Source organism: Lynx canadensis, chromosome A3 (genome assembly GCF_007474595.2).
Source record: "Lynx canadensis isolate LIC74 chromosome A3, mLynCan4.pri.v2, whole genome shotgun sequence".
Classification (NCBI taxonomy): domain Eukaryota; kingdom Metazoa; phylum Chordata; class Mammalia; order Carnivora; family Felidae; genus Lynx; species Lynx canadensis.
The window spans coordinates 57,669,328-57,957,685 of record NC_044305.1 but is presented as its reverse complement, the minus strand read 5'-3'; the positions used below and the strand labels follow the sequence as shown (position 1 = coordinate 57,957,685).

General features: G+C 40.0%; 1 protein-coding gene across 50 annotated transcripts; it reads left to right on the top strand.

Annotated features, from left to right (window-relative positions):
* Positions 1 to 73,360: 73,360 nt before the first annotated feature.
* On the top strand, positions 73,361 to 269,748 carry MAP4K4 (mitogen-activated protein kinase kinase kinase kinase 4). 50 transcript variants are annotated; one of them, XM_030310348.1, is made up of 33 exons: positions 73,363 to 73,561; positions 73,904 to 73,969; positions 162,549 to 162,605; positions 194,951 to 195,076; positions 196,335 to 196,445; positions 200,381 to 200,471; positions 203,007 to 203,137; positions 205,713 to 205,767; positions 207,230 to 207,308; positions 210,642 to 210,817; positions 213,151 to 213,223; positions 214,740 to 214,950; positions 228,607 to 228,768; positions 232,625 to 232,711; positions 233,290 to 233,502; positions 234,472 to 234,633; positions 237,128 to 237,361; positions 238,294 to 238,400; positions 239,831 to 239,967; positions 240,636 to 240,733; positions 241,523 to 241,531; positions 242,772 to 242,947; positions 243,750 to 243,870; positions 244,932 to 245,123; positions 247,200 to 247,317; positions 247,640 to 247,810; positions 255,315 to 255,458; positions 261,624 to 261,758; positions 264,085 to 264,185; positions 265,953 to 266,126; positions 266,661 to 266,820; positions 267,578 to 267,717; positions 269,413 to 269,748. In XM_030310348.1, exons 1-33 carry the CDS (start codon positions 73,505 to 73,507, stop codon positions 269,494 to 269,496), a joined length of 4,158 nt encoding a protein of 1,385 aa, XP_030166208.1. In that variant the 5' UTR covers positions 73,363 to 73,504; the 3' UTR covers positions 269,497 to 269,748. The 50 variants fall into 50 exon arrangements, with proteins under 50 accessions (XP_030166229.1, XP_030166208.1, XP_030166217.1 ...); XM_036064365.1 differs by having other exon boundaries at positions 73,364 to 73,561; positions 233,383 to 233,502; positions 265,953 to 266,102; XM_030310353.1 differs by having other exon boundaries at positions 73,364 to 73,561; positions 233,383 to 233,502; positions 239,828 to 239,967.
* Positions 269,749 to 288,358: the final 18,610 nt, after the last annotated feature.

Sequence of the window (288,358 nt, the reverse complement as noted above, 5' to 3'; positions counted from 1 at the left end):
ACAGCAAGAACTTCCTGTCTGGATAAGTCACTTTTGGTTGCAGGTGACAGAAAACCAACTCAAACTAGCTTAAAACAGAAGAAGGGAGGGTGTAGATTTAGGTCTACAAAACTGGGATATTCAAGACATGATGGTTTCAAGTACAGTTTGATCCTGGGATCAAATTTAGTCATCAGGAAGTATTACCTCATGCTAACTGGAGACCTTGCTTTCCTGTGTTTGGATCCATTCTTAGGCAAGAACTCCTAATGTGTTGGCAAAGATGGCCACACATTTATCAGCCATAGAGGTAGTGACGCCAAAGAAAAGAAAATCTGTCTTTTCCCAGAGTTACAGCAAAATTCTAGTGGAGACCCCTGAATGGTCCAGCGTGGGTCATCTGATAATTTCTAAACCAATCACTGTAGTCAGGATGGTAGAGTACTCTGGGCCACATGCCCACCTCTAGGACTCAGAATTGAGGTGGGGGTGCTTGGCCTCATCTGAGCCACTAAGAATTTGGAGAGTTGGTTCCTCGGAGAGGTGCCAGGAAGAAAAAAAAAAGTAAACACATAAAACATTAATCTAGTATTACATTAGGCTGGCTTATAAAAGATGCTCAAAGGGAAAAGTGCTGTGTCAAAAATTTTGAACTGTCATGTGGAAAAGAGAATGGAATGGAAAGGGGACAAAGCTCAAAATTATACATAGAAGTTATAAAAGACATAGATTTCAGCTCAATGCATGGAAAAACCTTTCCGGAAGTGAGGACAACAAAAAGGGGTGCTTCACAAAGTGCTTATCTCCCCTTTCCTAGATGAGTTCTAGTAGGGGTGAATGGCCATCCACCAGGGATGCAGAAAAGGGGGTTCTAAGTCAGGTGTGTTGGGGAACAGACTGATCCCGAAGACTTCCTCCAACCTCAAACTCCAATGACTCTCAAACTACTTGTTTCCACATTAGGAAACCCTAAAGCATCAAAGAAAGTATAGACCAGAGGGGAGCACAGTGGGCAGCACTGAGGTTTTGGGGTTTTTTTAAATAAAATTTTTAATGTTTATTTACTTTTGAGAGGGTGGGGAGGGGCAGAAAGAGAGGGAGACACAGAATCCCAAACAGGCTCTGAGCTGTCAGCACAGAGCCTGTTGCAGGGCTCAAACTCATGGACCCTGAGATTATGACCTGATTCAAAGTCAGATGCTTAACCAACTAAGCCTTCCAGGCACCCCTGGATTTTTTTTTTTTAATTAACATTTCCTGAGGCTTTACTGTGTGCCAGGTACAGGCTAAGTGCTTGCATCCTTCGCCCCATTTAGTCCCCAGAGTAACCCTTGAAATAAATTTTAGTGACCCCCATTTAATGAATGAGGAAACTGGGGTACAGAGAAGTTGAGTAACGTGTCAAGAAAGACACAGTAAATAGTGGAGCTGGGACCCAAATCCAGGTCACTTGTAACTTAAGCCAAAGCTCTTAACCCCTTTGCTCTTGGGGGACAGACAAGCCAGCTTCTTTCTAGAGTGTCATCATATACCTCCTTCTGCTCACCTACCCCCTCCTGCCTGCTCAGGATCAAGGTCGATCGGGTCCAGATGGTAGCGGGTGCATCTAATGAGATGTGAGGGTATTACTCACAAGAAGCCAAGAGTGGCTGGGAGATAGTCCCAGATTCACATCCCTGCACTTGAGATGTCAAGAGCAAACGCTATGGCCATGCATTAAAAACAAACACAACAACAAAGCCAGCGTTATCCTTGAACCCTTTCCAACTCTAGTTCCTCCAACTGCTTTGATGGATGCATCAGTTAGTTAAGCCAGGTAGGCAGGCCCTTCTAGTGGCTCCTATCTTTCCTCTGGTCTTTTAGAACAAATAATTTAGTTTTTTTAAGTTTTCAACTTTTTTATCCCTTTAAAAAATTGATTCATTGTATCTTTAAAAAGCTATCAGGAAAAGAGTGGAATTATTTACTATTTCATTTAGCCATTTGCTTATGAAGCAAATATTTATTTAGCACCTACTATGTGTGAGATCTTGGGTTTTGCAGCAAAGATGGATATTTATTGCACTTAGCAGTCAAAAACACACATTTCCTGGAGTAACTTATAAAGGAATTCATAGTCAAAAGCCATACTATTTACCTTAAGGATCCCTGGTGGTGTAGGGGGAAGCCACCTACTTAACCAGTCAGTTAAGCATCCAACTCTTGATTTTAGCTGAGGTCATGATCTCATGGTGTAGTTAGTGGGATCAAGCCCTGCATCAGGCTCTGCCTTGACAGCACGGAATCTGCTTGGGATTCTCTCTCTTTCTGTTTGCCCCTGCCCGATGTGTGTGCACGTGCTCTCTCTGCTCGCTCGCTCTCTCTCTCTCTCTCTCAAAACAAATAAATAAGCTTAAAAAAAAGATCCCTAGGGGTACCTGGGTGGCTCAGTGAGTTGAGCATCCAACTTTGGCTCAAGTCATGATCTCATAGTTTGTAGGTTCAAGCCCCATGTCAGGCTCTGTGCTGACAGCATGCAGACTGCTTCAGATTCTTTCTCCCTCCCTATGTCCCTCCCCTACTCTCTCTCTCTCTCTCTCAAAAATAAACATAAAAAAAAAAAAGATCCCTGGTGACCATAAGTAATTGAACCACCAGAATTCATATTAAAAGCTGCAGTAGATGCCCTGCAAGTTTCTGAAAGGGTCTTCTCTGGGAATAGTCAGCATAGGAAACTTACAGCTGGTTCCTCAAACTGCAGACAGATATTATGAGTCTTGTGCCTGCCTTCAGACCTCACAATACTTTAGGTTTCTACTAGGTTATTTACCATACATATTCATACATGTTGTTAGTTTACCCTAGTGCAAAAAAGTAAGCAAGACAGCCACCTGTCTTCAAAACTAAACCAGCTCCTATCCAGCCTTTCTTTAGAGAGTCCATGGAGAAGTCTCTCAGACACAGAGAAGCAGCTGACCAGGATGGCTTAGATCTGGCCTTTGCCCCTCACTCTGTTCTCATTGTCCACTGTGCCCAAACCCAATCATGCCTCTAGCCCCAGTGCCAATATAATCCTTTCTCTCTGTGGCCCCGGGATTACTGACACAGCCCAACTAAAAAATATCACTTCCAACACTAGCTAGTAAGAGAGACTAAGAAAATACAAGAAGCATAAAAACATCTAAGCTTAGAGAGAACCACCTCCAGTCCTACTGCATAGCTACTCGTGGACTAGGTTCATAAGCTCTATCCCAATTGTTCTCAATCCTGGATGCACGTTGGAAACACCGAGAGAGAGAGAGAGAGAGAGAGAGAGAGAGAGAGAGAGAGGAATAATACCAGTTTCCTGGACCTTACTTTCTAATGGTTTTGGAACTTGGCTTGCTGGCCTACAAATGGATAACACACATTCCCAGAGACTCTGATTTGCTTGTTTGGAGGTGTGACCTAGGCATAAGTATTTTTAAAAGCTTCCAGGTAATCTAGTGTCTGCCAGGTAGGGAACTATCACCCTAGACCACATGAAACAGAATGAACCTCGACGTTATTTAATAAGCTTCCCAGTTATAGCTGACTGTATTTCCAAAGGTGGTGCCTTGGCGGTACCACCTAACCCTCATGCTCTTCCACAATGTGTTCTCCACAATGCATTCCTTTATTTTTTTTTTATTAAAATGTTTTTAATGTTTATTCATTTTAGAGGAGAGGGAGGGCAGAAAGAGAGGGAGACACAGAATCCAAAGTAGGCTCCAGGCTCTGAGCTGTCTGCACAGAACCTGATGTGAGACTCAAACCCAAGAACTATGAAACCATGACCTGAGCTGAAGTTGGACGCTTAACCAACTGAGCAACCCAGGCACCCCACAATGCACTCCTTTAAAGATAGAATCTATAACATACTCAATGGTGAAAAACTAAGAGCTTTCCCCCTAATATCAGGAACAAGACAAGGATTCCACTCTCACCACTTTTAATCAACAGGACTAGAAGTCCTAGCCACAGCAATAAGACAAGAAAAATGAATAAAAGGAATCCACATTGGTAAGGAAGAAGTAAAACATTCACTATTTGCAGATGACATGATACTCTATATAGAAAACTCTAAAGACTCCACAAAAAGCTACTAGATCTGATAAATGAATTCAGTAAGTTTATAAAATACAAAACTGGTGTACAGAAATCTGTTGCACTTCTATACACTAACAATGAAGCAACAGAAAGAGAAATTAAGAAAACAACCACATTTACAATTGCACCAAAGATAATAAAGTACCTAGGAATAAACTAAACTAAGAAAGTGAAAGACCTGTATTCTGAAAACTATAAAATATTGATGAAAGAAATTGAAGATGATACAAACAAATGGAAAGATATTCTATACTCATGGATTAGAAGAACAAATGTTATTAAAATGTCCATACTAACCAAAGCAATCTACAGATTTAATGCAATCCTTATCAAAATACCAACAACATTTTTCACAGAACTAGACCAAATAATTCTAAAACTTGTATGGAACCACAAAAGATCCCAGATAGCCAAAACAATCTTGAAAAAGAAAAACAAAGCTGGAGGTATCACAATTCCAGATTTCAAGTTATACTGCAAAGCTGCAGTAATCACAAAAGTATGGTACTGTCACAAAAATAGACACATAGATCAACAGAACAGGATAGAAAGCCCAGAAACAAACCCACTAATATGTGGTCAATGGATCTTCAACAAAAGAGGCAAGAGTATGCAATGGGAAAAAGACAGTCTCTTCAACAAATGATGTTAGGACAACTGGACAGCTACATACAGAAGAATGAAACTGGACAACTTTCTTATACCATACACAAAAATAAATTCAAAACAGAATAAAGGCCTAACTGTGAGATCTGAAACCATAAAAATCCTAGAAGAGAGCACAAGCAGTAATTCTCTGACATCGGCCACAGCAATATTTTTCTAGATATGTCTCCTGCAGCAAAGGGAAAAAAAGCGAAAATAAGCTATTGAGATGATATCAAAATAAAAATCTCTGCACAGTGAAGGAAACAATCAATAAAACTAAAAGATAACCTACTGAATAGAAGATATTTGCAAATGACATATCTGATAAAGGGTTAGTATCCAAAATATATAAAGAACTTATGTAACTCAATATTCCCCCACAATAATCCAATTTAAAAATGGGCAGAAGGGGCGCCTGGGTGGCGCAGTCGGTTAAGCGTCCGACTTCAGCCAGGTCACGATCTCGCGGTCCGTGAGTTCGAGCCCCGCGTCAGGCTCTGGGCTGATGGCTCAGAGCCTGGAGCCTGTTTCCGATTCTGTGTCTCCTTCTCTCTCTGCCCCTCCCCCGTTCATGCTCTGTCTCTCTCTGTCCCAAAAATAAATAAACGTTGAAAAAAAAAATTAAAAAAAAAATGGGCAGAAGACATGAATAGACATTTATCCAAAGAAGACATCCAGACAGCCAATAGACACATGAAAAGATGCTCAACATCACTCATCATCAGGGAAATGCAAATCAAAACTACAGTGAGATATCACCTCATACCTGTCAGAATGGCTAAAATCAACAACACAAGAAACAACAGGTGTTGATGAGGATGTGGAGAAAAAGGAACGCTTGTTCACTGTTGGTGGGAATGCAAACCGGTGCAACCACTGTGGAAAACAGTATGAAAATTCCTCAAAAATTTTAAATAGAACTACCCTACAATCCAGTAATTGCGTTACTGGCTATGCACCCAACAAATACAAAAACGCTAATTGGAGAGGATATATTCACGTCTATGTTTATAACAGCATTATTTACAATAGCCAAACTATGGCAGCAACCCAAGTGTCCACTGATAGATGAATGGATAAAAAAAGGTGTGACACACACACACACACACACACACACACACACACACAATATGAAATATTATTCAACCATAAAAAAGAATGAAATCTTGCCATTTGCAAAAACATGGATGGAGCTAGAGAGTATTAAGCTAAGGGAAATAAGTCAGTCAAAGAAAGACAAATACAATCTGATTACATTCACATGTGGAATTTAAGAAACAAAACAAATGAACAAAGGAAGAGAGAGAGAGAGACAAACCAAGAAACAGACTCTTAACTATAGAGAACAAATAGATGGTTACCGTGGGGAGATGGATGGAGGGATGGGTGAAACAGGTGATGGAGATGAAGGAATGCACTTGTGATGAGCACTGGGTGATGTATAAAAGTGTTGAATCACTATATTGTATACCTGAAGCTAACATAACACTGAATGCTAACTACTCTGGAATTAAAAGACCTAATAAAATCCAAAAATAAAAAATAAAATAAAGATGGAGTCTAATTTCCCTCTCCTTTTGTCTGGGTAGGCATGTGTGCTTCAATTAATAAAGTGTGGCAAAGGTAAGACTATGTGACTTCGAAGGCTAAATCATCAAGGCCATGCATTTCTCTCAGCTTTGTTAGGACTCTGATGAAGTTCAGCAACCCTGAGACTACTGTGCTAGGGAAGCCACGTGTAGGAGCTCAGGTCAAAAGGCCCAGTCATCCCCACTAAGACAATACATAGGGGGTGAAACCATCTTGGGTTCTCCAAACCAGCACAACCACCACCTGAAAGAACTGCCACAGGAGCCAAAGAACTACCGGCTGAGCTCTACCCAGATTCCGATCCACAGACTTCATGGATGTAGTAAAATGGTAGCTGTTTTATATGATTAAGTTTGGGTGGATTTATTATGCAACACTATTAACCTAAATACCAGTTGACTCTAATGTGCAGCCAAAGTGAGGAACCAGCCTCTTATTCCAAGCCCATTTGCCTATAATTATACTTGGTCTCCCCAAACTATTGCAAGAACTCCTGCCTATATACCAGGACTCCAAACTGGGCCTCTCATCTTTAGCCAATTGCTCCCTCATGGAACAGTCACAGAGGCCCTGGTCTCACTCAGGTCCAGATCCTGGTGTGTGGACAGGCCTCACCTATGGCTCCTGAGCCAGCCTGTGGCAATCGCCATTGGAATGACTCCCAAGTGTGGCACAGGTCCCTTCTGTCAAAGGTGCCAAATATGCACTGTCAGAACCCCGTACCTACTATCCCAGTGTCAACACAGCCAATATTTCCCACGGGCCCAACTTTCAGAGTGATCAGCAGTTTATTCCTACTAGAGTAACATAGGAAGATACAGAAACTACATTTTCTCAAGTCTGAGTTCTCAGTGATGTTGAGACCCAGCAATTTGTAGATCATTATGAAGGGTTTTACCATGAGGGGGCCAAGATGGCGGAACAGCACACAAGTTTTTTTGTGTCTCTCATCCCTGAAATGCAGCCATATCAACACTAAACCATCTTGCACACCGAGAAAACATATTTGAGGATTAACACAACAATCTGCACAACCTGAACCACAGAACTCAGCAGGTATGTGGCACAGAGAGGTGAACTGGGGGAAAGAGAAGTGGCAGAGGGCATGGAGCTGCTTTTGTTTATGGAGACAGGATGGAGAGAGGACAGAGACATGGTGGAGGAGAGTATGGGAAAGCATCCCCTAGACACAAAAGCAGCTGGAGAGAAAAGAAAAAGTATGCAAGGAACTGAACAAAAAAGGAAGAAAGAAGAGAGGAGAGGGTTTAAATTCCATTAAAACTCTATAAACAGGGGGAGTGCTGAGTCTGAAATGCTGCAGCTCAATACTTGGCAGAGCTCTGGTGGGAAGGGCGAATCCCCAACAGACAGTGAGGTCTGAAGGGTCCTTGGGCTGTCACACTGAGAGAGGCAGTTCCCCATATGGGAGGCCACTTGGTAGAGGCTGTGTGGCCACCCCACAGGCAAAGGTCCCAGTGGACACTGGAGAACAACTGCATTCACTGGTGCTGGAACAAGGATGTTAAGGGGGAAGCCTGGTGCCAGATGTGTGTTGTGATTTTCCATAATCCCTGAAATGCTGCTGCTACATGATCACGTGAACTTTTTGTGGGGTGGGCTGGCACCAAGCCTCAGTCTCTGGGCATCAGCAGCAGCATGGTCCTGTGAACGTTTCTGGGGGCAGGGAGGCACCCAGCCTGTGCCCAGTGAGACTCTCCCGCAGAGGGTTGGAACAGGTCAAAGCCACAGTCCCTCATAACTGAGGGGTTGGGAAACAGCCCCATTTGAGATGAAACTCAGGAGGGAGGTGCCGCCTGGCAGCTTGATGGCTTGGTCACGGACAGTGTAAAAGCGGGGAGTGGATGGAAGTGTGAGACAAAGGAGAGGTGCGGGATTGCTGGTTGGGGAGAGCACAGAGTTCTGATACTACAGACTGGGCAGCTAGGTGACGCCATTTTCACCCCTCCCGCACATGCGCATAAACGTCTACATGAGCCAGAACAATCCATGCCAGTTAGCTAAGCAGTTCCACCTACTGGAGAACACAGCCATTACACCAAGCCCCGCCCAAATGGGCCAACTGGGCTCTTGAGGAGGAACACCACAAGTCTCTTCACCTGCTTAGTTTAAGGACTATAAAGTGCTTCACAGTTTGACTTCTAGGGGAAACCAATGTAATTTCAATCATATTTCGCTCTGTTCACCAGTCCACCTATATAATTTGTTTCTTATTCTTTCCTTTTCTTATTCTTGAATACAGAAAGAGAAAAAATTATTTTTATTTTCCATTTTTATTGAAAATATTTTTCTTTATTTTTCTGCTATATTTTTTTTACTTTTGTGAATTTTTCAAATTCTATTTTACTTCCATCATTTCATTTTATTCTATTTAACGATATTATTTTTTTCAATATTTCAAACAGTTTCTTTTTTCTTCTTTTATTATTTTTCTTTTCTTTTCTTTTTCCCTTTTTTCTCTAATCTATCAAGCTCCTTTCAACAACCAGACCAAAAAACACATAGGATCTAGCATCCTTTGATTTTTTTTTTTTGTTTTTATTTTTCAATTATATATTTTTTACTTTATCAATTCCTTTCTTCCTTCAAAATGACAAAACGAAGGAATTCATGCCAAAAGAAAGAGCAGGCAGAAACGACAGCCAGGGACTTAATCAACACAGACAAGCAAGATGTTTGAACCAGAATATAGAATCACGATAGTAAGAATACTAATAGGGGACGAAAATAGATTAGAATCCCTCTCTGTGGTGATAAAAGAAGAAAAAGCTAGTCAGGATGAAATAAAAAATGCTATAATTGAGCTGCAATCTTGAATGGATGCCACGGTGCAAGGATGGATGAGGCCGAGCAGAGAATCAGCGATATAGAGGACAAACTTATGGAGAACAATGAAGCAGAAGAGGGAAACTAAGGCAAAAGAGCACAATTTAAGAATTAGAGAAATCAGTGACTCATTAAAAAGAAATAACATCAGAATCATAGGGGTCTCAGAATGAAGGGAGAGAAAAAGGGGTAGAAGGGTTATGTGAGCAAATCATAGCAGAAAACTTTCCTAACCTAGGGAAAGACACAGACATCAAAATCCAAGAAGCACAGAGGACTCCCATTAGATTCAACAAAAACGACCATCAACAAGGCATATCACAGTCAAATTCACAAAATACTCAGGCAAGGAAAGAATCATGAAAGCAGGAAGGGAAAAACAGTCCTTAACCTGCAAGGGAAGACAGATCAGGTTTGCAGCACACCTATCCACAGAAACTGGGCAGTCCAGAAAGGAGTGGCAGGATATATTCAATGTGCTGAATCAGAAAAATATGCAGCCAAGAATTCTATATCCAGCAAGGCTGTCATTCAAAATAGGAGAGATTAAAAGTTTCCCTGACAAACAAATATTAAAGGAGTTTGTGACCACTACACCAGCCCTGCAAGAAATTTTAAGGGGGACTCTCTCAGGGGAGAAAAGACAGGGGAAAAAAGACCAAAAGTAACAAACTCTAGAAGGGACCAGAGAATACCACCAGAAACTCCAACTCTACAAGAAACAGAATGACAATAAATTCATATCTTTCAGTATTCACTCTGAACTTCAATGGACTAAATGATCCAATCAAAAGACATAGAGTAACAGAATGGATGAGAAAACAAGATCCACCTATATACTCTTTACAAGAGACCCACTTTAGATCTAAAGAAACCTTCAGATTGAAAGTGAGGGGATGGAGAACCATCTATCATGCTAATGGTTGATAAAAGAAAGCCAGAGTAGCCATACTTATATCAGACAATCTAGACTTTAAAATAAAGACTGTAACAAGAGATGAAGAAGAGCATTATGTCATAATTAAGGGGTCTATCCATCAAGAAGACCTAATAATTGTAAACATTTATGCTCCAAATGTGGCAACACCCAATATATAAATCAACTAATCCCAAACATAAAGAAACGCATTGATAATAATACCATAGTAGTAAGGGACTTCAACACCCCACTTACTGCAATGGACAGATCATCTAAACAGAAAATCAACAAGGAAACAATGGCTTTGAATGACACACTGGACCAGATGGACTTAACAGATACATTCAGAACATTTCATCCTAAAGCAGCAAAATATACATTCTTCTCCAGTGCACATGGAACATTCTCCAGAATAGATCACATACTGGGACACAAATCAGCCCTTGACAAGTACAAAAGATCGTGATCATAGCGTGCATATTTTCAAACCACAACACCATGAAACTCAAAATCAACCACAAGAAAAAATCTGGAAAGATAACAAATATTTGGAGATTAAGAACATCCTACTAAAGAAGGAATGGCCTCACCAAGAAGTTAAAGAGGAAATGAAAAAGAACATGGAAGCCAATGAAAATGGTAACACCACAGTCCAAAACCTCTGGGATGCAGCAAAGGCAGTCATAAGAGGGAAGTATATAGCAATCCAGGCCTTCCTAAAGAAAGAAGAAAGGTCTCAGATACACAACCTAACCTTGCACCTTAAAGAGCTGGAAAAAGAACAGAAAGTAAAACCCAAAACCAGCAGAAAACAGGAAGTAATAAAAATTAGAGCTGAAATCAATGCTATCGAAACCAAAAAAAAAAAAAAACACACACACAAAAAAAACCCAAAACAACAAACAAAACAGTAGAACAGATCAATGGAACCAGAAGCTCGTTCTTTGAAAAAATTAACAGAATTGATAAACCACTAGCCAGTTGGAGAAAAAAAAAAAAGAAAAAGAAATGGAAAGGACCCAAATAAATAAAATCAAGAATGAAAGAGGAGAGATCACAAGCAACACAGCAGAAAGGCAAGCAATAATAAGAGAATATTATGAGCAATTATATGCCAATAAAATGGGCAATCTGGAAGAAATGGACAAATTCCTAGAAACATATAAACTACCAAAACTGAAACAGGAAGAAATAGAAAATTTGAACAGACCCATAACCAGTAAAGAAATCAAATTCGTAATCAAAAATCTCTCCCTCAAAAAGAGTCCAGGGTCAGATGGCTTTCCAGGGGAATTCTACCAAACATTTAAGGAAGAGTTAACACCCATTCTCTTGAAGCTGTTCCAAAAAATGGAAATGGAAGAAAAACTTCCAAACCCTTTCTATGAACCCAGCATTACCTTGATTCCAAAACCAGAAAAAGACCCCACTGAAAAGGAGAACTATAGACCAATTTCCCTGATGAATATGGATGCAAAAATCCTCAACAAGATATTAGCCAACTGGATCCAACAATACATTAAAAAAATTATTCACCATGACCAAGTGGGATTTATACCTGTGATGTAGGGCTGGTTCAATATTCACAAAACAATCAATGTGATTCATTACATCAATAAAAGAAAGGACAAAGCCACATGATCTTCTTAATAGATGCAGAGAAAGCATTTGTCAAAATACAGCATCCTTTCTTGATAAAAACCCTCAAGAAAGTAGGGATAGAAGGATCATACCACAAGATCATAAAAGCCATATATGAAAGACCCAACGTTAATATCATCCTCAATGGGGAAAAACTAAGAGCTTTCCCCCTAAGGTCAGGAATTAGACAGGGATGTCCACTCTTGCCATTGTTATTCAACATAGTATTGGAAGTCTTAGTCTCAGCAAACAGACAACACAAAGAAATAAAAGGCATCCAAATGGGCCTAGAGGAAGTCAAACTTTCACTCTTTGCATATGACATGATACTCTACATGGAAAACCCAAAAGATTCCAGCAAAAAACTGCTAGAACTGATCCATGAATTCAGCAAAGTTGCAGGATATAAAATCAATGTACAGAAATCGGTTGCATTCCTATACATCAATAATGAAGCAACAGAAAAAGAAATCAAGGAATTGATCCCATTTATAATTGCACCAAAATCCAGAAAATACCTAGGAATAAATCTAACCAAAGAGGTGGAAAATCTATACACTGAAAACCATAGAAAGCTTATGAAAGACGTTGAAGAAGACACCAAAAAATGGAAAAAGATTCCATGCTCCTGGACAGGAAGAACAAATATTGTTAAAATGTCAATACTACCCATAGCAATCTACATATTCAATGCAATCCCTATCAAAATAACACCAGCATTATTCACAGAGCTAGAACAAACAATCCTAAATTTGTATGGAACCAGTAAAGACCCTGAATAGCTGAAGCAATCTTGAAAAAGAAAACCGAAGCAGGAGACATCAGATTCTCAGACTTCAAGTTGTATTACAAAGCTGTAATCAAGACAGTATGGTACTGGCACAAAAACAGACATTCAGATCAATAGAACAGAATAAGAACCCAGAAATGGACCCACAAACGTATGGCCAACTAATCTTTGACAAAGCAGGAAAGAATATCCAATGGAATAAAGGCAGTCTCTTCAGCAAGTAAGTGCTGGGAAAACTGGACAGCGACATGCAGAACAATGAACCTGGACCACTTTCTTACACCATACACAAAAATAAACTCAAAATGGATGAAAGACCTCAATGTAAGACAGGAAGCCATCAAAATCCTCGAGGAGAAAGCAGGCAAAAACCTCTTTGACCTTGGCCGCAGCAACTTCTTACTCAACATGTCGCCAGAGGCAAGGGAAACGACTGCAAAAATGAACTATTGGGACCTCATCAGAATAAAAAGCTTCTGCACAGCAAAGGAAATAATCAGCAAAACTAAAAGGCAACTGACGGAATGGGAGAAGATATTTGCAAACGACATATCAGATAGTTAGTATCCAAAATCTATAAAGATCTTATCAAACTCAACACCCAAAAAACAAATAATCCAGTGGAGAAATGGGCAAAAGACATGAATAGACACTTCTCCAAAGAAGACATCCAGATGGCCAACTGACACATGAAAAAAAGATCAACATCACTCATCATCAGGGAAATACAAATCAAAACCACAGTGAGATACCACCTCACACCTGTCACAATGGCTAACATTAACAACTCAGGAAACAGATGTTAGTGAGGATGCAGAGAAAGAGGATGTCTTTTGCACTGCTGGTGGGAATGCAAACTGGTGCAGCCAGTCTGGAAAACAGTTTGGAGCTCCTCAAAAAATTAAAAATAGAACTACCCTACAACCCAGCAACTGCAGTACTAGGTATTTATCCAAGGGCTTCAGGGATGCTGTTTCAAAGGGGTACATGCACCCCAATGTTTATAGCAGCGTTATCAATGCTGGAATGAGTTCAAATGCCCATCAATGAGGAATGGATAAAGAAGATGTGACATATATACACAATGGAGTATTACTCGGCAATCAAAAAGAATGAAATCTTGCCATTCGCAACTACCCGGATGCAACTAGAGGGTATTATGCTAAGTGGAATTAGTCAGAGAAAGACAAATATCATATGACTTCACTCATATGAGGACGTTAAGATACAAAACAGATGAACATATGGGAAGGGAAACAAAAATAATATAAAAACAGGGAGGGGGACAAAACACAAGAGACTCTTAAATATAGAGAACAGACAGAGGGTTGCTGGAGGGGTTGTAGGGGGGGATGGGCTAAATGGGTAAGGGGCATTAAGCTTGTTGCACTATATACTAACTTGAATGTAAATTAAAAAATAAATAATTTTTTTTTTTTTTAATGAAGGGTTTTACTGTTCCTGTCAGAGGCCCTTTTCCATATACTATTTTTCCAGACACTGCCATTTCCTCTCAGACTGGTGGAAAAATCACTGGTGAGGCACTGAGACTTACCTAGGAATTTATACTGTTCTTTCTAAGAGAAGGCAAATCTTGAAATAAACGTAGACAATATGGAGGCCTCTTGGAGTTTGGGCCCAAGTATGCATTGTTTGCTAGAAAGGATTGAAAGGAGCTGAGCCACATCTCTGGATGTAACCAATCATGCCTATGCTGCTGCTCTGTGAAGTCCAGTTGTTTGTTTTGTCCTTGCTTCCCATTTCTCTTCTCTTCTGGGCCTGATGCTGATACTCAAGATTTCCAGGTTGGTCATGGTTCCAGAAGTTTCATTGAGGTTCGTGGTGATCTAAGCCTGTAGTCTTTGTTTCTTTCTTCATCAAGAAGCTCTGGAGTTAATGATTAACACTTTAGAACCCACCCTTCCAAATAGTTGTTTCTGAAAGACAGCCTGTCTTTGACAGGAGAGCTGGAGAAAGGCCAAGGACGAGGGCTTTTTAAGGTAAGCATGTTACAGCTTTGAGAGGAGTATGTTTCAAGGAGTTAATGTTGCACCAAAGGAAGAGATGTAGTTTTTTTTAAAGGTAGGTCTTAACTCAGGCCCAGGAGCTTGGAAACATGGAAACAACAAAAGGCAAACCGAATTTGGCTCTTGCGAGAGCCATTTGAAACTGTCTTCCTGTAAATGTGAACTGTGTCCCTGCAGCCCTAGAGGATGGGTTCTGAAGAGAAAATGTCTCCTTATTATGACTCTGAGCTGTGTTGAGAAAAAATGTGCAGGCACATTAGAATATATCAATTAAATAAAATACCATCAATACTAGATCTAAAATGACAAGTTCCTTGCTAGCAACAATTGCAGTGACTCACCCTGCATGTCTTGAATAAATGTTATATTTCAGCAAAACTTTATTTTAAAACCACAAAATCAAGGGTTTAACTTTTCATCCAGTCACCTAAAAAGTACTACAACACTATCCAGGAATAATGGAACTTCATTTCAGAGACCTAATGTGATATTGTTAGAGGTGGTTAGCAGGGTGAAAGGGTTTTAGCGACTTCTTCTGATCTGTTCTTCACTCAAAGCTGCTGCCAATAAGCTACTCCTAGAGGACACCAAAAGATCCTTTTCTGTTTTTAAAATAATTAACATGTTTTATCAAGAATTATTATCAATATTTAAAGAAGACTTCAGTGCAGGATCTCCATCTTTTTTTCTCTCTCATTTTCCCCAGGAAAACCTGCATTTCTATAATTCAAAATTCAAAATCTAGGGGCGCCCGGGTTGTTCAGTTAGTTGAGTGTCTGACTTCAGCTCAGGTCATGATCTCACAGTCTGTGAGTTCGAGCCCGGCATCAGGCTCTGTGCTGACAGCTCGGAGCCTGGAGCCTGCTTCGGATTCTGGGTCTCCCTCTCTCTCTGCCCCTCCCCTGCTCATGCTCTGTCTCTCTCTGTCTCAAAAATAAAAATAAAAACATGTAAAAAAAAATTCAAAATCTAATCACAAGAAAAAAGAACCTAAGATCAACCCTGTTGTGCCAGCGATCAGGCAAAAAAGGTATAATGCTCTTTTGAGTTCGTAAACTTAGTTCAACTAAAGAATAAGACTGTCAGGTTACATTCACAGGATAATTAAGGTGTGACTCCTATGTGAGTCTACCATTTAAAAAAAAAAGATAAGTCATAGATGGCTACCTGTTTTTTCTCAAGGGATCACTCTGTCTCAGAAGAAACGTCTATGCATTGTCACCAGTTAAATAGAACTAAGAAACAGAGCCATCAGAAGGTATCTGGACAAAGCCGGCTCCCACTGTTTCACTTAAAATTTTTTTTTCATTGGAGATAATATCCATACCGAAAAATGCTCATATCACAGGTGTCCAGCTGAATGAATTTTCACAAACTGAACACTCTTGTTTTACCAGAGCTCAGATAAAAAAAAAAAAAAAACCAAAACACAGAATATAAGCTGCCCCCAGAAATCCTATTCTCTCACTGCCAGGGGTAACCAGTATCCTAATTCTAACATCATAGATGAGTTCTGCCTGTTTTTGTACTTTCTATAAATGGAATCATACAGTATGTTCTCTTTTGTGTCTGGGTGCTTTCACACCATGTCTTGTCTGTGAGATTCATCCATATTGCTGCATGTAGTTATAGTTCATTCTCTTTGTTGGCGGGTATTCCATTGTGTGAATACACCACAATTTATTTACCCATTCTACAGTTGATGGGCATTTGGGTAGCTTCCAATCTGGGGCTATTATAAAGAGCCAGCTGCATGAGTTTTTACACAGTGCCCAGGACTCCTCCTCATTTGCCTGAATGCTTCATGGAGGTCTTTGGAACAGCACCGGCCCCTGAGCTCCCGACAGCATTGTCAGTCTTGTCCTTCTGCTGGCAGATGCAGACCTTAGAAGAAAAAGGCCACAGCTCCCCACCTGTGAAAACGGACTCTTGTTTTCATGAAAAAAGTTTTTTTAAAAAAGATCAGCAACTGAGAACAGAAGTAAGTATTGTTCGCATTATCACAGAGAGTTGAGCAGCTGGCCACAGGGAATTTGGATCAGAGATAATAAGGTAACTTATCTTATTGAAACAGGATACAGGCTAACAATTCTTGAGCAAGGAATAGGGCATGCCCAGGGAAGTAGCAGATAGTATAAGCTGAGTGGCTAAGTGCTGCCAAGAAAGCGTAACTGAATCATCTCATCTCAATGGGGTACAAGTTTAAAACAAGGGCAAAAAGCCAAGATTCTTTGTAAACAAAATCACTAGCTTAACTCTTCCCTGAGAAAGCAGGTTTGCATCTTGACTCTGGGTCATCCTGGGGATGCTGCCCAAATTCTCAATGAAGTTCTGCAAGGGGGAGGGGGTGATTGCCACACCCTTCCTTGGGTGCTAGGGACTATGGGACTTCATAGGTAAAAGTCCTGGCAACACTGAGCAAATACTGAAATGATATGTGTTCCCTCTTGGCCCCCAAGTGCCTCGGTTTAGACAAAAGGTCTAGAACGCATCACAGAAGGCTCATTTGTTTAAATGGGCTAGAATGTGACTTGGAGGAAAGTCAGAAGATGGACAGTTTGTTCTTCTTGACAATGCAAAAGAGAACAAGTGAGAACACTGTACCAGTGTCAGTGTGGAGCAGAAGAGTGCATGGAAGAGGTCAGTGTGGTCCAAAGGGAATGGGTGAGAGCCAAGAGGCAGGATCAAGGGCAGGAGAGGGCTGTGCATGGAGCAGTTTTCCCTCTTCTACTTGGCTCCACTCTGTGCACATCCACTCTGGTTACCAAGAGAAAAGCTTCTATAGTTGTTTTTATCTTAGAATATTTTTGCTTGTCCACCAAACCCATCATTGTAGGCACTTTGGTGACTTGGCTAAATTGTCAAAGTGAGGCCTGAGGTCCTAGGATTTAGGGTGGCTTCAGGCAGTCACTTCCCAGGGCTCTCTGTGTGGGCCATGAGTTGGTGGCTTCAAGACAGTGTTTCATTTCTACTGCAAGTGGTGACGACAAACTTGGATTTCAGGGGAAAATACAAGATTATCTTTGGAAATAAATGGCAGGCGACACAATGATGCTTTGAGATCCTGGTGCCATGCGGTCCAGCTGTGCACAGACAGGTTTCCACCAGGCCTGGAGATGCCTCACCAACCTTTACCAGCAGGGCAACAGCTCAGGCCCTGTAAGAGGCTGCAGGTGCTCTAGAGTCAGGCAGGAAAACCACTGCCTTGCAGCTGGCATCCCCTCCCCACCCCAAGAGTGAGCCTCAGGCTCCTGCTGGAATCCTGGCCTCAGTCATAACAACACTTCACACTGAATCATGGATGTGATGTTTCTCATCCTAAAAGCTATGTATTTTATCCCAACAGGAAAGAAATAAAGCAAATATCATTACACCTATTTTACAAATAAGCTTAAGCAAACCCAGAAACAATAGACGATTGGCTGATGTATAAAGAGCCATAAGCGATAGGTCCAGGTGTCCTGCACATGCTCACCAAACCACACCTTCCAGAAGGATGAACATAAATCTCTGATAGAGCCAGGTCTGGCCACCTTTCAGGTTCTGAATAACTAGACCCTGGATTGAGGGGTCACAGATAGCGGTGTTGCTGAAGCCAGTATGGGGAGGTTTAGCTTGTTACTTCCTACCTAAGAATGTGAGGTGAACAGATTTGAGAGATGCTTAGGTGGTAGAGCGAACAGGAGTTGGTGACAAAGTGCTGGGGAAGAGGAAAGTCAAGATGCCCCTATGTTCCTGGTCTGCAGATCTGTGTGGGTGGTGACACAATCACTGTGCCAACCAGCCCTGGAGGACACCCTTGATTGTAGAAAATAACAAACTGGATTTCAGGAGCCATCAATTATCTGATGAACATAGAGTGTTCTATGTGTTCCTACTCTATCAGACGCAGAACCAATGGGGCTGGAGCAATTGGTATGAGCAACCAACTCCCCTGAGAGCTGATGGATCTGCTTAGGTCACCCCTGGCTTCCCACTGCATTTGGAATCACATTTGAACTCCCACCCACAGTCTCCAAAACCACACAGGATCTGGCCTCTGCAGACCTCCCCACTTCATCTCCCCATTCTCCCTCCTACCTCCAGCTTGTGATCACCTCCAACCCCTTAACCTTTCAAGCTTGTTCCTATCTCAAGACATGTGAATCTGAGACAGTCCTGAAATCCTCTTCCTCAAGATCCTCAAATAACACCTCCTCAGAAAGGCCTCCCCCAACCACCCTCTTGGGTGACTCTCTAGCCATGTTCCCTGCTATGTTTTTCTTCATAGCGCTTAACATTAAAGGAAACTAATGAATTTCTCAGCATACATGTTAAGCATTTCCCCAACCCATATTTTGTGCTCAATGTTAGAAGGCAACAGCTGAGCAAGAAAATTGGCCCAGGGTCATCCTGGTAGAGATGGAAAGAAGTGAGCAGATTTATTCAAGCAAGAGATGTTTAAAAAGCAGAACTAACAAGGTTTGTGGGTAAACTGGATAGGGAAAGTGAAGACCCCTTTTAGGTCTTCATGGATGATTATGTCAATCACTGAACTGGGTTGCCCTAGAAAAGGGGCAGTTGTGCTTATAAAAAGTATGAGTTGGGCTTCTTGGAGTGCCTGGGTGGCTCAGTCAATTAAGTATTTGACTCTTAATTTCATCTCGGGTCATGATCACAGGACTATGTTATTGAGCTCCACATGGGGCTCCACCCTCAGCATGGAGCCTGCTTAAGATATTCTCTCTCTCTCTCTCTCTCTCTCTCTCTCTCCCCTCTTCTGCTCTCACACATGCTCTCTTAAAAAAAAAAAAAAGGTATGAGCTGGGCTTCTCACTTACCGAGTTTGTGGTACCTTTGAGGCATCTGGGAGGTCCCTCCAAGTATGCAGCTGATACCTGGGTCTGGAACCCAGTACAGAGTATGTGTGGCTGGCAATGGACATAATGCTTGTGGATAAGATAGCTGATAAGAATAGAAGACAGAGACAGAAGAGGGCCTTGGAGCAAGCCTTGAGGAATTCCTCAAGAGAAGAGCTGAGGAGTTAAGCTTGAAAAGGAATCAGAGGGGGTGGAGAAGGAACACCCAGTCATTGGCTGAAGACGGAAGAGGATTTTGACGTGTGGGTAGCCTTCCTTGGCTCCCAAGTTGGACTCTCTGGGAGGGTCAGCCAGTGCCTGACACAGAGATGTGTGTTGAACTGGATATCCAGGCTTTCCAAGTGATCTATTGCACAGCCTTTACAAGTGCTGACTTACTTCGGCCTCACAAGGACCCTGTCCATTACTCTCCCCCATTCTTCAGAGAAGGAACCAAGGCACCCAGAGGGTAAATGACCTGCCCAAGTCACAAAGCCAATGAGTCTCAGGATTCAAACCCAGAGTCCATGGTCTTTATCACCATACACAGGAACACCCTCCCCCACTTTTTGCAGGCTCCTCTTTAGAGAGCAACGATACAATATCAGATAATTTGCAATAGCCAAACTTTACCTTTAGTAACAAAAACATTAGCTCTGAATGCAAACACAAAGTATGGGCCAGTATCCTCTTAAGCATTTGGTAAAAATAATGATGCAGTCTTGACTCTTTTTCCTCCCTCCCCTACCTCCCTAAAGAATTGCTTTGTCACCTTCTGAGGGAGTTCCCAAGCTCTGGGAGGGTTCGGAGAAGCTTCTGAGATCAGGATCCACACACAGGGACACTGGGTCATTCAGGTCTTCCCCTCCCCCCTGGGTGGTGGTAGGAACGTCAAAGCTAGAGTACACTGGAGCCACGTATGGTGAAATCAGCTCGGGCAGCCTGCACTGCTGCAGATGTTTGTGCAGGGTGGCATTTCCACGTCAGCTGAGCTTCTTGCCTGGGGACTAATATGGGCCTGTTTCAGTTATGACCTAGTAAGTAGACGGTCTGAATAGAGAGTATCTCAGTGATTTTGTATGACCTTGAGAGTTCCTCTTCTTAACCAGTCCTTCATCATCATTCAAACCATGCTTCCTTCCCATAATGTTAATAACCAACATTTCTTTGTTGCCATTGCCCTCACAATTTCAGAGTCTCCTTAAAATTTTGAAAACCTACATTTTTTAAAGTTTATTTCTTTATTTTGAGAGAGAGAGAGAGAGAGAGAGACAGAGACAGAGACAGAGAGAAAGGGGCTGAGAGAGAATCCCAAGCAGGCTTCACACTGTCAGTGTGGTGCCTGATGCGAGGCTCATACTCGTGAACTGTGAGATCATGACCCGAGCCAAAATCAAGAATCAGGTGCTTAGCCAACTGAGTCACCCAGGAGCTCCTGAAAAAGCCTGCATTTTAAATGAAAAAAATATATATTGATAATGCAACCAATCATGTCTTTCACAAGGCTAAACAGTAGTTTCTCTTTGGCTTCATAAAATCCCAGAACAGCCAACCTTAGAATATGTGTTAGTCACTTTGTATCCAAATAACACTGTGTGATTTGGTGAAAAGCCATGTGTTTACTGTCATGAAATATAATGTGTGGAAAACATGAAAATGCTATTGTGCAGGCTCTTCTAATAGCCTATCGGAACTTCCTTCACTTCTGAAATGACACACTTTAGGGTAGAACTTCCTATTTTAAAAACCACATAAACTCTCCCACCCATTCCCCTTCCAACCCTTTAGCAATCTGATTATGTAGTATTTTTATTTTCCCACTGTGATTGCCACTTTACCAACAAATATAACCAAGTTCTGAGAAATGCATTGGAATGCAGTCATACTAAGGCAGATTCACTTTTGTTATTTTTCCTTGCTTTTAAGTTCATACATTCAGTATTTTCCCCTGTGTGGCTCATTGCAATTGTGATCTATCTGGAAAATATATTACTGCCCCATGAGCAGAACCCAGAGGAAAACATGTTTGCTTCTGTATTGATGTGATTATGATGTGGATTTTGTAGTTTAAAAAGAAAGCAACTAGATTCTGCAACTGTATTCTTTGTAGAAATCAGCTTTGGTGGGGCTAATCTCATCAACCAATGAATTACACACTGATTACTCTGCTCATTCATTCTCAGCAAATTATAAGCAAAACTTCCAAGAATGATCAACCCTCTCACCTGGGCTTAGAATGGCTTTGGACTCTTCCTTTGGATTTACGTCCATGATGATGATTCTCAACCAGACGACTGATCTGACCAGGCTTCCTCTCATACTATCGGTCTGAAGGGCTGTGGAAGCTGAGGACCTGGGCTCACATTCTTACTCTATAGTCAGCCACCTGAGCTGGACACTTTTGTAGAGAGGCTTCCTTGACTCCTCCCTCTCTTTCATCTGTGACACCCACCCTGCTCCCCCAACCAATCAATCACCAAGTTCTGTCAATTCTGCCTCTTAAATATTACTCAAGGCCACCTGCTTCTCTCTGTTCCTCACTGCCACACCCTGGCTCAGCCTCCATCACTCTTAATCTCTGAAGTTGTCTCCCTGCCTCCATAAATGGGATCATTCCATAGAAGGGCTCTTTTAAAAATGCAGATTTGACTACAGCACCCTCCTGCTTAAACCCCTCAACAGCTGTCCATTACTTGTAGGTTAGAGCAAAGGTACCTCTTTATTACCCTGAAGCCCTGTTCCATGACATGACCTGGCAACTCGGCCTTCTGAGGCTGTCTCCTCCGCTCCCACCATGTCATATAGCCATCTCATACAGCTTGAGACCAGCACATACTCTGTGCTAGTTCACTTCCTCACATGATGTCTCCGGGCATTACTTCTAAGGGACTTTTCTTTGCCCATCTTTGCCCAATTCCTGATTACCCCCAGCATAGAGTGTACAGCCTCTAGAAGCCTGCTCTCCATCCTTGCAAAGTACCCTTATTCTTATTCACTTCCCCAGGTCCAACAAATGCCTGTCTCCTGAACTTCCTGAACATCCTACACTTGATGGAATTTCTCTGAGTTTATCTCATCTTCCAGCCCAGTGCCCTTGTGGGTAGGGATGATGTGGGTTTTTTTTTTTTCTGTATCTCCTGCTCAGTACAGAATCTGTCACAGAGTAGGCATTCAGTAAACATTTGTTGGTTGGTAATGGGGTTGGGGTTCTACGTGGTGCTTAGGGTACTGGACTTCCATCTATATCTCATAGAAAGCTCTATTTAGGTTTCCACAAATATTTGATTCAAATTTTATTTTTAACAGATTGTTAAATTATTTTTCATACTTCTCATAATAGATTCAAATATGTTACTTACAAACACATGACATACTGCAGATCAACAGGCTAAGTGTGTTGCAAGGATAAATCATTTTTGTAAAGACTCTGAATAAATCTTCTGCCATTTTCTGGTTAAATCCCAGGTTATAAGGCTGGTTCCTTTTAAAACTATTAACAGTTTATAGCCATTTATCTGTGTGAATTAGGAATTTCTTTACAATGTGACCAAAGCAGATACCAGAAATAAACTAAAGCCTGAAGCTTTATCAGGTTGCAATGGTTTCCATAACCATGATTTTTTTTTAATATTTAAATAAAAATTTTTTTTTAATGTTTATTTATTTTTTAGAGAGACAGAGACAGGATGTGAGTGGGTTAGGGGCAGAGAGAGAGAAAGACACAGAATCCAAAGCAGCCTCCAGGCTCCGAGCTGTCAGCACAGTGCCTGACGTGGGGCTCGAACCCACGAGCCGTGAGATCATGACCTGAGCCGAAGTTGGACGCTCAACCGACTGAGCCGCCCAGGCGCCCCTTAATATTTAATTTTTAAGTAATCTCTACACCCAATATGGGACTTGAATTTACAACCCTGAGATCAAGGGGCTGTAAGTTCACTCCATGCACACGCCACTGACTGAGCCAGCCAGGTGCCCCCTTAACCACAATTTCTATTTTTTCCATTTATTAAAACAACCTGTAATTCTCCTTGGCTGGCTTCACCATATGCAACTACAAGAAGTCTGAAGTTATAATGGAGATGTATACTAATAAAATGTTCTGTTATCCCCCTGATATTTTAGGGATTTCTCTAAGATATTGTTTGAAAGATGGGTCTAGTACTTTCTTTAAAAGTTTGTAAACTTCTGGCCAAAGGGAAGTGGGGTCCTGGGGCTGAGGTTGTGGCTTCCTGGAGATTCAGCACCAATTCCCAAGAAAACAAAACAACTGCTGGGGACTGGGCCCAGGAAGCAGCTCTGTGTACCCTCTGCACACTGAGGATCCCAAAGGTCTGCAAGTCAGTCTCACTGTCTGCTTTGCAACAGGACCCTCTCTGCTCTGCCGCTGGAAAGTCCTGGGGGAACAGATTCTCACACGCCTGTGTGCCAGCCACTGGGAGGACAGTCCCGTCCCTGCAAATCTGCAAGGGGAATTCCAAAGGGACAGAAGTAAGGGGAAACCAGGCCTCAAGCTCCTTACAGGAACCTGGTGGAGCTAAACGGAGAGGCACAGTTCAGGGGCTGCCAGAATTAGGGAGCAGCACAAAGATCCCTTCCTTCTCCTTCCTCCAGATACCGTGCCAAGCCAGTGCTGTGTGTGGGTCAGCTGCCCAACTGGGCTTTGTGCCCTTTCCCTGGTCCCTGTGAGTTTCCTTCTCACTCACTGAACAAATGTAAATTGGGTACAACATGCTGTGTTGGGTCCCCCTCTTGGGGGTTTCTATAGCCATGCTTGTCCAGGGCTCCCTAAATCTCACCCTGAACAAATCCCTCCCTTGATTCTGGTTTCCTGTCAAGCTACTGCCCTATCTCATCCCCTGCCTTTCATACTGAAACTTTTTGAAATTAAGGATTCTCTGGATTCTCTGCCCGTAAACCATCAGGTCACACTCCCCCAAACTGACTGTAACTGGTTTTCCCCTGCTGCGTGAATGATACCCTTCAAAGGTCATTAGTGACTTCCTTATACTAAAATCCAGCACCTTTCTGTAAGGCCTGCTGACAACTAGCAACCACTCCTCATCCTTGAGCTATTCTTTGCTTTTATGGCTTCGCTTGCGGCTCTCCCTCCACATCCCTGACCACTTCTAGCTTGTCTCCAAGGATTTTTCTACTTCTTGTTCTTCTCAAGGAAGACAGTTATGTTTGCCAGGGCTGCTGTAACAAGGTACTACAGACTGGAGGTCTCAAACAACAGAAATGTATTTTCTACTGTCTCAGAGGGTAGAGTCTGAGAATGAGATGTCAGCAGTGATGATTTCTCCCCAGGCCTCCTTCTTTCCTTGGACATGGCCATCTTCTCCCTGTGTCCTCACATGTTCCCTCCTCTGTTTTTCTGTGTCCAAATCTCCTCTTCTCAGAAGGACACCAGTGTTATTGGATTAGGTCCCACCCTGACGACCTCATTTTAACTCAATTGCCTCTATAAAGGCCCTGGGGGGTGAGGACTTCAACACATGAGTGCTAGGGAGGAACACAATTTAGCCCACAGCAATAGAATTCCAGATGAGGTTCTTGACTTTTTTTTAATGTTTATTTATTTATTTTGAGAGCGAGAGCACACACGAGCAGGGTAGGGGCAGAGAGGGAGAGAGAGAATCCCAAGCAGTCTCCTCGTTGTCAGCACAGAGCCTGATGTGGGGCTCAAACTCATGAACCGTGAGGTCATGACCTCAGCCAAAACCAGACGCTTAACCGACCGAGCCACCCAGGTGACCAGCCCCTTGACCTTTCTTAATGCCTCTTTCCTACACCCATTTCTAAAGCTTCTCACTATTCAATGAATGCTTTTATTAATTTTTTAATTAAAAAAAATAATGTATCTCATTAAAATAAAGTAGAACAATCCTTTAGTGTTTGAAAAAAAAGGTTAATGAGAGGGTATGATTTTCAAGTAACTAATCTCAAAGTTGTTTTCTGAGCTCTGAGACCAAATTCCCAACAAGTTTTCAGACACCTCCCCATGACAGCTGGTGCATCCCACAATGTGTTCTCTCCACAAACACCATTCTCACTCCTTACCCCTCATTTGTTGGCCAAAATTTCCCACAACTCTTTGAATGACTCCTTTCTTCTGCTTCACTCCATGCCCAAATATTTTGTCCATCCTATATACCCCTCTCTCGAGAACAGCTATGTAATTTGTGAGACCTAGTTCACAATTTGTGGGGCTCTTTGTTTTCAAAACTCAAGAGTTTCAAGACAGTGACAGCAGAGCATTAAAACAAGCACAGTGTACCTCAGAGCATAATCTTATGTGACTGTGAAAGTCGCTTACCCTTGAAGCTGGCCCTGCCCCCTGCATTATCCCTCCCACATCACTCTGCACTCCACCCCCACTGATGCCCTGGATTTCCACGCTGGCCTCCTGAGACCCCACATCCATCACATCTTCCCCATCCCACTCTATCTGCCTGATAACTCCTACTCAACGACATCTGCACCTGGTATCCTCTGCTCAAAGCCTTTGGTATTTCCTCATTTCCTACCAAACTGGGCACAGACTCTTCAGGCCAGCATTTTAGTCCCTGATTTCCTGACTTGACTCCTACTCATGCCTGTCTGACACAAAGCTTGAGGCAAATGTTCTAGTCACTCTCTTCAGACTGTTCTCCATAGACCTCGATCTCCAAGCCTTGTGCTTCTGAATCCTACCCTTTCCATCTGTGCCATCAGAACCTCTCCAAAGATTAAGGCCTATCTCTTGCAAGAAGTGTTTCCTGGGTCTGGTCACTTCTTTCTGGTCAGCCTCACATGTTCAGGAGCTGTGGTAAGCACTTACTGCACACTTGTCCTTGCCAAGGGCTTGTGTGCTTTTATCCTTTAAACCTCCCATACCCCCAGAGGCAGGTTCTAGCACTATGCCCTAGGGAGCTTGGAGGGGCTGGTTGTGTTGTACATGGTCCTCGCATGGTGGTGGACCAGGGTTCAAATGCAATAGTCTGGCTCAGAGTCTGTGCCTGTCTTGTGCCTTGTGTGGCTGATATTTGTGCATTTCTTCCATATCCACAGTAGACAATGAGGCCTTTGAAGAAAAGAGATCTTTTTCATCTTTGATTTCCCTGAGGCACTTCCTTTGTCTCCACATTCAGCCCATATTGCTTATGTGATGGAGCCAGAAATTTTGAAACACTGGGTTAGCCCAGGAAGATGCAATGACCAAATATATTACATTTCTGAATACTTAGCCAGTTAAGGATTCTTTGGAGTGACAACCCTTTTCAAAAGCAATGTACTTTGGGGACCATTCAGGAAATATATTTGCATTTGTCAATCACACTTGACTTATGAATTGGTAGATTCAACTCTGTTAGCTTACCTACTTTCCTTCCAACTGAGAGCCATCTGAGGGGGTCTTTGATTGGAAGGAGGTAATCCAGCTCCCTCACATTTGCCCTATTGTTTGGTTTTATGTTAACCTCTGCCTCCACCTAAATTCCCCCCTCTCGCCAGGGCTAGGCCAACAGAGGGTAAGGGAGGGAGCCAGATTTCTTAGTCTCCCACTATTTCTTTACTTCTCACTGGCACTGGGAGAGCAGCTTCTTCCAGAACTTCTGTGGGGCCCGAATGCAAATGGTTCTCTTCTTTCCTCCTTAGTCCCTTTCCCGACCAAGAACCAGTGATGCAGAGTGAAAACTGAGGGAGGTTTTAGAGAGAGGGGCACATGGTTAATATTTATATTTAAATAAATGCGTGTGTGTTAAACTTTACCCATAGACATTTGAGAAAATATGTCTTGTAAAAAGGAAGACATTCTTTCCAAAGCTATTCACCAAAATATTTGCAGTGGTTGTATCTGGGTAGCAAATCTTGGACGCAACGGTCTTAGCTTTTTAAAGACGTATTTAAAATTTTTGTCTATGGCTAAGGTGTATTACTTGGAATGTATGTGTTTTGTATTGAGTTGGAACTTTAGAAGCATGTGACATGTAGCCTTATTCCTGTGCCCATCTCCTCACCTCATGCAATTCCCACCCCAGATACTGTTGGGGGAAACAGGAGGAACTAGGTGCCACCCAAGGGCCTTTGCCTGTGGTCTGCAGGCATGTGAGTGCCTTCGCTGGGCAGAAACATGGTCAGGAGTATACCACTTCCCCTTTGAGCGGGAATTCCAGGACTAAGGTGGTGATGTGATTTGACCTAAGAGGGTGTAACAAGCCTGGAGGAAAAAGGAAATGAGCAGAGCTCTCCTGATTCACCGTCTTGTGTGTTCACCACAGTGCTCCACTTCCTGGGGTTGCTTTTTGCCACTGTTGGGGCCGGTGTCAGCTCAGAGCTCACTTGTGGTTCCCTTCCTGGGACCATGTGAGGTAGGGACAGGGAATGATGGCTCGGGGGTCCTTCCATCCTGCCAACCAATGCCCCCTCTCTGTCCCTCTTGCCCCTCTACTTCAAAAGTGCATCACCTGCCTTGCTTTAAAAAAATTTTTTTTAACATTTATTCATTTTAGAGAGACAGAGCATGAGTAGGGTAGGGGCAGAGAGAGAGGGAGACACAGAATCCAAAGTAGGCTCCAGGTTCTGAGCTGTCAGCACAGAGCCCAACGTGGGGTTTGAACCTATGAGCTGCGAGATCAAGACCTGAGCCGAAGTTGGACACTCAACTGTCACTTGCCTTGCTTCTAACCTACTTCTCAACCCACTGCAATCTACCCACCACAAGCTAGCATGTTGTTGGCATTCTAGAAACGCTGGTTGAGTTACCAGATCTTTACATGCTCTGTACGCTACCCTGATTCCATGTTGCCCTTCTTGTCTCTGCTTAGACAGAGATCTCAGTAACTCCAGCCTTCTCCCACCCCTTTGCTGGAAACCCAGCCCAAGGGAACAAAAGGGATATCACTTCAAACAACACCATATTTCTCCACCTCAACATTTCCCAGCTTCAGATAAAAGGAATGGGGTGAAAACGCATAAACACAATGGAAACAAGCCAAGGGTGTCTGAAAAGTTGGATACTGTGTCCTATTTGTTCTTGACAGCAGCGTCAGAATGGAGTGAAACCTACCTGGGTCCATGCTCTTGTCACTCATCTGGACTGGACTCCTCTCCCTCCCACTTGCTCTGTCCCATCGTTCTCCACAAAGCCTTCTCAGCCCATGTCAGCCCACAAAAGCTACCTGTGACAGTGCTTGTAGTATGACCTCACTGTTCATCTGTTTATATCTTATCTGCTCCCAGATACAAAGCTCTCTAAAATCATATTTATGGACACAGAAATAGGTGCACAGGTGCACAGGTCTTGAGATTGAGATCTGGGCAAAATGCCCGGCTCAGTCCCACGGTGGTTGTAAGAGAACAGGTAAGTTGCTTGAACTGCTTTGAGGCTTGGTTATCTCATCTGTCAATTAGGCAACAATAATCTCTACCTTATAAATGAAATGAGAGATAAAATGAGAAAATACATCTAAGAGTTCTGGTGATTTAGTTATTTTCCCAACATTTAACATGTTGCCCTCCTTCCCAATACCTAATGCAAGACCTTTCATGTAAATGTTCGATAAACATTTATTGATTGATTAACAGATGGTGAGTTGCAATCCATTCCTTCCTGAATCTCCTCTGTGTATCTCAGAGGGTTGGCCCACAGGAATGTATTATGGAAGGGTTTGGATATATGCTTTGGTAGTCACAAGAAATTAGAGATAAATATTACAATCCATCGACAAAGTAGTCTAAATATTTTTTTGTTTGTTACTTTTCCTATATCCAGAGGAAAAGAACATGAAAATAACATGTTTGAGAAAGAGTCCATGCCAATCAGTAGGGCTTGTGTGAATTAGTATTCTCTTCCACAAAGAGCTTTAAGAAAATGTAATCTATCCATTAGAAAGTAGGTATATGGGTCAGGGATTTGGCCAGAAACAGACTGCATACTTAAAAGGGGTAACTGTAAAGAGTTTGTTCAAAGATTTTTTTTCTTTATTATTTACAAAGGGTTGTGAGAAACCAAAAAGGAAAGGTGAAAGAGTCTGTGTTACAACAATGGGGATCTTCAGTTCTGTTAGATCTAAAGGACCAAAGCAAAGGAAGAGTTACTGGTAACCAGCAAGAGCTGTATGTGTTAGAGAAGGCTGCCTGACATATGCTGTGGTATCCATCACAGGAACACAGACCTGCAGAAAGGGAGCTGGTGGAACCAATAGCCCAACTTTCCTTTCTGCCTGTCCTCCAATGTCCTGCTGTGGCTTCAACCCAACCAAAAGCCAAAGGGGAAGGGGGTATGTTGCTAGTCCATTGAGGTTAGCTTCCTGGGCATAGAGTTGGATGGACAGTGGATCTGAAAGGCAAATTTAAAATATCTAGCATGATAGAACAGGAGAAAGAGAAGTGAAGGGGAATTAGAGTACATAAGAATAGCAACAAAAATGGATACTAGAAATAAATCCAAATATTTTAGTAATCACAATAAATGTAAACAGATTAAAGAGTCTTCGATTGGAAAAACAAAAGACAATCTACCACAATTCCCATTTATTTTTTTAAACATTTATTCATTTTTGAGAGATAGAGACAGAGCATGAGTGGGAGAGGAGCAGAGAGAGAGGGAGACACAGAATCCCAAACAGGCTCCAGGCTCTGAGTTGTCAGCACAGAGCCTGATGTGGGGCTCCAACTCACTGACTGCAAGACCGTGACCTGAGCAGAAGTTGGTCGCTTAACTGACTGAGACACCCAGGTGCCCATGCCATAAGTTCCATTTAAAGGAGACATATCTCAAGCAAAAGATATCAGTAAGTGGAGAATAGAAAAAGATACATCATTAAATACAAATTAAAGGAGGACTTCTCTGGTAATACTAATATCAAACACAACAGAATTTAAGGTGAAAATTTTTTATGTAAATGAAGAAAGAAAAACACCAAGAAGATTCAAAATTATGAAATCATAACTACTTAATAATATAGTCTTAAAATATACAAAGCTAAAATTGATGCATTTACAGGAGTAAAGTGATAAATCTACAACCATAGCAGGAGATTTAAAAAAAAATTTTTACTGTTTATTTATTTTTAAGAGAGAGAGAGAGAGAGAGAGAGAGAGAGAGAGAGAACATGAGTGGGGGGAGGGGCAGAGAGGGAGACACAGAATCCAAAGCAGGCTCCAAGCTGTCAGCACAGAGCACGACATGGGGCTCGAACTCACAAACTGTGAGATCGTGACCTGAGCCAAAGTCAGACACTTAACCGACTGAGACATCCAGGTGCCCCAATACACTTACCTGACTGAGCCACCCAGGCACCCCAGTATAGCAGAAGATTTTAAAGCGTATCTCTCAGAACCTAACAGATCAAGCAGACCAACAGTTATAAAAATTAAGGCTCCCCAAATTTGAACAAACCATTTAAAAATGGTTAACTCTAGTGAGTAACATAAAGGCTCCTGCACCTATCAAATAAACAACATACAGTTTTTTCAAGCACAAATGGAATATTTTCACACTGATCACACTAGGCCACAAAGGAAGTATCAATACATTTGAATGAATCAACACCATAGTGACCACCATCTCTGAAAACAGTGCAATATTAGTGATTATTAGAAATCACCAGTAGGGGTGTCTGGGTGGCTCAGTCAGTTAAGCATCTGACTTTGGCTTAGGTCATGATCTCATGGTTCATGAATTCGAGCCTTTTGTCGGGCTCTGCATTGACAGTACAGAACCTACTTGGGATTCCCTCTCTCTCTCTCTCTCTGCCCCCCCCCTTGGAGTCTCTCTCTCTCTCTCTCTCTCTCTCTCTCAAAATAAATAAATAAACTTAAAAAAATCACCAATAAAAAGGTATCCAAACCATTTCTCCCATGTATTTTGAAACTAAATGGAATACTTCCAAATAGTTCATAATTTAAAGATGAAATTCAAGAGAAATTATAAAACATTTGAAACTAATAGTTTTGAGGGGTTCCTATATGTCTCAGTCTGTTAAGCATCTTACTCTTGATTTCAGCTCAGGTCATGATCTCAAGGTTCCTGAGATCAAGCGCCACATTGGGTTCCATGTTGACAGCATGGAATCTACTTGGGGTTTTCTTTCTCTCTCTCTCTCTCTCTCTCTGCCCACCCCCCACTCATGCTTGCATGCATGCATGTACTCTTTAATAAATAAATAAACTTAAAAGAAAGAAATAATCTTAATGAAAAAAAACTAACAGTTTTGAAAATTCAACTCTTTGGAATGCAGCAAAAGAAGTACTTACGGGAAAATCAAAGCTTTAAATACATCTATTAGAAAACAAAAATGACTGTAAACTAATGAAGTGAAAGTTAAATTCATGAAGCTAGGGAAAAAACAGCAGTGATTTTAGTATTTATCTTAAGGAGTGTTACACTTAGATGGAATGGCATATATATTTGTATAGTTTCATCCAATGTGTAGCTCTTTTTCAGTGCTGTAGCTAATTAGCTTCCTCAGTGGTTGGCACATATTAGGTGCTTAATAAACATTTGGTGAATGAATGGATGAGCAAATGCCCAAGAAATTTCCTATTTTCAAGTACCCATGTTAAAAAAAATGTGAAAATAGGGGCACCTGTGTGGCTGACTCAGTTAAGTGTCCAACTTCAGCTCAGGTCATGATCTTGCAGTTCATGAGTTTGAGCCCTGTGTCGGACTCTGTGCTGACAGCTTCGAGCCTGGAGCCTGCTTCAGATTCTGTGTCTCTGTCTCTCTCTGCCCCTCCCCTCTTTGGACTCTGTCTCTGTCTCTCTCTCTCTCTCAAAAATAAATAAACATTAAAAAAAATCTCTTAATGTAAAAATACAAAACAGGTAAAACTAATTTTAATACTATATTTTATTGAGTTAATTGTATCCAACATATTATCCCTTAAACAATAATCAATATAAAAAATCATTGGGCTATTTTATATTCTTTTTTTCATACTAAGCCTTAAAAAGTCAGTGTTTATCTCATACTTAAAGTATATCTCAATCCAGATGCTAACTTTTCATCAGAAACACTTGATTGGTTTTTAGATCTCCTAAAATTTACCACTAAAAAGTATTTTCAGAGGTGCCTGGGTGGCTCAGTCAGTTGAATGTCCGACTCTTGATTTGAACTCAAGTCATGACCCCAGGGTTCTGGGATTGAGCCCTGCATGGGGCTCCCAGTGAGCACGGAGCGTGCTTAGGATTCTCTCTCTCTTTCCCTCTACCCTTCTTGCCTCCTTCATCACATGCTCTCTCAAAACAAACAAACAAACAAAAACAAACAAAAACAAGATAGGGTTGCTTGGGTGGCTCAGTCGTTTAAGTGTGTGAGTTTGAGCCCTGAGATAGGCTCTGTGCTGATAGCTCAAAGCTTGGAGCCTGTTTCAGATTCTGTGTCTCCCTCTCTGTTCCTCCCCTGCTTGCTCTCTGTCTCTCTCTCTCTCTCTCTCTCTCTCTCAAAATAAATAAACATTAAAAAAAAAACAAAAAACAAACAAGTATTTTCATATTCCAACATTTGAAACTTACTTAAAAGTTTTCCAATAACTGAATTGTCAGTTTTTAGATTTAAATATTAAAATTAGGGGCACTTGGGTGGCTCTGTTGGTTAGGCATCTGACTCTTGATTTTGGCTCAGGTCATGATCTCACAGTTTGTGAGTCCGAGCCCGGTTTTGGGCTCTGCGCTGACAGTGTGGAGCCTGCTTAGGATTCTCTCTATCCCCCTCTCTCCCAGTCATGCTGCTCTCTCTCACTCCCTCAAAATAAATAAACTTAAAAAAATTATAAATACTAAAATTAAATAAAATAAAAAATTCAGGGGGCACCTGGATGGCTCCATTGGTTAAGTGTCCAACTCCTGATTTCAGCTCAAGTCATGATCAAATCGTTTGTGAGATCCAGCCTCTTGTCGGGTACTAATAGTGCAGAGCCTGCTTGGGATTCTTTCTTCCTCTCCCTCTCTGCCCCTCCCCTGCTCATGCTCTGTCTCTGTCTCTCTCTCTAAATAAAGAAACTTTAACAAATACTGTTTAAAAAAAAATCAGCTCTTCGGTCATACTGGGCACATTTTAAGCAGCCAACAGCCTCGTGTGGCTAGCCAGAAGCCATAATATTAGACAGAGTAGTCCTTGTCCATAAAGGTATTCATGGAACAAAGAACTGTGTTTTCCAAAGTATTCCTCCTTGACTTGTCTGCTAGCCTATGTTAAGATATGGAAGTTTCCATTCTGACCTCAGTAAAAAGAAACTTTCCTGCCTAAGTTACTATGTAGAAGTAAGGTAGCTCTGGACTATCAAAGTTACCCCTCTCTCAATAGCCTATGAAAATTTCTATTTAACAATAGCACTGATCACTTTATATTCTTTCTTTGTCAAGGATCAGTAAACTACACTTCCAAAAATATTAAAACCTTATATAATGGAAACAGTAGGGTAGTTTGCAAATGAATTAATAGCACTGGATTTCAGAGGACCCCAGCAAGAAAGTGGTGAGAATTCCCTGGTATCCTCTAAATTGAATGCATCTGTGAAAGGAGTGGAAGGAGAGCTCATGGCAACACTGCTCACTGTGCTTAAAGTCCCACCTCCCATCCTCCAGGGCTCCATGACAGGCCCAACACCAACACACCACACCACCTGTCTCCTCCTTCCCCTGCTTGGCTTGGTCAGAAGGGAGGGCTTATTTCAGCCAAAGAAACTCAACACCCCAATCAGGTAATTCTTTCCGCTTTGGCGTAAATTCAAGATGTGCAGAACCCTTGGGAGGCTCTTCACCACATGGCCATGCCCTCTTTGCCTCTCAAGCTTTGTCCTTTCACCTTGTGGAAAGAGAAACTCAGAAAAACTGTTCAAGGGCTCTGCTTTTGGCACTGCTACTGACTCACAGTGAAACCTGGAGCAAGTCTTTTTGGCTGAGATTCTAAAACAGGAATAAAGTCTTCCCTACTTATATCCTAGACTATCATGAAGGTCAAAGGAGAATATGTATTCTATGTAAAAATACCTGGAAAAGTAGAGAGTACTTTATTGACCTAAAGTATCATTTTAAAATCATGTTGCCTGCAAGTTTCCCCAAATATACCCAAGAAAGACGTAAAAGGTAGGTAAACCCAACAGGCCTTCTCATTTCTTGTTGGGAATATAAATTGGAATACACTTTTTGGAGGGAAATGTGACAGTATCTATCAAAATGTTAAGTGTTCATACCTGTGGAACCATAAATCCCATGTCTAGGAGTAACCAGAGAAATACGTGTGTCAAAGAAGATGTATGAGCAAGGATTCCACTGAAGCACGGTTTGTATTAGCCAAAATTGAAACCCGCCTGGAGTTCCAACCATCATAGTAATAAAGAGAACTATGCAGCTGCTACAGAATGAGGGAGACTTATGTATATCTATGCAAATGAGACCATATGACATTCTGATGTTTATAAAAGCAGATTACAGATAGAATACATTAAATAGTATAAATATATTATTCACATTGCATTAAAACTATGGAAAACATCAGTAAATGACCTTTTAGGAGACAGACTCTGGTAGACCTTTCACTTTTTACTTTTGTTTCTACACTGTTTAAACTTTACATTGAGCATATGACACTTTTTTTGAGAAGCAAAAGAAGTAAAGATGTTTCCATCTTAAAAAAAACAACAAAATAAAAAATTATACCAAAAATGTGCTAGGCATTAGCCTAGTCATTTGAAATCATTTCATGATTTAATGATTAGTGATTAAATCATTTGAAGTGATTTAAAGATATGGTCCATTTCCTTCAGGGAGTCACAAATTAGCCAGGCATATTTAAAGGAAAAGAGCAGCTCCTCCTTATACTCCAAATAATTATCTCCATCTTTAAAAAAATTTTTTTAATGGTTTATTTATTTTTGAGAGAAAGACAGAGCACGAGTGGGGGAGGGGGCAGAGACAGAGAGGGAGACACAGAATCCAAAAAAGGCTCCAGGCTCTGAGATGTCAGCACAGAGCCCGATGCTCAAATTCAGGAACAGTGAGATCATAACCTGAGCCAAAGTCGGATGCTTAACAGACTGAGCCACCCAGTCACCCCTAATTATTTCCATCTTACAATAAAATTTGTAATTTTATTTTTACATGGTTATATGAGATCTTTTCACTATTTTTAAAACTTTTTTAGCTTTTGAAGTCCCAAGATATATTTACCCTTACTTTTTCTTTGTTCATTCAAGAAGTATTTGTGATACACCCCACAGCCAAGGCACGGTACCATGTGCTATGGTGGAACTGAGGGTTATCTTATTCTGACCTTGGGGAGTTTGCAGTCTGATGGGAAACACAAGAGATTTATATACAGAATAACAATGCAAGGGAGAAAATGACAAGTGCCCAAAAAGATAAACTAGATAATGGATTCTGGGCCCTCAGAGCGCAGGCCCTAGGGAATATAACAGGCAAGAGGATGGTGAGCCATTTGTGAATGGAGGCAGTGGCCCTGTGGCATGAAGAAGTGGTGGGATTTGGAAAAGTATCATTTTCTAAATATAGAAATGAATTGAGAAATGTATAAGAGTTAAAGCAAGTACCAAAGCTTACTGCTGTTTTTATTTCCAATGACTAAACCGACACTCTTGCCACATACCTATTCCTTTGTTGTTGTTTAATTTTTTTTTTTCTTTTTTTATTTTTTTTTTATTTTTTTTTTTAATTTTTTTTTTTCAACGTTTATTTATTATTTTTGGGACAGAGAGAGACAGAGCATGAACGGGGGAGGGGCAGAGAGAGAGGGAGACACAGAATCGGAAACAGGCTCCAGGCTCCGAGCCATCAGCCCGGAGCCCGACGCGGGGCTCGAACTCACGGACCGCGAGATCGTGACCTGGCTGAAGTCGGCCGCTTAACCGACTGCGCCACCCAGGCGCCCCTAATTTTTTTTTTCAATGTTTATTTATTTTTGGGACAGAGAGAGACAGAGCATGAACGGGGGAGGGGCAGAGAGAGAGGGAGACACAGAATCGGAAGCAGGCTCCAGGCTCTGAGCCATCACCCCAGAGCCTGATGCGGGGCTCGAACTCACGGACCGCGAGATCGTGACCTGGCTGAAGTCGGACGCTTAACCGACTGCGCCACCCAGGCGCCCCTGTTGTTGTTTAACCAGAGGGAAAGCATGTGAACTTGCTGCCTACTGTTGGTCTACTATTCTCCCTCTCCAGCAGAAGCAAGACCCAAGGGTAGACCTTCGGAGCTCTGGCTGAGTTCTGGGTGTTGCTTCAGTTACTACCCCTCAACCCATAAAAGGGGCTCTTGGATAGATTATTTTTGGTAACTGGAAATCTCTGAACAAACTTGATCTCTGAGCTGAGTCAAAAGTCATGTCTCTGTGCAACCCATGCTCCACCTTTTGTATATCGGGAAGCAGCTCATGTTCACAGTGGCCTGACACACAGCCAGAGTGATGGGTGTGTGGAGCCAATCAGTGCTGTGCTCCACAGAACCAGGCCCTTGAGCAAAAGGCTCCTCTGTGAAACAGCAATTCTAACCATTTCCTCCTACATCCGATTTCAACATTCTAGAATGTCCCTCGATAAAGACGCTCATTTTCTTCTTTTTTTCTTTGTTCTCACGACAGTTTAAGGAAAGCTTGCATGAAGGTTACCTTTTCCTTTGGTAACAGTGCTGAGTCTTGACAACCAAGAGGGGCCATCATGTGACTGGTAGCTTTGACTGAGTAAAACATCATTCTAGCAAACATTTTGGGAACCACTGAGACTATGGGCAACAGATGTTCATAGACACAGTTAGCCACGATGGTTTTCTTCCAATCTGTTCTATAGATAATTATTAAGCAGTTGATATGTCCCAGGCACAGGGGATACAAAGATGAATGAATGACCATGACCTGGTCCTTAACCTCTAGGCATCTGCGTTTCGGGGGAAGAGACATTAATAGCTACCATTATTTGGGTCCTCTTCAGGGTCAGATGTTATGCCATTATAGTTTCAATCATACTCTACAACCCTGCAAGATAGGGTTTGTTAGTTTCTTTCCACAGATAAAGAAGCAGAGACCTCAGGCAGCACAGAAGAGGTACACAGAGCATAGAAGAGACCAAGTAGAGGCTAGAATGGGATCTGTCCCACCAATGAACTAGAAATGTACACAAGACCCACAGTGAGAAGCAAGAGAGTGTACAGAAGCTGACAGTTATGATAAAATAGATAGGACTGTAAGAGGCAGGTGGAGAGGTAGATAAGCATTCTGGAGACATGAGAGGTCTATAGGGAGAGAGTCCCGAATCTATGTAGCTGGACAGAGATGACAGGACTTGTGACCAGGAAACACGCAAGAGCTCTGCTTCCAGGGCAGAGATGGTATGAGCTCAGTCTTCTCTCTTTTATTCAGTAACCCAGCTGTACCTCAGTCAGCCATCTTGAAGCTTCAGAAGGACAAACACAAGAGGTAGAAGGAGCTTACTAATCTACTTTCCTGGAAGGGTGATACTCCACTGGAAGTGACTCAGCAGAATCACTTCATGTCAAGCAGAGCATATTGTGTGCCTGCCACAGACCAAATACTCCAGTGGAGGGAGTGGGCCAGTAGTCTGGTCAAATTTGCACTGGTCTGGGGTGCCTGAGGGGCTCAATCAGTTAAGTGTCTGACTTTTGATTTCAACTCATGCCATAATCTCGCAGTTCATGAGATTGAGCCCCATGTGGACTCTGTGCTGGCAGCTTGGAGCCTGCTTGGGACACTCTCTATCTCTCTCTCCCCCCTCCCCTTACCCCTCCCTTGCTCACCTATTGTCTCTCTAAATAAATCAGTAAATAAATAAAATAAAATAAAGTAAATTTAAAAAAATTTTTTTGCATTGTCCCAAGAGGTTTATTTACCTTTCCCAAAGCTCCACTGGTAGTGGTTGAACTTGATCTGTGACATCGGGCAAGACACACTTCCTGCAAATGCTTTACTGACTCATCTGTATAATGTTCAGGGTTGGATAGGCTGATTTCCAAGGTCCCTCTCTGCTTTCAATGTCTACAAACTTAAGTCAGCATTTTGAGAAGGAAGACAAATTCTTATACGTTTTTACCTCTATTTGATGAGCTACTTTTATTGCAATAGTCAAACTTAACATGTGGAAAGAAGTATCCTAAGCCCTTAAGCATATTGTTACACAAGGGGGAAAAACTCTATCCTAAGCCCTAAGTATATTGACAGAATATAGAAATGTGGGTTTTGAAGATCTTAAGAGTGGCAAGTGTCAGAATGCAAGTTATAATCTGGGTTCTATCACCTATTGGCTACTGAACTTCAGACCCACTCTTCCCAAACTCCAGTTTCTACATCTGTCAATTGCAGGAAAGCATCTTACTGTGCAGAGCTGTTGCAAAGATCAAATAAGATGATAAATATAAAAGAGTTTTGGGTAAGACAAGAAGCTAGACAAGTGCATGTTAGGAATAGAATTTCCAGTATTAAATTCCTGATGGTCCAAGATTTGGCTGGCAGGCAAAAAACAAGAGGCAATGTATTATGGGTGAACAAGGCCAATTATGGATCAGGGCCCAGTAAAGTGGGGGAAAGAGCTTGCTGACAAAATGAGAATTGGAAAAAGGGGGGATTTGATTTCATTTGAGAAGGGAGAGAGCAATTGGGAGCAGTAAGAGTACTTCAGAGGAAAGACAGAACTCCATTAAGCAGTTTCTTCTTTATGTAAATGTATCTCCTCCTATGGGAAACCAAGCACCGGGGTCAGGAGTGCTGGAGTTCATGTTGCTTCTCAGATTGCTTACCTTGGGATCATCTGGCTGCCCCAACCATGGCATTTAAGGATGAGAAGACAGACCAGGGAAGAAGAGATGACTTACCTGAGGTCACAGGAGTGGAAGCAAACTCAAAGGGCCTAGCGAAGGGAACTCTATCAAAGAGTGAAAGGCACAATCCTTGCCTGAGATGGGAGTCTGAGCCTTCGCAGAAAGCAGATCTCACCTAATTCTAAAGGGTTGTACAGGGTCCCACCAGGAAAGGATTTTAATCTCCAAGAAGAGAGTTAAGAGACTCTTGCATGAGAAGCAAGTCAGAACCAACAGGACACAGATGTATATCATATGCTGTATCAAGCTAGGTTCAGTGATGATAATGTAAGTTTATATATTACCCCCCCTTTATACAGGACTATACAGTAGATTCCTCTTGTTATGGTAAAGCAATTTTGCACTCAATATAGCTTCCCTAGGCATAGGATGTGCAAATGAGTCACTCACAATTGGTTTGTTGTTGTTATCCGTACTAAAATGGTGGAAATTATTATTTTGTAATACCATTATGGCTTTTATGTACTCAGGGCCTTCCATGTGTCCTATCCTGTGCTAGTATGTATATACCTTCCAATCTGCAAAATGACCTGGTTACATAGATATTTGAAGATGAGTAAACTGATGTTCAGAAAAGTTAGGTAATTTGCCTGAGATCACACAGCTGGTAGATAAGTGGAAAAGCCAAGGTTTAAACTCAGTTATGCCTGGTTCCAGAGCCCAGCCAATGTTAGTCCCCCACTAAATGCATGGTGCTTTAGGACACAGTGATGGCAAAGAAGCAAAATTGCAACTGCAAAAGCCAAAACTCTGGACACTCTGTAGCAAAATCATTTAATTAATCAAAAGTTTAAACTTAAGTCAGTGGGGTGCCTGGGTGAGTTGGTTAGTTGAGCATCTGACTCTTGATTTTGGCTCAGGTCATGATCTCGTAGTTCATGAGTTTGAGCCCTGGGTCGGGCTCTGCGCTGATGGTGCAGAGCCTGCATTCTCTCTCCCTCCCTCTCTGCCCCTCCCCCCTTTCAAAATAAATAAACATTAAAAAAAATAATAATAAACCTAAGTCAGCAATCAAAACCATTATTTCTGCACTGCACCTAGCTATTGTTCTATTTAGTTCAAGACACCACATCCTAAGTTTATCAAAGAGAGCAAGTATGCCACAGTTAGCAGGCAGTCCCATTAACACAGGATCTCAAAGTAGATGAGGATCCATGACTGTGGGGTGTTGAGCATGCCACAGGAAAATATTCTCAGGTAGCATTAGGTGAGTCAATTCAACAGGCATGTTTTGAGCATCAACACTTTCTAAATCTTGTGTATGCTACCTGGGAAGGAGTGGTTGCTTCATAAGACTCACAGGTGACATGTAAGAAGACAACATCATTATATTTAAATAATGCTTTTTAAATGTTTTGGAACTCTTTGCAAAGATAATCTTTACTAGCTGATTCAATTTCATCCAGTTGCGTCATATTATAGAAATGGTTTAAAGAAGCCCTATTTTTATAACATGACTTAAAAGTCTAGAAGAAAAAGAAATAAAGAATTAATAAGTAATAAGCTTGGAGACATGAATTGTTACCTTAGGCAAGATGAAGGGGTATGTAGTGGCCCAAAACAGAGCAGTAGGTAAGTGTCTCCAAATTGCTATTATGGGGATGGCCAGAGGTACAGGCCACAGATGGGAGCTACCTCGTCCCCTGCTGTCTCCAAGGGCACTCGCTTTATCCCCTCACAAATGTCAGGAACCCTAGAAATGAGGTGGTAGGCAAACCAAGCTGGAAACATTCTAATGAGGGTAGTATTGAGTCTTAGGGGTCACTGAACCTATTTCAGGAACCTCTTCCTTTAAACATATTCATTAATAAAAAAATAACATTGATTAATATTTACTAAGAGCCAGGCACTGTGACAATATCTACAGATACTATCTCTCTCTCTCTTCCACTCTCTCTCTTTGTTTAACCAACTACCTTGTAAATTAGGCTTTAATATCTGATTTTTGGACATGAAAAAAAACCCAGAAACCCAGAGTAAGGTTAACTTGACCCAAGTTTACATATCTAGGATTTTCACCTTTGCTTTTCCCATTCTAGGGCCCAAGCACTCTCCTCCATCTCATACAACCTTCCTCTCTTTAAGCCAACCAACATTTACTGAACCTTCACTCCGAACAAACTGTTGTGGAGGAATTCAAGAAAGCAAAAAAACATACTTCCGGACAGCAGAGAGCTTAAAATCTATAACAGCAAACAATTCACACAAGAAGAGAACACCATCACTACAAGATAATTACAAAGATAATTAAATGCATGAAAAGAGGGCCTGGTGGCTTGCACATGGGGAGTGTTACCCTAGGCAGAGAGGGAGTGATGCAGTTCATCCCTGAACTTGGAGGAGCAAAACTTAGATGGGAACAGAGGTGGGGTTACATGTGTTCTGGCAGAAAAGACTTTCCGCAGTAAACTTGCTTGTTCCGGAGAAAGGACTACAATCTTGGTACTTCTGCAGTCTGGGAAGAAACAGCATGAGCATTCTGGAGACATTCTGAAAGACTTGCTACTTCTTTTTAGTTAAAATAAGTACTGAGGCAAAATTTACATAGAGTGAAATGCACAGATCTTAAGTATAAATTCAGTGATTTTGATAATATATACACATGTGCAATCACTCCAATCAAAACATAAAAGACACATGTTACCCCAGAAACTTCCTTCATGCCCCTTCTCAATCTCACTCCTTACCCCTAAAGGCAACCACTGTTCTGATTCTATATCCACAGATTACAACTTCAAATGAAAAGAATATGCACTGCTGTGCATTACTTTGTGTCTGCCTTCTTTTGGGATGCATAATGCTTTTGAGGTTAGTTCATGCCATTGTATTAGTTGTTCATTTCTTTTCAGTTCTGAGTAGTGTTCCATTGTACAGCTGTTTTGTTTATTCATTATTCTGCGGTGGATATCGGGGTTGTTTCCAGCATTGGGCTACTATGAATGAAATTGCTATGAACATGGTTGTTTACCATTTTAAAATCCATTTTCTAGTCTCTTCTTTTTCTCTCCTTTACTCTGTGAGTTTAAATGACACCCTGCCTTACATACCAAAAGAGCTGGAGCACAAGGCCCTTCCTTGTTAGGGTACTCACACACACACAAAGGTTCATATTCAGATCTCCCTGTACCAAATAAGGAAAATCAATATGTGGATTTATTTTATTTATCAAGAGTTTGGATAAACTTGGGTAAAACTGTTTGCAAGAAGTTATGGAAGTAATGTGTTACAATTTGTAACTCATGGCAGTTTTTAGCTGCTCCATATTCTAACTACTTTGTGTCTTCCTAAGCAATGCTGTAGTAACTATTTCCCTAATACTTACGCAAGGATGTCTCACCCATCCATCTATGAACCCATGCTGTTAAGAATGAAAGAAGTGGGGGTCCTGGGTGGCTCAGTTAAGCGTCTGACTCTTGATTTTGGCTCCGGTCATGATCTCTCAGTTTGTGAGTTTGAGCCCGTGTGGAGCTCTGTGCTGACAGCATGGAGCCTCCTTGGGATCCCTCTCTCCCCGCTCTGTCTGCCCCTCCCCCGCTCATGCGTGTTCTCTCTCTCAAAATAAATAAACATATTTTTTTAAATGAAAGAAGCAAAATAAAACGGAAGCTACATGTCTTTCTCCTTCCTCCATTTGCAACAAATTGGGAATCAATGAAATTCATAAACTAGTTAGTAACAAGAAGAAATCTGACCCAGAATCAGAATTCTTTCCATACACTACTTCAGTGTTCCCTATTCAAACCCCCAACTCAACCCCAGTTGACACCCTGCAGATTGTGAGTGCTGAAGCCTGACCACCTTTGTGATGTGACCATCATACCCCTCCTCAGTCACTCACATCCAAGGTGGTTTTTCCTGTCATTTGACACCCATGTTTAAATACCTTCTCATTACCAAAATTTCTGATCCATTTAGAAAGTCCTCTAGAGGAATATCTAGTTAAATATGGTAGACTGAGTCATGTATTTGCCTTCACTCTCTCCAAAATCTTCAATAACAGACATGAGTTGAAAAAAAGAAAGAGAGAAAGAAAGAAAGAAAGAAAGAGGGAGGAAGAAGGAAAGGAAGAAAGAAAGAAACCTACAAGGACACAGAACAAGAGAAGAAATGACAGTAACACAAGTTTGGAGCCTGGAAATTATATGGGATTGTGCTAACACAGCACCCTTGAGAAGCCTAAAATCTAAACTAGCAGAGGAAGAAATTCAGAAGTAGACTGATTTCCAGTAGAAAGCTAGAAAGACTCAAGAATTAGAGGCATTAGTACCTTTCAAAGTGGGAGTCCAAGTGAGACTAAAAATAGGTATATATGGTTTAAGTGGCTTTGAGAGCTAGTTACACTTGAATTTCCCCTGTATCCTAAGCAACAAGGCAACTACCCCAACACATGCTGGGATAAGGTTCACTCTCTGAAGAGGAGGAGCTAGACAGACTCTGGCCCTAACGACAGCAGGAATGGTGGAGAATGGTGTTACCATACTGAAAAGAGGGGACTAAATGAAGGTCAACTCTTGAGAGAATGACATCTCTCACCCATTCTCCAATTTGACTCCAAGGACACAGATAGCCAGGCTTATATCTCCTAAGAAGAGAAGGAGGACTTCCTCCTCCTATGTACATTTGGAGATTTCCCAATGAAACATATCAGCCAGATCACCCAACAATGAAATCCACCAATCAATAAGCACCACATCCCCACATAGGATTTCCACTCCTAATTGTAAATGGGTCACCAGACATTTGAAAAAGCTTTCCAATATTAACTACAAGGGTCAAAACAAAAGAAATGTCACGTGGGAGTTGGGGAGATATAGGCAAAGAACACAAGAAAACATATATAATATCCTTACAGAGATAACTAAAGGCGTACATCCAAGAGATAAGAACAAGAGGTTATAAAATAAATTTTTAAGAAGGGAGCTCTTAGGGGTGCCTGGGTGGTTCAGTCAGTTGAGTGCCTGACTCTCGTTTTTGGCTCAAGTCATGGTCTCATGGTTGTGGGATGGAGCCCTGCATCCAGCTCCACACTGGGTGTGGAGCCTGCTTAGGATTCTCTCCCTCTCTCTCTCTCTTTCTCTCTCTCTCCCCCTGCGCCTGCCCCTCCTCCATACACAAGTGCCCTCTCTCTCTCTCTCTCCTTCAAAGAAATAAATACATAAAAATGAAAAAGAAGGGAGCTCTTACGAATTAAAGATATGAGAACAGAGGGGTGCCTGGGTGGCTCAGTCGATTGAGCATGTGACTCTTTGATTTCAGCTTCGGCCATGATCCCAGGGTCACTGGATCCAGTGCCATGTTGGGCTCTGCACTGAGTATGGAGCCTGCTTAAGATTCTCTCTCTCCTTCTGCCCCTCTCCCCAGCTTGCGCGCTCTCTCTCAAATAAAACAGTAATAATAATAAAAAACATATGAGAGCAGATATGTAGAATTCAATAAAAGGGTTAGAAAATAATGTTAGTTAATATCATAGGCATAGAACAGAGAGAAAAATTTAAAAAGTTGGAAAAATATTTCAAATATTAGCAAATAAATCAAGATGATCTGATATCCAGAAAGGAATTCAAGAATGAACAGAGAAAGGAAGCAAAGGAAATAAACCAGTCATATGAAACAATTTCCTAGAATGGAAAGATGTGTCTATACCGGTAGGGAGGGTTCACCAAGTGTCCAGAGCAATGGAGGAACAGCAGTACATAGGCCACATGAAATTTCAGAGCAGCAAGGACAACAGAACATATTAAAGTCTTCCAGTGATTTACACAAAGGCCGGGGTGGGGGGGCACACCTGCTTGGCTCAGTTGGTTAAGCGTCGGACTTGTGATTTTGGCTCAGGTCATGACCCCAGGCTCATGGGATCAAGCCCCATGGAGGGCTCTGTGCTGAGTGCGGAGCCTGCTTAAGATTCTTTTTCCATTCCTAGATTGCTCTCTCTCTCTTTCTCTCTTTCTCTCTCTCACGTTTAAAAAAAAAAAAAAAAAGACACCGTCAAAGCCTTAGGAATAGACTAGGAATCAGAGAAGCTCAGACTCCTCATAAGTGACAGTGATAATACACCTTAAAAATTCTATGGGAAATTATTTCAAAATAAAAATTCTAGCAAATGTCACTGGAGGGTGAGGCTAGAATAAAATTTCTAAAACTTGGTCTTACTTTTCACCTCCCATGGGTTTTTTTGTTATTGTTTGTTTGTTTGTTAAGGAATGCTGTGCTCTATGGAAATGAGGGAATGATCCAAGCACAGGCAAAGATGGGATCCAGGAATAGGCACTCCAACCCAGATGAAAGAAAAGGGTGTCTTGTCCCCATACTGATGGTTGGGGATATCCTGTTGTGACTTCAGAGCAGCAGGCCTGGAGTGCTACCAGTTCAAGTTGAGACAGGAGGACAGAGGGTTATAGGAGGGGGGACCCCAGGGGAAAAAATGAAATTAATAAATTACCTATTATATTTAAACATATTGAAAAATAAAAATAAATAACAAAAAATATATTGAGAGGAAATTTACATTTTGAGACATTAGTGATTGGCACATAAAAATCTAAAAAGAAAAATTAAAGCTGCTATTCTCTTAAGAAAGCAAAAAAAAAAGATTGAGTGAGAAAGAAAATATAGATAATTATAGTACATGACATGGCTATGTCATGACATGGCTAAGCTTTCAGTAATATTTCCAAAGTCATAGTAATATAAATACTAGATACTGATTTGTACTGCATGCAAAAGCAGAATAGGGGCACCAAGATGGCTCAGTCAGTTAAGTGTCTGACTATTGATTTCCACTTCGGTCTTGATCTCAGACTCATGAGTTTAATCCCCACGCTGAGCATGGAACCCACTTTAAAAAAAGACAAAGCAGGGGCGCCTGGGTAGCTTAGTTGTTTAAGCCTCCAACTTCGGCTCAGGTCATGATCTTGCAGTCTGTGAATTTGAGCCCCGAGTTGGGCTCTGTCCTGACAGCTCAGAGTCTGCCTCAGATTCTGTGTCTCCTTCTCTCTCTGCCCCTCCCCCACTTGTGCTCTGTCTCTCACTTTCTCAAAAATAAATAAACATTAAAAAAATTTTTTTAAAGCAGAATGTATTTATATGGGGAGGGAAAGTGTAATGTACGTGAGTGAATTATTCTCTTCCACAGAAGACAGACAAAAGATAACATCGAAGCAAAAAAATAAACAGTACCATATGCAAGTTATTTTAAAAATATGGAGGCAAAAATAAAAATAAACAGCCAAACTAATTGGAACTGGGAACCTCTTGAAGTGGTAATCAAGGTTGGGGAGGATGGCATCGGGACTCCTGCTTTTGTTACAAGGTTGTACAATGATTTCACTTTTTATTTTTTTAAATAATTCCACTTTTTAATGTATATGTATAACCTTAAAAATGGGAATTTTCTAAAGCAAAGAAAAAAAGGTATAGGCTTCTGGACATCTTTGGTGTCCAGAGATATGAGCACATTGAGTAATACAGGATGTGATGCATGTAAAATGCCCTGATCCCACCGGACACAGCCACCCACAAGTTCAAGGACTCCCACCTATCTCTGGTTCCTCCTTCAAAGTTGTTTCACAGGTCACTAAAGGCAGATTGGTTTCTCTTTGGCAGTTTACACCCAGTGACCATGCTATAGCTACAGTACTATCTTCTTTAGTGTGTGGAAGAAATGCATAGGTTGCCAGGCGAGTGAACTAAATGTTATATTTAGCCGGGAAGATAACATATCCCTAATGTTTGGATTTATCAAAACAAATTCCAGATGGCAGGCAAGCCACAGAGAGAGGGCCATCTGGTAAGTTAAAGCAAGCCTCATTTTTTTAAAAGGTGAAAGGTAGTAAATGTCAAAACTTCCTATAGAGAAAATACATCTATCTGTTGCTACAATTGGAGGAGCAGTCCTGAGCCACACGTCTTACATGTGCTAATTTAAATATCTGTGACATTATGCTTTTTCAAATACCTGACTGATTTTTTAATGATCTAAAAAAGACTTAGTGAATATAGTAAGATTTCATTGTATACCTGGTAAATATATATTGTATGATGGCAGCTGTAGGCATTAATAAAACCATTTAACAGACTCAACAATTACACAAATACTTTGAAAGTATAAACCAATAAAAACTGAAACAATTTTTTTCAAAATGATTTAAGATGTTGCTGCCATTTTTGATTTAGCTCAGCAGTGTATTTTTAGTGCATTTTTCTCTTTGACAGAATGTTTCTTGCACATATTTTCTTCCCTCTCCATTCCCACTGCTCCCTCTGAAACTAATCATTACATGCCTGTATTTATTCACCAGTTTCCCACCCCCTCCCTCTGGCCCCACTTGCACACAACTTCCAGCTTAATCTTCTTTAAACATTGCTCTGTTTATATAACTTCCTGGCTCAAAAAACAGTCAATACCTCTCCAATGTCCAGAAGATAATGTGCAGGCTTCTACTCACTGACACCCCCATCTTCCCTATTCTACACCCTGGATGTGATTTCTCTCATCTCCCCAGGCCGCAGCCAGGCTATCACCCAGAAGAACTGGAGCTCTGCCCCAATCTCAGTGCCTCTGGTGGGAGCCCTGATTCTCTTTGCTGGGCCTAATAGTCTTCCCCACCATGAGCTGAATCTAATAAGCCATGTCCAGCATGAAGGTGAAAAGTGCTCTAACACGGAGAGGCTTCTGTGGTTGAGCCCACCTCCAGGTCAGCTTCTAGGGGTGATGTCATTAGCCTAGATCTTATGTGATGGAAAATGTTGGTCATCTCAATAATGGTCTCAATAATGGTCCCCCAAAGGTGTCCTTATCCTACTTCCTAGAACTTGTGTATTTGTCTCCTCACATGGCAAAAGAGACTTTCAGATTCAAATTAAGGAATCTGAGATAAGGATTTTATCCTGGATTATCTCAATGGACCCAATGTAATCATAAGAGTCCTTATAAGAGGGAGGCAGGAGGGTTAGAGTCAGAGAAGATGATGTGATGACAGAAAGAGAAAATTTGAAGATGCTAACCTGTTGGCTTTGATGATGGAGGACAGGACGATGAACCAAAGAATGGAGGCAGCCTCTAGAAGCCAGAAAGGGCAAGGAATGGATTCTCCCCTAGAGTCTCCATAAGAATCCAGTCTTGCCTACCTTACCTTTAATTTGGATTCCAGAATTGTAAGATAATACATTTGTGTTGTTTTAAGTTACTAAATTTGTGGTAATTTGTTCTGGAAGCTAATACAACCTCTTTGTAGGTTCTCTTGGTTCCAGCCCCAATAATCTTGGCCTGTACTCATCTCTCCCTTGGCCCATAGTGAAGTCCCAGGAGGTTAGGCTGAAATTGATATAGGTTACTACTAGTCACATGTGGCTATTTATATTTAAACTCAACTAAAATAAAATAAAATAAAAAATTCAGTTCCTCTGTTACACTAGTTGCATTTCAAATGTTTAATAGCCACATAAGGCTAATGACTATGGAACTGGATAGTGGAGATACTGAATAATTCCATCATCACAGCATGTTCTATGGATAGTGCTTGCTATGATAATATGTTGTATACCACTAGTTTTCACAAGCCACTGAGTTCTTTATTCTGTCTGGTTTTACCTTTCTCCAGTGGGCCTCAGGTAGGTTCCTTAGGGGACCTTCCAGGCGGGGGAAACACAGCTTAGAAGTGACAGAAGTGGGCACACATGGGTGAGTGTGCATCCTGGGTTGTTTCCATTGCCTGGGTCAAGGTGGAGTCTTGAACAAAGCCAGGGAGGTTCCTCCAGGACAATCTCCAGTGCTAGGTCTTGGCCCTTCCAGGGACTGCTGCTTGACTTCAGGGAGCATGTCTGGTTTTTTTGAATTGCTTAGGAAGTCTGTTCTTGTAGTTAGATGATAAAAACATTCTTCATTATTTTCTTCTAATAAACTCAGAGTTTTTACTTTAAAACTTTAATTCATCTGAAACTTATCTTTATGTATGATGTGAGGTAGTGATCTTATTTCCCCCAATGGATAGCAAATGTCCTTATCATTTCCACCCCCCCCCCCCGCAATTTGAAATGTCACGTTGGTCCTTAAAATAAATTTCCATCTATAAACAGATTTTTTTTTTTATTTAGCCCTACATGACTGTCATCCTGCCTTAAATGTTATGGTTTTGCAGTCTATTTTGCCATCAATCAGGGAAATTCCCCTTTCATTGTCCTTATTTTTCAATATTTTTTTTTTTGTTCTTGTTGTTTCCTCTTCCTGATGCACTTCAGAATCAGTTTGCCAAGTTTCATGTAAATGGCCAGCCTGAAATTTTTTTGGAATTATTTTGAACTCAGACAAATGGGAACACTGACATCTTAAAAATACTGAATCCCTTGGTTTAAGAACAAGATTTGCTGTTTCATTTATTTAGGTATTTTATTTTTTACTTTTTTTTTAAAAAGTTTTATGCTGTTTTCATTTCATTATTAGTCAATTCTAAGGCATTTGTTGTTGCTAACATGAGTTTTCTTCCCATGGATTTTTAAATTACTTAACGTGTATACAGGAAACCATGGATTTTTGTGCATTGCTCTCTTACTGAACCCTTTCTGTTTTAACAGTTTTTCTACTGATTCTCTGGGATTTTCTAGATAGACCATCATACCGTGTCCAAACAGACAATTTTTCCTTTTTTGCTCCTGGTATCTTTATCCCTTACTTCCTTTCCTGGCTTAATTTATTGGAATATCCAATAGGATATTAAATTGTAGTGGTAACTAGTGTCCCTGTATCTTCCTGACTTTTTAGAGGGTATACTATTATCTCACCATTACATATAATGTTTACTGAAGGAAATTTCTTTGTTTCTCTAATTTGCTCAAAAGTGATGTTGAAATTTAAACAAAATATTTTTACATTTGAAACAATTACATTGGGTTTTTTCTTTAAATTGTAAATTTTGAATTATAATAATAGATTTCTTTTTTTTAAATTTTCCATGCATGGTTATCTTTTTTCCATGCTTTTATTCAGTTGAAAACAAAAACTGACCCTCACATTAGCATTTTATATATTTACAGAAGAAATAGACATTTTTTTAAAGTTTATTTATTTTAAGAGAAAGAGAGAGCAGGGCAAGGGCAGAAGAGAGAGGGAGAGAGAGAATCCCAAGCAGGCTTTGCACTGCCAGTGTGGAGCCCGATGCAGGACTCAAACCCAGGAACTATGAGAACATGACCTGAGCTGAAATCAAGAGTCGGATGCTTGACCGACTGAGCCACCCAGCTGCCCCAAGAAACAGACTTTTAAAAGTATCATTATTATAAGGATAAAAAGCTGATTCCTCATAGATTCAGGTTTTTTTTTTAACTTAAATTTTAGTTAACAGTGCAATATTGGTTTCAGGAGTAGAATTCAGTGATTCATCACTTACATACAATACCTAGTGATCAACATAGGTACCCTTCTTAGTACCTATCACCCATCTAGCCCAGCCCCCACCCACCTACCTCCATCAATCCTCAGTTTGTTCTCTATTGTTAAGAGTCTCTTGTGGATTGTTTCCCTCTCTTTTCTTTTTTTCCCCCTTCCCATGTGTTCATCTGTTTTGTTTCTTAAATTCCACATATGAGTGAAATCATATGGTATTTGTCTTTCTCTGATTGACTTATTTGCAGTGACGTGGATGGAACTAGAATGTATTATAATAATGGATTAAAAAATTTTTTTTTAAGTTTATTTATTTTGAGAGAGAGAGAGTGAGCAAGCAGGGGAGGGGCAGGGAGAGAGGGAGAGAAAGAACTATAGGAAGGCTCCATGTTGTCAGCACAGAGTCCGACATGGGTCTCAAACTCACGAACTGTGAGATCGTGACCTGAGCTGAAACCAAGAGTTGTACACTTAACCGACTGGGCCACCCAGGGGCCCCAATAATGGATTTCTTAATATTGAACTAGCCTTATGTTTCTAGAATAAACCCTACTTAGTCAAATACTTTAGAATTAACCTTTAAATACACTGGTAAACTCCATTTGTTAGTACTTTTGCATCTATATTTTAAAATGATGTTCTTTTATACTTCATTATTTATTAAGTTCTGTCCAATCAGGTTTATATTAGCTTCGTAGATGACTTAAGAAACTTTCTTTTGCTACCTCTGGAACCTTTAAATGTCCTAAAGATCTGAGAAAATTTTCCTGTAACTGAGACAAATTACTTTTTCATTTTTTAATGTTTTATTTATTTATTTTGAGAGGCAAGGAGGGGGAGAGAGAGAGGGAGAGAGAATCCCAAGTAGGCTTCTTGCTTAGCATGGAGCCCAACACAGGGCTTGATTCCACAACCCCGGGATCATGACCTGAGCTGAAATTAAGAGTCAGATGCTAACTGAGCCACCCAGGTACCCCTGAGACAAATTGCTTTTTAAAGATTAGTCTTTCAGTAACTTTAATTTCTTCTATAGTGACTAGTCTATTTTGTTTTCTAGCTTTTTAAAAGTCATTCTGGCTCCCATATTCATTGCAACATTATTCATAATAGCCAAAATGTGGAAACAACCCAAGTGTCCATCAATATATAAATGAATAAACAAAATGCAGTATATACATACAATGAGATATTCACCCATTAAAAAAACAATGAAGTTGTGATACATGCTACAACATGGATGAACCTTGAAAGTATGCTAAATGAAGTCAGTCACAAAGAAGCAAATCGTGTCTGATTCTACTTTTATGAAATATCTAGAAGAGGCAAATTCTGAGACAGAAAGCAGATTAGAGGATACCAGGGGCTAGGAGAGAGGGGGAATGGGGAGTTATTCACTGGTTACAGAGTTTCTGCTTGGGGTGATGGAAAAGATTTGGAAACACAGTGATGAGGGTTGCACAACAATATGAATATAATTAATGCCTCTGAATTGTATGCTTAAGATGGTTAAAATGACACATTTTGTGCTATCTATGTTTTATCACAATAAAAATTTTTTTTTTAAATTTTTTTTTTTCAGCGTTTTTATTTATTTTTGGGACAGAGAGAGACAGAGCATGAACGGGGGAGGGGCAGAGAGAAGGAGACACAGAATCGGAAACAGGCTCCAGGCTCTGAGCCATCAGCCCAGAGCCTGACGCGGGGCTCGAACTCACGGACCGCGAGATCGTGACCTGGTTGAAGTCGGACGCTTAACCGACTGCGCCACCCAGGCGCCCCTAAAAATTTTTAACCCATATAAAGTGTTTTTGTTTAAAAAAAGGTCATTTTTGGTAATTTATATTTTCCTAGAATATTTTCCCTTTCTCTAGATGATTAAATTTGTTGGTATGAATTTCTAGTTTTATCTTGTCCTTAATTTTATTTATCTTTCTCTTTTAATTGTACAAGCTTGCCAAAAGCTTATCTATTTTATTGTTTCTTTACCCCTCTTCCTTCCAAGAACTAGCTTTTGCTTCTATTGATGAAATATGTTTTTTCCTTTCCAATTAATTCTTCCTATTAAATTCACAAGTTTCTTTTCCAAGAATTATTTCATTGTCCTTTTTAACTTCCTATTTTTGTTGTGTAGTCCCCCTGCTGTCCTTTATTTCAAAATAATTCACAATTTCAGTGAGAATTTATTTTTTTATATTAGGGTTTAAACATTTTAAACAATGTTACAACAAACTGATTTTTTTTTTTGGCTACCCTTTTGTTATTGCTCATTTCTAATTTTACTGCCTTACAGCCAGAGAATGTATCCTGTACATATAATTTGCACTTCTTATTTTATTTATTTTTTGAGAGAGAGCTTGCACACATGCATGCATACACATGCATGAATGGGGTAGGGGCAGAGGGAGAAGGGGAGACAGAATATCAAGCAGGCTCCAGGCCCAGCCTGAGGCTGGACCTGGGGCTTGATTTCAAGATCATGACCAGAGCTGAAATCAAGAGTCGGAGGCTAAGCCAACTGAGCCACTCAGGTGCCCCTGATTTGTACATTTTAAACTGTATTGAGATTTTCCATGTGGTCGGATTCACAGTGGTATTCTGAGGTTAACAGAAAAGAATGCATGTGAACAAACACGCATGTATGTGTAAATATATATATGTGTGTTAGTAGTTAATTCTACTATTCAAATCTCCCACAGAAATACAGACTTTTTTTTGTCTGTTTAATATTTCAATTTCTGAGAAAAGTATCTTAAAATGTTCCACCAAGATTTTGGATTTTCATTTTTTTGCATATTTGCATACATATTAAGGCGGTGTTATTAAGAGAGCAAAGATTTATGACAATATGTTTTCTTGGCAGATAGTGCTTTCTACCATTATGAAATATCTTTTCTCATTCCATCTAATACTTTAGTCTTAAATCCTATTTTGTCTGGTATTAATATTGCCATACTTATTGTCTTTATTTTTTAACCTGTACAGCTTTTCATTTAAGTGAGTATATGGTTTTACAGTAATTTTAGAAGACTTATAGTAAAATGAACTCCTTGACTCACCCCTCCCACTCTGATTTTCTCTCCGTTGAGACAACTACTTATTACTTTCATTGTTCTTCTGATAATTGCTTCCACATTTCTAAGTAATAACTTTTCCCACTGCTATCTCTTGGTTTTTTAGTTTTAGGTTTTATCTGTTTCCTGTTGTAGAATGTTACTATTTAGCTCCCTTAAATGACTCCATCACATTCCCATTTCCATTCGCCACATCCTCCCAAAACAGTTATAATTTTTGGTTAGATCAATATCCAATATTCATTATGATGCCTATGAAAGTTATTTAGCATATTGTGATTATATATCCTTCTAAGTATAACTTTTTATTTTCCCTGGAGTTAATAAATTTCCCTCTTTGCTTGGTTAAGTACCTATCACTAATTAATTCCTAACTTTTCACCAGGAGTGTACATCTCCCATCCACATCACAGTCTTCTCTCTGCCCTTTTGTGCCATTGGTTGATCTCAAGACCTGCTGCATTGCTGTCCTCCTTGGACTTCTCTGTATCTTCACCCTGAGCATTCCCTTGATCATTCTCCTGTGTTTTTATTACCAATTTAATTCATTATTCCCTCCTTTTGTTTCCCTTTCCTTTCTCTTTCCCTTCCCTTTCCTTTTTTAAAAATTAATTTAATCAATTTTTTTTACTCCCTTATTTTGGTGGAGCATATCCAAAGCTTCTTAGGACAGGAGACATAAGGGTAACCTGTCAGAAAATGTCTTTATTCTACTCTTGTATTTGATTGATAGTTTGGGGGGGTATGTGTAGAACTCTAGGTTGAAAATCATTTTTCTTCAGGATTTTGAAAGCATTGCTAGTTTCTAGACTTGCTGTTGAGATATGTGATGCCAGTGTGACTCTCACTCCTTTGTGGCCTGTTTTGTTTCCTGAAATCTTTTAGGATTTTTCTTTTGTACTGAGTACTCTGAAATTTCACTAAGAGTTGCTTTGGTATGAATCTCTTTGCATCCACTGTGCTGGGCACTAGTTGATGCTTTCCATCTAGAAATTCATGTCATTTATTTCAGGGGGATCTTTTTTGAGTTGATAATTTGATAATTTCTTTTCCTTCATTTCTCTTGGAAACTCCAATTTCTCAGGAAAATGAAACTGCTAGACTGATGCATTGATCCTCTATCATTTCTAGTTCATTTTCATCCTTTTTCTTACTCACACTCATCATTACTTCTACTTTCTAAGAGACTTTTTCAAATTTATCTTCTTATTCTTTCATTTTTTCATATGTGCTATTATTTTAACTTCCAAGACAACTTTTGAATGTTCCCTTGTTTGTAGTCTCTTGGTTTCTTGTTTTCATAGATACAATTATCTTCTTTTACTTCTCTGGACACATTGCTTTGTTTTGCTTCCTAAGTTTCTTGTACTTCTCCAATATTTCTGTCTCCCCCAAATTTCATTTCTCTCTTGTTGATTTTTGATTTGTTTTCTGCTTATATGTGGAGGCTTTCTTGGAATATCTGGTAATCCTTAGATGATCTTTCATAATCAAGAGCAAGTCACTTAACAGCTTACTTGCAAGGCCCCTATGTGTGGATGTGGCTTGTTTCTTAGTGGGTATGCTATTAAGGAGATCTGTCTGGGCAGTATAGTTGGAGGACCCCCACCATCAATACCTGAAAGTCTTTCTCTTAGACTAATCAGATTCCTGACTAGTCACGCCTGTGTAATAGTGCAGACTACGAGCATTCTTGGAGCCAAATGGAGGAAGGAGACCAGGGGCTTTCACTTTATACTACCTTATGGTAGCATTTCCCTTAAGCTTACTGTACTTAGTACGGTTCCTCATTCCTCCCCTAAGCCCTGAGTCCAGGCTTACTCTAGTTCATTCTTGCTCTAGCATTATGTAGAGGTGGAAAGTATAGTTGGAGATCTAACTACACTATAGATAAACTTCAATCAATAATCCTATTTTTAGCCTTACATATACCCCACCTTCCATAGTCAGACTGGTGCTGGTGACTCCTACTTTTGAGCCTTCCTGATACTCTGTGTCTGTGGTACAAAGTTGTCTACTTCTGGGTTCTTCCCCCACTGCCGAACAGGCATGAATTTTTTGTTTTGTTTTTGTTTTTTTAATCATTTACCAATTAGATGTCTAACTGCTTTCCTTTCCCCAAGATGTTGCTTCATGACTTTGTCTTTACAGATCTATGTCTATATATTTAAAAAGTTCCCTTTAGGGGTGCCTGGGTGGCTCAGTCGGTTGAGCGTCTGACTTCAGCTCAGGTCATGATCTTACGGTCCGTGAGTTCGAGCCCCATGTCGGGCTCTGTGCTGACTGCTCAGAGCCTGGAGCCTGTTTCAGATTCTGTGTCTCCCTCTCTCTCTGACCCTCCCCCGTTCATGCTCTGTCTCTCTCTGTCTCAAAAATAAATAAATGTTAAAAAAAAATTAAAAAAAATAAAAAGTTCCCTTTACTATAACTTTAGTGGGTTTTTAGTTGGAAGTGGCAGCATCTTTAATCCATCATATTTACTCAATATTCCCCATTTATTTTCACTAGTATTTGCTTGCCCTATCTTGTTTTTTGTACTGTTCTTGTATTTTCCAACTTTAAATCTGTTGTTTTGTTCCAGGTGTCTCTTACAGTAATAATTAGAGCTAATATTTATTGAGCACACTACTTTTCAGGCACTTTAAATATATTATACATGTATTGGGGTACAGATATTATACATGCTTTATCTCATTTAATATGCATAACAATACTATGAAATAAGTGGTATATACTATTCTTATGTTCACTTTACATGTACCTACTAAGTAGTGTACCCAAGATGGAAATCCATAGCCTGTACTAGTGTACTAATTACTGTAATACTAGTAATGGCATCTAGATTTTTAAAATCCATTAGTGCCTTCGTCCTTTAACAGGGGAATTTCAACCCATCATCTTTAACATGTATGAAATATGTTCTTACTATGTGCAGTAAATTATTATAAAAATAATATTATTAGTAAAAATTCACTTTCTTTTCCATCTCTGATGTTGGGTTTTAGCCAATTGAATATTTGTGGCCTCTCTCTCCTTTTCCCTCGGCCATGAACACAGACACATCTCAGATAAGGCTGCTCCCTAATTTTAGGTACTAGAATGAGAAAAAACATGGAACACACCCACAGCCTGAAATAGAGTCATACCCAAGCTATGACCATCATGAAATGTGAGCTGGAAATTAATGTTTACTGTTACAATCTACTGAAATTTTTGAGCTGTTTGATACAGCATCTTTTATCTTCTGCATCTATAAAAACTTTTCTTTTGCTGATGTACATTCTTCAATATTATCTTTCTAAGACCTGTGGAATACAGACTTTCTTAATTTTAAAATGTCTTTATTTTGACCTCCCACTTGAACATTAGCTTGGCTAGGCATAAAATTTAAAGTTGGAAGTAATTTTAATTCGGAATTTTGAAGTTAGTTTTTAATTTTTGGCCAATATCCCCCTGTACCCCATGTCTATTGTTTCTAATGTTGATTTGAGTTTCATTCCTTTATAGATAACCTGTTTTATTTCTAGAAGTTTTAGGAATTTTTCCTTATTCTTGGAATTTTAAAATTTTAAGATGACTTTTCTGGATTATTTTTCCTTTTTTTCTTGCTCAATACAAAGTGGACTCTTAAATCCGAAAATTCATATTTTCCATCACTTCTGGGAAATTTTCTTCAATTATTTTTCTGAATATTTCTTCCTTTCTTTTGTCTCGGTTACCTTTAGAACTCCTGCAGGAAAAATGTGCAATTCTCTGTCTTCCATGCCTTGTACTTTGTATCTCATAATTGACCATTGTCATTACTTTATCCTTTAGAACTACATTGAGGGAGAATTTCTTGGTTGATCTTATACTTTCAGCTGAATCCACTCTTCTACTTAGCCCAATTATTTAATATTTAGTTCATAAATTATTACAAGGTATTAAAGTCAAGATTCAAATCCAGAGTCTGTGCTGTTAACTACCACATTACTAGTAAATGGTATTTTTTTCTTCAATGTAATTGGAGTCTTTGTCCTTTATTAAATAAATTTTAACCCACCTACATTTATTGGGATAATTGACATGTACAAATGTACTCTTATCAGCTTAAGGACATGAAAACCTTTAAATTTTCTCTGAGGATATAATTTATAAAGTATTTCTTTTTCCTTTCCTACGTTAAGGTTATTTACTTGGGGTTTGTTTGTGTCTTTTTTTTTCTTCAATGTGATTCTGATGCCTTTCTTTTCTCAATGTTTTTTTTCCCCACAAATAACTAGGTTAATCTTGGCTTTTTGCATTCATATTTTAGAGTCCCTCTTCATCTGTCATTTAATGTTTTGATTAGAATAGTCTGCCTCCTTCTGATTGTGAAGAAGGATCAGGATCTGGGATTAGGCTGGCATAAGAAGCTTGTCTTCTGGATCTTTCTCCCTCCCTCATTTGTTCTCTAGAGTCCTAGCCCCATTACCTATGTGGTCCCCCATGCCAAATCTCCCACTTAGGAGAAGGATTCTTGTACTTGGGAAGCAAATATGGAGTCAACTCTTTCTACCTCTTTCTTCTGTCCTCCAATGTCCCTATGAAGATCTAGAAGCACTTCAGAGTCCACCTGTTTTCTTCTTTAACCCCCATGATGAATATTTCTCTTTTGAACGCAGTTCTAAAGGTTTTAACCTAGGGACACACATTGCTGTCACCACTGGATGTACGGTGAAAGAAGGGGAAGGGAAAAGACTGTTCAAAATATAGTTATTTAACTTACTGCCCTCACAACTGTTTGAAAGTCCAGGCTTGTTCTTTGTATTCATTTATGCTGAGTGTTGAGAAATTTTAGAATTGCTTATGTGGCCATGAATTTTAAACAGGATTTTCCTTTTCTTGTTTTGCCATCAACTCAGTCCTATTCACCCTTTGTCTTCTAGGAATTCCTAAAATTTCTGGAGTATGAAATTTTTCTTTCTTGTGTTTTTGTGTTGCTATTGTTCTGTCTTAGTTATTTCTTTTTTTTTTTTAATTTTTTTAAGGTTTATTTATTTTTGAGAGAGATAGAGATAGAGTGCTAGCAGGAGAGGCAGAGAGAGTAGTAGACACAGAATCTGAAGCAGGCCCCAGGCTCTGAGCTGTCAGCACAGAGCCTAATGTGGTGCTCAAACTCACGAACCATGAGATCGTGACCTAAGCCAAAGTCAGATGCTTAACTGACTGAGCCACCCAGGTGCCCCTCTTTTAGTTATTTCTTTAATGGAGGGAGGGATAAAATATAACTTTAGTTCTTCATTTAGCCAACGATTCAGTCCTTCATTTTAAAAACACATTTTTAGTCCCTTAAACAAAGTAAGGAAAGGGAAAAAGATACATTTGTGGGTAAATTGCTTCTTCATAGCCACTTCCAACAGGCTTGAGTGAGGGACCTTTATCATAAGTCTTATAGTCCACACCCACTGGAGACTATGATGCTTGGCCAAATCAGTTAACTACTTTTTGAATTTTTTGGTACACTCTCCCTTTTGGTTTTCACTTGCTCTCTTCCCTCAATCCACCTTTCACTTAACTTGAATATGCAGAGTTGTCAAGTAGTCTATTTTCTCCTAGATAGAAAATCATCTAAGACATTAGTCTGTATTAAAATGTTAGGAATTTAATATATTTTCCTCATCAGTAATATATGTACTTTTAAAATGATGAATAAAGGAAAGCAATTCTCATCCTAAGGGCTTGCTATGAGCTGAATGTGCCCTCCAAAATTCATGTGTTGAAATACTAATGCCCAATGTGATGGTATTAGGAGGTGGGGCCTTTGGAAGGCAATTAGGTCATGAGGGTGAAGCCTTCATGAATGGGATCAGTGCCTTTACAAAAAGACATGAGAGAGCTTGTTTCTGTTCTCTCTACTCTTTCTGCTTTGAGGACACAATGAAAAATCAGTGGTCTGCAACCTAGACAAGGTCTTCATCGGAACCTGACCATGCTGGTGCTCTAATCTGACTTCCAGCCTCCAGAACTGTGAAAAACAAAGTTCTAAAAAAATTTCTGTGGTTTATAAGGTACCCAGTTTATGGTATTTGGTTATAGCAGCCTAAACTAAGATAGGGGTAAATAGGTAATGGTGGCACTTCAGATATTTCAGAGACAAAGCTCTTGAAAGCATAATTTTCAGACCATTGCCACTTTGTCTATTCATAAATATATAAATGGAATATTCCAGCAGCTTTAACCAAGTGTGCAATGTGAACTGCTGACAGTCATTTATTTTCTTTCTTAGTCCTCTACAGTAAAAGACAGTAATAATGCTTATTATTACTATTTTGAACAAAAGTCAGTGTAGTCCCCTGAATATTTGTTGGGGGTAGCTGGTTGGGTATTTGTAAATGGGCACCTTTGGAAAAGTGGAGGGTATGATGGGTGAGTGTGCAAGGGAGGGATTTCGTTTTTACTTCAATGTTTTCTGACATCTCTACAGAAATAGCGCAAAGACAACAATAATTTCCAAAAGCCCTCCTCCCTGCTTTGTGATCTGTCATGTTAGGAATTTCCTTGGAAGGAGAGAACTCCACTGCATACCTGTGGTTGGGAGGATTCATCCACACTGAAGGGGTCAATCTATAGAGCAGGGTCCACTCACTGGGGTATGTACATGAAATAGGTTAATTATTTCTGACAACTGCCCCTAATAATTGGATCCCCCTTACACTGGTGGCAAGGATCTTATGGTCTTGTCCAGATTCCATACCTTTCCTGCCACTTTTGGGTTTTTAACAACTCCTTGATTTTCACTTAATTGCTTTGATTAGCTTGGACTAAAGAGCTCTGATCTATCCTCCTTAATTTGAGGTTCTTTCTACTTAACCATTTTGATTCCTGTCCAACACATCAGTGTTTCTTTTAAACTGAGGTATAACACATACTAGTCTTAAAGTGTACACTAAGATGAATTTTTACATTTGTATACAACCCAACCAGCCAGATTAAGTTATGAACTGCTGGCCATGACTGGCTAACCTAATGGTTTTACTATTATTAAGTTTAGAATGAGTGAGCATACCACTGTAGTGTCACATGATATAAAATGAAAAAAAGTTGCACAATCCCATCACAGTTTAGAATTAGAAAAGTCAAGATAACAGATTTGCTATAATACTACTATCTTTGCATGCTTTTTCTAGAGCTATCTATGTAGGAACACCATGCAAAAGATATTTTTAATGTTGAACATGTTATAACATGCAAATTAAAACATAAAATATTAAAGCCTCTGTGTTAGCCACACTTTTTTACTCATCTTCTCCATCAGAGTCAGTTTCAGGGTTCAACATGTTATTCTCTATTTTCTCCTGGGTGCCCACCATAGTTATTTTAGATTCACAGAGGCACCTAAACCCACATAATAACCAAGTCCCTGCAAATCTACAGCTAGAACTTACTTTTTAAAAAAATATTTTATTTTTAAGTAATCTCTACACCTAATGTGGGGCTCGAACTCACAACCCCAAGATCAAGAGTGGCATACTCTATCAACTGAGCCAACCAGGTGCCTCTACAACTTAACTTCTTTTACAAATTGTCTCATGCTTTCAATTCCTGCCCCAGTTTAATACTGTGTAAGAGAAGTGAGTATTTGGTAAAGTTTAAATCATGTGCATGTGTGTGCATGTAACATTAAATACATCTGAAATATATTGGCAAACCTGGGACTACTCTCTTTTAGTAGGTTTGTTTTTCTTCATTTTTAGTGAATTTAAGTGTGCATCATACATGATGATCCTTGGATTTCCAGTTTCGACATTCCAAAATGGTGTACAGATTCACACTTGGGGTTGAGCCTGTTTGCCCTTGTTCAAACCAACAAACTGGGCATTGTTTTTGCACCATCATTCAGAGCTCTAAATAGTTGTCAAGAATGTGTAACCAGACATGTAATTACCCAAAGTGCCCTTTTTCAGACCCCATGTTAACTAAGTGCATTCCCCTCATTTCTCACATTTACCAGGCTTGTTAGTGTCTCAAGATTGCTAGCCCAAAAGCTCAGAACTATCTGTGTCTAGGGCAGCATCTATTGGCTGGAATTCAGCAAATGTAGAAGAATAAAGATAATTACTTGTAGAGCAAGTTCAAGGGTTCCTTAATATAATACCAAGTTACTTCCACTTGTCGAGTGACAGAATCTTTTACATAAAGGATTTTCTCTTGGAAAGAGGCAGCCTGATGTAGGAGAGTAGGACAAGTTAGACATGGTCCAGGCTTCTCTGCATAAAGTGGTGTGACCTTGAATAAGTCAGTACCCTCACCTAAATATGACCATCATTCTCTGAAAAATGCCAATAGTCATAAAGCTGTATCATTCCAAGGATGTTACAAAGATCAGAGGAAATACTGAGCAGGAAAACCCTTTGTTAACTAGTAAATGTCTTGCAATCTTTACAACTGCTTTATTTATTGAGAAGCAGTAGTTTCATGCTTTCTAGGGACCAATGAACTCATAGCCTTGAACAGGCAGTGTACATCCTCTGTTCCAGCCCTTCTCTGTAGAGTGAGGGTCCTCCTTGGACCCCACTGGGAGATATCAGGTGGTTACCCATAAGGTATGTCTTGAGAAGTGATGGATGATCTACATTTCCCCACAATACCTCCTGTACTAGAGCCTGTATTGGAACTTGAAATACCCACTTTGAAACCTTCCCACCTCATAATTTGGCAGAGCCTTTTTAGAGAGTGACAAAATATACGAAGAACTTTAAAAATGTTCATAGTCTTTGATTTTGCAATTCCACTCCCAGGGATTTATCTTGAGGAAATCCTAGCATGTGTGCTATTTAAAATAGTGACTGATTAGAAATAACCAAAGTACCCAACACCACATGATTGGTTAAATAAATTATATTACAGTCAATGCAGCCATTAAAAATTAGATTGTAACAGAATATTTAACGATGTTGAAATGTTCCTAATATATGAAGTGAAAAGGAGGTCACCTAACTGTACAATTCTGATTATATTAAACACACACTCCCACACACATGCACACCCACACATGTGTTTGTTTAGAAAAACAAAGTAAATATATTAAGTGTTAATGATTATTGGTAAGGATTATTGGTTAATTTTGTATTTTAGTATTTTATTTTATATTTCCCCGTATTTTCTTCAATGAATACATATTATATTTATAATCAGAGAAGGTAATTTTTTTAAGTTTCTTTTGCATTAGAGAATTAAGTCTTCAAAAACTTGGTAAAAATGTGTAAGTTACCTAAAACTTACCGGTCAAAAGCATAAGTTGTCCATGTGAATCTAGTTTTTAATCCTGGATTTGCTACGTTCTAAATGTGCAATCAGGGCCAAATCACTTAATGTTTCTACATCTTGGTTTTCCTTCTACGACATGGGGATAGCAAAAGTGTCTGCTACTCAGGGTCATTGAGGATGAAATAATGTAGATAAAGTCCTGGCACACGGTGAACACCCGATAAAGTAGGGCTATTACTACTACCAGTAGCAGTGCTGGGAGAGCTACTACATTCCGCTGCACACTACCCCTGTGACATCATCACAGGTAGTGTATCAGTCTGATTTGTAGCTGCCTTCTTGCAGAGTAGAGAAGGGGAGTTGGGAGCAGAAAATGTTGAGGATTCAGGGGCCTCAGAGCTCTGCACTCAGTGGGGAGAAGCGATATTCTTTTGTATCCAGATAAAATCCTTGAGAGCAAAAACTGCCCCACTTTAACTTTCCTGACTTACAATGTTCAGAGTAGCCCAATACCAGCTGCTGGAGGAACAACATATTCTAATTTCCTGACTTGTACATAGTAAAGTTTCATTGTATTGACAGAGTCTTGCATTTAATTTCCTTAGCTTTTTAGACACAAAGCATTCCTAACAAGAAATTGGAAATAAAAGGGAATAACTACACAATGGAATACACATGCTGATTTGAATATGTCACTGAATCTCATAAATACTCGTTAAAATAAATGCATGGATGTAACAAGGGAAATAAATAGTTTTGCTTCCAAAAGCAATATGACCATACTTAGAAAATATAAAGAAAGTCATCCTCATTTTATCCATGCCACACTATATTCCCTTATTTATATTATTACATCAAGAAATTTTGTCAAACTTAGCAAAAGACAGAGTTCTTTCAAAAAATTAAATAAACATGCTTAAATTTCAATTTAAAACAAGAAGCTATTTCTAGCAACGCAGTGGGAAAAAGTCACAAAGAATAGTTCAAAGCCAGTAAGACACTATTTTAAAACATTTAGCTAATTTACAAATATCTCAGCCAAACTGGAGATTACTCAGTGCTGAAAAGTATTGCTTCTGGCTTTACAACAAGCAAATTAATTTCTATTTGGACCATTTCTTCTTTAGTTTTCTTCTGCCTTTTCCCCCAGTCATCTGTTATATAATTGTAAAATGGTCTAAGAAATTTTTTTTTTATCTAACTTAAAGGTAATTCTTTATGGTGATTTACAAACTGAAGTCATTCATTATAATAAAGTCAGTCTATTTGAAAAATGAAAGTAACTTGTAGCTAATGGTTAGAAGAAAGTTTTGTGTGATTTTTAAATTTTGATGGATTTAATACAGTGCTACAAACTCAGTATATGCCTAATAAATACATGTTAGATAAGGAGAGGGATGGCAAGAGGGACGGTGAGGAAGTCACAGCAAAAACTATCAAAACCACTGCTTTTCTAAACCATCCATGTGCTAAACTGGAAACCACTACATGAGGGTAAGAAAGAATAATAGTCTTCAACTTCTCTAAGAAATATCGAAATCATTAAATTACTGTTATAGGTTGAATTATGTTCTCCCCAAAAAAGATATGTTGAATTCCTAAACTCCAGTACCTCAGATTGTGTCCTTATTTGGAAGCAGGGTGGTTGAAGATATAATTAGTTAAGATATTGTCATCCTGGAAGAGGGTGGACCCTTAATTCAATATGACTGGAGTCCTTTTGAGAAGTTGGCCATGTGAAGACACAGACAAGGAGAACGCCACATGATTGGACCTATGCAGCTGTGAGCCAACGAACACCAAAAATTGGCAGCAAACTACCAGGAGTGCAGGGAAGGACTGACTCTCCTACAGGTTTCAGAGGTAATGTTGCCTACCAATACCTTGATTTCAGACTTCCGGCCTTCAGATTGTGAGACAAAACATTTCTGTTGTTTTAAGCCATCCAGTTTGTGATATTTTGTTAGGGAAGCCCTAGAAACTAATACAATTACTTTATTTCATTTTCTTTTAAAATTTAAGTTTGTATTTTTTTTTTAAGTTTATTTATGTATCTTGAGAGAGACCAAGAGAGTGCAAGTGGGGGAGGGGCAGAGAGAGAGGGAAAAGTCTCTAGCAGGATCCACACTGTCAGCACAGAGCCTGACCATGGGGCTCGAACCATGCAGCCGTGAGATTGTCACCTGAACAAAAACTAAGAGTTGGATATTCAACTGACTGAGCCACCCAGGTGCCCCTAAGTTTGTATTTTTTAATTCATAAAATAGATATGTTGCTAAAGGGAATTTGTAGAATCACTTCTTGAAAGGAAAAAAAAATGTCACAGTTTTGTCAGCCAAAAAGTACTAAAATTTGATGTATTTCCTCCCAATTTTTCCTTGGAATAGTTTTTAGCTTTTGTGCAGCTATGACTATAATCTCATACAAACTTATAGTGATATTTTCAATTAGCATTACAACATATATTTCTCTATTATTACAGACTTTTCATAAACATTCTTTAAATTTGTCAATATAAGCAGTGTTGCCCAGATTATTGTTTGTAACTCTATTTTATAATTCTCCTGTTTTAACTTTCTCATTCTTTTGCATCGACTCTGAGAAATTAAAAATGATCATCTCATCAACCTCTCCACAATGTGCTGTGTGAAAAACAGGAGGTAGGTTATTTAGTAAAAAACAGGCTGTCAAATAGACCCTAATAGATCACAGTCACACTTATAGACAGGAATCCTCAGATCTGTGTAGAAGATGTAGTAGGAGAGTGAAACATTTGATAATAATGAACCAGTTCATGAATATTTGGTCTCATGCACCAGTCTGGGTGCTCTAACCACCATGACAATGCAGCTTCTGGTAGTATCGAATAAAGACCCTAGGTTTCCTGATTCCCACTCCTGCATCATTTCTACTCAGGTCATGGACATGATTTAAAAATGCCTAATGTGCTGCTTAGTTTTGAACTCAGCATAAACCTATCTAACAGATATCTGTGTCATATTATCATAGAAATCTTGGTTCTAAGTATACCTTCGCTTGAGATTCGTAAACTTTTCTTAGCCATGGAAATCTTGTCTTCATAAACTGTTACTCATATTCCCAATTTATAAAGCATAGAAAAGCAGAACCTGTGTGATGGCAGGGAAGCAGCAATAATCTCAGCAGCCCTATTACTAACTCCCTTGACCTCCCTTGGAATAGAGGCAGCCCCTGAACTGCCTCCAAGGAACCCTAAGGTTCAGAGGAACACTTTTTGTAAAAGAGAACACATAGTCTAGTTCTTTATCCACTTTGTGTTTAAAATGGCTATGCAGGGGCGCCTGGGTGGCGCAGTCGGTTAAGCGTCCGACTTCAGCCAGGTCACGATCTCGCGGTCCGGGAGTTCGAGCCCCGCGTCGGGCTCTGGGCTGATGGCTCAGAGCCTGGAGCCTGTTTCCGATTCTGTGTCTCCCTCTCTCTCTGCCCCTCCCCCGTTCATGCTCTGTCTCCCTCTGTCCCAAAAATAAATAAACGTTGAAAAAAAAAAAAAAATAAAATGGCTATGCAGAAAAAAAATTTGCATTTAAAAAAAATTTTTTTTAATGTCTACTTTTTTTAGAGAGAGAGAGAGAGAGAGAGAGAGAGAGAGAGAAAGTGGGGGAGGGGCAGAGAGAGAGGGAGACACAGAATCTGAAGCAGGCTCCAGGCTCTGAGCTGTCAGCACTGAGCCCGATGCGGGGCTCGAACTCATGAATTACGAGATCATGACCTGAGCCGAAGTCCTTGGACACTTAACTGAATGCGACACACAGGCACTCGAGAAATGGATTTTCTTAAGGTCGGAAGTGTGTAAAGAATTAAGTTATGAAAAACAGCTTTTCAATTTTTCCTAGGCCACTGGTTCTCTCTTCTGAATGACTGTCTTGTTCCCAGTTCCTGGAAATTTCAAAATGGGCAGTGACATTTCTAACTTGGCTTATGTTGTAGCCTTTTCCAAAGTATTCCCTCTTTAATTCTTCTTGCCATCTATTGGTGCCCCATTTTCTCTTCATTTTGTCCTCTCTACATAATTGAAGAGCAAAGTTGTGATTCTAAAGATCATTTTTGTGTAGCACTTCTCCACAAACACTATTATAAATCTGAAGCCAGCTAATAATGATAAGTTCTAATGCAATAAAAGATGCAATTCTGTGAGAATAAGTGGTTTTTCCTTTTTGTGACTCTGATTTGCATTTCCAGGAGTGATAAAGACTTTATGCTGATCCAAACAAACTTTCTCATCCAGCTCTTCCTCTCCCCAACACCAGGGGCCCCACTCCCAACTAACCTCAAGGAGCTGTCTTTAGCCAACAATTAGGTGATCCAGGTGATCCATGTCAGTCATCGCTGGCTTCTCGATCTGGTCCTGATGATTAGTTGGCCACTAAATACAGAACACAGACATAGATGAGAAGAGGAAAATGACAATTATATTTGTTCAAAAGAATAAGAAAGGCCTCAAATTTTGTAATTCATAAATATGGCATTTACAGTTCATAGTTTGTCATTGGTAGGTCACCACTTAATCTTTTTTATAGAGCACACTTTATAGAGTATGGAATATTTTGAGAGTAGAATCACTATAATCAACTGAGAACTGCAAATCAATAGGACTGGCCAACTTGCACTAATGGAGCCTTGTGATTCATTAATTTTTAAAGGGATAAACTTGATTATGATTGAACTCCTCTTCAATGGAGGTTCTGATGCATACTGGCCAGGATCTGATCTATTTCAGTGGTGACATATTAAATAACTGAGCATGAGAGAGGCCCATTGGTCTAGTCATTTCCTGAGATTTCACTGTAGAGGACACAAATATATGATCAAATATAAATAAAAACTGTTATCTCTTCAGCTAGCAGGACTACCTTGGTCTACCCTTGGCAGAGCCTCTGATTCCATTCACCAAACCCTCTATCAAAAACAGACATACTTGGGGCGCCTGGGTGGCGCAGTCGGTTAAGCGTCCGACTTCAGCCAGGTCACGATCTCACGGTGTGTGAGTTCGAGCCCCGCGTCGGGCTCTGGGCTAATGGCTCGGAGCCTGGAGCCTGTTTCCGATTCTGTGTCTCCCTCTCTCTCTGCCCCTCCCCCGTTCATGCTCTGTCTCTCTCTGTCCCAAAAATAAATAAACGTTGAAAAAAACAGACATACTTGACAACTATTTAATGTCCCCAACTAGCTTCTCCCAACCACTTCCTATGGCTCACATCTTGATTTCTAAGGCTAGGGCTATCTCTGACTTCATTCTTGAGACCCCTTGAGGATTTTTTACATAAAGGACTTTTCACAGTGGAAGTTGATTGAAGCAATCCTTATATGCTTATTTGCAAAATACAAATTTACAAAAAGGCTAAGTTAAGGGACAGTAACCCCCTTCATACAACATTTCAAATAGATTTTCTAGAACTAGCAAGTTCCTCTGTGTTTAAAACACTGTTCTGTTTTTTAAATATACGTTTACAGAAAACTTTTCCTGAACTCATAAAGTAAGAGGAATCTACTTTTTCTTTTTCTAGCTAGCTAGGTCCATCTAGCCCAGCTGCCCAGAGTAAAACCTGCTCCTTAACATACTCCTCACTGGCTCATCTCCATGTTTCACTTTTCCTTCTCCTTCACTTGGACTTACTGTGATCATCTCTCAAATAAACTACCTGCACCAAATCTCTGTCTCAGGATCTCCTTTTGGGAGGTCTGAACTAAGAGAACTTCCTCATGACAGAAGTGACAACATCAACAGCCCTGGTAGCTAGAGTAGGATGTCTGTTTTGCCTGTGATCTGCTTCTTCTTTTGTTGCCCTTTGATCTGCTTCTGCATCCTACGCCTTCCATCCTGTTGTGCACTAGAGTAGTTGCTTCCTTTTAATTCAACTGATACACCAGTCAAAAAAGATTCTGACTCTACCAATGCTCAAAGTTGGCTTTTAAAGGGCTGAGCTTTGCTGCCAAATCTACAGCATTCCACATGTTCCATTAACTTCCATTGCTCATATCAACCCTCTTCCACTCTGGTTAAAAGGTATGAGCAGTTGTAGGACTGAGGCCAGGGTGATGATATAAATGTGAGTTTTTAAGGTCCTGAGAGGATCTTTCAATCATTTCCATCCAAGTCCTTAATCTCACATGTTAGAAAACTGAGAGACAGAGAGGGTAAGCATTTGCTTAACACTTTGTCTATCAGAGAAGAGGAACTTAGATCTCTGACTCCTAACCTATGCTTTTCCCTTTCTGGGATTTTCCTGAACACATTCCACCACTGCTTCCTTTGTTTGACTCAATTCCCCCTGCTCACTACCACTTCCATCATTTATTTCCAGTTGACCTAAGCCCTCACTGGCCCTGAGCCCTTAAGTTATAATCATGTAGTCCAGTTTCACAGATCTTCTGCCCTTCTTGCCCTCATACGGAGGTTGAAAATTTCTACCAATATTTTTGCAACAAAGAAAAAACTATGAAATAAGTAAAGTGATATACAGGGAGTTGTCACTGACGACCTCTTGCATAATTGAGTTCCCCTTGGGACTTGTGTGACTGGGTAACTGTCGTGTGGCCCATTGTACCCTGGGAAGATACACATTTGTATCTCATGGCCTGCTGAATACATGAGCATCTAACCTGCCTGTGGAGCTCTTGAAAGCCAAGGCTAGGCTGTTTCTCCCTTGACTTGACTGATAATCTGGCTTCTGTTTTTAACCTCCACATCACCCATGCTTTAGCTTTTCTGGTCCCACCTAACCTGTCTAGCTTTACCTCTCAGGGTCTTCTGAATCGGGTCTTCTGGCCCAGTGTGGCCAGGTTCCTAATTTTTCCAACTTCACATTCCTTGTCTAAGCAAGCTATCTTTTCTTCCAGCCTAAAATGCCAAGTTAGCATTTATTTTCCAGATTATTATTTTGATTGTCTTTTTGGGTCGGTTTATTTTGTGGTCTCAAATAGATTCTTAGGAACAAGGGCCATCACTTAAGTCTACTTCTTGGTACCATACAGCATATGGCTTATTATGGACTGAATGCTTGTGTCCCCCTTGTGTTGAAACTCTAAGCCCCAATGAAGCTATATTTGTATATGGGGCCTCTAAGGAAATAATTAAGGTTAAATTCATAAGGTCATAAAGGTGGGGCCCTGATAGAATAGGGGTGGGTGTCCTTATGAGGTACCAGATAGCTTTTTTTTTTTTTTTTTTTTCCCCTGTGAAAACCCACATGAGGACAATACTGAGAAGGTGGCCATTGCAAGCCAGGGAGAGAGCTCTCACCAGAACCCAAATCAGCTGGAACATTGCTCTTGGATTTCTAGCCTCCAGAACTTCGATACAATAAATCTCTGTTATTTAAGCCACCCAGTCTACGGTATTTTGTTATGGCAGCCAGAGCTAACATAGGACTGTTGATTGAGAAAATGGCCCTCACCCTCAGATCTCAAGCAGAGTTACAAGCCGGGTAGGTGTCGATATTTCTGTGTGAAAAGTTAACTAACTTCCCACAGAGTCCAAAACAAAACCTTCCTTTGTCACCACCAGTCAACAACTGTATCCTTTCCTGTGTTCCCGACAACATCGTCCCAAGTGCGAACAAAGCTCTAAGCCACAAGTAAATCTTTTATCTTCTTGTCTACACTAACTCTGGCATCCTATCAGATGTCAAGTCTTAAGAGAGTCTACTGGCCCAAGACCTTGTATCTCCTTTTTCCAGGCCTTATTACTCTGTCCTGTGCTTCTGAGATGACCTCTTAATGGTTCTTCTAATCTCTAGTCTTCATCTTATTGACAGAAGAGGAAACAAAGGCTCAGAATTTAAGTAACATGTTTAAGGCTGCACAACTGATAACAAACTAAGTTCAAACCTAGTTTAGTTTTGCCTCAAATCTAGCATACTTTCCACTAGACCTGTTTAATGTTCTTCGTATACAGCCAGAATTCATAATGTTCTGCCTTTAACTATAGCTATTCATGAGACTCTTATACCCATTATCAAATTGTAAGCTCTTCCTTATATCTCAGGCAATAGCTAAGCCAGCGCCTTGAACTGGGTAAGGTACTTCAAGAAAAGGTACTGAATTGAAAATGGAATGTAACCATCACAATGGTGACATGGGAAATAACAGTTTAGGAGAGACAGATTCAGGGAAAGCTTGTAGAAGGAAGAGTTGGTTCCTGAGCTGTGCTTGAGGTGATGATGGAGAATCTGGCTAGGCAGAGAAGAAGTGGGTGATCAGAGGTGGGCCTCAAAATCATGAGTGAACCTGTGGAGGGAGGCTGGCTTGGGGTGGGGGGGGCTGCGTTTCTGCAGTGGGTTCAGCTGTGCTCACCAAGGAAGTCACTTAACTTCTTTACATGTTGGTTTTCTAATGTGTAATGTGGAAAAAATAAAAGTACCATTTGGGGTTAATGTGAAGAATAATGAGATTATGTACGGTAAATGCTTAGCACACTGTCTGAACCTAATATGTGTTACCTGATACTAATACTACTACTAAATATTAGTGGTAGTAATATGGTCTGAAGCATGTCATACACAGCAATCTAGCTCTTTGAGTAAATAATTTACACTCACAGATAATGCCATTGCAGTGAATAGATTAAAAAACAAAATCATTGAAACACTCTACTTCAATTCACAGGAACACTTTGGTTACTAGGACTTTCCTAATCAATGGATTCCAGGATTCCCTCAGAAGGGATTCTCATAGTTGAAAATCTTCAAGTCGTTGAGAGGCAGGAGAGTGCTAAACATATTCTGGGTAAAAGGTTAACTTGGCTGAATCAGAGTCTTAGCCTTTCTGAGTAGGCTGACCCAGTGAGAACCCCTATTCTACTTCCAGGCTGTGCTTTTAAGGAATTTAGCCACATTCCTTATCTTTCAGTACTTTGGTTTCCTCATCCTTGGATGAGGATGAGAATGTGGATAACAATACATAAGGGCTATAAAACAGGTTAAATTGGGTCCTGTACATAAAGCATACATAATGGTACACAACGATGACAGTGATGTTTGTGAAGCCTGATTGTGAAGGGCCTTGGATTTTCATCCTGTAAGGCTTTTGTTCTCAAAATGTGATCCCTGTAACAGTAATGCTAGCATCATCTGACAACTTGTTAGAAGTACATATTGTCAGGCCGATCCCAGACCTGCTGAAGGTGGGGTCAGCAATCAGTGCTTTTACAATCCCTCCTGGTGATTCCGACGCACTTCGGTTTCGAACCTGCTGTGAGGTAATAGGGAGCCATTGAAAGTTTTTGTACAATGGAATGGTGTGATGAAAATGGTCCTAGTGCGCAGACAATATATCCTTGTATAAGAGGCTCAAATTGCCCAACTACGGAAAAGCTTCCAAAGTTACTGTCAGAAGCCTGTTTATTGATCCTTAACGATCTTAGGCACAAACTGGGGTTAGCACTTAGGGCCCCAAGCACAGTGCTCACCTAATGAAGGAGGTAAGGAAGTCAGCGCACGGCAATTAAGAGAAGCTGCTTTGGATACTATTTCCACTGAAAGCCTTGGGACCGGGCGGCCAGGTGATGCTCAACGAATTCCGCCCCTACGAGCGTGTCACAAACGTAGCCTGCAAGAAAGGAAAAGAAAACCTTGTAGGGAAACCGGAAATGAGGGTCTTAGGGGTATAGAATCTGGTGGTGGGGGAAGGGGATAGGATACGCGGGGGTAAGGAAAAAGGGCGGCCCCTCGTTGGCCGGGCTACACCCCCTTCCCGTCCCTTTAGAGCCCGGGCGCGGCCGGCGGGCGGGGCGGGACGCACCCCCTGCCGGAGACAAGGCTCCGTCAGCCTCTGTGCGTTTGGGGCCAGGTCGATCCTGTTCCGTTCTGTTAGCGCGAGGTGGGGCGTCTCCTCACCCTCGGCACCTCACCGGGGACATCCCGGTCCGTCTCGTTCCTACTCTGGCCCTTTCTACGAGCGCCGCGCCGGCCGGTAGCCGCATCCCGGCCGCTGTCCGCGCTGCCCGCCGGCCGGCCATTGTTCGGGCCCCACCCCTGCTGAATATTCACGCCGAGCGGGCAGCTCGCCCCGCGCCCTCCCCAGCGGGGCTCGGGCTGGGAGTGCGTTTCCGCTCGTTTTTCCTGCCGGAGAAGGAGAGGGGGAGCTGTTTTCTCTCTCCTCAGAATATATTTTCGGTGTCCCGTTTCTCCTCCTCCCTCGCCGCCGCCGCCCCCTCCCTCCCCGCCTCCCTCCCCGCCTCCGCCCCCGCCTCCCGGGTTATCTTTGTCTCGCTGCCTCGCGCTCACTCGCTCAACTCTCGGCGGCGCCGCGGCCCCACGCTCCGGGCCCGTCCTCTAGGCGCGCGGCGCGGGGCGCGGGCGCCGGGGCCTGAGGCGGCGGGCGACGCCCGGGGGCCTGACGGCCGCCCCGCGCCATGGTGTGAGCGCCGCCGCCGCCGCCCCGCGCACGCTCCGTCCGCCCTCCGCGCGCGGCCCGGGCCGGCCGAGAGCCGTGACCAGCCCGCCGCCGCCGCCCCCGGCCTCGCGAGGCGGAGTCCGGGCGGCCCGCTCCCTAGCGAGGAGGCGCCGTCGGCGGCCTGGCCTGTGACGGAAATAAATAGAGAAACAGATATATTTATTGGTACTATTTTGTTTGGTGGCAAAAAGGGAAAATGGCGAACGACTCCCCTGCAAAAAGTCTGGTGGACATCGACCTCTCCTCCCTGCGGGTGAGTGGCCGCGACGGGCCCCGCCGCGGGCGCGCTGGGAGCGGGGAGCTGGGGCCGCGCCCTACCCCGCCGGGCGCTCGGGCGCCGCCGCGGGCAGAGCCGCGGGCGCGGCGGCCCCTTTGTCTGCCTGCGTCGGCATGTGCGGGGCGGCGGGGCGCGACCCTCCGCCGGCGCCCCCACCCCGCCGCCCTCCGCGGCCCCGGCGCGACCCTCGAGCTCTGGGAGACCGCGCTGGGCCAAGCCCACCTGGTTTGCAAGCGCCCTTTCTCTCCGACTGCCCTGCTTTATTTATTCATTGTTGTGCTGCTTTTAAATTCTAACCCCTCCCCTCCTCTTCTCCAGGATCCTGCTGGGATTTTTGAGCTGGTGGAAGTGGTTGGAAATGGCACCTATGGACAAGTCTATAAGGTCGGTGTGGGGCGCCGTCTTTGTTTCCCGTGGCACGTTGAAACTTCTTGTTGGGGGACGAGGAAAAGGATGATAAACACGCCGCTGACTGGAGGCCACGCCACTTGGCCAAAGTTGGGAAAAGGGTTTCGCCTTGCAGTCCTTCTGTTTTTAAACAAGAGTTTATATTCAGGCTGGCCTTAAAAGACCTCACTCATTTCCTGGCTTTGAGATAAGGAAATAAGCTACACTCTTAGGCATGCACTTTTCTTCAATAAAATGGGAAAACATTTTTTTTTTTTTTTTTCCTATACGGCAACCTTAATTCTTTGGTTTTCTCCAATTCTGGCCCTCTGAGTTTGTGTGTATTAATGAGAATTCAGTATAGGGAAGCCTGGCCTATGATTATCCTGAGCCACTGCCTTGGCCTTCTTGAAAATTGTCATCGTGTTGCCTCGTTTTAATGTTTGCCAAGTGCTGAAGGTGAGGAGTTTGGTGTTACCTGCGACTTTTGAAAAACTCTATCACACATCCTATTGATAGATACATACGTATTTTGGGGAAGCAGGGAGGGGCGTGTGTTTGTGCACTAGGAGCAGGAAAGAATTACAGCGTGAGGATTATAAAATCTGAATTCCAGGAATAACCTGTTTGACAGGTGTGTAATTGAAACAGAGATGAGGGAGAGTGAGGAGTCAAGAGGATGCCCAGATTGCACACCCACCCCAGGCCTGTCTCTCCCCCTCTCTCTCTCTCTTTTTTTTTTTTTAACACCCGCCCCCCCCCCCCCCCAACGGTAAAGGAAACTAACAAATCTGTAGACGATGAGTCTTCTCTGAGTAGCTGACACCTGATGTGACTAACAGTGCTGTTCATTTTATTCAGTGCACATTCTGGAGCGTCTGAAAGAGCTGTAGGTAATGGAGGCACAGATCTTGAAAATTTGAAACAGAATGTTAAATTTCCCGGGTCCTGATTTATTTCTTCCTATGAAACGTTTTCTATACGTAATTTACACTGTGGGTGTTTTCTGGCTGTTAGAGTGAGCACAAGGTTGGGATAGAAAAAAAAAAAAATCTTATGAAGCAGGGCTTTGTGGTTCACCCTGAAGAATTGTCATTGTTTCATTAAAAATGGAGGGAGGGGGTTGGAAGCTGACTGTAGACATTTTCTTAGGCCAAATTAAGTGTGGATCCTATTGTCTCTTTTATGCTTTCTGAATAGGATTTATCTGTTGATTGAACGCCTCTCCCCAGCCCCAACTTCCCCTGGCCTGGCTATGTACTGGGCTCTGTACCGGCCTGCTGTCTGAACTTGAGTCTGTATTCTTAGGTGTTCTCAAGTGAATTAGCATGTGTTTTGTTGGTTAACTGTTGGGGCCGGGGCCAGGTTTTTGAATTTGAAAGGAAGCCCTGTTTAACTCAGCCTGCTGGGCTCAACTGAATTTGGAAGACTTTGGAAAATTTTGGAAAAGATTGTGTTGCAACTCACTGAGTGGCCTGGTAACTGGCTCTAAGACGTTCTCCCCAGCCCCAGTGTTTGTTTAAGCCCCAGTCGGTTTTTTTCTAACCCAGTTTTTCTGGCCAAATCTAAGTGGTGAGTGTACTCTTCCAAGTGAGTTAGCCAAAGCTTGGTTTTGACCTGGTTACACAGTAGTTGGATTGTTTGTATCTTCCTCAGTCAGCATGGATGTGAAGGGCAGTGAAGTAAACTAGAAGCCAGCAATCCATTTTTAAACCAGAAGAAGAAAGAAAGAATGAAACCTGAATGTGTATTAAGTGGCTTTCAGAGGTGGGTGTTCCTTATTGGTAGTAGTTTGGGCAGGTTCTTGTTTAAGTTTTTTTCCCTCTTCATTTCCTTTGGTTCTATCCTCTCCTTCCCCCAAGCTTTTGAAATAGATTTGCTGAGCAGTGCAGTTGGGAAGCATTTGGGATACTGGCAGTGACACAGCTCTCTGACTACAAAGTCTGTACAGTTGAGAAGAAATTCTCAAATTATGCAAACCTAACAAATTAAGAAGTCTGTGCAAAAGTGGCACACACACAAAATAGTGCCTGAGATTTTGCTCACCAGCAGTTCTATTTTATTCTGGAAAAATTAAAAAATACACAAGGAGAGAGAGTAGATCACCTAATTTAATAGTTACTAGCAGGTGACTAATCTAGTTTCATCTGTGGTCTTTCTCTCTCCATAGTGTTTTAAGGTAAAGCCTAGTTACCATTTCACTAAATGCTTCAGTATGTATCATTTTGTTTTTCAGATAATCAGATAATAATTCAGATAATGCTATTCTCAAACCTAAAAAGTTAATTCCTTAGTATCAAATACTCAGCGTTAAGGTTTTCCTGATTTTTCTTATATGTTTCCTTACTATCACAGCACTTATGAACTGATACTGGGAAGTTCAGTCTTGATAGATATAAGGGAGGCAGTTAATATCTCCATTTTCTTCTCCCTTTCAATATCTAATTTCTAGAACAATTTACATTATGCAGAGGAGTTTATTTAGGATTTGTTGGCGTGATTTGTATATGGTGGTTTTGGGGTTGGATTATTGACACTTAAGCACTTGTTTATTGTTGCTAAACATCCACTTGTGTGAATCGCATTTGAATTGGGAAAATATTTGTGATAATTTGTTGTTTATAAAGAAGCTTTTTTTTTTCCCCTTCACATAACTTCAGGTAAAATATCTTTAAGTTGAACCCTGTAGCTAATTTGTTTAATTGTTATATTTTCTATTTTTTCTGTGAACTTTTTATTTTTTTAGTGACTGTGGTTGCTTATTTTGAGAAGATTGTATTTATGTGAGGTGAATGAGTAAAAAGAGGGAGTTTTCTGGGTTTTGATATGTTTTATGAAAGTGCCTTTTTTTGGGTAGTACCCCCAAATTTGGTGACAATTGGTAAATAGTTTGAGTATAGTTCAAGAGTATATAACTATCTTAAAAGATTTGAAACACAGAATATATTCTATTTAGAGAAATTTAGTTTTTGCATTAGGTTTCTGAGGGATCACCATGAAGGCTATTCATAAATTAAAACCTAAGAAAAACATTGTGAATTTCAGCTTACGGGGTTTCATTCAGAATAACATTTATTTATAAAAGGAGCGTTTATAAGATGATCTTGTGCATGTTGAGTAAATCTAGTGAATTTTAGTTATTTTCATCAAAGAGGGACAGTGTGAAAAATCAAAACCAGAACAAATGCTTGTTTTTGTGTTATATTGGGTTTTATTATTTTTAATATTTATTTGACAATTTTTGTTTTTCCCTTGGGGTTACTGTTACCTTGTTATTTTGTATTTGGTGAGCATACAGTGACTAGTATTCCAAATGTCTTGACTAGGAGAAGGAAAATCCTGCTTTTGGAAAGGTACTGTAGGTAGTGAGAGGGGAGGTTAGGGATTTTAGAATCCAGCAGGTGCAATGTCTGGGGTCGGGGCTTGCTCACAGAAAGGATGGCAGCCTTTCTGGAGATTTGAACATCTTGACCCTGTCTGAACCTGTTCTTGGAGGAAAGGTAGGCTGTAGACCTTGAGTACTCTGGGTCCAAAGACGGTAAAGAGAAGCAACACAGAGTTTGCCACCTGTTAGGGCGTGGTGCTAATGCTGTCCCCCTCAAATACTGAAGAAAAGGGGAATGGGGGTGTGTGACAGAAGGGCTGAGGGTGACTTTGAGGTTTAGGGAGTAGTGGCATCTTGGGGGGAGAGATTATATGCTTGCCAGTTAAGGAGGGATGTCATTCTTTGAGCATTGAGGGGTCATTGAAAATTTTGTTGGGATTGGGGAACCCTTGGGAGTAAGTAGGAAACCTGATCAGATGATGTTTGGGAAAGGAGCAGGTAAGATGGTTGTCCTCAGACAGTGGTCCAGAAGACGGGAGGTAAAGGCCAAAACGGTAGTAGCAGTGGTGGTAGAGGGGAAGGGTTTGGGGCTGAATTCTTGGGCATTCTTCCTCGCTGAGGTCAACCTGCTAAATTCAGTCATTATCTGCAGGCTTTGGTCGTGTCCCTTCAAATGGGGACACTGTTTGCCCACTGGATTAGGAGGAGCCTTGGGATCTGTGAAAGTGCTAAAATTACTTTCAATTGCTCAGCAGTAGAGTGCTGTAGAAATCGTGTGGCTTTTAAAAATCATTAGTCTAACATTTTGGAGCAAACAAACTTGTGGGAGAGGGTTCTCTAAATGTTATCCCTTACGTGTAGCATCTCTTGTGCTTAACTGGAGGTAAAGGCATCAAGTGGGGCAAAATGAATTTTGAGGAACTAAATGTTTCCATTGTAAGAAGGTTTCAACTGCCGCCAAGTGGCATGTACAGACTTGTTCTGAGACTTAGAGCTATGAACGCTGGAAGAATTCTGGACTTGGGTAAGGTGGGAGGAAGCCAACCCTGTTGAACATGTATTGGTGTGTAGCTCTCCTAAAAATATCAACCCCAGATTTCCAAAAACTTTTTCAATTAAACAAAATCATAAAAATAAAAAGACTTACAGAAAATCCAACCACCACATAAAATCCTACTCATGGTAGTCTTAAAATTTCTTATTGCTTGAAACTTTATAATAAATGTTCATTTGCATAGCTGTAATCTTGTATTTTTGCCTTTTTCTCTTAACCAATTTTGGTTATGTATATATTTCTATGTATTGAGATAATCCAAAAATATTATCTGGGGGCACTTTTGGTGCAGTGTGTGTGTTTGTTGGTTTTGCAGACTGATACTAGCAGGGCAAAGACTTTGAAGTAATACATCCTACTTTTGAAATAATGCATCTCTGAACAGGTGTGCTAAGCCAAGGAATAAGCATCTAAGGAGTTTCATTCCCAGGGAACTAAAAATATTTAAACTAGAGATGGATGCTTTGACACATGAATTTTATACATAGTCTTTTATTTTGTTTCTTTGCTGGATTAGTAAATACTTGGTCATCTGGTTGTGAACAGCTGCTTAAGCCAAGAGATTGCCTACTCTTAGGGCATCAGATACTTTCCACTTCTTGCGTTGTATTAAATTTATGATGCCTGTGCTTCCTATCATTAGTATCAGTGCTTTCATTTTTCTGTATTCCATTCATTTTTTAAAAATTGGTAGACAACAAAAGAATATTTAAATAACTGTACAAGTGTGCTGCTTTCAGACCCAGCTTGTCCAGACACTGAATCAGAACTGTTGACCAGAGGGCAGCACTAATGTGTATAATAATGTAATAATCTGGAAGGCTCACTCCCCATCTTCTATATGGGTCTGTCATGAACATTATACAAAAATGTAGACCATAGGACAGTTGACTGTATTCGAGTCAAGGGCTTATTCCAAGTAAGTTCTCGAAATCAAACAGTACTTATTTACAGTTTGTGATAATTTTAAGGGTTGAAACAATTGTTGGTTACCATCTTACCTTTTAAAAACAGTGCTTTAAAACCTTTCACAGATAGTGATTGCATATCATTTTACTAACTGCTTGCAAGTAGATTGCTTTTGAATATTTACCACAAACAGACTTTTCATGAATTCAAGTTGGTCTTTTATAATACTAGTCTGCATTACCAGTGTTAAAGTATTAACATATATTATCTAATTTGGGATCAATTTATGATCAGGGACTAGAGATTTCCAAGTACTTATTTAGCTTTTGGAAGATTTGGTTGGTATTTTGCTCTTACAACATGATAACAGCACAGTTGAATCAGGATATTTTGAACACATGGAGGGATGGCTAGGAGGAGAATGGAGAAAGCCAGGTGATGTATTCCCAGTGACCAATGTGGCAGCCATATGTTCTCAGGTTTAATAGTGTTACATGACTGTTCAGTGGACAAAATACAATATTCTGTTAGGCTGGTTGAGTAATAAAAGTTCGCTGGCATTATTCAGAAGAGAAGTAATGTGATGGGAGGCAGTTTTTTCTATAAGAATTTAACAAGCAAGAGTAAGTTTTAGGACTTTCCAAGTGTTTAAAATTGGGATATTAGAAATCCTGATATCTGTGTAGCATTAGGAGGAATTTAAGAACTAAGTTGAGGAGATGAGATACAAAATGTTGAACCATACAGGGCTGGTTTCATGCCACTCCCATTTCTTGCTGTGCTCTTAATCCCAGCTGGGCCCTGGGCACTGTTGTGCATGTTGGGTATACACATAGTTGTGAAGGAAGCAGGCAGTTTGTTTATCCTCAAGAAATTCAGGAAGGACAGGGGAATGGACACAAAATGCCAAGTATGTAACATCCACTGTAAATCCTGTAATGTGTCTGTCTCCCTAGGTCCTCCGGCCAGCATACTTGCATTCAGACACAGCACATGCGCTGGCGCATGGAACTGGCTCAGACTTGGAGTGCGCTTTTTCAGCCTCAGAAAGGCTTCTTTGTACTGTAAGATACAGTACAAACAAATGACTAGAAAAGTGAAATGAAAAAGTAGATATACAAAATACCAGCCTAAGTGTTATTATTAGAATCAAAAGATACAATGTCAAATTGCAATAAGAGTTTTTACAGTTATTCTGTTTCTGAAATTATCAAGCTTTGTACCCTAGTCAGTAGACCACACTTTGAGGAGCACTGAACTGGCAGGATTGATTCTGCACGGAGACGGGAGTGGGAGGGGGGGGCTCTTCATGAGCTCTTGGGTTGATTTGTTGCATCAGCAAGCTGGAGAATTGGGGCCATTGTCCAAGCCTAGCAGGTGTTCTCCCACCCTTGAGAAGTAGGGAACCCAGGGCACATGCTGCCCACAGCTTTGTGCATAATTTGCCTTTGAGCCCTGGGGCATCATTCTAACTATCTCAAATAGGGCCCAATGCTGACAAATTATCCTGTTACGTTAAAATAATTGAAAAAAACCACACCTGTACTTTATGACTTAAAAACTTTATTTTCATTTTATGGTAAGTAGGGCCTTACAAAACCTATCAAAAGTTATGAATGCACATGGTTGCAACCAAGTGATCTAAAGTTCTCATATCAGATCATGGAGTATTCCTGTTCCCAAGAGGCATGCATCTATTTTCAGCCTTTAGTTGCTACTGCTGAATTTTACTGCTGTATTTCTAAATGATATGCTTATGTGGCTATTTCTTGATTTATCAGTTATGCATTTCTTGACTTCTTGTAATAGTAGTTACAGTTGTTGAACTACAGTTTTGAACTTCAATAGTAGTTGAAGATTAGCTCTTAAAACTCATCCCCTCCCTTAAATGAGTGTGTATATCATAATTTTGGGTTAAGATGATAATTGTTTATGTTATTATGAGTATGTAAATACCATTTATGTCTGAGCCACCGTCTAATAGGATTACATATCCTTTTTTAACATCCCTTCCCCCTTGCATTGGCATACATTTTCTTTTGCTTAGTTTTCTATGTACCTGTGGTTACTTTCCCCTGCAAATGCCCTAAAAGATCAGATGCGCAGCAGAGTTACGCCTTTATCAACAATTTTTCCAAATGCTTGAATACCTCAGATAATTTATTGTTCCAGATAACCTGTTGATTCCCCCTCCCGGGGAGGTACCTCACAGCTGGCCAGGCATGGTTGCCCCTTAGACCTGGTACATAACTGTTCTCTTGTATCATTTCTGTTTCCTGGATACAATAGTCTTTGTCTTGGGTTTGCTATCTAATTTTCCTGAAGCACATCCTCCAGTAGCTTTATAAGAAAATGTACATGGCATATAAAAGTTTTAAGTTCTTGCTTGGATGGCTGAAAATGTATTTATTTTTCTTTAACATTGGATTAAAAAAATTTTTTTTAATGTTTATTTTAGAGAGAGAGAGAGAGAGCGCGCGCAGGTGCGCACTGAAGCACGTGCACGGTAGCCGGGAAGGGGCACAGAGGCAGACAAGAGAATCTGAAGTAGGCTCCACCCTAACAGTGCAAAGCCCAACATGGGGCTAGAACTCACAAACTGTGAAATCATGACCTGAGCCAAAGTCCGACACTCAACCAACTCAGCCACCAAGGCACTCCTTTTACATTGGATTTTTATGTCATCTGGTAGAAAATATTCTGGGTTGAATACCCAGTTTTCCCTTGGAATTTTGAAGACATTTCTTTTTTGTTTGAGTGTGACCTGTTTTAAATTTCTTCTGAGAAGCTTTGGGGATACTCTATTTATTCCTGGAGTTCTTAGGTTTTATGAGTGTCTTTCATTGTCATTCACTGATCTGCATACTTAGTTAATTCTTTTTCTTTTTATGTGGAGATGTCCTTTTTTTTCCTGGGAAATACTTTTGTTCTCACCTCCAAGGAACGTCTCTGCTTTCTCTTTCTGGAAGTTCTTTTTTTTTTTTTTTCTTTCTGTGTTTAAGTACCAGAGCAGTGCCAGGCACAGCCCAGGTGCTTTCTTTATTTTTTAAAGCTTATTTATTTTGAGACAACGAGAGAGAGAAAATGTGTGCACACTTGTGAGGAAGAGGGGTAGAGAGAGGGAGAGAGAGGGAGACACCCAAGCAGGCTCTGTCAGTGTGGAGCCTGATGCAGGGCTCTAAACCAAAAACCGTGAAATCATGACCTGAGCTAAAATCAAGCCATCCAGGTGCCCCTCTTTCTGGAAGTTCTATTAGTCATCTCTTCAATTTATTTTATCTTTTACTTTTTTTTTTTTGTCTTTTTGCTCTGTTATGTGTTTGACTTTACATTTCAGTATATCTATTGCATTTTTAGCTTTATTGTATTTTTAATTTTCTATGAGCAGCTCTCTTTCATATTTTTTGTTTTTGACTGCATCTATTCTCTTGTGGATATATCTCCTCCATCTGAGGATATTGAGTATAGGATTTTTTTGCTAGGTTGATTTTGTTGTTTTCTTGTCCTTCTGCATTTATTTTCCTGGTTTTTTTTTTCCAGATTTTATTTTTTCCATTTGTTTATTTTGGTCTCTGTGTTTAATGCTAAAGATTTTTCTTAAATGCCCAGGTATTTCGTAACTCTGCTCATATTTAAGAGTAAGGCACTAGAAGTGAAATTGGAGGCTCAGTGTGTATGGGCAGGAGGCTGTTTGGTGATATTTCAATGTAAGCAGGATCAGTATGTTCTCATGGATGGGGAAACCCACTTCTCAATACCTGTAGATCTTTTCCTTGGAGTCACTTTTTCTCTAAGAACACTCAGAGGCCTTTCTTGCCTATGGGCTATCTGTCTATTTATTGGAGTTCTGGGGTTCAGGGTGGAGGAATAAGGCTGGAGCTCTGCAGTCTACTATCTTAACTTTTCAACCCTGTGTTGCAGTACTTTGTCTCATGTCCTCTCATCTGGAGCATTTCTCCTTCAGTTTCTTCAGAGTTTAATCTTTGGTTTCTTATGGGTATGGTGTGATGTGAAATAGCCACCAGACTGTGAGACAGAGGGAGAGGTTCTGGGGCATTCAGTGACTAAATACTAGCGCTCTTGCTTTTAGCCGTATATTTTGTCGTGTCAGTTGCTTCCAGATAATGATCTTCTTAGGGTTCTGTGGGGCTTAGTACCTCACTTGGTGTCCTTCTCAGCAGGTACTTAAGTTGTAATGTTTTCCTCTTTAGTAAATGAATTGCTGCCCCATCCATTTTTTTGCTGTCAAAACCTGATAGAAATGATTTCTGCTGTCATCCCTTCCCCTTTATCTCTTAATTCTTCTGTTTACCTTAAGATCATTTTCATGGAATTAACGTGCATGACTCATGTGATAAGTCCACCAGACTGGAAGTTAACTAGAAGTTGTATCTGATTTTAAACTTATCTTTGATTTTAAACTTATGATTTTACTCAGGCGTTTGCTTCTTTTGGTCCAGAGCAATAACAAAAACACAACAGCAACAATATTGAAAACATTGCCTGAGTGCATGACCTCTGGGCTGATACTTAATTTGGGAGATGCAAGCCCAGGGAGATGAGGAAAGCAAGGCAAGGTGCAGAGCAGGGTGATGTTATGTATCACAAGTTTTGCTGCTGCTCTGAGTAAGCCTTGAAGAAGAGATATTTTTTTTCTTGAAGAAGAGAAGTTTGCTAAATGTGTTTGCTTGGGTTTTCCTGACCCCTTTCTTGAGGTGTATTTTATGTCGTGAAATGTACCCATTGTAAGTTTACATTTCAATGATTTTTATTTTTATTTTTTAAAATTTTTATTTTTGAGAGAGAGAAAGAGCGTGCACACACGTGTGTGAGCTGAGAAGGGTCAGAGAGAGAGGGAGACAGAGGATCCAAAGTGGGCTCTGAGCTAATAGCAGAGAGCCCACTGTGGGGGTCGAACTCCCAATCCATGAGATCATGACCTGAGCTGAAGTCAGACGCTTAACTGACTGACCCACCCAGGTATCCCTACATTTCACTGATTTTTAATAAATTTGCTGAGTGGTGCAACCATCATCACAGGTCAGTATTAGGATATTTTCATACCCTAGCAGGATCCCTTATAAGTATTTACAGTTAATCCCTATTTCAGCCCAGAACCCCTGACAACTACTAGTCTATTTTATGTCTCTATATATTTGCCTTTTTTGAGCATTTCTTACACTACATGAAATCATACAGTATGTAGTCTCTTGCATCTATTTTCTTTCTTTTTTAATTTTTAATGTTTATTGTTTTTGAGAGAGAGAGAGAGACAGAGAAATGGAATGTGAGTGGGGAGGAGCAAAGAGAGGGGGAGACACAGAATCCGAAGCAGGTTCCAGGCTCTGAGCTGTCAGCACAGAGCCCAATGTGGGGCTCAAACTCACGAACCGGGAGATCATGACCTGAGCCAAAGTCAGAGGCTTAACTGACAGAACCACCCAGGCAAGCCTCTTGCATCTGTTTTCTTATACTTTGCATAATGTTTTTGAGGTTCATCCACACTGCTAAGTATGGTAGTTTGTTCCTTTTTATTGCTGAATAGTTTTCCAGTGTATGGATAATGCTGTGTTTTGTCTATTCACTAGTTGATGGAACTTGCTGTGGTTTTTAGTTTCTGGCTGTTGTGAGTAATGCATTCAGCAGGTGTTTTGGCCTGACACCCTGGGCTTGTTCAGAAGAGCTGTGCAATTGGACTGTATCTTGGAACCTTATGTAGAATGGAGTGGGGATTTATCTGCCTGGCTCTTCCTATTTGTCAGCAGTATAACCAAACACCTCCCAGTTCTGATCACCCTGCGTGCCTGTCTGCTTCCCTGAAGCCTGTACCTTCCCCACTCTCATTATTTGTCATCCTTGGGTTTAAGTCATTTCTTTAAACATGAGTACCGTTTCTTATCTCTGTAAAGACAGACTGTTCACTATCAGTGATGTCATTGGTAATAAGAACCAGGCTAAACCAGTTTTTCTTTCTCACTGTTTTTTGGGGGGATTCCAATGTGCAGTAGCCAGCCCATTTGCCATGTGATGCTAAATACAGGAGTGTTCTTTCATCCTTGGCAGAAGCTATTGACTCACCAGGATTTAAAAAAAGCAAAACAATCTATAATCTTTGGCCAAAGGATGTATAGCAAGTTAAATATAAATGATTTATGTCATATTGGGGAATATGATTATTCATTTGATTTGCTTCAAGTATACCTTTTAGAGTATTTTTCTCACCTTTTATTCTTCTAAGTACTTCTATGATATGTTTTTTAAAGGAACTTACTGCATTAAAATCAGATCTAATTAAATTTAATTATGTATACTTTTTGGAAATTCTTGTGCTTAGAACTTTCATTCTTATCTGCTAATGATAGTAACAGAATACTGTTGACTGTCAGATCCTTTCTCCATTAGTTTTTCTGAGACCCTCTGTATGTAATTGTGTAGTTTTAGGATTATTCTGGTTTGAGCTCTCAGGTCAAAGACTGAATATTACCTGAGTCAGGGCTGTACATCCAAGGGACATACAATTTATTAGGGATCCTAGGTTAGGCACTCAGTATTGCCTGAGGTTGAGGATAGGATGTGCATTCAAGTGACGCACAATTCATTGGATGTATTCATTCACCTGCTAGGGCATGCCTTAATTCCAGGGCCTTTCCTCTTTGAACTCACATATTAGAGCATTTATGTTCTATGTACATATGGTCTTTTATCCATTCTTGTTGCTTCTTCCCTTAATTCCCAGACAAAACTTGTGGATGTTCAACTTTTTTTACTCTTCAGTGTTTGGAGGGCTCAGTATCTGTTTTGTGTTTCATTGCCTATAGATAATTTTTTAGCCTGCTCTGCTAGGCGTGATTTCTTTCAATCATTTATTATTCAGGTATTTAATGTGTATATGGTATGTGCCAGGCACCATGGAGGCTTGCATGTCACTGGTGACCGTGAACAAGGAGAGAAGTCAATCAGCTTGTGTTCTTGTGGAGCACATAGCAAGCAATTTTAAGAGGATGATATTACAGATGGGGAAGAGCAGGGCTCAGGGCAGTGTATAGCTAAGCTGGATCTGATAAAGTAAATACAGTGAAACTTTTATATACAATGAAACTTCATGATTTAAATTCAGATTCTCTGGGTGAGGCAGAGATGGGTGAGGAGCAAAGAACAGTGGGCTTGTTTTGCCATGGAGCTGATGACTCATCATCCTGGTTAATAGAACTTCGAATAAAGATAGGAAGGGGTGTGTTCCATTGATTATGGTAGTTGCTCTCCCTTTTAGTTTGCCTTGAGCCATCTGTCTCTTGGGAGGCCTTGCATCCTACATCTGTTGCTGCTTTGGTGTTCATTATTGTTTTGCATCTCTTGTAACATTTTGGAGTTAGCTTATCCATTTAGCACTCTCAGCATCCCCATAAGGTAGGGTAGGGAAGGAGCTCCCATCAGACCTCTCAGAGTGTCCTTTGAGCAGCATGTGGAATAATATCTAGAATATTTGGGGAATGGATGGCCCAAAGTGGGCTACATTGTGCCCTACACTACACACATAGGAGAGACTACTTTATTCAGCTGCTGGTCCCCTTAATCTTAGGGCTGGAAGTAACCTCTGTAAAATAGGAACAGTCGTGTGCAGCTTTGTGCTATTCAAATAGTTTTTAGTAAGTTTCTAGAGTTAAGGTTATACAAGGAAGTGATTTAAAAGATGAAGTTTTGCATTTCTTTTCAGGTCTTATGTATTTACTTTTTGATAATATAGACAAAAGGTATTTTCTTTTCCTGAGCCTACCGAGTAAAATGGTTTTGTGGGCTTGTTTGAAAACAATTTAACATCAAGTGAAATATTTCTAACCTTTCTATAATTAAACTGGAAAAAAGTCCTTTTTAATTACTTATGCTAACCATCAAGGTATAAAATTCTTTTTATTTTATTTAAGCAAGGCCTCTGTCATTCATCAACCCCAAGATTTAATTAGACATTTTACTAGTTTGCTATTCAATTAGCTGAAAATATTTATTTCCTTTTTTACTTATGTGAAAAATAATTTAAAATGCTAAATTGTACATGTAATTTATTTATTTTTCTTGACCTTTATTCTGTTTCATTTTTTTCTGTCTCGTACCGAGGACTTGGTCTTATTGGTAGATTGTCTTTTTCCCCTTTTTGCTCCTTTCTTTTGTATTAATTGTTTTTATGATTCCATTTTCTACCTATAGAAGTTTATTACCTATAACTTCTACTTGTATTGTTTTGTAGGTTGCTTTAGGGTTTATAGTACACAGTTTAACCTATCATACTTTACCTTCAAATGATATAAACTTCATGTGTAATAAAAAAAAAAAACAAACATTACAGTAGTATCACTTTCATTTCTTCTCCCTGGCCTCACGGTATTGTTATTATACATTTTACTTTTGCATATGTTATAAATCTTAAATTTACATATGTTATAAATCTTAAAACATATCTGTTATTTTTAAACAGTCAACTATCTTTTAAAAAGATAAATAGTAAGAAAAAAATACCTTATACATGTACCCATGTGGTTAGCATTTCTGGTGCTCTTCATTCCTTGTGGAGATCCATATTCTCTCTGGTACCATTTTCCTTCTGCCTCAAGGACTTTACCTTTTTTGTTGTTGTTGTTCTACAGATCTGTTAATTCTTTCAGGTTTGTATGTCTGAAAACTTTTTGAGCCTTCATTTTTGGAAGATATTTTTGCTCTGTATAGAATTCTAGGTTGCTGTTTTTTTTCTTTTCAGTATTTTAGAGATGTTCCTCCACTGTCATCTTACTTGCATTATTTTTATTGAGAAAGCTGTCCTTATTATGTTCCTTTGTATTTATACGTGTCATTTCTTCCCTGCCTTTTAAGATTTTCCTTACCCTTGGTTTTGAGCAGTTTGATTATGATGTGTCTTGATGGACTTTTCTTCATGTTTCTTGTGGTTGCTGTTTGTGAGCTTCTTGGATCAGTGAGTTTGGAGATTTCATCAAATTTGAAGAATCTTTGGCTAGTATTTCTTCAGTGGTTTCTTCAGTGGGCTTCATTTTGGCTGGTTTCTTTTGCTGTGCCATTAACTTTTCTTCACTGTTGATCCTGCTGTTAATTCCATCCAGTTCTATTTTTTATCTCAGACATCGTATTTTTTTCATCTTTAGAAGATTTGGGTCTTGTAAAAATATTTTCTAGGTCTCTACTTGACTTTTTGAAAACATGGAATATAGTTATAATACCTATTTTAATGTCCTTGTCTGTAATTCTAATATCTGTGTCAGTCTTGGGTTAGTTTAAATAGATTTTTCTCACTTTGGTTATGTGCTGCTGTCTGGTAATCTTTTTTTTTTTTTTTTTTTTTTTTTAAATTTTTTTTTTTTTTCAACGTTTTTATTTATTTTTGGGACAGAGAGAGACAGAGCATGAACGGGGGAGGGGCAGAGAGAGAGGGAGACACAGAATCGGAAACAGGCTCCAGGCTCCGAGCCATCAGCCCAGAGCCTGACGCGGGGCTCGAACTCCCGGACCGCGAGATCGTGACCTGGCTGAAGTCGGACGCTTAACCGACTGCGCCACCCAGGCGCCCCTGGTAATCTTTGAGTGGATGCCAGACATTATGCATTTTACCTTGTTGGGTGCTGGTATTTTTTTATTCTTATAAAATATCCTTGAGGTTTGTCCTAGGGGTGCATTTAAATTACTTGGAAATAATTTGGACCTTTTGTGTCTTGTTTTTATGGTTTTTGTTAAGGAGTTCTGGAGCAGTGGTCGGTCTAATGCTAATTAACCCCCACTGCTCAGGCAAGACCTTTCTGATACTCTGCTTAGTTCCCCATGATTTATGAGTTTTTCCATTTGTTTGGCGGAACAGATACTTTTCCCATCCCTGTGTGAGCACTTTCACTGTTCTTTCTAATCCTTTTGAATAGTTTTTTTTCTCCCAGCCTTGGGTAGTTTTCTTAAGATTAGCATGAGTTGATCATTACTTGGCTGAGTATGTAGGGATCTCTCTACAGAGCTTGGGAGTTCTTCTCTTTCATTTGTGCAGCTCTCATCTCCAGTACTCTTCACCTGGAACTCTAACATCCCTTAGTCTGCCTGGACTCTAAGCTCCTTCTCCTCAACTAAGGGAGTCTGCTAGGCTCTGCTTGAGTTTCCTCTTCGTGTGCCGTGCCCAAAAAGTTTGTAAAGGGAGTAAGTGCAGGCAGTTGTCTGGCTCACCAAATTTGTTTCCTATCTCTCAGGGACCACTGTCTTTCATTGCCTCATGTCTAGTTTCTTAAAAACTAAAATTTTCATTAATTTTGTACAAGTTTGTTTGGGTTGTTTTAAATAGAAAGGTAAATTCATCCCCTGTTAACTCCATCTTGGGTAGAAATGAAAGTCCAGTGATAGGTCCAGTCTGTGTCTCATTATGAGACACATTATTCTTCGTTATGAGACATCAGCAACATGGCAAACTGTGAAAATGACCCTTTCCCCATTTCTGATGGGAATAGTGGGGAGTAGGAAGGGAACAGTCTTGGATTTTAAACATACCATTAGAAAACAGGTTTATTGAGATACAATTCAAATACTGTATTACCCATTGAAAGTGTACAATTCAGTAGCTTTTAGTAAATTCACAGAGTTGTGTAATCAGAGCCACATTTTAGAACACCTTCATTACTTTCAAAAGAAACCCCATTACTCCAATCCTTCTAAGACTACCTTTCTGGTTCCCCCCACCTCAGCCCTAGGCTACCTTTATTACTTTAGAACACCTTTATTACTTTAAAAAGAAACCCCATTACCCCAGTCCTTCTATGACTACCTTTCTGGTTCCCCCCACCTCAGCCATAGGCTACCACTAATATACTTTCTGTCTCTATAGGTTTAGTTATTCTGGATATTTTATATAAATGGAATCAAACAGTATGTGTTTTGTGACTGGCTTAGCATGTTTTCAAGGTTTATTCATGTTGTATGCATTGGTACTAAATTATACCACATTTTGTTAATCAGTTGATGGGCATGTGGGTTGTTGTTACTTTTGGGCTTTTAGGAATATTGCTGCTATGAACATTTGTGTATAACTTTTTGTACTGTGTTTTTCTCTTGGGTATGTATCTGGGAATATATCTGGGAATGGAATTGCTTGGTCCTATGAACTCTATGTCTAACCTGTTAGAGGACCTGCTAGACTGTTTTCCAAAAGCAACTGTAATATTTTACATTTTCATCAGCAGTATATGAAGGGTTGTTTCTTCACTTCCTTTCCAATACTTGTAATTATCCGTCTTTTTTTTATTGTAGCCATCCTAGTGTTCTATAATTTTGCTGGTTTTAATTTGCATTTCTCTGATGACTAATTGTAATGAGGATCTTTTCATTTGCTTGCTTGCCATTTGAATTTCTTCTTTGGAGAAATGGTTATTCAGATCCTTTGCACATTTTAAAATTGTTATTATTTTAATTTTTGAATTGTAACTTTTTTTTTTAATTTTTTTTTTTCAACGTTTATTTATTTTTGGGATAGAGAGAGACAGAGCATGAACGGGGGAGGGGCAGAGAGAGGGAGACACAGAATCGGAAACAGGCTCCAGGCTCTGAGCCATCAGCCCAGAGCCTGACGCGGGGCTCGAACTCACGGACCGCGAGATCGTGACCTGGCTGAAGTCGGACGCTTAACCGACTGCGCCACCCAGGCGCCCTTTTTTTTTTTTTTTTTAATGTATGCTAGATACAACAAGTCCTTTGCCAGATATATGACTTGCAAATTTTTTCTCCCATTCTTTGGGTTGACTTTTCCTTTTCTTGATAGTGTACTTTGAAGTACAGTAGTTATTCATTTTGATTAAGTCCAGTTCATCTATTATTTTGTTGCTTGTGCTTTTGGTGTCATATCTAAGAAACCACTGCTTAAGCTAAGGTTATGAAGATTTAGTTCTATGTTTTCTTTTAAGCTTTATAGTTTTAGCTCTCATATTTTAGTTCTTTGATCCATTTTGAATTGATTATTTTCAAGTGTATTTATTTATCTTGAGAGAGAGGCAGAGAGAGGGAGAGAGAGGGAGAGGGAGAGAGAGAGGAGAGAGACAGAGAGAGAGAGAAAGAAAGAGAGAGAGAGAGAATGTCCCAAGCAGGCTGTGCACTGAGCCAAGTCTGGCAAGTGTTGATCTTGATCTCATGGCTGTGAGATCATGACCTGAGCTGAAATCAAGAGTCAGACAATTAACCGACTGAGCCACCGAAGTATCCCCTGGATTGATTTTTGTACATTATGAAAAGGAGAGGTCCCAGTTCATTCGTCTGCATGTGTTATCCCAGCACCGTTTGTTGAAAGGACTGTTCTTTTCCTATTCATTTGTTTTGGTACACTTGTTGAAAACCCTTGACCTTGAATTGGAGGGTTTCTGAACTCTGTTTTTCTCTTTTTTAAATTTCTGAACTCTTCATTCTATTCTGTTGATTCCTTTTTTTTTTATCCTATACTAGTACCACACTTGTATTGATTACTGTAGTGTTGTAGTAATTCTTAAATTTTTAAAAAGTTTTTATTTATTTTGAGAGAAAGAGAGTGCACAGGCATGAGCTGGGGAGGGCAGAGAGGGAGATAGAATCCTAAGCAGAGTCCATGCTGTCAGGCTCTCTCCAAAACACATATTTGTGAAAGACCATCTAGAGATACTCCTGAATCCTCTTACTCCTGCAAATGCATTAAAGAATAATCTGATAATGATGATTTTAGAATCTTAGCGACCCTATAAATTAAATACTGTACAGCACAAAAGAGAAAAGAGTAAAAAATCCAGGGAACCAAGCCAAGATACCTAGATGTGATATAGATCTACCTAGATTATTTTGGCATTTCTTGTAAAAATTTCACTGTAAGAAGTTTACTGCAGAGTATGTACAAATTATATACCTAGGTGGCATACCTATCATTATCAGGAAAGTAGAGGGAAATCTGTTTCTTAAGGAAGGTCAAAGACTTTGGCCCTGAACCACTAAAAAATAGTTTGCCTTGAACTTTAAGGGTTGATTAATCAGAAATTTCTGTGAAATTAAAAATCTTTATTCTTAAAATATTTCATCCAGGAGGAAAAATGTGCTTTGCTAACCTGCTATTCCATTTTGACACTGATAAATGAAAAAGTTCCTAATGTCCCATCACCCAGACCCCACCAAAAGTAGCAAATGCCCAAGGAGCTTTTCGTTTCATTTGTAGTCCTGAAACTCAGTTGACCTTGTGATAAGAGCAAGTTGTTTAATATCTTTAAGAACCTCCTTCATATAATACATGTTAAGTCTCAAATCCAAGCCAGAGTGTTGCTTCACTAGACAATGGTGACTTTAAGGCACTTTGGAAATCTGGTGGTACTACATAAATGCTAAATTATCAAGTCTTGTCAGGTGTAATTTAACAATTATTATACTCTCAAAACACAGTTTTCCTTTAACTTTTCCAACTGCTTGTATATAAATATCAGCAAAAGAGGAACTACCCAGAACACAGATTTCATCCAGGCAACCTGTTCAGAGTAAATTACAGGGAAGGAAGATTTTTGCTAAAATACACTTCCTCTGCTTGTGAAGAAACCTTTATTGGGAAATAATCTTTAACTCTGAGAAAATTATGCCATCTCAATGCAATATATTAATGCTTAAACATAATTATCTTTCATTTCAAAAGAGGTTCTTGAAAGAAGGCAGCAAAAAATCCCCTCTCCCCTAAAAAGTAGAAGAACTATGTTCTACAACTATCTTATATGACTAATCAGAAGAGCTTGTTCTTTGCTTTCCCCAGCAAAATGGGAAAACTACCCTTCTGTAAGTTCAAACTGGTATCAACCAGCCCTGAATAAAAATAGGAGATAAAACTCCTTTTTAAATCATTTGCAGAATTCATTTGAACATTCTGGTAATTACTTCCATGGGTGCTCATTGAATGTGAGGGTTGGGGGGAATCTTGAGGTTATCTAGACCAAACTTTGGTAAAAGAATGGACCTAAGATTAGTGTTAAACAGGTAATAGAGGTCACAGAGCTCATCAGTCACAGAAATGGTACTAAAACCTGTTTCTTTTTCGTTAAAAATAAATTCAAAATATTGCTTGTCACATAACATTTCTCCTACAAATTCCTCAATAATGTTTCATTTGCTACTTTTGGTAGGGTCTGGGTGATGGGAGTTTATGATAAAAATATGAGACCCTAAGAACTATAAGAACAAATGTATGTGAACTCCACATCTGTATTTGCTTGAGCTCCATGGCAAAATACCATGGCAAGACTGGGTGGTCTAGGTGATAGAAATTTATTTCCTCACTGTATTTAGTGGCTAGAAGTCCATGACCAAGGTGTCTGCAAGTTTGATTCCTCCTGAGGCCTCTCTCCTTGGTTTGCAGATGGCTACCATCTTGCTGTGTCCTTACATGGTCTTTCCTCTGTGGGGCGTGCATCCCTGGTGTTTGTGTCCAAATTTCCTCCTCTTATAAGGCCACCAGTCAAATCTAACGGTCTCATTTTAACCTCATCACCTCTTGAAAAGTCTGGTCTCTAAATACAGTCACATTCTGAGGTATGGGGAGGTTAGGGCTTCAACATATAAATTTTGAGGGGGGATGGGGAATGACAGTTCATTTCATAACAATACCATAATGGTTTTTTTTCACAGTACACACACAAAAAACAAATAACTGTGCTATCATCAGGTAGTAATCTATATTAACTAACAAGATTTTCATTTTTAAAAACTAAAACTACATATGGTCTTCTGTTCAGATACACATATAGCGTATTTATTAAATACAGAAATAGTAATAGACTTGTAGATGATGGAGATAGAAATTGGCAAAAAAACAGTCTGTTTTCATGGAGTGTAATAAGATAAAATATATCAATCAGGTGGTGATAAATGGCTTTTTCAGTTGACTTTGCTGGGTAACCACCCCCAAAACTTAATGGCATAAAACAACCATCATTTTATTTGCTTATGATTCTATGGGTCAGCAGTTTGGACTGGGGCCAAGCTCTGCATGGTATTCTTTTGCTGGTCTCTCCGAAGGCCCCTCAGGCAGCTGCAGTCACCTGTCAGCTCACCAGGAGCTGCATACTGGAAGATAGGGGCTGGCAAACCTTTTCAGCACCCTGTTGTTTTCTTTGATCACTGTTTTCTCTGTCATATCATGGTTCTTTCTATTCCTTTCATTCTTCATTAAGGAGTATTAAAAAGGTTTTGGATATTATGGAAGATTCCATTTTGGGGCTTTAGATGAAGATACAGTGCTGGCTTTTTAGAGTTTATTTATTTATTTATTTATTACTTTATTTGTAATTAATCTCTACACCCAGCCTGGGGCTCAGACTTTTACAACCCTGAGATCAAGAGTTGTGTGAGCATCCCTGAAATATCTTTATTTTACAAAAAAGTCTAATTACTCTTAACTGCAGTGTTACCACATGTCCTATTTTATGTGTAGGAGTTAGGATTTTCCATCCATTTACTTGGCTAGGATGACAATAGCAAAATGATAAATAAGTCATAAGTTTGCTTTGGTTTTAGGTGCTCAACTGCCTCCACTCCTGTATGGCAGTGCTAGACCTGCTTTTCTTAGCTCAAGAGGAAATAAGAATAGGGCTTGGGCCAAAGGAAGTCATGCATACCCAGCTTGCAGTTTGTGAGCTTTCTCATTGGTGGTTAGGAGAGTAAGTGAAGTTTATTTCCTTCCCCAAAATGTTGATTATGAAGAGGAAATGAGATCTGTCTACAGGTAAACTAACCAGATTGTATCTGCTGTTTATGTGTCAGAAGATGGAATTTGAAAATGAGTTCCAATTCTTAGGAAGGATGAAAGAAACAGTAGGATTGAGGTTGAAGTGTCTGAGGTTAAGGCTCTTGTATGTTAATTCTTAATTTCTTTATGTGGGAAAAGAACAAACTCTTGGCATGAATTACCAGTTATTTCTAAAATTCGTAGTCTTCTCTCATTAGAGGACAAGTTGGCATAGGCTCCATTATGAGGTCATTTTTAGTTTCAGTTGGTTGGGCATATGGGGTATGGATGTCTAAGGTATGCTCTAGGCCATGCATAGGCTTTTTGTTTAAGAGTTGAGGGTATTTCCACAATGATTTTGATGGGTTTAGAAAAGAATCAGAATGTGCTAAGCTCAGTGAGGACTCAGTTAGCCTTTGATAATGTTATTGTATAAATTAATGGAAATGGAGAGGTGAAGACAGAATAGAAAAAATGCTGACATTGGAGGCTGGACTGATTTGTGGGAGGTTTGGAACCACCATACTATAATTGAATAAGAGGGGACACCTTGACAGTGTGTTAAAATAATAAGTTATTCGAGTACTGACTCAGATCTTATATATACATTTCCTCATTTTTATCTTTATTTTATGTATGCATAGATAGGTTAAGTAATTTGCCTATAGGCACATAACTAAGCAGTGGAGAAACCAGATTTTAAGGCTTTTCAAGTCTTGACTTTTAAGTTTAGCACTTAACCATTTGCCAAACTGTTGCCCAGGGTATTGACAGGTTGAGTTGATGGGCGAGATGTTTCTAGGCAGAGAGAAGGTAGGAGAGTTGGGGGCCCTGGATGACAATGGGAAGAGGGAGGGAGGGGGAATTAGGGTCGGGTTGAGCAGCAAAGGAGGGCAGAAGTTTCTAGCCATGAAGTTTTCCTTTTTCCCCCTCATTTTCTGTGCCTAGTTTGGTGCTTCTCAAACTTTAATGTTCACTTGAGTCAGCTGGGTTGCTTGTTAAAATCCAAGCTTCTCACCAATTCACAGGGTCTGAGATGGTGCTTGAGATTATACATTTCTAATATGCCCCCAGGTGGTGCTAAACTAATTTCACACTTTGAACACTAAGGACCTAGGCAGGAAAAAAACAAAACAAAACAAAAAACCGGAAGTGTTGGTAGTTAGCAGCTGATTTAGACATTTCATTGGAACACAGCTGTAAGAGTGGCTTATCTGGGCGAGGATTATGTCTTATCTGTGTGTTGTATCTGTCTTGTTTATCTGTAGGTTCAAAATCAGCAATTTTGTGAATGGGCCATAACTTTCAGTTGGGATTGTAGGCTGAGATTCACAGGATGTTTGTGTCTGGGAAGGCTGTTAGCAATTATGTAGCTGGATCTCTTAGGTTATATAGATGGAACAGCTGTGGATTTTTGGCCTGGTCAGGACTAGGTCACAGAGGTCTGTCTCCTGTGCTCTCACCCTCAAGTGCTTTCTTTCTGGGTGGAAGGCAGTGCAGTGAAGTGATTTAGTGACATGGCAAAAGTCAAAATATGATTCTCATATTCCGTTTTAGTTTGTAGTGCATTTCCTAGCATAAAAGTTAAGGGTCTCAGAGAGTGAATGAATAAAGGCATGAGCTGAGGTTTCCAGGTGAAGCCGTCACAGAGTGGGTCAGAGGCTGAGGATGGTATCTGAACTGTGGCAGTATATTTCTAGTGAAAATAGGTGACGCCACTATGCTGTTGTGGAGGAGGTTGCAGACCCAAACAGAGGCAGGCCTTTCAGACAACAGCTGTGTTTTGAGTCAAGAGAGGAAAAATGGGCAGGTGTGAATGTAATCAAGTGGATAACTCGGGAAAGACTTTTAGGCATGCTATTTAGTTCGTGGTTATATGCTCTCTTGTGTCTGGGAAAACAGGCAGTAGAAAGTATCATTGTTGGAATAGGAAATTCAAACGCCCGATTGTGAAAAAAGGAAGTTCTAAAAGGGGGACTGGTGGATGGAAGAGAGGAAGAACTTGAAGATTTAAAGTACTACTGAGAAGCAAGAAAAAAATGTCTGGGCAGAGATGTGTATGTCACAGTTGTACCTAAGTGTGTATCTTGTGGGGGGGGGATAGTGGATAAAGTCAGTGGTTTTTATGTTGAAGTCTTGGAATTAGATTGTGTTCTGAAAAGAACTTCAGAGAGCCTCTAATTCAGCCTCAAGGTCCCAGAGAAGTGGAGGGAACAAATGGCTTAAGATATTTATCAGCTGTCTAGTAAACTGCCAAATGGACTTTGCATTTTTCCCTGAAATGGCTTGTTGATACTTTCTCTCATCTTACTCATTTTTTAAAAATACACTTTACTACATACATACTTTTACTAATACAGGGCCTGTTATGTGCAGGCACTGTAATAAACATTTTTCTTTTTATCATTTTCCTTTGGATTTTGACTTTGTGCTTTCTGAAAATTCAGATATTCAAGCTGATTTAGTAATCTTTTGTTTCTCTTTTTTTGATACAGGAATACCTACCTCGTTTGTCTTTCTGAGGCTTGAATTTGGAAAGCAAAGTTTTTGCTGAAACTGATTTTCCCAGAATTGGTATTATTATATTTTGTGGTTTCTTGTGTCAGTTGCATCAGATTGGCCTTTAGAGAACATTTTTAATACTTGATTTTTCTGTGTGTCACATTAATAAAAAACACATTTTATAATTTGTCCTTTAAAAGAACTGTACTGTAGCAGAATTGCCTTTAGCGCTATTTTCAGGAGCTTTATTACCATGAATTCAGATCTCAGTCATTTAAAAAGTACAGAAGTAACATTCCCATTTTACAAATATATGCCTGTAAAATTTAATGTTCACCGTAGGACATTTCAGTAGGCTCTGAGGTTAAAAAAAGAATAAAACTTAGAAATTGGCAATATTTCATGGGAGACATTGATACAATCCCCGAAAATAGGCTGGAGAATCCGAAATGCACTTCTTCATGACTTTGGAGAGGTGCATTGTTTTCCTCTAGACCAGTGTAAAAAGACTATTTTATGAGAGCAGGTGGCCCAGACTTTGTGAACTAAGGGGCTGATGGGCAGGAGAAAGAAGGGCCCCAAGAGGCAGTCTGTATGCGAAATGTATTTGAGTAGCCTATTAAGGTTAGGGGTGTTGTGTTGCGTTTTGTTTTGTTTTGTTTTGTTTTGTTTTGTTTTGTTTTGTTTTGTTTTGTTTTGTGGTAACTCATATAGAATATAAGAATTGTCCTAAAGCTGTGTCATGCTTTCCTTCCGCTCCATAGCAAATGCCTGGCAGGTGGAGCCCCTCTCTCATCTTCTTGTTTTTGCCTGACCAGTAAAAGTCAGAAAGACAGTAGGCTCGCTTTCAGCTGATGACAACTTCTCTAGCTACTTTTATTTCCTAATTCCCGCTGCACCAGCTAAACTGAGGTCCTTCTGAGTGTCTTCTTGTGTCCTCAAAGCTCCTTGACTACAGTTTACAACAGAGAAACAGTAATAGTGGGAAATCTGAAGCCATGGGCAAGAGGTTCTCAACCCTCATGTATCTTGGAATCACTGGGGAGTTTTTAAGCCTCACCTAAACCAGTGAGTCCTAGGCTTGCCTGCACATCACAGTCACTTAGGGAGCTGGGGGAAAAAAAAGATGACTGTTCTGAAACCCTAGAGACTCTGAACTGACACCCAGGTGACACCTGGGTGGGATTTTTTAAAAGCTCCCTAGGTTGTTCTAAGGTGCATTCACACTTGTCTGGAATTTGTAAGTTTCTGCCCTGTGGCTCTTTTGGGGGTTGAATTTGGAAGTCCTCTGAGTATGTTAACTGATGTAAGGATAGATTTTAAAAAAAATGCTCATCACCGTTTTGGCTTCAAGTCTACAAGATAACATGAAAAGAGACATTGTCTCATCATGTCCTGTGCCAAAATCAGCATCTCAACACTGTTGCATGTGAAAGGAAAACTCTGGTGGGTGGCATTTGTGGCTGATGATTTGGGGAGGGGCCAGGCCACCTGTGGCATTCACCTATGGCATTCAGCATTCTGTAGGGCTTAACTGGGTAGTTTATATCATGGATTTCATCTCTAAGTCTTTGCTTGTCCTTACGAGGTATTTCTTTGTGGCCCCCTCATTTCTGTTGGTGGAAGTCTGGATCAAAGCTAAGTGTCTTGATGAGTCCACTGAATGTTCCATGACCTGTGTAGGGGAATCCTTGACCTGTTGTTTTTAGTTTCACAGCCTTCTCAGGTTTGGGTGATGCTGGAAGGAAGTTGGACTCTGGCTGGGGATAACGCATTCAGCCATGCCATCTCTAATACTGTGATTGTGAGGATAAACCAGATTGATTTATATGCAACGAGTTGCAAATTTAAGACTTTTGAAACTGGCTTTCTGATGTTTGATGATTCAGAATTATACAGGGTCTTTGGGGCTTGTACTTTTTTGTGTGGTGATTCAAGAACTTCAGAGGAGTTGTGAAAACTGCTTTTGAATTAGTGTGGTATTTACTACCCCTAGGTTATGTGGTCTGCTTCAGTAGGTAGGTATGGGTGCCATGCCACAGAGAACCAGTAATTTGCTAATTGATGATCCTTTCCTCTTTAGTATTTTAGTTTTGATTTTATTGTTGACTATCATCAGTTTTAGCTAAATATCAGCTAATAATAGCTAGTCATCTTGGAGTTCCTTGTGGGCTTTTAATGGTTGTTAGTAAAAAGCCTTCTTTTCAGTTTTCCACTTTGCATTGGCCTGGCTAGTACTGTCACATTGCCATTATGAAGGCTTCCAGTTTTACTTAGAACATAAATAACTTTATTTTGGAGTGAAAGGGCCTCAGTGGACAAGATTATTGAACACATTCCTTGAACTACATAAGAAAGTTCACATTTTGTGATTTGTTTCACCTGACTGTCTTACAAATGAGCTAGAAGAGGACTTCAGTTCTACTCCTTTGGAAGTTTCTCATGATTTGTTTGAATAGTTTGCAGGTGATCTATAAGAACATAGAACATTTAGGATTTTCTCATGTAGCTACCATTTTCCAAATGGTATTTGGAAATTATTTCCAAATCCAAAGAAAAGGATTTATTTCTTGTAAGCTCAGTAGAGTATATTTTAAAGGCCTTAAGCTAGTTTACAAAAAATATTTCAACAAATACTATTATCTCAAAACACCCAGAAGTATAAAGAACCTTGTATAGTCAGTGAGGTTGTTGTTGTTTGATTGTAATTGCAGAACTCCTTAGAGTTTTATCTGAAGTGAAAATTAATTTTGTCAGATGTAGCTTACCGAATAAATGGCTTGTGTTTTAAACTTTCTGTGTGTCTTTGCAAGTACAGATTAATATAAAATGAAAGAGAAATAAGCACTTAATGGTTTAGTTGGCAGTTAGCTCTTGTGTTAAAAATTGTAAAACAGAAAGTGCTCAGCACATTTAGGACTCCATGTAGGGAACCTGTGGAACAAAAGACCTAGAACATCATGAAGTCCAGCTTGCTCTCATGAAGTAATGAGGAAATACCCAGAGTTGGTAACCTTAAGACTACAGCCCAAATAATCTCCTGATTTCCCAGTCAAGAGCATTGTTGGGATTTTGATTCAGAACTACAGACTGTCATAGCATGTGTTAGCATGGTCATGACCAGTGCTTTTCCTCCCCTCGGGCACTTGTTAGACACTGATTGCTAGGCCCCACCTCACAGTTTTAGGTCCAGTAGGTATAGATAGAATGGGGCTGAGAATCTGCATTTCTAGCAAGTTAGTGGGCAGTGTGGAAGCTGCTGGTCTGGGGACTACATTTCAAGGTAATGTTTGTATATTTTAATTGCCTGGGGAGCTTTCCTCCCAACATTTTATTATGAAAAATTTTAAACCTACAGAAAAGTTAGAAGTTAACTATAGAATCAAAAATTATTTATATCCATCTCTTAGATTTTATAATTAATATTTATTATATTTACTTCCTCACATAGTTAATAGTCCATTCTTATTTTTTAAAGACTTTACTTTCTTAGAATAGTTTGGGGTTTGCCACAAAATTAAAAGAAGGTGCAGAGATTTCCCATATACTTCCTGTTCCCCACACATGCATAGCCTCTCCTATTTTTTTTTAATTTTTTTTTTAATGTTTATTTATTTTTGAGACAGAGAGAGACAGAGCATGAATGGGGGAGGGTCAGAGAGAGAGGGAGACACAGAATCCGAAGCAGGCTCCAGGCTCTGAGCTGTCAGCACAGAGCCCGACGCGGGGCTTGAACTCACGGAATGCGAGATCATGACCTAAGCCGAAGTCGGACACTTAACTGACTGAGCCACCCAGGCGCCCCTAGCCTCTCCTATTTTTAATATCCCCCACCAAAGTGGTATATTTGTTAGAATTGATGAAACTACATTGACACATCATTATCACCCAGAGTCATAGTTCATATCAGTTCATCTATCGGTTTGGACACATATCTGTCATTATAGTATCATAGAGTATTTTCACTGCCTTAAAAATCCTCTTTTAAAAATGAAATGATGTATGGAAGCTAAGGGGAAAGGAAAGGATTTTGAACCTGAACCTGATGCGCCTTGTTCCTGTTTTTTGAGATTCTTTTTAAATGAAATAAGTTTTGGTTGCTGTTGGTGGATTTTACCATTCTTCCCATAATCTTCTGTGGACTTACCAATATAGTGAATCCTCTCCTTAATTTTGAATTATTCGTCAGAATTGTGAGGGAAGGTGGTTCTGCAAGTTTCTGTGTAACAGATATAGTAAAACCGGCATTGAAAGGGTAGGTGTAGATTTTAATATAATTTATTATTAATTTAAAAAACAGTGGGAGATGAAATGGGCTCAGAAAGTCAACAGGGGTAGCTGGTGCATAATTTACTGTGGCCCTGGGGCTGAAGTGACCCACACACCTTCCTTCATAAACTCTCCAGAACTTACTTACTTTGTGTTGACTTTGTTCCTTTGAGAACTGATAACTCCTCGGGAGTATAATCAAGATGGGCTTGTGTGGAGTGGGGCTGAAGGGAAAATGGCTGGCGCCCATTCGGAATGAGTGGTTTTACCATCTTGAGATGAGTAATGTTTAAAAGTTTAGCTACTCAGAAAATGAGATGTTACAAAATCCAGGGGAATTTTTTTCTCCCCTTCCTACCCCGTGCGAATATATTTCCCCTCTTCCCTAGCTATTTTGACAAAATGGAAAGCAGTCTCTCCTTCTCAGGTGGCTTCACTTAGCTGTTACTCCTTCCCCTCCCAACCACGTTGAAGTGCTGGTGGGCTTGGAAAGACAAAAGTGTAGTCTCTTGGAGCCTTTATCCTTTATGTATTTAGTATCTTGCAGCTGTCAGTCCTCCTGGCCTGCGACCCTGTGTCAACTGACCTCTCAGCCAGTATGACAGCATCCCAGATAGGTTTTTCAGGTGACTTCCAGGACTGTGGATTGGAACTGATGGGATACTTGTGTTGTGAAATCTTGCGCCCAGTAAGCCTCAGTGATCTAAAGTCAGCCTGTCACTCGCACGCTTTCTAAATGCCCCTTACCCTGGCCTGGAGTCTCTGTGTCTGCCCAACACAAAAGCAACTGAGCCCAGAGCTGGAGGTTGTCCCTGATCTTCTGTGATTGAGGAAGGAAGTGACCATTGCTGGTGATGGTCAGAGATGGTCAGGAGAGGCCTGACTCTTCAGGGGAAGGATGAAGGGATTTTGGAAACCACTTAGTATAAGGCCTGTACAAGACCTTTGTGGTCATCTGGTCCATTAACCTCATGGGGCCCAGAGAGGTTAAACTTCTTTCATGAGGTCACCCAGCAAGTTGGTGTCAGGGTAGGTCCTAGAATTAGAACTTGGATCTCTTTGAAAGCTGGCATTGGTGAAATGAACACTGGGCGTTAGGCAGTGCTATTGATGTAGGAGCAGCAACAGATAGATACTCTGATGTTGAGAAAGAGGAGAGGAGTCAGGAAGGTGTAGGTGGTTGGCTTCTCAGCCTCCTGTGGCTCTCAGTTTGTCAGGCCAAAGGACAAAATGTACAGAGTGTTTGGGGCAGTGGGAAGAATAGGAATTTGGAGCCAGACAGACTGAGATTTAAATATCTTTTCCACCACTATTAGCTTGGAAACCTCAGATAAATTATGTTCTCTTTGAATTTTTCTGACCTGAAAAATAGAGATAGTATACTTCCCCTCCCCCCAATCAAGCTTCACCTTGGAGGTGACATTCTCTGTGTGCAGGTGGCCTTGTACAGTGCCAGTCCAGGATAGGTGATTAGCACATAGTTGTCTTCTAAGGGCTCACCAGCTCCTGGGCAACCATTTTCCTAGACAGGCTCTGCTATAGAAAGAGCAAAGATTTGGAATGGTATTTCTAAGCCAGTTCCATTTCTATCACAATCTAGTTGTGTGACCTTGAAAAAGTCACTTAACCTCCTGGAGCTTTTGTTCCCTGAATTGCAACCTGGGGATAGTAGTACTAAGCTCAGAGGGATGGAGAACTGAGGGCGGATCTCGCAGTGTGTAGCATGTGGGGGCATTTCATAAATTTAACAGCTTGCTCCTGCGAGTGTCTGGTAAGAATTTCGTTGTCTTTTTTCTTCTGTTATTAGTGAGACTGTTGATAGAACAGAGATCCTATGAGTGAGTTGATTCATTTCTTTAGTTATAGAGGATTGAAATTTTGAAATCTGTGCAGAATCAAATAGATGGAAAATATAAAGAAAACAATCACCTGGTAACATATTATATCCATCCTCTAGCCCCTTATTTTTTCTTTTACATTGTAGCAGCTGATTGTTACATGTACAGAGTTTACTACAGTATTAAAAAAAAACCCAGTGGGGTACCTGGGTGGCTTAGTTGGTTGAGTGTCTGATGTGATATCAGCTCAGATCATGATACCAGGGTCATGGGCTCAAACCCTGCATCAGACTCTGCTCTGAACGTGGAGCCTGCTTAGGATTCTTTCATAAGGTAGTTTACTTAAAAGATTGTAATTGCCCTTATTACATAGTATGCCAGAATTTTTATATGTATGTATTTTTTCCCATTTCCATTGTTTGTATCTATAATCATACACCCATTTTGCCAAATGAACAGCGTTTGGTTCTTACCTATTCACTCACGCACACATTGGCAAGCTCAAGGCTCTGTGTGTTGCTCTGAGAACTGGCCTTCCTTCCCTATGCTCCTGTGGCCTCACATGCGGAGGGTTGGCTGCTTTGACTGTAGTCAACCCTTCTTCCCTGTGTGCTTTCTGGGCCTGTTTTGTAGAGAGAGAGGTTCCGCGTCTGTGTGCTGGTCGTGTTATCCAGGGAACAAACAGCATGACCGTCACTCTGGTCTGGCTAGAACTGAAATCTGGGGTGGTTGTGGAGGGAAAGAAGCCTCCTGAGAAAATTTCCTCAGCATCGGTGGACCTGGAGGAAAGGGGAAGGGAGTCAGAAGGGGAAAGGCCCAGTTTTGACTTGTATCTGTGGGCAGGGTGCTGTTCAGAGACAAAGAGGAGGCATCAGACTAAGATTATACCACCTCCCTTCTCACTCGCCAGAACTTAAAATTGTTCTGTGCAGCACTAAAGCCTTTTGTTTTTCCCTTTGTTACAGTAAAGGTTTAACATGCAGGTGTACAGTGTAGTGACTGAGTTTGAGTTGCTGTATAAGTAAGATCTCTGTTAAGATGGCAAGGAGGTGTTAGGCTGGAAAGCAGGAAAGTTCTAGGGTGGAAAGGGAAGAGTGAAGGGGATGGGGGGGGCAGTCTTGCAGTGACAAATGGGGTTCTCCACAGCAGGCTTCCAGACTAACATTTTTGCTAGGGTTAGCCCTGTTTCTCTTCATCGCTGTACTAGACAGGTGGAAGTTGTCAGAGGGCAAAGGTCTTCATTTCTTGGACAGTGTCTGAGCGGAAGGCTGTTTGAACAGCTTGGCCAGGACACCAGCTAGGCACCATCTGTTTTATTTTTGTAGTGGGGTTTCCTGCAGAGATCAAATGAAAAATCAGTAAGTTTTGGAGTAAATGCTTCCCATGATACCCTTAAGTCATTCTTCTCTGTCATTTGTTGGGGGTGGGGTAGGGCCAAGGCAAAAAGGCAGGCAAGGGCCAACTGGCCCATAGGAGGCCCTTTGCAGCTAGCCAAGGAATTCAGGCTTCATCCTAAACTTGCAGGATGAAGGAGTTGAAGCAGTAGGAGAGAGTCAGGTTTGAACGTGGAAAGAGCAGGAGTGGAGGAGGTGGCATGGGGCAAAGTGTGGCTGAAGCAAGGAGAGCTGTTTGGATGCTGTTGGAATGGGAGCTGGAAATGGAGGTAGAAAGAAGGGTATAAATTCGAGAGTGGGATGAATATGATGGTTACAGGTTAAATTGTGATTGTGACACTGAAGTCTCAGAACTTGGAATGGTTGCTCACAGATGTTCTTATGGACGAGCGGTGCTTTTTCTGTAGGGGAGAAACTGACTTCTCCGACCTTCTATTTTCTAATGCTTTCCCCCGTTAACACTTTGTAAAAGTCCACTATTTATAGGTGTTTCATTCCACCAAAAGCAAGTGAGTATTAGATGTTTTCAAAGTTTAAAAATTCTAGAGGTGCTGCTGCAGCTGAGGTCCAAATTCCTTCCCATTTGTTTTCACACAGTCCCTGGCAATAGCCTTCTTCTTAAACCCAACTGGTCTATCTATATCTGATCTGTTCCCTACAGCTCAGCTGTAAGGATCTGTTCAGAACAAAAGCCTTATTATGTCACCCTCCTTCAGGGATTGCCCATTATGCAAAGAATAAAGGCCAAACTCTTTAATATGACTATGTCCAGGCTAGTCCAGCCTCTTACTTGGTCCAGGCCCCATCCAGGCACCATGGTCCCGTTTCGTGCTGCCAACCGCACTGGCCTCTGTCAGCCCCTGCCTCTTACCCGGGTCCTGCTTGCCAGGCACCTGAGACTTCTGTAGGTCCCTCCCTGATGTCATCCTCATCTGGGTCCTGGTCACAAATATAGGCACTTTTAGCACTGTCTTTTGCTGACATAGCCTGTGGCACAGTTGTGTTTTTACATTTGTTTGTGTAATCTTTGATTAGTGCCAGAGAGGGATCGCCACTGTGTATCTGTACCCCACTGGGTATCAGAGTTGCCTGGCACATAACTGGTCCTTACTTGTTTTGAGTTCATCTCTAGTGCATTGTAATAACTCATTCTGTTGCAGATTCTCCATCATTTAGGAAAGTTGTATCAGTGTGTTTTTTCTGATTGACCAACACAAGATAAACTCCATTGTAGTGTGTCCCCTAGTAGTACCTGTTCTGACTTTGTAACACTCATTTTTTACTGTAGTGAATTGTTGCTCTCTCCTGCTAGGATGTAAGCTTTATAATTGCTGTTTGTGACACTTAGGGTACTTGGTACCTTGGTACCCTTAGTTAATAAAAGTTTATTGACTTAAAGTACATTTCAGAAAGATATCTATTAAAATCAAAGTAATGAAAGCTTTGGCATCAAAAGATTAATCAGTCCTTCCATCTTTCTCCCTCTTTTCCTCTTTCCTCCCCCGTTCCTCATTTCCTTTCTTTCTCTCTTTTGACAAATCGTTTTTACTATCTCGGTATTACTGTGTGCTGTACTATCATGAGCTGTCCACACACAGGAAAAGGGGGCTTTTGGGTAATTTGGAGTTTTGATTATGAGAAGTTAGTCATTATGACAAATCTGTGAAACATGGATGATAAAGCTGCTAATAAAATTTAATCTTGCGCAATTATTTGTCACCTGGAAAAGCTGCCATTCTGATATTTGTGCTTTTTCTCTTGCTTGGGGTGTGTGGGTTTCTTTTGGTCAGACATTTTGAATGATGTATGTTTTCTGAGAGATGCAAAAGTGGGGCCAGGGGTGTCGGTTTACTCTAGCGGTAATGAGCTGCCACCCTTATTTGGGGAATGAGGGCTGTGTCCCCGTTTTAATTTTTGGATTAAATTAAGTTGGTTACATGGTTCAAAAGAATTCATAAATTTATAAATTGGTCCAAATTACTTAGGTTAATGAGCAATTATCTGATGTGAGGTGTTTTGTTTCTTGTTTTTTCCCTATTGCTAATTGTTGTCTCTGATGGATCTGAGATTGGGAAATATTTAGTAGTAATATCTGGAAGCAAGGCAGGCCTGGAGTAGTCTGGAGATGGGTCTGCCTAGTGTTATATTAAACATGCTGATGAGTGCACACATTAAAGATAATGGGTGTTCCTTTTCTTTTCTCTGCCACTCCTTTTGAATTGCTCAAAGCCAGGAGCCTATGTCTGGAACAGGTGACTCAGATGAAAGAAAGTTTGAAAAGGAAAAAAGCTGTCATTTCTGGTTACTCACTATCATTCAAGCCCAAATTATGCTTTTCTTTCTACTCTCTCCTCCCTTCTTGCTCCTTCATTTAGATTCCTGTCTCCTGACTTTTTAAATAAAAATTTTGACAGGAGTAAATGGAAGTGGAAAGGAAGGTCGTGAGTTAATATTTGTTGGTCCCTTTCTCTGTGGCAGGCTGTGGAAACATGATGAAATCAGAGAAGTTACCTAACTTGTCGACATACTGAAGCTCATAGGTGGTAGCAAGGGCTGGGCCTGGACCAGGGTTTGACTCAGAGCTCACTTCTGGACCATGGTGCCTCCACTGCCTTGTCACCACCACAGAACATGTGCTTCAGAGTCAACAGTAACAACTGCCTGCCCTACCCTGCCCTGGCCAAACAAAACAAACAAACAAAATTAAAAATGGAGACATCTCCTTTTTACTTACCTGAAGTCACTGAAATACATTCCTAAACATTGGGATACTTCAAACACCAAGGAGTATCTACATAAACCTTGGATCATTCTTAATCCATTGAACAAAAGAAATTAGAAAAACAGCTTCTGACCAGAAACTGTCTTGGACTTTTCATGAACACAGGGGCCAACCTGAGGGATTACAGCATTTTAGGATTTATACTGAGAAAATACTGAGAAATGCCTACAGTCAGTACTGGAAATAACTTTTATGTAGTTGTTTTTTTTTTTGTTTGTTTTGTTTTTTTTAAGGCAGTAGGATGTCTTCTTTTTATATTGAGCAATTAAAGTCAGTTTCGGTTGAACAAAATTGATAGTAGTTGCCTCTGGGAGGTGATTTAGTGCTTTGAGATTTGTGAAGTGAAAGAAATAAGATAATGATCTGCAGAGGTTTTTTTCGGTTCAGTGATTTTTTTTTTTTTTTCCCCTGTTTCTCGAATCTGTCTTATTCCCCACCATTCTCCTGTACTTTCAGAGTACTTTAGGGACTCTAGTGCTTTCTGCAGCATCTAATGACCTCCCTTAATTTCTTGGCCCCTGTGGCTCTGCCTTGCTTTCTGGGTTCTTCTCTTCTTGCACCAGTGTATTTTATTTTATTTTTTTTTTATTTTTTATTTTTATTTTTTTTTTAAATTTTTTTTTTTTCTTCCAACGTTTATTTTATTTTTAAGACAGAGAGAGACAGAGCATGAATGGGGGAGGGGCAGAGAGAGAGGGAGACACAGAATCAGAAACAGGCTCCAGGCTCTGAGCCATCAGCCCAGAGCCTGATGCGGGGCTCGAACTCCCGGACCGCGAGATCGTGACCTGGCTGAAGTCGGACGCTTAACCGACTGCGCCACCCAGGCGCCCCGCACCAGTGTATTTTAAAGGAAGTACCAGTGGCTGCCTGGGTTGCCACCAAATAGGAGGTGACCTGGGGAAAGTGACTGAACTTTCCCCACTAAGAACCCATTTTTTCACCTGTAAACTATGGTGAATCACAATAGTGCCTATTTCATGAAGTTGTGTTAAGGATTGTCAAAGATGAAGCCAGACACTAAAGTAGTAAAGACATATTTTGATCTGTAAAAACTGTTGCAATAGGGAAAAGAGTCCAGCATGAACTGAACTCAACCTCAATCTATACAGAGATGCCTGGCCATTTTAAAGGGAGAATGAAGGAATAGTGAGGGAGGTGAGTGGGCCCTCTCAGGGAGGGAGTCAGGGAAGTAGAGGGTTGGTCCCTTTGAAACCTATCTGGGTTTGCTAGCTAGCCCTTAGTGAAGTTAGACTCCTACCCTCCCGTGGAGACTGGGGGACAGGGGCCCTATCTTCAGTCATTGGCTGGAACAGTCCCTTCTTTTGGCAGCTTGAGTTTCTCTGGCAGGCAGGACCTTTAAGGGGAGGCAGGCTCATCATCCTAAGGATGTGCCCTTGAACTGTTAGAAACTATGTTTGAGCTTGTTCAAGTCTTTATAGGCTGAGGTTAATGCCTAGTTGAGAAGAGAGTTCAGAGGAACCTGGCTACAATTTATTCAAGGAGAGAATCTCTGTCAGGATTAAATGAGATCGTGTTCATAAATGACACATGTAAGTGTGCTTGCTGGCCATCATATTCCTTGGTACCTCTGGTAGGACATTTGCCTTATGTTTTTAATCATGACTGTGTCCTGTTACCCAGTAGTTCCCGGAAGGCAGAATTTGTGGCTTAGAGATGGTACAGGGCCTGGCATACAGGGTAGGCGGTGAAGCCACTCTGATAGTCCCATGACAGTTGACTGCAGTCCCTGCAGGTGACTGCTCAAATAAAACAGGCAATCAACATGGTGTTTTCCTTCCTTGCATATAGTTGATGTTCAATAAATAGACACATTAAATCAGGACAGGAGTGCTATTTTAAAAATACCAGTGAGGGGTATAGAGTTTTGTGTGGCACCAAATCCTGCTGTACATGAGCTCAGTGGGCCAGCCGCTAGGACTCTTTCCTTGTGGTTCTGGTGGGAAGGTGTTACTTTTGCCTTCAGTTTGTACCATGGATGACCCAAAAGGAAAACATTTATGAAGACATGTTACATAGGATGTGAAAGACATTGATCTTTTACATTGTTAGGAGTCTTCCAAGTGTTTTTTCCCCTGAAATATCATTTAGTTCTAAAGATTTTGTTTTTGTTTGTTGATTTTGCTATTTACTTTTGTAATAATTTAGTACAACTTAAGAAATAGAAAGCAGAGGATGCTTTCTATAATAGGTGGTGTACTGTGTTTTGGGTTGTTCTTGGTGGTTGTAATTTAAGTTCCCTGGAGGTTGTTGCCAGTTGCTTTTTCAGTCTGAGCACTCTATGCCTAATTGAATTAAAGTTTTTATATAGATTTACTTTTCATAAACTCTGTTGACTAAGTAAAGGTTTCAACAAATACATAAATAAACCTGACTCTGAAAACTTTCTGTCACAACATGGCAGATAACAGAATTTTTAAGGAATCTCTAAACTCCAGGAATGAATTCAGAATTAACTCAGATTATGGTTGTTAATCAGTTCCTTGTTAGGCCAGCTTTATTTGAGAAGTCACCTGTGGAAGAAGTATTGAGGGAACCAGCCTTGGGATTGTCAGAATGGCTTCTACCTCTTAACCTGTAAATGAAGAGGGCCCTGGAAATCTTCTCTCAGGAGGCTCGTTATGTCTGAGACTCTGGCCGTTCCTATGTTCTATGTGGATTATGGGCCCCAGGCAGAATATCCTAGAAGGATGGAAAATATTATTGAACCTTCAATAGAACATCTGCCCCTGCCTTTGACTTTAGAAGTGATTTATATCACCTTGATTTATTTTCCCCTAGCCATCATAATCTAAATAGGTCTACTTTATTGTCTTGTGCTTCTAATTTATTATATGAATTGGAGTTCTACACAGCATAGGTCATTTACTGTCTCTAGCAGAATCAAGATTTGAAACAGTGCTTTTTGACCTTGATGTCTGTAGTAGCTGTTCTTTTCAAGCTTGCTGTGAAGACAGAAAGGAATGTTGACATTCAAAAGGGAAAATAAATATTTGAAGATAGGTTTTAGTCTTCTCAGTTTGCCCTGTCAGCATAAGCAAGCCCCTTCCCTTACTTGCTTTAAAAGAACCTTATTTTTAGAGTAAGGGAAGGAAACACGTCAGTTCAGAAAACCTTGCTGAGTTTTGTGGAAGTGGAAAATTCTCTCCGTGGTCCTTCTCATCTTTTCTATTGCTAATAATAATAGTAATGATTATAGTCAGCATTTGGAGTGTTTATGAGTTGGACACTGTACTTCTGAGTTTTCTACCCTGAAAATACCCCCTTAACTGTTATTCCCATAGCTACAGGTGATGAGACCTGGGCTTATAGGGGTTATTTCTCTTACCTAAGACTATGAAGGGTTTTTTAAAAAAGGGACCTGAGAATTAAATCCAACTTTATGATGCTTGAGGACTCTTAAGGATTCCTGAAGACTCGTTTTATTATAAACTCTAGTTCTGAGTATCCATCTTCTACAGTGCAGTGTGGAGGGCAGTAGATCCTTTTCTCCCTTGAGCATTTTGCAGACTCCATGTTAATGAGGATTCCTTGCCCTTTTGCTAAGTTAGATCAAAGGAGTTTCACTCTTTTTCTCTCCTTCTTCCCTTCTTTTAATTACTCAGTTTTAATTTCTAATGTGGTAAATATTGATGTAATCCTCCTAAACAAAAGCTCTTTGGGGTTTTTAATCTTTGTGAATATAAAAAGATCCTGAGACTAAAACAGAACTACTGGCCTGGTGCTTAAAAGTGTAAGTTTTGGGGTCAGCTGTCCCCATTCTAGCATTTATTAGCTATGGGCCACTGTGAAAATTATCTTTCTGAATCTAAATGTCTTCAGTTGAAAAATGGGGCCAATAATAGTAACTAACAGGGTTGTGAGGATTAAGTAAACTAATGCATACCAACTGTTTGCTTACAGGGTTAGGTACTCAGTAAGTGTTGTTACTGCTGTGCTGATCGTGGTGGGGATACAAAGATGAGTGTCAGTCTGCCAGTCTTTAAGGAACTTACAGTTGTTTTTGAGGGAGGCAGACAGGTAAACAGATGAATAAATGTGTTCATAGGTGGTGTAGTGAGTCTAAGTCTCACTACACTTAGTGAGTCTAAGTCTTCACTCTAAGTGAAGAGCATGCTCTTTGTATTGCTCTTTGACTTGGAGGAGATTGTTACCAAAGGCATAGGGGTGTTGCATGAAAGATTTCACGTGCCTCAGTGGGTGTTGCCATCTGGGCAGTAGGAAAAGTGTAAAGGACCCTTCAGAGTCCTGCACTTCTGAGTTGGGCCCATCCTAACTCTGGAGGAAGAGTGCTGCCCAGCAGCAAATCTGAGCGCTAGCTTCCAGGCTTCTGGGATTTTGCTTGGAGGCTTCCCAAGCATGTACCAACTGGTTCTGACCTTGGTTAGTTTGGGCAGACTGAGGAGGCCACAGCCCAAGGCAGTGGAGCTGTGGACCCAAAGCTGATAGGTAACCTAGGGCCTGCCTGTTCTCTTCAGTGACCTCTTTGGGCTGGTGCTGTTTTTCTGAAGCCTTTAATACAAATTGTTTCTTTCCTAGTTTTTTACTTCTGTGCCAGCCTCCTGCCTTCCATCTGTCTTTATGTACCGCTCCCCCCACCCCCACGCTTTTACCCCATCCCTTCCCTCTTCCCACTCTCCCCCATTGTCTCTGTCTTTTCCCTCCCTTTAGGGTGTTTATGATAAATAAATGTGTGCCAAAGAGGGTGACTCCCCTTTTATTTGATGATAACTTTGGCCTGAATAAAATGAGAAGTAGAACTATTCAGTACTCCTTTCTCAGCCCTACCTTCTTTTTATGGAAAAAGTCCCGCCCCTGGTGTTTTTCAACAGCCAGCACTGAGAGTGCTCAGAGGCCTTGCTCACTGGCATTCTTCTGCAGTGGTTTCATTGTAAAGTTTTTGATAGACATTCAGGGCTAGCCAAGTAAAAGGGAACACTTCTAAGTACATAGGACACACAGATTCCTCACTTGTATTTTATGAAATGGGTCAAAGAAGGCTTAGGAGTTTTTATTATCTCTGAATGGGATAACTAGCTAGTGAGAACTAGCTTCCCCCTTTACCCCCATAGTATATAAGTTACAATTTAGAAACCTGAAAGAACAAACCCACTTTCTTCCAGATTTTAAATCTAAAGTAAAATGAGAGGCTTTCATGCAGCCCAGCATCCCCTTCCCCCTTTAAAAGAGGTTTTACTTAAATAGATTCTTAAAAATAGCAATCTGTTTACATCCACTTCTAACTTGGCCTCAGGTTTTGTGCTTGAAGGAGCTGGTGACACTAGAGCAAGGTAAACTCACAGTTTTCTGAAATTAGAAGAGCCTGAGGGATGTGTGAGAATGATCTCTGTTAACCTGATGTTAACATATCTTGGGGACAGTTGTAAAGAGGAGACTGCCTTCATTTTTAGGACTGTAAGGTCAGATGCTTCTAAAATGTGTATACTGATCTGAGAGGCTTTTTAGGATTTTCATTTGGTCAGCAATATTCCTAACATGATGAAAGTAACAAAACAAAGAGTTCTTCATGGGAGAACTGTGGACCTTGTCTCTCAGTAAATGACTTGTAACAAGGAATAGCGTTGATTGGGTCATTTTTGGATCAAGTGTTATTAAGGCCCCAACTCTTCAACAGTGCTGCTTTTCAACAAATGTGTTGTCTGTTCCCTGAGCATGTGACAGGACAGCCCATTGAGCTCTTCATGGGGACTTACATTTTCCTGGCAAGATGCTATTACCCTTTATTTCTGCTCTATCCTCCCCATCCCGACATGTTAACTCCTTTTACCAGGGATGAAAATACCCCACATTTTAAGCTCAGAAACAAGTAATACTTTTAAAGAAGAAAACCGTGATGAGGGAAAGGGATGACCTGTTTTTCTTAAGGTGTTTCTAGCACTTTATTTGTTGCCACTCTGCTAAGAACTATGAGGAAGGAATCTCGTTGTTAAAGCCTGTGTAAAATTGGTCAGTGGAATTTGTCATAGCATATTAAAACAAAAGAACATAGAAATCTTGAGGTGACTCCTGAAATTGGACAGAGCAAATTTAGTGACTTTGATCTTTTTATCACTTACTGAAATTTAGTTTTCTTTTTTTCTACTTACTAAACTGTAGACGTTGGGTTTGCAGAGCTTACCTTGTGATGAGCACTTAAGGGTTCAAATGTCAGAGCTTTGTGTGAGGAGGTAAGGGGGCCTGAGCTGGTGTGTGGCCTTCCTGTGGCCAGGCGGATGCAGGAGCAGCCATGCTAGTGCCTCTTATGACTGAGCCTTGACTTGCTGGGCTTCACCTCCCTTCCCGGAGGCCTGCCTCATTATAGATGCAGAGGTGCAGGCAGCATTTTCTGTCATCTGCTCTTTGCTGATCCCTTCCTAAGGACAAAATTGGGTGGCTGCTGCAGTTATCATATGGTTCTGAACCTCTGAGACCTGTTTTTTGAGATAGGCAGGAAATGAGTTATTCTGAGTTGTCAGTTTTGCAGAGAGCAACTCTTAGAGCACCAGAAGTTTATTTAGTAACTATGGTGGAAAGAGTTCGAGGTACTTCTACCTCTGATGAGGTAGAAAATTTTAACTTCACTTTATTGACCATACAGTATTCTTTTTAGTATTCTTTTTCACCATATGAGTGGCGATTTAAGTAGTGTGAAACCAAGTTGAACATAGATGGAATACAGCATATGCAGCCTATAAAGATATGTGGCTCTAGGTTAGATATCACATGATTTCTTCTATAACAGCATTTCATATTATAAAATAGGTTGATCAGAGAGGTACCAAAAGATGGAAAATGAAAATAATGTCCCACCCCTCTCCCCCACTTCTCTCCTGAACAGTCTACTTAAGTAGAGTGTTGGTTCTGTGGTAGTTTCTCTCACACAATACTGAGCATGGTATCATTTGCCCTTGGGTAAAAAACAAAAGTCATAGAACATCTTCTGGCTATGAATCCTGAATGTCTCCTATATTACATAGCTACTTTTGCTCCATGAATTCTGAGCTTTTTCTCGTTGTATATGTAATTCTGATGTTTCTCCCACTCTCATTTCCTCTCCTCACAGGGAGCTTTTTAGAGCTTTGGGTCTTAAGTGCATTCCAGTTATGAATGTTGAATGTGTGCACACACTTAGCCATCCATGGCCATTAAGTGTCCTGCTGAACACCCGTGTGTAAAAGTGTGGTTAAAAGTACCTTTCTGGTTGTGAGCTACTAAATTGATTTCTGTAGCCATTCCTTGGGAAACAGAGCCTTAGAGTATAAATAAACCTTTGACTTGCTTTTGTTTTGTTGCTTACTTTTTCCTTTCTAGGTAGATGTATTCCTCAGACTATTGTATTGGCCCTCACATGGTTTCTCTGCTGTTATTGCTACTTTTTGAGATCATGTATTCATGTATCCTTTGATTTTTTTTTTTAAATACATGTGTATTCTGGTATTTTTATCGTTGGTATGATAAATGAATAGTTTTCATTTTTTTAGAGTAATTGCGAGAAACTTAGTATTTTCTAAGTTTAAGAAGTGGCTTTATTTGTGGCTTAATTTGTTAATATATCTCAGTAATGTATATTGTATTCAGGAGAGTTGACTGCTTCTCATGACTGAATCACAGGCAAGGACCTGGTTTCTACATCCTGTCTTGGAATTTTAATTTTGTGGGATTACTTTTCTCATTGCAAGATGAGAACTTGCTATAAAAATGCTGTTTTGTGGATCTTGCGCATTTTGCCTTTAAGTATAAATATTTATTTAAAGAGATTTAAACTCATATTAAAAATAAATTACATTTCACTTTTGAGAACAGTATAGACCTTTGGGAAAATTTCTTTTAGGCCAAATGTAGACTTGTTTCCCTAAAGTGCTCCCATCCCCACTTTTTAGGTAGTTTTGATTTTTAGATCTGTCCTATCTTTTGTTTTTGTTTTTTATTTCTCTGGATTTTTTTTTAATAGAAACATGAAATTTCTAGCATTTGTTGCTAAAACATAGGTAATATTGAGGAACCCAGGTATTCCTCAAATGGTTATTTGTAACTACCTTGGATAAACAAAATGTTATGTCTTATGTCTCCATCTTTTTTCCCTCAAACACATTTTGATGTTGACATCCAAAGATAGAGTTAACTGTGAGAGTTTAGGATGGAGACCAGGAGAGAAATTTTAAGGTTTGTCCTGGGGCTGCTTTTGTGTACTATGCCCTTGGTCAAGACTTGTGTTATGTTTCTGCTGGGTTTGGGGAGGGTAGAGTGATGAATCTGGTCCCCATCGCGCAGGGATAGGCAATTCAAGGGTGGGATAATTAGAGACTTCTTTAAAGAACAGATATGCCCACCTTCTAATTAGAGAAGACCTGCACCATGGGTGACCACAAATTAAAACAGCTCAGTAGGGACAGAAGATTAGATGCTAAGTTACGACAACCTTATGTATCTCTTCTTTCTTCTAAACTTTTTCTGCCTGAGCCTTCCATAAGGGATTAGGAAAGTTGTCTGAGGAAGTGAACAAATCAACCAACAAACAAAAAAACTCCCAGGGTTTCATTTCAATACTAGTTGTGCCTGATTTGGTACAAGAAGTAGGCTTGGTTAATCTTTGCAGCAGGCTTTGAAAATGATTGGAAACAGTAAGAAGCTGAATCTTTCACTTGAGGCATTTCATCTTGTGATTCTAGTGGAAAATGCTCTGGAGACACTTGAGAAACTGAAGTCATGATTAATAGCACTAACAAAGCTAAGGGTAGAGTTATTTCCTTCGGAGAAGCAGAAGGGCTTTTAATGTCTTCTTAAGCACATTGATATGTCGGGTATATTGTAGTGTGTTTTCTAGATTGTGTAGTTCAAAGAAGCAACTGCAGCCTGAATCTTTGGTGTAAAACAGAGCATCTTAGTATTTTATGGGATTTCCAGAGAAAGTTGGTGGGTACAGGCTGTCAATAATACACCTCGCTTTTTGGCTTTTGAAGAAGAGTCTATAGTTCACTAAATGAAGCTGTTCAAAGCAGGGAAGCACTGGAATAGATTTCCATTTGCACATTAAAAAAACTTACATGTCTGGGGATATGTCTGTGTGTGTATAGGGAAATAACAAATGCTTCTGGTATTTGCTATCTATTTAGTTTTAAAATGTTTTTTTTTTGTTTGTTTGTTTGTTTGTTTTTAATTTTGAGAGAGAGAGAACACGTGGAGGAGGGACAGAGAGAGGAGGAGACAGGATCTGAAGCAGGCTCTGTGCTAACAGCAGAGAGCCCGATGTGGCATTTGAGCTCATGAACCATAACATCATGGGCTGAACTGAAGTTGGACGCTTAACCAACTGAGCCACCCAGGAGCCCCTGGTATTTGCTTTTTAAAAGCAAACACGCAAAATAGCAAAAAATAGTCCCTATTGTTTTGCTTTGGGATTGAAACTAGAATTATTTACTATCAGATGATAAATTTATTGAAGAGCTTTCATGTATCCAGTTAATTTCTATTTACTATTTCTTGTCTCTGAACTTAGAATGCACAAGCCTGCTTTTTGAAATAAGGAATGAAGAGACATGTTCTGGGTCAGCAGGATGATCTAACAAATGGGGAGGATCCAGATATTGTTATCTTCTGCTATAAGCTCTTTACCCTTTTATCTTTTCATTTGACTTCCTCCAGGCCCACTGCTTGGGAGGAGCTCTTTTGCCTTGCATTGATACCTGCTGCTGGGAGGGAGGTATCCTTTCTGGTTTGTTTTGTGTGCCACTTCCACTTCCCTGTTGGTGTGTTGGAGAGTGTGACAGGGCTTTGGTTTTTGATGTTGTTGTCTTTAATATTTACTTATTTATTTTTGAGAGAGCACATGTGTGTGGGTGGGACAGAGAGGGAGAGAATCCCAAGCAGCCTCCCCAGAGTCAGCACAGAGCTGGACGTGGGATATGAACCCAAGAACCATGAGATCGTGACCTGAGCCGAAATCAAGAGTTGGACGCTCAACCGACTGAACCACCCAGGTGCCGCTGACAGGGTTTTAATAACAGCTTTTCAATTGTGAGTTAGCATTTCCGCAAAGAATTCAGTGGTCCACATTTGAATATATACATATTCTTGTAAGATAAAGAAGCATGAAGTCAAATGTAAAAGGAAAGGAGAAAATAATTCAGAAATTGGTAAACTTTAAATGTTTGGTAGAATATATTAAAAAGGATACCAACTTTGTGGAAACGCTCTTTTTCTCGCGCCCCCCCCCCCCCCACCTTTTTCATACAGCTGAGAAGTGGGATGCTTGGATGAGAGACTGATTCTCTCCATGTTCCCAGTGCTATTTCCTCGTCCCAGCTTTGTGGGACAAATAACCCCGGGAGTCTAATATGTCTCATCTGCAGAATGGGGCTCAAAGAAAAGACCAGAGTGGGTGATTGCTTGAGGTCCCTTTAGTCATTCAGCAAATATTTACTGGGTACCTGCTGAGTTTGAGGCACTGCGTCTCCAGGTGTTCAGATTTAAAGAAATGAATGGAGCAGATACTGTGGTACAGAACACATGCATGGAACAGATCACTCCTAAATCAATGCTGGTGTGACTTGTAGGTTGAGGGACCGTTTGGAGGTGCTGAAACTAAAACTGGTACTAGCTTCTATTTAAAGGTAGGGGAATTGTCCTTAGTTAGGGGCCTGACTACAAGCAGCTGCAGACAGAGCTGACTTAGAAGCACAGTGTGGTAGCTTTGATGAGCATCACTACCTTTTGAATATGTGTGTACTCTCCTGGTTGGGTGCCTATGGTTTTGCGTGCATCTAAGTTTCTGTGCAAGCTACTGTTAAAATCAGAGGTGTTGCTGGGATTCTCAAGGTTGGTCAGTCCTAGTGCAGTCTGTAACTTCTATCCAGGTCACTTTTGAAAGTTCCTCTTTTCTTGACTGGCAGGCCAGTTAGCTTTTACCTGATGGAAATTTTTTTTTTTTTTTTTTTTTTTTTTTTTTTTTACTTTTGCTGTTGTTGATTTGAGGACTGATCTACAACTTGGGGGAAAAAACATTCAGTTTCAAGGATAGTTCTAGCCAGAGAGAATTGTCTGGAGGCCTTAAAAGTTGAGATACTTGTGTTGAAACTTGCTTTGGAGTGAAAATGTTGCAATCTGTAGATCTATAAATCCACATGGGTAAAAGGGCTGCCTCGTCACAAGTCTGCGGACAGTTATATGTGAAGTGTTTGTGTGGATGGGGGGCCCTGCTGGTAGCCTGTGGGAAGGCTTCACCAGTGAGAGAGGACAGGGATAGGCGTCTGCAGGTCAGGTGCTGTGTTAGGAGTCTTTGGGTAAATGACAACCTCTTAAGTCTCAGTTTCTACGTTGGACGTAGTGAAGATGGAAACCCTTGACCTGCGTGCCTTTCAGAAAATTGACCAGGGGACACAACAGAGGAGCTTTCATAAGCAGCACTGTTGTGTAAAAATGATCACTGCTATCTGTGGCCAGCCTCTTCACTGCCCTGGGGACTTTGGTAGTGGTGGTCTAGTGGTTCTCTTCACTGTCACGAAAGGACAGTGATCCTCTGCTTGTTCTGGGCTTAGCAGTCTCAGCAGTGATATGTCTGGGTTGTGTTCATGTGCTATTGCTTTTAAGTCTTCAAATAGTACAGGTTAAAAGCATATTTCTGAGGAATAACCCATGGTTTGGTGGGGTTTGGGAGAGGATACCATTTGTGAGGCTTGAGTGGACTGTGGTGAGGACATCACCAAAAATGTCTGTTCTTTTGACCCACAGAAGTGTCTGTTGTTATGAGTCTTATCCTCTGAGCACCAGATCCCTGGCCTGGTACTTCCTGGATGAGCAGTTCTTAAAGCACATTCCTTTCTTTCTCCTGTCCCTACTTGCAGAATGTGGGAGAAATGGCCAATGGAATAGGCAAATCATCTCTCTCTCTCTTTTTTAACCCAGCATTTAAACAAAATGTTCTTTATTACCTAGCTTCCCCAGAACTGGTTAGGAGGGAGGGAGTAGGGTGAAATTGGGCAGTGAGGGGGTAGCCTTGAGTAGAGGGTGGGCATATTTATAACTGATTCAAAAAGTACCCTTTAAATTGCTTTTCATATGCTGCATTATTTGAAACCTTTAACACCCCAGATGTATGAATCTTGACTATGGTTTGGATAGTGACTATCACTCATACTTGGGCTGCTTTTCATTTATACTGGATTCTACTTTAGTTTGGTCCCAAAGGAGCCAGCTGTTACAATGTCAGCTGTTACACCATTGTGTCCTTATCAGTGCTTTATCGTTTAGTTGCCTTCACAGGTAGGTGACCTCAGGGTCTAGAAAGTAAGCCATGTGAACGTTCCCTGAAGATGGTGGAGAATAGCACTTTCCAAATTTTATGTTACTTCCCTATTTGTTTTTTGTTATCTTTTTCTTCTGAACCTCCCTTCCTTCCAGGATTGTAAAGTGGATTAAAATAATTTTATATTGAAATTGAGAATTTTCTGACATGCCCAAGGGTAAATGAAGTTACCCCAAAGTATTGAAAGTATTGAAAGCCTGGTCTGTTTTCAGATTACCTGAAAGTCAATGAAAATAAAATAACATAGGGATTACGTGGCCACACAGGTTTAAATTTCATAGGTTATGTTCACAGTGCACTGGCTTGTCTTTTATTGAACGGTTAGTTTCTCAGTGATTCATGCTCTTATCTGAAAGGTAGCATTATCTCTTTAGTCCAACTGTGTGTTGGTTCATTCTTGGCTCAGGAGAAAATGCCGCTCCCTGTATCATCCTACATTTTCTCATGTATTTATTCATATAATACCCAGCCCATTTTCTGATGATCACAGTTGACAAGCTCACACCTTCTGCCTGAAGGCACTCAACGCTAGGAAGTTACAGGATAAAGGAGGAGGGAAGGTAAGGGTGATGTTTATTGTGCACTGAGCCAGGCACTGTACTAGTTTTTCACCTGCAAGGATTAATTTAGATAATGTAATATTCCCATTTAGCTGAAGAGAAAACTGGAGACTAGCGAAGTTAAATTACCTGTGGTCCTATAACTTGAAGGTGCGGAGCTGGAATTCAAACTTATTGCCCTGAATTGCCGCAAGAGTTTTACCACCGTGTCCACATCATTATCACTGCCGGCCACTGCCTCGTGTCTGATTATGAGACCATGTCAGTCTCAGGAGACCCAATCCTGTCTCTACTGGTGCCAGGCTCCAACTGTAGGGAGTCATGGCATTGGAGGCCAGCGGCAGACTATAGGACAATGCCAGTTCTGTGCTTGTTGCAGAATAAATAATGGTAACAACAATAGCCAGCATTTACTGCATGTTTCATGCATGCCAGGAATTACTTAGCTTCAGGAGTGGAGCATATTTACACACACTATCTTATTTAGGCCTCTTCAGATTAATGCCATGAGGCAAGCCCTGTTACTATCTCCATTTTTTCGAATGATGAAATTGAAGTTTAGAGACATTTTTGCAACTTGCCTGAGATTGTAGAGAGCTAGTCAGTGGCAGACTGTGATTGGACTTCCTTACTAAACACCTTCCCAAATTTGCCTGTGATTAAAATAGTTAAATCAGTTTCTTGAGTGCACTCTCTCCCCAACCCCCCTGCCCCACCCCAACACACTTTTCAAAGAAAATCTTTGTTTGAAATAAGAGGTTTTGAAATGTGCCCTTTGGTATTTTGAATATAAACATTCTCATTGTGCTGCTCATAGGAGACTGTGTAAGTTCATTCCCTGGAGGACTTAGCAAAATAGTATAGATATCCGTCTTTTTTGTTGAGGTCCCAGAGTCTGAGAAATCAAGTCAGTGGCATCCTAAGGTCTTATCTAGCTCTGATATATGACAGTGATGTGGTTTTTTAACAAGTATATGTACCACTTCTAGCATTTTTATGTGTTATCCTTACAGATATTTTATAGTCTGCAAATATCTGCTGAATTTTGTTTAATCTGAATGCATGGCTATAGGACACCCAATGAAAACATTTCCAAGCTCCAGTCTAAAAGGTAATCCATTTATTTCAGGCAGTACTGGTTACAGAAATTGCCAACACATTGAGGGGTTTTGGTGATTGCTTTGGATTTAATCAGTTATGCACCTTTTAGACAGTTGCCTCAACCTTTAGTGGCTTAAAGAGTTAAGAGCCATTCACAGCAGGGTGGCTTAATTAACTCTTTAAACTACAAAAAGTCTAGGCAGAGGTTTCTTGTGGCTTCTTAACTCCTGCTGCTTGAGGATTTCTCTGTGGGCCTTGCAGGAGCCACTGAAACACAGCTCCTATAAGGGTGGACAATTATAAGTTTCTATTTGAAGCGAAATGAAGAGGAGGGGATGATTGACCAGCCAAGTGTGTTTGAGCTTTGTTTTATTTCTGTTAATTGAAAAGACTCAAAGAATGAATTGCTTTTCTTTTTTAGTGCTGGTCGTTAATCTAAAAAATCTGCAATCTTATGTTTATGTGAATGTGAAATGTTTTCAAAGGGAGAGATAGTCTGCAGGGCATTTCTTACTGCTAAATGTGTTTCCATGTTTCTCACCAAATACGGGAACTGGTTGCTGCCAGATTCTGTGGGAAATGACTTTCAAGCTATGGGTTATGACATGGTTCTATTCACAGTGTATTGGAGGCTCTGCTTTGGGGGGAAAGCATTGTTGATAAAAGTTTTTCACTAAGCAGATTGAATTAAAACAAAGTCCCAGAAGAGAGTATAGGTGGCATATTGGCTGGAACTAAAAGCAGCAACAACTTCTCAATGCTCAATAGCTCCTTGTTGGAAAAGCACAGTCTGATGACTTTTTTGGTTTTGAATTTTTATGAGGGAAAGAAAGGTATGGCAATAGAAGGCGGGGAGGTTGTGAGGATGAAGGGGAAGGACCCAGGATGTTGTTTGTAATGGCTGCAAAACCCCAGTGACCTGTATTCTGTGTGGTTCAATGTATTTGTTTTTATTTATTTAAGCCTTGCTCCAGAAAGAATTTCAAGTGACCGTGTACTATCCAGGTGAACCTATTGATGTCCTGAAACAATTATGAACATGATCCCATTACATTAAATCAGCTAAGAAGTCTTAGTGAGAAATTGACCTTATTTGCTAGATTTGGAAATTAATGACTAAGAGTGACATGATTTGTCAACTACTTTTATAAAATTTAATTTGTTATTTTGATGTCTTTTTTTGTTTTTAAGCAGGGTGAAAAATTCTTGTATTCTAGGCTAAAATTCTTGAAGGTTTTCTTGTGGACTTCCTAGTAAAAGTCCTTTGTGTGCACACTCTGAATTCACATGACCACTGCAGGGGATATATAACTGCTTAGATGCAGCAGAGGGAAAGGCAGGCCCATATTCTTGTTCCTTTCATACTTGTTTGTTACCCGGCACTGCACATCTTTCTCGTTCCCCCATCCCTCTTGGTGCTCGAGAGAAACTCAAAGAAAAACTTTACTTTGTAGGTGGCCTGGCCTGAGACAACTGTTGAAAGAACAGAAACTCCAGAAAATGATACTTTGAGATATTTTGAGAGAGCGAGAAAGAGACCACATTCACATAACTTTTATTTTAGGAAAAGGATTTGATTATAGTACATTCTTAGGCCCATTTACTATAGTAAGAAAGAGGTAGTAAAATATAACTCAGCATTTTTTTTTGTTGAAGGAAAAATAGTTGCTTTTATGAACACTTTGGAGCTTTAAACCATAAGCACATGCATAAAGTAACAATTGTTGTCACTTTTCCTTAGTTAGTTGACTGAGGTAGTCGTGAAGCAGTTTCAATAGTATTCCTTTTCTCTTTGCTTCGTCCTGAAGTGGATTGAGTTAGTGGACCTTCTTGGTTTCAGTGCTAGATTTAGCACATAGTGGAGAGGTGGGTGGGTTTGCAGCTTGAGATCTGTCTTCTTTTTGCCGTGCTGAACTGGGTTATGTGCTTAGGTTTTCTGGACACATAAAAGTTAATTTCCTGGGTTTTGCTTGCCTTGGAGAGCTTGTTTAGTTTGGGTTGGGATGTGATGTGGAGAAGTAGTTTCATTTTGCTGATGAGGTTTAAAGTAAGCTCCCCAAAGTGAATAATTTTGAGTAGAAAGGTATGCTTACTTTAAGCCTAAGTTATAAACAGAATAATGTACACCCACCTCTACCTGTTTCTAGGTCAGCTGTGTTTCAGGAAGTCATAGAGACACCTTGATCTTAATGAAACCATAGGATCCCAAGTGCTCCTTCTTAGACCTCCTGTAAGATTTCAATATGAGCTTTAATAAAAATCTAATAAAACTAAGAGAGAATCTAGAAGCTGAGTAGATGCCATCTAGTTCAGCCTGTTCTTATTTTGCAGCTGGGAATACCAGTACCTGTTTCCTAGCAGTTGAAGAATACTGTCAAACTATTGTTGAAAGTGATATAGAGGTTGTTAGACTAGACTAGACTCTAACCATTGTCACCAGGGTCCCAGTTCACCTTTACCAAAAGTGTGTTTTATTATTGAATGTCCATCATCACTTACAAATTATCCTGTTCTGCTCTGAAAAATGTTTACCTAAGTATTTATTTGGTGGGTTGTGTTTGAGTAAGATCTTTAATGCCAGGGCTATTTATTCTTCCATTTTACTTCATGTAGAATGCAGCGGTACAGGGTTTGTTGGACTTTTCAGATCTCATTCAACTCTTGAGATCTTCTCAGAAGTATCTTGTGTGTCCCTTTGGGGTAAGGGATATGCAAGACGAAAACTTCTTTCACCTGGAAAGCTTAGGGCATAAAGAGCCTTGGGACTTTGTTTTATACAATTACAGTGCCATTAGAAACTCATTGAAATAATTATAGTTAGACAAATGCTTTTTGAGATAATGATATATTTATTATTTTAGATCATCCTCCCTTCATAACCTCAAGAATACTTTGTACAGATTACTATATATACCATACTATATATATTATAAACTCTGTTTTTGTGTTTGTCTCTTTCTGTAAAATTTGAGAACACTTTCCTTGTAAATAATAAATAACAACTTGTAAGTGAATAGACTGGATCTGCAGAAAAGTAATCTGTACCTTTCAAATGGGAAAATCAAGACTTGAACCCAGTGCAAAATTTTTTCCCCGGTGAATCAGATACATAGTAGTAGTGACAGGTCATATAATACAAATGCCAGGAAAAACAAAATTTTACAATAGTTCTTATAGTAATGAATATAATCCTGGAACCCTCTATTTTGGAAGTTGATAAATCAGAGATATCAATGTGTCAAAACTGGGGTAACACTAGCTATTTCATATTCTTTATTTGAAAGGAGATGCTACAGAGGAATTTAAGGACACATCGAACATTGTCAGAGACATCTGATTCCACATTTGTTCATGCTTCAGATCGGTTACCAATTGAGAGCAATAAAGTTCTTTGTTTACTGAAATTGTACCAGGAGTTAGGTTTTTCAGCCTCTCTCCCTTAAGAATCTTAACCTTGACTGATCCCATAGGTTTGCTTCAGATGCTTATCATTTTAGGAGGAAACATGTGCTTTGAGGAAAGGAGACAAATCTGGCAGAGGTCACTGATTTAGACATCAGAATTAATTACACCTCTGGTAGCATATTCTCTTGAGGTTAAATTGATCTCTTGGGAGTTTGACATTATAAAGCAGAATTGCCATTTTAACTTTAGATATTTTAGAGTTTTTGTTTTAGTTTTCATTAGACTATAAAGGTTAATTAAGTTAGGTTAGACTTCTCTCTGTTTGAATGAAGTTTACTTCCTTGGGTTTCCTTGGGTATTTTTCTTCTTGAAAGAGGTCTTATCTATTTTCCTTTTCTTGAGGGAGTCTTGCATGACACCATCTCCTTGGCATTTCCTCTGAGTTTGTTCTCTCAAATTGTCTAAGAGGAAGGGGTTTGTTTGTGAAGGGGAGCTGTGATATAAGTGAAAATTAACTGAGCTTTTTCTGTAATTCCTTTTTAAAAAGAAATTCAGACTCTTATTTCACTTAAGCCTTTAAAATATTTGTGGGTTTTCATTCTATCTGGGTTCTTAAGCTTTCAGACATTCTGAGACATCTATATAGGAACTAGACAAGATACTCTTCTACTGAAAAAAAAATCAAAGTGATAGGCAGAGGCAAAAAATACTCTGTTAGATTAATACAGTTTTGTTTTGTTTTTTTTTTTTTGTTGTTGCTCAAAACTGATTATTTTAATTTGTTGGCAGTTGGATAATAAAGACTAGATTGAATCCAGAGAACCAACTTCTTATCTTTGAAATTGGAAGTCCTTTGGGAACAAACAATTAAGCAATATAGAGTTTTGAAGTGAAGCATTTGTATTTTATGAACTCGGGTGTAGAAGTTAAAGTACTGTTGTAGCAATGTGGTTTTCTTTTCACTTGGTTTTAGTATAAATGAAGTATTTTATTTTTAAAGTTATGTAAAATAAGATTTGGAGGTTTACAATTAGGCATATTTTTTTCTCGTAATTTTTTCTTTTATGATTGTGTAGATTGTGGAGACAGTGTTGCTTGACCTTTTCCAGTGACTTGTCTGAGATTTTGCTCAGGCCCAGTCATCCAGCAAACATTGACCCAGTGTACTTTGTGTGTCTAGGATTGTCCTGGGTTTTGGGGATATAGAAATGAATGAGACAGTCAATCCTTACCCTCAAGATCCTCTTCCTTTGTAGGCAGGTAATTAAATTACAGTGAGAATGGGTGTTTGAGGGAAAAAGGGACACTTAGTCTTTGCTTCAGCTGTAACTGTCCCCATCTGTCACCAAGTTGCATGTCCCACCTGTACAGAGCCAGGGCCTCCACACACCACCTTCTTGTTAATGATGAGTCACAAGGAGGGCACATGGTTGGAGAAGAATGGGCTAGGTAAACTGTGATTTGGGAGACCTGGGTTGACTTTCAAGTCAGTGGGCTTAAGTAGGTCTGTAAGCTTGTGCAAACTAACTCCTCTCAGTTTGTTTCCTTGTCTGAAAAAACAGGTCCAGGAGTCCCCCCTCTTACCAAGCAGGGTTGTTTTTAAGATTAGAAAGTATATGGAGGGGTGTCTGGGTGGCTCAGTCGGTTAAAGTGCCCGACTTTGGCTCAGGTCATGATCTCATGGCTCATGAGTTTGAGCCCCGCCTTGGGCTCTGTGCTGACAGCTCAGAGCCTGGATCCTACTTTGGATTCTGTGTCTCCCTCTCTCTCTCTGTGCCCCTCCCCTGCTCTCTTTCTGTCTGTCTGTCTCTCTCTCAAAAATAAACATTTAAAAAAAAACATTAAAAAAAAAAGGTATATGGAAAGTGAACTTTCAGTTAAGCATTCATTAAATGGTGTTCTTACGATTCAGGTGATGACCTTTGGCACCAGGAGTTGTACATCCTACATTTGGAGATACCTCATTTTAAATGTCTGGGGGAAATTCTGTCCAAGAGAATACGGACTCGGGCAGATTGCCGTGTCTTGATAAGATGCTGAGTCTACCCCGACTTCTCTGTCGTGGTGAATCTACGGCTGGCACAGGTAGCACAGTTGGTCACGGGCCTTGCCCCCAACCCCCTCTGGGCAGTGAAGGTTTTCACTTGCAGTGATTTCAATTTCTGGGATTTAGAATGCCAGAGGAGTTTTCAAAGCCTGTCCTTCTGAATAGAACTTCTGTCTGGCCTAGGCCCTCATACTCCCATTCAGGCCTGAGTACAGAAGTACTTTTGATACCGTCTGCTGAGTTGTCAGCTCTTGTGGAGGTAAAATGGCTAAAGTGGCACAGGGGAAGATTATTAAGGGCATGGCCATCTAAATGGGAGCTTTTTAACAAAAGTCTGCAGTAAATGGAATTTCCTCATTCTAAATTGCTGGTGAGGAAACCTCCCAAGCATGTGTCGCACAAAGCTTTCTGTTGTCCTACTGGGGGCTAGCAGAGGGCTGTGAGGCTCTCTCTCTGACTTGATGAAATCCCCTCCTCCCTAGCTTTTCAGCACTTGGTTCTCCCTGTGTGGGTGTACTTTGAACTGGGAAAAGAAAGGATTATGGAAAGCAGTAGTCTGCTTTCTGCTAGTTTCCAGCAGCTATTTTGGGCTTGTGAGGGTTGGTTGATGTGGAGAATTTTAGTGGCTGCCATTTGTGGAAATAAGGCATCTGATCAACAATTGTTAGGTAGCTGGGTGGGTTCCTTGAGGCAGCGGATCTGTCTACCACCTGGCGATGTGAAGCCAGATAGTGTTGTGGCTAAGGGCCCAGACTTTGTAGTCCCAGACAGCTGGGTTGGAGTCCTACTTTCCTACCACCTAGTTGTACAACCTGGGCAGTATAGGGAGCAGCGAGTCTACTTTATTAGTTACTACAGAACTCCAGGAAGAATCATGTATACTGAGGGACTTAGGCAGCAGAACTTCCAGAACAGTTATTCTCACCTACGACTTCACCAATGGATAAAGGCTCTGTACTCAGGGTTGCTGTACAGCTGGATAGGAGTTAGGTCATGGCAGAACCACTTTGCAGAGTATAAAGTGCAGCCTGGTTATTGGTATTAACCCTTTTTACAAGGTAACCCAAGTTGGTGGGCTTATAAAATAAATGTTCAATTAATTTCTTTTTGATCAGAGAATGACCAGAGTTGTTATGAGAATGTGCAAAAATGTACACAAGACTTGCCTTGCATCTTGTATCTAAAGTAACAATTTTCAGAAAATTTTAAATTAAATCCACTGGCAGTTCTGTCAAAAAAGGCCTTGGGGTTCATGGACTCTAGACTACTTAACAGTGAGACGAACGAACTTGAAACATGTTTCCTCAGAATTTCTGTGAGAAACACAGAATTGTGATATTTCTGTAAAATAGGGTTATTTTCTATTTGGGATATACTTTTCACTTAAAAAGAGCTCTCCTGGTGCATTTATTTATTTTTTTTTTCAACGTTTATTTATTTTTGGGACAGAGAGAGACAGAGCATGAACGGGGGAGGGGCAGAGAGGGAGGGAGACACAGAATCGGAAACAGGCTCCAGGCTCTGAGCCATCAGCCCAGAGCCCGACGCGGGGCTCGAACTCACGGACCGCGAGATCGTGACCTGGCTGAAGTCGGACGCTTAGCCGACTGCGCCACCCAGGCGCCCCGCTCCTGGTGCATTTAAAATGTAATCTGACTTAAGGACATCAGTGCCAGTGTGCCAGCACAAGGCTGTGAATAGAGGGAGGCTGGAAAGACCTAGACTCAGAGAGTCCAGGCTGCATACAGTGCGACTTTAAATGCTGTTTTGCCTGAGGAATAGGGATTGATTTTCAGCAGTGCTGTCATATCTTTTATTCTTTGTCATGTGCAACTGTAGTGACATGACACAACTTATGTTGGGAAATCTTTGTAGGATCAATGTTTCTTTTTATTTATTTATTTATTTTATTTATTTATTTTTTTTTAATTTTTTTTCAACGTTTATTTATTTATTTATTTATTTATTTTTTATTTTTGGGACAGAGAGAGACAGAGCATGAATGGGGGAGGGGCAGAGAGAGAGGGAGATACAGAATCAGAAACAGGCTCCAGGCTCTGAGCCATCAGCCCATAGCCTGACGCGGGGCTCGAACTCGCGGACCGTGAGACCGTGACCTGGCTGAAGTCGGACGCTTAACCGACTGCGCCACCCAGGCGCCCCGGATCAATGTTTCTTAAAGAGGATTTACCATACTTATATTGTTGACTCAAATAGAGGAACATTGAGAATAAACGATCTATATGTAGTACATGTTTATATGTATTTGCATAAAACTATACGTATATAAAATATCTGTGTCCTGCCTGTATAGCTTTGCACTGTAGTAGCCTACATAAAGGTGTTTCTGAAAAATTGCACCCAGGTTGAACCTTGCCGACAAATCATAATTGATCTTGTTGGAAAGTTCATTGTACTAAGTGTCAGGTGACTTAGAATTTAACCTTGGTTTTGACACTAACTGTGAGTGATCTTGGCTGAATCTTTGCCTTTGAGCTCAAATTCCCATTGGTAAAAGGAGGATGTGAACATGCTTGCCCTACTTACTTCTCTGGGGTTGTTGTGATGATCCACGGTGTGAGTATGTATATGGAAAAGCATGTTTGAAAAGTATGTAGTGACTTGGAAGATGGTGTTCCATACATATATCATTTTTAAATGTATATTAATGGTACCCGAGGAATTAGCTGTGTGGATAGTTTTGCTGTATTAATCACCAATGGATTGTATTTGCTTTAAAGTTCTTAAGAGTATTCTAAAGGAGATTATACATGAATACTACAAACCTCTCATTTTCTGGTCACATTTGTCGTTTATAACTTAGGCTACTTTCCTTGAAGTAAACCAATACCCCAGTTCCACATTTTGGCTCATCTGTTTCCCTTATTTTTGTTATTCCTTTTTCTTTTTCCTGTATTCTCCTTTACTTATTTATAAACATCGCTAGAAATCCTAAGTGCTTTTAAGTGAAATAAATCATTTAAGACTAAAACATTCATTTTACTACATATGTGATCAAATTTAGGATTACTAATAGTTGGAAAGCCTGATACAGTGTAATCCTAGATGGCTTAGAAATATAAAGTGTTATCTAAGAAATATTGTTCCAAAAAATGTTAATCAGAATCTAAGGTAAAGCTGGCGATAGAAAAACGAGTTAATAATAATAAAACAATGTCAGGGAATAGTCAGATAAATCCAAAATGTGAGCCTTTCTATAAAGCAGCTGGTATGATTTCTTCAAAAAGTCAATGCCATGGCTATCAAAGGAATGCTGGGAGGGATTGTTGTAGAAACCATCTAAAAAATGGGGAGAGGGGATTAGGAACATTTAAATATAGGTATTTGATGATCTGGGGACTGTTGGTTTTATTTTTGTTTTTGTTTTGTTTTTTAGTTGTAGTAATGGTGTGTGATAATGGCAAGAGAATACTCTTAACTGTATTTAGAAATGAACTTTTTTGATGTCCATAACTTATTTTGAAATGGCTCAGGAGGACCTCTATCTTATTAAGCGAAATAGATATATATGTCACATGTTACATGTTGACTCTAGGTATTAGATATTCAGTATATTTGAAACTATTTCTTCCACTTTTCTGTATGTCTAGAAATTTCACAATTAAAAGTAGAAAAACAACATTTCAATTTTTGAGGCAATCATTCTTCAGGTTATATTTTAAAATGTTAGGCCCACATGAATTCTTCTAAAAGTGGTGTTTTTGTTTTGTTTTTGTTTTTGCCATACTGATTTTTGCCTCTTTTCAGCTTGCTTGTTGAATCTTGAATAATGAAAGACTGCATACCATATGCCTGGCATGCGTGATTTGGGAAGTGCTTGTAAATGCTCTTGGCAGCCCTTGGCACTGGCCCTGTGACTGTCTCACAGGCCCACCTTTGCCTTCTGAGTAGTTGAGCCCCTCCTTATCCTCTACTGTTTTCTGGGGAGACTTTCTCCCTTACCTGATGAATTAAATTAATGTTGAGCACCTGGCCTCTATGCTATAAAAGTCTTTGAAATGATAGAAAAATGAAGTTATTGCAGTGATTGTGTCTTCTCTTTTTGAGTGAGTAGGGCCTGGATCAGAGGTGGAGTTGGTGGTAGTCACACAAGCTTAGTGAGAAGGAAGTTATGTGTGGGGTTTATAAATCAGGTAAATTGATGTGATTTTTGTGTTCTTATAATCATAAAATTATAAAAGTATAAAAATATATAGCATATATTATCATATAGTATGTAATAGCATAAGCACAAAAGTCTTACAGTTGGACTGTGGGAGAGCTGTGGAGACTTGGGGTAGCTATGCTCAGCCTTTGGGGTAGAATCTGGGACTCTCCCAAGTTAATTCTCTGTATAAATACAGATGCAATTTGAATTAATTGGGTAATTTTGAAGGAGAGTAACCTTAAGCCTCATATTTCCAGCCACAATCTCATTTATAGACTTACTAAGAGTTGTTTGACGTTTTCTTTAAAAAAAGTTAAACATTGCATGTTTTTTCCTAACTTGTTTCCAGTTTCAAGATATCTAAGTTTATTTCCCTTTATGTTTCCTATACTAGTAAATAATTCTTTCAAACTCTGGTTACATAGGTTGAGGTACCTTCTTTGTGCCGGAGAGACTTGTTGACAATAAATAGAGGATGGCTAAGTGGAACAGTGGGTATGTGGCTCAGTCTAGTGAGAAAAGCCACAGAGACATATTTGGGATACTCCTTTCGGAAGAGTAAACCAACAGCCACACATACTTTGCAAACATGTTACCTCACTAGAAGTTGGATGGATAGGTCCTAGAATTTAACCTGGTTTTTGCTAGAAATGCTTTGAAATTCAAAATTGTAAAGAGCTTATCTCCTCTCCCACAGATCGGTTTTCAGAAGCTCCTCAGTTTGGAATTCAGAGAGAAGTAAGCTGCTCTTTGAACATGAAGGTTGTCCTTGCGGCATCTTGCTTTGGCGTGTCTTTGGCTTTTGATTTTGCCGTAATCCATAATCTCTAGAATGACCTTGTCCTTTAACTTTCAGACCTCAGGAAAGTATACCAATGCTATGCGTTTGGTGTAAACAAACATCTCACCTTTGGAGATGCCTCTGCCTCTCTTTTTATCCAAATCAGAGTCTTCACTGGGCAGAGTCCTCTTGCTCTGGCTCCAGACTGGTCTCCCAGACAGAGGTGTTCTCCTCTAAGTGGCACTGTTTGTGGGGTGTATGGCAGGTTGACTTCGGTTTAAATTAGGCAGGAAATTTGCTTTAATAATTGCTGTGATAGTTGGGCTTGCTAATAACTGGGTGAGAATGAGCTATAATATTCTGTTGCTTGCACTCAGACCTGTTTTTTCTGTTTGTTTGTTTTTGTTTTCCCTTTTTCTTTCCCGTAAATAAAACTGCCTTTTGGATTTGGAGGCTTACTCTGAAGCAGTACTGTTGTTTAAATAAAAGATTTGGAGAAACCGATGGAAACACAGATTTTCTTTATTTTTTTCCTTAATCGTTACTTATTTGTATGCTTCCTTTTTATATGTGGCTTATTACTGCAATTACTTAAGCTGCCTCTCTAAGTATATGATTATCTTGCATCATAATCACAGTAATATTTTAATATAATGAGTTGGGACATCATTATATTGCATTTCCACATCCAATTAGGGAGTATTCTTTGGGCTTTTCAGAAAGATTTTGATTTATTTCTTCTAAAATTGACCACTGGGCTTGGGAGATAGAGAACATTACTATATTTAGTATATTCTGCTTTTCTTTTTTTTTAATTTAATTTTTTTTAATTTACATCCAAATTAGTTAGCATACAGTGCAACAGTGATTTCAGGAGTAGATTCCTTAATGCCCCTTACCCATTTAGCCCATCCCCCCTCCCATAACCCCTCTAGTAACCCTGTTTTTCTCCATATTTAAGAGTCTCTTATGTTTTGTCCCCCTCCCTGTTTTTATATTAATTTTGTTTCCCTTCCCTTATGTTCATCTGTTTTGTCTCTTAAAGTCCTCATATGAGTGAAGTCATATGATTTTTGTCTTTCTCTAATTTCGCTTTCTTCTTTTCTTTTAATACTGGTAACTGCTTTTACCAAAAAATTACGTGTTGGATTAGAAAAGACAAAGTTAGCCTCTCGAGGAGCAAAAAGTACTTCATTCAGTTTTGAAACCCACAGTGGGGTCTTCATTCAGTGTCCAGGTTTTGGCTTTGATACTGTGTGCTTTCAGTTGTAGTCTTGACATTTTAGGTTTTGTTTGCTTTTACTTAATGTTAGTGTCTGCACAAACCACATACATAGTCCACTTTTTTTATGTGTAAATCTTGAGATAGTGCAGTAACCCCTCTCTTGCCCACTCCTCAAATAAAAATATATGGCACTGTGTGCTTTTTTCCTATGTTAGTGGAAAGGTAGGTAGGCATGGGGTTAGACGAGCAGATAGATTTGTTCCATAGCAAAGGGTATTTCTAGCCAACATCATTGATGTTAGTATTTCTTGGGAAGTCTAAATCTAAGGGTTTTAGGAGGTAACTCAGTTGAGTGATAAGAAAACACCCTCTACTGCCCTTTCAGTATTGCTGCTGCTTTTAGCAGAAGGCACAAATGTCTTTTGTTTATGGTGAAAAGATGCCAGTTCTCAATAGGTACAGGATGTCAGTGGCCACAGTTGGTATAAGCTTGCTCAAACCCTTCTAATTTTAACTGTAATGGTATTTCGTTATAAAACTAAGAGAAGAATCTGTGAAGGTCTGGAGTTTTACTTATTATGTACAAATTTTGTAATTATAATGAAAAAATTTGCTTTTGCCAAAATCTTGTGCATATGTTTGACATATGCCTTCCTGGGAAAAATTATAATTCACAAAATCTTTTTTTTTTTTAATGTTTATTTCTGAGAGAGTGTGTGTGTGTATGTGTGCGTGCATGCACACATACACACACACACACACACACACACACACACACACACACACACGAACAACAGAGAGAGGGAAACAGAGAATCCCAAGCAGGTTTTGTGCTATTAGTGCAGAGCTCAATGCGGGGCTCAGTCTCCCATCCCAAACTATGAGATCATGACCTGATTTGAAATCAGGAATTGGACGCTTAACTGACTGAGCCACTCAGGAGCCCCAATTCACAAAATCTCAAGTGGTATTATGTGACTTGGCTTTTTTTTTATGGCAAAATTAACTTTGATTATTTAAAAATCTTATTTATTCCTATTTTATCATTTAAACAAAAAAGCAGAGTTTCAGCTCCTTACAAATACTGAGTATCAGCTAGGTGCTAGAATTGCAGTAGAGAAAAGTCAGCAAGGTAGGGTCCCTGCCCTCCTGGTGCTTACAGATGCATGAGTTTGTTCTTAAATAAAAGGAAGGGTGGTTATGTTGGATAGAATTTTGAGAAGATACAAGGATAAGTTAATGGGAGTGGATTAGGATGGGAAAATTGCTTAAGATTTTTGTAGTATGTGCTTCTACATTATATTACAAATGAATTAAGTTCTCATGTTTGCATTTTAATAAGATTGTAGTATTGTGATAATCATCAAGAAATGTCTTGAGATTTTTGAGTCATGATTTTGAACACTTTGTTGGGGGTTGCATATTTAAAGCATGTCTGGAGGGAATTAGGGGATGACCTACAACTCTTAACAGCTGACTGATACCAGTGAGATAAAAGATTTCTGGCTTTTATTAATATGTCATCAACAGAATTATATTTCATAAATATACTAGGAGGAACTGGGTGCATTCACATCTCTTAGTTACTGTTGATTTATGATATCACTTGTTTACTTCAACGAATAAGTTTTTTACTTTAGGAAGTTGCTGGTAGTTTATTTCCTATTTAACAACATGTTAACATAGATGTAGTTAGAGCACTCTAAAGCAACCATCTGAAAATATGTTTTAGGTCTAAATTTCACAAAACATTACATTTTTGTACATTCTGATTTTTGTAGAATAAAAATATTACATTATTAAACTCTGTGTAAATTCATTTCAATTCATTTATTTAATGAATTTATTTAACACATTAAATTCATTTAAATGTGATTGGCAATAGCTTGCCTCTTTATCTGGTCTTATTTCTTAAATAGAGGATGGGTCTTTGTGTCCCAGTAGTCTCCTTACCTAATCTTTGATTGCACTAAGCAGTCCAACCTGGGATTCTTAGAATTGCTGCTTCTGTCTCGTGTGGCAGCCAGCCAGCCACAAGACTCTGAATTCCCAGTGGGTATTTAGGCTAGAGCAGGCAGCTGTTATCAGGTGGCACCAAACTGTGGCAGGATCCAAGATGGATGTAGGTTGCATACATTGTCCCTCTCTTGTCCCCTCCTACTTTCATAAGGAGGAGATGCTGGTACTTAATTGAGTGAGTCGCATGGGGGAAGGAGCAAAAGCAAACCTTCTCGTACCTTCCTGGGGTCATGATGGTCATGATTACCTTGGTGGGGAGAACCACCAGCATCTGCAGTGAGATGAGAAGATGGCATGGCCATTTTCAAGTTATATCCCCTTTGCTGTATCACTTACACTTGGGTCCAGGTTGTCTTTAAGCATACCAGCCGATCCCCTGTTGCCCCATCCAGTTGCTCAAGCTCATTTTTTATTCACATATTCTTCTGTGCCAGCTGCTCAAACTCCAGTGAATTTCAGGAGCCTGCTGGAAAGAATAGGGAGCATTTTCCACCTAAAATTGTACCTATTCCTTCTCTCTGGCTGAATTTCTTTCCTACCCCTATATTTTTAACTGCAGAGGCCATGCAGATGGCAGCTGAGTAGTTTAATTGTACAATGGCTCCAGTTAATGAGGTCAGATTCACCATTGCTATTCCTTCATTCACATGATGATTTGAAATGCATAGTGCTCCAGGATGGATGTGATCATGTGAAGAATTTGAAACTATGATGAGAAGATGCCTGATTGACCCCATTCACTGTCATTCTTTAAATAGAAGCAAAATCCCTTCATAGTTTACTAGTATCCTAAGACTGAAACACAATAGTTTGATGTCTTGTGATTGAAGGTTTAGAAATTAATTGCTGGTGGTCCTAAACTGTGTGGTTCATTGTCTGTCAGCAGGGCTTCTTTTTGGGCCTCTTTAATCTCCCTCAGCATAGTAAAAGCCAGGCCTCAGGCAAGACCTGCTGTCCCTGTGCTATGTGGTTGCTCTGCTAGGGTTCAAAATTCTGTCAGCTGAGAGTGTGGAAAGAATATTGCCCAAATAAAATTGTTGCCCTTGACCAATTCTTAAGTGTGACCCCCTGATGGAGAGGACTGGGGAAGTGGCCCACAGATTTGTACTCAGCATCTCAACCACCTGCAGATCATTCAGAAACAAAGTCTTGTTTCTTATTCCTGAAAGGGTAAATTGTCTCCCCAGGGTTTACAGTCAGGTGTCTCCCATTTTAATGTTTATTTTTGAGAGAGAAAGTGTGAGAGCACACACATGAGTGGGGGAGGGGCAGAGAGGGAGAATCTGTGCATTGTCAGCACAGAGTCCGTTCCGGGGATTCAAACCCATGAACTGTGAGATCATGACCTGAGCTGAAATCAAGAGTCGGATGCTGGGGCACCATGCTCAGTTGGTCGAGTGTCTGACTTCAGGTCATGGTCTCACAGTTTGTGGGTTTGAGCCCTGTTTTGGGTTCTGTGCTGACACCTCAGAGCCTGGAGCCTGCTTCAGATTTTGTGTGTGTGTGTGTGTGTCTCTCTCTCTGCCTCTTCCCTGCTCACGCTCTGTCCCCCTCTCTCTCAAAAAATAAATAAACGTTAAAAATTAAAAGTTGGACGCTTAGCTGACTGAGCTACCCATGCACCTCAGGTGTCTCCCATTTGAAACAAACCCTGTACTTGAAGTTGTAGTTCACATGTGTGAGAAACCGGACACCCAATAGAATTTCTTCAAACTTGGTGAACTTTAGTGACTTGCAAAAAATTCTTTGATCTAAGTACCAGCTTTAGGAACACACCTACTGATTGAGAACACAGTATAGAAGTATTTCTATGTATACCAGTTTTGTTCCTTTTAAATTAGGGATTGTTGTGACTCCCTTTCCAAAGATCCAGAGAAGATTATTTTGTGTGTTTCCATCCAAGAAAGGACAGGAAAGAAAAGTTGCTACTGAATTTTTTCAGGTCTCCCCCTAGTCTGGAAGAACTGTGTTTTACTTTCAGTGCTATATGGGAAAAGTGGTGCACGCAGCACAGCTTAGCGAATGAAGTCCTGTTTGGCATTTGTGATGCAGGGTGTTTCATCAGTTTCATGGAATGTAATGAATTGCTTGTGTGGTCATGCTATTTCATGCTTCTTTACCTTAGCATAACCTAGGCACTGTGCTGGGCTGTCCATACATATCCTCACTTTGTCCTTGACTTCACTCTGGGTGCCTGAAGTTGGTAGCATTGCTCACAGCTTTATTACTCTGCTTTGTTTTTATCAGGGTTGGCAAGGTTCAATTTCTTTGCACTGGGTTTTCAGAAAATGAGTACACCTTCACACTGGTGTGGGATAGTTCTTTGTAAATGCTGCAGAATCTGTGATCTCCTTTCCTGTGCTTCTTTGTTCTCTACTGAGCCTTGGTGGCTCAGCTCTTTCTCCTTGACTGTAGCTCTTGGGGTAGGAATTACACCTGTCTCAGTGTTGATATTTTCCCTGATAATTTCCTAACTGGAGATGCTAATTTGTAATTTTGTTGCATGATAATGTCATAAGACTAGGAAAAGTGAACACCAGCAGAGGGAGGGAGGGAGGGAGGGAGAGGGGGAGGGAAGATCATGCCAACAGAGCAAAATCCCTAAGCGGATGTGTCTGTCTGAGGGGCCCCTCACTGAATAAACAGGAAAAGAGGCTGAAGGTTTTAGAGGTGTCCTGGGTTTTGACTCATTCCTGCTTCCCTTCAGTATTTAAATTTATTTTAAAAATTGTCATAAAGTAAAATTGACTTTGTTCTCTTTTGGTGTATAAGTCTTTGGATTTTAACACATATGTGGATTTAACCACAGTCAGAATACAGAACAATTCCATCACCCCAAAAAGCCCCCCTTTCAGTTCAAATTTTGAAGGACTGCCTTGGTGCTAAAGAGACTTGCATTCTTCCTAAGGAGGGCTGTTTGGAAGGCCCCAGAGGCAGGGGTACACAGGTATGGCAGAATATGGGTAGCCTTCAGGTTTTCTCAAGAAGCCTGGAGTGTGCTCTCAGGCAGGCCCAAGACCTCTCCCCAGGGGTCTGTGATGGTGTGTGTGTGGCCATTTCAGTCTCGTTGCTCATGTTATCACACTTCAGTGCTGCTTTTCCTTCTAATGAACTAGAGTTTCATCTTAAAAAAAAAAAAAGGTCTGAATGATGATGGTTGTAGGCATTCTTGGGTTTTGTAGTTGATTTCAGGATTTTCCATTAGTCTTTTTTTTTTTTTTTAATGTTTATTTTTGAGAGAGAGAGAGAGAGAGAGAGAGAGAGAGAGAGCGAGCATGAGTGGGGGAGGGGCAGAGAGACAGGGAGACACAGAGTCCAAAGCAGACTCCAGGCTCCGAGCTGTCAGCACAGAATCCAGTGTGGGGCTTGAACCCACAGACCACGAGATCATGACCTGAGCTGAAGTCAGGCGCCCCTCCCCTGTCCATCTTAACCTTTCAAGCTTCCTGCCTATTGTTGAGTGGTTTTCCAAGGCCAGTTTAGGGGGTAAGTTCTGAGAGCAACTGGCCCATAGCCATAAGGAACAACACGGGGTACCTGATCCTGGAAAAGGAAGAACTTTGTCTACTCCAGAGGCAGGTGGAGAGAGTCTGCATCCTAGAAGGGAATCAGCTCTTGGGTCCTGTTTGTCCTCCCCCATTTAATTATATCTGTATCTCACCAAGTTTATTCCTGTGTGGTCCGTTAAAGTAAGGACTGCTATGCTAGTCTTGCCAGAAGGCCCCTGCGGGAGAGATCACCTGAGAGGTTTGAAGGTTGTAGCTCTTCTTTGAGGTTGTTTGAAAGTTGCCTTTGCAAATCACTGAATAGATTCATCATGCCAGCATCTGCCACTCATGGTCTTCATTGGCCTCCTGATTATTCATTGAAAAACCATTTATTGAGGGCCTGCCAGGTATAGTCACTGTGGTGGGGGGTGTTACTTTTCCTGCCTCTAACTTGGAATTTGATAATAAAGGAGTCACCATCTGGATGTTTGTTGTTTTCATTGGTAGTGGGTTTTTGTGTGTGGGCTGGGGGAACTTAGGGGAGTGTTTTGGTCCTTTAAAAATTCTTTAAGGGTGGACCGATGAAGGGGAGGGGGAGGGTGACCATACCTTCTGTTTGCCCAAGGCAGTCCTGGTTTACATCTTTTGTCCTGGCATACTTATTTCTAGTGCCTCATTCATTCTGAAGTGTCCTATTTGGATAATAAATTAGTATGGTCATCCCCAATGGAGGGGGAAGGGAGATGGGGGGCACTTGTGTGGTCATCTGCTACTTAGTGTTTTTGTTGAAGTGTTATATGGCATCTGCTGTTTGGGCTTTTCCCACTCTGTTGGGACCACACCAGTTTGTTTTCAATGGTCATGAGATAATAACTGTGCACGACCATGCATTTGTTAGCTACAGCATGATGTTTAACATTATAATATGGGGGAAAAAACTTGTAAAATGGGATCCAGGGTGATGGTATTTTGGGGGCTCCTTAAATTTTTATTGAGAATGTGAGTTTTGGTGGTACATACTGGAGTCTTTCTGACATTATTTCTCATGGGACCATAGTTGTGGTTATTGTGATTATTTAGGGGAGATTATAAAATATGGATGCTCAGGCCCCACTCTTAAGGATTTTGATCCAGTAGATCTGGGTGAAGCCCAAGATGTAGAATTACAAACAAAACGAAAACACCCAGCAACAACAACAACAAGCCCTCCTGGTGGACTGATTGTCAGCTAGGGTTGAAGAACCACTGCTATGGCCTGTGATCAAGGATTCTTGGCCCATGCCAGTACATACATGTGTGAGTATTCTGAGGAGTGAGGGCTGTGGGGCTTGCTGGAGAATTGCTGGCCCCCAGGGCAGCCTCTGCTCAGTTCAACTTTACACCTGGTTTCCATGGGCCTGGAGACCCAGCTTTAACCAATCTATTTTTTAAGGGAAACTTTAAAACATAAAAATCTGTGTTTTAGAAATGTGCATCCTCTTCATTTTTGGAATTTTCAGTTTTGAAAAATGGGCAAAAAGCATCCCCCCTCCACTATAGGAAATACGATGTCCAATTTAGCCAGTGAATTACCATGGAGAAGAACCTTGCTATATTAGCATCTAGAGAGTGGTTGCTGGCCTTAGAATTCAAAAGCATTGGCTTTATAAGATGCCAAGATCATCTGAAATGGTAGAAGTACAGCCGTAACAAGGACAGCACACACAAGCTATTAATGTGGCTCTGGAAGGGGCACCTGGGTGGCTCAGTTGGTTGAGCATCCAACTTTGGCTTGGGTCATGATCTAGCTGTTCACGAGTTCGAGCCCCGCGTTGGGCTCTGTGCTGACAGCTCAGAGCCTGGAGGCTCTTTCGGATTCTGTGTCTCCCTCTCTCTCTGCTCCTGCCTGGCTCACTCTCTGTCTGTCTCTCCCTCTCAAAAATAAATAAACGTTAAAAATTTTTTTTTTAAATGTGGCTCTGGTGATAGACTTTTGTTATTACTCAGCAATCGAATTTTGTCATCTCATAGCCCAAGTAACCTCATTCCAAATGTTAATATGCAACGATGTGCACCATAGTTTTAGGGATTTATTTTTCAATGAAACGTGTTGTTTTTTCTCCCTCTGAGTGTTGTCCTTACAGAAATAAGGTAGACTTTGTTTTTGAGTGTTAGATTATAGAGTCATAACTAAGCTCTGCCAAAAGAGACCTCATACCTCAACCTTGAGGATGGGGTTTTGCTGAAGAGAAACTGTGCAGTCAGGTGGAAAGTGGACAAGTCTGGAAGCTTTTTTTGTCCAAAGCCTTTGGCTTTGCCTCTTGCAGCCCTCTCTCTCTAACCCAAGCCTGAGCTTTGCACGAGGAAGCAGTCAGTGTTGAGAATGGCTTGGCTTGCCCAGAGAAGTGGTCTGTTCTGGTATGCTGGGCAGTGCCTGTTTTCACAGAGGTATGCTTGGGGCACTGTGTCTGTTGTTGGCATGAAGGAGTGGAACACGTTACCATTATCGGAGCTTGAATAGAACCACCATGTTGCCTACAAGCCTCGGAGGATGATGCCCTGGCCAAGTTAGTAGGGCTAGTGTGGCACACCCTGCGGCGCCTGTGAGTTTTTCTGTGTAGGTTAATTGGGGCTCAGAAGGTCCTGCAGGGCAAGTATTCATCACCTTTTTTGGCTCTCTGCACAAATGACAGGGGAGCAGAAAGGCCTGCCTCCCTGACTACCAGTATAAAATAGCAACCACCCCATCCCAGCACTCCCTCTCCTCTTCGCTCTGGTAGGTTTTCCCTGTAACTTTTTTTTTTTTAAGCATCAGAACATATTCACAACAGCAGCAAAAGTATTCACTTGTGTCCTCCTCTTAGAATGAGAGCACAGACTTTCTCTACTTTGTTCACTATTGTATCCCTGGTGTGTAGACCAGTGCCTGGTAAATTAATATGCTGGCCTGGGGAGTCAGAGCCCTGAACATTTTATACTGAGATGACCACACTTCTGAGAAGTTAAGTGGCTCATTCAAGGTCATATATCTTGTCTAGTGGCAGAGTGAGCAGTTGAGTCATATGATCAGAATTTTTGTTTACTTTTAGTATCTTGGGCTTTACTTGGGAAAGCAAATTTTGGTGTTATTTGTGGCTTGAAGCGTTTCAATTCAGTGTTCTCTTTCTACCTACAGTTCTGTAGGGTAATTTGAGATGCCTGTGGCTGTAGGTTGAAGAGAATGACTTCCCTGGAGCAGCACATGCATTGCTTGCTTAGAGTCTCATAGTCTCATGAACTCATAGGTTTAATCAAGTGGTTGTTGAAAGCCAAAGGCACTGAAAGAGTGGTGCTGGGCATTTTTCCTGCCATCTCTAGTTAAGTGTGTTGGAGGGCAGAGTTAATTAGGCAGTTACATAGATGTGTGCGTGCTCACACTCATTTATCCCTGATTTGCTTGGCCAGCCTGCTCTGTGAGGCCATGGCTTCTGATCTCCTAGGCAATTTCAAAGTTTGCTTTCTCTCCTTTGTATCATTTTCTGAGTCCTGCCCTTTTATACTGATAGTCCCAGGCTTTTTGTAGACTCCAGTAATATGCCTAGAATTCAGCAGGGTGGGCACTGGCTGGGAGGTGTCTTATGGGGGTAGCAAAGAACTTTAGGGTGATTCCTTGGCAACTGTCAGGTTTCTCAAAGTACTTTGGTTGCAACACCTGAGGCTGTGGAATGAGTAAGGGGTTGGCTGAAAAGGATTAAGAAGAGTTGAGAAGCCTTTCCTGAAACAACCCCTGGAAGCTTTCCTCCACCTGAGGGGACAGGCAGGGAAGCAAATAAACTTGTATGAAGGCACACACCATCCCCTGACTGACCATAGATACTTCTTACCACATTTCACATACTGACTCCTGCTGCCCACTGTTGTCCATTTCCTGAGATGCGAGCAGGTTCTGGAATGCAGATCTTTAGCTTTATTTTTTTTAATGTTTTATTTATTTTTGAAAGAGAGAGAGAGAGAACGCGAGTAGGGGAAGGGCAGAGAGAGAGGGAGACAGAGGATCCAGAGTGGACTCTGTGCTAAGAGCAGACAGCCTGATGTGCGGCTCAAACTCACATTTTGTGAGATCATGACCTAAGCTGAAGTCAGATGCTTAACCGACTGAGCCACCCAGGCACCCCCTAGACCTTTAGCTTTAAATTGCAGTGGCTTGTGAGGAGAGGTGCTGATCCAAATCACTGATTCAGGTACCTAGAGCATTGCAGCCATTTTGCCCTCGTTTTGGTTGTATGACCTTGGGCTAGTTTTCCAATCTCGTGGAACCCCCCACTTCCTTTCTGTAAAATAGAGATGATTTTCTTCTTTGTAAGCTTGTTTCAAGGACTTCCTGTATTTTATATTAAAATATTGTATACTTCTTAATGTGCCAAGCACAAAAAAATCAGTATTATTGAAAATATTTGTTGCAAGAATGAATACACAGTGTGTGTTTCTCTATCATCCTTTCCTTTGTGGGGTGGGAAAGATTTGTTGGTAGGAAAAGAGTAGACTGAAAAATAGAGGGAAGCATAAATTTCATCACAATTTCACTTTGCCTTTTCATTGAGTTATATAATGTGCTCATTGCATGGTCTCATCTTACAGACTGCTCAGGGAAGGTGGTCAAAACACTGCCTTTATCAGCCAGCCCCACTGAGTTTATGTAAGTCCTAGTAAAGTTCTAAAACAGTTCTTTGATTTTATTTACTTACTGACAAAGTCTTTCATTTTGATACTTATTCTGATAAGGCTATAATGGGTGTGCACAACTGAAAAAAGAAGTGGCTATATAACAGTGAGGAAAACTCACAAATTTTTATATTATGGTTCTTTGTAGTAGGTCATGATTTCTAACAAAAGATGCTTTGAGGAATTTTCTTTTTCAAATACCAAGGCAAGAGCTCTTCCTATTTTCTGTGGAAATATCTTTTAAACTTTTTTGTTTTAATTTTTAATGTTTAATTTTGAAAGAGAGAGAGACTGAGCACAAGCAGGAGAGGGGCAGAGAGAGAGGGAGACACAGAATCTGAAGCAGGCTCCAGGCTCTGAGCTGTCAGCACAGAACCTGATGGGGGGCTTGAACTCACAAACCCAAGAACTGTGAGATCATGACCTGAGCTGAAGTTGGACACTTAACTGACTGAGCCACCTAGGCGTCCGCTGTGGAAATATCTTTTAAACTATCAATTATTGTTTTCATTTTGACCAAGTTAAATTTTAGATGGACATGGTATGAGTTTCTATAAGGATACTTTGAAAACTTGAGTTTATGGTGTGCATGCATCATTTCTGGTAAGGGATGCTATCAAACAGACCTCAAAGGGAAATTCTAAGGGTGGGTTTTCTCTTTTACCTCTTTTTTTTTTTTAAAGGAACAATTGAGGTATTATGAAGAGTGAATGAAATTCATGAACGTACTTATGAATATTCAGCACAAGCGTATTAAGAGGTGTATGCAGACTTTGAAAACCAGAAGGAAAACAAATATGTTACAGATCACATGAGGAAAGAATTATGCCCTCTAAACTGTATTAGTGCTGAGGACATGGCAGCAGAAGTAGTTGAGGTTCAGAAACTAGGTTATATTTGTATTTAGAAATCATTCCGGGAGACCCGAAGCTGCTTACAGTATGACTTTATACAAATACTGTAAATGTATCTGGGTTCAAGGACCGTATTAGGATCAGCTTCCTGAATGCTGAGAAAAGGTAAGGAACAATTTGGAAACCTTAATTGAAGGTTGGGTTGGTGATGGGCAGATGAGGAGCCCAGAATCGAATTCGAATCCTTGCATCATTTAATCTCTTGCCTTTTTTCCTTCCTCCCTCCCTTCTTCTCTTCTCTTCTCCTCTCCCTTCTCCCTCTCTCCCTCCCTCTCTACACCTAACATGAGGCTCCAATTCACAACCCTGAGATTAAGCGTCACATGCTCCACCAACTGAGCCAGCCAGGCGCCCCTAATCTCTTGCTTTTTTTATTAAGTTTGAGTGCTTTAGTGTTGCATCAAGTGATATTTCAATATTGAAATTGTGCCATGGGTGAATACTGAAAATTGAGTGTCATGTGAGGTAATGGGGAGAAATGTAGGAGAGCTTCTTGGTGGACATGAGGTTAGTGATCAGAGGAGAAAGAAGGGAACCCACAGAATCCTGTGTTCATCTTTTGTTGTGGGTAAATGGTTAGACATTGCAATAAACAAACTTCTCATTAAAATTCACTATTCTGTGTATGATGCGGTTTATCTCTACCCACCCTGTCCTGCACAGATATCTCCCATTGGAGGGAACATCTAGCATGCCCATGGTAGTTTTGAACTTTGGAAGGTTTGACCTTGGAGGACCTGCCCCCTGCTTTGAAAGCCATCTCTCAGATACTGTAGTTAGTTGTACCCATCTCTTCCTGCTGATGCTGTTGCTGCACTCCCAGCGCTCCCAGTTACGATGCTGTCTTCTGGGACTAGGGTTCCTGTCTCACTCAGTGTGTTCTTCGTGAAGTTAGCAGGACCTGTTGCAGAGGGTTGTGATTTATCACCATTCTACAGAGGAAGAGAACGATGTCCAGACTGGCCCAAGATCACCGTCCTAGCATGTGGTGGAGTTGGGCTTCCAGTCTAGGGCTCCTGGTTTTAGTGCCCACTTTGGGTACCATTCTGCAGTATTTAAGTATCTTAGTATGTGAAATAAAAGGAACTAATTTTAAACATTGATTTCTTTTCTTTAAAAATAATAATAGAAATTTTTATCGTAACAATATCAATAATTTAGAAAAGTACAGAAAGGTGAACTCACTATTTTTTGTAACAACAAATATGAAAATAACGTGTTTCATGTGCAGTTCTTGCTATGAGAACACTCAAATAGGGAATATGTGTTTTATGAGTTGTGTTATCTCCTTTGGTCAGTTTTATTTTGTCCAATGGTGAGTTAAATTACCTTTAGGAGTATATTATTTTAATGCACCTTGACAGTCACGGGTTCAAATGTCAGGTCTAGTGGTACCACATTGACTAATTACTTAGCTGTTGAATGCAATATACCATGTCTCATAGTGGCTAATAACTTTATACGTTACTTTTGCCTATAATAAAGGGTTTGGTATTTGTTATGCTATTAAACATTCTTTTGTTATTTTAAACTAAAATTGCTTAATCTGGTCAGTTCAGTTTTTCAAGTAAGTAGAAGAAAAGGCAGTTGCAAATGTGTATTAAATGTTAATGATAGCTTGTTTGCAGAATCCCAAATCTCCGTTGTTTCAGATACTTTGATTTGAAGACTTGCCAGTGCCATGTCTTTTACTGTTAATATAAGAATTGATATGCTGATTTTTTTTCCTTTATATTTTCTGGACCCTTTACTCATGGTGCTTTTTTAATTTGCCAATCTCCCTCTTAAAACATGATTCCTCACACTTACTACTGTGGTCCAGACACTGGCTCATGTGTGTACCATACCATGGGGCTACTCTGCCTCATTTGAAAGGAGCACTGCCCTTTTTAATGCAGCTTCACCAGGTGTTTTAAAAAGCAGCTGCCCTTTCTTCCCAACTTACTTACTGCCCAGCCAAATCCCTCTCCTGCTTTGAAGGAATTATGCATAAGCTCTCATGGCAGTATTTCTTTTTTTGCACTCTTTCATGTATATGTTCATCCAAATTGTCTCCACTTCTCAACATGAAGGTGCTTTTTGCTCCTTTGCTAGCTCACCTGACTGGAACTTGCTTGCTATCTGGCCAACACCCCTTCTACCCCAATTCTGTTCTAGAACACATCCAAAAATGACAGAGCAAGCATACAGAACCCAAGTGACTGGGCCTTCTTCAGAGGAGTCAGAATATTACCGCCTTATGTAACGTTCCCTGGGGCTGTCACTTAATTACAAGGACAGGATAGTAATTGATGTTCATAATGATTTCCCTGAGCCATTAAAGAAAGTTACTTTATTTATTTAAAAAAATTTCTTTTAATGTTTACTTATCTTTGAGAGACAGAGCACTAGCGGGGGATGGGCAGAGCGAGAGGGAGACACAGAATCTGAAGCAGGCTCCAGGCTCTGAGCTGTCAGCACAGAGCCCGATACGGGGCTTGAGCTCACAAACTGTGAGATCATGACCTGAGCCGAAGCTGGATGCTTAACCGACTGAGCCAGCCAGGCACCCCAAGAAAAGTTACTTTAATGTACTCAAGATTTCAGGGTTTGGAAAGATTTCCATTCAGATTGGGCTCTCAAAGAAAAAAGATGTAAGCATCAGAAAGACTCATTTATTGGGGATTGGGCACTAGGTAAAAGTTTTTACATGCTGTTTATTTTGACTATGATTCTTAGTGGAAGTTAAGTCTGTACATTCTCTGCTACTGAGGCATAATTTTCCTTAAAGGGATTGTTGTTCCAGATAAGACAGCTCCAACCTAAGAAAGGTATAATTCTATATTGAGGTCTTTAATTTTAAACTCTTGAGGGAATAGAAATTGCACTGTCTTCTTATTAAATTGCAAGTCTTGCACTGATGTTATAACATGTACATATTCCTGTGCTTTCTCTGCCTTCCTGCTCATCCATAGCCTGATCATGGAAGGGAGGAAGAGGCAGATAAACAGTTACTAAAGTGAGAAATATTAGTTACAAGCATGAGATGTGCAACAGTACAACCCTGCTCACCTCACACCAGTTAGGCTTTGGAGGATTGTGATGGGAAAAGCAGGTGTTGGTGGGGTCATGTTGCCATTATTCCTGCTCTGTTGTAAGGAGGGTTTTGAAGACTGAGGTGTTTCTTGAAGTGTTCTGAGCTGTCTCTTTCAAGTTAATTATGTGGTTCCTTATCTTAAATGGCTCACAGGGTGCTGTCTGGGTAACATGCCTCCCCACTTTGGTTGAATTTTGAAATTTTCACAGACACTTCCTAGAAAAGAGCACTGAGGAGTGGGGCCTGTGGTTTGGGGTTTATGAAACAGAACCAGTGAAACTGGTCTTTGCCTTTGGAGGTGAATGGATGTAGAACCTTAGAGTGGTAAGTGGATTGATTGCCCAGTGCAGGCCTCATACCATTCACCATGTGGTCATGTGGGTTCATATTTGGCATTTAAAATAAGGAAATCTAAGGGGGAACATATTGGAATTAAAAATTTTTTTAATCTTTTTTTTTTTTTTAGAGCAGTTTTAGGTTCACAGCAAAATTGAGAGGAAGGTACTGAGATTTCTATATACATTGCTCCCACATGTACATAACCACCCCCATTATGATAGCCTGCACCAGAGTGGCACATTTTCTTTCTTTTTTTTTTTTTTTTTTTTTTTACAGTTGATGAATTGACATGTCAGAGTCCATAGTTTACAGTAAGGTTGCTCTTGGTGTTGTTCTGTGGGTTTGGACAAATGTATAATGACTTGTATCCATCATTATGGTGTAGTACAGATTAGGTTCACTGCCCTAAAATCCTCTGTGCTCCTCCTGTGCAACCCTCCTTTCCCTGTTCAGTTTTTTTTTTTTTAATTTTTTTTTTTCAACGTTTATTTATTTTTGGGACAGAGAGAGACAGAGCATGAACGGGGGAGGGACAGAGAGAGAGGGAGACACAGAATCGGAAACAGGCTCCAGGCTCTGAGCCATCAACCCAGAGCCCGACGCGGGGCTCGAACTCACGGACCGCGAGATCGTGACCTGGCTGAAGTCGGACGCTTAACCGACTGCGCCACCCAGGCGCCCCTCCCTGTTCAGTTTTTAAATTGAACTATGTGTGATGTGAGTAAGACATCTTGGGGAGAGAATTGACACACTGGGGACTTGGCCTCACTAGTGTGTGTCCTCCTTGCTCTCTGGGTGTACTTTCTTGACTATTAAATCAGCTAGTTTGTTAACTAGGCTTGCCAGTCCTTTGAGCTCCTGAACATTTCAGAACAGAAGTTCTGTGTTTTTATTATAAACATAATTGTCACTTCTTAGAATTTACTTATTTTTAAAAAAGTCTTCAAGTTTATTTATTTATTTTGAGAGAGAGAGAGAGAATGCAGGTGGAGGAGGGGCAGAGAGAGAGAGAGAGTGAGAGAGAGAATCCCCAGCAGTCTCCACACTGTCAGCGCAAAGCCAGATGTGGGGCTTGAACTCCCAAACTGTGAGATCATGACCTGAGCTGAAGTCAGATGCTTAACTGAGCCATCCAGGCACCCTGAATTTATAAATCTAACCTTCACACATCAAAACCCCTAGCTAAGATGATGAGTGCATATGTTACTGTCAGTAAATACTGTATAGTCCAAAAAGGATATGAGAACGTGAATTTGGGCTTTTTAATACAAGCTTGGAAAAGTGATTTCCAAACTTCAGAACTCATAAGAATCACTAGAGACTGGCTTTTAAAAAGTCATGATTGCTGGGAAGATGGCGGCGTAGGAGGACGCTGGGCTCACCGCGCATCCTGCTGATCACTTAGATTCCACCTACACCTGCCTAAATAACCCAGAAAACCGCCAGAGGATTAGCAGAACGGAGTCACCAGACCCAAGTGCAGACGAGAGGCCCACGGAAGAGGGTAGGAAGGGCGGCGAGGCGGTGCGCGCTCCACGGACTGGCGGGAGGGAGCCGGGGCGGAGGGGCGGCTCGCCAGCCAAGCAGAGCCCCCGAGTCCGGCTTGCAAAAGCGGAGGGGCCTGACGGACTGTGTTCCGACAGCAAGCGCGACTTAGCGTCTGGGAGGTCATAAGTTAACAGCTCTGCTCGGAAAGCGGGAAGGCTGGAGGACAAAGGGAGGGTGAGCTGCGGAGCCCCCGGACGACAGAGCTCAGTTTGGCGGGGAACAAAGGCGCTCGCCAGCGCCATCTCCCCCGCCCATCCCCCAGCCAAAATCCCAAAGGGAACCGTTTCCGGCCAGGGAAATTGCTCGCTCCGCGCAAACACCCAACTCTGTGCTTCTGCGGAGCCAAACCTCCGGCAGCGGATCTGACTCCCTCCGGCTGCCACAGGGCCCCTCCTGAAGTGGATCACCTAAGGAGAAGCAAGCTAAGCCTGACCCCCCCCTGCCGCCGTGCACCTTGCCTTCCCACCCCAGCTAATACGCCAGATCCCCAGCATCACAAGCCTGGCAGTGTGCAAGTAGCCCAGACGGGCCACGCCACCCCACAGTGAATCCCGCCCCTAGGAGAGGGGAAGAGAAGGCACACACCAGTCTGACTGTGGCCCCAGCGGTGGGCTGGGGGCAGACATCAGGTCGGACTGCGGCCCCGCCCACCAACTCCAGTTATACACCACAGCACAGGGGAAGTGCCCTGCAGGCCCTCACCACTCCAGGGACTATCCAAAATGACCAAGCGGAAGAATTCCCCTCAGAAGAATCTCCAGGAAATAACAACAGCTAATGAGCTGATCAAAAAGGATTTAAATAATATAACAGAAAGTGAATTTAGAATAATAGTCATAAAATTAATCGCTGGGCTGGAAAACAGCATACAGGACAGCAGAGAATCTCTTGCTACAGAGATCAAGGGACTAAGGAACAGTCACGAGGAGCTGAAAAATGCTTTAAATGAAATGCAAAACAAAATGCAAACCACCACGGCTCGGATGGAAGAGGCAGAGGAGAGAATAGGTGAACTAGAAGATAAAGTTATGGAAAAAGAGGAAGCTGAGAAAAAGAGAGATAAAAAAATCCAGGAGTATGAGGGGAAAATTAGAGAACTAAGTGATACACTAAAAAGAAATAATATACGCATAATTGGTATCCCAGAGGAGGAAGAGAGAGGGAAAGGTGCTGAAGGGGTACTTGAAGAAATTATAGCTGAGAACTTCCCTGAACTGGGGAAGGAAAAAGGCATTGAAATCCAAGAGGCACAGAGAACTCCCTTCAGACGTAACTTGAATCGATCTTCTGCACGACATATCATAGTGAAACTGGCAAAATACAAGGATAAAGAGAAAATTCTGAAAGCAGCAAGGGGTAAACGTGCCCTCACATATAAAGGGAGACCTATAAGACTCGTGACTGATCTCTCTTTTGAAACTTGGCAGGCCAGAAAGAATTGGCACGAGATTTTCAGGGTGCTAGACAGCAAAAATATGCAGCCGAGAATCCTTTATCCAGCAAGTCTGTCATTTAGAATAGAAGGAGAGATAAAGGTCTTCCCAAACAAACAAAAACTGAAGGAATTTGTCACCACTAAACCAGCCCTACAAGAGATCCTAAGGGGGACCCTGTGAGACAAAGTACCAGAGACATCACTACAAGCATAAAACATACAGACATCACAATGACTCTAAACCCGTATCTTTCTATAATAACACTGAATGTAAATGGATTAAATGCGCCAACCAAAAGACATAGGGTATCAGAATGGATAAAAAAACAAGACCCATCTATTTGCTGTCTACAAGAGACTCATTTTAGACCTGAGGACACCTTTAGATTCAGAGTGAGGGGATGGAGAACTATTTATCATGCTACTGGAAGCCAAAAGAAAGCTGGACTAGCCATACTTATATCAGACAAACTAGACTTTAAATTAAAGGCTGTAACAAGAGATGAAGAAGGACATTATATAATAGTTACAGGGTCTATCCATCAGGAAGAGCTAACAATTATAAATGTCTATGCGCCGAATACCGGAGCCCCCAAATATATAAAACAATTACTCATAAACATAAGCAACCTTATTGATAAGAATGTGGTAATTGCTGGGGACTTTAACACCCCACGTACAGAAATGGATAGATCATCTAGACACACGGTCAATAAAGAAACAAGGGCCCTGAATGAGACACTGGATCAGATGGACTTGACAGATATATTTAGAACTCTGCATCCCAAAGCAACAGAATATACTTTCTTCTCGAGTGCACATGGAACATTCTCCAAGATAGATCATATACTGGGTCACAAAACAGCCCTTCATAAGTTTACAAGAATTGAAATTATACCATGCATACTTTCAGACCACAATGCTATGAAGCTTGAAATCAACCACAGGAAAAAGTCTGGAAAACCTCCAAAAGCATGGAGGTTAAAGAACACCCTACTAACGAATGAGTGGGTCAACCAGGCAATTAGAGAAGAAATCAAAAAATATATGGAAACAAACGAAAATGAAAATACAACAATCCAAACGCTTTGGGACGCAGCGAAGGCAGTCCTGAGAGGAAAATACATTGCAATCCAGGCCTATCTCAAGAAACAAGAAAAATCCCAAATACAAAATCTAACAGCACACCTAAAGGAAATAGAAGCAGAACAGCAAAGGCAGCCTAAACCCAGCAGAAGAAGAGAAATAATAAAGATCAGAGCAGAAATAAACAATATAGAATCTAAAAAAACTGTAGAGCAGATCAACGAAACGAAGAGTTGGTTTTTTGAAAAAATAAACAAAATTGACAAACCTCTAGCCAGGCTTCTCAAAAAGAAAAGGGAGATGACCCAAATAGATAAAATCATGAATGAAAATGGAATGATTACAACCAATCCCTCAGAGATACAAACAATTATCAGGGAATACTATGAAAAATTATATGCCAACAAATTGGACAACCTGGAAGAAATGGACACATTCCTGAACACCCACACTCTTCCAAAACTCAATCAGGAGGAAATAGAAAGCTTGAACAGACCCATAACCAGCGAAGAAATTGAATCGGTTATCAAAAATCTCCCAACAAATAAGAGTCCAGGACCAGATGGCTTCCCAGGGGAGTTCTACCAGACGTTTAAAGCAGAGATAATACCTATCCTTCTCAAGCTATTCCAAGAAATAGAAAGGGAAGGAAAACTTCCAGACTCATTCTATGAAGCCAGTATTACTTTGATTCCTAAACCAGACAGAGACCCAGGAAAAAAAGAGAACTACAGGCCAATATCCCTGATGAATATGGATGCAAAAATTCTCAATAAGATACTAGCAAATCGAATTCAACAGCATATAAAAAGAATTATTCACCATGATCAAGTGGGATTCATTCCTGGGATGCAGGGCTGGTTCAACATTCGCAAATCAATCAACGTGATACATCACATTAACAAAAAAAAAGCGAAGAACCATATGATCCTGTCAATCGATGCAGAAAAGGCCTTTGACAAAATCCAGCACCCTTTCTTAATAAAAACCCTTGAGAAAGTCGGGATAGAAGGAACATACTTAAAGATCATAAAAGCCATTTATGAAAAGCCCACAGCTAACATTATCCTCAACGGGGAAAAACTGAGAGCTTTTTCCCTGAGATCAGGAACACGACAGGGATGCCCACTCTCACCGCTGTTGTTTAACATAGTGCTGGAAGTTCTAGCATCAGCAATCAGACAACAAAAGGAAATCAAAGGCATCAAAATTGGCAAAGATGAAGTCAAGCTTTCGCTTTTTGCAGATGACATGATATTATACATGGAAAATCCGATAGACTCCACCAAAAGTCTGCTAGAACTGATACATGAATTCAGCAAAGTTGCAGGATACAAAATCAATGTCCAGAAATCAGTTGCATTCTTATACACTAACAATGAAGCAACAGAAAGACAAATAAAGAAAATGATCCCATTCACAATTGCACCAAGAAGCATAAAATACCTAGGAATAAATCTAACCAAAGATGTAAAGGATCTGTATGCTGAAAACTATAGAAAGCTTATGAAGGAAATTGAAGAAGATTTAAAGAAATGGAAAGACATTCCCTGCTCATGGATTGGAAAAATAAATATTGTCAAAATGTCAATACTACCCAAAGCTATCTACACATTCAATGCAATCCCAATCAAAATTGCACCAGCATTCTTCTCGAAACTAGAACAAGCAATCCTAAAATTCATATGGAACCACAAAAGGCCCCGAATAGCCAAAGGAATTTTGAAGAAGAAGACCAAAGCAGGAGGCATCACAATCCCAGACTTTAGCCTCTACTACAAAGCTGTCATCAACAAGACAGCATGGTATTGGCACAAAAACAGACACACAGACCAATGGAATAGAATAGAAACCCCAGAACTAGACCCACAAACGTATGGCCAACTCATCTTTGACAAAGCAGGAAAGAACATCCAATGGAAAAAAGACAGCCTCTTTAACAAATGGTGCTGGGAGAACTGGACAGCAACATGCAGAAGGTTGAAACTAGACCACTTTCTCACACCATTTACAAAAATAAACTCAAAATGGATAAAGGACCTAAATGTGAGACAGGAAACCATCAAAACCTTAGAGGAGAAAGCAGGAAAAGACCTCTCTGACCTCAGCCGTAGCAATCTCTTACTCGACACATCCCCAAAGGCAAGGGAATTAAAAGCAAAAGTGAATTACTGGGACCTTATGAAGATAAAAAGCTTCTGCACAGCAAAGGAAACAACCAACAAAACTAAAAGGCAACCAACGGAATGGGAAAAGATATTTGCAAATGACATATCGGACAAAGGGCTAGTATCTAAAATCTATAAAGAGCTCACCAAACTCCACACCCGAAAAACAAATAACCCAGTGAAGAAATGGGCAGAAAACATGAGTAGACACTTCTCTAAAGAAGACATCCAGATGGCCAACAGGCACATGAAAAGATGTTCAGCGTCGCTCCTTATCAGGGAAATACAAATCAAAACCACACTCAGATATCACCTCACGCCAGTCAGAGTGGCCAAAATGAACAAATCAGGAGACTATAGATGCTGGAGAGGATGTGGAGAAACGGGAACCCTCTTGCACTGTTGGTGGGAATGCAAATTGGTGCAGCCGCTCTGGAAAGCAGTGTGGAGGTTCCTCAGAAAATTAAAAATAGACCTACCCTATGACCCAGCAATAGCACTGCTAGGAATTTACCCAAGGGATACAGGAGTACTGATGCATAGGGGCACTTGTACCCCAATGTTCATAGCAGCACTCTCAACAATAGCCAAATTATGGAAAGAGCCTAAATGTCCATCAACTGATGAATGGATAAAGAAATTGTGGTTTATATACACAATGGAATACTACGTGGCAATGAGAAAAAATGAAATATGGCCTTTTGTAGCAACGTGGATGGAACTGGAGAGTGTGATGCTAAGTGAAATAAGCCATACAGAGAAAGACAGATACCATATGGTTTCACTCTTATGTGGATCCTGAGAAACTTAACAGGAACCCATGGGGGAGGGGAAGGAAAAAAAAAAAAAAAAGGACATTAGAGTGGGAGAGAGCCAAAGCATAAGAGACTGTTAAAAACTGAGAACAAACTGAGGGTTGATGGGGGGTGGGAGGGAGGGGAGGGTGGGTGATGGGTATTGAGGAGGGCACCTTTTGGGATGAGCACTGGGTGTTGTATGGAAACCAATTTGTCAATAAATTTCATATATATATAAAAAAAAAAAAAAGTCATGATTTCCTGTATCCCACTTATGGAATTCTCATGAATGGAGCCTGAAACTCTACACATCATGGGTGAAAGTTAGTGATTTTTGTAATTGAATTTTACATGCTTTAAAAAAAGACTTAACATCTCTCTTTCCCACAAGAAACCTCTTATACCTAAGATGTTACATCTGCATACCAACAAAACACCACTAAAAAACATTAAGATCAAGTAACAGCTTCCAAGTTGGCTAGGGAATGAGGAGCAGCCCCTTCTGCAGCAAGCACACGCATCACCCCATGATGGAATGTCCCCTTCCCGACTCAGTTAGATTGGCATCTTCTTGGTCCAGTGCAGTGTATGAAAACCCCCTTTTAAGGTCCTTGCATGTTTGGAGGGAGGTGATGCAGTTTGTGACACAGCTTCTAGTCATGGGTGAGTCACTGAGTTCTCCCTCTTTCTTCTGGCCTGGGATTTGGACTATTTGTAGTTCAGATCTTAAGGGGTCCACATCTTGTCCTTTGGTGATCTTCAAGAGCATTAGGACAATCCTTAAAGGCCCCACTAAGCTTCTGTGGTGGGTCTACACTACTAGCCTCACAGCAATGGTCCCCTTAACAGTAGTACCTTTTGCACCTCGTACCATGGCAGAGTAATTTGTGTCACACTGTCCTGTTTCCTAAGTGTTTCTGATACAGAGTACAGTGTTTCTCTGTCACAATGTTAATGTTCCTTCTTGTGGATGTTTTTTTTTTTAACACCCCTCTAAATTATAAGCTCCCTGAAGGCGGATCCAGTGTTTTATCTCCCCTGGGAGTGTATAGGGCATGTCTTCAGCACTGGTTAAATATAGTCAGTCTTCAGTTTACTGAGCATTGATAGGTTTTACTATTAAGCAAATAGAAAGCCAGTGTCAGGAAGTTAATCTCTGAAGTTTATGTTTCAGGTTAAACTCAGCAGAAAGGAAAAACATTCTGATCTCCAGTATTTATTGAAAGAAAATTTATGGTGAGATAAAGGAAGGAAAAACAAAAGGCTGTTATCAGTTTTAGAAAGCCATGGATGAGGCACTCTGAATGTGCTTACATATGCCTTCAGATTCCCTAAAGAATTCCTTTGGGATGTTCTTTTGTTGACTTTTTCTGATTAATCACAGGAGAGAAAAGGCCAGGAATTGAGAGTAAGTTTTCATTATTGGTTACTACATCCCCAGGTTTGATTATAATCACTTACAATATTTGTGTGTAGAATAGTATACTTGGCAGCTCGTATGGAAGTTGGTTTAATAGGGCGTTTGTGGTCCTTTCTGTTTTGAAGTTTACAGCCTGGTATAGGGTACAAGTCTGGGTGTGAATCTTAATCTGATTAACTTAACCCTCTCAAAGCTTCAGTTTCCTTATGAGGTGGGGACTTCGGCACATACATATGTTGGGTTGTATCAGGAGTAAATGAAAATGCATAAGAAGCACTTTGTTCACTACATGCCCTAAGAGTGGGAGCATCCTGGTGCCTTGTGTCCTGTTCTTACAGTCCTATATCTAGTATTAGAATGCTACCCAGGTGTCACAAGGGCCATGCTTGCTGTAGTTCAGGCTGTCAGTGTGCACTCTTGGGTTGTGGAGAAGAGAAAATATTTATTGTTCCTGAATTGTGTTTACTTACCTTTTAAAGTGTCATAAACCTAATAGAATTTTCCTAATAGTCTGTCCACTTTCTCAGGCTGAATGAGTACAAAAGCTTTATGATTCTGTGCAGAAAGATGAGATTTAAGTAGGAAGCTCTGTGAGCAGAAAAGGAGCTGCTAAGTTGCAGTGCACGTCCTTGTTCAGGTCTGAGGTACTGGTGCCATACAATGACAAGGGTATGTGAGGGATGATTGGTGTCTCAGCAGCAGCATGACCATCCCCTAGGATAGGAGCCCTGAGTAAAGGACTCAGGCTTTCATTTCTTTGATTCAGTCACACTCCCTCTAAGTTTCCTCCTGTGACCAGAGTTTGTCTCTCAATAAACATATGTATTCATCAAACGTATTTTAATGGAGTCACCTGGGGTCTAGGTAAAGATTATGCAGCATGAGTTAGTTACCTGTTATTTGGTGATATGCCATCTTTTTCCTCTTGGGATTTAAAAGCTTCCCTTGACAATGCTGATCTTCTGCCGCTAGGTTCCTCATTGTGGGTTAGGGACAGACTTCCTTCAGTAGAGGCAGACAGACAGGCTGTCACAGTGCCCTTGCATTTTAAAATCTTGTGGTGTGTATGTATGTGTATTTTTCTTGGAACATGTATCATTAATGTAATGCATATTTGCAGATACAAGGTGGCAATTTTGACTCTCTTAGAATCATGAAAGAGAGTCAGAAATTAGGGCATTTTCCTTAGCTTGGATGTCTGCCAAGAATAGTTTGAATTTTCCTTTTAAAAAAAGAAACATTCGTTTTCCCCATTTACAGACCAAAAATGAATCAAATGCCTTGAAGTTTGCTTTACTGAAGGGGATAGGTCTGGTTAGTGTGAGCCAGTCTGACTTTGTGTGAAATAATATTTATTGCAGTAGCAATTTTAATTCCAAATCTTGCTAACCCTTTGAGGGGAAATAATTTAAGCTGTTTCTTTAAAAACAAAAAACCTCAATTGCAGGAATTTGACAAGTTGGTAGAAATGGTGAGTCCATCCCTCACATTTTATATAATTGTTGTAGAAAGGAAATTCTGCTACTGTTGTGTCTTGGGCAGCAGAATAATAAAACTCACCTTAGAGTTCTTCATCTGTCAGTAAGATAATGAATGACCTGCTTTGTTGGCCCTCATAAAGTTTTTTAGAAGCTACTAAGAAAATAGTTTATTGAATAGTATTTGGGGGCTTTTCTTCATTGGATGTCTCATTAGTGCATTAATGTTTACATGGTGCCTCATAAATAAAGCCAAGGGCCTTTAGTCTCTTCCTCCTGGCATTTTATAACACTGGATGGGACACCGTGTCCAAGAAATGCAGACAATAGGACAAAAGAGTCAAGTTTATAAATGGATGTTAGGTATGTATATTTAATACTGACCAAGTCATATACTGGGGTGTTTTAAGAGTGGATGATAGGGGCGCCTGGGTGGCTCAGTCGGTTAAGTGTCCGACTTCAGCCCGGGTCACGATCTCGCGGTCCGTGAGTTCGAGCCCCGCGTCGGGCTCTGGGCTGATGGCTCAGAGCCTGGAGCCTGCTTCCGATTCTGTCTCCCTCTCTCTCTGCCCCTCCCCCGTTCATGCTCTGTCTCTCTCTGTCTCAAAAATAAATAAACGTTAAAAAAAAAAAAAAAGAGTGGATGATACAATGTAAGGGTCCTGTTACTAGTAAGTTCCAAATCTCTCCATGCACAGGCTAGGCATTTTAGTGACAGACACAATTCTGGATTCAGACTCAGGTGAAGGAAAGTGGTCATATTGGTCATCTTTAGGGAGCAGACTACATGAAGCAGCCTTTAAGAGACGGTATAGGGGCGCCTGGGTGGCGCAGTCGGTTAAGCGTCCGACTTCAGCCAGGTCACGATCTCGCAGTCCGTGAGTTCGAGCCCCGCGTCGGGCTCTGGGCTGATGGCTCAGAGCCTGGAGCCTGTTTCCGATTCTGTGTCTCCCTCTCTCTCTGCCCCTCCCCCATTCATGCTCTGTCTCTCTCTGTCCCAAAAATAAATAAACGTTGAAAAAAAAAAAAAAAAAAAAAGAGACGGTATAGAGGTCAGCGTGGAATGCTATAGTAGATGCTATAGTAGCCTCAAACTTCAGTGAAATAATGCTTTTTCTTGTATTCTTGAGTCCCCAGCACAAGACAGTTGGTTATGATTATGTGTATTTTCTCTTCCTGTACCACTGAGGGCCATTTGTTACACTCTCGAGTGATGCCAAGGGAACATGGGTAGGGCTTCTCTGATGGGTGGGGGCATCTGACTTTTGGAGACTTAAGCTTATAGCTGAGCTACCCTAAGCGGGTGACTGTATTCTCTCTTGGTTAATACTGAGTAAATCACAGACAAATTTTTATCCTTTCAAACAACTCTTCCTATGACCTCCTTAGCACACGATTACATGCATATAGATGTTTAGTACATTCAGCCCCAGCTGTAGTTTTTCTCCTGGGACTGTTATGCTCACCATTTTGGTTCTTTTAAGCAAAGATGATCCATCTGAGTAGGTAATTATTTGTTTCAAATTTAGAGGTTGTCTTTTTGTTTGTTTCTTTAAAAAAAATAGAGAAGTATATTACTTTAGCACCCCACTGCCTTTCCTCATATTGGCCATACCTTTTGAAAATGAGAAATGGGCCTAACTTGACTAGGTAAGGTAGTTGCAAGGTGAATTAAGAGAAAAGGTTAGCATGGGCCTCTGGTGAAAGTGTAGAGAGGAAGACTGTCATGCGAGAGTCCACTATATGCCAGATACGATGGCAAGGGTTTTATGTATTGTATGCACTTTATTTATAACCTGTTTATTCTAAAAAGAACATTGGGATCCTCCAGTGATCCTAGGAAGCTTGTCAAAGTTAAGCAGCTTTCCCAAGGAAATGTAGTAATGAAGTGGTAGCAGAAAAATGAAAGCCCAATGCTGCCAGAGTCCCAAATTTCATTTCTTTCAGTGTTGTCTTGTTTCTTGAAAAGGAGGGAGACAGAATTCTTGGACAGTTTTCTGATTTCAATTTCAATTTAAAATGGACCTAATTTTGGAAGACCTGGTATGTGTTAATGAAGACTAGTGCCTTTGTGTGGTCCACCTTCTGACACAAATAATTGATTAGTTGTTAGGTCCTGATTCTCTAATCCCTTAGTAAGGGAAACTCAAGTTCTTGGTAAAGCAAATACTAAGTGAATTCATAACTCTAAGGTTTTATGCCACTGTCACACTGCTAAGTCTTTTTTTTTCTTTTTTAAAAAATGTTTACTTGAAAGAGAGAGGTAGAGCACATGAGCAGGGAAGGGACAGAGAAGAGAGAGAGAGGGAGAGAGAGAGAATCCCAAGCAGGCTCAGCGCTGTCAGCACAGAGCCTAGTGCAGGGTTTGATCTCACAAATCGTGAGATCACGATCTAAGCCGAAATCAAGAGTTGGACACTTAACCGACTGAGCCGTCCAGGCACCCCTGCACTATAGTTATTCTTCATGATAAACCTGTGAGTTGAGCATCACTCTTACCCCTTTTATACAGACAGGGGACTGAGGCACTGTTATGTTACAGAGTGGAGGACATGAGGTGTGGACACAGTCTTGATGCTGGAGTCCATACTCTGGATCACTATCCTGTAGCTTTAGGATCTTGCCAATGCCCAAGACATGAAGGACAACTAAGTTTCCTGTGTGTTAATGCTTAGCACAGAGCTGGGGTTACAAAACTTTTAAAAACGACTGAGGTTAGGGGAACCTGGGTGGCCAAGTCAAACATCTGACTCTTAATTTCAGCTCAGGTCATGATCTTTTGTTTTGTGGGATTGAGCCCCATGATGGGCTCTGTGTGGACAGCCCCAGGGCTACTTGGGATTCTCTCCGTCTCTGTCTGTCCCTCATCCACTAGTGTGCACACTCTCTCTTTGAAAATAAATAAACATTAAAAAAAAAAAAAGACAAGTTACAGATCCTATGACACACATAGGCAAAAATTTTAAATAAGTGATTCAGGAATGGACACTATCAAAAGATACTGAATCTTGGACAGACAGGTAGTAAAAGATGGCAGTCAAATGAGAAATATAGGAGCCCATTTAATGTTCATAAATTAGAACTTTCTTGACACACAATTGTATTCCACGCCTAGCATCTCTGAGATGGAGCTTCTGTAGATGTTACATGACTTCTTAGATCATTTTGTGTGCCTTATGGTAACATACATATAGGGCAGCATTTTTATTCAGGATTGTGGGTTACGTCGCTTTTAATGCAGAAAGAGTGCCAGACTGTGGAGCAGAACTGTGTGAGAATGCTGCGGAAGGTGTCTAATGGGGTACTGACGCAGCAGCTGAGGTAGTGGTTCAGATCTTTTGAGGCTGGGTATGCTGGAAGAGCACGCTGGTGGAATGGTAGCTGGGAAATGGCGGAAAGGGCAGGAGGTGTTGTTTCTTGGATCATGGACCAATGTGGGATAACCCTTCTTGTCTCAGAAGCAGAACTTGAGACTGAACTGCAGGTGTATGTGTTGTGGCAGGTGGTGTCCCCACTTTTGAAGACCAGAAAGGTAGTTCACTTTGGAGGAAGGTGGTGATGTCTGCGGATTGGTGAGAGTTGGGTTGAGGTTCTTGGCCTATGGATTTTGTCCTAGTTTCCTGTATGTTGTTATTGTGCACTTACTGCTCATGAACTGCTCTGCCATTGCAGGAATCCATGGTGTCCCAACCACATACTGTTGAGATGTAATTGTAATACAGTGTCATTTTCATGGAGTCGTTTTGTCCTAGATGTAACTTGAGTTCCTGGGTAAGCTTTCCAGACTAAATGGAGAGCTTCCCTCAAGTTTCAAGTTCTAAAGTTCCTAACTGTTCATCATGAGACCACAAGAGAGACAGGCTCTTGGGAAATATGGGGACATTCTTTGTGTTTTACATTTGTTGCAGACCATTGTTCATAACGCCCTGAAGTAGATCATGCTCAGGATATCTGGGTAGCTCTATGTTACTCGCCGGAGAAAAGGCCGGCAGAGCACTGCAAAGAGTGGATGGAGAAGCACAGGACTGACAGGAATTAAATCCATTCCTGTTCATCTGGGTGAGAGGAGAATGACCTCACATTGGTTTGAAATGCCAGGGATAGAAATAATGGGTTTTAGGTCCTAAGTCAGGAATTACACTATAGCTGTAAGAAAGCACTCTCTGTTTCTGCATCATCCCTATTTCCCTCTGTTCTGGGTAATTATTTTCCAACGTCTCTACCTTGGGACTGCAGGAAAGCTTCAAAGAAGACTCTCAGTATTACTTTCATAAAATCAAGTAATGGGTCTTGAGAGTATACTGGGGAAAAATGACTTTTCCATTTTTTGACAGTAAATACCTAGAGGTTTTTTGGGTCATTTCATTCTTGCAGGATGTTAAGAAAGAAAAAGTGACTATCCTGTTGTATAGAAGAAAATATTAAGTTGCTTAGATTGAGAGGTAATGATATGTAAATTGAACCCAAGACAGAAAGAAGGAAATGATGCTTTATCAAAACTCAGTTTGTTCTACTACTTGTTTATTAAGTGTGGTTCATTGGTATTACAAACCGTATTGTTCTATTGGAGAGCATGGGACTAATTTCATTATCACTTTTGAGAAAAATTACAAAAGAGATGATGCATTGAAACTTCAGCCATTCTGTTGTAATGATCATGCAAAACAGTGGTGCCAATCGTGTTTCTTTTTTTCTGTTTCTCAGGGTCGACATGTTAAAACTGGTCAGCTGGCGGCCATCAAAGTTATGGATGTCACTGAGGTAAGATTGAGGCACAAATCTATCTATCTATCTATATCTATTTATGTTTTTATTAAAAAAATTTTTAAAGTTTATTTTTGAGAGAGAGAGAGAGAGCACAAGTGGGGGAGGGACAGAGACACACACACACACACACACACACACACACACACACACACAGAATCCAAAGCACGCTCCAGGTTCTGTGCTGACAGCTCAGACGTGGGGCTCAAATTCACTAACTGTGAGATCATGACTTGAGCCAAAGTCAGGTACTCAACTGACTGAGCCACCCAGTCGCCCCTTAAAAAAAAATTTTTTTTTAAATGTTTACTTATTTTTGAGAGAAAGAGAGAGTGAGAGTGGAGGAGGGGCAGAGAGAGAGGGAGACACAGAATCTGAAGCAGGATCCAGGCTCTGAGCTGTCAGCACCAGAGCCCGACACGGCTTGAATTCACGAACTGTGAGATCATGACCTGAGCCTAAGTCAGATGCTTAACTGACTGAGCTACCCACATGCCCTGAGGCACAGATATTTTTAAAGAAATCATTATATAAAAGACAAGATTCCCCTGTCCCTCCAACCCCCATTGTAAGAGTATTGTTCTGTTTGTAGAATCGATCTTGAACAAATTACCCCCCTGTGACATTGTGGGTTTATAAGGTCCAGCAGACTAGTTGGTTTAAATTGTTGCAGATGGTCCCCAAGTAACTAGGAATCAGTAGCATTTTCTTAAAAAAAAAAAAGGGGGGGGGGTGATGTCATCCTTGGCAACTTAATGGACCATAATTGGAAACATCTTCTCTAATGGAAAAGAAAGATTTGAGAAGGGATCATGGAGGTCACATGAATAGGGAGATTGAGGGGTGTGGGGTAGGGGAAAAGCTTCTCTAGGGTATTAGGCCACATTTGGGCCATTTCTTTTATTTTTAACATGGGGAAAGAAAACAGATCCAGCCAAGTTCCCAGAGGTTTGAAAACAGAAACATCTGCTAGAATGCTGAGCAGATTGTTGGCAAAATTTAGTAGCAAAAAATAGTTCTTGAAATGGTCACATGAGGATTTACTCTGTAGCTTTAGATGGGAAAGAGGAGAGTTTGACTCAGACAAAAAGTAAGTGTATGTGTTCTTGTGTGTGTGGATGTATATATATGCATAAGTCTATATTTAATTTTTAAAGATAACCCTAGATTGTAGTGAACTAAATCCATCTTTAAATTATTTTTATCTGAAATTTTACTTTTCATTCTTGTGATTGCTTCTGACTTGCCTAATTGTAAATGAAATTTACCATCATAACATCACAGATTCTAGAGTTAGCCAGCAGCTGTGGGGATTTGGGATATCTTTAAATCAAGCCATATCTCCAAATCTGGGGTTGATCTAGGGAGACAATGGCTAAACTGATCTCAGGTGTGCGATATTGAGTATTGTAAAGAGGTTTCCTCCTCAGCCCTATTCTCTCTTTGGTCTCTAAGAACATGCTTATCTCCACTATAAATATTTGTTAGTAAGAATAAGAAAATATTGTTGTCTGTGGACTACGGGACATTTGAAGACGTAACATTTTATGAGATGGCTGCTCTTTTTCTGTCAAAGAAAATACTGAAGACTTTATAATGAAAAAGTACCCGTGGACTATTCTCTTGCTAGAGTGACCCTATCTTGGTGTACATCTTAGGGGGAAATTGGATGCTTTCCAGTTAAATGTTATTTTTAAGATTATAGAGTGGTGAAAGGAGCAGAAATTCTAACTTAACTGTAATTTAAATACAATAGTCAAGTTATTTATGAAGTGCCCTCTGTGAATGGAATGATGGATGGCACCTTCCTGTCAAGCATCCGTTCCTGCTATTGTGCATGTTGCCGGTGCTGCACTGGGAAATGGGGTAGCCAAAGCCTATACTTTTTGGCGTTTGTTAACATACTTCCTGATTTGTGTACGAGCAGACAAGGTGCCATTTTAAATGTAAGCTTTTGGAATTTTACGAAGCACTTTGAAAGTCCTCAGGATTGTGTTTCTTTCCTCACTTCAGCCTGTGCTGCTCTGGCTGACAGAGCTTTTGTCACCAGCCAGGCTGTGCTCCCTTCCTCATCTTCTCTGTAGAGATCCTCTTCCTCTAAGCTCAGCTCTGATTATAACTGTGCAATATGTGAACACTCTTTTAAAAAAGGTGTAAAATATAGGAAAATACATTTTTTAAATGTTTATTATTTATTTTTGAGAGAGACAGAGTGCGAGTGGGGGAGGGGCAGAGAGAAAGGGAGACATAGAATCCAACATGGGGCTTGAACCCATGAACTGTGAGATCATCACCTGAGCCAAAATTGGACACTTAACTGACTGAGCCACACAGGCGCCCCTTTAGGAAAATATTTTTAAAAGTTAAATCCTTATTTACTATCTTACAATAACCACTATTGGTGCTTTGGTTTGTTTTACTCATCTTTTATGAGCATGGCTATGAAATACATATCTATGCGTGTAATAGATGCTTTTGTATTCTACTTTTGAATTGTATACAAAAGGTACTTCCTTCCTGTAAAATCAGGCAATGTTGGACAAATACATTTTCAGGACTCCTTTAAAAATAATTATACAGAACCCATGTATTCAGGTAAAATGAAAACCAGATGGTGAGTCTTCAGAACAAATACAAACCCAATCAGCCATTTACCATATTGGCATCTCAGTAATGTTTCTTGTGTGTTGTTTTCATACAGTGACCTCTGTGCTATAACTTGGGGCACGGTCAGGGCTCAGAGCAAGTAGTGATTATGGATAGAGGATGTCATGCAGCTGGCACCCTGGAAAACATGCCCTTGCTACTCCTCACATCAAGAACTTCCTAGCTCTTGTAAAGTTTTGGGCATTGGCCTAGGGGGGATCTGGGAGCAGGCTGGCATGAGGGGGAATTTGCAGCTGAATTTTCTGGTTTCAGCTCCAGCAGGAGGGGCTGTTGGAGTGGTCCTTTTGATGAGAGCAGGCTTCTGTATGGTTTCTTTCTGTCTTTCTTTTTTTAAGTTTATTTATTTACTTTGTGTGGGGAGAGGGGGAGGGACAAAGAGAGAGGGAGAGAGAGAATCCCAAGCAGGCTGTGCACTGTCAGTGCAGAGCCCAAGGTGAGACTCGAACTGAGGAACTGTGAGATCATGACCTGAGCTGAAATCAGGAGTCTGATGCTCAACCCACTGAGCCACCCAGATGCCTCTGTATGATTTCTGACTTCTACTCCATTTCTACTCAGGAGCAGAAAGTGTGAATGCTTATTCTTCAGGAAAACAATAGATTTGTCCTGACTCTTGAGCCTCTTCCTTAGGTGAAATTGAGAGGCAGTTACCAGGGTACTAGTTATTCCTCAGGCTCAGAAGGCCAGAAAAGTAGTAGGTGTGGGGAGGTAAATGGTCTAGCTGCTCTTCTCCCCAGCTGTCAGCTGTTGGCATCCCTGAATGAATGTGCTCTAGGCTGGCTGCACTGAGTCCCTGTCACCTCTGTACTTGATTTTGTGATCCTGGACAACTGAGCCAACTGAGAATTCAGATTGCACCCTGAGGTGAAGCAAAGGTACTGTGTAGGAAAGTGAGGGGCCTGGATGGGAGGTGTTTATTTGTAGAAGATGTACAGATCTCTCTGTATTTCTTCTCTTCTCAGACTTTAACAGTCTTAAGAATTGACTATCTTTAGGGTTTTGAAGGGCTTTTTTTAAAGAAAGCTTATCATTTCTCAGATTGGTTGTGGGAAGGGTTTAAGAGCAGGTTAAGGATATGTTCAAACTGGAGAAGACCAGGACATGAGATCTATAATGTGGTGTTTTTGTTTTTGAGGTAGTTATAGATTTGAAGAATTTGCAGAAAATTACATAGGGAGTATATAGGGAGGTCCCATGTATCATTCACCCAGTTTTCCCCAGTGGTAACATCTTTATAACTGAAGCCCTTGCACAAAACCAAGCAAGGCAAACAGTTGCTCTCACAACTTAAGGATTTGACCTGGCCTCCAGTGTGTGGTTATAGCAAACAGGCCTGCACCATTACGCAGTGTCTGCCTGCATGGCTTAGAACCAGTGCAGGCCACTGGCAGTTGGCACTGATCCACTCCACAGAGTTTGTTTAGAGTTCCCCAGTGTGACATGCACGTATGTGTTTTCAGGGAAACTTGATTGAATTGGTTGTTTGAATTCTTGATAAACCCCTTCTTTTCAATCCTTGTGTCTTAATTGTTGTTATATGTGAGGGGCTGGTACTTTGTTTCTTGCAATTTGGGGATATCCCATTATTTTGAGTTAATGCTCTGGAAGATAAAAAGGTGAATTAGCTAGACCAGTAATTCTCAACTTGGGGTTCATAAACTCTTGGAGTAAGATTTATCTCTGAGAAATAAATTTTATGTTTTCATTTTAGTAATTTCCCCCAAACTTTTTACTATGGAAATGTTCATAATTACAGAACTGTTGAAGGAATGAACACTCTCTCCTTTGCTTAGATTCAATAGTTGTTAACATTTTGTATATGTATTACTTGTGTATTGTTGTGGCACCACAATGACCCTTCACTTGTCCGTACCTGAGTGTACTTGTCTTAAAATACAGTCTTCCACATAATCCTAATACCACCTAAAAGAATTAAATAATGCTTTCAGAATTTCTCCTGATGTTCAGTCTGTATTCAGATATCCTCAAGTGTGCCAAAAATGTTTTTACAACCATTTTTTCAAATCCTAGTCCTGCCAAGGTTTGCACATTACATTTGGTTATCTTTTAACTCATTTCTTCATCCATTCCTCTGTGTCCTCCTGGCCCCTGCCATTCTTTTCCCTCCCAGGTATCTGATGTTCACTCAAGTTTGAAAACGCTTACTTTAACGGAATCTTAGGAAAGAAGCCACCCCCGCATATTTACGAGTGAAGATTTCTAGCTCAGAGACACTGGCACCTCTTGCTCAGGAGTACATTGCTAGTTAGATTACAGAGATTAAAACCCAGATCCTTGATTCTCAATGAGCCTTTGAAAGTAGTCACAGTTTCAAACATTTGGTTCTGAGTAGGCTTGTAGAAAGACCTGATTTGATCTGGACCTTAAAGAATGAATGGATCTTGACCATTTTTCTCCTTTCCAAAGTTTTTTAGCAGATCACCCAGAGCAGACTGTTTTTTTTTTGTCTTAGGATCAAAATGTTTGTGGTTGGTAGTTGTGACTTATTCCTTAGAGGACAGGAAGATGTCGGGCCTGATGCCCATTGGGGGACAGGAAGCCAGCCCGCAGATTTTATTGAGTACCCTCCGTATTCTTGCACTGTGTTCTAGGGATGTGAGAATAAAAGGTATGTAAAAACACAGCCTTGCCTGGAATAGCCAGTAAAAACCTAGCCTCTGCCTATCATCAAATTGAAGAGGCAAGAGCCACAGAAACAGCCCAATGCAAAGCAGCATAGATCGTATCTGGTAGGTAGAACAGTGTTTGAGCACCATCTGAGCTAGGTCCATGAAAGAGGAACAGGACAAATTTCTTGCTCTTAAGGAGTTCATGCTCTGACAGTAGGGAGCAAAACAAACTTACTCTAGTGACAAAGCAAGGCCCTGTCAGGCTTGACAATTTTCTCTCTTTTCATTTGGAGGGGAGCACAATGTAATGAATGTGCTGTTCTTGTCTAGACTGAACATAAGAACAAAAGGAAGCAAGGGAGAGATCTCTGTGGACTGTGTGACCTATTGTTCCATCCTGTTGTTCTTCAGAGTCCAGTTAAATGCTGCAGGCCTTACAGCTTGGTACTGGCTTCTTCCATTTCAGGCAACGGGTGGCACTTTCTCCCTGCCCTTCCATGGCTCTGGCCCACTCAGCATAGCATCGCTCACTGAGGGTTGTCAGGAGAAGCCGCCTGTGCATCAGTGAGACCATGGGCAGCTGTCAGTTTTGACAGCAGTTGTGTGTCCTCCCCTACCTCCCTCCCCCACCCCTGCCCCAGTTAGTCTTTCTTTCTTTGCCTTTACTTTTTGCCTTTCTTCACAAGCTACCTTCTGTCTCTTTGCTACTGAGAGAGAAACTGATGTGCCAAGTTTATGGCATGCCAGATTTCTTATCTGGCATTTTCTTACCTTTGATAACTTCTGACTTAATTTAAATGACCTTGATCCTAGATTGTAATTCCTAATTAGGATTGTTTTCCTTACTCAGCTTTTCTATAGATAAAGATCACAAGTTGTATCTCTTTATTATTATTATTATTATTACTATTGTTATTAATACTGGTACAAGTCTGAAGAAAAGCTCTTAAATCGATTAAATTTTGATTTATTTTAATTAAAAAAGCATGACAGTGATTTTGAGAATAGTTCTATCCTTTGTATCCTCAAAGAATACAATAGTATTTCTCAGCTTTATTTTCATTATCACCTCCTGAAGAAGCCTTTGCAGATATTTTTTCCTAATCACCCTTTGTGAAATTTTAAAGTGTCTGTACATCTGTTCATGTACTGTATGTATATCTTTATGCTCTATACATAAAAATGACTTAAGCTTTTTCTCTTCCACCTCCAAAAATCACATTTCACCCCTGTTGGGGAGGAGAATGATACCACCCAAATTGAGAATACCTGGTATAGAATAAGATAAACATATGACCTTAGACAAATGAGCTAGAGTAAGTATTGTGCTATTTCTAGTATTTTCTTTTTTTAAAAAAATTTACCAGATACTAGAACTAAAGTGATAAAGAAGATCTACTAGCTGGGAAAGTATAGAGTGCATGAAGTGCTAACACTTTTTTTTTTTTTTTTTGACTTGTGCCAGGCATCGCATTGGGTATGGTAAAGGCACTTGCTTGAATTCACATAGCAGACTTTGAGACTGATAGTATCATCCCCTCTTTCTAGAAAGAATGAACAAAGGCTTGGACTTGTATCCAAGCTTTTCTGATTGTAAAGCTTGCTTCTTTCTTTTCAATCTATCCTTCTTTCCCCAAAGTAATGTGGAGGGCAAAGGTTGAACTTCTCAACAAATAGGTAACTGTTGAAGTGTTTTAAAAATAACTGCTGATGGTGATACAACAGTGAAATTTTTTAAAGGATTAGTTTTTGTTTTTTGGCAGAGATAGAATGTGTTTCTATTTTGGATTAATTCGTTCTAACTTAAGAATGCAACTGGATTTTACAAAAATACCAAAATTCTTTGTTCTTATCTATTTAATAGGTAAATAAGCAAAGGAAGATTAAAACTAGGTCAGCTGTATACCTCAAATGTTTTGTCTTTCATTTTGAAAAGCCTTCATTTTATTTATGGATGACAATAGTTGATACCCAGAAAGGCAGTTGACCTGGTTTCATAGCTTGTTGCCAGAATAGCATCCCAATCTTCTTTTCATTGCCCTGAGATATCTCTAGTTCACATTAGGAGCATAGTATAGTGCTGTTCTGTAGTTGTCTTCTAATGTAGTAGCCAGTAACAAGTTGCCATGCCTTGTGAGTTGTAGGAGCTCGAATCTTTGGTGAATTGTATAGGATGGTCTGTTTTTCGTGGATACTTGGAGAAACTTATAATAGATCTACATTATTGTTTTCATTGTCCAAGAACATTATAGTAATATATTAGAAATAGAGGACTCTTGAAGATATGATCCTATTTTATAGCATTCTCAATTTTTGTAATATTAATAATCATAGATGTTATACATTAGTCATAAATAAGTTAAGATCTGCTCCTCACACTTAAATTTCATCCCTCTAAGGAAAGAAAATAAGAGTGTTTTAAAATTATTAGTGTTTAGAAAGAGTTCGTTTTTGGGTTTTATTTTTAGAATTGCCACTGAACTAATACAAATGATTTATCTTTTTTCTCCTCTTTCCTATGAACATAAATTTGAAACCTATATATATTTTTCAAGGTGAATTTATAGTTTATGAGCCTCATAGAAAGTCCGACTCTGTTATATTTAATAATCATGTCCTGGCTTTTACCCCAAGACAGTAATAACACCCTTTGTTAGAGTAGGGCCTAGAATGAAATTTAATAAAGCTTTTAGTTTCCTCATTTGTAAAATGAAATAATAATTCCTACTTCATAGGCTTTTGTCAGAATTCTAGAATAGATGTAAAGTGTCTAGTATATTAATTTTTTACATAGTAAATGAGGGTTTCTTTGTTTTCTTCGCTGGGTTAAAGATACCAAGATAAAATAACTCACTTTTGCTGAAGACTTGTGTTACTCCTGGACTTTGGTTACTATTGTTATTCTCCTTTGATATTCATGACTCTGTTCTTTCTGTATCTTTCACTCCTGATGGTTTCTGCATCAGGTGGCTTCTTTGTCCCCTCTAGTTATAGGCATCTCTGTCTGGTTCTTGGCGATTGCTTTTTGTCCTGCCCTATGAGCAGTTTTCTAGTGCTCTTTTAACGACTGCCTAGGGAATAATTTCCATGCATTCATTTCTTGCTTCTGTTATTCTGTACTAGATTAGAAACTCTTTATAGGAAGCTAACTCTTAGGATTCTCATAGCCCTTCTAGGCTTATGACAGAGCCCTTCACATGGATGATGCTTAGCTTACTTTGCTGTTTCTAAAGAATGTCCTGGTAGTTTTAAAGATTTTTTTTAATATTTATCTTTGAGAGAGAGACAGAGACAGAGCACGAGTGGAGGATGGGCAGGAAGAGAGGGAGACACAGAATCCAAAGTAGGCTCCAGGCTCTGAGCCGTCAGCACAGAGCCTGATAGGGAGCTTGAACCCACCATGAACCACAAGATCATGACCTGAACCAAAGTCAGCCTAAGCCTTGAGTTGGACACGTAACCATCTGAGCCACCCAGGCGCCCCTGTCCTGGCAATTTTAATGGAGAATTTCAGAAAGTGTTATGGACATTGACATAAAATATATAAAGATTTCCTCTTGTAAATTAGAGGCAGCTCTTAATAGGTGTGTACTAGTATATTTTTATTGTATTACTGTACTTTATAATCCTATGTCTTCTCTCTTGCTTTGTGGGATAGTTTTAAAAAGGAACAGAGAAAAATGTCATTCATTCTTACCAAAAATATGACAAAGTACTAATCACTTTGGCCAGATGCAGTTTTGGTTTATTTGGGACTGGAAATGGCAAATGTCAACCATAGTTTGCAGGGTTTTTTGTTTAATTTTTCTTAAATGCTGTTCATGAAGTTGCACTAATTCATTCATTTAAACCATTCCTGAACACCTGGTCTTTTTAATACCTACTATTCTCAGATCTGGGGTGAAATAGAAAATTAATTATGCTCTAGAAGGAGCTATTCTTGATCTATTGGTTAAACAAAACTTGCTGTGAACGGGATGCTCTTTGTGATTGTTAATGAGCACTCTCCAGGCAGCTTCCATAATTTCTTAGTTTAATTCCATTGTTTAATGAATCAGAAGCATTTTTCTAAGTAAATAGTTGAATAAAAAAGTCACCCAGCAAATTCTGCATAACGTAAATTGCCAGTTTTAAAATATGGGCCCGGGGAGCACCTGGGTGGCTCAGTTGGTTAAGTGTCCTACTCTTGATTTCTGCTCAGGTCATGATCTTACAGTTCGTGAGATCGAGCCCTGCGTTGGGTTCTGTGCTGACAGCGTGGAGCCTGCTTGGGATTTTCTCTTTCTCCCTCTCTCTGCTCTTCCCCACTCATTCTGTCTCTCAGAATAAACAAACATTAAAAACATAAAATATGGACCCTATTCTTTTAAAAATCTCATCTTCCCTCTCCACCATTTTTTTTTGGCGGGGGTGAGGGGGCGGCTATAAGTGAAAAATCTTGACATCTCCCTTCCTGTTTCCATTCCCAGCAAATTTATTGAAAAAGGTGTGTTGGAGGTTCTCAAGACCATCCTCAGGTTTGATGATTCACTAGGAGTACACAGGACTCAGCGTGTAGTTTTACCCTCAGTTGCTATTTATAGTACAATGGAAGGACACAAAGCAAAAATAGCAAAGGCAAAAGGTGCATGGGATGAAGTCCAAAGGGAGCCAGGTATAAACTTCCAGGAGTCCTGTCCTGCTAGAATCCTATAGGACATGCTTCATTCCCTCAGCAGTGAGTTGTCATGTGAAGTGTTGTTGCCTGCCAGGGAAGCTCGTTACAGACTCAGTACCCACATTTTTTATTTGGAACTGGTCACATAAGCACATCTGTCTGGCATGTACCAAAAATTTCAGACTACAAGCAGGAAAACAGGTGTTCAGCAATAAACTACATTCTTTATTCAAACCATCTAGGAACAGTGAGCCACTCTTATCAGTTCTAGGAGTGGGGGAAACCCTCCTGAAATCCAAGGGCCAACCTCGCAAGGAGGCCATTCTAGGGATAGTGTTCTCAGGACTTGGGACCAGACTCTTCTGAACTCTGCATTCATTTCTCAGCGTCTCTAATTGGGTGTCTAATAGCCCACACTTAACATATGTCATGTGAGCTCCTACTCTTCCCCCATAAACCTGTCTTACCTGTAGCCTTGCCCTTTTTCAGTTGGCATTCCCAGCCTTCTGTTTGCTTGGGCCAAAAAAGCCTTGGAGTCCTTGGTGACTACTCTTCCTGTCATATATACTCACCTCATTTGTTAGGAGATCTGTTAGTGCATCCTTCCTTCAAATGAAACTTCCCAGTTTCTGTCAAAATAATCATGGCCATTGGTGGACAGTGGGAGGGAGTGAGCCACAAGTTAATAACTGTTGAATGTAGATTATAGATAGGTACAGGAGAGTTTGTAATCCTGTTTTCTAAACTTTGGTGTATTTGAAACTCATAACAAATTATAACCATCATAAGAAACGATCACACACGTGGACCTGTCTGCTACTACTACCACCACCCTGTCCACCCTTCTTTTCTCAGCATGGCAGCTCGGCGATCCTTTAGAAATGTCTGATTGGAGTCTTTCACTGATTCCTTACTTAGCTCAGAGTAAAAGCCCAGGCTTTCAAAGTGGCCTATAGTACTTTGCTTGATTGGCTCCCTGCCCTGTTCTGTCTCAGACCTCCTCTCCTACTTCCCATTTGCCCTCCTCCAACTATACAGAACTGCTCACTCTTCCTCCACCTGCCAGGGAGCTCCTGCCTAAAGACCTCAACACCTCTCACTTGCTATTGTTTCCTCCCCTGGAATGCCATTCTTTCAAGACTATATGGCCCGCTCCCTTACCTTCCTACTCTTAATGCCTTTATCTTATTCTTAGTTTTCCAGTTCCATACCACATTGTATAACTGGCCTATGTATTATACTTAGTGTATATCAACTGCCTCTATCATTACTCCACTCACCCCTCTCCCCCAGGAACATAAACTCCATGATGACAGGGATCTTTGTTTTTTTCAGTGATACATAATCCCAAGCACTAATTCAGTGCCTGGCATATAGAAGGCATTTCACAAATGTTCGTTGAATGAACAAATAGTGCCAGTGCTGGGACACATATTAGAAATCTACTAGAGTGCCCCTTCTTTCTTTTTCTGTGTTAAGAACCCAAAGCTCAAAGAAGTTCTGTATAGTTGGTTAATGATTTTGTATGAGTGTGTGTGTGTGTGTATGTGTGTGTTTGAGTGTACACATATGCTTTTGTTTATGAAATTATTTGAAAATTAAGCTTTTAATAATCTTTTATATATCATGAGATACCCTTTTAGATGTGGTAAAATGGTAAAGCAGGACAGGTGGAAAGAACAGATTTGAAATATCCTGTGCTCATTTCATTTGAAACACTTCATTTTTTAAAACGGTAACCCTTTTTGGGGGGCGCCTGGGTGGCTGTCATTTAAGCAAACAACTCGGTTTTGGCCCAGGTCATGATCTCTTGGTTCATGGGATCGAGCCTGCATTGGGCTCCATGCTGAGCTTGCTTGGGATTCTCTCTCTCCCTTTCTTTCTCTGCCCCTCCCCTGCATGTGCATGCTCTCGCTCTCTGTCTCTCTCTCTGTCTCTCAAAATAAATGGGGCTCCTTGGTGCTTAGTCAGCTAATCATCTGACTCTTGGTTTTGGCTCAGGTCATGATCTCACAGTTTCATGGGTTTGAGCCCCATGTGGGGCTTAGGATTCTCTGTCTCTCTGTCTCTGCCTCTTCCCAACTTATGCTGTCTCTGTCTCAAAATAAATATATAAAAAACTTTGAAAAATAATAAAAATAAAATAAACATTAAAATGGTAACTTTTTAAAAAAGAACTCCTTAATACCCCCACCTACGTTTTTCTAAATTTAATGTCAATAGATGCTGTCCAGTTTAAATTCTGTTTGTAGGTCCTACGTATAAATTCATAGCCTAAACTAAATTGCCCATATAATAAAACTTAGTGGAATTTCTTGTTTTCTTACTCTGTTAATGTCCGGTGAAATCTATGGTAAGAGCATACAGTGTCTTAAGTTGCTATGACAGTGAAAGAGCTTTTAGAATAAAAGCTTTAATTGTTCAATTGGAGAAACCTCACTGCTCCCCCTCCCCTCAGCTTTATACCCTGAGAGAAAGAAAGTGAGAAATCTCTAGTGACAGAATTCCCTATCTTCTAATTATTCTGACTTTTGTACTAACTATAGAAAAGAGTGTTGACTTTTTTTTTTTTTTAATTTTTTTTTTTTCAACGTTTATTTTTATTTTTGGGACAGAGAGAGACAGAGCATGAACGGGGGAGGAGCAGAGAGAGAGGGAGACACAGAATCGGAAACAGGCTCCAGGCTCTGAGCCATCAGCCCAGAGCCCGACGCGGGGCTCGAACTCCCGGACCGCGAGATCGTGACCTGGCTGAAGTCGGACGCTTAACCAACTGCGCCAACCAGGCGCCCCAAGAGTGTTGACTTTAGTGGGAATTATCTAAAGCAAGATTAGAGAGGCAGCTATTTGATCGGCTAAGTTTTTAGCATCCACATCTGCAATATTGTGGGTGCATTACTAATCCATACATACATGGCCCTGAAACAGTGGAGGAAGCTAGGCTCTCTCTACCCCAAGGTGGGGAAACTCCTTTGACAAAAGAGCAGACCCTGAAAGAGCAGCCTTTCTTCCTATTATTCCCCATGCCATCTCAGCTGTGCCACAGATGGGACTCAATCCCCTGGATTTTTAACTCTATATGCTGATGTGCCATGATGAAGCCTAAATTATATTATAACTATAATCCTGCCTCAAAGCTTGTGTTTGTTTTAATTGTTCATTTTTACAGATTCAAATTTGTCCCTTTGAACCTTGGGCATTATGTTTGTTCAGTGTATGTTAGAGGTTTTCAGTGATCTTTAGGATCATTATAATCATTCAGCTTCTATTCAAAACCATGATGAGGTGAAGGAAATTGATGTGCTCTCTCCTCTCCCTAGTACTCACTGCTGCTAATTGGTCTCCCACTCTGATGCAGAGTACAAGCCCTGACTAGGCGGAAACCTGCCTCTTAACCCAGACTGCTACTGTGATCTGTGATCTGATGGTTGTCACGGTGTCTGGAGGCTCTGAAGTCCAGTAGGCTTTTCTCCTGGCCTGGGAACCCCATGCCAGTTTTCCTTTATCTTGTTTCTTTTATATCTAGACATTCTCAGATACCTTTTTTTTCCTTTGTCCTTAATATATATACCTGTGCTGTAGCAATGTATTTTCAGGTTTGGAAAGGTTTGGAAGAAGCCACTTCTCAAGGGTAACTGTGTCTACTTGCATTTGTCTGTATGTGAAGTATAACATGAATACAGAAAAAGGCATACATTATAAGTTCAGTGAATTTCCAAAAAGTGAACACATCCACTCATGAGCCAGCAACTGGATCAAGAAACCGAACATTGACAGCTCCCCAAGAGTGCCCCTTGTGCCCCTTAATTCCTCCCCAGAAGTATAACCACTATCCTGACTTCTAACACGAAAGATTATTTTTGCTTGTGTTTGTACTTGGTATAGACGGAACCATACGGTACGGTTATGTCTGGCATCTTTCGCTTTATGTTTGTGAGATCCATTTATTTTGCTGCATAGGGAGATAGTTTTATTTATTTTCATTTCTTTTATTATTCCAGTGTGTCCCACTAGTTTTTAAATGAATACATCACATCTCTCCATTTGGGTTGTAGAGCTCGCCATGCAGCCTAGCACCATCTTGCACATAGTAGGTGTTGAATTGACTTGGTGCAGAAATAGAAGGAAATTTACCCAGTGTAGGAACTTCTCTTTAATAGATACATGCTGAGGTCCGTATTATGGGGAAAACTGTCACTTCTTTATTTCTCATGTTTGGACATGATTAAATATTTGACCTCTACTGATTTAATATTATTTGTTTAACTAGTTGCAAGAGTCATGAGGAGTGGATAATGTGCTAACTTTTGATGACTGCAAAGAAAGTTATTACTTAGGAACTTTCAGAACTCCTGTCTTCATTAGAGTCAGAATTTTTTCCACTGTCACAAGTCTTCAGCAGAGTTTTCTCTACGGCACCCTTGGGGATTCTTATTTGGCTTGAGTCTTTGAAGTGATGTCATATTGCTCTTGAGTCTTCATCCTGTTTGTGAGGCTTGTTAGCTTTTCTGCTGACCTTGCTGTTTGGAACATGTCCTCCTTGCCTCCTCTAAGGTGGTGGAGGTTTGGGGTGAAATAAAGATAGGGAGGTGAAACCCAACATAAAATTCCAAGCAAGCCTGTGTTCTTGCCCCACCCTATCCTGCCCAGCACCCTCCCTACCTTGGTTCCTCACATATCTTCAGGTGAGAAATCTCTCAGGGTCTATTCATTCTCATTTCTACAGGACAAGGATGGTTTAAAATCCACAAAGTCTTTGGTGTGACATTCTGTCATAACTAAGAGAGCAGCAGTAACAGTAGTAACTGTTAGAATGAGGGAATGTCATTATGTGGTATTTCCTGATGGTGAATCACCTTCCCATGAGTCCCCAAATGAGAGGAGGTGTGCGTTTGAGAAAAGAGTGGATGAACACTTGTTTGTCGCTGTTTCACTTTTAATGCTCTTGGGCTACATCGAGTTTCCTCTCACTTTTGTTCACTTATTGAAGATGCTGGATTTTTTTCCCTTCTGAGGCTAGAACTAAAGAAGATTCCCTGGTTATTTGTTCTTCCTTAAGTTGTTTAGAAAGAAGATGTTTTTGTTCAATAGGGGAAAGGAAGAAAAAGGTTGTTAAGACAAAGGAGATTAAAATTTGGAATGGCAGTGTGAAGCAGCAGCCTCTCTGGGTCTTTGTGAGAACCATGATCATACTGGACCTGGTTCCTCTGTGTGACTTAGTACATTGGAGTGCTATTGCTCACACAGTTCCAGCAGCCTTTTCTTATGTTTTCCCTTCCACCTTCTTTAGCCTAACATGACACTTCTTTATGATAGCTTGAGTAAGTAGACTAACAGTGTGTCTTGCTATATTTGTATAAGTGCCTTCTAATGGTACCGTGGTTCATAGGGAGTGTGTGTGTGTGTGTGTGTGTGTGTGTGTAGGGTGACTGTCATTATCCTTTAGTCCAGAGACAAAAGGGTCAGGAAAGTGGTAACATTTGTGGTCAAAGATGCATCTTCATAGTGAAGTCCAGGAAAGTGAATTGTTACTTTCAAGATAAGCCCCTTGCCTTACTAGTGATTATAGGTTCTAGTTATTTTCCTCTGTGTGTTTTCATTTTCTGCATGAGGAGGATGGGGAGTAGCTGCCCATTTCTCCTCACTTTGCTAATAGAGTTGGAGAGAATTTGAGATGAGTGCTGTATGGTGTTGGTGCAGTGTGTGTAGGGGTTGTGGCCTGGGAGCTAGCTCATGGAGGGAAGTTGCTGGCTTCTGCAGACAGACACAGGGACTCTGCATCTTCCTCTTAACCCATGGAGACCGTGGCTGTGGCCCCCGCTGTGGTTTGAATACAGCAAAACTTATAGCTGTTGTTGCTTCAGGTAAAGCTGAGGTCATCACAGACGGTGAATGTTTTCTCAACTACTCTTGTCATGTTAGCTTAGAAGTTCAAGGTCTTTGGGGCCTTTTTGTTTTACTGCTAATGCTTATCTTCTCGATGGGAGGAAAGTGAAAATTTATCCTCCTCTTCCTCTAAGAAAGGTTTAGCTCACTGACAGTGGTATATGTTTATATTTATTATGTTATAATTTTATAATAACATTTATTATAAGTTACATGTATTTGTGGTGTGTTAATTATAGCTCAATAAAACAGTAGGAACAAAAAGTTAAGGTGACTTCTGGAGTATTTTTGTTTTTTTATTTATGAAATATAGATAATCCAGGGAGAAAATACAGAGAAATAAAAGATGAAAAAGCATTTCATAATTCTGTCACCTTGGCTTAATTACTGTTAACATGTTAGTGTATATTTTTGTTTTCATATATTCTAGATACATATGTGCCTGTACATATAAAATTATCTTTTACATGATAAAATAGTCTTTTTTTGTAACATTAAAAGTCATGTACTTATTTAGAAAGTTGAAAGATGGAAAACCTTTTTTCCTTACACTGCCCTCTTCTCTCTACCGCTACCCCCCCCCCCCCAAGATAAGTGTAGTTGACTGGTGTATTTCCAGTCTTTTGCAGATTAAAGCTATTTCTTATTGCTGCTAATCACTTAAGGAACTCCCCGTTGAACATGTGAATTTATTTATATGGCTCCATTTAGTTTAAAAATAAGTTCAGATTTATTTTAAGCTTTTTCCTAAATAATTTAGATCAATGCTTTAGTCTTATGTAGTCTCAAACATAAACTTCGTATAGATTTTTTTAAGTCACTACCTCACAATACCTTTAAGCTTGTTAATATTGTGCATATACTCTTTATATTCATGTAGTGGTTACTTCTGTCCATATACTTTGTTTGGACAGTGTAGTCTTTAGCTTGTAAAATATTACAGGACAGGCTAGTTTTTTTTTTTAAATTTTTTTTTTTTCAACGTTTATTTATTTTTGGGACAGAGAGAGACAGAGCATGAACGGGGGAGGGGCAGAGAGAGAGGGAGACACAGAATCAGAAACAGGCTCCAGGCTCTGAGCCATCAGCCCAGAGCCCGACGTGGGGCTCGAACTCACGGACCGTGAGATCGTGACCTGGCTGAAGTCGGACGCTTAACCGACTGCGCCACCCAGGCGCCCCTAGGACAGGCTAGTTTAAGTAACTTCATAATACTGTGTGACTGGAAACACTTTTTACTTTTAGTTGTTTTTCTGTTTGGCCTATAAGATCTTGAAAGGCGGGCACTAATTGCTCCTGTACAACATGGTTACTTAATCTCAATACATTTTCTGCTTCTTAAATGACAAGGTATTTGACATTATCTTTATTATTTTAGCTCATCTGAATATAAGGAAAACTGGAATTAGGGAAAGGAAGCAGTATATAACCTAGGAGAAGCCTGATGACTGTTTGAAACTAATGTACTGTTTTAAATATCTTTGATAGATTCTGTGTATTTCTACTGATACTTGCTTCAAATTTTCCATCAGTTGATTAATTGAGGTAGTTCATTCTCAGTATTTGTTTACATATTATCTTCAGCATCTGTTGCTTCATTTGTATGTAAAGCAAGATAGCCGGCTGCCAGCCCGTCTCTAAGCTGGACTGTGACCTCATGTCTGTGATCGATGGACACAGCTGTGGGGTTTCCATGTGTGCTTGGCAGCACCAGCACCAGAAACATCTGGTCTAAGAATGTAGTTCTCTTCTCCTGCAACCTTATGGAAATTATTTGGTGCATAGTGGAATAATGCCAAGCATCCTTACTCGATATAGAAGTCACAAGGGACTCAAGAGCCCAAGATGGTGTTCTTTGCAGACTTGAAGATATTGAATTGAAAGTATTATTGAGTATGTACCTATAAATCACTTAGTCCAGTGCCGATGCATACGTGCTGGTTTTCTTCATTCTAAGTTTAAGAAATTTTTGTTTTGGTATAACAGGTAGCAAAAACAGCAGTGAAGGCTTTGGCCTAACAGAGTGAATTAGTTTGATTCAAATCCCACAAGAATTGCTGTGTCTGAGATGCATTTCTTAGCAGCTCCTATACATTTTTAGTGAGGCTGTATAAGGAAGATTACATAGTACCGCTGTGAGGTTTTTCCTTTATATAGGTATTAAATGTGTGTATTGTTTATATTTATCTTATATATTATTACATTTATACATACTATAGTTCATTTACATAATTAGTGTGTAATCAGTTAACCTCATTAGCTCTTGCATTGGCCCTTCTGGGGAAGTCTTTTGTCAAGATTGGCACTTGTTTTTATAATATCTGAAGAGGTCAGAATACCGTTTTGAAAACATGAAGCTCTCCAGAATTTACTTATTATATGTCTAAGATTTTATGATTTTTTTTCTCCCAAGGAATTAAGCATATCATTATCTTTAGTTAAAATTAACCACTGAGGGCAACTGAGCTCTGTATAGCAAGCCCCAAATTAACCCCTTGTTTACTTTGGACTCTTAAGAGACATTTCTTTTTCTTAGAGAACCTTTAATTTTAAAGTCAGTTTGTCCCCCACTCTGTATCTGTGCTTGGCTAGATAAACAGACCAACCTAATTAATTCTGCAAACAGAGGCTACAATGCTCTTTTTGTGTCAGTTTTTAGCTCAAGACTTAAGTATTCAGTAGAAAGACTAACTATTGAATATGCACCAGTGTGTAAACATCCGTGCACAGAACGAGCACTGTTGATGAATTCAGATATGAAGTTGCCAATTTATACTAAACCTGACAGGAAAAGAGAGAATTTTCTTGATTTCTCTTACAGATTTTGTTTTATCAGTAACTTAATCTAGGCTCAGAGAATGGGAAAATAGTTTTGCTGGTGAGTGTTGTTACTTCATTCTGTATATTAGTGATTCCTCTTGTCTGGATTTCTTTTAAACTGTCTTCCCAACACCCTTAGCTGTGTAATATCTGCCCACATGCACCCGGGAGATCTCTTCTCACCTCCAGGGCAACTGGTTGCCCTTTCCTGACTCCTGTCATTAGCCTACGAATTTCTGTGTTTTACCCTGCTCTCTCCCTTTCCAGTGCCTGCACAGTGTCTGTTTTGAAGTGAACCTTCAACATGCTGATTGAATACATTGGTACCAATGGATGCGCATAGATAGGGATGTGGTTCTTGCTAAAAGGCTGTCAAAGTGACATAGCAACTTCCTGGCCTTCCATTTTTTTGGGTTATTGGTAGATGGTAAATTTAGCACTTTATATTGCTGGTTAGGGGTGGATGAATTGGGCAGGTTCCAACATGGTAATATTGTTCTTTGTTCTTATGAGTTTGGTTTGGTGAGCAAACAGCCTTTCAGGGTCTTCACTGGAGAAATTTATTTGGACATGTAACTAACTGGTTTGTATTTTGATCTCTGTAAATCAGTATTTCCTCTCAGAGGGGATGCCATTTGGGGTACTTTGTGTGATCTGATGGTGATGATTTACTTTCTTTTGTTCCTTTGTGCAGAAATCCAGCGCGCACGTACACACACACACACACACACACACACGCATACCCACCTTATCTCAGGGGTAGGCATGGGGTAATTGGTGGTCCTTTTTCTTGCCCTAAGTGAGAGTTCTAGTTTTAAACGGTTACTCTGACTTGGCCAGCCTGACTTGGGAGGCTCCACACAAACACCATGTGTTTTGCTTCTGTGGCATTCAGAATACAGGGAGCAGATGATCCTAAGAAAGGGAGGACTGCCATGTTCTTTAGGGAGTGGCACTGTTTGACTTTTGTCAGAGAGCATCTGGAGTGTCCTTCGGCCTTCCTCTCAGATCTCTTTTCCAGTGACTCCAGCCTGTAGCTTAATTTTTCACTGTGTTTGTGGGTGTGTGTTATAGAAGGAGGGAAATGGATTAAGGAACACGATCTCAAGTTAATGAGCTATTTTTAGACCAAAATGACTTACCACAGTTTTGTGAGATACATACATAGTAGACTGCTTTAAAGTTCTGTATGAAGTGATTATAACAAAAAGTTTGCTATTCACTTATCTTTCTGGTATTCTAAAAAACAAAATCTGCACTTTTCCTTTGCTTTAAATAATTGCTGTACAGCTGGCTCGCTGCTGGTTGGGGTGGTGGGGAGATACAGGAGGTGAGAGGAGCAAGGTTAAGGTATGATATGAACTTATGTCTTCAGAATTGATATTGAGAGTTTATTTTGGTTGGGCTGTTTAAATTGGATTACTTTAATCCTGTATTATTGCCTTCCACCCTATACTTAAAGATTTTTTTCCTGGAAAACACTTTTTATTCCTATATGCATGTAAAATTTTCATTTTAAATAATCCTGTGATCTTTTAAGATCACATTTAAAGAAAGATTTTTGATAGAATACAAACACTCCATATCAGCAATAATATGTATTATGTTCAGAACATGTCTTAGAATGAAAATACTTGAAGTTGAGGCAGATTGAAGTGCCAGTGGTAGTTGTAACATTCCTTAAGACTTGGGATACATTGATTAACTCAATCTCAGAACAAATCACCTGATTTCTAGTTGATATCATATACTGAAGATAATTGGTCATCCATTCCCTTCAGTCTTTTGGGAATCTGGATTTTTTGTATCTTTCCATGTTTTTCCAAAAGGAGCACCTGCAGTTTAACACTGTATTCTTATATGAACAGAGGTAACAACATCTGTGGTTCAGGAAACATGGTGCTAATCATTCTTTAGCACTAGACCTAATTTAACGATAGCAATCAGAAAGAAAATAGGCTATAGTGGTGTTCACTGTTTTGGTGGCTGGTTCTTGGTTTAGGTGATGGCTGGCATCCTTGCCTAGACCCTTTTAGCCCATCACAGCAGTGAGTCAGTAAGCCAGGCGAAGTGTGTGCTATTGATTGTCCACCTACCTGCAGCCAGAGGGCAGGTGATGCCAGAGATTCGTGTAGTTTGAGTTCACCTGGGCTACTTCTTTTACCTCCTACTACTTCCTACTTAGTTTAGGAATGGTTTTTGTTTAGAATTGTATTAAATGTTCTCTTTATAAAGCAAAAGATAATTATAGTTTATTTCCCAAACATAATATTTGAGTATCTACTATGTGCTAGGCACCGTGATAGTCTTTGCATGTTACTGATGTTTTCATTCACTCATCCTGGCTTGTGACTCACTGGCCAAGAATGGATTAGGGTTTCCTCCACTTACATATAAAGACACTGAGGCTCTGGGATTGTGCTCTCTCTCTCTCTCTCTCTCTCTCTCTCTCTCTCTCTCTCTTAAGATCAACTGTCTTACCCACATACTCAGTGTGACAGGCACTGTCAGGGTACAGAGATGAACAAGATAGAGTCCCTGTCTTTGGAGCTTGTGTTCTCATAGAGAAGGTAGGTTTTAAACTAATCACTGTGGGGTGGTGAGTGCTATGGAAAGCAATTATCTGTCTCTAGAGCATGTGTTTCTTATGGTACTTAATGTTTTCATTGCTTTTTCTGGATTCTTCTGGAGCTCGAGACTTGCATTTGGCAGGGCTTTGGGGCAGAACTAGAGTGAGGCTTTTGAAGAGAATGGGCTTTCTCCAGCTGGGAGACTTGGTGACACTTTTTGATGAATTTCTGTGGCTATTATAGTGGGCTCTTTTGGAATATACTGGTGTTTGGTTCAGAGTAAAACTTCCCTGTAGGGTTTTATTAAGTGATGTGAGGTCAGTTTGTATATCTAGCACAGTGCAGATGGTGGCACTGTGGAATCAGATCTCCCACTTCATGGACTTTGCCACTGGCTTAGAGAAGGGTATGAATGGAAATGGACTGAGGCAAGATTTTCTTTAAATGTCCCCCTTTCCTGTTGGGACTTTGAAGCTTCTGGTTCCATATTCTCATTTTCTCTCTTCACATAATTTGGTGTGTTTTCTAAAAAGTTGGGAGGGAGAGACACTTTAAATGGTTTTCCTAGTTGGAACTGAAAAATGAGGAGGTGAGTTTTAATTACTGAAGTCATTATTTCTGGTGCCATTCTGTAGCTTTTCTCTGCTCCACAGTAGTGAGAAATGATCACATAGATTTAAGAAGTTTTGAGATGTGTTGGAATGGTCTCCATGTACATGGTAAGTCCCACCTTACCCAGAACGTGAGTGGATGTGGTATGCTATTCCCAAATGAATGATCGTACCTGAATTGTCACCTAAAAGCTCTTAAATGGGTGATGTCCCTCAGCAGTTAGAATATCTTGATTCTGTTTTCTGTTTTGCCCAAAGATATGTGGAACTTAGTCATTGTCTTCTTGAATCACTTCTATGGTAAGCATCTTTGAATACTTAGAGCTAAGGGAATGGTTCTTCCTATGTGGTTTCCACGAGGATCTTCCAGAGGTGTGAGAAATATGTGTCAGAGGTCTCTCAATTGTATTTGAATGGAAACTACCCTTTCAGAACAAAGAGGGGAGTCCCTTTGCAGATGTGCACATTATTCATAATGAAGGGAATTGTTTGAAAATAACAAAATGGTAACATACACACCTTTGAACTGAAGCTTATTTCCTTGTTGCCATAATTGGCACAATCTAGCTATTTTCTGTTATTCAGCAAGCTCCAAGAGTTACTTTGAAGGCACCACTGATTTTAACAACATGATCTTTGAAAGACAGTTTACCAAGGGTAGATTTTTACTTTTCTCTACATGATCATTGTTTGATTTCTTCTTTGTTCTTTTTTCACTCACCTACAGTGGTGTACCATGAAATATGTCAGGGTAAGGTAAGCTGGAATTAGGGTAGTTTATGAAGGGGCCAGTAGGGGAGACAGAAAAAGTGAGGAGAAGATTAAGATGAAACCATGAGACATACCAAAAATCTTTACTTGGCCATTGATATCCTCAAGACCAAATTAGAAACTTACTGAGCTGTGTAAATACCGACCATACACCCTCCCTACTCTAGCAGTGAGCACTTCTCCAAGAATGTTCTATAGAATACTTACTTCCGTCTGGCAATTTCTGTGCTTTTGATTAAGGCATAAACTAATAGCTTGCTTATAGCAATTGAGATCAAACAAAAATTGTTTTAATCTTACCAAAGTAGAGTGATTTTGCACATTCATTTTATTCAAGTTTTTTCCCATGTGTGATTAAATTTTCAAGGTCTCATGATTATATTCTTCCAGGGGGGGGGGGAAGTGGGAACAGATAGATGTCTGTATGATGTGTAGGGGCTTTTATTCTGCCACCCTGGTTTAGGAATTGAGACATCTGTAAATCCAAGTTGTTGCTTTCTAAATGCACTAGATTCTAATTTAATAGACCACAAAAAAACAAGCTGTCTCACATTCCTTCACAGACAGATGCCCAAAAGGCATCACTGTTACTCCCTACAGTGAGGTGTAGGTAGTAGGTAGTTTACTGGTTTTGTCTGCTAATTCTATCATTGGTGTCAGTTCTGGAGTCATTTCAGTTGACCCCTCCACTCACCATGGGCATTTGTGCTGTTTCTTTGCATGGCTGGTAATTTTTAGTTGGATGTCAAACATGTGATTTTTACCTTATTGGGTATTGGATATTTTACATTCCCATATTATTGAGTTTCGTTCTGTGATACAGTTATTTACTTGAAAGCAGTTTGATCCTTTTTAGATTTTTTTGTTGGGATCAGATCAGCATTTAGTTTGGGCCTGATTTTGCCCTGCCATTGAGGCAGGAGCCTCTTGAATGTTGTACCCAAATTCCTGTGAATGGTGAGCTCTCCCAGTCTGGCCAGTGGCAACAGGTATTATTCTCTGTTCTTGTGAGCACTGTGTTCTGTTCCCCCTGGTGCTTTTGGGAGGTTCTCTTTCTAACGACAAGGATGTGTTGAGCAGTGCTCTGCTGAACACTGAAGGGGGACTCTCAGGTCTCCAGAGCCTGTTTGCGCTCTCTGTGCAGCAAGCTCTCTCTCCTCTCTGGTCTTTGTCCTATCAACTCCCCAGCCTCTCAACTCAGAGAATTGTCTGGGCTCTGATTGGATTTCTTCTTCCTATGCCAAAGCCTGGAGTCTCTCTCAAGGTAGTAAGCTGGGACAGTTATAAAGCTTTCCTGATGTTTCCCATCTCCCCAGGGTCACTGTCCTTCAATCTCTGATGTCCACTGCCTTAAAACTTCTTCATATGTTTTGTCTAATTGTAGTTGTTCAATGGGAGAGTAAATCTGGTCCTTGATGATCCATTTTGGCCAGGAGCAGAAATCCCCATCATTCCTTTTAACTGCAGACATTTTTCAGAGCTCAGCCTTTATGTGACTCACCATGTCAGATACGAAGCAGGAGCCTTTGTGCTTGTGAGCACACAGATGGATCCAGTAGGAAATGCACAAACATGTACCACTTTGCAAACCCGTACCTTCTTCAGAGCTGTGCCCCTTGTTGGCATTCATTACTTGGGCCTGATTTTAGGGTTTTAAGCAAGACTCTATTCAGTGTGCACAGTATTCTATTCTTTTCTGGCTTGCACTGTGGGAAGCTTCATGGAGTTTGCCACTGGCTTAGTTAGAGAAGGGTATGAATGGACCGAGGTAAGATTCTCTTTAAGCGATCCTTTGGCAGGTCAGAAAGGTGAAGATAGTATGATGGTTGATGGACTCCATTCGCCTTCTCCTTTGTTCTAGGAAAAACTTAAGCTTGGAAATTCTCAATCTCAAGAAGTTATGGGTCTGGATTGGTACCATCATGGAAGGCAAATTAATCAGCAAGGTTCTGGTACTTCAGGCTCCCATCAATTTCTTCTCACAGCTGACAATTGGTGGAAGCAGCCCAAGCAGGGAGATTGGCGGTGATTCTAGAACAGCATGGAAGGGGTAAGGACCGTTATTCCAGAGAGACAGAAGGACTAGGCCATGTGAATTGCCAGAAACAAACTCACTTTGAATTCTTAGGGAGCTGTCTCCTCTAACCTAAACTCTTAACTTTGCCTTTACTAATTAGGAAAATAGTACATGTCAATTATAGAAAATTAAGTCAGTTTAAAGAAGAAAATATCTATAATCCAGAGTTAATCTTTGATAACATTTCTTTTTTCCTTGGTATATACTCATTAAAACATGTATATAGTTATCGCAATATACTTGTGTTGAAAATGGCAAAAGTTGCTGTGAAAAACGTATTTTGTTTCTGAGTATTTGGGATTACTTATCTCTTCTTGGTCTCAAAAACTACTGCAAGTTTAATTATGCATGGGGGAAGAAATCTTTCTTTCTGCCCTTCTAGGTTCTTGACCAGGGCCCCAGTAACATAAGATAGATTAGCGAGAAAGAAACAGAAGTCTATTAATATGTATTTCATATATATGTGGGAGCCTTTGCAAGAAAAATGAAGACTCAGAGAAATGGCAAAACCCAAATACTTTCATACTTGTTGAACACAGAGAGAGACTGTAGTGGAAAAGTAAATAAAATATATGGGGAGGCTAAAGGAAGATAAGAGATATGTTAACAAGGTTTGCTTATACAGAATTCTCTTGGCCTCAACTCCCTGTCTCTGGTGATGAGAATTTTTTTTTTTTTTCCCCAGTTGGTATAGGAAGGACATCTTTCACATTGGAGTTTTATCTCTAGCTTTCAGGAAGAAATGGGGGAGGTCAGCATGCCCTTCTTATACCTGCTGGGTTTTTTTTTTAAGTGCCTTTAGCTCAGAATAACCATTCTGTCTAAAAGCATATTTGGGGGTGACATATTCTGGTTTCCTTCAATTAACATCAAGTGGTTAGGGGATTTTATTTTGGCCACACACTTACCTAGCAGATTGGTTTTCCATTTCAGTCAGTGTCTAGGTTTCAGGTCCTGCTTTATGAAGGTTGACATACGTTAGGGTCCCCAACAGCAGGTATTCCAATTGTGTGTATATTTGTGTGTGTGTAAATAACTCCCTTATGAAGGAAGAAAATGGATGGATTCTGAAATCAAGTGCTAAGGCACTTGTACCCATGGTGTTATGTCCTGTAGATTGGGGCTTGAAGGCAACTATTAGGACTTCTGGTTGTTGATGACAGGAAAAGTTAGAAAGCTATAATAGTTTCATTTAGATCCGAGAGGAATAATGATCTGTTTTATTTAACTTTATTCTTTGAGCAAGGATCATCCTGTTCATTTGCCATGTTGTGCTTTTTGGTTGGAGGTTATCACAGAGATGTATTTTGGCTTCCTTGTGGTTCTTGGCATCAATCATGGAAGCATCCGTCTCCCAAGGTTGTTCATGGGGAGGAAAACGGAGTGAAGTTTATTCACCATCCTACATCATCTTGTCACAGCCTCCAGTTTTCCCCCATCACTCACCCCACCAGGTCCATCCAGGTGAATGGTGCTACTGTTTAATTCTCTTCTTTACCACGTACTTTCTAGATATCAGTTGAGTGATAAAATCGCATCGAAATACAGCAAATAGTGTGGCCTGGCAGACTTTGTACAAGACAGAGGAGCTAAAGGGCTCTGTGAGGACTTTGTTGTGTCCAGTAAAATTTCTGTATGGTGCCTATAGACAGAAAAGACAGAGCAGGTTAAGGGCTTCAGGGCCATTCCCTTTGACTTTGGAGTCTCAGAAGAAGTTCAGCAATAAAACTAGAGAGTGTGTCTTTTTGTCTGAAATGGGTCCAAAACAGCATTTCTTCTTGAATAAGATGTCTCAAGTGTCTGATTTCCATTTTAGTTATGTTAATTTTATAATTTTTCTGTGGGTTTTTATTCTGGGACTGATTGATCTTGGAAGATGTGGGCTGATTAATTTTAAAGAAGATGCCATTCCTTTGCTGGTCCTACAGAGCCAGATCCTATAACCTTTTTTTTTTTTTTTTAATAATTTTTAAAATTTATTTTTGAGAGAGAGAGAGATGGAGCACGAGCAGGGAAAGGGCAGAGAAAGAGGGAGACACAGAATTCGAACAGAGCCTGATGAGGGGCTCGAATCCATGAACCGCAAGATCATGACCTTAGCTGAAGTTGGATGCCTAACCGACTGAGCCACCCAGGCACACCTTATAACCTAATTTTGTTGCAGCATTTTTCATGCATTGGTCTGTTTACCTTTGTTTGGTTGAATTGTCAGTGAATTTAAGTCAAATGACTTTTCATGTGTCTGAGTAAAAAAAAAAATAATTTTGATTAATTCAACTGGTATGGTACTGGATAATACTCTCAGGTGTAACTGGGATTTGCCAGGTAAAAAGGTAATATCTTCTCATTTTTGTACCAGTTTACAGTCACATAATGGAAGGTTCGGTAGTAGTTAATTAAAAGATTAAACTAGTCTTTAAAAATGGATATTTGCATTCTAAGTGTATATTCATTTATATATTTTGATGGTGAAATCTAACAGATATTTGCATATCTCATTTTATCAGCCCTCTCTCCACTAGCAAAGATACAGTGAATAATGAATTGCCCTTCCTTTTTTGTTCAGCTGTTAATGGGTAGATCTAATTCTATGCAGAATTATGCTGGGAAGAAAGATGATTACTCAGAACATTTCCCAGTCCTCTTGGATCCTCCCAGTTAGCTTATCTGAAGTCTGCCTGTCTCTCCTCACATTGTTACTGTCATCAGTGGAAGGAAAGAAAATTTGGGTAACAGTTTAAAAAATATTTTAAGGAGTCATTTTTTAAAAACTCACTAATCATATGCACTCCTCTGTGCTCAGATGGTGGAGTGGGCAGGGCTTGCCCTATGACTTATTTATGAACCCATAGCTGCTTTTGAAAATTACCACTATTCAGATGTTTTCCCCTCCTCCAGCCTCTAAGCAGCCAAGGAAGGCAACAGAAAACTCCTTGCCTAGTCCTATTCCAGCCAGAGACAAAGACCTTTTCTATGAGAGTTGGCTCCCCTGGTTGGAGTCCAAAATGCTAATTGGCATCAGCTGCATTAAATCGCTGAGTGGAGCCTAGCAGCTGCCTCATCATGGAGAAAACCAGGAGGGAGCCTTCCTTTTCTCACCAAAACGTACCCTCTCTTCTCTGTAGTTACCTTTTTTTTTCCTTTCATCTGTGTATGATTGTGGGCTCCTAAAGAGGAGAATGAAGGGCAAGGTCATTTGGACTTGGTCTAGACAGATGGGATATATAATCTTAGGTCCTGTCGTTTTGTCCATTCCACTTTCTTTCATATACAGGGTGGTTGTTAACTTTCAGTTTTAGCCTGCCCCGACTGTTTTCTACTGTATTTTTCTCAGGCTAAATGGGGCGTGTGGTGGTGGGAGTGTGTACATATTTAAATGTTGGAATGAGACCACCAAATTGTATTTAACTAATGACCAAAGGGAAATTTGAATTCAAAAGTTGGTTCATTATTACTCCAAAGACAACATGTATTATTATACACATTAGTCATATTTAGGATTCCAGTTGTAGTTGGCTCAAAGCCATTGGCAGATTCTACATTTCTGATGCTTTTTCTCCAAGGTGGGCATTCTTAATTAGTATATGACAGTTACTGGTGGTAAAATGCCCTTTTTATTTTATAAGATGTATGATGGTCATCTATTTTGAAATCATAGAAGCAAGAGAAGGAAGGTCCAAAGTATATATAAACGATTTCCTAAAATACTAGTTTGAGAGGCCAGTATGGTTTCCTCTCAAAATTTTTGGTAGTTCAGTTTCATATGCTTCCAGGATTTGACTACTTAAACCTTGGAAATACTCTGGCAAGTGGCATTGATCTGATTACTGTATTTATGGATAATACTTGGATGTTTCAGTTATATTAGAAAAGCTGTTGCTAAACTTGATTGTATTTAAGTTCTTATATCATATTTCATTGTTTCTAATATGTGGCCCAATTTCAAAAATGTATGTCTTATGGTTGATGGTGAATCATACTTTCATTACATGAAGTACTTCAGTGTCTCTATCTAGTGGCATCTTGGATTTAAGTAAATATATTGTGCTGTGACAGTCTGCCAACAGTATTTACCATTATGCATATTAAGTGTCTTTCACATCAGTGGACAGCACTGAATTTAAGCCTATGAGAATTTTTAAATATATAGAATGCATAAGAATTTCAATTCCATGAGCTCTGAAAACATCAAGTGCTTCTGGAAGCTCTTAATTCTTCTTATAAAGAATGGTGAAAAGGGGCACCTGGGTGGCTCATTCGGTTAAGCATCCAGCTCTTGATTTCAGCTCAGGTAGTGATCTCAAATGTTGTGAAATTGAGCCTGCTTTGGTCTTCGTACTGAGGGTGGAGTCTGCTTGGGATTCTCCCTCCCCCCCCCCAACCCCCGTCTTTCTGTCTCTGTCTCTCTCAAAATAAATAAATTAACCTTAAAAAAAAAAAAAAGACTGGTGAACAAGTCAGATCCTAGAAGACACTGGTTTATGTTGCTAAAGAAAAAATATATTGAAACTAATCAAAATATGTTGTGATCCTTAATTATTGCACAGGAAGCTTCTCATGGGAGAATTGTAGGTAACATTTGCTTTCTGTCAAGAAGTGAAACTTACTGGCAGAGTATCACACAGAATAATGACTCTTGGAATAATTTAGCCAATATGGGGAGTGGAAGGGAGGTAGGTAGTTATGAATCAATAAAAGCAAAGTCTGTGCAACCCAACAAGATGCACACACTGCATGTCATGATTGGCTACAAATACAAAATTAAAATCAATATTTTGATTTTCTCCTATTTTAGTTCACCATTGTTCTTTTTGTTTTTGTGTAGTCTTTATATCCCAGATCTTTGTACATTGATGATTTTGGATAAAAGGAAAAAAAAAATCAAACCTTTAGCTGACTTTCTAATCATCTAATTGTGGTCCAGTGTACGGAAAGTGGGATATTTAGCTTTTCAGGGCACAACATGTTTAACCATAGGCCTTGTTCTAGGAGTGACAGTCACTGCATGCCTTTCCAATCAGGAGCACATTATTGGCCATAGGGTCATGAGCCACTTTTTGTTAGGAACCTATTGGTCTTGACAGGTCCCATTAGGGTTGTCCTGGGCTGCTCCCGGATACTGTTGGGAGTGAGCTGTAAGTTGTGGTGACGCTGGAGAGAGAGGCTTCATGTGTTGTGTGCCAGCAAGTTGTGGTCATTACACACTCTGCGTGTGTATGTGAGCATGTGGAAAGAGCAAGAAGATAAAGCTTTTAATGAATTGGGCCTTCTAGCTGTGTTTTGGACATGCTTCCTTCCTTACATTAATAAAAATTGTCACCCTTTTATGTTTTAGTATAAAGTTTCTTTGAAGAAAAGTCCCAAGTAGGAGTGTGTTCTTGTGTATACTAGCCAGGCTTAACACTGCTTTTGTTTAGGATTAAGATAGTTATCCTGGTTATTCAGTATCTCAGTTTTCATTGCTACTCTCCACTTGATCTTAGCCAAAAGGCCGAGAAGCGATCATTGCTACTCTCAACATAGCCATGTTTAAATCACAGATTGAAGTGATATATTTGGTGTGTTTTCATATATACAGGGTTTGAATGAGAATTAGTACACAGATTATTGTATGGACTGTACTTGGCCATGTGACTCTGCTCCGTGTTTGCAGTCACCATCTGCTAAAATCACATGACAACTATGCCTATTAATATACTGTAATATTCTAATGTACTTATGTCTGGGGACCAAGCTGGAGGCCACCATCTGAAAAATCACTGTACTGAGGGACACCTGATTTGACTCAGTAGGTTGAGCGACTGACTTCGGCTCAGGTCATGATCTCCCAGTTCATGAGTTCGAGCCCCACGTCGGGCTCTGTGCTGACAGCTCAGAGCCTGGAACCTATTTCAGATTCTGTGTCTCCCCCCTCTCTACCTCTCCCCTGCTCACACTCTGTGTCTCTCTGTCTCTCAATAATAAATTTTTTTTTCAACGTTTATTTATTTTTGGGACAGAGAGAGACAGAGCATGAATGGGGGAGGGGCAGAGAGAGAGGGAGACACAGAATCGGAAACAGGCTCCAGGCTCCGAGCCATCAGCCCAGAGCCTGACGCGGGGCTCGAACTCCCGGACCGCGAGATCGTGACCTGGCTGAAGTCGGATGCTTAACCGACTGCGCCACCCAGGCGCCCCTGTCTCTCAATAATAAATAAACGTTAAGAAAAATTTTTTTAAAAAATAAAAAAAAAAGAATCACTGTACTGAGTTTGTTTTGTTACATGTTTGGTTTCTAAAGCAGTAGTGTACAGTTGAAAGTTGTATTTTAAGAAATTTTGTTTTTTCATTTGGTGTCATCACTAATATCTAATAATGTTGTAGCTTTTATCTTAACAGTATTTTCAAACCAAACTTTAGATCCGTGAGGCCTTATAAATGGGTTTTGGAGATGCGAGGCTGTCACAGTAGGTTTCTTCAGCCTGTGTGCATGCATGTTCTTTCACATGCACTATCTTTCTCTTACACACCTTGACTACTTAGAAACGCTGAGTCTTCCCTGGAGAAGGAAGAACATCAGTTGTAAGTGGATTGAGCATGTCAGTAAATATATGTAATAAAGGGAATTCTAGAGATCTGATTATCCAGTGTTTCTCTAAGATCATTATCCTCCCCCAGATGCTGTTTTTCTAACCAGTGTGGTTTTTCTCTTTTCCCCCACCTTCTCTCCTCTTCATCACTTTAATTCTGCTTTCCTCTCATTCTCATGCTGTCCATAAATCTTACTTAACATAACCCAGCAGGTAGTTTGGCAGACTCTCTCTGTGTCATGTGTATGCACCAAGGGACAGAATGCCCATGCTGTTGCAGGTACTGTCCCAGGGGTGTATGAGAGAGAAAGGCGGAGACTGGCAGCCCTCACCATTCACAAGGACAACTTATTTTTATTTTCCAGACCTGTGTCACCATCTGTTTCTTTCATTCTCCTTCTGATCTTCTCACACAAACTCTACATTTCTTCCTCTGTTCATCTCATTTTAATAAAGCAAGAGTCTGGGGGGTGAGCCAAGTCTAAAACAACCTGCTGTCGCTGAATGATGTTTTATTACTGTGGCTCGCCGGACTCACCTGGATCTCTTTTCGGGGTAGTGGATCTCATTAAGCATGCCATCCGTCCAGGGCCTGCAGTGCTGCTCTATATTGGGTAATCTGCCTGTGGCCACACCAGAAGGTAATGCTTTCTGCAAGGTTGTTACAGGTGAAGCTTCTCTGCCTTTGGTGTGCCAGATGATTTACATGCACAAATCTTTTCTAGAAAAGAAACAACTCTTCCTTGTAATTAGTTGAAATAGTACCAGTCAGTTCTCTTTTTTCCTCGCATTTTTACAAATGAGCAAATTGAGGTTCAAAGGTCATAGTTAATGGAGTAGCTGCTCCATGCTACATCTTATATACATCTGTAACTTTTATACTTACTTATTTCTTGCATAGCTTGTAATCACATTTCAAAGGGTGAGTCTTGTTGAAGTCCCCAATTCTTGTCACTAGGATAAAGTGAATGTATGTCTCTCCCTTGTGGGAGGGGCTGGGAACTTGTGTTATTGCCTGTGGGTGGGGAAGGTAAAATGCACATCATTCAAAAGCCACACATTTTATTTTTATTTTTTTCTTAAGGATGAAGAGGAAGAAATCAAACTAGAGATAAATATGCTGAAGAAATATTCTCATCATAGAAATATTGCAACATATTACGGTGCTTTCATTAAGAAGAGCCCTCCAGGACATGATGACCAGCTCTGGGTAGGCAAATGTTTCCCGAGGGTTTTGTGAGGTTTCCTCTTTAGTTGTACTAAAAAGGACAGTAAGGACCTTCCAGAGGGAGGGGAAAGAAAAGCAAAGACAAAGGGGGTAGTGCCTGGTATCTTCCTTGGCTTTCTTGGTTAAAGGTTAAACAGTCTTGGCTGAATGTTTATTTTTATGTTGGCTTCACTTTGCGTGGAAAAAAGTTAACTTCATGTTTCAGGAATAAAATGGCACTTTTTAAAAGTAATGTCACCAAAACGCAAGGAAATTAGGAGCTCGGAAATTAAACCAACAATAAAAACTTTATTTATGGAAATTAATACGGAAGCTCAACTAAATGCATCTTCTTTGCCATCTGGAAGGGGACAGGTCACAAGAAAACAGTATGACAGTATTTATTAATAATATTAATGATGACAATTAATTGAAAGTATTAAATTCCAGGGATATTCCTAGAATTGATAAACATTCAGCCTTATCTCTTACTGAGCCACGTCTGTCTTGAAGATAGTGACACGGACATGCTGTCAGATCTGTGGTTATCATGATAGTTATGCCAAAGGCACTGGACTTAAAAAGCAGGAAAATAAATACTTTTTCTAATTTTTTAAAACTCATCATAGAAAATTTGCAAAATTAAGGCAAAAGAGAAGCAATTAATCTTTATTTTCATTGCCCAAGTCCAATCAAAGTTAAAATTTTAGAATCGCTCGATTCATTTTCTAGGTATTTAAAAAATATACTTGTGTTCATATTGTATAAACATTTAGGTGTTGTAAAAAATGTATTTTTAAAATTATGTACTGCTTTAAAATAGCATTTCTCTTAATATAAAATGTTGAGAATCATAATGTATGGAAGATAGAATATCTTTGACTCTGGCAAATGAGAGAAGATGTTAGAGTATTTCCATCAGATTTCTGATAATTAGTCACTAATTAAGGACAAAATGGTCTTCCCATGCCCATATGAGAGAGGAAGAACACTTTAGAATCGCTGCACTGGGGGATGTGCTGTTAAATATCAGAAACTCTTAAATCTTCTGGATCAAACATACACAGTGAATAAATTAAATGGCGAAATGAGCTCTCAGTAATTTGGATGCTTCCAAGATGATCATGTACCCAGATCTTTAGGGAAGGCAGAGGGGGGTTAGACTGCTTTCCTGACTTCCCTCCAGTGTGTACTAATAGCTGTGATGCTCTCACTGACTGCTAGGATGTGCTAGTCACAGTGTGTCTTGTCTGTCCCGTAGCTTGTTATGGAGTTCTGCGGGGCTGGGTCCATTACAGACCTTGTGAAGAACACCAAAGGGAACACACTCAAGGAAGACTGGATAGCTTACATCTCCAGAGAAATCCTGAGGGTAAGGAGAAGGGCGAGTCTGTGATGCCCGGTACATGGTCTTGTGTTTCCATTTTCATTTTCCTAGCCCTGAGTATTACTTTGCATTAACTGTAACTGTACAGATTGTTCTTTTCATGACAGCCAAGGGCTCTGTATAACTGGCTGGCTTTGATTGTTTAAGCTACATCATGGTTTTGATTATGACAAGTATCTAAGGAAAGTAGACTTACACAAAAATAGTTTTCTGTATTTCCCTGAATTCACCCTCCAGGTGTTAAAAAGAAAATCCAAGTGAAGAGAAATCGTCTCTAACTATTGTTTTTATAGGAATCCTGTGTCTAAGCTTATGAATCAATATCAATGATGCCAATCGCTGGCTTTTAGAATCATCTTGTGGACTTTGACATTAACTCTGAGAATTTGTTGCAATATTTACGAGGGGAAGTTCTAATGTTTAATGTTTTTTACAGCTGATTGAAAGCCAGTTTATTATGTTAACGTTTCTGAACTACTGTTTTAGCAGATTCTAAATGATCGCGTTCAGTAGTGGTGCTGCACTTATGCCACGGGCAGAGGGCCTGTGTAGATTGCATTTGGAAAGTGCGTGTGGGTTAGCAGTGGGCCTCTTCCCTTTGGCCAGCTGTCCCAGTGTCACTACCCCTTAATTACACATTTAGATGATTTTGTTGGATTTCATTTACCCACCACATTTAAAAAATAAAGACTGTGGAGCTAAACTAGAATCTAATTCTTAATGCTTCTCTCACTAATAAAAAAAACTGTTGCTGTATTTTTTACTTATAGGTAAATTTACCCTACTTTTATATTTAAGTTTCTTAGAGGATTTCAGGTTTAAAAAACACCACCTAGAATTTACAGAGATGAATTTTAATTCCTTTTTATTTAGATGTTTTATGAAGCCCTTGAAATTAAGCAATTCCCTTAAGAAAACTAGTCATAGGGGCTGAGGTGGAAGAACCTTACCTTCTCTTTATAATCACACTCAGATTTCATTATGAAAACATGAGAGTCCTATCTTTTATGGTTATTGTAAGAAGCAGAGTCTAAAAGTGGAAAACTATCCCATCCTGTACTACTGTGAAAGAGTTCACCAAGTGGGCAAATGCATTCATTATATTAACAACTAAAACTCTTGGCGTGGTCTGCAGGAGAAAACAGTGGTTAGAGTGAGGCAGATGTGGGTTTGAGTCCTGCCTTTGCTACTTACCTGATACACACCCCTGGCAAAGTTACTCCCCTTTAAGGACTTTCTTCATCTGTAAATTTTAGATACCAACCTTATGAAGCAAGTGTCATTGTTATGAGAATTAAATGAGTTGGTATATATGAAATTATTTAATGTAATGTGAGTATATAACGAATTGTCAGTAAATATTACACTTACTGACACCTTTTGTGTATATAATTCCAGTGTAGGATTTCTCAAGCAGAGATGTAGGTTTTAGTATGAATGCCCTAGGTGTCAAATGTATTTCGCCTATCAGAGACAACTAACATGTTTTTATGTACGCAGGCAAGCATTTTTCTACTGATCGTGTAATAAGTATATTTAGCTATTTTACTTCCATTGATCTCAGACATTATTTCAAAGATGCCCAGGTTGTTTGAGTCCCTGGAATGATCATAATAGCTTAATGGACATCCTTCTGAGATACACCAAATGTTTTCCACCTCAGTGGGTACCTGAAACAAAGAGTTCCCTTCATTTACATTTCATTTAGGATGGCAATTTTTTCTATAACCAAAGTCTAAATGAACTAAAAACAAGTCTCTGGAAGAGTCAGTGTGTCACAAGCTAGTGTGTGTTTTTTCACAGGGACCACTGAGAGTCCACTTTGGTAAAGAGAAAGCAATATGGTAAGAAGGAGGTGAGCTGTCCTGGAAAAGGAAGGCACCCAGCCAGCCCAAGTGGATAACCTGGGTTCTCAAAGACACTGCTGGGTTAGCTAATTTCTGCAGCAGCGAAACTTGTCTACCTTCTTTAGTAGATGTTAGATTCACATGCTGTTATTATGTTAAGATCCTCAGAAGGTTGAGAGTCATGAGCATATAGGCCTCAGACATCAGTAGGAAAGCTCTCTTGGGCTGGCCCACTGAGACTCTTGACCAAAGGTTTACCAACAAAGCCAGCCATGTTCATTCCAGCCCACTTCTACGTTTATAGTCCGCACAGCTATTGATGCATTTTAGTAGAAGCTGATATTCATTGTAAGCCTTTCATAACCAACACTGAAGGACAACCTTTGATGTTCCTTTGCTCTATGTCCATGAATGAGAGTTACAGGAAGAATGTTTTCTGGTTTTGAAACTTTGATGCATTTGCTCTAGGGTGGTATTTACTGTGTATTTGGACTATCTTTGCTATGGAGGAATAATTGTGGCTTAACTTTTGGCATGGAAGTAGTTGAACATGCATTCTCTCTCTTCATATAGGGAAAGATGTACTCATTTGGAATAATCATAACTCAAGTTCACACTGTCTACGAGCTGTTAGACACACCTTGAGTGGTTTCACCTGGAGACACATCAATCCCTTAGCAGTAGGGACAGGAAGTAGATATTTCTTAAGTTTATTGCTTGTAAGAAACAAGAGTGCATGCAGGCCACATTTCTTTGAGAAGATGTGAATATTTATGTTTGTTGCTGCTAAGATAATCCTGTAAAAGTATAAGATGGGGGTTGTGAAAGAGAATATAAAATGAACTGAAATAATAGAAGTAGGAATTATGAAGGAATTAGGGAAGCTACTTTTTTTGTTTGTTTCTTCTTTGCTGTTCAAAGTTATGCCATGCTGAAAGGAGAGACTTTCTTCCTAACTATAGCACTAACATACCATATATTTTTAGTGCCTTTTTCCCCTAGTCAGTGCTTTGCGGTGTAACACTGCACATCCTGTGTGGGGGGAAAATAAACAGGGCCATCAAGTAAGCTCAATTCTGCTTTATAAGCAGACTAGTAAATTGTTGTTTAGAAACCCCCTGTGCTAGAAAAATTAGTATTCTAGAGCGGCTGTTATATTTAACACATACCCTACACAGTAATGATAATAAAACCTCACACAAAAAATCAAACTGGAAAATGAAATAAACCTTTCTTCTGATCTGGCCTTTTTGAATTGAGACATTTCAGAATAAATAGGTTGCTTGTATCTTAAGGAGGCAGCCTATAGATTTGGCTTCTCTAGCTAAAGATAGAAAAAGTACAGGAGTTGTGAGAATGACACCTTTTTGTCTGTCGGGCATCTGTTGGATGCAGAATGTGTTTTTGTTCTTCTGCCACCTCTCTTAAGAGACATGCTCTTGGGCTTTGCTCCAGATACAAGGTCATCAGAAAGTGCTATATGCCCAGTAGGGTTTATATCCTTGGGAAGGAAGGATATTTTATTTGAACATAAAGCTGTTTCAGTGGTAGAATTGTTTTATGCTGGGGTGGAAGTGGGATTGATCAGCAGTTAGCAGTTTGTCACTATGTGGTGGGAAAACTAGGCAGTGTTCAACAGCCAGACTTAAAATCCTCTCTGGCTCTTTGCTTTTCCCCTGGGATGGGTCTAGTTCAGATATACCCACGGGGTCACCCACTGAAAGATGGACATGTAGCGTGGGAAAGGAACCACCCTGTACACAAATAGCACAAATTACAGCAGAGAAACTACAGATGGTAATCTAGAGCGTATCTTCAAGGAACAGCTAGAAACGGGTAATGTTGCTCACACAAGGGACCTAACCCACTGGAATTGGGGAATGGGTACTTCTTTCTGTTTGTGTGGTACTACTGGTGATGTCTTCATGGGAAGGCACTAAGGTTGAATTATAGTACGTTCCGAATATGGTTCATAAAGCTATTGGCGTGCATGTGCATTTTGTTATAAAAAGTGTGTTCCTGGCTATTTGCAGCAACAAAGAACTAAAATTCAAATATGTCTGTCTTCTTCAGGGACTGGCACATCTTCATATCCATCACGTGATTCACCGGGACATCAAGGGCCAGAATGTATTGTTGACTGAGAATGCAGAGGTGAAACTTGGTATGTGATGCATGTGCCACATGATCTAATACTTGGCCCCTGGTGCAGACCAGTGACACTCTCTACCTCACTGGCATTTAGCTAAAAGCTCAGTCTGTTACCCACATTTTCTGTTTTGTTCTACTTAAGAAGTGAGAACTGGGCTTATTATTTTGTCTGGCTCCAACCGCCCTTCCCTCATGCTTCTCCCCTCTGCTCTGCTCACCATATAATAGACTACTGTTTAAATCAGATCATATCACTTTCTTTCTTAAAGACCCGTTAGTGGCTTCCTTTTACACCTGGAATAAAATGTACATTTCTTACCATGGCCCATAAAAAGCCATGCCTCCTACTACTTTCCAGCCCTACTTTGTGACCATCCTCACTTCTCTCTTCTTCAGTTCACTCATTTTTATATTTCTTAGACTTTTCCCTTGGCGTCTTCACATACGCTATTCCCCACTGGGAACAGTTTTGAAGTTGCAGTTTTTTCCTCATCTTCAGAGACCTTCCCTGACCCTCTGATCTGTATTGGGTCCCACCACTTGTTTCCTCATTAATACTGATCACAATTTATAATTATACAGCTATTTGTTTACCTCTATTTCTGACTTATTTACCGGAATATAATTTCTAGGAGTGTAGCAACTAGGATGTTTTATTTATGAGAGCATTCTTTTTTTTTTGTAATTTTTTTTTAACGTCTGTTTAATATTGAGAGACAGAGAAACACAGAGTGTGAGCAGGGGAGGGGTAGAGAGAGAGGGAGACACAGAATCCGAAGCAGGCTCCAGGCTCTGAGCTGTCAGCACAGAGGCCAACGCAGGGCTCAAACTCAAAAACTGCGAGATCATGACCTGAGCTGAAGTCAGTTGCCTAACCAACTGAGCCACCCAGGTGCCCCTTATGAAAGCATTCTAATTTGGCACCTAACTTAGTGGCTTAGATGTAGTAGGTGCTCAGTAAATTTATGTGTGGATGCTTGAATGGATGAGGTCCAAAGTATCTTCCTGGAGATGATTTTATAATGGTTCTTCTATATTTCCTGTTTCCCTTACCTGAATTTGAACTTTTCTCTTTTTTCCTTTAAAAAAAAATTTTTTTTTAATGTTTTTATTTATTTTTGAGACACAGAGAGACAGAGCATGAGCAGGGGAGGGGCAGAGAGAGAGGGAGACACAGAATCCAAAGCAGGCTCCAGGCTCTGAGCTGTCAGCACAGAGCCCGACACGGGGCTCGAACTCATGGACCGTGAGACCATGACCTGAGCTGAAGTCGGACGCTTAACTGACTGAGCCATCCAGGCGCCCCTGAACTTTTTTCAATCCCACTTTTATATAATGGTTCTGTCAAATTTTTAAACAGAATTAGCAGTAAGTTTTCTTCCACTAAGGCATCACAGAAAAAAATTCTTTCTACTTATAAGGATCTACTCCATCTTTCAAAAATCTTACGCACCGTAGTTCTACCTTAAAATCTTCATTATTGCTTTCTTGCATAATACCTCCATTTATCGGTCGTCTGTGGAGAAATAGGGTGCCCATTTAGGAAATTCCCTCAAAACCAAGATAGGAGACACTTGAATTGTTCTCATTCCCAGTGACTCAGCAAGCTGTGTGTGTCCCCTGCACTGGCCCGCTGGTGCCAGGCCTGTGATACTCCCTTCGTAATAATCGCTTGGTGATCACTTGCGACTGCTATTTGAGTTGCTGCAAATGGCATGCACTGCTTGGCACATGTGTCTGTCTCAGGAGCCCTTAGCTTGTCAGCCACCTCTTGGCCATGTCGTTGCCCGAGTGGCTTCAGGAGATGTACATACACAAGTTGAGTCTATAACCCCACTCCTGTGAGTGATCTCAGCATCGTGCAGTCCTCCTAGGGGTAATGACAATGTACATAGTGGTATCATTGGCAAACATTCTATTAGAGATCCTGATCTTCCTGTCAGCTCTGCCTCCCACCCTTGAACTTTCCTCTAGACTACCATCATCGTTCGGCTGAGTAGGATGTAGGGGTCACTCTGAAAAATCAGAAGTCCCAGGTACTCTGAGGGGTGTTTCTTAGTATGTTTGTGATATAGCTTCATTCTCTTTATTGAATTCATTACTGTGTTCTTTCCAGAAAACCTTTGTGGCTTTCTTCTCTTTCTGTGGTTAGTGCTGCCTCAGAAGCTAGGTCACGTGGGTGTTAGTTCTCCTGAACTTGGAGCTTTCTATGACTTGATCTTGTTTGTCGCAGGCATGTTTCCTGCAAGCACCGAACGTCCTAATTCATCCAAAAGTCCCTCTGGTGGCCACTATCCTGGAAGCTCAGGGAAGTGGCTGGGTTCAGGCTTCCCAGGAGCCAGTAGACTGGTAGAGGATCTTGTCATTTTAGTGGCTCTGCTCTGGAGACTGCTCCTTATCAGTGCTGGTGACCTTGAGGAGTTTGTATATCCATGAAGTATTACTCCTTGAGTTTACTCTGAAGATACCTCCTCCTCACCTTTCTTCGTCTGATAGTTTACTTATTTGCTAATTATGTTCTACTCCTTCCTTTCTCTTCCTCCCACAGTTGATTTCGGTGTGAGTGCTCAGCTGGACCGGACAGTTGGGAGGAGAAATACATTCATAGGCACCCCCTACTGGATGGCTCCTGAGGTCATTGCCTGTGATGAGAACCCAGATGCCACCTATGATTACAGAGTAAGAGGCGCCTACTTTCTTGGCCTTTACTGGGTCCCTGGCATTCCTGAGGGATGGGGGCACTGCTTACAAAAAGCTTACTGCTTTTTCAATGAGAATGACTTGGAAACTTTGTTGCAAGTGCAAATTTTCTGGAACGGTATTGAGATGCTGTCTTGTTATTGTTCATCCCCCATCACCTCTGTTCTCCTTACTAAGTAATATTCTGCTTTCAGGGCAATGCAAGTCACTGACTTGTGCATAGAACTTTTTGTCATGAGTAAATTAAATGCTTCTGCCCTGTTTGCCATCCTTGTAAAATTGAAGAATATAATCAGATGTTTATTATACTTTTAAAAATACTGTCAGAATATATAACAATAGCTTCATCTATGTGAAATTTTAGAGTATTGCTAAAGAGCTTTACAGCTTTGATTTGGCACACAAATAATATATTTAAATTATTAGAGTGACCTCTAGGGACTTGTATCAATAATGCACTTTTTTGATCTCAATGTAAAGCCCATATTTGATCATCAGATTCAGGTTGAGCGTTTACAAAAATTATTTTTTTAAAAAAGTTCTCTTGCTGTAATTAAACGAGTCAGAGTGTCTATGTATCTGTTAACGTTATTCAAAATTGAGTTCATATTTCCACACTCTCCAGTGTATTTTAGTATTTATTATAAATACCCAATTAATGAAGCTCATTTTAAGCATATGGTATGGAGGAATTTTTATTTTATTTTATTTTATTTTTTAATTTTTTTTTTAATGTTTATTTATTTTTGAGACAGAGAGAGACAGAGCATGAACGGGGGAGGGTCAAAGAGAGACAGAGACACAGAATCCGAAGCAGGCTCCAGGCTCTGAGCTGTCAGCACACAGCCCAACATGGGGCTCGAACTCACGGACCGTGAGATCATGACCTGAACTGAAGTCGGACACTCAACCGACTGAGCCACCCAGACGCCCCAAGAAATTTTTATTTTATTTTTAAACATGCTGGAGTATTTTACAATAAATTATAGACTAGGTGACTTTTCACTCTTTATTATGTTATTACATATCCAAAAATATTTTCCAGCATACCCAAAATATTATGATGCTTAAGTAAATTAAAAATAATTTCATAGTACAGAGTTTGTAATTAAACCCAACTGGTTTATACCTGGCTTATCCAAACGAGTGTTTAATATAGGACAAGACATTGTATTTGGTTGTTTGGCTACTGTGTATCTTTTAATCAAGGCTAACAAACTGCCCCTCCTCCTCTTTTTTTCATGACACTGATTTGTTGACAAGGCGGTATTCCACCATATAGATTTGTCTTACCATTTTTAAATTTTAACTTTACAATCTTTGTTAAGGTATTTTCTTTGTGTCTTATAAACTGGAGAAATTCCATTAGTATTGAGAAAACCTAAAGCAGGATTGCCTCAGGAGATGAGTATGGTTTGTGTTATATCACACCAGGGGGGCGTGAACATCTGTATATCCCACCACTGATGCTTAAGATTAGTCACTGAGTCCAGGTGGGTGAAGCCCCTCCTTTGCGCTTGACAGTATAGAAAACCTCATAAAAATAAGGGAGAAATTTGTGGGCCTGTCCTTCTTGGAATCAAACATGTGTTTGAATTGTGTAACATAATTATAGGTTATTTAGAAAACTGAGCAACTTTAAGTAAATCTTTCATTAGAATATAGCATATAAACAAAAGAATGCTAATGATAATAACTACCCAATTGTCTGCTTTTTAAAAATCTGTTTTGGATTTTAAGAAATTGGCTGATAAAACTTACTTCCGTCATTCATCAGCCGATGTTTATTGAGTGCCTACCACATGCCAGTCACAGTTTTGGGGACGCAAAGGTGAATAAAACAGACGAAAATGTCTGCCCTCATGAAACTTGTATTTGGGTGGGGAATAAAGTTAAAATTCAAATTTTACAATTAATATTTCAGGGGACTGAGAAGAGATTCCATGCCTAGAAAGGCAGCTGATTGCTTACTCCTTACTAAGTTTGAGGGGAGAGTAGAGAGGCTCAGCGGTGTGATTACAGTTGGTGAATTCAATTCTGAGCCTTTTATAAAGAAGGCTTTCTAGCCTTTAAACTTTTTTTTAAAGTTAATTTATTTTTTAATTCAAGTATAATTAACATACAGTGTATATTAGTTTCAGGTTAGCCTTTAAAATTTTAACATCTTAATTAAGTTTGAGATAGTGACATAAATCATAAAATTAAACATAACTTGGGCCAGGAGTCAAAATTATTTAATGTAAAGAAATGAGGAGACACACTGAACAGCAGGCATGCAGTGGCCGAGAGAAGCTTTTACATGGACCATCTCTCGTTCAGTCACAGATGGGAGTGGTTCTAGTTAACAGGTCAATTTTATATTTATTTTTTCATTCATTCATTCATTTGGAAAGTATTCTTACGTATGTGTTTGTGCTTTTAATTTTTTGGCAACTTCTTTTCAGTTTATATACCAAAAAATGCCTTTAAATCATTTGTGTGACTAGTCAGCAGTGATAAGTTAGTGGCTTCATATCTAATCCAGTAGCTGTAACATACCGTTTTATTTTTGCAGAGTGACCTTTGGTCTTGTGGCATTACAGCCATTGAAATGGCAGAAGGTGCTCCCCGTAAGTAATGTACTTTCTTTAGCCCAGTTCTTCTTTGTGAGTTAAAATCAGTCTCAAGCCTTCAAAAAGAACAACTTCATGGATAAAGCCTTTCCTAGTGGGGCATTTAGTGGAAGGAATCATAAGTACAGTGAAGTTTTAGATGTAAAAGGATTCTTGGCATCCACTCTTCCTTTTGAAGATCCCTGAAGTCTGTAGGCTACATTTTATCTTTTATGTAAGTTGTATTTAGATGTGTGACCCGAAATTATGCTGACATCAGATAATAGGCAGTAATTTTTCTTTTCACAATTTAAACTTTAGTGAAACTAAATCCTAACACGTGACATTTTAGTAATACTTATGTTATTACTTTACAAATAGAGGCCTAACTTTTTATCTGTAGAATAATTTTTTTTTCTTTTTTTTTCTTCCTTTTTTTGGATACTTGTGAAATTTGCTTCTCCCTTTCAGTTAAATCAATGACAACTTCATAAAATTGATTTTTGAGCAGAGACGGGTAGAATTGCAGAGAACAAAGGGACAAAACAGCGTTATCTGCTGGTCCCCCTAAAAAAAGGGGTACACAAAGAATGTGTACATGTCATGCTACATAGTTGCTGCTGAATAAATATTTGTTGAATGAATGAAAAAAATTTCCAACGGCTAAAAATTAGTTTACAGTACAGAAATGGATGTCAGTCTTGAACACCATGTTTCCTCATGTTTCCCTCTGAGGAATTGAGACAGGGATGTATTGCCAGATCCTTTGTTTCAGGTTTTTTTCACAGTGGGAATAGATTGTCTTCTTGGCCCCCATTTCTTAGCTGCCTTGTAAGATTCTTACAAAGGTAAATAAACATACAAAAATGCACATTATCTCTTTTGATATATTAATATGTGCGTTTACACCTGCTATGCCTTTATGGGCAAGTGAAAGAAGTATAAACAGTAAATGCACAGAATCAAACAATCCATTTTGTTCTCTCGTCTTTGCTCCTTCTTAGTAACACTGGCTGTAGCAAAAGAACAGTTAACATTTCTGGAGGGCTTCACTGGGCTTATTACTATGTCTAGGCCCTCTGTGAATGCCTTTTCGAGCAGTATCTGATTTAATCCTCACAATGACCCTATGACAATAAAATTATTTTCGTTGAGATCTTATAGATGGTGTAGAAACTTGAGCTATTCACTCTTTTAAGACTTTGAATCCATATTTATCTTTGATTTATGAAAACTTTCCAATGTCAATTTGAATTGTGAAATTATGTTCTTCTTGTTGCTCTTGACCTCCTTATCTTTTGCTATGTTTATAAAGGGGGAAATTCAAGGTATATCCTAGGGTTGATAGCTGGATGTCTAAACTGCTTGACATAAAGATTATCAGATGATGGGATAGCGCATTTGATATTTTGAGTGAGCCCTAGAAATTAAAAATGAGTAAAATAAGTGCCATACTGACACAACCATCTCCTTTCCCCAGCTCTCTGTGACATGCATCCAATGAGAGCACTGTTTCTCATTCCCAGAAACCCTCCTCCCAGGCTGAAGTCAAAAAAATGGTAAGCTATGTATGCTTTTGTTGTTGTTGTTGTTCTTTCCTTTTTTAAAACAAATTGTTCCTTTTCAGTTTCGCTCCAAGACAAAATTCTAGCCATTTTCATTCCCAAAGAACGTAAGAGCCAGCACCGTGAAACACCAGTTAAATTGGTTTTTTTCTTGATAAATTCTTTTCATTACAAAATAGTAACAAGTGACCATATGAAATACTGTAACATGGTTAAAGAAAAAAAGTTTCACTTTAATATTTAAGCCCACTTTTAAGTATATTTCTAAGCATTTTCACATTAAAAAGCATAGCTGTACTGACTTTGTAGTTCCTCGGGTAAGATAGGATTTGAACATTAATGGAGGCATTTACTGTAATGATTGCAAAACATTGGAATTATTTGTATCTTTTTCATTCCAGAAATGAGAGGAATGGTCCTCTCTTTGGGCTGCCACCTTTCTTTCTCCCTGCAGCTCACATACTTGCAAAGCCAAAGTTGCTTATGAGTGAAGGGAGATGATGGTGACCTTCCTCGTGAAAGCTTTAAGAATTGTAGCGGTGTGGAAAAGTGTTGATTTGGTTTAGTTTTAAAAGTCTTTACAGGAGAGGGTAGTGCTTTGTTTTCACCTGAGAATGTTGCTCCCTTATTTCTCCTTGAACTTTTTTTTTTTGAGTCCTTTCCTCTCACTTTGTCTCCATTCAGGCTCCTCATGCACGTGGGTCCTCTCCCTTTCTTCCATTCCTGTTTTCCAGGGCACGTCTGTCTCACTGGTGCCCACCTCCTACTATGGTGGTTTTTTCCCCTTCTGAAACTATTCTCACTTATTTTCCGATGAGTGTTATCTCCTCTCAGGTTCTTGACTCTAATTCTGAAGTATGTGAAACATCTCAGTTTCAAGCGTTCTTCTGTTCTGGATTTGGTCTTTTAGCCATTACTGTGCTCTTCTTGGTTGCTCATCTTCTGATGTTCTGTGGTTTTCTTTGCCCATCTGTGGGCTTTACATGCACACATGTGTTTTCACTCTTGTTTCTTTCATACTTCTCCCCGTTCCTCACTGTCTTTACCTACCTTTTGTCTGCTGGCAGGAATTTTCTCATTCTACTTACACTGTCTTTAACCACCTTCAACTCCAGATAACTGAGCTTATCTAGTTCCACTTACCAGTTTTTAGAGAGTTCTCTAAAGCCGTACAGTTGTCAAGATTTTAGCCCCACTTGGTCTCTTGTACTGAAACATGATAGCTGTAGTCATCAATGGTGGGTGGCCAACTTTAGGGAAACCAAATGTGTATAGAGGACATCACCAAGGAGTAAGTTCTGGGGGTGGGTAACACTATCTAGCTAAACTAAATAATGCTATTTTTATTAAAGGGAGTTTATGCTCTGTCTTCAGGGTACCTCACAATTCACAAGTCTTGTCAGCTGGCCCCACTCTGATTATTCTGTCTGTTATTTGCAGTTTGGGATTAACCATTCTGTGTATAATACAGTGATCTAAAGAGACAGCTGTAGATGGCAACAAATCTTCCTGCTTTCTTACACCACATTTTCTTTAAAGTTGATTAGATGCATTTTCATCCATTTACGTCATTGCTGTCATTTTATCCAGGTATTCTGAAAGAATGAGATGATTGCAAACATAGTGTTCTTTTTCCTTTCTGATTGCTATCTTCCTATCCACCAGTGTAAATTTCTCCTGCTGGTTTTAGAGAAGTGATCAGTGAATTCTCTTCTAGCAGAACTTGACAATTGATTTTAAAGAATATATTGTAGATCATTGATTCCCAAATGTTAATTTGTAGACATGGAATGTGAGAATCCCTTTGGAATCTTCATTTAGGGTTCCAACCTCAAAGTGTTTCATGTTTGTTAGGTCTGAGGAGTGACCCAGGTATTTGTATTTTTAATAAACTCTCAAAGTGGAGTTGATGGGCATTGGAGTTTAGGAATCTCTGTGTTAGAGCAGTTTCCGCTACAACTGTGTAGAATCTACCATGTTCCTCACTAGTCACAGAATAAAGTCACAACCTTGCTGTGTGACTTTGAGGACCCTTCTCTGAGCTGATTCTGACCTATTTTTCCGTTCTTTTCCACTTTTTATACTAGCATCAGAAAACGATTCATTACTCCCTAATACTTTTCTCCCTTTGTTCATGTTGTTCCTTTCACTCTGGAATGGTGGCTTCTCTCTCCCATTTCTAGAATATCAACTATCCTACTTTTTTATGCTGGCTAACCCCCTGTAGCAGTAGTTCTTTCTTCCTCTGTAAGGTTGAGTACATACCTGCTATTGTGCGTCCATAGATTTCCTCCACTTTATTTCCTATGTGTATTTCTTACAGAGCCTAACATAAACAAATGTAAATTGAAATGTAAATATTTGTCGAATTGAAAAAAAATGGGAAATTTGGATGGAAATACAAGACAATAGAAGTGATTCTTCAAAGTAGTGAAGTAATTAGAAAGAACTGAACTAAAGACTGAACAACTCATTCATTCAACAAAAATTTATTACATACCTCTTGTGGTCTGCCATGCTCAGTGCTGGGCATTGCCGACAAGTTGAAAAGTAGAAATCTGTTCCTGACCTGTACCCCAGCAGGGAGACAAACATAAACATGAAGTGTATAGTCTATTAAATGCAAACAACCTTAGAGGAAAGGCTTCTAATTTTGGGCATGTAGGGTGGAGTGTTGCCAAGGAAAGCCTTACCTAAAGAAACCATATCTTAGTCTCAAAAGATAGTATAGTTAAGTGTCTTGGCCAAGGCCATGGATGGGGGTCATCATGAGCCAGGCATGGAGGAAAGGGGAGAAGTAGAAGTAGCTAGTAGGGTAAATGTTTGTGACAGAGTCCTTGCCCTCCTCAGAGCTATTATGTATTTCTGTCTCTGTACATTAAGCATAGAGAACTGATCGAAATGTCGTATTAACAGGTTCAAGAGCCAAAGCATTTGGTCATTTACCAGCTCCTTATCTTTGTGTCCATCCTTGTCTTCCAGGTTCTGGACATCTACTAGCCTGTCTGCCTTCATTTTCACAAAAACCCCTGTGATTAAATGACTAATAAGCAACATTACATTTAAACCTAGTTCATTTAAAGCTGACTGCTTTCAGAGCTCTCTGTGGTGTATTGGTGGTGGTGTGGTATAACTCTTAAACCATGTTTAAGTGATGCTCCTTATCCACAATGGTCCCGGGTTCTTCATACTTTCCCTGTGCATTTGCAGAATGTTCACAGTGAATTATGAAGCTCTTGTATGTTTTCAGACTAATAATTTACTGATATTTTGGAGCTTTGCTCTTTGCAGTAGAAATTCGATGATCTTTGTTACTTTCTCTTACAGGTCAAAGAAATTTTTTAGTTTTATAGAAGGGTGCCTGGTGAAGAATTACATGCAGCGGCCCTCCACCGAGCAGCTTTTGAAACATCCTTTTATAAGGGATCAGCCAAATGAAAGGCAAGTTAGAATCCAGCTTAAGGACCACATAGACCGGACCAGAAAGAAGAGAGGAGAGAAAGGTATTAATCTGTTTTTATTTTCATCTTAAAAAAAAAAAAATTTGAGGTTTTTGCCCACCAGAATAGGTTACTCCTTTTCCACCCAGGAGTTTGTGCTCCCTTGGCTGGTGCTGGCATAGTTTGTCTCTGCTCTGCGGGTCAGCCATGAGCCTCAGGGCCAGCCCGGCTCAGGTGGAGTAGACCGGAGCTGCATGCTATGTCACCAAGCTGACACCAGATAAACCGCCACTGTGGCTGGTCAGCATGAAGGGATGTTTCTCTTGTTCCTCCTCAGGAACATGTCTTTGTTGCTGCTCTTTTTACTTCATTATGTGCATTTGCATTCTGAATAAGTCACTCAAGGTTTATTGAGCACCAGCTGTGAACATCACCATCCATGTGTTCATTGCATGTCTCTCCTACTTGAGAACCCTCTGGGTTTCTTACTGCTTTACTCTGTGCAGGTGGTGTGGCCAGGCCTGGGCCACATGTGTGCCTGACTACTTTTCTGTCACCATAGCACAACGTGAACATGTTAATTATTTAATGTTTCTTTCTGTTCCTGGTGTCTTGGTTTTATATCTCTGTGTGGTCTGTATCTACCTGTCCGGAGCACCGTCTGTCTCCTTGCTGTCCAGCAAGATGGAGCTCAGGCTTCTCCACCATCTTCCGCCTTCACCGAGGCCTCCAGCTCACATTGATCTTTCTGTTTTATGAATTCTTATCGTAACTTTACAGAACAACGTTTGATAACTGGCATCTTGATGGTGAATTTTTTTGACGTTCAAATTTCAAGGCCAAAAGAGAAACTAAGAAGAGCAAGTTCAAGGCAGTAAAAAGACTTGGTCACAGTCCTCTTTGGAGGTCTGTAGTGAGCTTTTTACATGTTCTTTTCAGTCTTCAGAGCTACATTATCAGCGATGCTCACAACTACTTTTGGTCCTCTGATATATTCAGTTATAAAAGTAATTAAGTTTGGTATGTTAAGCTATGCAGTTACAATAAGTGAACTGAAATTTGAAAACAAAGCTTTTTTGGGGGTGGGAGAGGGAGGTTATTTGTATATTGAATCATTTTCCCAGTATGTACTTTCTTAATAGCTCATCGTCATGGAGCATTTGCTCCGTGCCAGGCGTTTACGGAGTACTCCGCCTGGACTCTTGTGCACATTTGTGGATGGGAATTATGGAGCACTTTATCTTCATTTCTTTATTTTCAAGTTACATTCATTTACCTTTCAGATACCCTCAGCCTCTTGTCAATAATTAATAGTTCATAGTACCAAATTGTAAACATAACAGAGTACTACTTAAAAGAATCTAAAGATTACTTAGGTTAGAATTTCCTTTGGAAGCTAACCTATTTTTATGTTCTTTAAAATTATACAGTTTTGATGGTCTTCTCAGTGAAAAGAACTTATGTTGTATATATAGACTGATGAATCTGTAGATACGTGTGTTTAGAATTATATATAATGTAGACTGACCCCATTTTAAGTTTTCAGAACTGTTTTTCTTACCGAGATACTGATTTCCAACTTCTGTGTCTCTGAAAAAAGTTAGAAATGTGGTTTTTGTTTGCAAATAGACTTGTTTTACATATCTCTTCAACCTTTCTAGTTTTGATTGCTCTCTGGAGTGAAATTGTTCACTCAAAGTTTAGGTACTGACCTTAAGTACAAGGTCTGTTGCTTGGGGTGACGTAGTATAAAACCTGCTGATGTGAAAACAGGTTGCTCATGTTGACATTTTTGCTTAATGTGGTGAAAGAAGAGCACCTTCTCTCTCCTCCTCTTGCTGTATTGTTTTTGCACCGATTTTTCCCTGGCTTCACCTTTGTAATATGTGGGGACATTGGATTTTGTCTCTCAATGCCCCAAGTACTTCCTGTACTTCACTCATCAGTCCCGCAGACCTTTCTCTCTGCTGCACTCTGAGTGGCTCCCTGAGTGCCAACAGTAACCAGATGACATCTCCTAGTTGCCTTAGTTTGGGCAGTTAATCTCTTTCTTTAGCCTTTTGGCATCAATGGGATTTTGCCAATTTGCTGATGCATTGGAGTCACTTTTCTTGAGTGTCAAGAGCTTGAGCACCCCTCTCACAGCCCTGTACCCCCTCACCAGTGTATCCCATAAGGGACTGTCTTGAATACAGTGAAATCTGCTCTTCCATGGGGAGTAAGGGTGGCCCAGGGAATTGGGTGTCACCCCCCTCCTTCCCCAGGTACTCCATATACATTGTCATTTTCATAAAGAACGTATCGTTTATTTTCTGCCATAGTGCTCTTAGAGATGTTTGCGTGTACATCCATGTGTCATGATTTGTGAACTGTTCCATTTATCTTGTCCTTTATAGATGAAACCGAATATGAGTACAGCGGGAGTGAGGAAGAAGAGGAAGAAGTGCCTGAGCAGGAAGGAGAGCCAAGGTAATAATGATGAAGCCACTGTTCAGCTTCCTGCTTTATGAAGAGGTTGTTTCATGCTAATGCCAGGATTTCAAAAGATGCCTGCGTAGTTCGAAGAAATCTTAAAGTACTTTGAAAGTACCTTAATCTCTTCATTCTTCTTCATTCTTCAAAAGATTCTTATGAACACTTTTCTCCCTCTGGATTCTCTTATTCAGTGGTGCTTTACCAAGATTGCACCGTTTCCCCTCCCCCAGTTATTTGGAAATGTAGAATGTTGTGTTTGGTTCTGAGGAAAGGGATCTTGCCGCTGGCACTTACTGCTCCAGAAGGCATGGATGGTAAATGCTGTGCTGCGTATTAAATAGTCCTACCCACAAAGAACTGTCCTGCTCATGGGCCAGTAGGGCCCCCATTGAAAAACACTGCAGTCTTTACTAAAATGTTTTCTGTTTTGTTTTGTTTTGCTCTTCCCACAAGTGTGGTTACCAGTATTGCATTTTTTCTCTGAGTGTATATAATGTCCTGACCCATCTACTAGTCTATGTTTTGGTTATCTGTGGCTTCCCAAGGTACAGTGAAGCAGAAGGTTGAAGGTTTGCTAGTATGAACCTTATAGTAACTATTCAAGGAATATGAGATTTTGAAATTTTAATAATGGTCTTGCCTGGCAGTCCTTTGTGCTTTAGCCACACAAAACTTACTGAACAAAAGGAGGCTGGAAGGGCGTGTTGAGAGACCTATAGGGACCCACGTGTGGGCGGTGGGGGTTTGAAGAGAGCACATGAAGAGATGAGAAAATCTTTTGATAAAACTCCGTAATATCCTTTTCTTCATACATAGGAGAATGTTTTAATCCATCTGAGACTAAATATTTTCTAGTAATTTGAATCGATTTCATGAGAAATATAATTGTTTTGGATAGGAGTATGATAGAAGGAGAGAGTGGTTTCAGGAGATTGATTTGCCATGTTATTTCTGGGCATTGGAAGTAGAGTGGTGGCTCTCAGCAGGGAGACCAGCTAGGAATGATGTTGTTTATCTCCCAGTGGCTCATTCTTGGGACCCACTTGGGCTCAGCTGCTTACTCTGGAGATAGGCAGTGGGAGGGCATACGTGACAAGACTTAGTGGACCAGAAGAAGAAGGGAAGGGTAGTGCTGAAGATTACTCTGATCATTCTATTGTGGTAGACTCAGAACGTGATGTTGCTTTTATTGGTGGGAAATAAGGTGGTCAGAGAGGGACTAATGAAGTGGGAGAAGAGGATTTCAACTTTCCTTTTATAGGGTTTGAGTTGATGTGAGAATCCGGAGTTAGAGATGTCTTGTCATGCAGACATCCCGGACAGAAACAGATAAAGGATGTAATACTATTGAGTTGTAGATACAGTTATTCCCATGTTTAGTTGAGTCCCAGGGTGGAAGGAACTCATTAAGAGGATGAATGAGAAATGGAATAGCATGCTGAGGTTGCTGTCTCATCCGGAGGGCAGAGTGATCTGTGACTACTCCTGAAAGCTCTGCCTTTTCCTACAGCTCCATTGTCAACGTGCCTGGTGAGTCGACGCTTCGTCGGGATTTCTTGAGACTGCAACAGGAGAACAAGGAACGTTCCGAGGCTCTTCGGAGACAGCAGCTACTGCAGGAGCAACAGCTCCGGGAGCAAGAAGAATATAAAAGGCAGCTGCTGGCAGAGAGGCAGAAACGGATTGAGCAGCAGAAAGAACAGAGGCGGAGGCTGGAAGAGGTAGGAAGAGGGAAATGTCCAGTGGGTATTCTCTTTCGTTATTCACACTGGTAGCCAGACACTCAAAGGAATGTTTTCTGTAGCCTCCTGATGTGATACCTTTCCCCTGCAGGTAACTAGCTAGTTAGGTAACTTAGCTAGTCAGGTAACTTCAGAAGGAAGGCTTCTGTCTATGGTTTTGGACTGTCAGGTCTTCACATTCCTTGAGGTCTTTGAAATGTTTTCCTTGCTTGTAAAAACTGAAGGACCTGCCCCACCATTGTGCTAGATGCAGAGCAGCAGGGTCCCAGAGACCGCATCATACCAGTTCTGGAAAGGCTGTTTCTGTTTGTGGTTTAAGTTGGCCAGCTCAAGCTTGACCTGACTTAGTTTCTTCTCTTGGCCTCTGGATCTAAGTTCATGTGTACATATTTTTCTGAAACTTCAGACTTTTTCACAGGAAAAACATTTTTTTTTGGTACAGACACCTTAACTTTAGTTTTTTATAAATGCCTTAACTTTAGGCACACACTATAATAAGGGATGAAAAAAAGAATTACATTGGGTATAATACAAATGCTGTTCTGTAATCTAATTGTTATCTAGTGAGATTAATTATATCCTGTGATAGGGAAATACATTTTTGTACTACCTGCTGCTCATTTAATTCATTAATACTAAGCACCACTGGTGATGTGGTTACCCACAACTTGTTCGTTTGTGATTCATAGAAGTGTTATTTCTCTTTTCACTTGGGGCTCAAAGAAACTTTTGATTTTATTTTCCTAACTACCTTTCATAATATGTCTCACAGCTCCACGTTTCTCATTCATAATAGTACAACTCCCAGTTTCTCATTCATAGTAGTCTCCACTTAATTCATACACCTTATCGCTTCACATTTCTTATGGCAGAAAAAGAACCCAAAACAACAAAAAAGCCCTGTATTGATACTAAACAGTGGAATTTAATTTAGATAACAGCACATATTACACAAGTTAGTTAGGAGTGTATTTGGGTTGGGGGGAATCTTTGTTTTGTGTGTTTTATAGCCTGAATTCTGCAAAACTTATACTTTTACCTGAGTTAGAAAACCAGTGTCTGTCTAGCTAAGGAGAATGGAAATGTTCAGCCTGGGCTTGCAGAAAAAAACATAGGACATAACCTTCCTCTGTAGGAGGGACAATATTGCTGTTTGTGTAACTCTTTTTGTGGCTTCTTTGCAAACTCTTTTGTAGTATTTTTAAGACTTTCTCCATGTTCTTTGAACATAACAGAAACCCAGAGTAGTCCAGGGTTTTTCAAGGTTGCCTGTTGACCATGGACTTCATATATGAGAATGCTTGAGTTTTGAGGCTCAATTTCCAATTGTGTCTTTATGCAACATTCTCCACTGTCCATTTAAATGCTGGGCTCTACTTTCCCTGAGGACACGATACAGGTTAGTTTGGTGGTTTGTAACTTTAGCTCCAGCCCGTTTATAACACAGAATTTGCTACAGAAATTGCTTTCGGGCCAAGTGGTAGTGAGACAAGTGTTCGTTATCCAGCCTCTGTGCCCAGTAGGGAGTGAGGATTACAAAGTGAAGACCAGCACTGGCTAGAGGAGAGACACTAAAGTTTTACAGCCATTTTGTTTTATTAGTTAAAATAAAGAGTTGAGGATTAAGGATGTCTGCTAAGTGAGAACTTTGCACTTTACTTGCTTTAATTAGCCCTTTAATTTCAACTTCTTAGTAAAAGTTCAAACTCACAGTCACCTCTTGGCACCTCTTAATCAGAAAAGATGGAGCTAGGTATGAAACAGGGCACATTTGCATGAATAGAATCCACTGATTTGGATTCTTGGTAATCTAGCTCCTTTTTTCTAGCCCAGGGTAATTAAGCATTGTCTATACTCTAGGTCCCAGAAGGTAATTTGGGAATATTTGAGCCCATAAATGATTTGTAGCCCTTTATTGGCATTAAACCTTCAATCAGAACTGTGTGGGGAATAGGGATTCTTTTTGTTATTAGCAAAGTAGGTAAAGATGGTTAGCCTCAGTCATAAGATAAATGACAGTTAAAACTGAAAGGAGATGACAAATATCTGGCAATGACTGGCAAAAAGAAATGGCCCAAGAGTCAAGGTTGTAGGGAAACTGAGTATAGGTTTTCCTTTCTATGCAGCTGCCATTAAGATCAGGCTTATTGGTGCTAAGGACTCCTGTCACCACCATTTCTATTTCTGAGCTCTCTTTGCAGGTTAGTGCTTTTGCCCTGCCTAAGTTCTTCATCTTTAAGAAATCTCTGTGTATATACTCCACTCTTCCTTTGCTCCTTGAAATGTGCTGATAGGATCTCTCTCCTTTGTTTTCCTCTGCTTCCTCCTCCTTGGCTTCTGCATGAACTGGAGATCTTAGAAGCCCTTGCAGATATTTTTGAGTCTTGTCTCTCAGTTTTGCTGACAATGAGGTTTCTGTTTCTGTTTTCCATTTTCCTTGTTGCTTTTGGATGGTCCCAGGCTAAAAAGGGGAGAATGCTGAGCTCAGGCAGCCAAGTTTGTACTGGCAGCTTCGTCCACTCCTTTTCTGGACCTCACAGCTCCTCTAGTGTTTGACTTTGCTCCTCAGTCTTTCTCATCAGGATCCACTCAGGGTTTTCTCCGCTTACTCTAAGTATTTCATCCGTATTCAAGACCCCGTGTGGTAATGACCCAGCCTTAAAAATTTTAATATTACCATTTACTTTTCATATTTAGATGCATCATCACACCTCTGGCTCAAATAGAATTGTTGCCTCTAGCTCGTTTTTTTCCCCATAAAAATTGTTCACAGGCCAGCTTTTTCTTCCATTCTTTCTTTTCTTTTTTTTTTTTTTTGAGCACAAATGAATATTTGATTGTATTGTTGTCTTATCCTAATGGTTTGTGCTCTCTTTGCATTGAGTCTGGATTTGGTACCTATTAACTATGTCTTCCTACTCCCACCACATCCACATATTTGATTAGCATGTTTTCTCATTCTTCATCTAATTTTAATACAAATATGAAGAGAACATCTGATCAGCAGTCTAAGTTAAGATTGCCATGTTAGTTGGTGTACTTCAGATGTTTTTTGAACCTGTTACATATTTCACTAAGTTTCCGTTTGCTAGTAGATACTTCCTCATTTCGACCTCAAGAAAACTTACCTAATTATTGGTAAAAGCAAGATAGATTTGTCTGTGTTTGGTGTGCTACTTTAGTAAAAGGAAATTTCTTAGGGAAGATTTGTTTTTTAGCAGGACTTTGGTGCCATCAGCACATTCTCGTTTTGTTGTTTTTTTTTAATATGCATAATTGATTATTTTAGTATGGAAGAGTCACAATCAAACTTCTTAGTTAAGGTTAGAATTTATCCTTTCCTTAGAAAAAAGAAAAAGACAACAAACCAATTTCCTGTCTCTCCAGTCTTCCCCTTTGGGAAGATGACCGCAGTGCCTATGCTCTGTAGACTTTTTAGGCCCTGGAGGTGTAGCTGTCACTTGGTGATTTGGGCTGCCTCGAGTTGGGGGTAAATGTTAGTGTCAGCCCCAGCGGTTTCTTTGCTTTTTCTTCCACCAAGAGGACACATGGTTATATTCATTCCTGTCATTTCTACAAATTTCAAAGTGACTAAAAACTTAGAGGGGTGGGTGAAAGTGGAAGAAATTAAAGATAAAGGAAAGCAAGAGAAAAACAGTTTTTCTGTGTGAAGTGAGATCAGTACTGAAGCTGAATTATAACACTAGAAAAATGTAAACGTTTCTAAGAAAAAAAGTTAATAAACTGCCCCATGTATTTGTTGGCTGCGAGATCTTGGAAGGAAGGCATGGTGCTTTACCCCAACCGAATCCTTTACCCCAACCGGATCTTCACATATCTTAAAGGAATAGGAACCATTTCCTCACCCCACTTTGCTTACATGAAGGCCTTTGTTTGGCAGATCATGATTGTCTCCCATCACAAGTACATATTAGCACAGTGCTACCTTTTTTTACATACATGCATCTGGGTGTGCAGGTGCCCCTGTAGCCCACGCCCTGCCTTCTCTGTCAGCAGCTCCATTTTTTTTTGCAGAGGGTAGCTGTCTTGTCTTTCAGCCTCCTTATAAGTTCTCACATGTTCTTTTGGCATCCTAGTCTAGCATCTGGTTATATTTACAGTTAAATTTTGTAAGAGTTAGCTTAATTCACCAAATGTTACTTGTTGCCTAAAGATGGGGAAGAGTTGTCTTTGGGGGGAAGCAAATAATTTTTCTACTAAGGCCTCATCAGAACTGGCAGGAAAAAAACCTCAAGGATTGGTGGTATGTTTGTGAAGTAACATGACCCCGGAAGTGCTTGGAAATGGCTGAATGTGAAAACCAGACTGGTTTATTAAAGTCTGTTAGTTTCTACAACAGTAAGTCCAGTGAAGTGTGTTTAAATGGACCTCACCATTATCAACGTGATCTATTTAGAAAAGTTTTTAAATACCAAACTAGAAAGGGACCCTAATTAAAGCATAGCTGGAAAAGTACATATTTACTTGGGCATGCTTGGGAAAATTTAAATAATAAGGAATTCTCTTTATAATTTGAGAGATGTAGAAATCACTTTATAGCATCATGCAGTTTTTTAGTTTCTTTGATTTTGTTTTCAAAGAGTGATTTAAGAAAATAATGATGACATCAATTTGCAAATGCTTCAAAGGATTATGTCATGTTTTTCATTCTTAGTGGGGTAAGCCTGAAAAGGCATGTTCATTAGAGTTTCATAGGTTTTGTTATTTGAAATCACAGGCATAAGGTTAATCCAGTATGAATTGATGTTACTTAGTTGATGGTTGATGGCATATGTTTTATTTTGGGCTGTTTTCTTTTGAGGTTCTTTAGCAAGAGGCCAGTTTTTCACATTAATCATCTATTAAGGTATATTTACTAAGGGATTTCTTTTAGTTTTAATTGTCTCCCCTCCCTTAAATTAAGAGCCTCTTCTGAGTATAGTGGTTTTTATGGTTCATAGTTTAAATTCTTGCTCTTAGTCCAATTTACAGTTTCAAATGTTAGAGCATAATGTGGAAGAAGAATCAGTAATTGCATTGTTTTTTGCCTTAGCCATCAGTCTTGTCAACCAGTTGGTTTTCATACCAGGACTTGCTTAGTGGGCCAGTCCTAGGAAATACAGCACTTTCCACATTGTCTTGTTGATTTTTAAAAAGCATGTGACTTATGTTACCTACAAGACTTGGAGGAGAGGGCTCTGTCTAGTTTATCTTTGTATACTCACCATAGTGCTTAATATTTCTCAAATGGATGAATCAATCATTTGTAGTCCTACATGCATCTCTGGAAAGAAGGGACTTGTTCTTGAAGTTTATGCCTGTTCTTAAATGGACTTCTGGGTTTGAGATCTCTAATTTGAGTTCCAGAGAGACCTTAGAGAACTTTAAAGGATTTTGTAGAATATTCTGAGGCATAAAAGGTGTATTGTGTAAAGTACGAGGCACTAACCAAATGTAACAATTCTTGTTTAAGCTTTTATGTACTTTCCAAGTGATCTTGAAAAGATGGCGTTATGATTTGATTGGATCTTGTTGGGACCTAGAGATATGAATGGATTCTTTAGTGCTTTATTACTCTAAACTCTAAATGTTGGAGATAAAATCACAGTAGTTTTTCTCTTGGATGCCGTGTGTTCGGTGTGAGGGTTGGATTCAACCCAAAAAAGTATTTATTGTGATATTTACTACAGAGCAGAAAAGGTAAGTGAAACAGGATTCCTGCTCTCAAGGAGCCTATGGTCTTTTGTGTGTGTGTGTGTTGATTTAGCAACCAAGAGTTTCTTTCATAGGAAACAAGAAAAAGCTTTTTGGAGGCTTTCATTTGACAGTTGAGAACATCAGTTGTAGCCTATTCGTGTTTGTAAGATATTTGCTTACTCTTATTTTATGATGTGCATTTTGAATAAAACTTATAATTTTTTTAATTATGGCAAATAATTACATAATAACCGTTACATTGATTTAGGAAAACAGTTGAAGAAAAATAATATGATGCTTATTACCTCACTTAAAATTTTTTTTTATATTTATTTATTTTGAGAGAGGGGGAGTGCAAGCAGGGGAGGGGCATAAAGAGAGGGGGAGAGAGAGAATCCCAAGTAGGCTCTGCATTATCAGCACAGAGCCTGATGTGAAGCTCGAACTCACAAACCGTGAGAACATGACCTGAGCCGAAATCTAGAGACGGATGCTTAACCAGCTGAGCCACCCAGGCACCCCAATGCTTACCTCACTTTCGTTGAGAAATCCCAGTGAAGTGACTAAGAAACAAAAATGGTATAAACAAGGACAACGAGAACAAGAAAGGAAACCAAATTGTGGAAGTTAGATAGTACATGGAAGAGTAAAGACTGTAAGAAGGCTAGTACTGCAAATTCTGGAAGAGTAAAAAATGAGAGGCAACAGGTGGGGCTAACAGCATGTAGATATGGAGAGTTAGATTCTCACACCCCAGGCAGCCAGGCTACTCTGTTCCTTCTCCCCTGTGGGAACAGATACAGACTTCCTAGAAAAAGTGAACAACAGCCTCAGTATATGAAGAATTCAGGCACAACTGAGTATGTGGAGAGAGAAAGAGTGAAAACAAGGGCATTAATTGGAAGTCTAAGTATTCACCAGTATGACTGCATGCACACTCACCTCAGCTCCCACAGTGTTGGCGGCCACACTTATTACAGATGCCATTTCTTTTCCTACACCTTCTGCTCAACCCAGGCAGGAGATAGGGAGGATTCTGAGAATACTGCAGAGATTCCTCTCTGGAGATACTGACTAGCCCAAGGGACAAAAAGCCCCAGTGAAATGCCCATGCTGCTTCCCATCATCTTACTGTGAAGCTTAATAGTTACCAACCACTCTCCATAGCCCTTATAATTTCCTTTTTATTGTCTTAAATGTGAATGGACAGCCAAGATTGTGGGCACTGAGAAAAACCTTTAACATGAAAGACAAATAGAAAAAGGATCTTGAAGGAAATAGTGTAGGGAACAGAAACTATTGCATGCACAGACACATGCACATGTGTAGGATCTTAATATCCCTCGAATGAGAAGAACAAATAATATTCATGAAACGATGTTCAGAAACTAAGAATTTTTGAAGTTTTTACATTTTTTAAAAACTTTTAATTATTTAATTTTGAGAGAGATGGGGAGGGAGGCAGAAAATCCCAAGCAGGCTCTGCACTGTCAATGCAGACCCCAGTGCGGGGCTCAAACTCAAAAACTGTGAGATTGTGACCTGAGCCAAAATCAAGAGTCAGACCCTTAACTGACTGAACCACCCAGGCGCCTCTGAAAAGTTTTTATAAATTAAAACTCCCAGAACGTTGTGGGGGGCGGGGGGGGGGGTTAAGTTTATGATGAACAGAAGAAAAACCAAATCAATTCAGGGGGTTTAACAACCATTTAATTAGATGGTGTAGGAAATAATTACTGTAGGGAGAACTACAGAACTAATTCAAGGAAAGTTTCCAGAGCTAAGAAATACAAATTTCTGTACTGACTGAAAGATGTACTGAGTCTCCTGCACAATGAATGAAAAAAGACCCATACAAAGGTACATATGTCGTCTTGACAGCTCACAATGTCTGGGATGAAAAGAACATCCTAAAAGCCATGGTGGGTGGAGCAGGTAGAGGGTTGGGGTGTGCATGGGTCTTGTACTAAGTATCAGGAATCTGAATGGTCTGAGATTTTCCAGGAGCACCATCAGAAACTAGAAAATGACATAGCTGTGCTTGCAGAAATCTGAGGGAAAATTACTAGCCTGAGTCAAAATTATATGTACCTTGTGAGAGTAAAGGTTCTGTGGCCTGCGAAGTCCCTCAAGCCTTTTGCCTTGTTTTCACTTCTCAGGAAGCTACTGGAGAACGTGTTCCAGCAAATGAGGACGAAAGTGGCAAGGGCTACAGGAAACAGGATCCTGTACAGGAGAGAGTTCAAAAGAATTCCTAGGAAGTTGGTGGCCAAGCATAGGCTACCTGGAGAGCAAGCAGTCTTGGTTGGTGTAGGGGAAGAAAGGGGTGTGAGAGGTTAAATCTCTAGGAAGAATGCCTGATTGACTTGACCATATTGGAAGGAGGACTATGGTGGTGCAAGAGACTTTACAGATGATTTTGTGATAGACCCATAGAAAACCAGTGAAAGAGACCACAACAACAAAAATAAGGCAATTAATAGCTCCTCCAAACACTAAATTTTGCCTTGAATGTGGTTTTCATTTAATCAGAAATTGTCACATGACTAGACTGGGAACATGGATTGGTGCTGTGGATGGGTATTCTTTGGGGGAGAAGTCAATAGATGGTGTCTAAAGTGGAAATTTTTTTAAAAATAGCTCTTATGAAAGTGTTATTTAAAAATCAGGAGGCAAATACTGTGAGAAAAACAAAAGGCATTGGAAGTGATTCTACCTTGGGAATCACGAATTGGGGGTGAGGAGAAATGGGGCACCTTATTTTTGACATACACCTTATAATTCATTTTGAATTTTTAAAGTACTTAGTACTTTAATTTAAACTTTTTAAATGTACATATGGGAAGTGGGGGAAAGAAAAGAAGGGAAACAAACCACAAGAGACTCTTTAATGACGGAGAACAAATGGAGGGAGATGGGTAACAAGGAGGGCACTTGTGATGAGCACTGAGTGTTATATGTAAGTGATGAATCACTGACTTCTACTTCTGAAACCAGTGTTGCACCTAATGTTAAAATTTAAATTAAAAAAATAAAAATGTTTTTAAATGTAAATGATGTGGAAAAAGCTCCTTGTAAAATCACTTAAAAGTTGCCTCTTAGTAGTAGCATTTAGTTACATGAAAGTAGTCAAGATTTTCTAATGGGCTAGGAGCCCTGCCCTCAGTGTAGGTGGAAACAACCAAGAAAATGGATTGTACATGTCTTACCACTTGGAGGCTTACTCCAAGCCTTGAAGGAGAATGAGTGCTTCCACTTTAGAGCCCATGTGACCAGAGGACGTGCACCGAGGTCTTGCCATTTCCTGAAGTCAAGGTGACAACAGCTCAGGAGAGGGGAGATGAGAAGTGGGTCTGGGGAGTGGGTGGCCTGAGATCACACCTGCACTTGGTGCACTGGGGCAGGCAGCAGCTCCAGGTGAGAGGCCTAGCATGTGGAAAGTCAACTCTGACCCTGGTTCGCTCCCTCTCTGCTTTTCCTCCGCAACTTCCGCTTTTCTTCTCTGGAGCTTGCATCTGGAGGCTGGTTTGAGTTGGATGCTAGACCGCATCTGGCTGCCAGCTGTGTGGCGGCTTAGTAGCAGGCTGCTGGTTGGTCGTTTCTCCCAGACCTCAGCATGGCAACCTCCAGGGCTCTCCTTGGAGTTGTGTCCCCTCCTGGCTCTTTCCTGAAGGAGTCCTTGCTGATAATAGCTGAGGCGTCAGCAGAGATAGGGATGGCTTTGCTTTCATTAAAGTTTTTTGTTGTTGTTGTTGTTTAGTATAAGAGAGAAACAAGTGCAGGCTATTGCTTTTCTTTTTGTTACTGTGATACTATAAGTCTAAATGGGACCTTCAACATCATATGTAAAAATTAAGGAATTTTTAGTAGTTTGCATGGTGTATAAGGAAATGGCAGTAAGCACATCATCTCTACGGCTGTTGTGGGTCTGCATCTCTGTGGTCATGTGTCATTGCTTAGCATAGCGCAGTGGCATGGAGGGTAAGAGAAACTGAAGGCATATATCTGACGCATATGTCTACTTAACATACCTTTGCACTGAGTATGTATATTATAAAACATGCAGAAATAGCTATCTTAAAAAGGGTGAGCTACAAATACAAGTAAATAAGAGTTGAGTGTTTTTTTCCTAGACTTCACTCGATGGTCTTGTTCACTTCTAGAGACTGCTGATGTAGACACCTACCATGCTAGTTCTTCACCTCTCTCCTCTCAATTTCAGTGCATCAGGGCGCCCTCCACAGGATGGTGTGGGGGGCAGATCTTTTGCAGAGGAATGATTCTCTTAGAGTTCATTGCCTATAAGACTTTTTAAACACTTTTTCTCATTGTAGACACCAACTATTGACTTCTTCAAAATAATAACCATTGTAAACTCCACACCATGATGATTTCTGATGCACACTGCCTCCTTCACACCCCCACCACACATAACTCTGTTCTGACAAGTCAGGAACCTGAGGCTCATAGAGGGGAAGTGGCTTGTAACAGGGAAGCTGAGCAGAATCAGGACCACAACCTCTGTCCCTTGAGTCCTTTCACTTGTCTTTCTAGGATTCCATGGTGTGTACTAAAATTTTTCAAAGGACCCCTCTAGCCCATTTTGGCTACTTTTGTTATCTAAAAGTTGTAAAATTCATTGCATAAGGTTCTTTGCCTCTTCTGACCTGTTCATATTAATCCGATATACTTGGAGCCTAAGTTCTCTGAAGCTAAGGGGCAATTTTAAGGGCAGTAGATACTGCTTGCCTTTGATTTTGTTTCCCTTTTCTTTGTTTTTCTGTTTTCCTTTTGTCTGACAGATTTGGAGGGAAATTGTTTACATATCTTGTCAGGTAGCTTTCTGTCTTCCTTTGTTGTGATTGTGGGTTCTTATTTTCATCCAGAGGTGAGGCCCTTCTTACCTTGCCTGCCAGGTGTTTGCGAAACCCAATGTATTCTAGCAAGTCATTTCTCTTTTATAAAACCTGAAAGTGTCCTGATTGTTGCCAGCCTTGCCCATGGTTGTTCTCAGAACTAAGCAGTGCTGAGTCTGTAAAAATAGTAGAGTACACAAAATCACTCTCACTCCTCAGGACAGAAACTTCCACAGAGCTTCCACGTTCACCTCTTAGAGGAAAATACTCACAACTGTTTTAAGCTTTAAAACTGATCGAATGAGATTCTTTATGTTTTAGGTTTATTAGAAGGCTTTTTGTTTTACTTTGAATGTCTTTATATTCAGTAGAGAAGCTCAGAAGATGCTTTCCTTTGGAAGACATGGCTAGTCAGGAATATCTGAAAGAATTAAAGAATTTCTGTTTAAAGCAAAGAAACTTGTTTCCCAATTGGCAAAATATGGGGATTTTTATTACCAGTGTTAGAGAAATGGTTGTATTCTGAGCTTATATTTGTTATAAGTAACGTACTGGTAAAAGCCACTCTCTTCTTTTTGTTCCTGAATGGAAAAAGCAAAAGTTGTAAAATAAAAGATCTTAACTTAATTTGTTTTGAAGTAGAAAGGCTCCAGTAACACTGCTTGGATGAGATTCTCAGATTTCTTTCCTCAAGTGTCTGTGTTATATTGCTGATGAAGTCCTGGGGCAGGGTGAGGTGGTTTTGTGGGTTTTATTTATCAGTAGCTAGTTTAAAAAAATTTTTTTTAATGTTCATTTATTATTGAGAGACAGAGAGATACAGAGTGTGAGGAGGAGGGGTAGAGAGAGAGGGAGACACAGAATCTGAAGTAGGCTCCAGGCTCTGAGCTTGTTAGCACAGAGCCCAATGCAGGGCTCGAACTCACGAACTGTGAGATCATCACCGTCGGCTAACCAACTGAGCCACCCAGGCGCCCCTCAGTAGCTAGTTTTTAAAAAGAAAGGCCTCTTTCCTCCCAAGGGTGCAGCACAGTGCTCAGGGCCAGGTGCCCTGAATGCAAGCCCCACACCATGGCACATGTATATGGGCATTAAGCTAGCAAATGACAGGCAGCAAGTACATTGTATGGGGACAGTGTACATGTTTCAATTTAATAAAGATGCCTTGGCCATTAAAGTTGTAGTTTCTAAACACCAGGACAGGAACTCTTTTATTTCTACGACCCTACCCACACCCATGGGAAACTGTGTGTTTTGTGTGTTGAATTCTAAGAGCAGACAGTGCTGGGAAAAAAATAAAGCATGAGGGGCACATGGGTGGCTCAGTCGGTTGAGGTCCAACTTCAGCTTGGGTCATGATCTCACAGCTTGTGAGTTTGAGCCCCATGTCAAGCTCTGTGCTGACAGCTCGGAGCTTGGACCCTTCTTCAGATTCTGTGTCTCACTCTCTCTGCCCCAACCCACTCGCATTCTGTTTCTGTCTCTCTCAGAGATAAATAAACATTTAAAAAAATTTTTAAAGAAAAATAACTAAACCATGCAATATATGGAATGAGAGAGGAGATGGGGCCAGAAGCTAACTCAGAACTGTATTGAGAGTAATGGTCATGTAACACTCAGCTGAGAGAGACGAGGTACCAAGAAATCTCTCTGTGCAAGGGTTCCACATATAAGACATTTCTTTATATTTCTTAGGAAATCATTTAAGTGTCTACCTTCAGAATGAATGCTTGTGTGTGGGGGGGGGAAGAAATTAATACTCAGACTATAATAAATACCTACTTTTATGCCTATTATAAATATTTATGTCTAATATCCCCAATAACTTTATCCCAAACTTTCTTATTTAATAATCTTAGTGCCACATTGAAGTTTGTGGTAATACTGTCAGCTTCCTGTGTCTTGAGAAATTCGATGGCTGTGTATTCTTTAGACCTGTGCTGTCCAGTACAGTAGCCACTAGCTATATATGGCTATTTAAACTTAAGTTAACTTCATTGAAGTAAAATTGAAAAGGAAGTTCCTCAGTTGTACCAGTCATATTTTAGGTACTCAGTAGCAACATGTGGCTAGTAGCTACTCTACTGAATAGTACTGAGACAGAACATTTTCATCATCCTGGAGTGTTTTATTAGATGGCCCTAGTCTAGAGGCTAGCATTTTTCATATTTGTGGGAAGAATTGGTTAATTCTATACTTTACACTGTAGAAGTGCCTTATTAACAGATGTCTGGGGCTGGATGAGAAAAGCAGCCAGACAGGTGCCCAGTGTGTCCCACTACTCTATACTTAGGGGTTATATAGAACAGCCTGGATTAGGAACGGTTGTCAGAGTGAGTCTACCTACCTGCTAGTAGGATGCACATGGTTAATACTACAGGCATTAGAGGCAGAATGGCCCTTCTAGTTTGGGACTTGCTAGCTGGGTGACACTGGGCAGATCACGTGACTCTTCTGAACCTATTTGCTCATCTGTAAAGTAGGATTGAAATACTTATTTCCAGGTTTGTTTTGAAAATTTTATTAGATAAAGGAAATGGAATAAAGAGTATCAAACACTGAGCACAGTGCAGGACATATAGTATGCATGTGTGCTGTGGCAGTTTCTTAAATTCATTACTATGAATAATACTGGCATTTCTTATTCTTATTGTCAATTTCTTTTTCCTTTCTTTTTCCTCTTTTTAACTATTTCTTTCCTTTCTTTGCTTTACTTCCGTTCTCCTTTATTCCTTTGTCTTCTGTCTTTTTCTTCTGATTTAAGGGCCCTGGATAATTCTGTTAGTGATGTGCATGGATAAAGAATTCCCTGTCCTTTAGTTGCGTAGTATAGTGAAGAATGGGGAATTGATATCAAACGAAACCAAACTGTGTAAGGATTCACAGAAGCACCCCACCTTTGACCAATATTTATGAGGAAGCTGGTACATGTGGGGTGGAGGAGCAGTGTGGAAATAGCTGGCCAGTCGAGATGGGGTCTGTGAACTTCCCCTCATTAGCACCTACCTGTAAATGGTCAGCAGAGTGTCATGAGAGCAGTAGTTAGAAGATACCTGCTGATTACATATCTTTACTTGCGCAGCAACAAAGGAGAGAACGTGAAGCTAGAAGGCAGCAAGAACGTGAACAGCGAAGGAGAGAACAAGAAGAGAAGAGGCGTCTGGAGGAACTGGAAAGAAGACGTAAAGAAGAAGAAGAGAGGAGACGGGCAGAGGAAGAAAAGAGGAGAGTTGAAAGAGAACAGGTTAGTTCACAAAAGAATGTTCTGACCATGCATATGTGAGGTCATATGTGAGGTTGCTTTGTAGAGTTGGGGGATTTGGGACTCAAAGTACAGACACGTGTGCACGCACGTATGTACACACACACACACACACACACACACACACATTCAGGATTTCAGAGGTTTGAAAATGCCGAAGCACAATTGGAAGCACAGCAATAAATTGAATTAATAAATTGAAATTAAAAATGATGGATAAATTTTTACATTTAGAAACCTCTTGAAGTCAGTTGAGTGGTCTCCAAATAGTGTGATGCCCAAAAGATTTCTGAATATTTCTTTTTGGGCTTGGCTTAAATGTTTTGAACCTCAAATATCTGAATGATGATTAGCCTTTTCTTTAATGAACTGAAAAACCAACCACAAGGAATGTTTGAATTATCGAGTGGCTGAATATCATAATAAACATATTTGTATATAACTCAGTAGTAGCATTAGAAAAACTAATAACATTGTGGTTTTGTTTAGCCAAAAAAGATAATATTTTGGTAATACTTAGAGCATTTTATTGATGCCAGCTATAGTTGTCCTTAGAAATCTCTGTTCCCTGAATTGACTGTGCTTTTGTGTCTGTGCTGTCAGTGTGAGCCCCTCAGAACCTCTTCACCTCTCACATCTTTGAATTGATCGCTCTTTGTTATGAGCTTTGGGTAAAGGAGGAAAGATATGAATGGAGACCAATTTAAATAATACTTGAAATTCATACTTAAAATACTTATCAACTATGGTATTAACTTCCACAGTTGAGTATTCAGCTACTATCCTTGATACTGATCATATGCTTCAGGTTCTCTGCACATGTACTATTTCTTCCTGAGAATTTAAGGATATTTCTGTTACTATTGACATTATTGGCCAGTCAGCACTGGTGTGTTTTGGGTTTGTTTGTTTTGTTTTTCCCCACATTCTGATTTATACTTAGGGATTGGAAAGAGGAGTAAAAGTAATTAAGCTTTTGAAAGTTAAGTCTCCTAGGGGTAATTCTCACCATGTGATGATGAGAGGAGTATGTGAGAGTAATACTTAATCTTTAATGTGCTAGTGACAGTCGTTAACATTCATGTATAGCAAGTATTCTTTTTTTTATGTTAAATATAATTTATTGTCAAATTGGTTTCCATACAACATCCAGTGCTCATCCCAACAGGTGCCCTCCTCAATGCCCATCACCCACTTTCCCCTCTCCCCCACCCCCCATCAACCATCAGTTTGTTCTCAGCATTTCAGAGTCTCTTGTGGTTTGCCTCCCTCCCTCTCTGTAACTTTTTTTCCCCCTTGCCCTCCCCCACGTCTTCTCTTAAGTTTCTCAGGATCCACATATAAGTGAAAACATATGGTATCTTTCTCTGCCTGACTTATTTCACTTAGCATAATACCCTCCAGTTCCATCCACATTGCTACAAATGGCCAGATTTCATTCTTTCTCATTGCCAGGTAGTATTCCATTGTATATATAAACCATATCTTCTTTATCCATTCATCAGTTGATGGACATTTAGGCTCTTTCCATAATTTGGCTATTGTTGAAAGTGCTGCTATAAACATTGGGATACAAGTGCCCCTATGCATCAGCGCTCCTGTGTCCCTTGGGTAAATTCCTAGCAGTGTATAGCAAGTATCCTTTACCTCTTCTTGAAAATAGATAGGTATCAAAGTAGTTTTTATTCTGCTTTCCTTGTTCTGTTGCAAAATCTTTCGTGTTAACAGTGCTGTAAGAAACTGCACTTCTGCATGTTTGTATACATGTATGATTGTATTCTTCATGCTCATTGTATGTTAGGACATTTGTGGTTTGGATAGACGTGACTTTCCTGGTTGTCCTTGTGTTTTGAAGGCAAAAAGACAAAACGACTGTACTAATTTGGTCTTTCAAGTTATGGTTCATTTCAGTCTAGTTCAAAGAAGAGGTGAGTTGGAACTCAGATTCCTTTCTCAGCTGTTGCAGGGGAAGGCCACATGTCATGCTAGGTCAGTGCTTGGCATAGCATGTGCCGTGGAAGGTTAGGCTAGGAGGAATGGGACTTGGAGCCCAGGTTGGAATCAGAGTGTCTTTGCAAATGCCCTTCTAGATACACTTTCCCCCAGATTGGCTTTTTTGGGTAAAGTTTATTTTATAAGATAAAGGTTTCTGAGGAAATGTATATGTCATGATTTGTGTTATCCTGCATTCTCTAAACCAGAATTATTGGTTAACTAAAACTTCTGTCCAGCTCAGATGTATAGCTATTTTTATTTTAAAATGTGTGCCATGGTACAAGTGGATGGTCAGCATTAGACACTGTAAAGACATAATCTGAATTTCAGAATAAAACTTCTCTTCTTAGATCTCTTAGTCTACTCCCTTTCTGGAACAGTTAGCTTTTTTCCTTCTTGAAAAGGAAGGAAACTTCTTTTGTTTGTATTTCAGAGTTGTTTAATGTCTGTGTCCTATTTGAGCCTTACAAAAAATCTTGAGAGTTGCAAGAGAATGTTTTTTTTTATTAAATTTTTTTTTTTAACATTTATTTATTTTTGAGACAGAGAGAGACAGAGCATGAACGGGGGAGGGTCAGAGAGAGGGAGACACAGAATCTGAAACAGGCTCCAGGCTCTGGGCTGTCAGCACAGAGCCCAAGGCGGGGCTCGAACTCACGGATCGCGGGATCATGACCTGAGCTGAAGTCGGCCGCTTAACCAACTGAGCCACCCAGGCGCCCCAATTTTTTTAAATGTTTGTTTCATTTTGAGAGAGAGAGAGAGAGAGAGACAGAGTGCGAGGGAGGAGCAGGGAGAGAGAGGGAGACTGAATCTGAAGCAGGCTCCAGGCTCTGAGCTGTCAGCCCAGAGTCCAACGTGGGGCTTGAACTCCCGAACCACGAGATTATGATCTGAGCTGAAGTCAGACGTTTAACCAACTGAGCCATCCACGTGCCCCAAGAATATTCTTGATACTCATTTCTCAAATGAGGATACTGAGAAAATGGAAGGTTGAGGGTTTTCTAAAGGTCTGAGATTTCCAAACGTCTCTTGATTTCCTAGTCTATTAAATATGCATGCAACTTCAAGGTTGTATTTCTCCTCTTTACATGTTTTGGGTATGTACCTGTTTTCATTGATCCAGAGGCTTGTCATTCTCTTCCCCTTGAAAATAAGTTCCCCGCCCCCTCCCCACAAACACACACACACACACACACACACACACACACACACACTCTCTCTCTCTCTCTCTCTCTCTCTCTCTCAGTCTCTTCTTGAAGAGCCTGGGCCTGTTCATTTGTGAGAAACCACCTGAGTCTGGTGTTCACAGATCGTGGCTTTCAGAATATAGTCATTCCAGGTACCGTCTGTGTCATCAGAGAAAACACAAATCATGTTTGTTCTGTTTTAATATTAAAACGGGTTTTGGTTTGGGGTTTTAAAAATTGGCAATCCATGCTTGTTTTAAATGATTCATCGGAACCCTCCAGGGCAATGAGAACCCTCTGGTTTCTTATCTAATTAAACTTGATTTCTCTGGTCTACCATCCTTAAGAGGAATATCCTGGTTCTTTGAAATCCTGCAATTGTATTTAACAGCTGCGTTCTTACAGAAGAACTATCAGATACTTTTGTGTATATCAGTAGAGTGTATATCATCATTTATTAGACTCTTTAGATCTTCGTTGACCAATTTGAAGATCTTGGGGACAATCTTTCACTATATGTTTCATAATATATCCATCACTAAGTGAATTACCACTGAAGACCATTGGGGCAAATGGTTCTTGGTGCTCCATTCAGGTGGTTCTGATGCTTTCCTTTGGGATAAATTGATTGCTGGGTAATTTCTGTGTGACAGGAGTATATCAGGCGACAGCTAGAAGAGGAGCAGCGGCACTTGGAAATCCTTCAGCAGCAGCTGCTCCAGGAGCAGGCCATGTTACTGGTAACGCCCTGTGTCTGTCTTGTTCCATAGCATTAGGGCTCATTTCTCTATCCCTCCCCTGAGCTTTGGGCATAGCCGTGGTGATTACCAGACCATTTTGGTTAGCGTTGTGGGCTGACAGGCTCAAATGGAGATGTCCTCTGTGGTCATGCTGCTTTGGGCACATTTCGAGGTGGCTTCTATTTACTTACCTATTTCCTGTTAAAGAGTTAACTGTTCTCTTTGGTAGATAGCAAGGGTTTGAACAGAACTTGGCATTCAGTGAACAAACTAGAATGCCAAAGGCTGAAAGTTCAAAGCACATGCCATAGGATTTTTGCCTAGTACACTAACTTTTGAAACCACCAAAACCAACTTTTAATTGAATTCTCTCTCTGTCCAGTGATATTATGGTTAGCAACAAGCTGTCATATTTTTCCACAGGTAATACGCTATTTAAAATCCCAGTCATTTTGCTCTGTGATTAAAAAAAGGTGGGGGGGAAGGCATGGTCTTTGTGAAAAGTTGAGAATGAATCCAGAGAAGAGGCAAGTTGTGCGGTGGCCCATAGATTTAGTGTTCTCCTCTCCCTCTCCAAGGAGTGCCGATGGCGGGAGATGGAGGAGCACCGGCAGGCAGAGAGGCTCCAGAGGCAGTTGCAACAAGAACAAGCATATCTCCTGTCTCTACAGCATGACCACAGGAGGCCGCACCCGCAGCAGCAGCAGCCACCGCAGCAGGAAAGGAGCAAGCCAAGCTATCACGCTCCAGAGCCTAAGCCCCACTATGAGCCCACTGACAGAACCCGAGAGGTATTTTCTTTCCTTTGTTGCTTAAGTATTGATCCGGTGTTGCTCATTCCCTGGGAAGTAGTAGAATGACTCTTAGGAGCTGTGTAATAGTAAGCTTAGACAGGGACACAGAGAGCAGATCAGAGCCAGTCTTTTGGTTTTCTAGCCAAGAAAATGTGGTTCAGACAAGTGAAAGGACACTTGCCTGCGGTCCCTTATCTGCTTGGTGTTTTCTCCAGAGACGACCAGAGTGCCTCTGTAAACAACTCTTGGGTGAAGTGAGCACTAAACAGAGGGAAGATTATATGGCAAAATCATTCCTAAAATGTACATAAGGGGATGGTGGCCTGGTTAACTATTTTTCCAAAACCACCATGAAAATGAACAGTGCCTATAGCCCAATTATACTGACTTTTTTAACAAATCACTGATTGTGATTTGTTAATGAAATTGGTGCAGTTGGGCCACCCAGAGCCTCCTGGTGATGATGTGGCAAAGCGGTAACTTTTGGAATACTAGGAGTCCTGGAAGCTGGTTGACTTCTGCAGTGTGTTGAAACCTGGCCTGTAGGTGGCACCCTTCCACCACGTCCGTCTCACCCTCACAGAGAGTAGATTCTAGGAACAAGTGTTCTCCGCATCCTAGAATGCCTTTGTTTTGGGTACGATGAAATGTGTTTTGAATTCCTGATGATAATCTTCTAATCTTAATCTTTTGGTGTAGTTAGTTGTGACGTTCATTTTTTTTTTCTAGTTTATCGTCATGTACAATCTTAGAATTCTTGCCAGGAGATTTTAAAGGCTTAATTTTTATTTTCATATTTCTTTATCTCAAATTGAATTTTAGCCCTATTATATTTGCCTCCTCTCTTTCCTTGTAGCTAGAGAAAAGAGAAAAATTTCTCTCTAGGGCCCTTCCACTCAAGCTTTCTTTGGGATCTCTGCTTTTCCCTACTAACACTGAGTTATGTCTTCTAATTCTCTGATGCAGGTGGAAGATAGATTTAGGAAAACTAACCACAGCTCCCCTGAAGCCCAGTCTAAGCAGACAGGCAGAGTATTGGAGCCACCAGTGCCTTCCAGATCAGAGTCTTTTTCCAATGGCAACTCCGAGTCTGTGCATCCTGCCCTGCAGAGACCAGCTGAGCCACAGGTAGCAACAGCCCGGTGGCTGTGGGCTGAGGTGACTCACACGGTAGTTCACTAAGCCATGGGCCTGCTTGTAACATTCACAGATTGGTTTGTTACCACATTAGGAAGAAAAGAGATTTGCAGGAGTGATTGTAAATTAACTTACAGGTGATATCCCCTTAGTTGATAGAGAAAAGAAGGATTTTTTAAAAAGATTTTTATTATACTCATTAAGGATATCTAGATTCAGTGATTACTTCTTTTAGTCTTTTTGTCTTTCCTAACTCAGATGCTCATAAACAAATGCCCCCTTTCTCTAATTCAAAAATTTTTCAGGTTTGTTTTTAGAAAGTACATAGAGGGAGAACCAGAACCTTTTCTTAACCTTTGATCCTTGGTTCCTGGCCAGTTGCATGAGTGGGCTTTTGGAAATCCAGTGACAGCCCAGTTGAAATTACATATAGAATTTCTTGGTTTGTCCAAATGTACCTATTTTTTCTGGGAGAAGGGCCTTTCATTAGATTCTCTAAAGGTTCAAGATCCAAAAGAAGATATGATCTAGTAGGTTCAGTATGCATTTCCCTGAAGTAGGCCAGGGGAAAGGTCCTTTCATTAGGTTGACCACAGCATTCTGCCTTGTCTAGGTGAGGGAGAACCCCTGGGCTGAGTGCTATGTGGTTAAAAGAGAACCCTCTGTCCTGTCCAGAGAAAACAGTTAATAGCAGGGATTATCCATGTCAAAGATCTGAGAGGTCCTTAAAATACAGATTCCCATTCTCTTATTGAAAATAAATAACATTTAGACATTTGGCACCTTGAAGCCTGAGTTGACTTGTCACAGATGCTTGCATGTGTTCGGGGACAAAAGTTCATATTCTTGTGATTGAAGTAGCTGTGGTGTTCAGAAAAAAAAATCCCAAGGAGGATTTGAACATGCTTTACAATAAATAATCCCAGTATGGAGGAGTTGTTTAAAAAAAAAAAAAAAGAAGAAAAGAAAAAAGAAGAAGGACCAGACCTAATAAGCAAAGCATGTGTTTGTGGGGTGGGGGGCATTAGGGGACAGGGAGGAATTTACATGCAGTCAGCAGTGTGTTGATTCACAGAAGAGCTGAGCCACAAGCCAGATTGTGAAGAAAACAGTACAGGTTAAAAGTGGGGAGAGGGAAGGGAAGAGGGACGAGTACAGTAGGTTTGTTTAACATTTGGATGAAGAGTCTAGGACTAAACTTTTTATTCTGAAAGTTAAACTTACAACAAATAGAAAATTTTTATCTATTTGGCCACTAACAATTTAGAAAATAGGAGTTCCTAAATTATGTAGGCTACTTTTATATTAATGATTATAGCCTCCCTTTTCTTCTTTTTACCTAAAGTTGCTTTGGGCTGAAACCTATGCTTATGAAAAAATTCTTTGAGGAGACTGTTCACATAGGATTCTATTTTTAAACCCAATTTTTATTATAGTTGTAGATAATGCTTTGTTTCACATTTTTCCACCTGAAAATTTTAAACATTTAAGCGGTCTGGGATTATGCCAGTAAGTGGAATTTGTCCCTCTCCTATGGGACTTATTCTGAATCTTGCATTTAGAAAGGTTGAGCCAATTGTGATTTGGTATTTTTAGTTCTCATTAAGTGCATTGATATAATAGATAGCATAGCTGGAATTATATAAATTGCAATCTAATATAATAAAATACAGATTATTTCAGAGATTATTTTCCCAACTTAAAAGCAACCAGATTAACTCAGGTGACAAGTTGTTGTTAACATTTTTTTCAATTGTCAAGTAGAAGGCATACTCCAGTAGCAGCAGCAGAGGGAATGATAGTATTGAATATTCCTAAAGAAACCAAAATTCCTTTTTTTGTAACTACTGTGAACATGTATAGCAATCGCTAAAGCATGAGTGTTTTATGACTTGAGAGAAGAAAGAAATAAAATCGGTGTATTTGAAAAGTTGGCTGTTTTTAAGTTGTATTGCTGTAGTCTGCCAACACATAGGGGTTTGTCTTTGCTCATTAAATGTGTTCTGTGGTTATTTGGTCTGAAATTTTACGAGACCAGGTGATGTGAGGATGGATAGATAGGTCTGCATGTATGGCAGTGTCTGTCTTGTGGTTTTTCTTTTCTCCCTCTCTCTGCCTGTCCACTCTCTGCTTTGACGTGGATGTGCATGTGGCATGTTGTCCTCCCTTTTGGGACTAGGAGTCTGTGAGGGTTTTTTTGTGTGATTTTGTTTTGTTTCCTTAATCTTTGTGTTTACTGCTATCTGTAATGTTAGTCTGGATATTAAAAGAGTTTTCTTTATAAATGTAAATTTGCTTTTTTCTATATATTGTGTTCCCCAGACTGCTTCGTCCCTTAGAAGTATAACTGTTCCACTGCTTGGCTTACCGAGTACTGTATTGCCCCAGTTTGCCTTCCCCTACTTCTTGTTTTGGATTTGGTATTGACCAGAAAAGCGTTTTATGCAGAACGCATTGAATGTTTTGTGTTTTGTTTTCTTGTAAGGTACAGTGGTCCCACCTGGCATCTCTCAAGAACAATGTTTCCCCTGTCTCGCGATCCCATTCCTTCAGTGACCCTTCTCCTCCCAAATTTGCACACCACCATCTTCGCTCTCAGGACCCATGTCCACCTTCCCGCAGTGAGGTGCTAAGTCAGAGTTCTGACTCTAAGTCGGAGGTACCTGACCCCACCCAAAAGGCTTGGTCTAGATCAGACAGTGACGAGGTGCCTCCAAGGGTAAGAAGCAGAAAGACAGATGTGTGCTTCTTTTTTCCATTTTGTTATTAAAAAAAAAAATTATTTATTTTAATTAAGGGTATGATGGCTTCACCAGAATGAAGGGGCAATGAAACTTCAAAGGAACTTTTTACAGTGGGGAAAGTTCCATAGTTAGGCAGTTATATTCAGCCAGTGGCCAGTTAGCTTTTTATGGTTGTTGTTAGTGCTATACTTAAACACAGAGTAACAGAATAATATATGAGTAAGTCTATAAAGAATATACTTCTAGAACAAAAAGAATCAAAGTGTATTTTAGCAGCTGTCTTACACATTTATACAAAAGCTATAAATTGTTTTGCAACATTAATGATTATCAAAATTTTCAGAAAAGGTCTTTTAAGAAAAATTTAACATAAACATTTCCAAAAAAATGATTTTGTTCTTTTTAAATTGAGGGATTTTTGTTTTTCAATTTTTTGTTTTGTTTTTGGTAGTTAATGGTGAAGTTAAATGAAAGGCACTTTTTCATTTCGTTAATTTTTCCCTCCACTTGGAATTTGCTTCCTCTGAATATTTTCTTGCTTCCTACCAGTCTTCATTTCCTACTGATCCGTTTGTAGGCCATTGTTTGGTTTCTTTGAGCTTATTTTTCTGATTCTCACATTATCTCAGCAAAATGCTTTGTATGTTCCCTGCCACTAAGCTTCAGTACAAACATCATTTAAATGTTACGGAAGTGTAGAAAGGCTGTTTGTCCTGGCTCCTTTGATGCCTTTGACTTAAATTTTCTCTATCATATTGAATCAGTGGAGGGCATAGAAGGATCAGGGAGAGGGGTAGTGATAGTAAGGCTCACATAATTCAGACTGTTGTAAAAATATGTTTTGGTAGGGAAATATTTTTTTCTTCTCATTTTCAATAATTTAATTGCTATATTTTTCTACCCCAAGGTTCCTGTGAGGACAACATCTCGTTCCCCTGTTCTGTCGCGTCGGGATTCCCCACTGCAAGGCAGTGGACAGCAAAATAGCCAAGCAGGTCAAAGAAACTCCACCAGGTAAGAGAAGAGGGAAGCTTAAGAATAGGTTTACTGCACAGAATATTCCATCATACTTGTTTTCATAAAAATGCTCATAAACATGGAACCATCTGTGGTAAAGAAATCATCAGTTTATAAAAGAAAAACTGCCAGGAAATCCATTATCATGAATAATAGCAAACTGGTCTATAGTGAAAAAAGAGTCTGAATCCAGTTGTATGTTTGGCAGTTTTAAAATGAAAACTTCCTGTCTGTGTAAGGGCAAGTGGAAGGAAAGGCAGGGAAGGCAGGGGAGAGTCTGAGACAATTGTAACCTGAGGGAGTTTATCCTCTAAAGGATGTCCTAATGCCTTGGGAGTGGTATGGAAATCACAAACGAAAGAAAGTGCAGGGTTGACTTGCAGTCTGTAATAAACTAGTGAGTTAACCAAATAATATTTTCAGGTTGTAGAGCTGTTCTGTTACTTAAAATAGCTAAACAGCTATCTAAATTTGAATTTAACTTAATTAAAATTCAATATAATTAAAAGTTATTTTCCTTAGCTGTGCTAGTCCCATTTCACATGCTCAGGAGCCACATGCATGTTATACTACCATGTTATACTACTCAGCTACAGAGTGTTTCCATCCTCTCTGTGATTTCCATTGGCCAGTGCCGTCTTAGGAAAAGGAAAGGGCACTAGGTTGACTATTTTGTACTTGATCACCACCAAACCTCTGAAGTTAGCCTTGTGCACATCTAGCCTTTTAGAACTTGAAGTGCTAAGATAGAAGACAGGCCAGAAGCTGCAGAGAGCCTTCTTAGTCCTTAAATGATCAGGGTAGACTGTGGGATTCTCCTGTGATTGAGTCTCTGTATTAATTGTAACCTAGCAAACTTGTGCTCTGATTGCATCTGTGGCCAGGGTACATCACAACCTGTGCTTTCTGTCATGTTTCTAACACAGCCCATACAAGGGAGTATGCTGCATAAGTGTTGGCCCTTGAAGGCACTGATGGACAGTGAGAATAGTATAATTTTATGTGTGATTACATAAGTAGAATTTTTTATAATAAGAAACTGAGTTTGTAGCTGTGACAGAAATAGTAACGCTTTTAGACTGAACAGTAGCATTTCCTGTCAGTTGTGATGAAGATTTAGGGTCTGCTAATGGTAGCCTGTCACTTAACATTTTTGATAGGAGATTATCTGGGATACTTTGTATACCCAAAACCAATGTGACATGTGTGAACTATACTTGAATTTAAAAAAGCATCTGGGAGATAAAAATCCATGAATAACCTAATTAACTTTTGGTGAATTTAATGTTAAATGCTGTTTTAATGTTAAATGTTGCCATTTTTTTCTCACCTAGATTTCAAAGACATCAATGGACACATCACGCATATGTTTATAACTTGATCTTGGCATAATGCATTAGCTTTTCTCTTTTCTTTTCTAACAGCAGTATTGAGCCCAGGCTGCTGTGGGAGAGAGTGGAGAAGCTGGTGCCCAGGCCCGGCAGTGGCAGCTCCTCGGGGTCCAGCAACTCAGGATCCCAGCCTGGGTCTCAGAGCGGCTCTGGGGAGCGCTTCAGAGTGAGATGTAGGATGCCTTTGTTTTTCCCTTCCCTCATTAACAGTATTGGGCTATTATAGTGTATTGGAGGTTCTTTTTAATCATGTAAAAAGGACTATGGTCTTTCCACAGCTGCATACCACAAAGCAATGTTTCAGTACAGGTTGCTAATGCTACCATAATTTTAATAATAAAGAGTTCACTTTTGAGAGCTTACTCATGCCTCTCACTGTGAGCACTTTATATGCATAATCTCACTTAATCCTTAAAATGACCCCAAGAGAGAAAAAGAGAGAGAGAGAGAAAGAAATGTATTGTGTCTCCATTTTACAGATTAAAGCAACTGCAATTTAGTGAGATTGATGAATTTGTCCAAGATGATTAGCTAAATGTCCGAGCTGGGATTTGAACCCACTTCTTAGACTGTAGGCTCCCATCCACTCTGTCATTATTGGTTATTTTAACTGTCAAAATATTAAGTTAGTGAAAGTTCCCTCCAGTATGTCATTGACATAATGTAACAAGGTGTTATGAATACATGCTAAGCAGAGTCAGGTCTGAGTGTGAAGCCTTGAGTGGGGCTAGCAGGAGTGGGAGGGAGAAGGAGGGGAGAGAGGCAGAGGCTGGGTGGGCTGGGTCAGCTTTATGTGACGCACTTCTCTATGTTTATCCATTTCTGCTCTTGAATTTCACAGCGTCATCCAAATCTGAAGGCTCTCCATCTCAGCGCCTCGAAAATGCAGTGAAAAAATCTGAAGATAAAAAGGAAGTTTTTAGACCTCTCAAGCCTGCTGTAAGAATTCTACAAAATCAGTTTTACTTATTCCAAGCTTGAGTGAGATCTCTTAAAAATATGTGGTTGAGAAGCTTACAGTCTTTTTCATGGGGCCCTCTTACAGATTTCAGGACTTAGAAAGAGTGCCATGTCCTCACACATTTGTGCACACTTATATCCCACCATTATAGTAATTTTTTTTCAAAAAGTACAAAAGAAAGAAAAGCCTTTTTATTTTTACCTCTTTGCTCAGCGTTAACCTTTATGTATTCTTGATAAGTTGGGTATTTACAAAGTGGCTTTAAAAAAAATTTTTTTTTAATTTATTTTGAGTGGGAGTGGCAGAGACAGAGAGAATCTCAAGCAGGTACCACGTTCAGTGCAGAGCCCTATGTGGGGCTCAATCCCACGACCGTGGGATCATGACCTGAACTGAAATCCGAAAGTGTTGTCTGACAATGTCTGACGCTTAAACAACTCAGCCACCTAGATGCCCCAAAACTGGCTTTTAGACTAAATTTTTTTACATTAGCTTCTTTCTTCAGTTCACCTATTATTTAAATTCTGCCTTTTGGTACCAGAAATGACGGTTTTGACTTCCTCATACTTGGTCTTTAATCCTTGTTGCATTAACTGACCATGTAACTGTGCCCATTGGGGGGTTTTAAGCCTTTTGGAATTTTGATTTCTTGCTTGAATTGATTTCTGTACTTCCCCTCACTCCCCTCTCTCCCGTGCTTCCTTGTGCTGTGCATTCTTCATCACTGATGGCTTCTCCGGCTCACTGAAACTGCTACTGCACTGAAGGGTGAAGTGGTAAGCCCCGTCTCTGAAAGATTCTGCAGCAGAACAACATTCCAGCTGCCTCTTCATTTTAGCTTATAATCCATCCACATTTCCTTTCTGCCCTCAACTTGCCTTTTTGTTCTTTTCTAGAATTCAAAAGTCCTAGACTTCTGCTTTGTCTTTTTTAACACAGAATTTACTGCATTCATTTATTATTAAATACAGCTTCTAAAAATAACTTCTTAAAAAGCTACAGTTGTAATTATGAAATAGTAAGACCCAAGGTCCAATACGCTGTTATTTCAGAGGCTTACGCTCAAAAAAGAACAAGATCTTCTTACCTGTGGAGAAGGAAACTCAGTTGGAACTGCTAAAAAGAAAAAGGAAAAGTGACTACATAGCCTGCTTTTAAAAAAAGTCATTACTTCCAAATGTAATTCCCAAGTAGAAACTTCAGACTTTTATATGAAAATGTAGAGTATAAATAATAATTACACTTAAAAATTATATTTGGATAATTGAGTGAATATTAAAATATCTCAGTATGGAAGAGTAAAGGGAAGCGAAGCTCCTTATGAATGATATCTTTGAACATGGATTTCCGTTCTGTCTGATGTTCGTATTTGTTGGCAGCGTTGCAGGGAAGTGTGGGTAAGGTGGCACCAGGGAAGTGTGCCTCACCTCCTGCCGACAGCAGCACGCACTGCCTGCACTTTCTCACTTTCTGTGTCATGGACCCTCTTAGGAATGTGGCGAGTTGTTAGCACTCTGTGAAGTGAGACATGAATAATATACTCACTTTTCTTAGCTTTGAAATTGTTAAAAATAAAAGAGTTAAAAATAATGAGTTCACCAAATAAAAACTCCCAGTCAGCCCTTTTTAACGAAAATCTTGCTTTCTGGATAGTTTTCTCGAGAGAAGACTTTGTTATATGGGCAGAACTCCAGGGATTTGCCTTCACACATTTGTTGATCTAGAATTTTACATTAGGGTTTTTAAAAAACACTATTACCTTATTGTAAGCAGATTGTTTTTTATTGTTGTGAGATTTGAACTGTGTGCAACATCTTTAGCTTCTTTTCTATCGAAAGCTTGAAGAGCTCACCTTCTTATTAATTATACTGGTAAATACAAAATAGTTTTACAAAACCGATACTGTGGCTATCTTATCAGTAGTTAAAATGAAGAATGTCTCATAATTTGCTGTTTTCTTCCCACTGCTCCCTGCGTGTGCCCCTTTGCCTTACTCCTTTTTGTCCTGTGCATTAGGATTTGACTGCACTGGCCAAAGAACTTCGAGCAGTGGAAGATGTGCGACCGCCACACAAAGTGACAGACTACTCCTCATCCAGTGAAGAGTCAGGGACAACAGATGAAGAAGATGATGAAGTAGAACAAGAAGGAGCCGAGGAACCCACCTCTGGACCCGAGGACACCAGAGCAGCGTCAGTCCTTGGTGTATTTTAGAGAGGCTGAGAATGTCTCCACTGAGCTTTCTTTCCATTTGGAACCGGTTTTTTCTAAACCTATCCTGATTCTATGGCCATTTAACATTTAGTTCTCCTGGATTCAACAGCAGACAGCCTTCATGTTTTTCCCTCTTCTGTGTGTGTGTTTGTGTGTGTGTGTGTGTGTGTGTGTGTGTGTGTGTGTGTGGGCGCGCGCGCATGCGGGCGCGTGTGTGCCTCTCCCCAAGACCCCAAGTGTATTTTATTTTATTTTTTCTTTTTAATTTGAGGAAATGACAGAAGGGAAGTTTCAGTTTGATTGAACCACGTTAACCATAAGAATTCATCCTAAATTTTTTGCTTAAAAACAGACAATACTGGCAGAAAGGTCTTTGTTGAAAGGGAAAAGCTAAGCATTTATTTTCCTTGAGGAAACTATATCTGTAGCCTGATCTCATCTTACGCCTTTGGGAAGGTGGAAAATCTTTTTTTTTTTTTTTAATTTTTTGGTTTTTTTAAAGTTTTATTTATTTTTGAGAGAGAAACAGAGAGAGTGAGCAGGGGAGGGGCAGAGAGAGAGGGAGAGAGAGAATCCCAAGCAGGCTCTGCCCTGTCAGCATGGAGCCCGATGCGGGGCTCAAGCTCACACTGTGAGATCATGACCTGAGCTGAAACTAAGAGTAGGACTCTTAACCGACTAAGCCACCCAAGCACTCTGGGAAGATGAAAAATCTTAAACAGGATGTTTTCTGCTCATGGGATTATTATGGCCCTTCACTTCTGAATTTTGTTCCAATAGGTCATCTCTGAATTTGAGCAATGGTGAAACAGAATCCGTGAAAACCATGATTGTCCATGATGATGTAGAAAGTGAACCAGCCATGACTCCATCCAAGGAGGGCACTCTAATCGTCCGCCAGGTACCTGTGTCTTCTCTTTGTTGTTAGAGGCAGAGCTTCTCCTGTAGTCATTAACCCACTTGCTCATTCACTCACTCATGCTGTTTCTACATCATCATCTGTTTTCATGTTAACAAGACCCAGAGGGTAGAGTGTCAGGGGCTAGGGAGGCAGGTATGTGCTGCATGCCAAGAAGGTAGCCAGCGGTCTTCCACCCCACATTGCTGCTCCTCTGCATGTTTTGCGGCAGCCCTCATTCAAGCACCACGCCGATTCTCACAGTCTGTGTCTGAGCAGTAGAAAAGCCACATGGAGTCCTTCAGCAAGCTTGCAGGGCGAGGAGGCAGACCCCGGCCTGTAGTGGGGCAGCCGCAGAGGTTCTGCAGAGAGCTCCCAGCTCTGGGCATCCACAGTGCTCAGCAGGAGCAGCCCTTTGGCAGGAGCAGTTGAAGAGCGGATGAGCCTCCTCAGTCACAGGAGGGCCTTGTGGAGCAAAAGGGTTGGGAGGTCTCGCTTGTGTGTTCCAAAACGTTAGTTTCCTCACTTGTTGAATATTAAATGTGTCGGATTACTCAGTTTTACAACTGTCTGTTCATTTCTTAGCTTAGAAGACAGAGAAGTGATGCGCTTCCCATGACATAGAACAGGCGCCTTTCTAGTGTTTTGGACTTTTCCTGAGTGTGTTTCATGCAATGGCAATGCATTCGGATGGAAAGTGGGAAGAAGGCAGAAAAGACCAGGATTCAGAGAAGCGACAGGGTACTCTCTAGGGCTTTAGATAGATTTTTAAAGAAACAAAAAAGGCTAGTGGTTTTGGTAACAACAGCTAGTGTGGCAGATAAACCAATTAAGCCGTCACCGCGCAAGTCCTGTGGCCACCAGATGAGGTACTTTGAATTCTGTTGGCTCAATGTAGGCATTTGGTGAGGAAGTGTGAACAATTTTGGCCAGTTTCCTCCGGTCTTTCTTTGATAATTTAACAGTTTGAAAAGTCACACAGCACCATTAAGTCAGTTATCAGTAGGGTCATAGGGAATTTCAGCAGCGCTTGAGCGAGACGAGTGTGCCTGTTTTTTCTACAGAGTACAGTTGACCAAAAGCGCGCCAGCCATCATGAGAGCAATGGCTTTGCCGGTCGCATTCACCTCTTGCCAGATCTCTTACAGCAAAGCCATTCCTCCTCCACTTCCTCCACCTCTTCCTCCCCATCCTCCAGCCAGCCGACACCCACCATGTCCCCACAGACACCCCAGGACAAGCTCACTACTAATGAGGTATGTCTCGCACCACAGCTGGCTGCTTTCATAGGGTTTGACCAGCACTGCCTAGTAGCTAGTTTGCAGAGGAGACCTTTCCCACACCCCTCACCCCTCCCTTCCCCCTGCTTTCTTCTGTCACCTACCCTTCTCCCCAACCCCAAGTAACATGTTTCAGATCTGCATACAAATCCCTTAACCCTAGATCAATGTCCCTCCAACTTGCCAGTTCACTGTTTACTTTTCTCTAGATGAGTGTAGTTGCATGGCTTTCTTTATTCAGTTTATTTTTTAAAAGTCTAAATAAAATGATTGCTGTGTTCTCAGATCCATATGTATTTGGCATGAAATTCTTGTAGCCATTTGTGGAATCTGCCTTTTTCATTCTTTTTATCTGATAAGTAAAATATAGAAAAATTTGGTTAAGCAGACTTGGACTTATCTGGACACACTTGTTATCCTGTACAGGAATCTCCTTCAAACAGGGCTGAGTTGCTTTTTGTTTTTGATGGGGGGGTAGATCGTTGGTTGGTTACTGATTCGTTTTCACCAACCCTGTTAAAAGGATGTCTTTCCTTGAAATCCACCTTCATTCAGAGTTTAAGAAAAGGCCAAATGATTTTTAGGGAAATGTAGAAAATTAGGATGTTAAGAAGAGCAAGGGTCTGAGCATGCTTTAATTTAAATTTTTGAATGGGAAATCTGGTGTGCTCGTTTGAAGGCTTGGCTGTGGTGCTCAGTCTGGGTGCTAGTTGGGTGGTGCTTTGCTCTTTGGAACAAGATTATGCCCCAAGTGCAGTGACATAGTCCACCTTGAGCACCCTGTACTAAATTAAACAAGTGGTTTGATTTCTTGGGAGGTTTGGTTTAAATGCATTTGTCTAATGGTCGAAAGGAGGTTGAGAGTGGCATGTAGCTTCAGCCAATCTTGTTAATGTAAACATTTAACTGCCAGCCTGTCTCTACCTGCTTCTATTTTGGTTCCCTTGTTAGAAAGAATCAGAATAATCCTCTCCCCCTGAGGAGCAGGGGCAAGTCAACTGCTTCCAAGGTGGGCTTGCATCAGATTGGCCATCGGATGGATTGGCCATTGATCACAGGATGGGGTGGGAAGCTTGCCAGCAGACAGCTGTGTGAAATGGGAGGAGAGAGCCTGGGAGCCTAGGCAGTCTTGGGCTCTAGGACATAGTGGCTCTCAGCTGCCTGTGGAGGGCGAAAGGTTTCAGGACTAAAGCACTTGATCAGAAGTGTTCTTTTTTCTCCAGCGATATATCCCACCTACACTCACATTTCTCCTTATATTTATATTTAAACTTTGCTCCATTTTGCTCTAATGTCCAATATTTACTATAACCCTTAACTCACTAAACTGGCAAGTTTATTTTTCCGTTTGTTTTGTTTTTAATTGTCATTACATTTCCACTTAACAATTTGTTTCACTTTCTTTGTGTTTTGTTATTTTTTTTTTTTTGTCTTAAGTTACACTATTAACCAAAACACTAGCGTTCCTAAAAGAGCAAAAGTATGTGCCATATCTTGTTGTTTGCACCTTTCACTAATGAGCCCCTGTTCGATATGGGTTTACTGTTGATGCACCTAAAACGGTGGTAGCCAAAGCTTCTGTAGCTTTCTGGCAAGAGGCTCACTTTAAAATAAATAATACAAAGCAAAGATTTTCCAATATTCCAACATATATTAATTGGCTTTTTTTGGGCAGAAGAATAGTGTCAGAAATTGATGAATTGAGATAGACATTTCAAGCCTGTCCTTTAGGAGTTTTTATTATCATTATTTATTAAAAAAACAACTTGGAGCATGAAGTGTAGATTTTGTTGGTAGCTCACAGCATTCCTGTCTTAGATGAACAGTACTTCTGAAGAGAGATGTAGCTTTTTGGTGGTTCCAGGTCGAACAGCCTATTGTTGGGGCTGTGTTGTGCACATGCAGAGGCACCCCTGAGAGCATTTGGGGGGAACGATGCAGGAGGGATAGGCCTTCCTAGTGGGAAATCATGCAGTGTAGAAATGGATTGAAATGTTGTATGTTCATTTTTTAATGTCATTTGTATTAATAAAATTGAAATTTACATTGCAGACTCAGTCCGCTAGTAGCACACTCCAGAAACACAAATCTTCCTCCTCCTTTACACCTTTTATAGACCCCAGATTACTACAGATTTCTCCATCTAGTGGGACAACAGTGACTTCTGTGGGTAAGTAAAGGAGCAACAAGAAAGCAGCTGACAAACAGGACTTGGTCACTTTGTATTGGTCTTTCTGATGGCTGAGGCATGGCATGGTGGTTGTTTGCAGGCACAGACCTCGGATACAGAAACACCCATCCCGCTTGCATTGCCTTATTTGCAGTGAGCTGCATAGTCAGTTTCCTTTTCCCATATACATTTCTTACAAATTTCTTTTTCTTGACAAAGGGTCCGTTACAACATGTGAATATTTACTGAGGTGTAGCAGGGGAGGGAGGCAAGCGCATTGTTTGTGTGTACAGAAAATAATTTAAAGTGTATCGTGTTCTAGTGGGATTTTCCTGTGATGGAATGAGACCAGAAGCCATAAGGCAAGATCCTACCCGGAAGGGCTCAGTGGTCAATGTGAATCCCACCAACACTAGGCCACAGAGTGACACCCCAGAGATTCGTAAATATAAGAAGAGATTTAACTCCGAGATTCTGTGTGCTGCCTTATGGGGTAGGTATTGTACTGCTACTATGACTCTCTATCCTGTTTTGTTTTGGTTTTTTTTGTTTTTTTTGTTTTTTTAATTCTGAAGGGTGGACTGGTCTTTTAGAGAAGTACTATTTTGGATAGTTTGGGGAGTTTTTAAAGGGTTGTTAACAGATAAGTTGGAAAACTTTTTTTTTTTTTTAATGTTTATTAATTTATTTATTTTGAGAGAGGGGCAGGGGGAGACAGAATCCCAGGCAGAGCATGGAGCCTGATGGCAGGCCTCAATCTCACAACCATGAGATCATAACCTGAGCTAATATCAAGAGTCAGACGCTCAACCTTCTGAGCCACCCAGGTGCCCCTGGTGGGAAGACTTCTGCGATGCCCACCCTTGTAACCTTTTCCTAAAGAATCATGCAGGCATGTGTATGTTCATGCACTTGTTTCAGTCAACGGCTAACCTCCTATTTCTTCACGTAAAGAAAAAACTAGAAAGATGAGAAAGACATTCGAGTTGGTCCTTATTTATAGGGAGAATGAAGAAATTTGTTGGATTGCAGTTTGATGTTTTTCCTTGCCCTTCATGACTTGGGCCTCACATGGAAATGAAGTTTTTAAAAGCAGTTTTTTACTGGCCGGAGTCTGCAGAAGCAGACTGTTGTACTGACTTTCTCCGTTGCCTGTCTGCAGTATTGGTGTAGCATATTCACAACCTAAGACACCACAAGTGACTAAGTCTGCCATGCGCAGGACTACACCCTCTCATGTTCTGAACCTGGCCTCTCTGTCATCACCTTCCTTGCTCCCACAGACAGAACCTGTCTTAGAACTTGTCTTCTAGTCCCATGCTGTGTTTTTGTTCTTCTCCTGCCTGAACCCCAAAATCTGTTTTCAGTAGGGATCCTGTTTCTAATCAGAACAGTGTCTCCTTCCCTTGACATTACAAATGTAAGTAGACAGAAGACATGCGATCCGTCTGTCTGATGACTGCTCTCCTGCCCCTTTCACCAGCTCCTACTTGGTCTTCTCCCGAGAGGTTCAGGAGAGTCCTTTCCCCTTTGCAGACACACCTGCTTTCTCTTTCACTTTTTGAATTCTGGGTTTCTGTCCTTGTCACCACTGAGTATCTTAAGTCTCCTATATCAGAAGGCCTTTTCTGTATTGACCTTGTAGGTAAAGGTAACAGTAGCCACTTGGAGGGGGATTACTAGGATCATGTGAAAGCAGCTGGCACAGCATTGTCACCGCATGGCACTGTTAGTGTTGCTGCATGAATGCCAGTTGTGATCACATCATGGAATGGAGTTCCATCATGTCCTTTCTTTTTAAAGGCCTTTTGTGGGGGTGTGTATATCATCAAAATTGATACATTATATTTAGTGTAGAAATAGTGTTAAGTAAGTTAATTCTTTGGAAATTGGTGAAATAATTTTTATCTGGAACGTTTGCACTTGGTAGCAGTCTTACACTGATTTTACACTAATGTCCTACAAAGTGCTGGACTCTGTTCTGTGCCATTAGCTGATTTAATGAAAATCCTCCTTCTAATGAACTTCTTTAATACCTCAGAGAATAAGAGAGTATCCCGAGCTTGTGTTTTTAAAAATATGGTAGAACTTTCCGTTTTATCAGTATGTGGAAAGGAGTGATAGGCAAGATGACTTAAAGTTGAAATGCATTTCTATAAATCCATGTATTTGAGTTGCTCCTTGGCTCGGGGCACATCAGTGATGGGTTTCCTTAAACTGCCTGCTAAGCTAAAAAGTAAGTTAAAAAAAACAAGCCTTTTAAGTTAAATTTAAAAATAAGCTTTTTAAAGACTTAAGACACAGAAAAGTTAAGATATGTACTTTGAGAGTGGTAGCCTGACAAGGGGAGAAAATTCAGAGGACTCTAGAGTATTAGTTTGAAATGGTGACATTGATGCATTGAAAGTCAGCTGACCAGTGTTAGATAGGTTAGACAGGCTTTTTGTGTGCCCTATTAGAAAATGCTGGCCTCAGGGCACCTGGGTGTTTCAGTCAGTTAAGCACCCTACTCTTGGTTTTGGCTTAGGTCATGATCTCACAGTTCGTGGAATGGAGCCCTGTGTCGAGCTCCGTGCTGACAGCACGGACATGCTTGGGATTCTCTCCTCTCTTTGTCCCTCCTTGCTTGCTCTGTCTCAAAACAAATAAACTTAAAAACAAAACTTTTAAAAAGAAAATGCTAGCTTCAAGCATTCTTTTTTAATCATCTTACATAATTGACTTCTGCTTTGTAAGATGCTACCTATTATATTTTTGTAATAAGACGGTTTTCCCATTCACAGCCAGGATTATTTTAACACACATTTTGTTTTTTTTGTTTTTTTTGTTTTTTTTGTTTTTATATATATGAAATTTATTGACAAATTGGTTTCCATACAACACCCAGTGCTCATCCCAAAAGGTGCCCTCCTCAATACCCATCACCCACCCTCCCCTCCCTCCCACCCCCCATCAACCCTCAGTTTGTTCTCAGTTTTTAACAGTCTCTTATGCTTTGGCTCTCTCCCACTCTAACGTCCTTTTTTTTTTTTTTTTTTCCTTCCCCTCCCCCATGGGTTCCTGTTAAGTTTCTCAGGATCCACATAAGAGTGAAACCATATGGTATCTGTCTTTCTCTGTATGGCTTATTTCACTTAGCATCACACTCTCCAGTTCCATCCACGCTGCTACAAAAGGCCATATTTCATTTTTTCTCATTGCCACGTAGTATTCCATTGTTAACACACATTTTGAACATGATTGTTCCAGCTTTTTTTCTCTTCTCTTCTCTTTTCTTTTCTTTTCTTTTCTTTTCTTTTCTTTTCTTTTCTTTTTTCTTCTCTTCTCTTCTCTTCTCTTCTCTTCTCTTTTCTTTTCTTTTCTCTTTTATTTTCCTTTTTATTTCTTTCTTTTTTTTAATTTTATTTTTAAGTTATCTGTACACCTAATGCAGGGCTTGAAACCTACAACCCCAACATCAAGAGTCACGTGTCTACTGACTGAACCAGCCAAGTGCCCCTGTTCCCACTCTGAACAGTAAACTATCTGCAGTTTACTACAGACCATTGCCTGTAATATCATCATAGAATTTAAAGGAAACTTTATTTATTTTTATTTTTTTATTTTTAAATTTTTTTTCAATATATGAAATTTATTGTCAAATTGGTTTCCATACAACACCCAGTGCTCATCCCAAAAGGTGCCCTCCTCAATACCCATCACCCACCCTCCCCTCCCTCCCACCCCCCATCAACCCTCAGTTTGTTCTCAGTTTTTAAGAGTCTCTTATGCTTTGGCTCTCTCCCACTCTAACCTCCTTTTTTTTTTTTTTTTTTCTTCCCCTCCCCCATGGGTTTCTGTTAAGTTTCTCAGGATCCACATAAGAGTGAAAACATATGGTATCTGTCTTTCTCTGTATGGCTTATTTCACTTAGCATCACACTCTCCAGTTCCATCCATGTTGCTACAAAGGGCCATATTTCATTTTTTCTCATTGCCACATAGTATTCCATTGTGTATATAAACCACAATTTCTTTATCCATTCATCAGTTGATGGACATTTAGGCTCTTTCCATCATTTGGCTATTGTTGAGAGTGCTGCTATAAACATTGGGGTACAAGTGCCCCTATGCATCAGTACTCCTGTATCCCTTGGGTAAATTCCTAGCAGTGCTATTGCTGGGTCATAGGGTAGGTCTATTTTTAATTTTTTGAGGAACCTCCACACTGTTTTCCAGAGTGGCTGCACCAATTTGCATTCCCACCAACAGTGCAAGAGGGTTCCCGTTTCTCCACATCCTCTCCAGCATCTATAGTCTCCTGATTTGTTCATTTTGGCCACTCTGACTGGCGTGAGGTGATATCTGAGTGTGGTTTTGATTTGTATTTCCCTGATGAGGAGCGACGTTGAGCATCTTTTCATATGCCTGTTGGCCATCCGGATGTCTTCTTTAGAGAAGTGTCTATTCATGTTTTCTGCCCATTTCTTCACTGGGTTATTTGTTTTTCGGGTGTGGAGTTTGGTGAGCTCTTTATAGATTTTGGATACTAGCCCTTAAAGGAAACTTTAAATCACACATTATAGAGTTAATAGCCATTTTTCCCCATCTTAAACCAGATTTCTATGAATACAGTCGCAGTTCCTAATACAGCTTGCCTTTGAGCAATTAATATTTAAAGTTTAATTATACCTAACAGTTGAAAGGTTTAAAAAGGATATTTATAAAAGGTTATTGCAGCCTGCAACTTAATTTTTTTCATCGGCCCATAATTTCCAGGGTGGTTATTTTCCAGTGACTCAATATTCCTCTGAGTACTAACACTCAGTACTTTACAGAATGACATAGTTCTTGGAAATACATAATGGAGAATTATGAGGTAGAGTATAAGTACCAAAGTATCTGTATTTTTTATGTTTATGAAAAGACTTTTTCAGTTTTGCCTTTTATTCCTTTATTATTTCTTACTGTAAAATTTTGATTGATGTTTGGATGCTATTTGTTTTTGGAAACCACAAATAATAGGTTTCAGAATCTTATATTTCAGTAGTTATTACCAGACTTTTGAGATGGGTCTTTCAGCTACTTGATATTGAAGATTGGGAAAATATTGAAATATTACATGAAATGGAATCTTTGGAATGGACTCTGTCTGAAAACAGCTCTATCAGTTAATGTTTTGTTTTTCTTCTGTTTACCTGTGAAGCCAGTTAAAATTATCTCACCTAGGTATGTGGAGGGAAAACACTAAGGATAATGTCCAAATATAGTTCTGCATTGATAGGGAGATGGTCACCGCAAAATGGTGAACCTCAAAAGTGAAATTGTATGAAAATGAAGGAGCATTACATAAGCATTTATTTTTCTTGCAGTGATGATAAGTGTGTTTTTAAATTGGACAGTGTTTTTTTTCTTAGCATTAAGTAATTATCTGATGTATGTCATCTTTCTATTAAAAAACTTTTTCATGGAAAAACATGATGGCTTGTAAGCCTTATAAAGTGTAAGGCTGTGAACCCTAATTCAAAGCCACAATGTTACCTGATGAATAAAATGGTAGTATCAGCCATAGCTGATATTTCATGTGGCTATTTAAATTTAATAGAAACTTCAGTTCCTCAGTTGCACCAACCATGTTTCAAGTGCTCAGTAGCCAATGTGGCTAACACATTGACATCAAGATAAGTTCTGTTGGACAAGGCTGGTCTGGATGGCACATTCTAAAAATCTTAATTATAAGTGACAGACGAAGTCATGTGCATTCATAAGCCTTTTTCTTAAGCTCTTCAAATGACCATACTTTGAGAGTTTTGTTTACTTTTAATGGTTACTCTTTTTCAATGTTTATTTATTTTTGGGACAGAGAGAGACAGAGCATGAACGGGGGAGGGGCAGAGTGAGAGGGAGACACAGAATCGGAAACAGGCTCCAGGCTCCGAGCCATCAGCCCGGAGCCTGACGCGGAGCTCGAACTCATGGACCGCGAGATCGTGACCTGGCTGAAGTCGGACGCTTAACCGACTGCGCCACCCAGGCGCCCCTTAATGGTTACTCTTAATGGGTAGTGAATACTCAGGTTTTTCTTCCTTCACATTTTCTGAAGCTATTTCATAGTATGTCAGGTTCTAACAAGCTCTCATTACAGTAGTAGTAGATGGAAAGCACCTGTGATTTGGTGGAAACATATGTGGGGCAGCACATACAGGGATGCTCTTGTGAAACGTACCACTGTTTCTGTAAGGGCAAAATGGAAACCTGCATCATATGCCTAATAGGTTTTTAATGGGGGGCTTTCCTCAGGTCACGCTATTATCAGAAACTGTAGATGTCTAGAATTCATGAGGACCTTTTTACACATTTTACATTTTTTGAGGACTCCAGGGATAGTGTTATATTAGTTTAGAGCCTACAGTGTTTCAGCACATTTGTAACTGTTGTCCTTGTGAGCCTTGCACTCTGTTAGTTGAAGTTTTTTGCATTTGAATGGCAGTGATAGTTACTACATATGTAAATTCCAGGTTCCCAGCTTCCCTCTAGACCCCAAAAAGTGTGTCCAGTTTCCTCACAAGGATTGCTTGGATTATAGATACTGTCCCTCCAAGTCTTGGGTTTTACTTGCTCAATGGAACAGGGACAGAGCTGAGAGAGGGTTGGGAGCGTGTTTACTTGTTGCCTTCACAGTTGTTCACTTGAAGTTTCCTGGAAATAGGGTATGTGTGTATGTCTGTGTGTGTCTTCCTGTGTAATAAAACGTGAATTGTGTGGTTCAGGAAAATACATGGTATTCTTCCCTATCATTCCATCTACCAGTAAATATTGATTGGGCAATTTTTTAAAAGCACAAATACTTTATTCCTTGTCTCAGTGAGTTTATTACCCAGTTGAGGGAATCAGTGCAAACATGTATGTGCCTAACTGCTTAGGAATATAAGGTGATCTGTGCTACATGTTACAAAGTTGGTTTAGACAAGGAAGGTTATAGACCAAGGAAAGAAGGCATTTAAGGAAATAAGTGAGTGATAGGGAGAAGTAAGTTGACTCAAGGTACAGAGAGTTTTGAATGCCAAGTTGAGGCTTTTGTACCCTGCCCTATAGGGTGTGTAGTTTTGAAGATGTAGTAGGACCTAATGAGTATTGTCGGAAGATGAGGATTGTTTGGGCTGCTGCCATGAGCAAGTAGAGGGAGGATGTTGTAACAACCTGAGTTAAAGTCACTATCCATCATTTACAAGGAGGCCAAAGCCTGATGTAAGGTGAGAGCAGAGGAAAGGGAAAGGAAAGTTTTCTCTGGTTCTGGTGGTCAGTTTAGCTAGATGTGTGGAACAGGTGGTGGTGCTGTTACAGAAATGGCAAAAGTTGAGAAGTTGGTTTCAGTAGAAATTTACAGCAGGTGTGGAAAAGCAGGTAGAGTATGAAATTAGGAGTTGATGGTTCTGACGTGCTCCTTCAGAAAGCAAAGGAGATGTCTTTTGTGTTTTAAGAAGCAGAGAAGGTTTAAAAAAGGGGTGGGGGGCGCAGAGAAAACCAAGAGCTGGAGCTGAATGGAGCTGGAGCAGGGGAAGACCATAGTAGCAAATAGAGAAGCCAGGATTGGTCCCATGGGGAGGTCACAGTATTTTAATATTCCTAAGAAATATTGTTGCTTTCTTGATGATGATGGAGAATGGTCTTTAAGAAAATGGCACGGTGAGTCATAAATTGGTAAGGATTTGAGGTAGCTATATCTCATGCCAGAAGTTTGGCAATCAAAATAAAGACAATAAAGGAAGTATGAAGGGATCATGAAAACAGACATCTCTCTCATATCTTTTTTTTGATTTAAGTAAGTATTTCACCCTCACTCCTCTGTGATTTGTTGCCATTTGGTTACTTTAACCTCTGGCTATTCCAAGCATTTCTTTTTGTGGGTGAGTTTAAAAACCACTCTTTTCCAGATAGCTGGTGTTATCCTTTCCATACAACCAGACTGTTTGCCAAGCACGGCATAAAATTCAGGTCTTTCTGTGTTCTTAAAACAGGAGTGAATTTGTTAGTGGGTACAGAGAGTGGCCTGATGCTGCTGGACAGAAGTGGCCAAGGGAAGGTATATCCTCTGATCAACAGAAGACGATTTCAGCAAATGGATGTCCTTGAAGGCTTGAATGTCTTGGTGACAATATCTGGTAAGTAAGTGTTCATTTAATAAAGCAGGATTACTTCCCAGCACGAAACTTCTGTTAGCTCATTTTTTGAAGTAATGGCTGAATGAGGTACAATCATAGCATGGTCTCATAGTAAAGTAATAGAAAGATGTGACCCACGTGTACACACTGAACCTGTAGGGCTCCTCTAAAGAGCAGTCTTGAAAAGCACAGGGGCATGCGCTCTCTAGTTGACCTCTCCCACACAACCACCCTCTCTGCCCCGTTGCTCGTTGGGTTTAATGTGGCTTCCCTGGCTTGGAGGTTTGTGTCTGCTTCCACCCATAGGACTCTTGCATGCAGAAGGGACTGTGCTCTGCCATGATGGCACAAGTACCATATTATGGTTTTTCTTTACATCCGTTAACACTTATTATAAGCTTCTTTTTAGAAAGAGTTTTTTTTTAGTATAAATTATGTAATATATGTGCATTGTGGAAAAACACTACTGTAGAAAAGCAAGTAGGAGAAATAAAATATAAAATCATCCAGAGATACTGTTGACTTCAATTTTTAACTTCTAATCTTTTAAGCATACACACACTTAAAAATACACTCATAAAGGGGGGAAAATCTGCATTTAAATGGTTATACAACATTTCAAACATACAGACAATAATGAGAGAATGATTACAGAATAATGACACCCATGTACTGATTAGTTTTAACAGGTTGTAGATACACTTTTGTACCTGCAGTTAGCCTCCCTTCCCCTTTCAGCTGCTCCTGTAACCACTGTCCTGAAGTTATACAGTGTTCATTCTGGTTTGACCAAATCAGGTACTTGCTCTCTCTGTGTCATTAAACATTTCTTTATAAACAGTTGTATTTTATATGGCTATAGAGTGTTTTTTTGTATAGATATTCTAAAATGTATTTACTTCTGTTGTAAATCTTTTAGTTTATCCCTTTTTTCCCCTCACGTAGATATTTTTGGCATATATCTTGTAGTTGACTTAACCATTGCGCACACATGCCCGTGATGCGTGGGTACTGGTTTCCTAATAATTTGTATGATTGCTGGAGTCAAGAGTATGCAAAATTGGAATACTTTAGGTCTTCTAATAACCCACAGCAGTTTTGATTTAGTCATCTGCTAGCTCCAGCTTATTATATTTGTTTATATGTAACATCTCTTGCAGTTATTTTAGTTTTGAAATACGCTTTTGGTTGTAAGTAAAAGATGTTTGTTGAAGTGCAAAAATTTCACCATCCATCTCATACTTAAATGAGAAAACAACCATTTACAACTTGAGTGTTAATGTGGAGTAGGTTTTAAAATTGGAGGAGAAATGAATCTGCCACTAAAAATGGCTTGGGCTTCATTTTGTGATTCACTGAACAAGAAGATTTATGGGAATCACTAAACAGCTGACACCAGTAATTTTTGGGGTCTACTTTTCTCTATTCCTCTTTTGTAGCTTTTAATGATTTTTTTTTACAATCATGAAAGTAATACATATTAATTGTAGGAAGCTTAAAAAAATGAGAAAACCTTAGGAAGAATAAAACAAAATGTTACCCTATCTCAGAGACCACTCTCGTTGACACTTTTTTATATTTCCTTCTCCTCATATCTGTAAGTATATATTACAGTATGGAAATGGAACACTATATACATAAAAGTACATAGTTTTTCTTTCATTTAACATATTTTATTGAGTATTTCCCCACATTCAAAAAGTCTTCAAAACGGGCGCCTGGGTGGCTCAGTCGGTTAAGCATCCAACTTCAGCTCAGGTATGATCTTGCAGTCCATGAGTTTGAACCTCACGTGGGGCTCTGTGCTAACAGCTCAGAGCCTGGAGCCTGCTTGGGATTCTGTGTCTCCCTCTCTCTCTGCCCCTCTCCTGCTCACACTCTGTCTCTCTCTCAAAAATAAATAAACATTAAAAAAATTTTTTTTTATTTAAAAAAAAAAGTCTTCAAAACTTAAAAAGATTGTGTCGAAGTATAAGACGTAATACAAAAAGTGCACAGATTATAAGTATACAGCCCAGTGAATTGTCACAGTTAGAATCCATCCATGTAGCACCTATACCCTGGTGAAGAAATGGAACAATCCCAGCAGTCCAGAAGCTTTCCTGCAGTCCCCACTTTGCTGCCTCCCAGTCACTGCCCCCCATGTTCCCAGAGGGAAGCACTGTCCTTTAAATACCTAAGATTGGTTTTACCTTCATTGAACTAAAGCTGCAGAAATGGTAAAATGGTAGGTATTCTTTTGTGTCTGGCTGGGGTTTTTTTGTTTTTGTTTTGTTTTTTTTAAAGAGCACTTTAGGTTTACAGAAAAGTTGGAAAGAAAATATAGACAATTCCTGTATTACCCCCCACCTCCAGTTTTCCCAATTAGCCTCATTAGTGTAGTACTTTTGTTGTAATTGATGATCCCGTATTCATACATTATTTTTATTAACTAAAGTCTGTAGTTTACGTTAGGGTTCACCCTTTGTGTTGTACAGTTCTTTGGGTTCTGACAAACACATAATTATCCACAATTATAGACTAATTTCACTGCCCTGAAAATCCCCTGTGCTCCACCTATTCATCTCTCTCCAAAAGTCCCTGGCAACAACTGATTTTTTTTTTTTTTTTAATTTTCTATGTGACCTTTTCCAGAACATCATAGTTGAAATCATGTGTTGTATGTAGCCTTTTCAGACTGGCATCTTTTCTCTAGCAATATGCATTTAAGGTTCCTCCATGTCTTTTCATGACTTGATAGTGCATTTCTTTTTATTGTTGAATAATCTTTTGTGTGGGTGTGCCACTTTGTGTATCCATTCACTTATTGAAAGACCTCTTGGTTGCTTCCAATTTGCAGCAATTATGAATGAAACTGCTACAAATATTTGTGGACAGTTTTTTGTGTAGACATGTTTTCAACTTATGTGCTTGGTTAAATACCTAGCAGCATGATTGCTGAACATAAGGTAAGACTACATTCAACTGGGCACCTGGGTGGCTCAGTTGGTTAAGTGCCCGACACTTGGTTTCCACTCAGATCATGATCTCGCACTTTCATGAGTTCAAGCCCTGCGTCAGGCTCTGTGCCCACAGCACAGAGCTTGCTTGGGGTTCTCTCTCCCTCCCTCCCTCCCTCCCTCCCTCTCTCTTTCTCTCTCTCTCTCTGCCCCTCCCCCACTTTTGCTGTCTCTCTCAAATAAATTTGAAAACATTATTAAAAAAAAAAAAAGACTACATTCAGCTTTGTAAGAAATAGCTAGGCTGTCTTCTAAAGTGATTCTATCACATGTTCCTACAAGGCATGAATGAAGATGTTGCTCCATGGCCTCATCAGCATTTGGTGATGTATTTTGGATTAGTATAGTATAGTGTCTGATTATTGTTTTAATTTTTAATTCCTGATGAAATGATGTTGAATATCTTTTCACATGGTTATTTGCCTTCTATGTATGTCATCTTTAGTGAGGTATCTGTTAAGGTCTTTTGTCTATTTTATAATCGGGTTGTTTGTTTTCTTCTCTTGAGTTTTAAGAGTTCTTTGTACGTTTTGGATACAAGTCCTTTATCAAATAGGTTTTTGCAATTTTTTTTTTTTTTTGTGGCTTGTCTGTCCATTCTCTTAACTGTGTCTTCCACAAAAGTTTTTAATTTTAATAATGTCTAACTTACCTTTTTTTTTTTCTTTCATGGATTATCCTTTTGGTGTTATATCTGAAAAGGCATTGCCAAATCCAAGGAGGTTGTACCTAGGTTTTCTCCTATGTTATCTTCTAGAAGCTTTATAGCTTTGCATTTCATGTTTAGGTCTGTGATCCATTTGATCTTTGTGAAAGGTTCAAAGTCTATAAATTCATTATTTTTTGTATATGAATGTCCTGTCCTTCTAGCAGTGATTGTCGAAAAGACCATCCTTTTTCTGTTGAATGGCCTTTGATCCTTTGTCAAAGATTAGTTCATTGTATTTTTTTGTTTGTTTTTTATTTTTGGGAGAGAGAACCAGTGGGGAAGAGGAGCAAAAGGAGAGAGAGAGAGAGAGAGAGAGAGAGAGAGAGAGAATGAATCTCAAGCAGGCTCCGTGTTCAGTGTGGACCCCAATGCGGGGCTCTGTCCCACAACCCTGGGATCATAACCTGAGCTGAAATCAAGAGTTGGACACTCAACTGACTGAGCCACCCAGGCACCCCCATAGTTCATTATATTTGTGTGGGTCTAGATCTCTGTTTTGTTCCATTGATCTGTCTTTCCTTTTGCTAATACCACATTGTCTTGATTACTGTAGCTTTGAAGTAACTCTTGAAGTCAGGTAGTGTCAGCCCTCCAAACTTGTTCTTGCTCAATACTGTGTTGGCTGTTTTGGCTCTTTTGCCTTTCCATATAAAGTTTAGAGTCAGTTTATTAACATGTACAAATAACTTGATAGGATTTTGATTGGGATTACATTGATTGTACATAGATCAAGTTCAGTAGAACTTACATCTTAGCAATATTGAGTTTTACCCATGACCATTGAATATATCTCCATCTGTTTCGATCTCCTTTAATTTCTTTCTTCAGAGTTTTGTAGTTTTCCTCATACAGATGTTGTGTAGGCCTATTTTGTCACATTTATAACTAAATATATCTTTTTTTGGTTTTTAGTACTTCTGCAGATGCTGTATTTTAATTTCAAATTTCCAATTGCTTGTTGCAAGTATATAGGAAAACAGTTGACTTTTATATATGAACCTTGTAGCTTGCAACCTTATATAATTATTTATTAATTGCAGGAATTTTTTTTTTTTTTTTACCAGTTCTTTGTCATTTTCTATGTGAACAGTCCTGTATTTCTTCCTTCCCAGTTTGCATACCTTTTATTTCCTTTGTCTTACTGCATTAGCTAGGACATGTAGTATGATGTTTAATAGGAGTGGTAAGTGGGGACACCCTTCCCTTGTTCCTGATCTGAAGAGGAAAGTATCTAGTTTCTCACCATTAAGTATGGTATTAGCTGTAAGTTTTTTGTAGATGTTATTTGTCAAATTGAGGCAATTTCCCTCTATTCCTATTTGCTGTGAATTTTTGATCATGAAATGAATGTTGGGTTTTGTCAGATGTTTTTTCTGAATCTGCTGATAAGATCATATGATTTTTCTTCTTGAGCTTGTCAGTGTGTCTAGTTTCTTTTGTTCAACACCCGTTTTGTTGTTGTTGCTCATAGAGGTGTATTCCACTTCATTTCTGTGTATGACTATACCACAATTCGTTTATTTGTTCTGTTGTTGATAAACATTTGTGTTTGCTGTTTTCAGTTCTTAGGAACAATGCTGCTGTGAACATTCTTGTTCATGTTTTTGGGAGCTCATACACACACATTAATATGAAGAGAGAAGTTACTGGATCATAAGTAGCATATACATGCATCCTACTTTAATAGATAATGCCAAGCTTTTTAAAATGGTTCTAACAATTTATAGCACTGGTTTCTGAGTTTCTAGTTACTCCTCATCTTCCCTACTTTGAGTACTATTGTTCTTTTTAATTCTAGACACTCTGATAGATGCATAAAATTGTATCTCATTATGGTTTTAATATGCATTCACTAATTGACTATTGAGAGCAAGTACTTTTTTATGCATCTATGAGTTAACTTCTTTTGACTGTTATAGTCGACTGCCCACTTTTTCAATTGGGTTATCTCTCTTCTAAGTGATTTATAGGTTGTGAGTCCTCTGTCGGCCCTTTAAGTTGCACACATCTTCAATTTATGGCTTTTTGCTGGATTTGATTCCCTGTCTTGGTTGATCTATTTAATCTTTCTTTGCTGTCTAATGAGAACTAATAGCTACTCCAGAGAGTTTTGAGAATCAGATCACATAATACATGTGAAAGCATCTTATAAGGTCTATTGGTTGCATTGCTGTGCAGGTGTTTGTATTACTTTGTGGTTTATGGATACTGGCTATCTACATAAGTGTGAGTTCTTTTTTCTTTTAAAACCTTCCCTTCTAATCAGGCCTATACCTGATGATAATTCTATAGGAGTTTCAAAATCCATCTGAATAGCTTAAATTGAGGTTCTAGTAAAACTCATACAGAATGGTTCCCTTAGGAGGATAATATTTATTGCTCATTTGGTTACTGTTGTTATTAATAGATGGCACCTACTTGAATACGTATATAAAATATTTATATTTGTTTTGCTAGGCAAAAAAGATAAGTTACGTGTCTACTATTTGTCTTGGTTACGAAATAAAATACTTCACAATGATCCAGAAGTTGAGAAGAAGCAGGGATGGACAACCGTGGGGGATTTGGAAGGATGTGTACACTATAAAGTTGGTAAGTTCCAGGAGGGTCATGAGGGTTTTATTCTGCAGGGTTTTGTTCCACAGGGTTCTTTCTGATACACCTAGATGTTTTCTGCGATTATGTTTCTAAGGCATCTTCTAATCCCGAAGTGTCATCTTGACTCACAATGTACCTTTTAACATAACACCATTCATTCCTGTCATTCATTCTGTCCTCCATCCATCTCATGCTCACATTCATCTTGCGAGCGAGGCTTTTTACCCTTCCTCTTTGACAGTCCAGATTCTTCTCTGTAAGATGTGGTCACAATAACCTCTCTAAGGAAACCTTGCCAAAGGAAAGCCAGCCAATTTGGATCCTTGCTTTGTGCTCCAAGCGTCATCTCTGTTGAGAGGACTTTGGGTCCTTGGCAGTCATTGACAGAATGTTTGAGAGTTTGACCAAAGAGCTATATGGCTTGTCGTTTGGAATGAAGCGCACTGTGCAAAGCTACTGTGCTCTTAACTACTAAACGAATCTAGCCGGCCAGCCAATGTTTCATAGCAACTGTCTTGTTTTTTCTTTTCCTGGCACGCATGCTTTGGTTCTTATGAAGTAAGAGCTTGCAAGAACAAAACCAAAACAATTTTTTTTTATGTATGAAAAAAAAATTAAAATACTGGTACTAATGTTGGAAGTAAAGGGGAAATAATGACGGTTAGCCAAATTAAACTTTATTGGAGAGATAATATATTCTAATAGAATTTGAAATGGGAATTTGAGAAGATCAGCAAATAGTTTCTATTATACCTAAGACTGATTAATGTAAGCGTCCTATTGAATATTGATTTCTGCTACTATGTTTTGTTTTTTTCTGTTTATGAAAGTATATGCTATAGTCATTTTCTCTGCTTCTAGAGATATTACAGTCCTTGACATTCTCTTATTATTTATATAATCTGTCCACAACTCTCAGCTCACTGATTAATAATGATTGCAGAAGCCACCCCAGTTTGGCATGATTCTGAGTGTTACTGAAAAGTAGTACTATATACTTGATGAAATTTTGGGATTGGGATTTTCTGTGCTGTGTTTATGTGAAATAATTTTTGCAGGGTAACTAAAATCATCTAAGGTTAAATTTAATGAAATCATTCAGAATGGGTGAAATGTGCATGAATAGATTATCCTACAGGGGGAACTAGAGGCAGATGTGTTACACTGTGCTGGGCTTTTCATTGGAATAAAACAGTTATCCTCAGGTCTGTCATTCTTACAGAATGAATCACAAGCATTTTCTGCGGTAAGAGTGTGTGGTACCATTCATTCATTATACTTCTAGGAAATTATATTCAGTTTATCAAGACCTGTGCTGTACAATATGATTTCCATCAAGAATAGGGGCTACTTAAATTTGTATTTAAATTAATTAACATGAAATAAACTATAAAATGTGGTTCTTCAGTGGCACTAGTACATTCCAAGTGCCCAATAGCCACATATAACTTGTGGCTATCATATTAACAGTACAAATCTAAAATCTTTTCATCATTGCAAAAAATTCTGTTCAACAGCACTGGTTTGGACAACCTTTGATAATCCTTTGTGTCTTAATATTAATGTCAGTGATTTATTCGAATAGTGATACTATATTGGAAATTAACAAGGAGAATTATCAAGTTAACAAGCCATCTCTCATGTGCAAAGGAAGAATAAAGTAGTATTGTGACATTAGATAGTTTATAAAGAAACTGGTAGAACTGTGCCAGACCACTAAGTCATGTGAGGGCACAGCCCCTCAGAGCATCTGTTTTTAAGCAGAGTTGCTTGGCTGCAAGAGAACCGGAATAGCTATGTAAAGAAGGCATTTTCAACTGAAAAAATATATATAGCTGAATAGAGATTTCCTTTACTACTGTTCCTTTACTACTGTATGGAACTTTAGGTAGAATTCAGGCAGTCACTGCCTATATAGATCAGGAAGCAGTTTGAAGTGATACTTAGCTGATTAACCACTTCATTATCCTTTTGAAGCAATACTGAGCCCTTAAGACTTTAGGGTGGTAGGCCTGGCATTGTCTTTGATTAGTAAATACTTGCAGTCTAAGAAGATTAGGAACATTAGTGAAAGTATTCCTTAATAGTAACCAGAGTATTGGAATTGAGTCCCAAACATCAGTCAAGAAATATGGGAATAGGCTGAAAAAGTATTGGAAAAGGAAACTCTGAGGTTTGATCACTCAGCATTTTTTTCCTGTTGATCTAGATGACTCAATAGAAGGCATTATTTATAAAGTTTGCAAAAGACAACTAACAGAATTTAGAGTTCCATGTTGATTCTGACCTGTGCTTCTCTTGTTTATGTTGTTGTTTTCAGTAAAATATGAAAGAATCAAATTTCTGGTAATTGCTTTGAAGAGTTCTGTGGAGGTCTATGCGTGGGCACCCAAGCCATATCACAAATTTATGGCCTTTAAGGTAACAGCATCAAGTGTACTTACAAGTAGCATCAGCCATGCATGCATGACCAAGAAAGAGCCAGAGGACAGTTTAACAACCCTAAATAGTTAAAACTGATCATTTAAAAGCTATGTACTAATATAGAGTATAACTTTGTCATAAGAGAGGCCATTTCTAATGTAATAGGCCTCATTGTCTGCTTTCCAAGCCCTCAGAGTATGAGGAAAGAGCTAAATGTTTGGTAGACATTGATTGATATGTCAATATGGTAACAGAAGAAAGGACAAAGTAATGCCACCTCTAATTAAAAAGCAGATCTTGGGGTGCCTGGGTGGCTCAGTCGGTTAAGCGTCCGACTTCGGCTCGGGTCATGATCTCACGGCTTATGAGTTCAGACCCTGCATCGGGCTCTGTGCTGACAGCTCAGAGCCTAGAGCCTACTTCACATTCTGTGTCTCCTTCACTCTCTGCCCTCTCCCACTTGTGCTCTCTCTCTCAAAAATAAATAAAAACATTAAAAAAAACAAAAACAGCAGACTGTGACCATCTGCCTGAAGTCATGCATGTGTATAAAGATTTAGATATGTTTTTGATAAATAGTATCCAACAGTAGGTAGCTTGGAGGTATATCTTTTCAATAGAATACTAACTAAAAAACAAATTACAGAAATTCTTAATGACACAGGAATATGTATTATGCGCTAAATAGAAAAAGTAAGTTAAAAGCATGAATAATGCATTGTTTCTGTTTAAGGGAAAAACTATAGAAAAACATTAGTATGAGTATTTTTAATATTTTTTATAATTCTAGAGTTTGCATTAGATACAAATTTATGAAATTCTTAATTAAAATATTACTTTGACATTAGATATTATAAATAACTTAACATCATTTCTTATATTAGGCACAAAACTTTGAGTATAGCTCCTAGGGCTGTTTTGGTGCATATCATGAAATTAAGAATTTTTCATCCAAAATGATTCTATTTACTTATCTTTTTTTCTTGTCCTTGATACATTTTATTAAGGGTAAGTTTCAAGTATTTGGAAAATTGACATATTTAGATTGCTTGTTGCTTGATTCCCCAATAAAGCAGGATAAATGGGGTTACCATATTTGCTTAAGAAATAAATCCACATGTTACTGACTAAAAGTAATTGGTTGTATCTTCTGAGATCTGGTCTTAATATCCTTTATGTGCCAGATGTACTCTCCTAGTTGCTTTTATAAGTATATTGTTTAAGTCTGTCTTGTGAGCTGTAGGTATTGATATTAATCAAGAACTGAGGTCATCTAGTTTATTACAGGTCATCCAGGTTAATACCCTACAGCTTTTCATCACTGTATTGCTCCAGTCAAAAAATTAAAGTAGAAGTCTCTATGATGACTATGATGACCATACTAAAAATTCTCAGTATGTGACTCCTGCATCTCTACCTCTTTCTCCATTGTCTGCATTAAATAGTTGAATACTGTGCTACAGAAAGTCCTGGTTCTTTCACTTTAGATGTTTTTCTCACCAAGACAAGAAGGTGGAATTCTTGGGCCAGGTAGGGGGAATTTGCGACACATCTTCTGGAAGAAATGTCTCCCAGATGCTGATTGGCAGACAAAAGCATAATAAATTAGAGACTTATTTCATAGAGTATTTTTGCTTATGGTTGTTGCCAGAATGGCTCAGTAATTAAATAACTGAGTACCTTGGGTTTGGCTTCTCCTGTTTGATCTATCAGAAATAAGTTCTTCTTTGTCTTACTACTTTTGTCTCGGTTACTTCTTTGTAGTCATTTGGAGAATTGGTACATAAGCCATTACTGGTGGATCTCACTGTTGAGGAAGGCCAGAGGTTGAAAGTGATCTATGGATCCTGTGCTGGATTTCATGCTGTTGATGTGGATTCAGGATCAGTCTATGACATTTATCTACCAACACACGTAAGAAAGAACCCACACTCTATGGTTGGTTGACTGGCTTCATTTTGTTTTGACTTTTTTTCTTTACTCTGCTTAGTGAACTAACACAAGCAGGGATTCCTTGCTTCCCCTTGGTGTGGGGGTGAGTATTTAAATGATGTGCCATTCTCAATAGCTGCATGCTCTGAGACAAGTGGAAATCCATTCTCCTGGCTCTGTGAAGCCCTCCTGAAAACCTCTTAGCCCTGGCTTTGACTAACATGGGATGTATTTGGGGCAATTGCTGGCAGGTCAGAATATCCCTGGGTTGGGAGTGGTTTTAATTAATTTCTTAATAGAATCCACAATCCAGATATGTTCCAGGGGCCTCAGAAAATGTGAACTAGTAGAGTACATGACCTGTAAAAGGTATTCTTTGAGATATATGTTGCATGAGTTTTCCAAAATTTTATTCAATTGCTGTATTTATTCACCTGGAATATTAACCAGTGCATTCACCAAGACAATCTTTTTGAACGCTATTTCAAGGATAGAAATAACCACAAACATACTTCCCTGTACTTTGTTCCTTTTCTCTAGATCCAGTGTAGCATCAAACCCCATGCAATCATCATCCTCCCCAACACAGATGGCATGGAGCTTCTGGTGTGCTATGAAGATGAAGGGGTTTATGTGAATACCTATGGAAGAATCACCAAGGATGTGGTTCTGCAGTGGGGAGAGATGCCAACATCTGTAGGTAGGTATCACTCAGAGGAAAAGATAGCATATGTAAAAATGGAGCCTTCTCTAAAACTGCATGTTATCACATCAGTTTTACCTGTTGTTCAGACATTTTGGCCATTTAGCAGAATGGTTGGCAGAAAAACAAAAAACAAACAAAAAAAACCCAGAATGGTTGGCAATATTGATGGTGAAAAGGGAGATTGTAGACCATGGCACTGGTCATAGTCTGTTTTAGAACAAAATCCAAGTAGTTATTTAACACTTTAAAACTCTGTCATTTACAGTCCTTCATTTAATCCTTAAGACATCCAGGATGTAGGACAGATGTGGTTGTTGACTAATCTGTGGAAAGTAAAATGAGGCAGAAAAAGGGTAAGGGATTTATTTTTTCGAGTGGCAGTGCCACTCGATAATCTGAAATTTTTAGTTTATATCCCAAGTTGTTCTAGTTTCAATGTAGTCATTTTCTCTTCTCATCACTTCTTCTTCCTGCCTTCTTTATGACTGGTTTGATAAAAATAGGAGCACTAAACTATATCCAGTGGGTCATTGCTCAAAATAAGCATGAACCATCTCAAGAATTCAAATTACCACTTCTCAGGATAAACTTTAAAAGCAAAAGTTCCTTAAAACAAAACAAAAGCAAAGTTCCTTAAAAACAAAAATCTCCATATGCTAGACATGCAGATAATGTGTGTGTTATATGAGCAGCATCTTTTCATAGCTGTTTCCTTATCTATAACAATTTCATGTTTTCTCCTCTCAAAAAGCATATATTCGATCGAATCAGACGATGGGCTGGGGAGAAAAGGCCATAGAGATCCGATCTGTGGAAACTGGTCACTTGGATGGTGTGTTTATGCACAAAAGGGCTCAAAGACTAAAATTCTTATGTGAACGCAATGACAAGGTAATGGTTTCCTTACAACTTCTCTTTAGCTGCTGTTAGCTTTGGTAATGGTTTACTTTCCATGGGGTTTGGTGAAGCCTTTTCTTGAGGTTTTGATAGATTCTGAAATAAATTCATCAAGCAACATTTTAGTAGTGACTTTTTAGACCTGTATATAGGAGTTGGGGTCTGTTTTATTTTGTGTTTGCTTATGAAGGGAGAAGAGATACTTGTTTCTGCCAAAATCATCGTATTTTGTTTGTAGTGGTTGTTTTTAACCCCAGTAGGTGACCTGTATGAGCTATGTTTGGTTTAGGGATAGAAAAGGTTAAAACTGCCAATCTAGTGGGATTCTTCTGTGATTGGAAGAAAGCCCCTTGCAAATTTGGTAGGGTAGAAGTTTCCTCTCGAGACCCTGATGTGCATCAGAAGGATACTACTTGTCTGCTTCTGAATAGTAAAATAACTTCATAGTTTGCATGTCAGAAATACCTAACAGTATAAATCATTTTATGCAGAAGCATGAGCACCTCCTGCAGCTGAGATCCCCAGTCTTCAAAAGACCTAAAAACCTTTGTTTTTCAAAACTGGCCACATCCTTGTTACTTTCAAGGCCTACCAACTCCCTAGAATCCCCTCCCTAAACCAGCCTTGGAGTGGAGCAGCTGGATGGCCAAGGGTGTTGACCCATCCCACGTGCTTTGAGAAGGACCTCCCAGGTGGGCCTGGCCTTTACCAAGCCCAGCTTTCTCTCTTTTCCCTCCACTTGGATGAAAATGTCTTACTACCTGAGGCAGCCTGTTGCAACCTTAGAAACTTCCCTCTTAAGAACATTTCCACCTCTTGTCTCACATTAAAATATATTAAATATCCTAGCCAGTGGCCCACTAATTGACTTCTCAGATTAAATTTGAAAATTCACCTTGACAGAGAAGAGCTCTAGATCTCTTCCTTGACAGCTGGGCTTTCTGCCTAACTGCATGTTCAGTAAATACGTTGCACCACCACCAGCCCCCTTTCCTGTGATCCTGTAGCTCGTTTACTAACGGTGTTGACATTGTTTTCTAATCATTTACCTTAGAAATCCATACAACTTCCCAACCCAATCCAGGATTTTGCCAGCTTTTTGGCTTATATTTTCCTGAGTATATTTAATGTAGCCATAACTATAATATTCTTTGAACTTGGGCATTTAAATATTTTTATTATTTATTATGTTATATCCTTTGAAGTTTACTAATCAAAGGCCCAAAAGTAAACTATAGTATTGTGACTATAGAGTAATATGAAATAACATATATTTTAGCTTAATTTTTTAAAAGAGAAAAATCAGGTTGCTAAGGAGTTTTCCAGACACATTTATCTTTTAGATGATATTAGCAGTGGAGATAAAAAGAAATAACTCCATTTCAGAAATATCAGTGTTTTTCTTTTCAGTTCTCACAATATGGCAGTGATAGCCTTCTTAGTTGTGATAAAAATTAGCTACAGAGATGATCTCCTTATGATCAAGTAATACTGATGTCCTCTCAGATTTTCTTTTGAAAGAGGCCTTTGGGCTTTTAGGCTGCCTGCATTTGGAGGTGTTGAGGTATTGAGGTGTTGGTGGCACTAGGTCACCTGCCTGGGAACCATAGGAAGGATTGCTCCAAAGGACTGGGTTGTGTTGTGTTTTCATGGTAAATCTCTCCCTCCCTCTTTCTCTTGATTTTGCAGGTCTTCTTCGCCTCCGTTCGGTCTGGTGGCAGCAGTCAGGTTTATTTCATGACATTAGGCAGGACTTCCCTTCTGAGCTGGTAGAAGCATTGTGATGAGGATTGCTGGCCCCCAGAGTCTTCAATGAGATCCTGAGAACTTGGAATTCCTTGCAACTGGAGCTCAGAGCTGCACCGGTGTAGTCCAGGACAGCTGTGTATGCAGACACCACGTGTGGGGTGTTTCGTTTCGTTTCATTTCCTTTCTGCACCTCTTACCAGTTTATCCCCCTTCTCTTCTTTCCCCTACTCAAAAATAAATCAAGGCTGCAATGCAGCTGGTGCTGTTCACATTCTACCATCAGGTGCTATAAGTGTTTGGGATCGAGCATCAGACCAGAAAGCAAATGCCTTTCCTTCAGCTCCAGAATTCCTTGTCTCTGAGTGACTCTGTCTTATGGGTATCTGAAAGTGGAGACTATGAACATGCCATTGGTTTGGAAGTGGGCACATGGAGGTGTAAAATGGTGGTCTCATGAGCGGTTTGCTGAAGCAGAGAGCAGATTTAATATAGTAACATTAACAGTGTATTTAATTGACATTTCTTTTTTGTAATGTGACAATATGTGGTCAAAGAAGAAGGTGCAGGTTTAAGAAGTTAATATTTATAAAATGTGAAAGACACAGTTACTAGGATAACTTTTTTGTGGGTGGGGCTTGGGAGGCAGGGTGGGGTGGGTTAAGGGGGTCCCATTTTATTTGGATTTTTTTTTTTTTTTTTTTTTTGGCTTGGCCAAAAACTCCGTCATTTTTCTGTGTACCAGGTTTTGCCTAAATCATGTGCAGATGGTTCTTAAAAAAAAAAAAAAAAAAAAAAAAAAAGGAAAAAGAAAATGTGTGCATTTGTATAATGGCCAGAACTTTGTTGTGTGACAGTATTAGCACTGCCTCAGCCTAAAGGTTTAATTTTTGTTTAAACCTAGAAGCACGACAAGTTTTACCACAGTCTGCACTTGCAGAGGAAAAGAAATTGTTTCAGCCACATGTTTATTTTTTTGCCTACCTCATTGTTTATAATGCATTAAGAGGTGGTTTAGTTTATATGTTTTTGGAGGAAAACATTAATGTTTAATTTAATCTTAATACCAAAACTATCAGATTGAAGTTTGACTGTTATTTTGTCACAGGTCTCAGTAGGCACAAGAGAAATTGTCCCTGAAGATGGGAAATAGCCACATGGTTTCATCATGCTGATGGATGCAGTCGGTTTTTCTAAGTTCAGAGAGCAGAATGCTTTGTTTTCACCAGATGCACCATTAGTGGTTGATGGGCAACTATGGCCTCTAACACAAGGGGCCTCACTGTTCTCAATTTGGGGTTTGGTGGCAGACAGGCGGTCATGTTAGAATAGTCACACAAACTGTTCAGTGTTGCAGGAACCTTTTCTTGGCAGGGGGTGGGGGGGGTGGAGTTTCCCTTTTCTAAAAATGCAATGCACTAAAACTATTTTAAGAATGTAGTTAATACTGCTTATTCATAAGATGGCATCTTCCTGTGTTTTAGGTGTAATATCCAAGCCCTGGCTTTTCTCCTCCTCTCACTTGCTCTCTTGTTCTCTCTCTGTTTTTTAAACCAATTTTACTTTATGAATATGTTCATGACATTTGTAATAAATGTCTTGGGTAATAATTTGTTTCATGGCTTCATGGTCACTCAATTCCTCTGAGACTATTAATCTCTTGGTAAAGGAGCAATGCTCAGTGTCATGGCTGTGCCATCTTACTTTCCTCTTGTTGAGTTTTGAGTGGGAATATTGTGTGATGGCTACTTTAAACTGTGTTTACCAAACAGAACTTGGCATTTCATAGGTTTAATACTCCTTTGTGATTAAGTTTCTTTTATAACATGAAAAAGGAAGATTTTCCTCCCAAAAATATAACAATCATTTGCACCTATTTGTTAAGGCTTTGCCCAGCATTCTCATCCTATTTGGCATCCAGTTTGACCCCTGTTATTCTGTTCCTCCTGGTCAGCATCTCTGCCGAAGGCTCTCCTTTGAATCATAAAAACCTAGTGAACAATCTGTATACTCACAGATGCAGAAACAGCAGCTGGTTGTACATAGCCACAATGACAGATAAGTAAGCGAGCCTTAGTCTCTTTTGAAAAGGACAAGGCATTAGAAATGGCTTTTCCATCTGTGTGACTTTGGAATGATGTTGATGTCCAAAGCAGAAAGGACTAGTTCTTTTCTACAGATTCATAGTTAACACAGAGAAGATTGAAGAGTTAATCCCACCTTTGGAAGGGACTTTTGAGATGGGCCAGATGCCATCACCACAGAATTTCAGTCAAAATCAAATTACCGCTAGTGATTTCCTACATGTTTTAGTTTTTTTGGGTAAGATAAAACGTGCCACAGTGAACACGTGTGCATGCCGAGAGGAGAAAGAACTAGATGGCTTGGTCAATCCAAGTTGGCTTTGTAGCCTCTCCTATGACTTTAGAGAGAGGTAAAGTTGAACAGGTATCTGAAAAAACAGTGAATTTCTGGTACCAATAGGGAAGACAGAAAAAAAAGTACTTATCCAACAGACTTGAAGCTCAGTGTCTGTAAGTCAAGGTGGGGTGCACAGATAATGCACATGACTTTTCATTGGAATTACAATTTAGAACTTGACAAAAACTGGATTTCCTTTCGGAGGTAGTGGGGTCTGAGCTCAAGCCTGAATTGTGCCTGTCCTGGTAGCCACCTGGCACTCTTTTGGTGTTTGTGTTGAACGTAATCAAATCCATCTGTGTGCTTAATTCACTGAGGTCAGAATGCCGTTTGTCCTTATGGGGCGGGCTCCTGTTGTGTGCTTTCCTTGGCTGTGGTGTCTTTGCCTTCTTGGCTGCAGCACCTTGTACACCAGATTGTGTTGCTATAGCTTGATTCAGGTACCCAGTTAGGTTTCTCCATTAAAAATTACGAGCTGGTGAAATTTCCTTCTTCTAGAGAAGGGGTGATCTTTTTTTTCCTTTAACAGGGTAGTGACTTCACAAAAGTGCCAAGATGGCAAAATTATAAAAAGAAGACAGTATTATACCATTAAATATGGAACATTGAACTACTTAGCACTGCTCTTCAAAATACAGATGTCTCTAGGTATAGTCAAAGCTTTAATAAGTAATACCTTTCTGTATTTAAATCAGAGCAACTCTGTATTGAGTGCAGTGTTTTTACTTTTTTCTCATGCACATGTTATGTTGGAAAAAATGTTTACAAAAATGGTTTTGTTTCACTAATGTGCATCATATTTATGGTTTATTTTTAAGTGATTTTTTTTATGGGTTATTTAGGTTTCTGTCTTAGTTGTAGTCCACTTACAGTGACTCATAATTCTTAACTTTGCCAATTATAAATTTGCTAAGCAGTAATACAAATGACAGACTGCATTAAATTTACTAATCCTACAGCTGCAAAGCAGACTGGTGGCAAGTACATGCCCCCCCCCAACCCAAGTGCTAACTTGTCTTCTGTGTATTATGAAAATTACTGTTGTCCCCCCACCTTTCTCCTTAAATAAAAGAAAAATGACACCTATTTTATGTGGCATGAGTTTCAAATATATTCTGATCCTTCAGAATGTCTTCTTCCCATGAGGATCCATATTTTATACACACCTCCTTCCCCAGTGCCACCCCTGGCTAGAGAGGGTGGCTCCATATCCTGCTATCTCCTGAAACAGGAATGTTTGTTCAAGGTGAGCTCTTGATCTTGAAGCCAAGAATGGGTAAAGCTGATCCTTAAGGAGGAAATAAGGTTTTATTTTTGCAAGTCTGAATTGAATCAGAAAGTAAACTAGCATAATGTTTGTATCTAATAGGACAGTTGAAGTGGCCCTTTCTCAAATTGGCATCATAAATACTAAGGCCTAGTAATTGGAAGGTCTTTGTGGCCAAGCCCCTGGGGTGTGTGTCACTGATTTCCCCCAGAGATCTGACATGCGTGATCCCCATTGGACAGATCTAGGACCACATTGCCGCGACCAGCACTTTGGCCAAGCCTCCATGGTTGCAAAGGGGAGGCCACACTACATGATCATAACTCACATGTTAATAAACCAGCTCCTTTGTGCTTCATATTAGAAACATGTTGTTTCTCTAAGGTAAAAATAAAATTGTAAATACCTAGGCCACCAAATGAGTATGTTTTGTCTTTTCCTACGTGATATTTGTTACAGCTGGTGGATGATTAAGGAATAAAAATCTCATGGAGGGCTAGTTGTCTTGGTACCATCATTCATTCTTCCTGTTCCTACTTTGTCCTCCACTGGTGTGGATCTTCTTAAACAAGCAACCAAGATGAAAACAGCCCCTATAACTGATACCAGCTCTGTGTTTTGGCATCACATTCAAAGGTACAGTAAAATTGCTGCCTTCTTTGCCATCTGTGACTTCAACAACAACAGATACCGTGCTTTACTTTCAGAGTACAGTTCACCCTTAAACAACATGGGACTAGGGTCACCAACCCCTTGTGCCATCTAAACTCAGTATAACTTCCAACTCCCCGGTAGCAGGCTAACTACCAGTAGCCTACTGTTGATTGACTGGAAGCCTTACTGATAACGTAAACAGTCAACACATACTTTGTGTATGTGTTACATACTGCATTCTTAAAGTAAGCTAGAGCAAAGAAAATGTTATTAAAGCTATAAGGAAAACACATGGGCCCACGCAGTTCAAACATGTTGAAGGGTCAACTGTAGTTATTAGAAAGTAAAACTGAAAAAAAAAAAGTTAAGGAATTAAATGTTGGGAAAAGTCATTACTGCATTTTCTTCTGGGAGAAATAACATACTCAGATACAGGTTCTCATACCTGGTCCACTTTCCCTTTCACCTGAATGTTAATCGGATTCTATCCAGGTTTCAAAATCTGTCCCACTTCTGCCTCTGCCTTGCTTAACTTCCCTGTGCTTACAGTCAATAGCCTCTCCTATACCCTGATAGCTGAACGTGGCATTGCTTTTGTTCACTCTTTGTTTCTGTCTGCATACAGAGTCTGCATATGAGCTGAAGTTGGTTCTCAGGGTTAACCATTTATTAAATCCTAACTTCTCTGCTCCTCAGAAACTGCCAAACATGTTGCTGGTGCTGAACAGGCACACGCAAATTCCTGATCGTTTGTTTAAGTAGCATGAAATTAAAACCCTGGTGTTAGTCCAAAGGGAAGCCAGCGCTTGTATGCCTTGTGGGACTTGTGAGGAAGTGTGTTGGTGTAGACAGGTCCCAGGAAGGGTGTGGAGTTCTGCCTTGTTGGGCACAAAGCCACCCAGCACCCTAACATAACTATAGTATTCACCAGTCCCTGTTGCTGCAAGCTGGCTAGCTGTAATAACAGTGTAGGACCCTTCATTCCTAAGTCCTCTTTCCCAGTTTGCTTGGTTATAGGAAATTTGAATTTGATGGTCCAGCGCAAAATGCCCACAGAAGGACGTGGAGCTTTTGAGCAAGGCAATTTTATCCCTTCCTTCAATTTGGACGTCAGGCACAACTACAAACGTTGGAAGCCAATATTAAATAACTTTTTTCACAATAAATGATATTAAGTAATTCCTTGGTTGTTTTTTAACAGCTTTATTGAGATACAGTTCACAAAACCATAACGTTCAGTGGCCTTTAGCCTATCCAAACTTGTGCATACATCACTACCACAATCAGTTCTTAAGCATTTTTATTGTCCTTGTCATTATCTCCTCGTCACCCCACCGCCACCTCCCCCTAAAGCTTTAGGCAACCACTAATCTACTTTTCCTCAGTATGGCTTTGCATCTTCTGGACATTTCACATTAAGTGAAATCCTACAACTTGTGTCCTCTGTGACTGGTTTCTTTGATTTTGCAGAATATTTTAAGATTCATCCATGTTGTAGCATATATCAGTACTTTGTTTCTTTTTATTGGCATCCTTGGTTCTTCACCTTTGTCACTGGTACCTTCCCTTCAGCTTTAAAACCAACCACCTCACTGATAGCAAACGGCGTTCCAGCCTCAAATGAAAACTGCACAGTTAACCATCTACCCTGCAGGGAAAGCAGCTGACAAGTGGCCCCAGAAATGGATTCCTGCTGAGATGTGTTTTCTTTCAGTCTGAGCTCTTAGAAATGCAGTGATCCCCTCCCCCACAAGATCCTGATGCTAAAACATCAGGTTCACGATGGACAAGTTTTGGAACAGAGGACTGTTTGGGAAGCACTCCTACCTGCTCACAGCAGGTGTCCAACCCCCAGGATGGTTGGGACTGGTAGGTGTTCTGCTTATGTCCAAGGCCTGGATTAGGGCACTCAGCTTATCCCTCTAACTTTTGTGTGCTCAGGAAGGGACACAAAAGCTGGTCTTGCTGAGCCAGATCCCTGTTTTGTCCTGGGAAAATACTTAAAACTGTCACATTTGAAAAGGGTCTTGTCCTGTTGGCAGTTTATTTGTATCTTCCTGGCATCGAGGACATTTCCTCAGTGTTGCCTCCTGGAAAGCTGTCTAATTGTCACTCAACTTTCCTTGCAGTGTGCATCGTTGAGTAAGTCTGGACACTAGTAACTTCTGGGAACTTGGTAGTTGAGCAACCACTGGGTGCTGAGCAGTCTTGAGGTATGGTGCTCCTTTGGTGAAATGGAGGGAAGTTGTCTAAAGGGCCAACTTTGAAAATGGTGCCTAGTGTACTCTAGATGTTAAAGCGGAGCCTTTAGTAATGGTGCATACGAAAAAGATTTACACTTTTTTAGCTTAAAAAAAAGTGTGGCTGCCAAAAGAGTTGGTGTGAGTTTGGACTGTATGAATAAAACTGAAGTGAGAGAAGATGATGGTCCCATTGTGGTTAGGTCGCATTTGGTTAGATACACTTGCCATGATATCTGGACAAGTTGCACCCTTGGCACAGGTGAGGGACCTGGGTGGGAAGGGCTCCATAAAGTTCCCATAAAGATTGGTTTAAAGAAAAGGTAACAAAAAATAATTTGGAGAAGTAATTATAGAAACATCTAAAGATTGTTGAACTAATCAATCTATTCTAGTTTTGGTTAACAACAATGATAGCAAATACGTTGTGTGTATTTGCTAAAAACAGAGCCTGTTGTAAGGACTTTTACATATATTAACCTGTAGAAGAAAAGACTTGGGGTACCTGCTTCTTGAGTTAAATTTATTTGGAGGGGTAACAAATGGAGGGTAGGTTGCTCTGCAAGGTGCCAGGTGGTAGAGCCAAAAAAGGTGGGTTGAGCCCGTAGAGAGAATTTGTCTCCAGTATGAAAGGCGCAATCACAATTGTCCAGGAGAACAAAATGGGCACCTTGGATGGATGGCCAGTCCATGCCCTTGAGGCTGTTTTCATTGGGTTGTAGAGGAGATCACTTGAGGTGTTTTGAGACTAGATACAAGAATGGTTAACAGTCCGTGAGCCATTTGAGAATATTCTTGAACCCACATACAAAATGGTTTTGGCACTCCTTGTAAACATGAATGGATTTTTTTGAGCAAATAAATATTTAGGCAACAACCCTAAGAGCTCCTCTTGTCTGCAGCAGAAATGGGACAGGTGATGGCATAGATAAGAACATTCTCCAGGGCACACGGATGTGTTCACTGCCCCACAGAGCTCCCTTTCCAGGGCCTCTACTGTGGAAGGCACACATGATTCCTCTTTCCCAGTAATGCGGCTGTCTCCCCAGTGAACTTTACACCCCCCACTCATGAATCCTGCAGACTTTCCCACCTCAGGAAATGGGCAAGTTCTGTTGGACCTGAGACCAGGCTGTGTGGTCCCAGAGGGCTTTCTGCATTTAGTCAATCCTTTAGACTGTCAGAAATCATTGTATGTTCCCAGGCCCAGGTCTATGTTGGATTTTCAACCTAACCTAAACAGTGGAATGCCAATATATAAAACAGAGAAAAGAGATCCATTTTAAATTCAAATTTGTAACATTCTTCAAAGATTAAACAGTGAAAATTGATACTTGCTATTGGAGTTTATGAGGGTTATGGATCATAGCTGTCAGTGTTTGCATCAAGTTTCTTTTTTGTTTTTAGTTCTCTAATATGGAGATCGTTATGATGCCACCAAGAGTGTGACTGCTGATTTTAAACAACTTTGGGGCTCCTGGGTGGCTCAGTCATTTGTGCCTCTCTCGGGCTCAGGTCCTGATCCCAGTGTCGTGGGATGGAGACCCTCATGGGGCTCCGTGCTGGTGTGTGGAGCCTGCTTAAGATTCTCTGTGTCTACCCCACTCATGCTCGCTCTCTCTCTCTCTCTCTCTCTCTCTCTTAAAAGTAAAAATAGAAAATACAGTAAACAGCCTTTCAAGAAAACAACCTAAAAAGCGCATGAAGTCAACACTTTGGGGACACTTGTTAGTGATTGATGGGTAGCAGCAGAAATTTTTAAGATGTGCACAAAAATAAGTTAACCTGGCAACACAAACTATTTTTGTTTTGTTGGTCTCTAGTATAAGATATATATCTGATTGTGCATGTTTATAAACTTCTAATATATTTTATTTAATTCTATATAATCCAAAATACAATTTCAACATGTAATCAATATTTTAAGTAAAGGGATGGTTTACATTTTTTTTAATGCTTATTTTAAGAGAGAGGTGTGTGTGCACACACATGTGCACCAGTGGGGGAGGGGCAGAGAGAGAGGGAGAGAGAAGCTCAAGCAGGATCCAGGTTCCACACGGAGCCTGATGGGCTTGATCCCACAGCCATGACCTGAGGCAAAATCAGGAGTCAGTTGGATGCTCAACCAAGTGAGACACCCGGGTGCCCCTACATTCTTTCTTCATAACAAGACTTGAAAATCTGGTGTATATTTCATACAACACATCTCAGTTCTGACAAGCTACATTTAAGTTCTGAATAGCTACATGTGGCTAGCTTCTACCATTTTAAATGGTGCAGTGCTATATAGCCTTTACCCTTTATATACCTTACCATGGTAAGAATCTTTTGAGGTAAATACTGTTGTATGCTTTACTGGAGAAGATACTGAAGCTCCTGCAAGTTAAATAACCCACTGGTCATTCTACAACGTATGAATGGAGGAGGAAGAATTAGAAACCGGTCTGTTTATCTCCAAACTCTGGGTTTTTTAATATATCAATGCCCCTTCTTTTGATTTAAAAAATAAGACAAAATTCCACTAGAATTAGCTACCTGGGATGGGGGGTTGTGGTCAGTTTCATGCATTTGTATTTTTATCAAGAAGCCTGGATTTTGGGAGCACCTGGGTGGCTCAGTCGGTTAAGCGTCTGACTTGGTTTTTCGCTCAGGTCATGATCTCACAGTTCATGAGCTTGAACCCTGCATCAGGCTTTGGGCTGACAGTGCAGAGCCTGCTTGGGATTCATTCTGTCCCTCTCCTACTCATGCTCGCTGTCTCATTCTCTCTCTGTGTCTCTCAAAATAAATAGATAAACTTTTTTTAAAAGAGCCTTGGATTCTAGAAACTTATTTTTTTTCACTTATAAAACTTTTGCTCCATGGTTTATTACAACAAAGTGAGACAGTTCAAGGCAGACTACATAATTTGCAAATATCAAGGGGCCAATTTGCAGTTTGTGATGCATAAGAAGATCTCATTCTTCCCTGCGACACTGACTCCACATGCTTTGACATTTGAAGTCTCCTTGCCTTGGTGTTTTCTTCATTTCCTCAAGCTCATAGCCAGGCTCATAGGCAGAGGGAGAGCACAAATTTTTCACATACCCCACCAGAAGTTGCATGCATTAGGATCTGCAGAGCTGGATGGCTGCTTATCCTGAGGAAAGTGAGTGTTACACACAGAATGCCCTGTGCTGGGAAACATGTTCAGTCAGGAACCTCTGACTCATGTGACAGGCGCAACTAGGACCTCATCCTGCTGAGAAATGAAACTGTCAGGGATTTCTCATGCTTGTGGGGAAAATCGGGTCCACGTGTGTGTCCAGAGGCTCGTTCCTGCCATTGTGTGGTCCGTAAAAGAATGGGACCCATGTGGGAGAAATTGAGAAACAATGGTAGCTCAATAACTTGGTGTACTCACAGCATATTTATGTGTAACCTAGTGACTGACAAGTTTCTGAGTGTTCCATTCCTGAATCACTCTGTTCTGTCCCCCAAATTCAGGATCTGTAGGTGTCTCCTAAGAGTCCATGTCAGTCTCCCTTGTGCTGAACCTCTTGTTTTAATTTATACTCTTAATGCTTTGATGCCATTCTAGACAAGTTAGATGCAGGTGTTTCTACCACATTGTTTATGTTGAAGCCATGGTTGTTGTGAATTGGATGTAACATAAGAGAATGCTCATCCTGGAATCTGCCAGAAGTAAGGGCTTATCATTGTAGGACCAATCCCCTAAACAATATTCCCCCAACATGAGATAATCAAGTTCAGCTATCTGAGAGCATATTTCTTACCTACATAAAACTGAAGCATCTGCTTTGAAATAAATGTCTTATAGTTTTATGCTCTAAATAGTTTATCCATTCAGTAAATATTTATGAAGCACCATGCTTTGTACAAACCACTGTGTTACATACAGGGACTAGTGTAAAAAGTGAAGGAAGGGGTGCCTGGGTGGCTCAGTGGGTTGAGCACCCAACTCTTGATATCAGTTCAGGCTGTGATTTCAGTCTTGAGATCAGGGCCTGCATCGGGCCCCACACTGACAGGGTGGAGCCTGCTTGTTATTCTCTCTCCCTCTCTCTCTGCCCCTCCCCTGCTTGCGTTCTCTCTCACAATAAATAAACTTTTTTTTTTTTTAAGTGAAGGAAGTGGATCTAATTGTAGCTCAGTTTCCCAAAGGAAGTTCATTATGAGGAATTAAGACGACAGCCTTCCCAAAGTGCATGGAGACCCTGAGGCACACTGCAGGGAGTGAGGCTCAGGCTCCTTGTGAGACAGACAGGACCAGCAAGGCTGCACACCCCTTCCAGGTATGGATGCTTTAGACACCCAGAGTCTTGTTTCCAAACCTTGAGCATGTGTGTATCAGATCATCCGATGGGCGGGACGGGGGTTAAAACAGGGATTGCTTGGCCTTATCCCCAGAGGCTCTGATTCAAAAGGTCTGAAGTGTGGCCAGATAATTTGCATTTCTAACAAATGTCCAGGCAGTGCTGATGCTGCTGTGTGGGACCACACTTTGAGAACCACCCTGTTCTATTGAAATTGTTAGTAAAAATATTAAAAACCAAGGACACTGGGGGCGCCTGGGTGGCTCAGTCAGTTGGGCGACCGACTTTGGCTCAGGTCATGATCTCGCAGTCTGTGAGTTCGAGCCCCACATCGGGCTCTGTGCTGACAGCTCAGAGCCTGGACCCTGTTTCAGATTCTGTGTCTCTGTCTCTCTCTGACCCTCCCCCGTTCATGTTCTCTCTCTGTCTCAAAAATAAACATTTGAAAAAAAAAAAAAAAAAAAAAAAACTAAGGACATTGAAAAATGCAGAAGATCACAGTAATTCCACGATCAGATAGAAGCACAGAGAACTCCCAGAGGAGTGAGTTAAGACCAAAGGAGAAAGAGGCTATCACTTGCCTGCACTTATTAAGCCTCATTGGAAAGTTCCTTAGCAAGAAGGAATCAGAGACTGACACCCGAATCTGTTGTCATCATCCTTGTGTCTTATTTGCATGTATGCCTGTCCTGCTCTCACAGCTATGAGAGATACTAAAAGGGCTAGAGGGGGTTGTTACAGACTGAATTGTGTCCCCTGGAAAATTCCTATGTTCAACCCCTAACCCCCAATGTGACTGTATTTGGAGATTGGGTCTTTCTAGAATAATTAATGTTAGATTAAGTCATAAAGACGGGGCCCTAATCCAGTAGGACTTGTATCCTCCTAAGAAAAGGAAGAGATCCCAAGAGTGCCCACAAGGAGAAAAGGCCATCTGCGCGCCAAGGAGAAACTCAAGAGCAACAAAAACATACTTGATCTTGGACTTCCAACGCCCAGAACTATGAGAAGATAAATTTCTCTTTAAGCAACCCAGTCTGTGGTCTTTTGTTTTGGCAGCCTGAGCAAGATAATACAGGGTGCAACCAAGGTGAGAAGGTGAGCTTCCTAGAGCAGGGGAAGGAGAAGCTTGGAAGGGGGCTCTGCAAGTGGAGACTGGTTCAACTCCCATCAGGTGACAGGACCTCTCAAGAGGTGAAGTGTTGTGGGAAATGAGCATGAAAAGCTGAGGTCACAGTAGGCAGAGCCAAGGATCCCTAGGTGACAGACTCCACATGCTCGAACAGTGAATGTCTCCATGGGCTGAAGACTCGAGACCTATTTTCTGTTTTCAGGTGACACCTAAGTCCCAAAGATATTGGTGAAGAAGCCAGCCCCACACATGATTTAGCTTGAATTTCTTAACATTTTAACCAGTGGGGGCTTAGGGTTGGATCTGAATTTTTTTTTTTAACGTGTCACTTACTGTCCTGAATGTTGTGGATTAAATTCATATCTACTATGCCATGTATAAATAAGTGATAAGCTAACATAATACTTAAAAATTATTTTATTATGAAAAAAATTAAATATACACAAAAGTAATAGAAAGATGGACCCCTGTGAATCCATTACCCTGCTTCAGCTATTATCCATGTATAGCCATCTCTTTAAATTATTCTCTCCACTTGTGAATTATTTTGAAGTGGTCCTCAGGCATTGTATCATTTGATTCACAAATATTTCAGTATCCTAAATCATTATCACACCTAAAAAACTAACCAAAGTCTCTTAATGTCTTCGAATAACATTCAGTATTCAAATTTCCCTGATTGTCTCAGTGATTTTTAACAGTACATTTGTATTAGGATCTATATAAATTTAACATATAAGTAATTGGTTGGCACCTTTTAGTCAGGGTTATTAAATGCTCAAATGGTTCCAGCTTTGGCCAGTATATGACTCTTTAAGTTAGTTCCTGGGTGTTTTATACATGACTTAATTTGGTCTGTGATGGTTTTGCTTTCTGGTATTAGTAAGTTTCAGGCTCATTTTGCTCATTTTGTAGCTTAGCCCTGGTATCCCCTCATCTCTCCAGGACGTATGAACTCCTTTAGTGGGACATAGTATTTTGTAATCACAGTATGGTGTTGGTGTTGCTCATCACTACAAAGTTGGGCATTTTTCTAGGCCTTTTCAATGGAAACGGTTTTTTTTTAATGAGGGAAAATTCATCATTAATTTATACTGAAATTCAGGACAATAAATTATTTATTTAATCTCCTCCATCTCACTGTCTATATCTTCTCCCATCCTGAAGTCCTCACCAACAATATCATTCATTTGCTACAATGTATACACCAAAGACTCAGAATAATAACACCATCACCAACAATATGAAAACAATTTAAGGTTTGTTTGGGGTAGGTTTTGTTTCTGTATTTGGCCTGAGAGCATTTATGCCACCAACTTGATTTTATATTTTGCTTTGGATTGTAGGGGATTGCTTTTAAATTTTAATTTTGTTTTATAATTATGTAGAGTATTCCTTTTCCAAGTCAAATCTACAAAAGAAAATGTATTCAGAAAATTCCCTCCATTTAGTTTCCTTCTTTCCTTTATAGTAACCATTTTGGTTAGTTTCTGGTTTATCCTTCCACTTAAAAATATATAATCTAATGTATTTGGGTATTTGTGTCTACCCTGTGCCCACCTCACATTTCTGTACCTTGCTTTTTTCATTTAATCATCCCAGAGATCACTCTATAGCCACGTAATGAAAATATTTTGCACTCTATTTATACAGTAATGTAGCCATCACCACAGTCTAGTTTTAGAACATGTCTGTTATCCCAGAAAGCCCCCTCCTGCCCCTTTGCTATCCCACCTTGGTTCTAGCAAAGATAATCTCTCACTTTCACATTGCTATTGATGGTTGCCTAGTGTCCCATTGTATGCATGTGCCATAGTTCATTCATCCAGCCCCTACAATGCTTCAATGGATAGCCTTATGCACGTTCGAATTTTCACCAGTGTATCTTTGGAATAAATACCTAGAAGCGTTTCTTTTTTTAAATTTTTTTAATATTTAAATATTTTTGGGAGACAGAGTGCAAGCAGGAGAGGGCAGAGAGAGAGGGAGACATAGAATCTGAAGCAGGCTCCAGGCTCTGAGCTGTCAGCACAGCCCAACACGGGAGCTCAAACCGACCAAGCGCAGAATCATGACCTGGGCTGAAGTCAGACGCCCAACTGACTGAGCCACCCAGGCGCCCCTCCTAGAAGCGTTTTCTGAGTCAAAGTATCAGTGAATATGTAATTTCTCTAAATAATGCCAAGTTTCCCCTTTTGAAGGGGTTTACCATTTAACATTCCCACCAGTAATGTTGACAACCTCACCAACAGAGTAGATAGTTAAACTTAGAAATTGTGTCTCAATTTAGTGTTAGTACACATTCTTCTTCCTCTAAAGAAGGTTAAACATTTTTCAGGAGTTTAAGAGCCATTTGAATATGTGTGTGTATGTGTGTGAGTGAGATGTCTGCTTCTATCTGTTGACCATTCTTTATTATTTTTAGAGACTTTATATATTGGAGATAATTTTTTATGTGGTAAGTTGCAAATATTTTTTTTTTTCATTTATCCCTTTTTTTTTCCTAAGTTTTTTTCTACACTGGGTAAAACATTTTATTTTTATGTGATCAACAGCCAATTTTTCCTCTTATTTCTTTCGGGTTTTGAGTCAGGAGAAGCTTCTCCTGCCCGGACTATGGAGTACTTTGCTCCTCCATGCTTCTAGTATTGGTATAGTTTACTTTTTTTTCTTTAACATTTTATTTCCTGATTTGTCTGGATTTATTCTGATGTGCAGTGTGAGGAACAAATCTGCTTTTTATCTTTTTCTGTATGGTTGTCTTGGTCTCTCATAACACATATTTAAAAACCCAGCTTATCCCTGCTGACCTGAGGGTCATGAAATTAAAAAATTTCTTTATCATATGCTACATTTTTATATGTAATTGGGACTATTAATGGATTTTCTGGTTGGTTCTCTTAGTCTGTCTATTCATGTACAAATGCCACAATGTTTTAATGGTAGAGATTTTATAATTTGTTAAAATGCCTTTTCTTTTCTTGATTTATCCACTTTAAAATATCAATTCCTTGCTAAGAAAAAAACAAGACTTTGCCCAATTTACCCCTCATTTCTTGGTCCTCTTCCCAGCTTTTCAGAATTGTATATTTTCTTCTACCAGTTACATTTTAAATTTAAATTTATGGTTAATTCTAAAGAAAAATCAACTTTATCTGGATATAATTTATATACACTGAAATGCAAACATTTTAAGTGTACATTTTGATGAAGTCTGACAAACTGACATACCCATGTAACCACCAGCAGCACAATCAGAATAAACACTACATAAACATCACATATTTTGGTTGCAGCAAATTCAGTCAGTATGTGTTAGTTCCTCAAGGAGTAAGGTGATGGCATTAGCCCCATGCCATGCCCTTTGCCACTTTTCCCTATCTTCTACCTCTCGAAGTTTATCTGCATAATTTTTTTACAGTCTCACAATAACATTTGAATTGTTACTCTATGTAAATATTCCATGCTTTGTCTATGGGTTGATCATGAAATTTGAAAATAGATATATATTATTTACATTATTCCAACTCTGAATCTTATTCTCTGCCTAGTCAAGGGGTTGCAGAAACTACTTTTTACTCTTTACAAATGTTATGACCTCGATACCACTGAAAGCAGCATATTTCTGGTATCTGGATCAAATGGATTATCTTCTTCTGTCCTCTATAATTGCTGAAACCATGGTTCATATTTCAACTATGGCTTTCCTAAGTAGATTTTTTTTTCTAGAATCCTGAAGTACCTTTAAAAAAAATAGTCCTCATCTTATCCTCCAAAACATCCAGGTTTTCATTGGTATCAACTATAGAATGAAATCCACTTGTCTTAGAGACATCCCTTGTAGACCATCACAACTCCCTGCTCTAGTCTGGACTGGTTGCTATCTAGGACTGCTAACCAATTCTCTTTTGGGACTTCACTGATCACTGCCCCTCCTCCTACCTGGGTTATATGAACTGCTTTCTGGATTTCATTTCCTTTTTCTGTTTTCCTTCCTTATTTTCTTGAAGCATATCCTTGAGTAACTTCCTCAGGAAGGGTATATGGCAAGAAAACTTTAGGTTTTTGTCTTTCTGAAAATGTCTATATTCATTCCATCTCATATTTGATTGATAGTTTGCCTGGGAATAGGATTCTAAAGTAATAGAAATTTCCCTCCGAATTGAGAAGTTATTGTTCCATTGTCTTCTATAATTTGATTGTTGCTGATGTTAGGACTTGTATCAGTATGATTCTGATTTCTTGGTACTCACAATTTTCCCCATCTGAATGAATCTGGGATTTTTCTATTATCGTTGGTGTTCTGAATACAATAGATCCACCCCCCACCCCACCACCACCACCATCACCACCACCACCACCAATCTGCGATTTCACCTCCATGATTTCAGTTACCTGGGGTCAGCTGCTGTGCAGAAGCAGAAGATCCTCCTTCTGAGTTATCACCAAAAGGTCAAAGGAGCCTAATATTACATCACAACCCCTACATCATTTACGACATTTCATTTTATCACGTAGATATTTTATCTCACATTATCACCAGAAGAAGAGTGAGTACAGTACAATAAGATTTTAAGAGACATCACATCACATCACTCTCATTACGACATATAATTATCATTGTTCAATTTGATTATTATTGCTGTTAATCTCTTTCTGTGCCTAGTTAAACTTATCATAGGTATGTATGTATAAGAAAATACAGTATTTACAGGGTTTGGTACTATCCACAGTTTCAGGCATCCACTGGGGTCTTGGAACATATCTCCTGCAGATAAAGGAGGGTGGCTACTGTACTCATGAGTATTCTTTCATTAAAAAAATTTTTTTTAATGTTTATTTTTGAGAGAGAGAGAGCAGAAGAGCAGGAGAGGGAGGAAGACACAGAAACCGAAGCAGGCTCCAGGCTCTGAGCTGGCAGCACAGAACCTAACACAGGGCTCAAACTCACGAACTGTGAGATCATGACCTGAGCCCAAGTCAGACGCTTAACCCACTGAGCCACCCAGGTGCCCCAAGTCTTCTTTCATTTTAATTATCCATTTAGTGGTCCCTTTCAATCTGAAGTCTGGTGACTTTGTTTGGCTCTGGAATGTTTTTTCCTATTATTTTGTTTTCTACTTTCACTAACTCTGACACCGCAGGAATTGCTATTAATTGGATGTTCTATCTGGTAGATTGACTATCTCATTTTTTTTCTTTGTCTTTTTAATTAAAGTATTTAACATTGTCTTTCTGCTTAATTTTTCTTTCAGCCTGTGTACTGATTTTTTTTTTTCATTTTAGCAATCATATGTTGTTTTGCTAAGCACAGATAAAGACATCAGGTAATGATGGAATAGCATGTTCCAGAACACTGAGAACAACTAGAAATGCTATAAAACACACACACACACACACACACACACACACACACACACACACAGTTTGAAAGCATTGGAAAGCTATTGATGCAGTTAGGACTTAAGGGGCCATGATGCTATAGAGAAGGAGTTGCATACAGGTAAGCCCAGGATTCTGTAGGCATTTGCTAATTTGAAAGTGGTGTAGGTCCAAGAGTAGAAGTTGCTGGGAGGCTGGGAAGTTGAGTTTAGCCTTTGGCAACCCCTTAGTAACTATAGCAACAAAATGTAGACATCAGGGCTACCAAAGCAGCCAAACTTAAAAGTCTAAGGTCTCAGAAAAATAGAAGCTACATTGACATAAACTCAACATTTTTTCCATATTTCCCTCAGACATTTGCTAATTCACAAACATCATAGGCACAAGAATCTAAAAAAATTAGAAAACTAAGCAGAACTTTTGACAGTTTTATGAGTCTGGGGAGTCAGTTCAGTTCATGGATCACTAATTAGGAGAGGCCCTGGTAAATATCCCGGGCTTCCTTCCATTGGCACCATGGAAAGGCCACACTACAGGATGAAGCACAAACCAGAAAAAGACCACCCTTCCCAAAAGACTAAAACCTGACTGGTGAATCGAATTTCAAACTGGATAAGATGATGTGTCTACTCTAACTGTATGCCAGAAAGCAAACTATATTCTATGTGGAGGAAGATAACATTAGTGGATCTCAAATGTTGTCTCCAAATTTTTATACATAATGTCCAATATGCAATAAAAAATTATCAGCTGCTTCAAGAAATAACAAAAAATAAACCTGGAAAAAAATTATAGAAATAACCCACAGGTGATGGCAAATATTGGAGTTACACTGGACTATTTAATTTTCATGTTTAATAAATAGGTGAAATGGTTGAAAATTTCTACAGGGAACTGGAATTAATGAAATAGAATAAAATGGAAATTTAGTAATAGAAACTACTGTTAAAAATTCCATGAATATGAATAAAACAACCTACAGAATGTGAGAGAATATTTGCAAACCATGTATCTGATAAAGAGTTAATAACCAGAATATATAAGGAAATTTAGTAACTCAATAACAACAACAACAAAACCTCAATTAAAAAGTGTACAAGGGGCACCTGTGTGGCTCAGTTGGTTGAGCATCTTGACTCTTGATTTCAGCTCAGGTCACAATCTCATGGTCATGGATCAAGCCCTATGTTGGGCTCTGTGCTGAGTGTGGAGCCTGCTTGGGATACTGTCTGTCTGTCTCTCTCTCTCTCTCTCTCTCTCTCTCTCAATAAATAAATAAGTGGATAGATAGATAGGTGTTTTTTTAAGTGTACAAAAGGTCTGAATAGATACTACTCCAAAGAAGATACACAAATGGCCAATAAGCACATGAAAAGTTGCTCAACATCACTATTCATCAGGGAAATGGAAGTCAAACCTCAATGAGATATCACTTCACACTCATTTGGACAGCTATAAAAACAAAATAATAAATGTC

Coding starts and splice junctions, on each gene's coding strand:
- MAP4K4 (XM_030310347.1), top strand. CDS start 73,505: ATGGCGAACGACTCCCCTGCAAAAAGTCTGGTGGACATCGACCTCTCC. Junction 196,446..200,380: donor TCTCCAGAGAAATCCTGAGG/GTAAGGAGAAGG, acceptor TGTCTTCTTCAG/GGACTGGCACATCTTCATAT. Junction 234,634..237,127: donor AGAGACCAGCTGAGCCACAG/GTAGCAACAGCC, acceptor TTTTCTTGTAAG/GTACAGTGGTCCCACCTGGC.